At 34.9% G+C, this 288,358-nt stretch overlaps 1 protein-coding gene across 1 annotated transcript; it reads left to right on the forward strand.

The window, feature by feature from the left end:
* Positions 1-8,144: 8,144 nt before the first annotated feature.
* On the forward strand, positions 8,145-122,492 carry ATMIN7 (HOPM interactor 7). Its single transcript, XM_089814033.1, has 35 exons — positions 8,145-8,374; positions 10,096-10,287; positions 10,728-10,794; positions 35,598-35,871; positions 43,568-43,689; positions 43,844-43,902; positions 44,497-44,554; positions 44,686-44,773; positions 44,881-45,150; positions 45,266-45,324; positions 45,488-45,557; positions 45,754-45,822; positions 46,096-46,218; positions 46,381-46,434; positions 46,582-46,670; positions 51,524-51,620; positions 51,799-51,897; positions 52,015-52,224; positions 52,465-52,575; positions 52,660-52,844; positions 52,999-53,625; positions 54,032-54,449; positions 54,585-54,824; positions 54,973-55,096; positions 55,225-55,373; positions 71,719-72,081; positions 72,346-72,512; positions 72,654-72,734; positions 72,877-73,157; positions 73,328-73,500; positions 90,102-90,218; positions 107,509-107,645; positions 107,737-108,031; positions 121,875-121,970; positions 122,064-122,492. The coding sequence occupies exons 2-35, from the start codon at positions 10,179-10,181 to the stop codon at positions 122,124-122,126; spliced, it is 5,544 nt and encodes a 1,847-aa protein (XP_089670159.1). The 5' UTR covers positions 8,145-8,374; positions 10,096-10,178; the 3' UTR covers positions 122,127-122,492.
* The last annotated feature ends 165,866 nt before the right edge of the window (positions 122,493-288,358 follow it).

Below are 288,358 nucleotides of genomic sequence, written 5' to 3' on the forward strand. Positions count from 1 at the left end.
TCTTGAGAGATCTTGCAAAAAGGTTATTGTAATTGCTAAGGATTTTCAAGTTTAATAAAATTTCTTGGGAAGCATTTTATCTCTCTTTGTCTTCATATTATTGCATTCTTGGTTATGAGTTGGTAGGGTGGTGTGGCCCTTCATCAGTGGTATCAGAGCGTACCTTCATCAGATTGCTAGAATCAATGCCATTTTTTTTTTTAAAAACCTTGACCTCCTGACCTTTCTCCCCATCTCAATTTAAGTGTAATTTTTGTAACCCTAAAAAAACCAACCATATTCTCAATTTCTAGAAGTATGTCTAGATGGAGTAATTCTATTAGAAAATTAGGTATTCTAACCCATTTAGAAGACTTTTTGGGTCTATATTGTTTGGGATCAGAGTTAGGTTGCCACTAAATGAATCTAAAATTAAAGCCTTTATAAAAAAGTGGCTTTCCATTTAACAACTCTATTTTTTAAAAACTTGTTATAACAATCAATGTATAAGAGATTATGAGAAAGCTAGTATACTTACTTAGCCCAAGAATGCCCATTTTCACCATCTAGCAATGCTTTCCATCAATCTTCTTGATCTACACCAACTAGCAAAGATTCCAAATTTCTTGCACTAGTCCCTTCTATCCTCCATTATGGAGCTTTTGATAATGATGACTGTGGAATATCCTCTATGTAAATTGCCATTGTTTGAGCAAGAACTCTTGCTATCCTCATTATTATGTCCATGTTGCAAGGTGGTTTGCCTTTTTGTTTTTTTGCATTTCCAGGTTTCTAGTATCATTGTGGGGCTTTCTTTGGGGAAACCATTAATTTTTCTACTATAATCATTTTGAAACCAAAACAATTAAGTGACGATGCTTGGGGTTTGAGATCGATAGGATTCTAGAATCAAGGTGACCTTCCTTTTACATGTTTGGAAAATTGGGGTTCTGGAGCTAGGTGATGTTGAAAAAATACCTTATTTTTAATATGAGTCACTACTTGGGAGAAACTCTTATCTTGACCAAGAGAAACACAATTTTCCCTAGTGGCAAATTTTGGTATCCGAGAAGTTCGTAGGATCACCCAATTTTGATTACTAGAATCAATGTCATTCTTATTTTTTTAAAAAGCTTAACCTCCTGACCTTTCTTCCCATCTTGATTTAAGTGTACTTTTTGCAACCCTAAAGAAACCAGCCATATTCTCAATTTCTAGGAGTATGTCTACACGTAGTAATTCTATTAGAAAATTAGGTATTTTGACCCATTTGGAAGACTTTTTGGGTCTATATTGTCTAGGATCAAAGTTAGGTTGCACTAAATGAATCTAAAATTAAAGCCTTTATAAAAAAAAGTGGCTTTCCATTTAACAACTCTATTTAAAAAAAAACTTGTTATAGCAATCTATGTATAAGAAATTGTGAGACAGGTAGTATACCTGCTTAGCCCACAAATGCCCATTTCCACCATCTACCGATGCTTTCCATCGATCTTCTTGATCTACACCAACTAGCAAAGATTACACATTTCTTGTACTAGTCCCTTCTATCCTCCACTATTGAGCTTTTGATAATAATGATTGTGAAATATCCTCTACATAAATTTCTATTGTTTGAGCAAGAACCCTTGCTATCCTCATTATTATATCCAGGTTGCAAGGTGGTTTGCCTTCTTGTTTTTTTGCATTGCCATGTTTCTAGTATCATTGTGGGGCTTTCTTTGGGGAAACTATTAATTTTTATAGTATAATCATTTTGAAATTCTTTATCTTTTGTGAAGGATGAGGTATTCTTATGCCCCAAACCAAAACAATTAAGTGACAATGCTTGGGATTTGAGATCGATAGGATTCTAGAATAAAGCTGACCTTCCTTTTACATGTTTGACAAATTGGGGTTTTGTAGCTAGGTGATTCTGAAAAAATACCTTGTTTTTACTATGAGTCACTATTTGGGAGAAACCCTTATCCCGACCAAGAGAAACACAATTTTCCTTGGTGGCAAATGTTGGTATTTGAGAAGTTAGTAGGATCACCCAAATTTGATTGCTAGGATCAATGTCATTCTTATTTAAAAAAACCTTGACCTCCTAACCTTTCTCCCCATCTCGATTTGCAATTCCTGGTCACTTGTTAGGACAAAATAAGTCCTAATATCCTAAGAAGCAATAAAAAAAACACACATCGTTTGAAAGATCAAAACACATTACTATTTAGTCATCCTTTTATCCATAAGTTATAAATCAAATCAAATTACAAATAAGACATAACTTGAAAATAATGTTCCCACAATTTAAAATTATATATATATATATATATATATATATATATATATATATATATATATATATATATATATATATATATATATATATATATATATATATATATATATATATATATATATATATATATATGGTATTTATTAAGCTGATAAGCTTCCCTCCTTGGGAATCCTTCATCGATCTGTTCGAATTTTTTGGTTGTCTTATTCCGAAAAAGAAGACCTGTACAGGCATCGAAAAACTCTATCGTGTGCATAGAAAAGAAACACAATGTCAGACTAATATAATATAATAGAAAATCCATTTCTAGCTAGGATGACAATTACGGGTGTCAGAAATGGTGATTCTAATTGGTGGATTTTCAGGTAGTTTGTTTAGACCCATCTACACATATCTAATTGTTTCTAGTCTTTGTGTAACTATTTATATGTCTCTGCTCGTAAAAGCATGACAAGTTTGGGAAGATCGGTAAATAACATATTTAGATCACCAAGCTCTTGAGTGACAGTCTTTGTCGCCCAAACATTCAAAGAAAAGGTTGGAACTTATGCAAGAGGGGAAGACTAGGAAAATCGTCAAATTGGGCAATCAAAAGTTTAAATTTTGGTAAAGATGACAACATATTGGAGGGTGATATTTCTATGCTCAAATGAAAGGGAATAACTTCTGAATATGATGGCCAATGTTCATGGACAAGAACATTACTTTTCAAAAGTTAATTGCACAACAATTCGCTAGAAGGGATTAGAAAAATGGGTAAACTAGCCTCACAAGGAGTTCTAAAAATGGCACCAAAATATAAAGTGAGAAAGAATGGAAAAACTGAAAAGCATCTTGAAAGTGATCAGAGAACACCATTTTTTGAAATAAAGTATCCTACGACAGATTATAAATTCTCATCTACATTCTCACACATCAGAAAATGGGAAGTGGATGATCTTGTTGAAGAGGCACCATATACCACATGAAAAACTAGAAGTAGGACAAGAATCAATGGCTTCAAAACATCTTTCAACAACACAAAAGAACATGGATTATAGTGTTATAGGGTTTCCATTTGTACGGGGGTCGAGATCTGTGCAAAGTGTCCTTTGCAAACATAGAGGTGACAAAATGCTAGTAGTACAATCTCTTTGATCTGTCTTCTCTCCAATAAAAACTTGTAATATATCATTCTTAACTCTTCCCAGCTAATCATGATGCTCCTATATCTCACGATGTATCACTTTTACCTCATAATAATAATAATGAGCTGCTAGAGGCCAGAGAATCCATGAAGCAGATTTACCTTGCAAATTTCATGGTAGAATGGATGGCAAAGTTATGGAAAGCTAATGTTGAGATATTGCACTTTTGTGTGAATGTTTAATTTTTTATCATGCATCAATCAATATCACAATCAAGGGAACATAAATGGTTGTCAGTTCATCTATGAGGTATTGCACCACTAACATATTCAAATTCAGCTCAAAATAATTACAAAGAATGAAAAAATAAAGACAATCAATTTTGGAGGATAGAAATAATGCAATGTAGAGACCAATCTCATTGTTCCAATCTATGTACATTGTAATTTCTTGACTTCTTGTCATAGCTTGATTTTCCAATTTCTATTACAATAAAATAAAGATATAAACCTAGAAACACACCCTAAATCATTGGGGTTCTAAAAACTAGAGATCATATTTTTTTAATCCTTGGTCAATCTAATGATTTTTAAAAACTAAAAATGCACCCTTAAGCATCAGGGTTCTAAAAATTAGAGATCATATTTTTAATCCTTGGTCAATCTAATGATTTTTAAAAACCTTGGTCAACCTAATTTAATTAAAACTTGTACATGTAAGTGGATCATAGCAAGATTACTTGTAACATTGGTAAGTGTAGCATCTACCATTGTCTAAAAATAGACATATTATTAAGTTTATTTATTTTTTATTTTTTATCAAATAAATATTCTTATAAAAATATTTCTATATAAATGGTGTTTTTAAAGATTTTTTAGATATATAACTTTGAAGTGTTTTACATAAAATTATATTTTAATAATCAGTAGTATGTTGATTAGATAAAATAGAAAAAGAAAGTTTCTTAAATATATACTTAATATCTAAATTATTTGCTTGTCATTAACCTTTATTAATACTACATCTTTAAAAAAACATTAGTTGATCACTGGGAGAAATTTGCTACAACTTAAGTTATGTTTTTGATATTAGGATTCAAAAATCACATTTCATGAATAGTGGTTCATATTATCCAAGCTCTCATTAGAACGAATGGAGCAGTCAATACTCATTCCACTCATGTTCAATGTTCATAGAGGTGAAGCACCCATCTGATTTTTTCTGAATGCATTTATAATGGAACCATTGAAGATTTCACACAATTTTCCATGATTTGCCCTAATTTTATCTATGACATCAAACAATGAGATAGAGACAAAGGGATATACCAAGAGAAAATATGGATAAATAGACATAGAGATGCAAATAGATACAGAGAGAGAGAGAGAGAGAGAGAGAGAGAGAGAGAGAGAGAGAGAGAGAGAGAGAGAGAGAGAGAGAGAGAGAGAGAGAGAGAGAGAGAGAGATTTTATAAAATGCTAGGAATATAGTAAATATAAGAAGGGATAAGCGAAGATGGGGGAGAATGACTAAAATGAATAATAGAAATAGAAAAGAGAGATAAAGAGGCAGAGAGAATGATATAGATAAGAAATATGGAGGGTAACATAAGGAGAGAGGGTATGTAAACAAATGAACCAAAATCAAATATAAAAGTAAGGGGTAACTATAAAATCAGATAAATAGGAAGAAGAGAGGGTCGAGAGGAAAAGGTAGAATGATATAGATCTATGCACATTATATCTAACTCATTCAACGTTATTATCGTCAAAAACCCATGCTCACTGGGCAAGTAAAGTGTAAACATATATAGAAAGGAAATGATAACAATAATGAAAGAAAATGGAGGAGAAAAACAAACTATTCTACCTATGTTGTTGGTTCATATATTATCAAGTTTGAAGAGATTGTGAAGATGCTATCCAAGAACATGCTACAAGAAATAGTGCAGGAGTATAGAAGCTTGTACACTTCTTAGGAATGCCATCCTACTATGAATTATGTCTATTTGTATGTCTTGTTCATTTCACGATAGCCGAGGTTAATCTTATGAATGCCATCTTACTATGAATTATGTCTATTTGTATGTCTTGTTAATTTGATGATAGCTGAGGTTATAAGGGTTCAAAAAATGTAAATTACATACTCAATACATTTGCATTTGCCATTTTTAGTCAAGAGAAATCATAAGAACAATGTAGACAGGTGAATTCCACTTGCAAATGCCTCCATTTTAGTATTATTGATGGTAGCCAAAGCAATTTGGATAAAATCCACAATACGTTTTCATCTCCAATTTTACAACCAAACTGCCCCCATAAAAATAGAGTAAATTTGATGAAGCAAAGGTGTCATGGGCAGTGAGGGTAACAATATCAACATAGAGTGACTCTTGGACAAAGCTGTTCAAGATAGGTTGAATGACAGATATTGTGATTGTTTGATTTCTCTACTATTCATTTATTGGTGCCATGCAAGCAACAAAGTTGTCACCATCTCTTTGTTTTTCCAATGGACAAGATTTTTTCTTAATACTATTGTATGGAACATGGCAGGTTGGTAATCAATCCTCGAATTAAGAACAGTTGAGCAGCTGCCCCACTAATTTGATGTGCTGAAGCAAATTTTCAATTCATGGAAAAATAAAGTTAAAATATTATTAATATACAATTATAAATTGTATTTTTTTGGATCAGCCATGTGTTATATTGAATAAATTAAAATTGAATTTACAGAATTCTCCATTCAAATGGGCACCAGTAGGAAAGAATGGAGCAAGAAAACCTTCAGTCTTTCCTGGGACCCAAGTATTATATGATATATTTAATATTATAACTATCCATATATCTAAAAAAATTAAAATTAATTAGTTTGTAAACTTTGGAAGACAATCTCTTATAACCCAAATAAAAAATGAAAACATTGGCAGACAAATTCGGTGACAGGTGTAATTTCAACAAATCACAAAAATAATTCAACCCCTAAAATATTCAAGGAATGAAGATTTAAATTAATTAGATACCTTTGGCTTCTCATATACCAGTTTCGTGATTCTCATGTACTTACTTTTGACTTTGATATATTTGTTTATTTTAGATAAGATTGCATGTGCCTTAATAATCCAATTCTAGATTTATTAAATCCAATGCTTTACAAAACTTAAATTCTATTAATAATCCAATTCTATATTTATTAAACAATGTTTTATAGGGCTGAGATAGAAGGCACACCCATTCTTTCCCATTTGGAAGGAGTGATTACAATGAAAATGGAAGGGTAGATATAAAGTGTTAAGCATTTGGCTTTACGTTTTTGCTTATCTAGTTGCATGAAGAGAAACACACATTTTGTGTAAGCTTACATTAACACTTATATATTATTGTTTGTTTATGCAGAAAAATGATTTGTGGAGCTCTCTTTACCGCCTACCTCTTCTGTCTTTTCTTGCATTTGCCTCTTCCCTTGTTCAAATAGTGCAATTAAATTACATTTCAATGATTCCAATAGAAAGGGAGAAACAACTATCATCGTTTGTTATATAATTTCCCTTTATCTCTTATGTTTGTTTCCCTTTATCTCTTTAGTTTTTTTTTACATGTATTGGTTTTAAAAATGTTACTATAGAATTTTAAAATTTAAGATTCAACAATCTGGGAGTTTTATGTGGAGGAAAGTGATCAAATCGGCACTGGAAATGTGGAGAGTGCTAGAATATATATGAAATTTGTTGTTGTTTGAGTAGATGCTTCATCATTTGTAGTAGTAAATCTGGATAGAGCAGCTTGCTTCACTAGAGATACCAAGGAGGTATTCAAAATTTGGGCAAAAAGGGTTTCTTTTGGGCACATAGAATCTAGAATTTATTTTGATGTTACAATAATCTAAATGTTTGTACTTCTTCCAAATCCTGTATCTAAAAACTTCATAACTACCAGTTTCCACTCGTTCTGCTCCACCTCCTCTATAAAATTAACAACTACTTTTAGAACTAGTTTAAAGAAGGGCTTACATAATACATAAATCACAAGAGCCAACACTATGGAAAGAAACGATTGGCATAGGCAGAATAGAGAGACAAGGGATGACATAACCCATACACAATTAAACTAAAGAAAGAGAAATCTCACCTGGATTAACTAGCAATAGAAACAAGATGAAACTATTTTTGCATTCACGAAGCAGAACTAAATAAATATATCACTATCAACATAACCCTGTAAGGGTTAGTGAAAAATCACCTTACAACAAATACTATAACATCATCTTATATATTAAACTATTAGCGTTATCGCTGCACCCTTCAAAGATGCAAGTACTAGTTTTATAAAATATAAGAAAAGATAAATCTTAATGCCCTAAACATTGTACTTTTATATAAAAACAGATAATTCCTACACGAAGATTTATCTTCCCAAATATTCTACAAACCAAATTGCTTCTTATTACTTCCTCCAGTAACAAGGCTTCTTGCATAATTGGTGATTAAACTTTGTTGGCAGCATCCAATCCAATGAAAGACCACCAAGTTACAAACTTACCCTTCTCAATTTATGCTTAATTGCCCATCATATAATTAGCCTTGATAAACACTTGTAATTACGCTTAATTGCGTTTCGTATAATTAGCCTTGACAAACATTAGTGAAAGTGAATTTTCCATTCATAAGAATATGATGCTTCAAAAAGTCCCCAAATTAAAAACTTACTCTTGAAAAAAAAAAGATTAAAGCTCGTAGGTAAATACTTTTTCTTTGGCCCAGAAATTTAATCGGGTAACTGAGATTGAAAATTGAAGATATCCCATAACTAGTATTTCGCACTATGCAACACCTCATGTGAATCGAGGTGGAGAGAGGGCATTACAGGCGTTTCTAGATCTACAGGCCACCTTCTTTATCAATTCCTTTGTAGAGGTATACCCCCTCGCATAACAATCGCACTAGGATCCTCCTCTGCTTCAACCCTGCGTCAAACTGATCTCACAGGTTTGTTTTTTTCCTCCGTCTCGCTTCTTTTCAATCTGGCAGAATTTAAATATTTAAACAAAAGGTTTCAATTTTTGTACAGTGTTTTTGAATTTCCAGCTGCCATTCATATTTGCGTGGTAAAACTGGACAGATCAATAGAGAAAAAAATGCATTGACTGTACTTGCTATTTTAATTCCGAAGTTAGGTTATTCTGCGCGATGCGCTGGGTTTGAATCTGTTAAATGCTTGGCATGTCGTAAAGATGATGGTAATTTAGTAATGCATAAGGCGATCTTTGAGCTCGGTTGATTTTAAGCAGATCTGTGTTTTTGAATTGACGATCTAGCCGGAGAAATACAAGCTAAGCTTCGTACTTTAACTATGGAAGCAACATGAGTGATGCCGCTGAAGATTCTCGTCTGCACCTGCTTAAAAAAACATTTAAGAAATCACCGAAAAAAGTATTATGAAAAACTCATACAAATTGTTCGTCAAAACGACTCACTGAAGTTTGTATGTTACATTTGTGAAACTATATGTATGTTGGTTTTTTTGTCTAATGAAAATGGCCTGCCAAAATCTGTATGACGAGTTGCCACTGTATGATAAAAATAAGATACACTTATATATATATCAACGAACGATTTGGTAGTGTCAAATACCCGAGAATATAGATTCTGAGGTCAAGCTGAAATTTGTGGTTTTAATTTATGAGTCTTGCAGAGTTTTTTTCAAATTGGTCTGCGAGGTTGAGTCCAAGTGTAAAACGGGTCTGCTGAGTTTAGATTATGTGGTTTAAAATTTATTCGGTGTAGCAGTGACATTGGAGATCTTGCATGCCTTGTACTATACATTGTATAATTAAATATTGTCATCTGTTTTGAAGATTAAAGCAATTTGGTGAGAAATTTGAACTATATGGGAATTCCGTAATTTAGCATTGAAAGTATGGATTCCTTGTAACGATTGAAGCTGCCACCACTCCTGTGAAAATTCTGTTGTGTAGGTAAAGAAGATCAATTAGAAACATGAAAGAAATTTTTATTGCACAGAGAAATTTTGTTTTTTCATTTGCTGTTTTGAAGTATTCTTGTTGTCTATATAAAGATGACTAGATAAATATCTGAAGAAATTTCTCAACAGCACACGTTATGACCTTTCCTATCACATTGTCAAAATTTTCTTAAAGTCTTTATAAAGAAATTATCATTGAGAATTCAGAACCCCATTATTATGCTTGTTCTTATTAGTATCTTTGTGAACATCTTTTAGAATATATGCTAGATATAAATTCTGTTTCCGCAATTCATCTTTAATATATATGCATTTTCCCTTAGTCCAGAAACCATGCTGTCTTCTAATGTCTACTTCCTTGCAGTCCATTTGTTCAGCGCCACATTACATACATCATGATTTTGTCTGAATGCTTAATTACAGATCAGGGAAACTCATTTAACATTTTCTAGCAGTAATCTTCCACTCTGTCCAATCATTAATTTTTGGAGGGACACATTAAAACTTATTTTTGCCAATCATGTGATGTGAGACAAGTTTCGTCTTTATATGCCAGTTCCATATTTATATATTTAACTAACAAACACTGTGTTTTGTTTCCTTTGTAATTGCGTATTGCTCCAATTTGATAGAATTGCAGCGTAGAGAGTGGGAAGGATATGCAGGGTTTTTCTTTTTAATTTCTCAAATTAATTTCTGGAATATTTATTGTTTACTTGTGTAGATCAGGCAATGCATTATTGCATTCGGATAGGAGAGTCAATCAGAAAGCAATACTTGAAGGATACTGTTGGATAAAGTCTTTCAATGGCTGGGGCAGCAGGTGCCTTTGTGACTCGATCTTTTGAATATATGCTGAAAGAATCTGCAGGAAAGAAGTATGGAAATCTTCAAAAAGCTCTGAAATCATACTTAGGTTGGTCATCTATTTCTTCAAAATTATTTAAAAGCATCTTCTTACGAGTAATAGTGTCTGCATTGCTTGTGCACTGGGACCTAGTTCTTGCCAAGTTTTATTTAAGAAAGCCAAAGGGAGGACATTATTCATGATAATGTGCAAAGCTCTTTCAAGCTTTAGTAACCATCGTATGATGTTTTATAATTTTGGATATGCTCATTTTCCTCAAGAGGAGAATGTAAAAGTAGTTTGTGTTTGCTATTCGGGTATGATTTAATTCTGATGCCTAGTCTGATTGCTTTAGAGAGAAATAAAAAGTACATTTTATCTGGTATTAATATAGATTAAGCTTACTTCTAATTTCTATTGTCAAGAAGTTTTATATTATCCATATTATTTTTTGAATTGTAGTCTTGTATATTTGAATTGAATGTGTGTTTCTTCTTTTTTGCTTATAGATATCTCAAAGGAAATAAGTAACCAGCCATCTTCTCAACCGGCAACAAATCAAGCATCCAATGATAAGTGAGTGACTCATGCATATCCATTTTGGCACTTTTAAAGTCTTTTAGCCTTGTTCATTTAATAAGAAGTGACTCATATACATTTCAACTAATGAACTGTCCTATAGACCATGTAAAATGACCAAACTTGAATCAAGCTAAGTTACCATTCTTTCTCCTTTCGTATCCATTGGCATTATAAATTATTTAGTTTTACTTTCTTGTATATGTTGGCTTATCTGCGATTTTGAAAAAACACTATGGTTTTTAAATTATGAAAAATCTTTCATTAATGTTTTTCATTTTAAGAGGTGGAATCTATTAAATAAGCTATGCAAAGCCTAAGTTTAAAAATAAATGCTATCTGTGATCTAGTTCTAATTTCATTTAGAATACAACATTTTAGCAGAATTTTGTTATGTTGTGTTGGTGAAAACTAATAAGGTATACAATAGGGCCAAACTAACGTTCTTTGACCTTTCCTTCCCATCTTTACAATTATAATGGCCAGTGCTATTTTGTCAGATACATAACATCATACTATTTTGTTTAATATTAAATAATAATATTATCAATCTAATAATAATATAAAACATTGACTAATATTATAAGTTTATGGTGATGCATCATATTGTCACCAGCTTATATATAATGTAGGATAATGCTTTGTATCTGACATCAGCATGAGTTATTCAATACATAACAAAATACTATCTCCACTGCAGATCATTTGATGTAAAAATATTATTTTGCAAGCTTCAGAGCCTCTTGTTTCTCAATGTGCAATATTCTCGTACCTCATCCATGCCTTGGTCAATGCCATTTTATTTTGACTCTTCTAGGCATGATATCCTTTTCTTTTTAAGCTTCCTTGCAGTTGTAGATTTCCATCTTTATTGTTACTGGATTCGTCCCCTGCTGCTCGGATTGGGGTCTGGGTCCTCGCAGGTCTGGATTCACGTCTGGGTTTGCTGTGGCTCTGGGCAGGGTCCTTATTTCGGGCTGTAGGTTCGCCCGGGTCCATGCTGGAGCAAACCTGGGTGAACCCATAGCGAACCCACGGCAACCCCGGGAGGACCTGGGGCAGTAGGGTCCAAAACGTGAAATAAAACAACTTTAAAGAGTGTTTTTAATTTTAATTTTTTTTATCTAAACCTAAAAGGAACCTAATAAAAAACATTTCACTCATCTAATCTCTCATGTTGAGGAGGAAGAGGATGATATAGCAACATCTGGGACTAGTGGAACCGGTTTGGGTTCCAATGATAAGGATCTAGATATAGTTGTAGCCAGGGATGAAGCCATTGATCCCTCATTTTTTGACTACCCATTTGACCCTTGAAGGGCATTTCATAGTATGATCATTGATAAACTACTAAACACTTTTCATTTATCATTATGTTTGCAACTTTATTAATTGACGAACTAGTCTATGTTTTGCAATTTAGTAATTCAATGTATGATTGTCTTTACAATCATGAAGATAGATTAATGAGCGAGTATTTAATGTTATCGCTGACATTTGGCATTGATCAACGATCAAGTAACATATATTCATATTGTGAAATGACTTAGTTTTGCAATTATGCATGTTTCTCTTTTTTTTTTTGTATACACACACGCACACCCACACATACACTCACACACTGAAGAACCCTTCCATGGTCCCAAATGGGATTTTTTTTTTTTGCCTGAACCCACGAAGCCGAATTTGAACCTGAATCCATCCCCGAACCCAAATCGGCAACTTATGCAGCCAATATTATCAAATATCATCATTTGCTAAACCACCTTACATAATGCTAAAGTATGTCCTTTTCATCTTCTTTTATATGATATCTTGGTTTCTTCCACACCATTGTGATGTTTGTCATATCATATTTTTTTTTCACAATAATTTTTGCCCTATTGAGACAATGGAGAAAATGGCACTTAGTTCCATGTCATTTGCATTAGTACTCTGCCCAACAAGTAAGCACTTGGCTGTTGGTCAAGGGAGACTGAATCCTTGATTGTATTCCCTGGGGAAAGGACATTTCGACTCAAGGCCCTGATCAACCATATCCAAATTGTAAAGAACAATGATCTTACCATCCTTGTTCAGAATAACTTCCCTTCTTTTATGGCTACACTAATTGTGCAGTTGAGAAATGAGAGTTGAAGGAATTTGGGTAATATAAGACAACCATAACAAACTTCCATAAGAATTGTTTTTCCGTGTGGGGATGTTGAGCTGTGACTAGGATTTGTTTTGTATTGGTACTCTTATAAATTTACATTTTGGTAATCCATCAAGGAAGCATGCAATTGTAAAGAAGGTCAAATGAATTTAGGATCTTTGAAGAAAGTGAATCGATATTTGCCAAGAAGAGAAGATAACCCTAGAATTGTTGTTAAGTTTAAATTGAGTATCTATTACGGGAGAGATTTTAATATTATATATTGCAGAGTTAGGAACTACATGTGGATCTGGCTGCCACCTTGGGTTTTGCAACAACAATCCCAAATGGTGTGGTAGCTTAAAGGGCATATTAGAATCATTTAGTGCACTATTATTAATTTAGTTTCAATTTTCTCTTTTTTTTGCTGATAGAGCTAAGTTTATTAGGATCATTTTTCCCATATTGCTGATCGTCTTATGAAAATTGGGAATAGATGGCTTCTTCCTGATGAGTATCTCTCTCAAAGATTAGTATCGATCATACTGTATATGCCACCAGAATCTTGGTGGAAAACTTTTGGTTTTGTGGCAATGCATCCAAAAGGCACGACAACTCCAAGGGAACATTGGAATAATATAGCGTTCGTTATTGTCATAACTATTTCCTCTTGCATACCCGATAAAACTGGTTTTGGTCGGCCACATTCTTCTAATGATGTTGTTCTCCTTGTAGGACCATTAAAAATAGGGTTAGTCTCACTAATGAGTATCTTTCTAAAGGTTCAGTCTAGATCATGTTGACTCTGCACCACTAGAATTTTGCAGGATGAGTGATGGATAAATTTTGGATTCGTAGGGAGACATTAGGGAAAAGTGTCGCTACCCACACAAGAATTTGAGTATGGGCTTACATGCGGATCTGAAACTTATTGGAAATTCGTAGGAGACATTTTATAAACAACCACTACTTTAAATTTCTAGCAAGAGTTGCCCAAAAAAAGACCATTAATAAGCATTGATCATAATAAATGAAAGGGAGAAGTCTAATAAAGGAACCAACTACATAGAAGGAATTCTAATGACAATAGTAATATGGCTCACAGGAAATAAGACGCCTTAACCAGAGTCTAGACCCCTGATACTATTCAAAATACTATGACATACATCACCATAATATTTGATAATAATAGCAAGGAGAGGTTGATACTTCCCTATACGATACATTCAGAGAAAATATATATTGAACGATAGTGGCAAAATTTGCAGATTTATTAGCAATGAATTCTTTGGGGAGTCCACAATAAATAAACTTCTGAGTCTACCAATAATAGAACGATGTTGACTACAGAACAACAAATGAAATAGACTATCGTATGAAGCAAGGAGATATTAGTCACGCATTGTATATAACCTCAGCAATTTGCTATAGAATATTGTCACTTTGACAAATAATTATAAACCAATTATGAATTAAGTGATTAGTCTATGGGAGTGTACGATCCTTGAAGGAGAAAGAAATTTCATTTGTTGACTAAATACTCGACTCTTCGATAATGAGAATATAAAGATTAATGGAAGAATCTCGGAACTGAATATAAGTCAGAGATAGACATTCAATTCAATATACAAGTCCAGTTCATATTGTGCTCTTGAAAGAATTATACCACTGTAAGGGACCAGCGTGGATCTTTCTATCAACTCTAGGAATTTCAATATATTTCAAGAAGCAGCAAAACACTGGAATAGATAGGGAGAATGACAGCAATAAAACATAAAAGTCTGAGATTATTAAAAGGTGGAATTAATATGGTGGACAAGGAAAACTACAATATCATCGAACAGGAGGAGTAACTGGGCAAGAACAGATTGTTAAAATTAATAATAGCAATTACATCTCTTCCTCTCAATCACGGATGATACTCAAAAATTGAATAGGGAATTTATGCTCAGCATTCTCAGACGGATAATAACTTCAGTGTTTTTAAGATTAAAAACCTTAATGCCAGATCATTGGTTACAGCAAGAAGTGCATTGGCAACAAATATTTTAGCAATAGTGAGTACTTAGGACAAGCAAGATTCAGAGAGTACATGGTTACAGCTTCTCAAGAAAACGAGTGACTTATTTCACTCATAAGAGATGACACTATTATTGTTGCAAGGATACATAATTATATCAGTATAAAATTCCAGAAGTGGATATAATCCCAGAAATCATATTATATCAGATCACCATTCATATCAACAAAACACCATATTAATATCTTGTCCATTCAGATCAGATTTCAACTAATTCCATCTATCCTAAGATAGGCTCCATTGAACACTTCGCATTATTGACACCCAGCATAGGCACACAATTATTATAAGCAACTATAAGGGGGATCATTTTGCAGATTACTCTACCATAACTGATACAGCTATAAAGTTATCTGTTAAATCCAAATTCATTAAGGGGCACCCACTTAACTAAATCAGAGGTAGTATTGACATTGATATTAATCATCTTATGTATTATTGACTTATATTTCCATTCACAGGAAACAGGATTGTAATCTATAATAAGAATGAAAGATTAAAGTTAGTTGTCCCTTAATTAGAAGATATTTCGAGTGGGGATATTACATTCTATATGTACAGTATGCAGCACCGCCCCCGGTGCCCCCACACCATCCCCAACCTGAGGCCCTTTTTTCACATCCTGGAAACTCGTCTCAGTGCCCCCTGGCACCGGTGTTATACTGGGTTAGATATATTAGAGGAGGAGAGGTTAATAGAATTTCTATATGCAATTGCCCAAAAGACACAAAACCACATTTAGGTTTTCTTTGAGATTTGCAGAAATGTTAAGTACATAGAGGATGAGAAATTCATAAACTTTTACCCAGAGATACCTAAATGAGACAAAATCATATTGAGGTTTTATTCAAAGTTTGTAGAAAGTTAGATTAGATAGAATAGGAATATTTCATATTGTTAACATATATATTTTTCTATTAAGTACAATGCATCAAAATTTCAACAGGAAGATCCGGAGATCAGTTAAGTCACTGATTGCTGTCACTGACTGTCACTGCCAACACTAAGCCACTGTTTACATATGAACTATCAGCTCAAAAAGATTACAAAACATTTACACCCTGAGTGAATTGCTGATTACATTTGCAAAAATTATAGAACGACCGGCATGGATAATTCACTTAAGTACAGAGATGATACAAAATGAGAGTATATAGACTCAAAATGCACCATATTCCTTCATTATGCCTCCTATCAACTCCACCCCAAAGAACCCTTTATCCAGAAGAGCACTTTATCATCCCCTTGCCTTGGCTGTAAGGGTGATTCACTGCCTCAGCAACTGGTACAGCATCAGGTACAACAGGGACAGTGGCTAAATTCAAGCAGCAACAGGTTGCACTCAGTCTTGTTCCTCCTTTCTTCACTGGTCATTAATCTCAGCCATGAAGTGCAATCTTGAAAGGCGTATGCTCTGAAGAGAACTAGGTCCATGTATAGCCCTGGAGATCTCTTCTCTGAGCACCCTTACTGCTCCATCATGTGGTAGGTCCAGAAATTCCTTTTCATTCAATCACATTACTGCTGACACTAGCACATCGATGTAGTAAACAACGAGTCTCCACAGAGACTCAGTAAGGTACTTGTCTTTGCCATAAAATATATTGTCATTACACAAGTTCTAGATACACCATAGAATTTTAGTAGATAAAATAGATGAGAAAAAATTACAATGGTTCCTATGGCTCAGAATAGTACAGGAAAGAATGTTGATTATTTCAAAATTTTTGTTCATAACAAGGCCAAACAGTCCCCACATTTGTAGATAAAATAGATGAGAAAAAATTACAATGGTTCCTATGGCTCAGAATAGTACAGGAAAGAATGTTGATTATTTCAAAATTTTTGTTCATAACAAGGCCAAACAGTCCCCACATTTCTCTAGCAAACAAACATCCAAAAAACATTTGATAAATAGATTTGGGGAGTCTGCACCAGAGCACAAATTTGGTTCCCAATCGGGCATTTTGACTGGAATCCTGTGTAGGAGTAGCTACCATCTAAAACACTTCCTTTGGGTTCAATCAGACTGGCCCAGAGGTTAATGAAGATTCTTTGCGAACTCAAAAGGTCAATTTCTGTAGTCCAGCAAGAATTTACATGGAGGAGGGTGTCTTGGCTTTCAGACAGGACGCTCTAGATATATCTGGCTTTGGTATTGGGGAGATCGGTTTAATCTGGCTACTTATACCAGGCCATTGTATTGTTGTCACAACTACAGTCATAAGGGAGAGACAGAAAAGCACAGTCTTCGCTAACAACTGAGTAGTTTCTCCACTGAGTATGGGGAATATTGAACTTCTGTCCCAATTCATTCAGGGAGTCTGCACCGGAGCACAAATTTGGTTCCCAATCGGGCATTTTGACTGGAATGCTGTGTAGGAGGAGCTACCATTTAAAACACTTCCTTTGGGTTCAATCAGAATGGCCCAGAGGTTAATGAAGATTCTTTGCGAACTCAAAAGGTCAATTTCTGTAATCCAGCAAGAATTTACATGGAGGAGGGTGTCTTGGCTTTCAGACAGGAAGCTCTTTATATATTTGGCTTTGGTATCGGCGAGATAGGTTCCATCCGGCTACTTATAGCAGGCCATTGTATTGTCATCACAAGTACAGTCTCTAGTGAGAGACAGAAAAGCAGAGTCTTCCCTAACAACTGAGTAGTTTTCTACTGGGTAGGGGGAATATTGAACTTCTGTCCCAATTCATTCCAACTTATTAACTTGCCAACTTTTCAGTGTTACCCCGGCGCGGGGGCGCGGCGGTGCGGGGGGACGTCGGGACGAGTTTCGGGTGCGAGAAAAAAAAAGCCTCAATTTGGGGACGGCGGGGGTGCGGCGGTGGGGGAGCGGAGGGGGGGTGGGGGGGTAGGGGAGGAGGGGGAGTGGAGGGAGGGGGTTGCATAGTATATATATAATATATATGATTGAAAATGCTAATTATGAAATGATACTTCAATATTTTATATAACATTAACATACCAAATATAGTTGAATACAATGAAAAGAGAAAATTGAAATGTGATTCACAAACCATAAGTTCAAACTTGAAACTTGAAACTTCATAACCATTACTAATGACCATTTAACAAATCAACTTAGTTCAAGATGCAAGATTCAAAATTCATTCTTCAAATATGATTCTATGAATATCATATATCATAAAGATGCTCATGATGACAATGAGCCGAATAGCATGAAACAATGAAATAATAATAATGTATTATAGCCATATCAAAGTGAGTACCCATGAAGCACCCTGCAAGCACTCGGGAAGCACCCCGCGAGCACCGAGGAAGCACCCTGCAAGCACTCGAGAAGCACCCAGGAAGCACCTCGCGAGCACCCAGGAAGCACCTGCGCACCCAAGCACCCTGGAAGCACCCAAGCACTGCGTCCCCCCTGGGTGCTTGACCAGTGCGGCAGCAGAAAAACTCCCGGCGGGGGTACTCGGGTGCGTGACGCACCCACATCGGGTGCTTACGCGCACCAGGTGCGCCGGGGTTTTGACCCGGGTGCGCGCACCCGGGTTACACTGCAACTTTTATAATATCTGAAAAATATTTTATACCTTTATGGTACTTGGCAGAGCACCCTTGAAGTAGTGCCAAATGCTTTCCACCATGCATTATTTTGCACTAAATTAATCTCTCGCCCCAAATCAGTTTGTCACTAACTACAATATTGTTATTTAGAAACTTTCTCACTTACAGTTTCCCATCCCTTCCATACAGTTTTGAACACATTGGATCCATCAACTTTCATAGAGAAGTGACCTGCCGACTAGTCATTTAAGTGCAGCCCCCTCCAGAAGGTACCTTTGAGAGGGACAACACTAGCAATGTTATGTCTTACCTAGACCTTCTAAGGCTCCTCTCCCTAAACTGCCTTGCCAATCCGTTTCACTATTAAAGCAATAACCTGAGTTCTCAAGTCCTTCAACCCCAACCCACTAATAAATGAACTTATGGTACACCACTTCCAATTTAAAACATGCCTCTTTTTATTCCCTCTACCATCTGACCATAGAAACTCTTTGGTCTATCTCTGGATATAATTGAATTCATGTAATGTCCCATTATTAGGGTTAACTTGGGACAAGTAATACCTGCAAAGTAAATGTTAGAAATAAATAATAATAATTCTAGCTATTATATTCTACCCTCTATCCTAACTCCACACCTTAAAGACATCTCCCAATCGGGTTTCCTAACCTTTAGTTATTCCACTGTCTTCTCTGGAGTGCACCCCTTATGATTCTTCTTGGATAGGATATCCTCTATCCAAGGCCAATCACATATGCATATGTTGACATCATTAGAATACTCTGGCACATTAATCTCAGGCATGTCGGTTTAGGTGGAGATTATATCAATCTTAGATACTGACATTGTAGAGTTGTTGACAATCTCAGACATGTCCATCAGATGGAGACCATTAGTCTCACATACTGACATTATAGAGATTCATTAGTCTCAGGCATGTCAGTGAAATAGAGATTATATTAATCTCACATATTGACATTATAAAGATTATAGAAGTCATAGTCATGTCAGTCGGAGATTATCAATCTCTCATATTGACACCATTAATGTTTTGATTAACCTCTTACCCTTAAGGTATTATACTGATCTCATTATGAAATGTCTTTTCAAATTGTTAGTGGACATATAAAATTTAAATGATAATATATATATATTTTTGAGAGTTTTCATTTATATCTACATATATAATTGAGTAATTAAGTAATTGTATATATACATATACACTTTCACATATATTACAATTATAATATCTATTATTAACATAATGTTGAAAGGAATCATTAATAATACAATATACCTTAATTTAACTTATAATATGACTGTTCTATGTTGTTCGTACTCTTTATACTCCACCTTGTTCATGCAATCCTTCCTCACTTTCTCTTTAGCGAAGGGCTTTTATTAATACCTTAATAAAAATTCCCTTCTTATTAGTAATTCTTCTTTTTAAGTGGAGTATAGTATGATTCATATGTTTTAAACTCCTCTTTCCTATATACGTCCGAAAGTGTCACGTAAGCTCCTCTCATTCCCTTTTAGGGATGATTCACACGTTTTAATATCTTTTTTAAATGCCCTTCATCAATCCCTTCTCATTGTCTTATCCCTTCTTATTGGTTTTCTGAATATTCCATGTGAGTTGCTTATCTTGGTTTGAATTCTTCTTTTTTTTCCCATCGTGAATGCCTCCCTTACCTGTCAACTTTGATATGTATATATTTCTCTTGGGGCTATTAGTGCATCAATTTCTTTATTTGTTAATAATATAATATGTTAGAATATATGTTGATTGGTTTATAATTAATTACTTTAGAATGTGTTTATATATATATATATATATTGATTGGTGTTAGTTAATCATATACTGATTGACTAATATATTGTATTGATATGGTTTAGTATTATTAATTGTATATTACTAATTAATTATTTTATTGATTATCAATGGACTACTTATTTCTATTGATTATTTTATATTCATGGACTTTTTAAAAATCTAGATTGATTAATATGATGACACTCTCACCAATTAAACATATTATATTACATCTATAGGAGCATAGGTTATGTTGATTGATCAATTGTAAGTACATGATTGTAGGTTATCATGATCAAAGACGGTGACCACCATCCATTCTGTTGCCTTTCTATAATATATCAATTTTTCCAATGAATTATCTTCTTTTAGTCTTATATTATGAAGTTATTACATCACTTCAAGTTACACTATTCTTTCTCACCATGTGCTGTTTGCATTGACCATGATTGCCATTAATATCTTCTACATTGAAGTTGATGTTTCTTATTAATTATCAACTTAGTCTATTTGGCATTTTCCTTAGTACATACACCTCCATATAGTACAAGTACTAATATTTATATTTGACTTTATGAATAGAAACATATTAATTATTATTATTAATTTTAATTTTCATTTGATTATTATTTATTATTAAATACCATAGTTAGGGTTTCAAATAGGGGATATCACTTGAATGAAGAGTCAAGTTGAAGAAAAGTAAATAGTATAAGAAGACAATCTTTTGGCAAACTTGTAATGTGACAGCTAGTGGGTGTTCCACTTGTCAAGCTTCTTGTCAATCTTACCTTTGATCCATTCCCACATCTCCCTCAAATCTGGGTTAATTCCAAAGGGAATGCCCAAAATTCAGATATCTAACTTGGTGGTCAAGGCCTCCCAAGATAAGGAGAATCTACTACACCAATGTGGAGGATGATTGTTCCACCCAAGCATGATAGACTTATGTAAGGACACCTTGCTACTAGAGTTAGGACAAAACACATTTATTTTATTCATTAACTCATTTATATTGTCTTCTTTCATTATAACTATAATTTTATCATCTGCAAGCTGAATATTGGTCAGCTCATCTCCATCAGGTAATTCAACTAATTCAACCCTTTTGATCCTAGGGGAGAGGGAGGTTTCTCTCAATAAGTAATAAAGGGCATCTGCTGCAATTATAAATAGGGTTGGTGCAAGTGGACTCCCCTGTCTGATAGACCTAGAGAGTCGGAAAGATTCTGATCTGATACCATTCACTTTAACCTAAGATTTGGCATCATTCAGCAAAGTAAGAATCATTTGAAAGAAAAAGTTTCGAAAACCCATGCACTCTAGCATCATGAATATGAACCCCCACTCGATCCTGTCATATATATTTTTTTGTAATCTGACAACAACATCCACATCTGTTGACCATAATCTATTGGCCAACTCATGCCTTCCCAAAAAGCTAGCAAGTTTTCCAATATATATCCTTTTTTGACGAAACTGGTTTGTTTTAGAGAGATTATAGAAGAAGTATGTTTTCCATCTTCTTGGCCAACATTTTAGCCAATATTTTGTAGGAGATATTGAGGAGTGTGACGGGTCTTCAATTCTTAATAAGAGTTTTGTCTCCATCCTTAGGAATTAGTATAATAGTCCACTATTAATCTCATCACCCATGGACCTCTGTGTGATGTCCCTGTCAAAATACGAATTGTATTATGGATAATTAATATACAAGAACAATATAATTATTATATAAATAATGATAGAATTATAATATACTATTTTATTACAACAAATAAATATAATGATATATTTAATGAATATTATAATATATTAAATAATATAATATATATTAAAATGATACAATGATCCAATATAATTATAACTAATGATATTATGACAAATAGAGTATACTTAAAATATAGAAAAGTAATATTAATTAAATATTATAATATAACTAATATTAAATGGTTGTTTAATGCCATAGTTACACCACCCTGGGGGACGGGGGGACGGCGAAACGAGGGGACAAGTTTTCGGGACGGGGGGACAGAGGGGCCTTAATTTGGGGACGGTGGGGGGACGGCGGCAGGGGACAAGAGCGGTGTATATATCTATGCATATGGTATTTAAAAATGTTAGTTATGAAAATATGTATTGCAATATAGGATGTAAAGATGTAAAAGAGTGAATACTTGAAACATTGCATTGAATTGGAACATCGAACATTTGCAAATAGTGAATAGCAGGATGTCCCCCATCCTCGGTGGAGGTGGTGGAATCTAGTGGCACCGTTGGGGACGGGGAGACGGAGTCCCCAAGTCTCCGGTGCGTTGAAGTCTCCGAGACGTCGGGCAAAAAGGGGGGGGACGCGTCCCCGTGTTACTATGTTTAATACTGTATACATCATCAAAGACAAACAGTATTTTTTATAATATATTATCAATATAATATATATTTAAATAAAAATATATTATAAATTAAATATGATAGATCAAGATATAAGAAAAGTAATAATAAATAAATAAATCTATTTTTAATAAAAATAAATAAAATCAAGAATATATATAATTTATAAATCAAAAGCCACAACCCTTGCCTCTAAATGACACACCAGATTGAAATAGTGGTATAAAAGTATTCTCTTTGAATTAAAAGGATGTACATAGAATATATGAAATAAGTTTGCAAGAAGCTTAATGGAGAAATATTTAACCAAAGTCCCAACAGGGAACATTACGATTGGCATCAGAGCCTATTCTTACCAGCTTGAGAAAAAGATAAGTCATAAAATAAGTAAGAATGAATATTTCATCATATTTTGAAAATGCTTGCAATTCATTAAACAATTGCTTATATGCCAAATAAATTCGGTAAAAGTACATGGAATTTGACTTGCAGGTTGGGGAATTTCTACAGAGAAAACATGACTAAACAATACATCCTCGACCGCTGCCCAACAGTCTTTCATCAGATTTTATACTAGATGCAAATTCATTAGAATTCATCAAACATCAACCATCAAAGGCAAATGTGATGAAAATATGAAGGCCTTTGCTAGATAATTCAGTTGCGATTGCCTGACAAGAAAGTTTTAAAATTTGAAGCCCAAATAAAGCACATTTTGCCTGAGATAGAGATGACATCGTGTCAATATAATGATCATAGAAAGACACAAATAACACAATTTTGTAATTAGGGAATACATACCGTAATTCCTTATTGTCCAGTCAACCATAGGAAACATATTACAAAAATCAAAAATCATTAAAGAAGAGTAATAAAAGGGTCATAATGGTGGTTGGCTTGGAATTTGCAAACTCAAGCATTGAATTCACTCAAAGACAATGGATTAGATATTGAGACGATGAATTATTTGTTCACTGAAATGTGTTGATGTGTTGACCATCATGGAGTTAGACATTGTTTCTAAATATGTTTTACACTAAGGCAATACTTATAGCGGATGTATGTATGCTTGGAAACCAATGCAAAACCAAACAATGCTATCGAGCAAACATTGAGTACAAGATACCTTATGGGAAGGTTTATATTGACTACAATAATACTCAAACTATTGAAACACATATTTAGATTTCTAGAACAAACACAGGTAAAAGTCTAGATAGTTAATCCACAACACATCCATACAATGTTTGACACTGTCGGTGGAGATATGTGCATTCTTGATGTCACCGTTTGGATCTCATTTTATACTATAGGAGAAATCCTTCTTGGTAATTGACAATCAAAACATATAATGCGAACGCTAATATACTTATATATAATTGTAAATAGAAGCTGTATAAATCTATTAAATAAGTTGATATATGTTTCCCATTCCTTGTATCTTAGAATGCCCAACTAGAGTGACCAGAAATATCTTGTACTGGCCAAACAAGACTTAAACAAAGCGTAGGCTTTACATCAAATGAGAGAACATAAAATTTACTTGTTTAGTACAAATCAAATGGATTTACGTCAGAGGGAAGAGAATGATAGCAAAATAATTGTAGGCGACCAAATATTAAAAGCATTCATAGGAGAATAGAGAATATTCTTGTTGAGAGTAAGGAGCTATCACTAATCAACGTTCGGTCTCACCCACACAATCTGCACTTGCAAGAGATTGTTCCTATTTTGTAACTCAGTTGGGAAGGATATTACTCATTGACTCACAGAGTTTTCTTAATTGGCACAAAGAGGTATTAAAGAAGAGAATCAATCATAACCACTGCAGATAAGTACACAGTGATGACTAATTACAGAGGAGGTGAAAATGGTCTTGTCTACATAAGCAACGACCTATTTATATTAATATCGTCATTTTTTATGCTTCAACATTAGCAGGCACTTAGAGGATGAGCTGATATGTATATTGGATGGCATGCATAATTCTTCCACACTATGATGCAAATATGGATGGTAGCCATCGCATTCTCTTGTAAAGTACATGGATTCTTCTAAAAGACCTCACATTCCCAATGATCAAAGAGAACATCATCGACAAAAGAATTACAATAGCAAAGAGCGGATGTTTTCCAACTTCCTCAAAGACTCCCTTGCCCGAGTTAGATTATCCTTGCCATTTGATCAGCTGGGTTGTTGTGTAATGAGTCTTCAGCCAAAATCTACTTGTTGTAAGTTCAAATTCTAAGCTCTTGTTATCTCTAGCCAATTTGCCCCCAACCACTTGAAATAGTGATTTCCAACTTTTCATACACTAAACCCATCTATTAATTGTGCTTAACCTGCCATTTGTTGAACAACCTAATGATCTTAATAGCATTACTCACATCCTCATTACGTAAAAGAATGACATTGAAAGTAAAAGCATCTCTTTTTCCTTTTGTGGTAGCAGGTTTAACTTTGTGAAAAATTTCAGTGATATTTGAGGGGTGATATATTGATTGTGGCTTCCCCCTTCCCACTTGGCTAAGTGAGTGGTGATAGGAGAATAAACTTTATTGTCCATACTTTTCATGAGAACCTCTTCCATTACTTTTCAAGAATTGATGTTGCTTCTATTTTCTTGCTTAGAGCTAGAGCTCCTAATTATCCCAATGGCTAATTGCTGGACATTTAGCTTCCTAGGTTTATTTTCAGCAGATTGGTCATTTAACCCAACGTCAAGGGAGTCAACATCAAGGGTCTCTCCAAGATCTTGCGATGAATCAACAATGTTGTCCATAATGGAATTGAAGTCTTTCTTATTGTACAAAGCATCCAATAGTCTTTCTAGGGTATCAAAGGTACGGGATGCGTTGACTTTATCGGAGGAGCCAAAAGTGATGGGTTTATTACCTAGTAAAGGCAGTGTTTGATGGGAAGAAGTCACAAGGCCTTGCCATTAGGTTTAGGTTTAGGCCCTTGTTATCAATTTTTATTAGGGGGCAATTCTGCCTTAAGTGGCCTTCCCTCCTACACAAGAAACAAACATTAATCCCAAGAAAATTGATAGGGCAAGAGACCACGTCTTGACCAAGTTCAAAATTAATCCTACCAAGAAGGTCAATACTTGGGTTAATAGATATTAACATCCTTGCATCAGTATAAGGGAGGAACAAGTCTGATTTATCCATCCTTTGGACATTGCTAATAGGTTCCAAGGCTTTGGTAGGAAATTTTAGAGAAACAGGGGGACATTTCCCTATGATAAGCCTCTTAGGGCACAAAGTTCAACACTTTTGAGTTCTACATGAATAAGCCTCGGACGACCAAAGAACTACTCTGAAACAACAAGCTCCAATGATGGTGCAGGAGCACCCCATAAAGATCAAGGTGGAACATGAAGGCTCATGGAATGCGATGAGTAGAACAAATGTAATAGGAAACTTTGAGAGGGGATAAGGTCTTCTTATGGACCAAGTAGTTAAGTTTGCAAAGCAATAAGGCCCATTTTGTAAGACTAGTGCTATGATAGGCAAGTATAAGCCCTCATGGTCAAACTTGATCAACGATTCCTTTGAGGTCTAGGATTTGGGTAGATAGGGTCTTATGTTGTTTTTAGTCATTTTGGGATAATTATTGTTGATTTTGAAGTCATAAAGTGCAAGTTTGCAAAAGTTGCAATTATTGAAAATTGGTCAAAAAGTTGCTTGAAAACTTTTGACAACTTTGACAACTTTGAGAATACCAATGAACAACTTCTCCCAACAGTCATAGAAGTCCAAAATTTTGTTGGGCAACTTGAGTAGAGCCTATTTTAAGGCCTTTGGGTTGATTTGGTGCCATATTGAAGAAATTGGGTCGGTGAATGATAAAGTTTACTGGTGGTTTTGCAATTTTTGATGTTCTAACTGTTGCTAAAATCCCGTATATGCAAGAATGGGTCTGAACCCTAGGTTTGACAAGATTTGCATATTAAACTGCGGCTTTCTTGAGTTTCCACCCTTGGATTTCGATGGCCGTTGGGGAAACACAAGCAGAGGGGATGCACTTTACATTCTAATGCAAAAAACCAAGTGGAGTTAGGAGAAACAACGAGTTCTAGCCAGTCATCTCTATGTGAGTGGTCGTGGATTTGAGACAAATTGGCTCACAAAGATAAAGGGAGCATGGGTAGGTACAAGTAAAGGTTGTAAAGAGTGACAATAGGTCAGTGCAACACTTTTCCAAGCATTGGTTTGGAGGTGTGGACCATTTTAGTGGAGTTGTTTTGTAAATGTGCCCAATTAGGTCAATTAGGCCTGTTTGAACAAGTTTTGGTTGACCTAGTCAAAAGAGGAACCCAAACCTAATGCCGAGGAATTTGAAAGTCTTCCCAAAAGGGTACTTGAATATGCAATTAGGTGACATTGTTGTTTAGAAGGAATTTGAATAACAAGAGGAAAAGTGCATTAGAAAGGCTAGTTGGATTTTGGTCTCTTTTAGGCCTAAAGGGTGGAATTTAACCCTCAGAGGAAGATTGGGTTTTGAAACCTTGGGAATTTGCATCCAATTGAATGAGAATAGGAGCTCGAGGGTCTACCCATGCCTGAAATACTAATTCCTTGTTTTGCCACTTAGTAAAGAGAAGTATACATTTAAGTGGTGAAGATATTTTTATCTTGTCATACAAAATTGCTAAGGGATGGACATATAGGAGTCTTGGAGTCCGCAAGAGGGCTCTAAGAAGTGATTGACATCTAAATGGCTTGAAGAACAATAGGGCCTCGAGTTACTATATTAAGGGGTATGAACCTAATTGCCTATTGAGCTTGTTTGGGGGCTCATTGCTCAAGTACACATAATCCAATGCTATTGTCTCGTCATCAATAATCTATAATTATTTTTTAATGGCTTCTTTTCAACATTTAGAATTGTTACAAGATAAGAAAGAGACTGTTAATGTTTGGTAGCTTCTGTTGGAGAAACTCATGAGACTAAACTGAAGTTACATATATAATATATCTATTGAATATGTGATATTTATATATGTTCAAATATATATGTATGTATAGTTAATAACAAACTATTATATTAATTAAATATTAATGAATATACATGCCCCATGAAGGGACATGTTAATCCATATTTTATCCAATATAAGATAGATGGCTGTCATTTGGAAAGCATATACCTTACAGGCAATGCAATTACATTTGCAGTGATCCTCAAGAAATCCAACATGGTATCAGAGCCAATTGCAAATGTAGGAATCATATACAAGCAATGGAAGAAATTTAATCAAATAGAAGATATAGAGGGAAGCAGTGAGCATCTTGCCTGTGAAAAGGATATTAAGGAATGATCACAGAACTGGAGAAGAGGATTTACAGCAGAAATGATAATCATAATGATAGGGTCATATAGTTCAGTGCGCAGAGAGGCGACATCGAATGGAATAAGGAGGGAAGCATGCCAACAGAAAACATTATAATTTACACACACAGATTGGAGACATGGAATAGAACATCAGATGAAGTCTATTTGTTGACACTCAATAGAAGAAAATGCAATCTGCAATTATAAGTAACAAGACACACAGTTTAATAGGCACTGAATTATCATTAAGAGAAAAGGCAACAAACTGTTGTAAGGAGCAAAGAATATACAGTCAGCGTTGCATCTGTAAGGAGGATATATATATATATATATATATATATATATATATATATATATATATATATATATATATATATATATATATATATATATATATATATATATATATATATGTTTTGTTGGATTGGAAAAGCTCCAGCTGTGACTATTGCAGGCCATGAGACGAATGAGCACAATCAAAGCGACTTGTTTCAATAGATAATAAGTATCATACATGCAGCGACATAAAGAATGCACACAGGTTGTAAAAGAAAAAGATTTTCTCCCAATGTATTGGCAAAGTGGCATTCTTGTGGCAGGTATATAATACGCTAGGTTTATAATATGCTAGGTTGGACATATAAAAAAAACAACATAATTATTGGTGTTTAGAAAAAAAAGGACCAAATAGTGTGTATGAAGACTAATAAAGTGCATGATAACACTCCATATTACATCAAGGTCGGTAGACATGGAATCAAAGAAATCTGCGAACTCAAAGGGGACAATACGATTTATAACATTTGGAAAGCATAGGAATAAATTATTAAGAAAGGACAAAGTTAAAGATTAAGTCCCATTGGTGGTGGGACCTTTAATTCAAAGCTCAGGAACACTCACCCATCGAGGGTCAATAGTGTGATATAATAAAGTAATGTCAGGAAAAGGAGGGAGATTGAGATTCTGAGGGCGCTTGATATTTCTTTAGAAGGTTACCTTAAAAGAGAGGGATTAGATAGAGAATATGGTTTAGTCAACTTTCTGTGATTTTGGTCGCATTGATTCAAAGGGAGTAGACCATGTTGAGATGTATTCTCCAGTGATTAATAAATTGTAATAGTTAAGAGGACTACAATTCATAACTATTCTTCATAACTATATGGGCCTACCCCTTGTGTATATCATGAGGAAGTGACGACTTCTTAATGATTATCACTTATATCTGTATAAGGTATTGAAAGGTGATGATCTTACAATAACTTGATTTTCTATTATGATGGATATCTTATGATGAATATGCAGATCATGATAGATTATACTTTCCATGGTGGATGTTTATATGGTAAATGTTATGAGAATGCGTGTGCACATATCTTATGAACATTTTGAGTACATGGTGAATGTTATGTAAATTGATGTTTAGGAGGCCATTACATAGAGTACTTGGTGAATATCAAATGAGTTGACATTCAGTAGGCCATTACTCTCAGTACATGGTGAATATCTTGCAACTTAACATTTAGGAGGCCATTGCTCAAAGAGTACGTGGTGAATGTCAAATGAGTCGACATTCAAGAGGCCATTGCTCCCAATATCTTTATATTACATTGAGGTAATATGTCGTTGTGTGTTTATCCTCCCTAGCTGAGAGGGAGTGTTAATGTTTGATAGCTTCAGTTGGATGAAATCATGAGACTAAACTGAAGTTACATATATATTATATATATTAAATATGTGATACTTATACATGTTCAAATATATGTGTGTATAGTTAATAACAAACTATTATATTAATTAAATATTAATGAATAGACATGCCCTATGAAGGGACATGTCTATCCATATTTTATCCGATATAAGAGAGATGACTGTCATTTGGAAAGCATATACCTTATGGGCAATGCAATTACATTTGTAGCGATCCTCAGGAAATCCAACAGAGATCTTTTACAATATAAGAAAAATAATACCCTAATTTTTGTACACCATAAATTATGAAGCCATTTGTTCAAATAGTCTTAGAAAGGAACCTTAGCACAATCATGAGGTGTGAGGAACACAACATAGTTCCTAAGACTATTTCTCTCTCCCTCAATAGCCATGGCCATCTAGGCGTTGGGCTTAACAGTAAACGACGAGGCAGTGGTGCACTTACCTCCTTTGCAAGTTTGAATCACAAATCGAATGCCTTTGAGTAGTAGCGGGTCTCCAACGATGATTTCCTCGAATGAGTGGGCTCTAATTTCTTCCTTTTGAGTTGAGTGAATGACCACATTTTTGCAATCTCTGATGGAGCTTCCCCCATGAAGCACTTCTTGATGCAATTAATGCATGGTCAGAGTAGAGGACAACCTCACATGAGTTGGGGGAGCCACCTCAAGAGAGAACGAGAGGGGCTTTGATAATATATTGGAGAGTGCCCTACTCGATATTTCCTCTTAGGTCTGATTGTGAACATATTTGAAGCCCTTAAGGTTGATAGAGATGAAGGAAAAACCCAAGCCTTGTATCACAAAATCCATGTTGGTCTTTAGTTAAACAAGGATTGAGAGGAATAGAGGATTTCATTAGAAGGTAGAGGTAAGGGAAATACTTGGAGGGACATAAGTTGTGAGATGTTTTAGTAAACCTTAGAACCTTGACCAATACCAACTAATGATAATAAATATGAGCTTGTATTTATTTCAGGTTTTCTCTCACCTTGGGTTTAATTTCAATATAATTGCGAAATGTATATCTGGCACCCAAGTCAATTCTTTAATTTTGTGATTAAATTTTGATTAGATTTAATAGTTGAAGGATGGACAATCAAGTGGAAAGGAGACACCTTGGGTTTTAATTTCAATATAATTGTGAAAAGTATATTTGGCACCCAAGTCAATCCTTCAATTTTGTGCTTAAATTTTGATTAGATTTAACAGTTGAAGGATGGACAATCTAGTTGAAAGGAGATCTAACCTTTTTCACTGTAGAGCTTGAGAAGTTAGTTGGATAAAGGCTTGCGTGCTCTGGGGTTGGAAATTACTTATTGTGGATTTTATTAAACAATATCTAGAATTCAGAGTGATGATTGAGGGAGTGCTGATTTGATGTCTTAGTGAGTGATGATATAGAAATCCTTTGAATGCTTGGAATAATTTCTCCTTTAAACTTTTTTTTTGAAAGGGTTACTTGCTTCCATAAGAATTGAGTCACTTCTTTTCATTGTTTCCTTTAAGAAGAATACATTTTTACCTCAATTTAATCTCCCTTGCATCGTCCTCAAATGAAACCTTCTTCTCCCCTTTATATCTTCTAGTGCGAGGGAGAGGTCACACCTTACACCTCTTCATCATGTATTCTCCTTGGTAAGAATCAAGACCTTCCACAGTTACCACTCCTTGAATGAGTCACAACCCTTCATCATTCCTGCTGTTTGAAAGAGTCACAACCCTTCATAATTATAACCCTTGAAAGAGTGATGACCCTTCATCATAGCTGCCCTTTGAAAGAGTCACAACCTTTCATATTACAGCCTTTTGAGAGAGTCACAACCCTTCATCATATCTACCCCTTGGGTGAGTGCAAATCTTTCATAATTACCATCCTTTTTTATAGTCAGAACCCCTCATAACTTTTGCCTTTTGAAAGATTCACTTCCTTATGCTCTTCTCTATCACACCTTCCTTTTTGTCCTCTTTCCTCTCTACCTTTCAATGAAGGTTTCTTCTCCCTGTTATATCCCATGTTTAAGGGAGTCACAACCTTTCATCACATGCCTTTTGATCATTCATTAAACTCAACTAAATTTTAGATATGTTCAATTCTATTCTTTTATATTTATAATTTAAAGTTTATTTTTATTCTCTTATATTATAATTTTCTGTTTGTTATTAAATCTTATTTCGGAAAGGGCACATTACATGTCCTCAATTTGGGGACAGGTTAGGTACACTAGCTTTTTATAGGTAGGGGTGGTAAGGAAATGGAATCTTGCTTTGGACCCAAGAAAGATGTTGAAAATACATGCAGGAGGTGGCATGAGCTAGATCCCTCTTTGCTTTTGATCTTTTTTGTTCAGTCTAATTTTCTTCTTCTCTTTTTGATTGGTAAATTGAGGGTCCTATTGGGGATCACACCCACTAAATAAAGGTTTTGCTAGGTATAGCCAGAAAATCTGGACACCGAGAAGATCCGTGAATTGTAATATGCTATCCTTATATTTGGTGTCAAATGCTGGTGGATAACTGAGGAACTAATTTCGTCAAACGGTTCTCATGTATGCACTGTAATAACCTTAGCTGGATTTTGAAAACAAAATACAGGTTTTTGAAAACAAAATACAGGTTTTTGAACTCAGAGTAATTACGTCAAACAGTTGTCTTGAACTAAGTCCACATGAAATCTGACACTGTTATACTACTGCTGAAAACTGATGGAAATAATTTATAGCAGAACACTCATAATCACTCAAATAACCGAGTTCTTCATTCAAATACCCAAGTGGAGTTCAATAGATACAAATACTGCAGCAAGGAGTTTAATAATGCATATATATATGCCAACGTTCAAGTATTTCTGAACATAATACTCTATCACATTTGTATATCCGTGAATGATAGCAACAGATACTACATACCGTGAGTTATACTGGAATATGAATCACTCCATAATGCTGTAGCCAACCATAAACTGGTACAGGATGCATGCCAGTCTGGGTAATGTTTGAGACTGCAATACTGGCCGCAGGTTGCAATATGGTCCAAGGTGAGCGTCTTGATATACCCTGCGACTGCCTCCCAAAATTTGAGTATGCCCTTCATACGGTATGATAATAGTTTGACAATAGTTTCCAACCCGAATATAGACCTGGTCTGAAAGTTATGTAATGCAGCCCGAAACAGATTCAATACATAGCACTAACTTCCAGTTTACCAAGTGATGAGTAAACACCTGGGAGGTCCTTCAACTTGCAGCTAACCCTTGATGTTTACGCCAGATAAATCACTGCTAACCCGTCATATCTATACTGTGCTATTCCGGCCAGAAATACCTGAATGTGGTGGTATAAAAACTGCGTACAGACTCAGATATAATAAGGAATCGATGTCGCTCTCTCCTGGTGACACTCCAAACTCCCACAGTTACTTCATGAAGACCACGGCATTAATACCATTCCCTCACGCAGACTGTGTTTCAACCCAGCAATACAAAATACTGAATGATAGCTAGCTTAGTGTGCCCTTACCTCAACATCTTGGTTTCTCCTGCACTTCTACTACTACTTGCCTATTTTCTGCCCAACCTGTAGATTTCTGAATTAGAAGGAATATTGGGGTGACGTTCAAATTCATTAATTCTTTCCAAACTGAAGGGTTTTCGTCCTCTCAGTTCTTAGACCAGTCACATTAAAGCAACTAGGACTCAGAATATTTTAGTTCATAAATTCTCTCGTGTGTTGATAATCCCAATGTAAGCTCCTTTTTATAGCCTCGAAGTTAGGGAAAACACAAGGAGGAAGGAATGTGGGATTAAACTTCATTTTCGTCCTGTAGTCACTTAAAGTTATTTTATAAAGTAAATAACTTATAACATTAAAATGACTTAATTCCTTTCACTTTGAGAAGTAAATTAAATTAAACTCCTGTTGTGATTGGTAGACATCCTGCCAAAAAAAATATTATTAATCTATCCGGATGTGGAGATAGATTAAATTGGCACCCATCTATCTAGAGCTGAGAAGGGCACATGACATGAATGGACACCACAAAATCTTGTGCACCAACAGGAACAGGGTCCCAATTGCACACTAATTTTCCTTGTTTATAATGTTTCTGCTTGGCCCTCTTTCAGGATAAAGAGCAAACATTTCAATGATGTAATGTTGTGCATGGATACAAAGTAAGGATTTCCATTGAAACTTGTTGCAGATCTGAATGTATCATTAACTTTTGTCTGTATTGACACTCTTTGACTTTCGCTCAGTCCAAATTGATGTTTTTGATACAATTGTTGTTTGAAACATCTCATTGAGATTGACTCTCATATTTTTTTTGTCAATATTGACCCTCTCGTGCCATTTTCTGGTATGTTTTTGAAATTACTAGTGTTTCTTATTGTCAAACAACTTTATGGGAAAATTCCATAGCTTGAGAAAATGGAGCCAGGGATTTTGTTCTAACAACAGTTATATGAGAAACAGTATTGTTATCAAACGGAAGCCAAATATTATCAAACTAAAGCCAGTCATAAGCCTATGCAGTTGATGGGAAACAACACCTTCAACACCTTTCTAGTTTGTTAGTAACCGAAATATAAGTCAGACACACACAGATCCTTATGCAGTGGGAATTCCTAAAGAAAGGAAACTTCAGCATGCCAATAGCTCAGACAACAGAGCATTGAATGGAAATCATGGGGATAAGCAGCCTAAGGGAAGAAGTCTTCTTTCGTTGTTCAAATATCATGGAAAGCTTCAAGTTGTGGACTTTGTAAGCCTTTCGATGCCTTATGTTGGCTTTACATGCTCGCGTGAAATATGGGGCATGAAGAATATGTTTCTTGATAAAGAATGGATAGCTGCAGCTTATTCTCTTGTTATCTGATTTCAATCAATTAAACACCATTTAGAAGCCTTGAAGGCAAAATCGAGGTTATTCTCCTTTCAAACAAATGTATACATATGCTGTTCTTTTTGAAAAATAAAAAGTGAGCTATATAGAATTGTAATTTCTATCTATTATGATTCTCATCCCAGCTCGATGCTAGGATTCAGGACGTAAGTGCTTGCTATTTAAGTTACATCTTAGGTATTAGTAGTGATGGTGGCATCCTGACTGCATGTCAAAATCACTATGGTGTCATGGGGTCTTGTTTAAATACCTTCAAGGATTATGTCACTTCACAAGGTCTTTTCTTATCGAGGCCCATGAGAGCTCTGAGAGGGATTTCCCATTTGCTACAAATGACCTTTGGGTTTCAGTCTTGGGGGCTGAGACTAATGCCTGAAGTGCATTGTGAATTGGGAAGGTGGGATATTCATTTGGTTTGCATCTGGTCCAAGATCTCACTGTCTATAGAAGTGATGGAAGGGTACTAAGCTATCTCAATTGTGTGGAGGATGTAAAATTCACCTTGTATCAATTAAAGGAGAAAAAGTGGTCCATAATCTCAAGGACATGTTATTCTTAAATAATTATTAGGCACTCTTCAATGGTAGCATTGCCAGTTGAAACTTGAGAATTTTTTCTGTTTATATTAAACAGGAGTCTGACAACTTGAGTGTCCTTTTGAATGGTGTAGAATGTATGAAAAACACTGCAAGTTTTAGGCCTGTCTTTGGTGTTTTCAAATGTTTCTTTCCTTGTATCTTTTTTAGATCCAACTTTCTTGTGATTCAATTGCTACCATGTGTTTCTGAATAGGTTAAAATCTTTTTGTTTCTACATATTGGCATCCTATTGATTTAATAATTGTTCTCTATATTGGTTGTAATTTTGTTTTATCTGCTTTGTTCCAGATTGCATCCTCAGGATAGTGGTGTTGGTGGGGATGGAGAAATTTCAGTCCAAGAAGAAGCAGATACTAGAACTCCTCAATCAAACCTCTCTGCTGTTGGTGGAGAAGATTGTGCACCTCAAAATTTGAGGGGAAGTGAAGCAATTACAGCAAGGCTGTCTACTGCTGGTCATACTATAGAAGGATCAGATTCAGAACTTGTTCTTCAGCCACTTCGACTTGCATTTGAGACAAAGAATCCAAAACTTGTGGAACCTGCTCTTGACTGTCTGCATGTAAATATTCTCTATGATTTTACTTTCATCCATTGATTTTGGTGTGATAAATTTGGGTGTTACTTTGGTTAATTGACTTATGTTGCTATTTTATGGAAGTTTAATTAGATGTAGTCATAAGTTATATCCATGGATGAAGAAAAACAGTTTACAGGACTTCAGAAATTATATGAAGTGTTAAATCTAGAAGGCATTCTCTAACTTTTAACTTTTTAAAATAAATAACAAGCAATAGATATTAGCAAAGCAAAGCAACAGAATGCCAAATCTGATAATGTTAAAAGCAACAGAATGCCAAGAGCCAGAAAATTATGGGAACTTAAAATGATGTTTTATCCACAAGAGAGATCATATGGTTGAAGTCCAAGGAAGAAAAGGGGTTGCCATGTGTCTACTGGTTTTTCTGTGGGAAATGGACCCACTTCTTTTTGATTGAAGGAAGGAATTTAGGAGTGCAGCCTAATATTCCTGCTGTCTTAGTTTCTGATAACTGGACTAAAGAACTATTTGAAGTGTTAAATCTTAGAAGGCATTCTCTAACTTGTGATTCTTTCAAATAAATAGGAATCAATAGAAAATCAGCAGAGAAAAGTAACAGAACACCAAGAGCCAGAAAAAATTCTTGGGAAACGTTGTTTCCTCCACAAAAGAGATGTTAAGGTTGACGTCCAAGGAAGAAAAGTGTTTTCATGTCCCTACTGTTTTTTCTGTTGGGAAATGGATCCTCTTACTTTGGATTGAAGAGAGGAATTTAGTGGTATTGGCTGATATAATTGCTGTCTTGGTTTCTGTACCAAACTCATATGAATTGTCTTGGTAAGAATATTGTTTCTGGCCCCAAGCCCCCTTCTATTCTGCAGCTGGACATATGATGCAGAGATATTCAACCCACTAATGTTCCTTGTATCTCATTTACATTATATTTGTATTAGTTTACTAAAAATGGTTAGTATTAGCTTACTAAAAAAGTTTACAATATATATGGGTCAAATGGGTAGCACATGTAATGCCTCACCTGGAGATCCTTGGAAACAAGGATAAATATAAGCTGAGATAAATTTTTTCTCGACAAGTATGAATGCACATGACAGCATCATACTCGAATCTCAAAGATCGCAATGGAAGACTTAACCACCATTCCGACAACCAACGAATCTCCAAATGTCACTACCTGAACCAAAACAACTAACCATGGAAGGACGCAACAAATATGAATTCGAAAACAAACCGAATTTGAAATGCAATCCCAAGGTATTCGAGAACACCGTAAAGGGTATCCAAAACACCGTCGGAAAACTTCCAGACAAACTGAAAAGTGCCCGCTGTCTGCCCGGACAGGTTTTTCTAAAGCCTAGGCGATACATTAAATCAGCATAGTACAATACTTTCCAGTATCGTACGACCTTTCTAATGAAGGCGAGCGATACAATCAAGGTTTGGGCGACACTTCTTAGGAAGGCACGCAATACTTTACTAGTATTGTATGACCTTTCCTCAATGGGCGTGCGATACTTTCCAGTATTACACGACATTACTCTAAAAGATGTGTGATACAATTAGGGGTCGCACGATAAATCTCTTTTGGGCATGTGATACTTAAAAGTATCGCCCAATGCTAATGCATGGTCGCCCAGGAATGCAAGAACAACTCTTAAGGATGAATCAAGGGATAAAACAAGAACGTAAAACCTCCACACTGGGGAGTACTGGATCCACAGTCGAGGTATAGGCACTTGAACACAATAGCTATAAGAAAAAAATTGCATCTAACCATCTAACGTAGCAGTGAAGGGAAAGTATAGAAGGAAACATCGCAGTGTACTAAAAACAACCTTGCTATAAACTGAAGCAACATCGCAATTAATGGAACAACCAAACTAAGTACATAGTTCCTCCTAATTGTAATAACTTCATAAGGCCATCGTGGATCCTAGCCATCCCTTGCACATAACATCCCAAACTATCGACCAGATCGTTGGTGCTATCTTATGAGGACTTCACTACTAAAACGTGTTACAACATAAGAATAAGAAAATCTAACATGCTAGAAGTGAAGCATAAGATAATCTTACAAATCAAACTCATCCTCTACCATATGCTAAACATCATAATAAGGAAATGCGTCAATACTAACATCATCTAAACATGATATACAAGCATTCCAATGAGAGCATAAATCACAAGAAAGCATACTTCGGAGCTCGGAGTACCAAGTGAAAACACCAGCAATGGTCGCACTAGGATAGTAGACCGTCTCTATACAATGGTTGCCAACAGTGATATAGGTAGCTACTCCCAGCCATGTGGAACCCGTAGGTCCACTCCTGCCGTGTTGATGGAGATAATGATCCAATCACAAACACACATAAAGCAAACATCCATGGCTAACGCTCATACCAGATAGTATGATGGCTGAAACCAAGAACATAGAGAATGCATAAACTATAGGTCCTGGTCAAACACTCAATGGGCTACTAAGTAGGGGCTGACATCATGGAGAGTCACTTGGCATCGACAAACCCAACCTCGGATACCTTGGATTGTGCGTTTCAACTCCTCAATAGAGGGCCACGCACACACATTTTATTATCTTAAGTTTTATTACCACCCGATATTTTCTTTAGTTATCACTTGATTAAAACTTCCTTTGCCAACCCTATGGGACAAGGTCACCAGGCTGCAAGATAGAAGCCCCCTCCATATGCTACCCTACCCTACCCATGCTCATCCAACGATGAGTGCTCGTAGGCATGCATATTCCCAACCCAACCCCAATGATCACAACTCCTGGAAGTACTACTAAAGATCGGGACTCGCAAGTCACCCGACAGATGTACGTGCATGTACTTGTGTGTGGCGCACCACCATCACGAAGATCATAACACAAGGACTGGATGAGAACACAATATAAAATATCACTTAATCGAAAACGGTTTCGGGAGGACAGATGCGGCATGCATTCCAATGCAACCTAAAAGTGCAACAATGGTCTGACTAACATCCAAACGGATGATCCAAGTCCACGACCAAACTCATGCCAAGAAAACCCAAGAAAATAGGGCAGCACACAAAACAAGGTAAAAACCCCCAAAACTGGAAAACTTCGAAATTAAAACCCATTTGGTCTTTGGGCACAAAAACTTCGAAAATCCAATAAAATTTGGGTTCGAACACCGTATGCGAAAATGGCGGGAAACCCCAAACCCCCATCCCGAAAATAGGGAAAATGTTCATACTCGACCAATCGGATAGAACCAAAAAACAGAGATAGAGGGGAACACTAGTTCTCAGCCTCCTAACAAACTGCTACCAGAAACAGAAGTTGAAACGAAGCAGAAACAAGAAAACAAGAAAACCCTACCTGATAGCCAAAAGGGCTAAAACGGAAAACAACTAGGTAAAATAAATAACCTGCATATAGTGTCGAAAACTACGGCAAAGCAAGGTCTCCCCGAGTTGGATTCGATGAGTCCGTCCTCGCAAAACCCCACGCCCGTAGCTCTCACAACGAACAGAAGGTCAATCCTTCAGAAATGGATTTCAGAAAAAGCTCTCCAATTTCTAAATTGCAAAATTGAAAAGGTGAGGAATTAAATTCCCCTTTCCATTCTTATTCACTTTTCAATTGAATAATCGATTAGGGCAAATAGCCAATTAGACTAGCTAAACTCCAAATCGACCCAAATGTAAACAGGTTATTCCTCGTAATAGGAATTCACCTAAGGCAAAGCTGCCAGAAATTAAATTCAATAAAATTTAAAGCCCAAAATCCCAAAATCACAAAAAATCCCTTAACAACTTTTGCGACAATGTGAACCTCTAAATGCATGGACACGCTCACTGGTCTTATCTCATAATGCAAATGAGTTCGGATTTAATAATCACCAAAAGGTTTAATTTAAACAATTAAAATAAGGATACGTTGACCATACAAGGACGACATTGGTGAAATATGAATAGTTGAATCACTAACTCCATGTGCCATTGCTAGGGATATAAATCCTGCACACTAAAACACACGATCAAGTGCAATTGCATATAATATCATAGACGAAGCAATAAATGTATTAGATAACTAATTTAGCCATTTATTCATTTATACTTAAATAATCCATTTACATCACTCACGTTCGCATAATGCATAAATAGACAAGAATGAAGTAAATAACCATAGCATAAAATCCATCACATAACATAATCAGAAAATATGTCCAAATACCAAATAATCAGATATCATCGTAAACCTACTGTCATCACAAAATGTCATCAACATGCAAATATGATAAACTGAACAGCATAGCAATAAAGCCTCTGTGGTACTGAAATCAAAGCATAACATCTAACCTTCACGTCATCTCAAAGTACATATAATAAGAGTATCAAGTATCTCTCGAATCAAAACATAACAAGGTATAGACTGCAAACACGAGAGGCACTACAACACAGACTGCAAAACTGTTGGAACAAAATTAAATAACAGTGAGGAATAATCTAGCACACACATGATTAGTGGGAAAAAGCGTGGAATACGAAGTGTACACAGCCACCTAAATTGAATTTTGAATTGTATCAAAAGGGGCAAGCATCTTAGCAAGGTCCAAAAGCAACTTTAAACATCTTATTTTAAATCATTCTTAACATCATTTGATATTATTTCTGTTTCCACAGTCGTCAATATCACAAGTGCCAAATGGAAGCCACACAATCTTTTATGCTGGTGCAAGTTTCCTGTTCATTGTACATGTTTGCAGTTTCATTTCACTTGTCATCCCTTTTATACCAAGGCCCACTTTTGATCTCTATGGCTTCTTCTGTCTTTTGGGAAATGTTACCTGAATTGTCTCCAACAAAAACAGGTGATTTGAACCCATGACTATACACATTTTTCTTTTTCACACTTTATAATCACTGTTATGAGGTCATCCACCATATCTTTCTAGATCTAGGCATCATTCTGCTCTTCTACCTTTATTTTTCAATGCAGTCGGCCCATTTGGCCTATTTCTAGCAAAATGTAGAATCTGCCATTAGGTATCTCGAGGACCATTGTAACATGAAAAATGATAGAGAAAAACTTGAAGCCACTAAGAGATGCAGTTAGAGAAAAGCATGAAATCGCTTAAATATTCAGTCGACACTTCGTTCTGCCTTGGAATACTTTGTCAATCCTACTTCCCATGGAATGCCAAAAGACTTAACGAGACAAAACAAACCAAAATGTGTTGTTCTTTTTGTCATTTTTTAATGAAACTGAATGGAATCTCATACCAAGTAATTGTAGATTATTATCTACCAAGAAACATGGATCAAATGTTGCAGACATTCTAGCAATCAAGAGAAGGTGTTGAAAAGAAGCAGCAGATTTACACTGGGGATAAATATACTGGATAAGATTAGCCTCATTGAGAATAGACCCAACTGCCAATATTGTTTTGAACACAGTTGGCCATATAAAACTAGATTCTAATGTTCAAGTAAACTTGACCAAATCTGGGTAAGGATAGATTCCCTGTCCCAGTTACACATTGATTTTCCAATTGTTATCCATGATGGAGAAGACTTATTGGGTGTCAGTCAGCATAAGCTAAATCATTTTTTGAGAGAGATTGGGGATGGAAAAATGGTTGTCCGAAATCTCAGATTTGAAGCCCATACTTATAGGAATTTGGTTTGATGTTAAAATTACTAAAAGTGAAATTTTAATATACACTTAAAATCTCTAATCAGTAAATATGTTTTGAAGCTCAAAGTTTAGCTGAACATACCTGTAGCATAAAATGCTGTCTATTTTTACATCAAATTGGCAAATTCCACCATATAGATCTTTACTCTTGCCCAGAATTGTCTCACTGACATAATAGCTCTTGATATACTCAAAAACATCAAAGACCCAATTGATTTAACTGAAAAGCTGCCCATATTTTCTTTAAATTACATGGGAGTTCTTGAACAAAAAATAAAATTTGCCGGACATGTAACATTAAATGAATAGTTAAGCGTCTATCACTTGCTGGATTACAGTTGAAACAAATCTCACATATGACTCGATCAATTTTAAATTTTTTGGCCTAACTTTAAAATTGACTTTTCCATCATTGTTCTCAAAACAGCCTTCATGGTTTCTCATTGCTTTATATTGGGTGATATTTGTGCCTGGCCTATATAATAATTAGCCTAGGGTAAGAGTTAAATGTGTTCTTTCCATAAATGTCACATGGAAATTATTATGTGGATTCAGGACAATAAAGTGGCAAGTTTCTTCATTTTCAAATATGTGGCATCAGATCTTGTCAGCAAACCGAATAAGCAAATGAACATTGATTTCAGATTCCCATGGTGTTCCTGCAAGCATGTAAGGAAAGTTTATTGATACAGACATTGGCTACGAGTCTATGACTGAGCCGTTGAACCAATGCACCCATTTGAATTACTGTGAGGGTTGTTGTCTGCAGCTTTTGTGAGTAAGTAATTAATCATCATACAGACGAATATTTGAAATCAATGCTATTAGACTGTTAGTGCTTCACACAAGCTATTTGCATTCCGACACGTTATTTCACTCTCCTTCCAATGTTGATGTCTGCGATGGCAAACAATTCAAAATCCTTATCTACATGTATCAGAACTTGAATAGGTAGTGTGTAGTCTTGATGGTTTTATAAAGAAGTGAGAAGTTGTTTTGGTGCACCAAAATGCTTGATTCTCATAAATAAATGGTTGCTTATCTGTGGTGGTGCTGTGGAGGTGCGTTAATTCGAAGTCCCCAAGACTTGGAAACATAGGTGCATGCAGTGGGGGTGCGTTAATCCCAAGTCCCCAAGACTTGGAAGCATCTGCATACAGGGGACATGAGATTTTTTGGTGGGTATGCATCCCCTGCGGAACACTGGTTAAAACTCACTTGCAACTTGGTGTTAATATGCAAATTACATTCCTGAATAAGTTTGTAGTATTAGTTAATAAGGGTAAGTATTTCTGTTTTCTATGCACCTATGATAGAGGAGTACTCCCATTTGTCACTGATTCCTTTTGCTTCTGGAACATGGTCCGTTACGATCTTCACAATGAAGATTGTGCAATTGTGGACCCTGTTGGCAAGAACTCTCCTGCAAAGCTATTGCTCTTTTTCAGTTAGGTGGGTCTGCAGTTTTTCTTGATACGTCTGGAAGTAAATGGATCTAAACTAAATGTTTGCATGATCACTTGTATCATCCAAGCTACATAATTCTATATTCCAATTGTCACTCCAACTTCCTTTGTCTGTACATTCCTTCTTTGTTCACAAAACAATCTGCTGTAACAATAATGGTGATATTGATATCCTCAGTATATCATAATATTGAATTTTTAAAAATTATTTCAAATGCTTATATTTTCCTTAGAGTGGAACATGGCCTTGAGATTCTTTTTAACAATATATAAACTAAATAAATTGCTGAAAATTGCAAATGATTGAGTCCAATAAAACACACAATAGGTTCTTTATGAGTCCACGTGACAATTTGATTCTAAAATAGGCAAAAATTAAAATATTGTGACATTTGTGAGTGCTAGCATATCACCTGGTAAATCACTGAATAATAATATGAAATATCTGATTAAAAGATTGTTAGCCATTAGGGAAAGCATTATTTGATCAGTGTTAAAGAGCTCAAGAATTCCAACCATCTTAAACATTATGCCTTGATATCTGCAGAAGCTGATATCATATGAACATTTAGAAGGTGACTGTGGTCTTGAAGGTGGCAAGAATGGTGCAATATTTACTGACATCATAAATTTGGTCTGTGGTTGTGTGGACAATACTGCACTGGACAGGTAAGATAAATTGGTAGTTTCCTCTTATACCATTTCAGATCTTTGGCAATATATTCTTAAGGTTCCACATCTTTTGTGTTTGTAAATAAATCCATTAAATGTTAAAAAATTGTTTTATGCCATCCTCTAAATTGCTGTCAACATTGAATTGCAGCACCGTTCTTCAAGTACTGAAGGTTCTTTTAACTGCTGTGGCTTCAGCAAAGTTCAGAGGTATCTGAAATCTACTGTTGTCTTTTCTCAATTAATTTGAACACTGAAGATTTGAACTCGGGAATATAATGCAATAGGTTTGGTTGCAGAACTTATTGACCCTTCATAGCTCTATTTTGTAGTGAAAAATCATGACATCTCATGATAGCATTTTTTTCTATTTTTTTGCCACTTAAATCATTTTGCATTCTTGGTTACTTTCTTGTTGAGATATGTTTTGGTAAATTAGCTTATTTTGTTTCATAATAGTCTATCTTTTTATTTCCCTTACATTTTCAAGAGAAGGGAGTCTGCAATTTTCTAAAGGAACCCTGAAATATGCTTTGTTGTAAGAAAGTGCAGCTTTCAAATCCAGCATATTTTTCTCTCATGAAATAAGATCTCTCTTTGGTATTAATTTTTCTGTAATTTCCTTGATACCCTTATATGATTTCTATGGGGTGATTAGAGTTTGATGTGTATGGGATTACAGTTGCTTGCTTTATTTAACAGAGTACATAAATAGAGAACAAAATGCATCACCACATATCTTAGAGTAGTCATTAAGAAAATGGTTGCCAGTGTTCAAGTATATTTATGATAAATTTCTTGCAGTTCATGGAGACTGTCTGTTGAGTGTGATTCGCACATGCTATAATATTGCCCTTAACAGGTAAATTGTATTTCTCAAAGCATGTTTGTGCCTCTGCTGTACAATATTTGAGCACAATCTTAAATGTGTAGATTTTGTATTGGAGTTATATATCCAACTCTTGAAAGACTTACATTCTTTGTTTGCTGCAGCAAGAGTGCAATAAATCAGGCTACAGCAAAGGCTATGCTGACTCAAATGATCAGCATTGTCTTTAGGCACATGGAATCTGAAGAACAGGTGTTTGCTTTTACTCAAAATACGAGTGGGATGTCTGCTTAGGTTCTTTTTAATTTTAACCTGAGTTTTTCCACAAGTGGATCTTGAGGTTTAGTTTTTTGGCACAGCTTTCAGGCAGTGTTTCTCTTCCTATAGCAGACACGTTGCATCCTCCTCTTGCTACCTCAGCTGCTCTCCCTACACAGGAAACTGATTCGAACTCAGAACTTTCAAAACAAGAAAGTCATGAAATTGTGACTGATGATTCTGTTGATCAGGATGGAAAGGATGCAGGAGCTATAACACTAGGTGATGCTCTCTCCATCGACAGAGTGAATGATGCAGCTCTTGTATCTGTAGAGGAATTGCAGCATCTTGCTGGAGGTGCAGATATCAAGGTTGAATTTGATTGATTTGTTATTAGATAGAAATGAAAGTGGCTTTAGCTTGTCCATTATTTAGTCTAACTGGAGTTGTTTAGTTAGCATTTATTTTGTGTAATGCTATTTCCAGGGCTTAGAGGCTGCTCTTGACAAGGCTGTCCATTCAGAAGAGAGTAAGAGAGCATCAGGGTAAAAATTGCTTTGCCATGTTGTCTTCATTACCATGCAGCTATATTACTTTAATAGTTTGCATTTTCTTGAACCATAGTAGGTCAATTGCATTTGTAACTGCAGATATTTGAAATATTTAGTTTTCATTTGAAATCTTATTATTTATTGTGCTTGTTTATAGAGGCATTGATCTGGAAAGCATGAGTATAGGACAACGAGATGCTTTACTGGTTTTTCGTACACTCTGTAAGGTGTGATTATATACTATCTTTATTTACAATCCCAAGGTTAATCTTTGATGATTGCTATCCATGGGTTCTTTTAACTTACTGTGCTTACACGGGGATTGAAGCAAGTTACAATTGTGTCAGTTATACAGTTTCATTGTTGTTTGACTAGAATTCATCTACAGTGCAAATGCTAACTATATGGAAATTGATAATGTAGATGTCTATGAAGGAAGAGACTGATGAGCTTGTTACAAAAACAAAGCTTCTTTCCCTTGAGCTGCTTCAGGTTGCTTCTTGGATTTGTCATCATTTTTTTGTTTTTGAATAAGTTGGAAATTTATGTGAAAGTATAATTCTCGGAGTCAAGTTTTGCACTTGGCATTTACTTAGCAAATCAATCTTTGACTTGGACTTGGACTGAACATAAAAATTGGGTAAATTAAAAACAATATAAATTATAATTCATAAAGAATTGTTTTTAAATCTTATGATTCTTTTGGCAAACTCTACGAGTACTTAGTTGAGATTCAGCACTGAATGAAATTGGTTTCATTTGCAGGGATTATTGGAGGGTGTGAACCATTCGTTTACTTTAAATTTTCATTTTATCGATTCAGTCAAAACCCACCTTTCATATGCATTGCTGAGGGCATGCGTATCTTCACATCCAACAATTTTTCAGGTCAGTAGTTTCTAGCTTCTAAAGGTAGTTTTTCTGTCAAGATCTACAGTCTTTAGAGAAGATAATTTCTTGTCATGGCCCTGCTTGATGTACAATGTCAATTATTAATTTCTAGTTCTTGTCATTTTTTCACTTAGTAATTTCTTTTTCTATTTGTTTCAGTTTGCTTTAGGCATTTTCTCTGTCTTGTTACTGCGTTTCAGAGAAAGTTTGAAGGTAAGAAGTTGGTGTTTTTAAATAATCATCTTTGAGTGAGAACCATATTTGATTACTGTTTTTTCAAGATCATTTAAGAATATTGTTTCCTTCATATTTTGATTCAGTATAAGGCAGGTAATTCTGTGCTAATAATTGGCTTTGCAGGCAGAAATAGGTGTATTTTTTCCATTGATCATTTTGCGATCCCTAGATAGCTCAGATAGCCCACTTCACCAGAGGACATGTGTTCTAAGGTACATTTTCCAGGGCTGGGACCTGAAATGTTTCTCATATTTTGTCACATTAGTTTACCGATTTATAAATAGTAAATTTTTCATAGAACTGTGAACTTAAATACTTCGTTGGTGACAGATTAGTTGTTGGCTAGTTGCAAAAGACACTCATGTAAGGAAAATAAAATAGACCGAATAAGTTAGGCTAATGAGTTGTGTTGAGTGAATGAATCTTATTAAACTAGATCATAAATAAACCTATTCTACTTGTAAAATTAGCACTCCTTTTGATTAATATCCCACTACGTGCTCAAAAAATGTTATTTTGCATCATTGCATAGCAAACAAATTTGTGTTGTGAGTGACGTGTTAAGTATAACCAGTTTATTGCCAAAAAAAGCTGTGTATGTACTATGCATAGAGCTGCCTAAGCAAGTGATTATAGACAGTTTTATCATTGGTGGTGTTTCATTGAAAGGAACCACACAGACTATCATGGTGCATTTCATGTTTTATAATTTTATTGTTTTTAACCATCCCCAAAGGATTCCCAAACTCTTTAAAACACTCTTGACTTTCTTGCTTTTACGTTTAAGCATTTTCAACTTTCTATGCTTCCCCTCTTGATTTCTATATACCTAACCAAGTCTGCCTGTCAGGACCTGCTGGCTCTGACAATTTTGGCATATTCAATGAGTTTCACAAGACTCATTCGGTAGTTAAGTCAGGATTCTGGTCTCCTGTTTTGGGAAAGTCTTATAATTTGAACAATCAAACCCCAAAATAGCCTCAAACCTTTTGTTAAAAAACATATTGAAGTATGACTTCAATATATTAACAAAATACTTAGACGCCTTCAAGCAGCTTCCATGATAACATGTTTCTTTGTTCATTCAGAAATTTGGCTTTCGATCTAGCAATTGAGGAATCTTCATTCACATTATTTGACAATGTTCATGTACCACTTGTTCATGTTAAATTTTCTATACTAATAATATATCATGTTTTTGATTGATAAGCAGTGAATTGAGTGTCATACAGATAATATAAATATATTAAAAGTTTGCTCTTCTTTTTAAACCCTAGCATCTCACATCTTGCTTGAAGCTTTCAAGTTGATGTTTTGTTTTTGTTTTTGCAACTTTATAGCTTGATGGCATGCATATTTTGCAGTTATTCATTGTCATCTCTTCTTTTTGGGCTAACGTTTATCTTGATTTCTTCATAGTTATCATAAAGAGGGAATGTTATGCAATACCACCTTCATTTTTTAAAGTTCTTAATTCAAGTTCAAGGGGGCATGTTAGTGTGAGGTGGCAATCTTTACTTGGTCCATTGATTTCTTTGGTGGTTAATTCGTGGCCTTATTGGTTGCATCACCTCAATAGTTAAGGTTTTGCATGTTTTTGGTTCATCCTAGAGCTGGCTGTCCATAATTGACCAAGCTCTGTTAAATTGTTTACAAAATGTTTCTATAATGGCCATTTAGTTAGGACCTTTCCTTTTTGTAATAAGTTCTTGTTTAGAATTTTTGTTTTTGTCTTAGTTTTTGGTCATTTGTCTTGTGAAACTCATTAAATATGCCAAAATTGTCAGAGCCAGCAAGTCCTGATGGGCAGACTTGGTTAGGTCTATAGAAATCAAGAGGGGAAGCATAGAAAGTTGAAAATGCTTAAACGTAAAAGTATGAAAGTCAAAGAGTGTTTTAAAGAGTTTGGGAATCCTTTGGTGATGGTGTATGTATGTATATGTGTATGTATGTATGTATGTATATATATATGTTTGTATGTATGTGTGTGTATATATATATATGCTACAATTTATCCGAGTGAAGCTAAAAAACATTAGCATTCCCTCTTAGCTAGGGAGGATAAACACATGACCATATATTACCTCAATGTAATATAAAAATATCTTTGATAAAAAGATATTCAACATTTTGATATCAAGAGTATTGGTCTTCCAGAATATCAACACATGATATTGACCAAATGCTCAAATAAGGTTTGATATCACATCTGATATCATGAGTATTGGTCTCCTAGAATATCGACATTCGATATCCACCAAATACTCAAAACGTTTTTGATATCACATTTGATATCATGAGTATCGGTCTCCCAAAATACATGATATTCGCCAATTACTCAAAAATGTTTGATATCGCATATGATATCATGAGTATTGGTCTCCTAGAATATCAATGATATTCACCAAATACTCTGAGTAATGGCCTTCCAGAATGTTGAGATGCATGATGTTCACCAAATATTGTGAGTAATGGCCTTCCAGAACATCAAGTTGCATGATATTCACCAAGTACTTTGTGAGTAATGGCCTTCCAGAGCATCAAGTCACATGACATTCACCAAGCACTCTATGTAAATGGCCTCCTTGAACATCAATTTGCATAACATTCACCATGTACTCAAAGTGTTTATGAGGTATGTGCACACGCATTCTCATTATGCTTACCATATAAATATCTATTGTGCAAAGTATAGCCTATTATGATTTGCATATACATCGTAAGATATCCATCATAATAGAAAAAATAAGTTATTGTAATATCATCACCTTTCAATAACTTCTGCAAATACAAGTGATAATCATTTGGAAGTTGTCACTTCCTCGTGATGTACACAGGGGGTAGGCCCATAAAAATTATATAATCACGAGGTATATTCATGAATCACAATCCTCTTGACCGCTATAATTTATTGATCATTGGAGAATCCATCACAACACGGTTTACTCCCTCTGAATCAATATGATCAAGATCACCAAAGGTTAATTGAATCATACCCTCTATTTGCTCCCTCTCTTTCAATGTGCTTCCAATGAAATGTCAGGCTCCCTCTGAATCTCAATCTCCTTCTTGCAATAACATTCTCCGAAGAAAAGATCAAGGCACATAGCTCGTTTATAGTACGCATTAAAAAGCAAATAAGAGAGAGACTAATTATGCTTTAAACATATATGCATAATAATAATTGAATCAATTCCTTAATATAGAAAGTACCTCTATTTCCAAGATTATTGAACCATTTCTATATGCATTTGATGAGATTCATAATACACACACACACACACACACACACACACACACACACACACACACACATATATATATATATAATGCTTTTCTTATATAAATATAAAGTGACATTATAAACGATAAGATGTAAATTAAAAAAAAATAAAAATTCCATCTTCTATATATATTTTAATTTACATCTTATCGTATATAATGTCACTTTATAGTTATATATGAAAAGCATTATATATATATATATATATATATATATCCGCATAAAACCGCATGAAAGAATCTGATGCGTCATAAAATAATGTGAAGAAATAGAACTCAATATATCTTTTATACTCAACAAAATGTGATCAGGATGTATAGTGTATGTATTCCCTTGGACATGCCCAGGGTTTCACTCTTGCCAATTCTATATTCGTTCAAACTCTTTCATTCTCCTTATAGGTGGGACCGTTCTCACTTAATTGATGCCTCCCCGACCAATTGAATGGTGGGTATCTCTTTGTTGGAATGAAATGACTGTCGCAATTAGTGGAGGGCGACGTGTTAAGGTTTGTACCCACCTTGTTTATTGTCATCTTCGATGTTGTACATGGTTCTTCTCGCATCTTCCAATGTTCACTCTGCTGCTTTTTAATGGCCTTCGGTCAGAGTGAAAGGACCCCTCTTTTCCCTTTGCAAATTTGGCGTTACTGCGAACTCAGTACTGACATTCGCAGATGAGGTTCTTGTTTTAACATTCTATATCCGGTGATGTTCTTTGGTAAAAAAAAAACACCAGTTCAGGCATCTCTATCTCCAGCAACTTGATTTACATGTGCATAATCATTGGGCCAATAATCTTTAGCAGCAAGGTTCAGACAGAGAATAAAAAATTTCCTAGATAAATGGTTGGTATAGGAAAGCCTCCCAATATTTCATCAAGGCCAAACACGACACTTTGAAGTAACAGTGCCAAGGATCATGAGTTTTAATATTTATGATAACCAATAATGACAAAATGATCCTCTTCATAAATTTCTACCATAATTTATGAACTGTTAACCAAATTCATTTCCGGACCCACAATTATTGACACACAAGAATTTTGCTTTAATTTTCATTTACCTTGGGAGATTAAGCGGCCGCACTTTGTCCTCAGACAAAAAAATACAACTCCTTATAAATTTATTTATCTTGGAAGGAAACTTTATAAATCCGACTGCAAATTTTCTGAATAATTTCTGTAGCCTATGCTTTGTGATGCATATTTAATATTTTACATTTATTTCTTAATATATTCAATCTTTTATAATACATTTGCAGTTAGGCTCTGATACCATGTTGATTTTCATGAAGGATCCCTGCAAATGTACTAAGCACTGCTGGTCTATGGTATGTGTATTCCAAATGGCAGCGACCTCTTATATATATAAGAAAGTGAATAAAGAATAGACATGTCACTTCATGGGACATGTATGTTCATTAACATAATCAGAATCTTATAATTAATCAAATATATATATATATATATATATATATATATATATATATATATATATATATATATATATATATATATATATATATATATATATATATGTGCTACAGTTTATTTGAGTGAAGCTACAAAACATCAACACAATAAGTACAGGTTATCTAGTTACCTGTCAACTTCGCTATTTGTTTCATTATTTATATCCATTGGAATCCAAATTTTCTAGAAAGGGGAATCGAGGAATTACAAGGACTATCTGTCGAGATTGATTCATTCTTGACATATGAATTCATTAGATGTTTCCATTTTGGAAGTAAAATTAATTTCTTATCTGAACTTATTTGACAGGATGCTTGATAAAGTCTGTAAGGACTCACAGATGCTAGCAGATATATTTGTTAATTATGATTGCGATTTAGCAGCAATCAACCTGTTTGAGCGTATGGTAAGCAAATAATAACTGTTTTAGAAGTTTGATAATGGCAATTTTTAATCTTTTGATTACTTTTGTAGTTGTTTAATGCATAATGTCACATTATTAATTTAGACATCATCAAATATGAAATGTCCACTTTTTAACTCTCATATGAATAAAATGCTGATTGTATTTAAATATGTTGGAGGTAAATGCTCTGTCAAGGATTGCACAAGGTACGCTGAATGCAGATCCCAGATCCATAACCCTTGCACAGGACTCATCCATAAAATCTTCATCACTACAGGTATTATTTTTATATGATTTACTTATTGGAATTTCTGAGAGGATAGTCTGAAGATAAAACTTAATTCCTTGTCATTTGTAAAGTTTCTATTTTTAACTATTTTGTATTGTTGGGCAGTGTTTGGTGAATGTTCTAAAATCACTAGTTGAATGGACAAATGCTCATCAAGTGTCAAAAGAGCATGCAATAGATGGCTCATTTTCTGAAAATAAGACAAGTGCAGCCTCAAGTGCCCCAAATGATGAGGTTAGGAGCCGAGAGGATATACCTAGTCAGTTTGAAAAGGCCAAGGCTCACAAATCAACAATGGAGACTGCCATTGCAGAGGTGATTGTGTATTTTTAATCAGCAAACTAATTCTAAAGGAAAACTCTAGTGCACTTTTGCAAAACTATATGTTAAAATAATTTTTCTAATAAAATGAAAAAAATGATACACAATAAACTTGGTATGGATGCATAGTTGAGTTTATGCTTGAATGTACCAGGAAGTAATTACTTTGTGTGGTAGAATTTGATTATTGAACAAGAAATCTATTATGATTCAAATATTTTAATCTTTGTTCAGTTCAATCGGAATGCTGAAAAAGGTGTTCACTATCTAGTGTCTAATATGCTGGTTGAGAACACACCTTCCTCTATCGCACATTTTCTACGTACAATGCCTGGCCTGGATAAGGTTTGTACTAATTACTTTTTAATAAGCGTTAAACTTGAATTTATATTTTTCCAGGCATAGTAAACTTCTTATTGTATGTTATAGGGAATGGTCGGTGATTATTTGGGACAGCATGAGGAATTCCCACTTGCTGTTATGCATGCATATGTGGATTCAATGAACTTTGGTAGCATGAAATTTGATAGGGCAATACGTGAGTTTCTCAAAGGGTTTCGCTTGCCTGGGGAAGCTCAAAAGATTGATCGTATCATGGAGAAATTCGCTGAACGGTAAATGTCACAGATCTCATGCTCCCAAAAGAGTTTTTTCTTTTGTGGCGATTTTATCATCTCAGCATTTTGGATAAGTTCTTATAAAGGTCTTTGACTAGCAGATTATACATTACCTTACTAATGAATGACATTGGTGGTTTACTGTGGACAGGTATTGTCATGATAATCCAGGACTCTTCAAGAACGCTGATACAGCTTATGTGCTTGCATATGCAGTTATAATGCTAAATACAGATGCACATAATCCTATGGTAAGGTCAAAAATGTCAAAAGCAGATTTTGTCAGGATGAACTCAACGACTGATGCAGAAGAATGTGCTCCCAAGGAGCTTTTGGAAGAGATTTATGATTCTATACTGAAAGAGGAGATAAAGTTGAAGAATGATAATGTTGATTCAGGTAAAAGTACTAGGCAAAAGCCAGACACTGAAGAGAGAGGCCGAATTGTTAACATTCTGAATTTGGCAATGCCAAGAAGAAATGGGACAGATGACACGAAGAAAGAAAGTGAGGAAATTGTTAAGCGTACACAAGCATTTTTTAAGGAGGGTGGTACAAAGAGGGGAGTGTTTTACACTGCTCATCAAATGGAACTTGTAAAACCTATGCTTGAGGCTGTAGGATGGCCCTTACTTGCGGCATTTTCTGTAACTATGGAGGATAGTGATAACAAACCTAGAGTCCTGCTTTGCATGGAGGGCTTTAAATTTGGTATCCATCTTACAAGGGTTCTTGGAATGGATACAATGCGATATGCTTTCTTGACATCCTTAGTAAGGTTAGAACAAAGAAAATTACATTTTGACACAATATTTTCTGTCTTTATATGTATTTTTTGATCTGACTGTCATTATCTGAATGTATAAGGGAATTGATTTTCCTATGCATGTCCTTATGATTCTCTGAATAGGGTCTCAAGGGACTCCTGAAATGTTTGAATCTAAAAGCTTAACGCAGTTGTATCCACATAGATGATAATATGTTCAGCTGTGAAAAATTCAAATTCTTAACCATGTATTCACTTACTGTAAGCTCGTTTATATCTGCCTAGATTTGCTTGTACGAATATTTGGGCCTTATTTTGGATTTTGAGTTTAGGAATCAAACAAAGATGATTAGAATTTAATTTGGTACCTTGAAATATGGATATAATTGATATTTGTTGTATACTATTGTTATTTCAGATTTACATTTCTGCATGCGCCAAAGGAGATGAGGAGCAAAAATGTGGAGGCTTTACGGATGCTGTTGACCTTGTGTGACACCGAGACATATGCCTTGCAGGACACTTGGAATGCTGTTTTAGAATGTGTATCTAGGCTGGAGTATATCACTTCCACACCTTCCATGGCTGCAACAGTTATGTATGGTTCAAATCAGATATCCAGGGATGCTTTGCTTCAGTCATTGAGAGATCTCACTGGCAAACCAACTGAACAGGTGTTTGTGAATAGTGTGAAGTTGCCAAGTGATTCAATTGTAGAATTCTTCACAGCCTTATGTGGTGTCTCTGCAGAGGAATTAAAACAAACACCTGCACGAGTTTTTAGCCTGCAGAAACTTGTTGAAATAAGCTACTACAATATGGCTCGGATACGTATGGTGAGACTTCATAGCATACCTTATTTTAGTAAGAAGACTTTAAGCTATCTTGTTCTATGATATTGAAGTTTTCGAAGCCACCTAAACTTTTTGTCCTTACATTATGGTTAAAAATCTCTTTTTCCTTCGTGTCAGGTTTGGGCAAGAATATGGTCTGTTCTCTCACATCACTTTATCTCTGCTGGAAGTCACCATGACGAGAAGATTTCCATGTATGCAATTGACTCACTAAGGCAGCTTGGAATAAAGTATTTGGAAAGGGAAGAACTTGCTAAATTCACCTTCCAGAATGATATCTTGAAACCATTTGTTATTCTCATGCGCAACAACAGAAATGCAACTATTCGTACACTCATTGTAGATTGTATTGTTCAGGTTAGTGCATGTACAATGTTCATTGACCTCAAACATGTCAATGATCTGTTTATGTACAAGATAAATTTAGATGTGTCAGCTAATGTAGTAGTTCATTCGCTGTCTTAGTTCTTAGACAGCCATTAACTGACAAGTTGTTTTGAATCAGATGATCAAATCAAAGGTTGGAAGCATTAAATCTGGTTGGAGGAGTGTCTTTATGATATTTACAGCGGCTGCTGATGACGAATCAGAATCAATTGCAGAAAGTGCCTTTGAGAATGTTGAGCAAGGCATGATAAAATAATGCTCAGTTTTGCGATAGATTCTTGTTATGCTTTCCCTATCATTTTGATTAATATATAAATTTCATGTCCTTTAATATTACACAGAACGGGACACTAATATGCTGTTGTTGCAGTGATCCTTGAACACTTTGATCAGGTTGTTGGGGATTGCTTCATGGACTGCGTAAACTGCCTTATAGCATTTGCTAATAATAAAAACTGTCCACGCATTAGTTTGAAGGCCATTGCTCTTCTTCGTATATGTGAAGATAGGCTTGCAGAGGTATGCAAATATCATGCTCTTCTCTTTGTGTTAAATTATGGTGGTGAGGATCCATGACCATGGTAATGAATGTAGGACTATCATAACTTTGATAAGCTCTAGGATTTATTTTATTTAGGTTTGACTGTTTGTATCTGGCAAATGGTAAATTGGGATTCACAAACCCTACACTTGGAATTCTTCTTTTTGAGATGCCAACATTATTTGGTGTTAACTTTTCCAAGACAAAAAATATAACACATGAATTTTCAAAATTAAATGTAAGTATCTCTTTTCTGCCTAAAAGAGAAATTTCCTTTCTCTTTCCTATATCACACTCTAGGTTCTTTAGTGTTCTTCTTTTTAATGTAACCTTGAAAAATGCATTTTAGAATGTCACAAAGACAGATTTTGAATGCACAACAGTATCTTTTCATTTTGATCTTCAGTATTGCAATTTTTTATGAAGGTAAAGCTCTTTAATTTTTGTGTGTTCTAATCTAGCATTATTGCCGTGGCGGGAAGATGATGTGTCTAAAGCATCTTGCCAAACTTCTCTGTGTATCAATCAGCTGCTAGTTCTGCCATTGTGCTTCCTGTTCTGCTATGTTATTATGTTGCTATGAGATTTCAAGATCCTTTATTTCTGTATGATATTTATTTTCCAGTCATTGCTTGACAGTTGACACCATTTGGAATGCTTCAATAGTTAGCATTGATGCCCCTTTCATCTGAGACTTTTGCCATCCCTCTTCTACAGGCAATTTTTTGCTTGGAAGGCACTCATTGCATTTACTTCAGTACACCCAATCCTAGACGGACTGAGAACATTAACAGAGGTTGTCAATCACCATTAAACTTAAAACTTAGTGGTCCACAAAGATGTGTCCCCAATGACCAACTCTGTGTTAGAGATGTTCGGGGACAAGGGGATGAGGTGGTAGCTTGTACCCTTGCCCTCTTTATTTGCATTGATTTTGAGTTTGGACAATGCTTTGAAGATGCTGCAAGTACTCTACAAGACACCAAATTTTTGAGTCTCTGAGCTGGCCAAGCCAAGTCATCGAGACTCCCACACCAAGTCTGGCCATGTGTTGGAGAGTACTTGGCTGTTTACTCCCTATAGGGTATATGTTTAATACTCTGAGCAAACAGGATTATGAACAGAACTCATACAACATATCTATTCAGATAAAACACATAATACAAGAAATTGGCAGAGAGATATAGCTTTAATTTCCATGTAATGTCTATACAATTGTAGTCCTTGTTCCCTATACCAGCCCACAATAAAAAGTATTCGACAGTTGGTTAAAAATGCCAACCGTTGGTTCCATACAACTATCCGATACCTTAGTTGTCATTATATTGCTTTTTACATAACAAAACATAGTTTATTATAATTGGCAAAGTCGCAGCCAACATTGTCCCCCTCCAAAAGCAGTTATCTTCCAGTGGACATAACAAAAACGGGCTGATGTACTGCGATAATTACAACTATTGGCATGTGAGGTGAGAGGACACCCATAGAGTGGTTGAGGACATCGGCCCGGGAAGCTTCTAACTAAGAAGTCACAGGTTACGTTTTTCTGTCAGATGTTTTTATCAAGTGACTAACTAGTTTGACAGCGTCCACCAGATCTCTCTTTGTGCTCTCAAGCTCTCCCAGAGTGGCTCCCAACCATCCCCCTCTATCTCTTAACTCGTGTCTCATTCCATGATCACACCACTTGCTTGTGCTCTAATTATTCCTCCAGGGCAGTAGTATTTATTTCCTGTTCCATGACCTCCTCCTTGGTGACTATCTCCTGCTTTACTACCAATGCGTGCTCCTCTTCCTTCCCCCTGTACTGCGTAACTCTTTGGAGTTGCAGAATATTTTTTCTGAATACATGCTTCATGCTGTGCAGTTCGCCTATGATGTGTAAATAATCTGCAAATTTTATGCTTTGATCAGACTTCATCAACTATCCTTAGGAGGTTAATACTGTACTTCTTTAACTCTGATTACAACTGAGAATAATCAATCTTGATCTGATATTATGTGGGAGTTTATCTGCAATATTATTACTGGATATAGATGCTTGAAGGAGCAGACTGAATTGTGTTTTGTGTGTCCTTCAAAACTGCATCATCATCCCTCTAAATATCTAAACAAAGAGACGTCACCCTCAAAGGACATGTCCCTATCCTTGGTCGGCTTTCATAAACCTTTCTCATGAATCGACGATTTCAAGACTAGTTAAAATTAGCAACACATACATTGTGTTAGGTTAGTATCAATGCAAATTAATCTGGAAAGTCGCTGCCTCACAATAGGAAAGAAGGAGAGTATATAAAGCCATTTGTAGATATCTAGAATGAGAAGATTAAGTGCGACCTGCACTTCTAGACCTGGAGATTATCATGTTAAATACTTAACACTCCCTCTTAACTTGATAATCATACAGAGAGATATTATATCTAGCAACATCAATACAGATAAATAAGCAATAATTAATACTCTATATCTCTCTGAATCTTCTTAGTATATGGTATTATAGAACACATAATACATTGTCATATTACTAAACCTGTGATATGACAAATCACTGCTACTAGTGATAAGACACAAGTTGTGACTCATAGAAACTAGTAATTCTATGTCACAATGAGATCTTGAGTTTAAGATCTACCAGAATACAAGATAAACTTGGAAAATGCTAAAATTATTCTTTTATCCAGATTGTGACTCATAGACATAGCAATGCCTACATCACAATATGATCTTGAACTCATCTAGATCTTATAGTAGAACTCTACTGTTTACCACATTATCTAAGAGATTGTCATCTCTCATAATGCTTTATATATAAGTGTTCATTATTTTAGAAATCGTCACCTCTAAAATAATGAATACAAATAGTGGAGCCCATAATAGTTAATCATTAATAATCAAAAGATTACAAATGGATTACAACTCAACCATACCGAGTCTCCTCCTGAAATGTTCTATCTTCACTGTAGATAGTGGTTTGGTGAGTATGTCTGTTGTCTGATTTGTAGTGCAAATGTATTCCAATTTTATAGAATTCCTGTCTACCATATCTCTTACATAATGGTAAGGAATTTCAATATGCTTGGACTTGTAATGGAAAACTGTATTCACTGAGAGTTTGATGGAATTCTGATTATCACAATGAATAATCATAGGATTCATGGCTTGCCCAAATAATCCCACAAGTAACTTCCTTAGCCAGACTGCTTTTTGAGAGGCCATCGCTGCTGCAATTTCTGTGGAGCTCTGAGCTACTGAAGACTGTTTTTTGCATATCCAAGATATCATCTCTAATCCTAAGCTGAAACAACATCCTGAAGTACTTTTCCTGTCTTTAACACTTCCACCCTAATCTGAATCAGTGAATCCATGTAAGTCTAAAGCAACTTTCTCGTATTTGAGTCCAAGATTAGGAGTGCCTTGTAAGTATCTCATAATGTGTTTAACCACAACTAGGTGAATCTCCTAAGTTTCACACATAAACTGGCTTAAGGCATTAACTGCATAGCAAATATCCAGTTTTGTATTTACTAAGTACATAAGGGACCCAATCCTTTGTTTGTAGAGAGTAGAACGTATGGAAGGTGATTTTGCTGCTGCTTCCTTAAGTTTATGTAGATTGGTCTCCATTGGAGAAGACATAGGTTCGCAATTCCACATTCCAAATCTCTTTAAAATGTCTGATGTATACTTCCCTTGATTTAGTATAATACTGTCAGAATTTTGCCGTACTTCCAGTCCTAGGAAGTAATGAAGGAGTCCCAAATTTTTCATCTCAAATTCTCTAGTTAGATCTTTCTTGTACCGATCTATGAGATGATTATCACCTATTATTAGTAAATCATCAACATACAGTATCAGAATTATCATATCATTTTTATTTCTTTTATAATATAAATTGGGATCGGCTTCATTCTTGGAGAATCCTAAGCCGGTGAGATACTTATCAGTTCTTTCATACGAGGCCTTGGGAGCTTGTTTAAGCCCATGGAGAGCTTTCTTGAGCTTGCAAACAAAGCTTTAGAATCATGAGTTTCAAATCCTTCTGGTTGCTCCAGATATACTTCTTCTGAAATTTTTCCATTTAGGAATGCTGTTTTTACGTCCATCTGATGTACCTTCCATCCCTTTGATGCGGCAATTGCTAAGACTGCTCTTACGGAGGTATATTTGGCAACAAGAGCAAAGGTTTCTTCATAATCAATTCTTTCTTTCTGAGAAAATCTTCTGGCTACAAATCTGGCTTTATACTTCTCAATACTACCATCGGCAACATGCTTTATTTTAAATATCCACTTGGAAGAAATAGCAGATTTTCCTTTAGGTCTTGGAACAATTTCCCAAACATCATTTTTCATAATAGATTGGAATTCTTTTGTCATGGCTTCTTTCCAAGCTGTATGTTTAATAGCATTAAAAAAATTGGTAGGTTTTGTTTTGGATAAATCACTCATGTTTGCTGTATAACTAGAGAATCTTTTAGGTGTTTTGCTTTGTTTAACTGTTCCGAAAGTTGCAGTAAAGTCTTGAGCTGCTTCAACTGTTTTAATGGCCCAAAGTGGTCTTTTCTTTGAATTTTCTTCAAGATTCATAATTTGAATTCCATCTTCTATTTTTTCTATGTTCTCCCTCTAGGACCCAGATTCACTATTTCTTTCAGAACTAGGTAAAGGAGAAGGTTCATCAGAACTTATGGCTCTTTTGAATGCAAGATCTTCAAAGATTACATCCCTACTAAGTTCAATATTTTTCTGTCCAGGTATGAAAATCCTATATGCCTTAGATGTTTTACTATACCTTACAAAAATACCTTTCCTCCCAGAGGGTTCTAACTTGGTTCTCTTTTCTTTTGGAATATGGATATATACAGGACACCCAAAAATTCTAAGATGACTTATATTGGGTTTTACTTTAGTAAATACTTCTTTAGGGGCGTTATCTTTAAGATAGGAGCAAGGGCTTCTGTTTTGAATATATACAACAATACAAGAGGCTTCTGCCCAAAGATAATATTCTAGATTTTGGTCAAAAATCATAGCTTTAGCAGCTTTTATAATTGTCCTATTCTTTCTTTCTTCTACCTCGTTTTGTTCTGGATTATAAGGAACAATGTACTCCCTCTTAATCCCTGATTCTTTACAAAACCTTATAAACAAATCTGAGGTATATTCTCCTCCATTATTAGTTCTAAGGGTTTTAATTTTATGCCTTGAAAAATTTTCACATAATGTTTTGAATTCTTTAAACCTTTGTAGGATTTCTTTTGATTCCATGCATTTAAAAAAATAAATTCATGTTTTCCTAGAGAAGTCCTCAATGAACAAGATATAGTACCAGAATCCTCCAAGAGAAGGAACAAACATAGGTCCACATAAATTTGAATGAATTAATTCTAGTACATTATTTGTTTTCCTAGTACTATCATGAAAGGGACTTCTAGTGTTCTTACCCAGAGCACACCCTTTGCGAATACTTGGGTGGTCTTTATTTAGTTTAGGTAATCCAGTAACCATCTTCTCCACAGTTGATAAAGTTTTGAAATTTAGATGCCCTAATCTTCTATGCCTTATTTCATTTATATCTGCAGCTTCGTGAACCAGGGCTTGAATAGATTGACCAGGTTCTGTATTTAATTCATAAAAATATCCTTCTCTTTGACCAATTAACTTTTCTTTCTTGATGGAGGAGTTCTTAGCCCAAGTTAATACTTTACCATCCACGAATGCAACATTGTGCCCATCATCTTCAAGTTCTGTAATTGAGATTAAGTTTCTTTTAATTCCTGGTACATAGAGTACACCTTTAAGAAGAAGAGTATTTGCTGATTTTAGTTTTAAAGTACAATTTCCAATTCCTTCAACGGAGTGTGCTGAGTTATCACCAATGGTAGCTTCACCGTTGACCTTCTCTGATAAAGAATCTAGAGTTTCTTTGTATCCTGTTATATGTCTAGAAGATCCACTATCAATTACTCATGCTTTATTTGAAATTTCATTTGATAGTGAGGAATACAAAACACGGTTTTCAAGATCATAAGTATCTTCTTCTCTAATAACATTTGTACAATTTGCTTGTTGTTTGGAATTTTCAGGACAATTAGATCTATAGTGCCCAAATTTTTCACATTTGAAACACTTTATTTTAGATAGATCTTTCTTGGGTTTTCCATTTTTTTGATTAACCTTTTTCTTCTTGTAATGCTTCTTCTTGTCCTTATAGGAGTTTGTATTAAGAACGTGAAGTTCTTCATCTTTTGCTTTTGGTTTCCCTCCTTTCTTTAGTTTTCTAGATTCCTCTTGAAGACAATCATTCTTTAGTCTGTTTAAAGTCCGGAAGATTATCTCTGGCATTTATTCCTTGTGCAAATGTCTCCCATGAATTTGGCAATCCATCTATAGCCATAAGCGTTAATTCTATGTCACTAATGATGGATCCTATGCTTGATAGTTCATCTTTAATGCCGACAACTCTTAAGAAGTAAGAATTTATCGATTCTCCTTTCTTTATTTGAATGTGATTCAGTTGCCTTTTTAGTGCGAGAACCCTAGTTGCGTTGTTTACTTCATATGCATTTCGTAATGCATTCATCATATCAAAGGTAGTTTGATGTTTTGTAAGCATAGGTAGGATATCATTTTTTACTCCATCCAAGATGATTTGAATAGCTTTTCTATTTCCTCTGCTCCAGATAGATTTGTGAGGTTCAACTGGAGGTTGTTTGGATGCTCCATCAACAAATTGTTTTACATCGTTCTCTTCAAGAATCATCATGATTCTGAATTTCCAGGCCTCAAAATGTTCCTTCCCATTAAACCTATCCTTGGGTCTTATTGTGTATGCTATAGAAGATAGGAGATAGTTGCTTGATGTATACGAAGTCTGATTACTAAAATTTTGCAGAGCCTAGGTTTGATTACCAGAGCTCTGATACCATGTAAATAATCTGCAAATTTTATGCTTTGATCAGACTTTATCAACTTTCCTTAGGAGGTTAATACTGTACTTCTTTAACTCTGATTACAATTGAGAATAATCAATCTTGATCTAATATTATGTGGGAGTTTATTTGCAATATTATTACTGGATATAGATGCTTGAAGGAGCAAATTGAATTGTGTTTTGTGTGTCCTTCAAAACTGCATCACCATCCCTCTAAATATCTAAACCAAGAGACGTCACCCTCAAAGGGCATGTCCCTATCCTTGGTCGGCTTTCATAAACCTTTGTCATGAATCGGCAATTTCAAGACTAGTTAAAATTAGCAACTAACACACACATTGTGTTAGGTTAGTATCAATGCAAATGAATTTGGAAAGTCGCCGCCTCACAATAGGAAAGGAGAGTATATAAAGCCATTCGTAGATATCTAGAATGAGAAGATTAAGTGCGACCTGCACTTCCAGACCTGGAGATTATCATGTTAAATACTTAACATGATACCATCCTATCCCTCCAGTGTATGCGGTCAACCCCATGTCTCAACCATCTGTGATGTTTCTGTGAGTGGCCATCCATGAGTTGTAAAATAGTTTGTGAATTCTCGCAATCAACCCTGTGTCATGAATTCTAGGAGCCTCTCTACCTCGACTGAGACGGGTCCCATTCTACCTACTTGGTGAAGCCTCCCATGTGCTACTGCAAAAGATCCCTCTAATTTTGCCAAATACGTCAAGATCAATCCTGGGGCACCTCACGGGTCGGGCTTGGAGATCTTAATGTAGTCATCATCTTGTGTTACTCTTTTGCTAGCATCTTTCGTCATCATTGTCTACTGCAAGGAAGTGTCTCTCTGGTGCACACTTTCTTCTTTAATTTCAATCACTTCCTCTCCTAATGTGTCTCCAAGGGATGCCCCACCTATGGGCTCAAGTTCAGGCTCATGTTGGATGTCTATCTTCGGAACTGCTGAACTATAAGCAAGGTGGGTGAGATTTCACTGACGCTAATCTCAAACCTGTGCAAAAAACTATCCAGCTTGGTCTTAACCACATGCTCTCAAGAGGCACAAGTGTCACACTCCCTCCTATTACGTCTGCTCTATTTACGTCCACATCGCTTGTGACATCATGGTGTATAGGTGTAGCATCTTCTTTATCCTTAACTCCTATGGTAGGTGGAATTGAACCTTCGATCGTATAGGCCAAACCTTTAATTGTAGGGGAACCTTCAACCTTATGAACTACACCTTTGACTATAGGGACCACAACTTTGTCCATTAGAGTAATAAATCTACATGCAGGTGCACCTTTACCACCAAGGCTACTGGGGTTGCCCCTTAGATTCCCCATGATGTCGTTATGCGGATCGGGGTTGGCCCCATCTTGTGTATCGAATGGATTTGTCTTGCTTCTTGTGGTGTGACCAAATATGCGGCGGGTGATAGTTAATTGGCATTGGAGATCTTTTCACTCTCCAATCAGCCTACTACTAGTGCCACCCCTTCTGCCTCTAAGATTCTCTCTTTTGTACCATCCCCTTCACCTCCGCTCGTCATCTCTTGTACTTCCTTACTACCCCTTACATACTGTACCATCTGAAGCTCGTCTTTACTCTTACTCTCGAAAGAGGATAATTGTTTCACTCTATTACCATTGCTTCTTTTGAAGGGTTTCAATTTCGCCTTCGTACGTAAGCATATCTAGATACATCCACAACATGGCTGGCTTATTGGGCTCTACCCAACTAGGTGTAGAATCTTGCTTATTCCTATATTACCTCGAGTTTTCGAGATGGGGACAGCAAGGGATGGTGGGACGGGTTTCCGGGACTACAATTTTTTTGGCGATTTTTGGGACGTGGGGGACGACAAACGGGGATGGCTATATATATTTATATACGGAAATTTCAAAATACATTGAAATTTGCAAATATACATGTCATTCATATGAAACTAAGCACAAAGCATGTCATTTAAACATTATAGATCCTTAATATACAACATTTGAATGCCATTTAGGAAATAATAACCAATTTTAGTACGCAATTGTCAATATGCATATCAATATGTGAACAAAAATATTTAAATATAAGTTTAGTAGTGAACAATATCATAAAAATCTGAAAATCCAAATATGTCCAAAGGCTAGAGGGCTGCCATAAAGTATCAATGTATCATCATCATGTTCAAGTTCAACATAGAGAACAAAACATAGAAAAATGAAGCAGATTGCTGCTCCTATTCTGCCTCTATCGCCATGCCATCAAAATTAGAGTCCTCACTATCATCCTCCATAGGAAGCGTAGTCTCACCTAATGGAGCCCCAACCAATCTCAGTACTTTGTCATCCACATCTGTTTGGGCCACATCCTCAAGCTCAACATCCCACTGCAAAGCTATTGTCTTCCTATACTCTAAAGTTTGATGATCCGCAAGTTGAAGAGCATGATGCACCGTCACTAGCTTCTCTGCTCTTTTAGAGGTAACTTTTTTCCTCTTTATGGAGTGGATAAATGAATATGTGTACCAATTACTCTCTGCAGTTGAGGAACTAGCAACCTGTGCAAGGAGGCAAGTGGCAATTGTTTTCAACTCAAGTGTGTCTCTTTCATGCTAGGCTCACCATCCAATAGGATCTCTCTGTGCCAAAACCGCTCTATCCAACCTTACTTGTGGCTTACCCAAGTTTGGGCCATGAAGGTTGGTGAAGTCAAGGAACTGTGCATGAAGAGTAGAGGTCTCTTGAACTGAATATATCTTATCAATAGCTCTTGTGAAGGCATCCAATATCTTGGGATCATCACATGGGAGGCCCGTTCCACCCAACTGTGCTTAGCATTTGGGATTTAGAGCAAAGGCTGCCATATGGAGTGGGGTATTCATCATGTTCCACCTCCGTGTCACAATAGGCCTAATATGATCCTCATAAAATCCTAATGTAGGATCCTTTCTCGGCTAGTTTGAGGAATTCCTCCTTAGAGAAGGACTTGAATAGAGCAAGTGAAGTGTGGTGGTTGCATATAAACATTTGCACTTCTCTAGCTTCTAACACTGCTTGTTTCACTCATTCAATCTTTCCTATGTCCTTCCATGCATTGTTCAAGGCACGAACACAACAAGAGGTCCAAAAGATGTGCCTTTAAGCACCCTCTATCATCAAATCGGCTGATTTGCACACAAGTTGCAAAATCAGTGAATAGGAATTCTGCATCCTTTTTTCTTGAGCAATCTATGGCTTTCAAAAATAAGAGCCAGCAGGGGATGTGACAATGATATTGATGAGTGGTCGATGCCTAACATCGGTCTACACATCCATCACAATAAAGCAGCCTGTCCTAACCCAAGTGCGTTTCATATCCTCAAACAACAAAGCAACCCTTGAGTACTCTTCATCTAGGATGGTGGTTTGTAGCTTATGCTCACTAGGGGGTACAAATGAGTGATTCATAGTCAATATATCTTTCACCATTTGTTTAGAATAAGTGGAAAGGGCTGCATGATATGGGATACCATTAGCAACAAATAATATACCAATGAATGTCTCACACTTTTCCTTTGCCTGTGCATTAAACACACTTTCCACCGAGCCCTTGTCACCACTACTCATCTTTCTATTCCCTCTAGACTCAGTAGGGCTGCCACTAGTACCAATGGCAGATGACATATGCCTAGATGATTGCGACAGAATAGATGGTGATGTCATTTTCAAATTTTGCCCCGCCTTTTCAACCTCTAACTGCAGTCGTTGACATTCTAATCTCCATTCATTAGTCAAGTTAGGACAAGCTTTGAATCCATGGCATGTAACTCCTAAAATGTGTGACTTCACCCTTGTATAGTTGCCCCTAAAATCGTCAAGACAAACATGGCAATCTCACATCCTAGTCCCTCTTGAATTCTTTTTATCTTTTGGCTTAGGTGTGACATATTGGAGGAGAGGGTTTTTCCTATTGAAAGGACCTTTTGCAAAATTTTTCATGATGGTGAAAGGGCATTTAAACAAATCAGATTTAGGATCAGCTCTTTTCCTTGTCCCACTACTAGCAACATCACCCCAACCACATTTTCCTCTTCATCACCACTACTACTGGTACTCCCACTGTTGCTCATTGTGCTTTGTTTTGAGATTTAAATATGCAATGGAAATCTGAGCTGAAACAATTTATTTATTTATTTTAAATCAGACTGTTCAAGCTGCAAATCTATTTAAAAAATGGAAAATGGAAGCATAAAGAGTTTTATACTTGGTGCACAAAATGGAAGCTCAAACCCCTGCTCAAGCTCTTGGAAGCAAAAAAAGCACCTCCTCTTCTTACAAAATGAAAACCCCAGACAACTACAACACACTCCAACTTCACTAGCAAAACCAAACAAATGACAAAACAACCAAAATGTGGTCTCTTTTAACCTTTTAGGACATTTGGAGGGTTGGGGCCCACCTAGGCGACCAAGTAGGAAACATTGTTTTTTTCGTTGACTTTTTAAATTTCTAGTTTAGATATTTCTAGTGGATCACTTGCACAACAAAAACACTCAACATTCATAAGGCAACACACATAGCTGGAATGACATGCATTTCTTAAGTCAATTTCCAGCATCATAATTTCAGTGCAATAATAATCATATAACACTATTAATAATATTGGAGAAGGAGAACTGGGAATGAAACAGAAATTTAAACTTTGAGCCTGCTTGCAGCTTCTTCCGTGCACGCTTCTCCAAAAGATGCCTCCAACACTTGGGGAGAACACTATATTTTTCCCTTTTTTTCTTTTCCAAACAAAAAAATCTACTTTCCCCGCTTTCTTATGATGTGTCGTTCCCTTTGTTACATTGACATGAACAATACCAAAATATTAGTCCATCGTATACCGTAATTCAAATCAAATATTAAATGAAATATCAAATCAAATACTTCCTTATCTCAATGATTCTCAAAATTAAGGAACATATTACGTTAAATCACATGATATCACACACATACTTATTCTTACTTATCATACCTTGAAATCGCACTGATTTGACTCCGCTAGTTGGTACTTCATATCCACTTCCTCCCATACTCATACATATGCACTTGCAACACTTTTAGCTCATTCACAATGTTAGTAGCTAAATGAGATCAATTTAAATATCAAGAGTCAACATTTTTCCTTTAAACTTATGACTTCTCAACTCATCTATTAATCACATCTAGGTCATGAGTAACATAAATAATCGTTCACATGTACCATCTAACATGTGGTGTTCACAAGTGTCAACATCAATAGGCCAGTATCCACGAACACATAATCAGGTAATGCAATTATGTTACATCTATTTCATCATAAATTGAATCAGCATGAAATATAATGAAAACCACATATAACATCATCGATGTACTCATTTAACATTTAATCATCATTATGCATACAAATGCTTGCAGAAGTTGACATCCAAATGTATAATTATATTGTTTTTGTCATGGATGTATGATGTGTAGGTCAGCATCATTGAATTGACACCACGAATGCTTCATTAATGAATATTTATTGTTATTCTTTGCTTATGATTAAATGGATGGTTGACTAGTCAACTAGGGTTTCTCTTTTGTATTCTGCAATTCTCTCACTTTTGATGATGTGGCATTGCTTAGATGGAATGAAATTCTACATATGGAATGAGATCTTACATAAATTCACATTCCCTCTAAAACATCTCATGCTAAAATTCTCATTTCCTGCAACATAGTTTTTCCTTTCCAAGGTCTCTTAGCCTATTGGATACCCATCAAGTGCATGAAGTATCACACTTAATATCAACAATTTAAAAAAATAAGAATAAAAATCAAATGAATTTAATTTCTTTCCTTTGGACAATCGAGCGTCTAAACACCCAGTGGAAGTGGTAAAGAATTACAACTGAACATCTTACAATGCCGCATGATTCCCTAATAGTTTTAAGAGAGAATAGTACCAAAAAGAAATTCTTTATATGAACTAGCATGGTTCAGAGGTAAAGAATAACATTTCAAGCAAAGCAAAAATACACAGGAAATCAAATAGCTTGATTTCAATGAATAAGAGGAACTTGCATTGCATTGGAGCATGACTGATCACTATGGCAGCGTAGAAACCAATCCCCTATGGGAATGATCTGTCATATGTGGAGAACATTCTAGGCACTCATTATTTAGATAGACTATTTACAAGTGCATTGCCCGGATAAAAATGTATAGCAAGTGCCCTGCCCGTGAAGTGGAGATCCTATTTTTTTGTTTTTTCCTTTGTTGGCATAATCTCGATTCATGCAGTTTCAATAACCAATCTTAATTTCTAACGGTTTCTTGATTGAATTTTTGTTATTGTTTGAATCCACTTTTCATTAAAAAAAAATGATTTTAACAAATGTTACAAATACATGTGGCAAGAGAATGATCAATAAATTTAGTGGATAAAATATGGGTTATGACATCCTTCCCCACTTAGAAAATGCATCCTCCCAATGCAGGGATATATAGAAATGATACACATGAATCTCACAATCATGATTATCCATCTAACTTCCATTTTTCAATATTCAAGATAATGCATGTACTCACATTGAGATGCTATCATTTAATTAACAATATTAACATTTCTTTTTCTGAAATGAAACCAAATTCTCATTTGAAATGCATTCTAATAACATTAACATGCACGTTTTAAAGATAGCACTAATATAGATTTAAAAGATAGATAAACACACATTTGATGTAAGTACATGTAATAATTAATCATTTTAAGAACTTTTAGCTTATTCACAATGTCAAAAGCTCAAGGAGGTAACATTTATCAACTCAACTTTAGTCACATCTTGATCATGCATAACCTAATTAATCACTCATATGTACCATCTAATATGTGGTGTTCGCTAAGTCAGTAAGTGTCCACATCAATAAGTCAATGTCCGCGAAAACATAATACCGTAATGCAATCACATTACATTTATTTCATCATGACATCCTCATATAACATTATTAATGTACTTAGGAATATTTAATCAACTTTAAGCACACAAACTCTTGCAGAAGTTGACATCCCAATAAATTTACATCATAAAGCATCATTTAGCTTAAAATTAACGACATATATCCAACCAATATGATAAGTAAATTGAATGATAAAAGGCCACACAGTCAAATGCATTAGAACAATGTTGACCATAAGTCTAAGTTGAATACATAATGACTAAGTCTACGTCGAAAAACATATCGACTAAGAGTTTAAAATAAACAACTCAAGACAACAAAATCATCGGTCAATGTTCATCGACCATGTTGACTGAGTCAAATGTGTTGACAACTTCAAATAAAATAAGAGTTGCACAAGGTGGATCATCACATATACATAGCACCAATGCAATCTATTCTCGAAAATAGATAAAAGAAGGATCTATACATACCCTTCTACATACTCACAAGAAGATCACATTTCCATACACTTCCCACATAGGTCAAAAACTACAAAGAGCAGAAAAATCAAATCAAGTCAAAGTCAAAAGTTGACTACATATAGTCAAATCAACTAGTAGATAAAATGTCTTGCAATAATTATGTAACTTGATACTAGTTTTCGACCTACATGTTGAAATGAGAGATACACTATTAATTACATTTCATAAGCCAATTTTTGACCAAACAGTCGAACACGTCATACATGACTATGCCATAAATGAATACACTCAAGAAGTTGATCTACATGTCAAATTTCATTCCATCATAGTAGTACATCAAACATAAATCCAAAGTGTCATACATCGATGAACATCATAGAAAATGTCGACCTGCACGTCAGACATTTTTACATCATAAAAATACAATATTTATCATGTGATCCACACAAATCTTCTAGGTATGCTTGCCAATCACCTAGAAAGATTAGCAGACCCACTTTTTCCATTAATGTGAGGCCCCCAAGCTCATCTTGTCACCACAATATTTCAAAAGAAATTTAAGTTGTCAAACAAATGTTACATCTTAACATAAATAAGAATTTATATTTTCATCTATGCAAGTGTGCTTAACCAACATATAAGTACAAGTTGTGATGAATGACCTTCTCGCCATTCGATCATCACTGGTAGGAATTTACAAAACATAAAAATATGGTTGAGGCACTTTCCTACCCAACCATGAAGTCTTACACTTCCTTGGGATCCTATCTAACACATAAAATTTCCAACCTTGCAATGCCCATACAATACAAAAGGCAGGAGGTATTTGGTGCAGCCGTGAAACATACGACTTTACACATATGTCTAAGTAGCCCTAATCACAGATGTTGACAGACAGGGAAGGGCAGAAGTGATGTTTTCCTTTTCACTCTTCATGCTCACTCTCAGTATAATCTTGTGCTCCTCATGCCTTGCTTCTCATTGATTGCAAGCTGCCCATGTAGGAGAGCTCAACAATATGATGGGATATTAAGTCTAGATAGTTGGCACATGTTCATTTGAACTAGGTTCTAGGCGTGGTTGGTACCCAATTATAGAAGGCAAATAAATTAAATAGTTCTACTATTGAAGAGCGATTTTGGAGATATCGATTGGACAAAGCCTCTGATTTTTGAGCTTGAAGTTCAGTGTAGCTGTAGTATGAACTTAGCAATGCTTTTGCTAGCATTCCTTTGGACACCTTAGTTTGTGCTTTTAAATGTTGATAAATGGAAAACGTATAATGATTCATATTGGGATTCCCAGATGGATTTTGGGATTACTGATTTTATTATTACATATTCAACACACAATCTCTTGCACCTAATTTTTAAATTTCTGATTCTTATAGTTTTTTTAAAGTTATTTAAATGTTGAATATATACATACACACACACATACATATGTATGTATGTATATTTATACATATACATATGTATACAAATTTACATTTTTTTTTTACCCCAAATTGTTTTCTCCCTGACCCGTCATCTCCTGCCCTCAAAACTCATAGAAACACTGATGATCTCATCCCTGTATTCTGGAGTTTCTCTAGCAGTGCCATCAAAATTGAGCGTAATCCATCATTATCATAATAGCGAGTCTCTTCCTTATATTGTTTGGTTTTTTTCAGCCTATTCTCACCAAAGCATTATCTGATGTGTTGAGATGACACGTTACTATGTTACAGCTGTTTAAATTTTATACAAATTTTCATGTTTTCTGTGCTTTCTTTTATCAAAACATGTGTTCTGGTATGTTTCTATGTTCTGGTGCCTTTTTAACCATGTTGAAGTATAACCATGTCTTATCTTGTTAGGATTTCATAAAAGTTAAATATGAGCAGTATTGGAGTACTTGTTTACATACAGTGAAGATTTCTCTTTTGCTGAGTCCATTTAGCTGAAAGCATTGATCTATATTTTCTTATGTGCTTGCAGGGCCTTATTCCTGGTGGGGCTTTAAAGCCTGTTGAAGTTATAGGGGTTGATGGCGACTTTGATGTAACAGAACATTACTGGTTTCCAATGCTAGCGGGTTTGTCAGATTTGACTTCTGATCCTAGGACTGAAGTAAGAAATTGTGCACTTGAGGTGCTATTTGACTTGCTAAAGGAGAGGGGTCACAAGTTTTCATCATCATTTTGGGAGAATGTGTTTCATCGTGTGCTGTTCCCCATATTTGATCAAGTAAGGCATGCAGGAAAGGATGGCAATATGTCTGCTTCAGGGGATCATTGGCTTCGTGACACGTGCATTCATTCCCTTCAATTGCTTTGTGATCTCTTCAGTAGCTTTTATAAGGTGGCTGATGGAGCACCTGCTCGCTTTGTTACTTGTTGCCATTTATTTTATTTGCTGGATAAACTCTTTTTTGATCAACTGGCTCACTGCACTTTTTATGTCACTTTTGAATGCAATTTCTATTTCTCAGAGTTTACAAGGATAAAGATGGTAATCTTGAAAAAAAGCTCTATTTATTTAATCGAAATAAAGCAAGCAGAAAGTCGCATTCTGGGTAAAAACCTCTTCTACCATACTGAATACTGTTGCCTCTATCATTCACAGGAAGTTTCATTTCTGCTACCTTCCCTACTGGGACTGCTGTTAGATTGTGCTAAAAAGCCAGACCAAGCAGTGGCTTCTATTTCGTGTGGTGCTTTGGTGCATTTAATAGATGTTGGAGGTCAACAGTTTAATGAGAAGGACTGGAACACATTACTCTCAAGTATTCGGTATGTATATGCTATATTTTGTCCTAGCCATCTATGTTTTAGATTTTCTGAGGAGAATTACTTAAATGCACTATATTTAACATTTCAATTAATAATGATAATACTTGAACCTTATAGTCAACCATTTTATCATAATGGCAGTGATGCATCTTATACAACACAACCCCTAGAACTACTGAACACACATGGCCTTGATTACATGAGGAAAAATTCGAGTATTCGGTATGTGTTTATATATTTTTCTCACATGTATTTATACAATTACATACAGTTCCTGAAGTGCATCATCTTTGTGCCATATATCTCACTTTTATAAAAATAATATTTTGGACCTTGTGCTCAACTGTTTAATTATGATGATCAGTGATGCATCTTATACAACACAAGCCCTTGAACTACCAAATACACATGGTTTTGAGTACAGAAGGCAAAATACCAGTGCAACAAGCAATGGGAATAGAAGAGAAGATAGAACCACTGTCAACGGTGTAGGATTGGATGAAGAGACCCCCAACAGTCGTGAGAATGGAAATTCACTTTTCAGTACACCCCAAAGCATTCACAATAGTGATTTTCACAATCATCAAGATGGGGAAGTTTGGGAGCGAGATGAACAAGGCAGCTCAAACCTTGGGGATTCTGAAGGTTGTTATTGAGCTGAAAAGTATCTAATTCTTGTTTTCAAGCTGTCTGCACCTTCCTGTATATTATGGCAAAATCTTTGATCTTTTGCTTTTATGATATAGATACAGTTTCTTTTTACTCTCCTGAAGACTAGGTTGTCCATTTTAATGTGTATTTTAAACATACTGCAGGCATACCGTCATCATCAACAGACTCAAGTCAAGCAAGGGGAAATCCGTACAGGAATCAGACCCTTGGGCAAAAGATTATGGGAAACATGATGGATACGTTGCTGCTTAAGAATCTTACCTTTAAATCAAAGGCACGTGCAGGAGATGTTTTAGTTCCAGCATCTCCCACTCAGGTTTGTGGTTTAATTCCTAGGTTGAAACTTTCTTGTGGTGTAGAAAGGGAAGGGAAATATAGGGACAAATTATTATTATTTTATGTTCCTGAGCAAATATACAATTACATAGTTTTCAAAGATTTATAAGTACAAATTGGCTGGTCTTGAAGGTATTTATATGTGGCTCAAGTCTTTAATAATGTATTATGACCTGTGGATGGAATGCAACCTTTTGTTGATGTGATGAAGAGCTTGTGAGTGGAGCTACCGGAATCACAAAGCTGCAAAGGGTTGATTGTTTGATTTTGATAACAAATCTCGAATGAAAGTTGCTCTATAAAGGAAGCTGTATAATAACCAGTGTTAAAAGAATCAGACTCACCTTAAATTCAGCACATAAACTCAACAAGGATTTGGCAAATTGAGAAATCCATGAAGTCTAGTGATTTTAGGATTTAAAACATACAATGAATACATTGAACATGAGTATGAAATGGATTTTAAGTTTTAGTTGAAGGAAACTTCGGTAGATTAATAGGTTTAAAATTGTAAATATCGTCAAATGTGTACAGATCTCATGGATTATGAAATCCATTGTAATGTCCCCTTTTTGGGATTACCCTACATTTTGCTGACAATAAACAGAAGTGTTATTGCTTGCAATTAGTAATGGATCTGATCCTGATTTGCTGTTCTGAAGTGTTGATGTTATTTTGGTGGATTGATGATTCCTTATCCGATATGCATATTCTACTTCCAATCTGCTGTGTATTCATGTTTCCTACAGGTATTCGTATATCTGCCACAAATATGTATTCATGTGTCTGCTGCCCTAAGACTGCTCTGGTTCTTATTTTTCTCCTTTCCTTTGCTCCTCAACAAGTGAATTATCGTTATATATATATATATATATCTTTCAGTGGATTTACAACTTGTTGGGTGGGTATTTTGCTACCGACAGTTTATGCAAATTCAGTTGCAAAATAGGTTGACCAGTCACAGTATGTGAGACAGTCTCTCCTACCTTAAAGGGAAGGCTCCCTCTTCTCACTGTTCCTTGGATCAACTCGAGGAAAGCAAGAAGTTAAGAGATTTCAAAAGGGATGTTACCGATATTCTTTTGTTTTATTTTAAGAAAGAATCCACTTACTCGTGGAGTGAATAATGGGCAAGATTTAATCTCTATAACTACACTTATAGCTCACTAGTCATGTCTAATTTGGTGAACAAATTGTCATCCTCAGTGAGCACCTTGCATTCCATCAGCTTTAGATCGCCCATGATCTCAATTTCCACAACTTGGTAGTTTTCGAGGGCTTCTTGTGTCTTTGTCAACAACTTTTCCATTACCTACACTTTGTGACCCATGAGTCCCTAATACTCATAGAACATGTCCATGGATGGAATGATGTTTTATGTGATCAAAACATCCAAATCAGCTTCTGACATTTGGTCCCATGTGCTCAGATCTTCTTTTAGGGTGTTAGTCTCTTGATTGAAGGAGGCAAGCATATCATGAAGCCTTTCTTCAATACCTTTGATACGTTCAAGGACTTTGAGCGCATCTTTAATTGATTGGACTACCTTTGTAATAATTTCCTCAAACCAAGCCTTCTGATTCACCTCGTGAAGGTGACCATTCTCCAATTTCAGTTGAGTCTTCCTCTCTTTGAGTTTGTCTTTCCTCATTGACAAGGTAATATTGCATCCTGGGTGTCTTTTTGACATCCCAACTGTGATTGTTTCCCAAGTTCAATTTTGGTGAACTTGTAATCAAAGAGATTAAGCTCTTGGACTGGTTTATCCACTAGAGGTTTTGTAATCTCAACGTATTTAGTCTTCTTGGAATCAACAAGGATTCTTGAGACGACTTTGCCCTGTGCATAGGAAGTTTAGACTTGTTCGTCTTTGGAGGAAGATTGTCTGGGGGTAGCTCATTCTTGCTCCTCTTCATGGTAATGTTTCCTAACCATGCGGGCAAGCTAAAATTTTCATCCTCTGAAACTGGTATGGTGGCTATGATAGATATTGATCTTGATTGTATCTCTGTCATCATAGTGCATGCTTTTGTTTGCATAGCTAGGATGATGGGTATCCTTTGGGAGGACTCTGTCATGAATGTCTCAAACCCTGCGATCGAGGTATCAATTTGGGAAACTTGTCCCTCAGTGAGAGTTGGAAAAGCGTCAAGCACATTTTCCAGGTTTTCACATTGCTTTGCGGTGAGAATAGGAGCCACATAAGATTTAGGCAACATTGACAAATTCACCTTTGAAATGGGAATCGTAGGCGTAAATAATCTACATCATTGTCTATGGCAGCCAAGAATTGTTCCTCTTGGGTATACGACTCTTGGTTGCTTGGTGGTTGTGGAGGAGATATGATCATTACTTCTCCCTCTTTTTCCTCATCATTTGATTCTTGTGCTTGGAGAGGTGCTGTAGATGAATGTGAGGGTGGAATGACAACTATTCCTCCTTTTAGCTTTAATTTGAAACTCTTGGTTGGTTCCGAGGAGGATGTACTATCTTTCCTTTTTACCTCCACTTGAGATTTCCTTCCAATTGGTCTAAAATGGCTACAATCTATTCCAACTCTTAGCTTGAGTCTTTTTAGATTGTTGCTTTTTAGCCATGTGTTGGTATTCAGCAAAATGGATTGAAATCTATCAAAAGTCGAAGCTGATTCTTTTTGCTTCCATTGGATTGAAAGAGGAAGAAGGTTCTCTTGTTGGCTATTGTGGAATTTTATCTAGAATTATGCAGTCTTCCTCTACCTCTTCTAGAATAGGGACCAAGTCAAGATCAATGATTTGTTGAAGAGTGAGCCTACAATAGTCCATCCTGATGATGTCTACCTCGCTGCATAAATCAATTCATACATCCTCAATGTGATGAACATGGGTGAATGCCCTTTTCATCTTGGAATGCATGTCGGTGTAATCAAAGTCAGATCTTGGCCTTGAACTTCTTCAGTGTCATGAGTTGAAGTTCGGATTCCATGAATTTTGCTTTGTACACTGAGGTAAGTGCACATTTGCCAATTTGAAGAGGTTTAGTGGTGGAAATCCCGAATCCTGGCCTATGCTGGTTGGTTTGATATCACTGCACTTCCATGAGAATAATCCTATCAGTAGGATATCTTGGCAAATTGTATGGTTCTCCTTCAGAGTAACCAACTCTCAGGTAAGTGAAAGTTGGAAATTGCAGGAAAATGCATCCGTACTGATTTACTTTCTCCCATGCCTCATCTGATACTCTCCTTGTTGCTAGCTTATTGTTGTAAAGGCACTTGTAATGCTCGTGAAATGCATCTAGCACCCTTCTATGGTGGTACTTCCTCTACGTGACAGTGAGCTGATCATAGTACTTCTATATGGGAACTAGAGACTAGTCTCCCTTGGTAGAGAGTCCTGAAAACGTCCCCCATAGTTGCAGCGATGTAGACTAAGTGTGAATTTATGTGGAATGAGAAAGACGTCTTCACATGAACCAACTGCTCACATAACGTTGTACTTATGATTTCATCCCAGTAGATGGGTTCTCTGGGTTCGATGATTTGATAGATGAATTTGTACATCCATATCTCAAAATAGTTAGATTCTTTGAGACCATAGATCCTGGTTAGAAGGGTGAACAGATCATTGACCTCTTGGGAGAAATCAGATCTGTGTATTGTCCTTGGCCATTTGGGGAAGTTTGATCTTTTATTGATCAACCATTTGTCATTAGCATGGCTCCGATAATCTATTTTATTTTGATTCCATAGCTGCAAGGATCTTTCTTTCGTTAGATCCATGAATTCCAAAGTTTTGGGGACCATGAAGATTTTCTCAATCACATCCGGATGGAAGCTGAAAATTACCTTCCCGTCTGCATGCTTTAACCATTTTTGACTTGAGATCAAAGTGATTTGCGCATTCCCACACGAACTTGGGTTCGAGGGCTACCATAGGAAAGGTCGATAGGAGATGGATGCGACTTCTTTTGATGCGCTGCATAGCATGACTGGAAGATGTTTCAACGCTTTGTAAGAAATTAGCCATGTCAATATGAACACTCTGTATTTGAGATCTTATCGAAAGTAGATGAAACTTGTGATGGAGTTGCGTGAGCTAGCTCCGTATTGTACTAATACTTTTTTTCCTTTGGCCTTTGGAGGCGTGGACATATCTTGTGCTGCAACATGGAAATTGCAAAGGGTGAATACATCATCTGATGGGATTGGATCCACGAAGGCTTTGGGAGTTGCAATGTCGGATCAATGAAGGATAGGGGTTCGAAGTATGGATTAAATACTTATTGAACACATTAGAAGGTTGGAAATGAACGGGGCCTCTTGTATTTTGGGCTAAAATGACCAAAATCGGGTTTAGGATGATGGATTACATGTAGACATAATGAGGCTTTTGTTTTGAATGGCCAAGAATGCAAGTAAGCATATTGATTCGTGCAAGATGAGAATTTCAGTATTTAAAAATGTGAGTTTTTACCAAAATCGGATTTATCAGATGTAATTATGTGGTAAAAATTCGTCATTATCACTTGATGTAAATATGTAATTGGGTTTGTAGAATGCGATAGCATATAAACATATGTTATGTTGTGATTTATATTGTTAATATATCTTAACTAATAATGATTAATCATAAAGATATGTGTCTTCATGAGACATGTCTCCTACTCTTATATTTATAAGAGCTTGGGATCTACATTTGGAAAATATCAATTATAATGGCAATATTATTACATTTGCAGAGATCCTAGAAATTAACAGAACCTTCAGTAAAATGTTCTGGTATATGAATTGGTATCATTCGTTTTTATCAACTTTTGTCAATCAAATAACAAGTTATCTTAGAGGAAAGAAAAACTAAACTGGAAAAGTTTTGTACTGTTACGTCCATTTTGTGATGACAAAATGGAGGACAACTCTACTCTTTCCTTGCAAGGGATGCAACTTTTCATTTTAATTCTTACAGATTGTGATTTCAGCTAAATGATGTAATCTTATAATTTGCAGGGTTGTGACATCCACAACATCAAAATAAATATCAAATTTAAAGTATAAGTTTATGGCTTAGAGGAACCTACATTCCTCATACCAACGTCATGGCAAGTCATGCATCAGTGTACAAGAGGGGTCTTTGATGATTAACTAACCATGATATTCGCTTGTCTTAGTGACTATTGTGTATATTCAAGTGAGAGCTTTATTATTAATTTTTCTTGAAATCATCGTTCCTGCATGCTTTTTTGTCAAGATCATTAACAAAGGTCAGTAGTTTGGATTGTTCTAACTTCTATGAGTTAGAAAATGGCATTTTGTCAATGATGACTTAACTTGAATTCGACAGTTAAATGGATGTAGAATGCTTACACTGCATGTAGTGGTCCTTGTACACTAAACAAGTTGGCCAATTTATCAAATAAGAATATCCTAAATTTTGTCTCTGACTATGAAAACAAAGAGATTTGCAACATGAAATATGTGTTTTGTAGATTTTATGATCATGATTAACTATTGGCTTATTACATGGTTAGGATTTGAGGGTAACACCCTAAGGGGTTCAAGGGGCAGCACCCTGTTTGGGGTAAAAGGACAGTGCCACCAACAAGGTTGAGGGCTGAGCCAAGTGAAGATCTTCAAAAGCACATGTATTTAAGTAAGGTCCTTCAAAGCTCATGGACCTTCATGCATTCACCTTTTTCATTTTACTAGATGGGAAAAAAAAGGTTGTGCATGTACAAAAAAAAAACAAAAAGAACTGAAATGGCTGATTCCACCATGCTAGACTAGTTGGGTTTGGTGAGTCTTGAAGATATAATGAGTTTGGTGAGTAGATCGATTTTGAGACTCGTGAAGTCTTTTGGGGTCACTCACCTTGGAACTCACCAATTCTAGGTGATTCATGAAAGACTCGTTATAATCATGCTGCAACACATGAAGATACATTTTCCATTGCTTTTCTTTTTGTTTTAATATAAGGACACAAACCAAGAAGAGGAGATTTATCTCAGTTTGATCGTTAGTTTTTGAATGAAAGGATTTAGAGAACTTCAATTGACAACCTAAGTAGTCGGTTCGAGTATAATTGCGGGTACAAGAGCTGGAAATAGATATGGATGTACAATAATTTCTTTTCCTTGAGTATGGGCATGACAATATATGTATGTAAATGTTTAAAATCATAAATTATTAGATAATGATACTCATAGATTCATAATTACAAATATATAGTGTTTTTAAATAAATCTTAATATCATATTCATAATTTGTACAAATGGTAACACCCGTCTCAAAATGTTACTACACAATGAAAATTCTAATTACAATCGCTTTTTAATGTTAATATTCTTCTTCATCTGAAGCATCAAGGTGAAAATTTGTTTCAATTTTCAACTTAATTCTAATTACAATCCGTGTGATTACCAATTCCACTAGTTGTGTCAAGTGTAGGATTTGCCTCAATCAGAGAGACTTGGGTAGGTTGTGCACATGTAACATCTAAGTTAGTACACTTAGGGACTAGATCCCAATTCTTTGTCATTCACCCATTGTATGCAGGTTTCTTATGTGTTAGAAGACTAAGGTTGGAGCTAAGGCAGTCGAATAACTTACTACACTAACCTTGAGAGCAGGGTTATGAAAAAACTTTGTTAGATCTTTACAACAGCTACAACAGCTAAACAAACAAACATAAATAAGATGTATACAACATAGTGGTTCATGGGGAAGACCCTTTCAAGAGAAAAGCCTCGCACTCCAAAAATCGCCCAATTTGTTATTAAAAAATTGACAACAAATTACAATATACTTACCAAGCTTCTTGCAGAAGTATTGCCAGCAGTGAACCAGAGGCAACTCAACAGCTTTCAAACCCTCATAATACATCACAATACAATATTCTCACAAAATAAGGTTGTCTTTTTGAGAAAAAAAGTGCACAAAATATCTAACATTAGCTCTATGACCTAATGATAAAATTTCAAGATTCATAATGATAATACAAAATTTTGTTTTGGAGGTGCTGGCTCCCCAAATCCTGTTGGGGCTCGCCGCCCTCAAACCCTCATACTCAGTATCAATATGCCTTGTCATCAAAAATACCTTTTTACTTAATTTTAAGGTTGAGACACCACTTTTATAACAAAACTCACCGAGGACAATATTTTGGATTTCTTTGTCTATGTATATCTTGCTAAATGCAGCCTAATAGCTAGTAGAAACCTCCCCATCAGTATATGTTACCACCCTCGTCGACAATGAAATAACCCCTTTGAGTTTTCTATAATGCTTTGGTAACAAATTGAATGCCAAGAGATGTAAGGGGGTGGTTGTTCCAGTGGTCAATTATTTGTTACACATTCTTGAAAATTGTTTCCTTTGGGTCATGTTCCTTGGCATCTATTATTGTTCTTATTTTCTTCACCATGGAGTACATACCATCATAAATTTCACCCAAACATGGGCAATTGTATCAGCGTTCCTAATCACACTCTTGATGGGCCCAATGATTTCAAAACATATTCCACACAAGCCCACCACTCATCATCTGTGATCATTGCTTTTAGTTTTTGAGCTTTTTGCTTGACTGCTTCCATACACTACTTAAGCTATTGACGACCATAGAGTTTAAGGCCTTACACTATTACACACCTTTACAAGTCATTTTAAATTGATTATGTGATGCAAATCATGTCTCAACAGTCTAACATATTATTAAAGTAGATACATGTCACATATCAAGCTCAACAATAAAAAATACATATTAAAAAAGTAAATATAAATTACATTCAAAAACTCCAACATGGAGAAGGTTCTAAATAGTGCTCGTGACATATGACGATTAGTCACAAACTTTTGAATCTCCATGGCCTATGTTTATACTTGTTTGACTCATTCAATCTATTTGACAATATTCGCAATATTGAGTGAGTGGACTGCATAAGGTGTCCAAAAATTGTGACCATAGTTAACCTCCACCATGAACACAACTGCCCTACAATTTCTAGCATCGTCTAATATGACTTGGACAACTTTTTCAGGTCTCACCACATCAATTGGTTCTATGTGGATATTGGCAATGAAACTTGCATCACTTACTTGCCCCTCACAATCTAGTGCCTTCAAAAACATCTCTTCTTTAGGGGACACTGCTATAATATTGAGTAATGGTATATTTTTGCATTCTTTCCATTATTAGAAATGATGGTCACACCTCTTTCAGACCATGTATCTGTGATCTTTCTCAATGTTTTATCTATTGGAGCTTTCTCCTTCATCAATGATGTGGTTAGCACCTTTTCATGCCTGGGGCTAACATTATCAAGAGGTGAATTGCAAAGGGTCTTTATCATCTCTCACCAATAATGTGATCTAACAATGTTGAAAGGAAGCCCACTTCCATAAATGAAATGAGCAATATTTTGATCTGCCACATCATTGGTTTCATTTTTGAAGATCTTGTCCAAAGGGACTATTTTTTGTGAAACTAAACCATTGTCTTGTTCAAAAAATGGTGGCATTAAAATGAATTGACTTGAGCCAGCTCATTGTGTGAAGCCACTAGGAGCTTTCTTGGTAAAAGGGTGTGCAATACTCTTTGATTTGCTTTGTCTCAAGTCGGCATCCTTTTGTTCTTTACTATAAGCCATCATTAGATCTTGTGGCAGCCCTTTTTTATTTTGCTCTTGACAAGCGTATATTCCTTGTAAAGGAATGGCACATAAGTGAGCTCTCACTGAAAAATATGAACTCATCTACTTTTGTGTGCAGTACTCTTTGGTTTGATACTAATGATGTTTGCATTCTTCTGTTCTTAAATAAAGGCCAACACGAGATCCTATGGAAGCCCTTTTCTCTGGCTCCTGACAATCTTTTATTCCTTGTAAAGGAATGGAACATAAGTGATCATTCGTTCAAAAAAATGAGCTCGTATACTCTGTAAACTGGTTACACTGCCAAGGAAAATTCCTAGTACCAGACATTTGTTTAGTTATTGCATATTGCCAAGAGGCGAAGCTAAATTTTAAAACGACTCTTAATTCTTACCCTAGGCAACCATACTAGAATTTCCATTTCTAGACATCTGTATGAACCTCAATCAGAAAACTTTATTTAATATCTTAAATAAAATAACATAATAGCCCCTTATCATGCATAAAAAGTACATTTTTTCAAAAACCTTGCCATAAAAATAAAAAATCCCTGAAAAAGTAATTCAAAACTTGAAAATAATAAAAGATTTACTAACCTTCGATGACCAAATCTCTCCTTTGTAATGATTCCTAACCTTTTGGTGTGTGTCTTACTCCTTTGAGGCCTTCACCTTCAAAAGAAACTGAAGCAACCTTCAAAACCCAACAATGGCAACTTGGAGGAAAAAATGCTGTTCTTGGTTTGTGTTTGTGAAATGAGTTCTGAGCACCAAACAGAGGTAAATTAGAGTAGAATAATTAATTGTTGGGTGTTAAAATATTGTTAAATGTTTTTTTTGTTGAAAATGCTCTTTATCTGTTATTTTTTCCGGGGGTACTGGGTTTACCTGGGCAAATCTGGGGCTGGCCCCCACATTGTACCTGGACCAATGCCAAAACCAGTCCCATTTTTGACTTTTACATGGTGTACCTAGTAACATAGATTTCCAGAACAGATATAAAATCTCAAGTCACAATGATAGCTAATATTCGGGTTAAGCTAAAGAAGTACATCACCTGGTACAAAAACAATCCAGCAACTTTTGAAGCATCTATGATCTTGTTCCATGGAATAAATTTAACTATTTTAGAAAACCTGCTAGCAGTAAATTAGCTGCAGTTACACTTTTTAAGTGTAGACAGCAAATTTTGAAGGAAGGTCACAAATATTAATTCCCTAGGCTTGGAGTGGATTGTAAATGTGGGGTACAAATGTAGTATTCTATTAGAAAGATTAGCTTGATCACATGATGAAAATCCTATAAAATATTCCTTTTGGTTCCTTGGTGAAGGCCAATAGAGATATTTTTCTAATGTACTGAAATGACAACCTGATGACGAGGAACATAATAGCAACGAGTTTTTAGCAAGATTAACCAAATTCAATACATCAATGGTATTATTTTTGTAAGAATTTGCCTTAGGGCAAAATAACACCAAGATCAAGAAGCTCATGCAATAGCGCAATATGGACCAATAAAGTATGATCAGAATAACAATAATGAGAATATCGTTATGTACATACACACTAGAAGTGCCTGTATATAAAGGCCTCTGGAATGACTAGGAGTCAACAAAGTGATAAGTCTCACAACTAAGCACATGTCCACTAAGAGTGGATTATCCTCCATTGAGTACAGAAGTTAGTGCGATGATGAGAGGATAAGTATACATAGGTGTGTCACGTAGAAAGATGTTGTAAACACCATGTGCTTAATTAGAGTGTGAACAACTGTGTTGTCTACATGACAACTCAGTTGATTATGCAAACTCTTATGTTGTAGACACCATATGCTAAATTAGAGTTGCTAACTCCTGTGTTGTCAACAAGACAACTCATCTAACTATGCATACTTCTAGGTGTGTATACGATAAATAATAAAATAATGCATTTAACCTAAGTAAACTTAAGTAAAGTGTAATAATAATTAATTATATACACTAACACCCCCCCTTAAGTGCAACTTAGGGGAATGCACTTAAGTTCACAAAAGCTATAATGAAAATGGACGATGGGTCCTGGGTACTAGGCCATGTTAGGTACCCATGTACAAAGGCAATGCTCTACATATAATGCGATGCAATGCAATTTCTCTGAAAATGAAGAAAGAGGGAAAGCCTCATGGGAAAAACCCTCCCCCAAAAAAAGAGATGAAAAAACAAGATGCATGATGGATGGATGGAATAATCAAGAGCCCCTCATTACAATATGCATCATGTATATACAATAGAGAAGTATGAGAAGGACAAAACCCCATAAGAGGAAAAAGTTCCCCCCCATAAGAGAGAAAAAGAAGAAGAAAGGAGACAAGGTAGTCCCTCCCGCAAATGTATAATGTCGATCAGTGATAGCTGCTCCAAGATGAATGTAGAAGTTGATCCATGACTGCTGAATAATGTTCCTCCCCTTAGGAAGAAACAATGTCATAGGTACATATGAGATGCTTCCCTAATGTGTAGAAAGAATCCTTAAGATGAATGGTGTCTTTGAAAATTGCTGAACTGTCCTTGTGTCGATACTGACGGTCATCCCTTCCAACACTGTTAAAAAGAATAATTTCGGATCTAGCAAGGATTGATGTACAACATATCCCAAAGAACCGTCTCCTCGAATGATAAAGAGAACTCCTGCAACTACTGTACATAAGGATCTACAATCATATCAACCTTGTAAGATTGATCATGTAGAGAATGGACAAGAGGGTCAGAGTGTTCTCTCGCAACAATTGAAGAAGGATCTTCTTCATCAAAGAGAAGATGTATATCATCAATAATGTCTCCCAAGTCTGCGTCTCCCTTCAACAATATCAATGCGATGCTTCTTTGTGATTTAGATTGGTTTGTCGACTGAAATATCCTTGATCAGGCTTAAACTGTGATTATAAATGGTGGTCACGATTCTACCTCAACCTTTATAAATATGTCGTAGAATGAAAGAGCAGTAATATAATGGTATGGACGATCAAGAGTTGGGTATTTTGCGAAATAGTGTCTACCTCCTCACGTAGCCTGTATCATAGGATAGAGTCTAATGCCCTGTGGTGTTACTGGCTATGTCTGCCTAAGGTATTCCTCCTTGCGAAGTCGGTTTTTGATTTCCTCTCATCCTAAGATAAGGGCGTACATCAATGTCACTCCCAATCCTCACACTATGTCCTGGGAAAAGAAGAATATTAGCGGCTTCTACGTTCTGTTTGGGACCGATATATACATTGGGTGCCCACTCTCCAAGAGGACGCTAAACCCATCGGTGTTGAATACAAACCGAAACTAGACGGATGCAACAGTAACCACGTTCCTCCTAGTTACGTGCCAACATTCTCACTAATTTCACATGTTGCTAACAGCTATAGAACACTACCCTCACTGCCGTATATACTGAAGACTTAGCCTACAATTTCCAGTTGTATTAAAACTCACAAACGCCTGCTCATGCTACACAGACTTACTTCTAAGTGTAGAGTCACTGAAACAAACTTTCCTCTACAATTTGAACCGTTTCCAACGCAGTACTTAGAACATCACGTTTCTAGCCAAATCCTGTGAGCTCTTGCTTGTGCCTGTAGATCAACTTGCGGATTCTAGTCGGTGTCAATATAATAATTGTATGAGCAGCTTGCAATTTGATTCCAGCACCTCTGGCGTAGATACTGAGTAAAAATAAAAACTTCCGAGTCAGGTCTGTTGAACTGCTGAATAAGAGCTCCCCAATCATTTCCACTAGTATGTCCCTCTAGGTGAAGATATTGATAACCCTTCCATGTCAAGTACTCTGATGTCTCTACTGAGCCTTGTCTCTTCAATAGCTTTGTGATGAAGAATAGGCAGCCCTAGTTCTGGTATTCCCAAGTTACAGTGTACTATTGCATTTATAATAGACTTCTACGAGCATCATTAAGCCATACCTGCCTTAGTTGATGTCCCTCTGTAAGAGTCTCAAAACAAACAATAAATCTCCACACCTGTTCTTACCCAGATGAATCTTCAAATTTGATAAAATCAATAACCTCACAGGATGGCAGGATGCATAGCTCTGATACCACTATAGTATCCCTAGTCGGATATTATCTCGTTTTCCCTTTTTTCAGTATATTTAAAACTGAATATTGCAGATGTATTACGAACACAATCGAAAACAATAGAAAAACCAACCGGCATTTATTCAGCCTCTTTTTGAATATAATATTCGGATTCAATTATAAGAACATGCAATACAAGACAACAATAAAACCAAAGGCTTCTCCACAAGATAACAATTTGTCATTTCCAAAATAACATTCAAGATGTCGAACATATATCCGTGAATTACAAACCAATAAGGTAAAACCAACAACTCTTATAACTCTCTAAAATACATTTTTGTATTATACAACAACAATACAATAACCAGTACTATGAATCCAATCCTAAATAAAGATTAACAATCCAATTGGAATACTAGAATAAGAACTTGTAAGCACATGTGAAACACCTGAATTGATGTCTCCAGGGACAAATGGGTTTGCGTCTATTGTCTGCTAGCACGAGGGGCTACATCTTCAAACTAGCTGAAAGCTGAAGCTTTCTGAAAACTCTCACAAGAGAGAAAACTGAACTGAATCATAAAATCAAGCATGACCAGCCATGAGCCTCTTTCCCGTTTTAATACACAAACCAAGACTCTTCGGCTCCCCTCTGGCTTTCATCTTATTCCCTTGTAGCTCTTCAACTTCTTTAAGGCATTTCATCTTGTTCCTCCTTGACCTTTTACCCTCGTTATAACATTAAATTGACCTTTTAATAATTTGAGTCTTCGTCTCATAGTCAATTTTAACATTATATAAAATAAGTCTTGGATATTTCTAATGTCCCAAATAGGGGACATTACATATCTAGTTGGTTGCCCTTCCCTAATGATAAAACTGAGCCCATGAGTATTGGCCAAGGGAGGCCCTTTTGTGGTTAGTTTTTTTTTTGATAATTTATTTGCATGTTTTGTTTAGTACTAGATGGGGGAGGATGCTTGAAATGTTGGACAAGTCATTTATTAGTATCCTTGGGTTATGGCATGGCTGACTTGTGCAAAAAACACTTCACTTGATTATTTTGATATCACATTTGATGTCATGAGTATTGGCCTCTAGAATATCAACATATGATATTCACCAAATACTCTAAGTAACATTTTGATATCACATTTGTTATCATGAGTATTGGCCTCCAGAATACCGACATAGGATATTCACCAAATACTCTAAGAATGGCCTGCAGAACATCAACATATGATATTCACCAATTACTCAATAAGGTAATGGCCTTCAAAATATTAACACATGATATTTACCGAATACCTATTATATATCTATACAAACAACTCATAGACTGTCAAGTGAATAACATCTAACACTTCATTGTTGATATGCACGATATAATCCATCATGATCAGTTTCAACATTTACATAAAATGTATATCATGACTTATATTGTAAGATCGTCACCTTCCAATAACTTTTGAAAAAAATACAAGTGATTGTCATTTGGAAGTTGTCATTTTCTCGTGATGTACATAGTGGGCATGCCCATTAAATCATGCAGTAACACAAATGATACCAAAACATTACCTGAAGTCCTAACTCCCTCTGATTCTGATATGATCAAGATCTTCAAAGATCAACTGAAAGATATCCTCTATCCACTCCTTCAGATCAATTGAAACATATCATCTATCCGCTCCTTTAGACGGATGTGTCAGACCCCTTTGAACATCAATCTTCTGAGCTCCTTTACCTTTGAAGAAGTGTCAGACTCCCTTTGAGTCTGATATCAATCCTCCCTTTTCTTGCAATAACAATCTTGGAGGAAAAGATTAAGGCACATAGTTTAATGTGATTGGCACCCCAAACCTTAATCACTCTTCTGGTTACGACAAACCCTGTTTAAGAGGGCAGACATTATCCAGTCACATAGTGAGTGCAGATGCATTGACTACACCCACCTCTTGAATTATGATGGCTTTGGTATACAAACAGCATTACTTTTCCCCTAATGTTGTCTATGATATTAATGCTGAAGACCTTCACTATGCCAATGTATATGTGAAAAGTGCCTTGTTTGACCAATTGAATGGCAGCTGTTGTGGATCAATTACAGATGAAGAGTACGTTTGTTCCAACATAGGATGTGCTTCCCGACTTGCTGTTGACTTGCTTTTGTCTGACTCGCCGTCGACATGCTTATGTCGGCATAATCTGTGGATTATTGGTACCTTTGCCGTCAACTTGCTTACGTCTAATCTACACAGACTTTTCAGTCTGCACAAGTTGCATAATCTTCCGAATGCACACAGTCCCGGGAATACAACATCTTTAGTGATTGTAATCTATGTGTTACTGGTTTGCAGTTTTATATACTTCAATAGTATGTACTTTGAGATGTTAGTGGTCTGCAAGTTTGATCCGTACTCTCCAAGATATGGTCTACTACGTATGCGATGTTTGAAGACTTGAAAAAATGTCTGATTCAGGTTTTAAATATAAACACTGAATTTAATGTTTCATCAGATTTTGATTGACGTAAGTATTATTTCTGAGGTTTACTGCATTTTTTAATACCTAATGTCCAAATAATTGCTACTCCTCCCGCTCTTTTTGTATGCTCAGAATGAAAACCACGTATTGAAGTAGGGAGTATTTCAGGATATAAGATGTATCAAATCATGGGCTTATTACCCTCCCCAATTTCTCCCGTAAAGCTGTTCAGAAAGTTATAATCTTTGTTATTTTCATTTTCATTTTCTTTTCTACATTTGCAGCTGGCTCTGATACCATGTTATTTTTCAGGATTGCTGCAAATGCACTAAGTGCGGCCATATTAGATATGTGTGTTCCAAATGACAGCGATCTCTTATTTATAATGAGCATAAGCTATGAAGAGACATGTCCCACGAGGGACATGTCTATTCATTAATTAGATAATTAATATAATAACAAATTTAATTATAGTTAATTTTATATATCATTATTATATTAAATCTATCATATAATAATAAACTTATATCTCATGAGCACACATATATGTAAATTATATATATTCGTAGGTTTATCAGACTGAAACTACCAAACATCAACAGCTGGTTCACATTGCTTGAATGGGTACCATTTTGTTCTTATTTACACTTCTATTCTTCATTTTGCTCTTTCTATCCTTTCGATGTATATTTTGATGCTACTCCACACTTTTTGTAAAGTAGTTTCACTACAACTGATATCAGAGCAGCAATTTGCGCATGATTCAGGGGCTGCAGTGTATACTAGTTTTGAGTAAATGTCAACATTCTGGGTAAATCTGTATCTTTTTGCAATTTTGTTTTATTTGCTTTAGATTTGTTGTTGTTTAAAAAGTGTCAGACACTTTTATCTTGTCTTTTTGTGGGTACAAGCTGAGAGCTTTTTAGATAGTAAGAATTTAGGGTTCTCATCAACACCTAGCAGGGTGGGGTAAAACAATCTTGGATTTGTGTTTCAGAGAAACATTTTATAGATCCATCTTGATGAAAAAATTGCAATGGTGTAAGCATGGCGAATCTTATTTTGGGGTCATTTTTCAAATTTAGGTTGTTTATAGGGACCCTTGGACATTAATCAGTCATTGTATGATCAGAATGAGGAGATCCCAAAGTTAATCCTATGCAGACTCTATGCAGGGTTCTGAATAATGTGATTTATGCCAATATAATCCTCAAACTGCTTTTCAATTTTTTAGTCAATTCCTAGCTATAAAAACTTGAGAACATATATTTGTAAAAATTTAAAAGCAAAAGAAATGTTATTCATACGAACCATAGAAGCGTTTAGCTATGCATTGACATGTTTCTGTTTATAATTATATTTGACGTTTGATTTATAGTCCATCACCTTGCAAATTGATAGGGTATAATGGCAGGTACCTGACAATGGAGATCCAATACCGACTGAGATTGAAGAAAGTGCTTTATTGAAATGTATTAGAGGGAAATGTATTACACAACTATTGTTGCTTGGTGCTCTTGATTGTATCCAGGTAAGAGATGATAGCATACTGTTTATAGCACAACTTATTTTGCCTCTCTCCAAAGTTGTCTGTCAAAAATTTCATTTTCAGATCTTTATTTCTAGAGATAATCTGTACATAATGTCACATTCCAAAGGAAGCTGTCTAAGCTGGTAAATTCTGCATATAGTTATGATACTACTCCGTCTCAGATTTTTTTTCTGAACATTACTTTTAGAGATAAATAATACATGATGTCATAACCCAATGGAAGTTATATCCATGATGGTTTATTCTTCATCCAGTATTGGTCCTATCCCGTCCTTTCTGTTTTGTGAGTCACTATTATATATCTTAAATTTGAGGACTTACCTATATCTACAAAGGCTGGAAATTGTTTACCGAAAATTATCTAAGGGATGGCTGGAAGTTCATTTGTTTGGGACTTGTTTTTGTCATTTTAAAACTTCTGTATAACCCTAATCTTCTGTAATGAGCGAACCGCTAGACAAGAGTTTTGATTAAAACCAAATAGTGATCTTAGCCCACCCATAATTTGCTACTTGGCCCTTTTGTGATTCTTTGATAGTCTATTAGTTTTTCATTTAATAGCCAACAGCTGATCCCATGCCTGGCAGATGACTGCTTTAGAGATTAACAAAGGCCTGCTTTGTGGAGACCCTTCATGACGGGTTGTCCTAAAATTCACCTCTACCCTATAATTCCTCCATCTTGATTGTTTCACCACCAATACTTTTGAAGAATGAAAAGCCAACAGCGGTTTTGGAAAAAAATTGTAGCACTTCGTTTTGCTTTTTTTATTTATTAAAAATAGATAACTGTTTTGGCCAGATAACGGTTTGAACTTGTATCTATGTTAGCCAATTTAGTCCCTTTACTGTTTGGCTAAGCCCCTTGCTAGGGCACACACATATAAAAACTCGACCTATAGTTTACTTCTCTTTTTTTTAAACCCAATTGTTGGTTACAAGTGACTTTCCCAACTAACAATGGGGTGCTACCTGGTGTTGCTGGAGTTTTTCATTTTTGATGATGACATTTGACTTTGATTAAATGGGGCAATTGCTGTTTAAACTATTGCTGTGAATCTGGGTGCTTCGATGGTTGAACTAGAAAAGGTGAAATTACCCCCTTAATTTTTCACTTTGTAATGACCCCCTTAATGGCAGGTATAATTGAACTAATAGGGGTTCCTTAAATGCATTTGTGAGTCTTACATCATCACGATGCAGACAGAAACACAGGATTTATATATTCCTCAGAACCTTCTTTTGGAGGATAATAACCCTTAGAAACACGTTTTAAAATCATTCTTTATGTTCTACAAGGAGAATATGTTTGAAAAGTCCAAAGCTTCTAGGCATGAAATTGTGACAATACAAGAACAGGATTTTGAAAATGAATATCCATTAGAAAACTGTTATGAATACAAATTACAAACACCCACCAAGTAGAATTTTTCATTTTTAAAAATATTTTGTCACTTGTCCACATCAGTCAGTCAACAATTTCTCGCGCCTTACCATTCATTAACATGTTCATTTTATTACAATAATAGATAAGCGTTTATTATTAGTTAATGGTTATCTGTTTGTAATCTATTGTAAATATTAGAATGTCTCTAATATTTAGTTAGCTGTAGTTATCTGTTAGCTTTCTTTTAGCTAGAATAGAATATTTCTATCCTTTAAAGTTTACGATCGTTTCTTAAGGAAACATTGCTTTATTCTTTTGTATATATAGACCTCTTAGTCTTTGTTAATAACAAGCAAGTACTTTACCAATTGCTTCATAATATGGTATCAGAGCCAATTCTTTGAATTTTTTTGAAAAATATTACAATCTCTTGTTCAAAATTATTAGAGCATATTTTTCGAAATTATTTTCTGTAATATCTGCTTCTTACGACCACTTTTCTGCAACTGCCGTTTGTTTTTTCTGCACATTTCCACCATTTTTTGTTCTTTTTTTTTTTGCAGCAAGGCTGTTTTTGTTCAAAACCCTAATTTTGTGTACTGGATCAATTTTTATTTACATATTTTTGGTGGGTTTTTCGAGAGCTCAACTGGGTTGTCTGATTTTTCTGGGTGCCTCAGTTTTTGTGCCAGCGAATCTAGAAATCAACAACATATTCTTTTTGTGCTTTTCGAGCTCTCTTCTAGGTCATCCTTCAAATTTTCTAGGTCTTACATTTTATGCCTTGAAGAATGTGCGATCACAGATACTCATGCTTTTTCATTGGAAAATGTGCTATGGCATCTTTGACAAATATCTTGAGAGCACCTCAAAAATCAGTGGTCGGAATTATGACACTTGGACGCAACGGATAATAGCAATTTTTGAATATCGGAATATCGATCAGATTGTTGTGGGTGTTACACAACGTCCAACTGCCCTTGGTATTGACGAAGATACATGGGATTTGAATAATCAGGAGGTGATGATGCTTCTCAAATTATCCGTAGCTAATGATTAACTCTCTTAGATTCCATCTAGCAAGACCGCTACCAAGATATGGACAGATCTCAAGAATCTTCATGAGACTTTAGATTAAAGTAGAGCTTTCTTCTTGAAAAACACTTTGTTTTTTATTATCATGGATGAGTGAACATCACTGCAGGCTCACTTGAATAAGATTCAGGAAATCCGTGTTTAGTTGCTTGCCATTGGTTGCAAGATGGAGGAAGAAGACATTGTGGTTATCACTCTCTGGAGTTTACCAAAGTCCTACGAGCATTTTATCGAGACTCTTAACATCATGTCTTCTGGTGTTGATCTGAAGTTCATGGATCTCTACACACTTATGCTTTAGCAAGATTGGTGGAAACAATAGTTTGGTAGCAGTTCCTACTCCATTTCCACAGAGCAAGCCTTTGCTGCTAAATCCTTTCAGCAGGATAAAGACAAGTTTCAACAGTCTTCTCAGTAGAAGTTGTCTGCTCTAGCTTTAGAAGGCTCTGAGAAGAAGAACTTTCAATGCAACTATTGCCATAAGTTTGGTCACATGAAGGTTGAATGTCGGAAATGCTTAGCTGCCTAATCTAAGGAATTAGGATTGCAACCCAAAGTGAATAGTGCAAAGCACATTGAGCAGATGGAATCTGCCTTTTACGCCTTCATGGCTAAAAGACCTGCAAATTATGTGAAGTCGTATGCTTGGTATATTGATTCAGGTACCTCGCGTCACTTTGCCCCCACGACAAAGATTGGTTCACTGATTGCTAGCCTTACTCAAATTCTGTTATTTTTGGTGGCAAAGAAGAGTACACTGTAGTTGGTAAAGACAACATTCAGATTCAATCTGCTAGAAGGAATCTCATTTTCCTTGATGTGTTGTTCCAGGGATGGAACTAAATCTACTCTAAGTCAGTCAATTACTACGACATTCTCGACAATTGGATGTCACCTTCAATTCACATCAGTGTACCATCATTGATAGGGCGACTTAGTCAATTGTTGTAGTGGGTCTTAAGGATCATGGTCTTTTCCGCCTTACTGATTTTGGTGATTCTCGGGACTTAGCTATGGTTGATCAGCGGTCTTCTATTAGCACGCTTTGGCATCAATGGTATGGGCACTTAAATGTGCATTATCTCTCTCAGCTTGCTTGGGAAGAGCTTGTCTTCGGTTTGCCAGAGATTCAGACTTAGTAGCTTGGAGTTTGTGATGCATACCAGGTTGGGAAGCAACATTGCACACCATTTACTAGTGGTGATTCATGGTGAGCTTCTGAAGTACTTCAGCTTGTTCATGCCGATATCTACGACCCTATGGCCACTCCTGTTCTTGGGTCCAATTATTTTCTGTTGTTTGTTGATGATTTCAGTAGAAAAATGTGGGTGTATTTTCTTAAAAGGAAATCCGACACATTTCTTGAATTTCAGAAGTTTAAACCTTTAGTTGAAAAAGAGTCTGGGAAATCTATTATTACTATTAGGTCAGACAATGGGGGGGGAATCTTGTTCTAATGAATTCTCTAGCTTCTTGGATACTCATGGCATCAAACGCTCGTTAACCACACCCCACACACCACAACAGAACAATGTAGTTGAACGTTGGAACACAATAATTACCGAGATGGCTTGATCCATGCTCGAACACATACATGTTCCAAAGAAGTTCTGGGTAGAAGTTGTCAACACTACATTTTATCTTTTGAACTGGTCACCCATAACGACAGTATAAGGAAAGACTCTGGAAGAGGCCTAGTCAGGTCGCTAGCCCAAAATCAGTCACTTGAAGGTTTTAGGCTCCCTTGCTTTTGTTTGGATCCTTGATGCCTCATGCACCAAGTTGGATGCCAAGAGTAAAAAACTGATGCTTGCTGGATACAGTAGTCTTCATAAAGCCTATTGCTTGATCTACATTGAGACATTTCGTCTCTTGTATAGTCGTGATGTAGTCTTTGATGAGCAACGAGGACTATTCATGCTTGTTTCTCTTGTTCCTAATCCAGCGGACCAGTCTATGAAGGTTTTCACAATTCGGGAGTTAGGTTTCTATTAGGTCCACCTAATGGGAGGGCTCTAGTATCTTCTGCAGCTCCAGTTATACTAGTGATCCCTATATAGAAACCTCCAGCTTCTCCTGCAGGATCACCTCAATTTGTAGATGCTTCACCTGAGTTTGATCCAGATTCTTTTGATGAAGAACCTGATCACCAAGCATCTCCTAATAGTAATGTTGGTCGTTCATGTTGGTCGTTCTCCTCTTTGGCCTAAGTGGTGGTCTAAGACACTTGCTGATCCTCGTGATGATGAGCTCATTGATGGGAGAACTGCTTGAAAAAAGATCAAACCTACAGAGTTTGTTAAGGTTGCTCTTATGGCCAACATTCACAGTGTGTTTGAACCTCAAACGTATTTTGAGGCTAAAGGAATTCTAGAGTGAGAATAGGCAATGACTTTTGAACATTAGAGCGTGTTGAAGAATAACACCTGGGTCCTTTGTGATCTTCCACCAAGGAAGAAACCCATTGGCTGCAAATGAGTTTACAAATCAAATACAAATCTGATGGTACTTTGGATAAGTACAAAGCTCGTTAGTTGCGAAGGGTCTCAGCGTCAGGGCATTGAATATGAGGAGACCTTTGCTCCTACTGCAAAGATGAGCACAATTAGATTGGTCCTAGCCATGGTAGCACAGTTTGGCTGGAAGGTCCATCAGATGGATGTCAAGAGTGCTTTCCTGAATGGTGATCTCCACAAAGAGGTCTACATGATGCAACGTCCTGGTTTTAATGTTGTTGGTAAAGACCATCAAGTTCTCAGATTGGTGAAAGCTCCATATCGCTTGAAGTAGGCCCCTAGGGCATGGTACATAAAAATTAATGAGTACCTCAATAATCAAGGCTTCAAGAGGAGTTCTTTGGACTCAAATTTGTACATCAAGACTACTGACAGTGAGATCATCATTCTGGTTAATTATGTGGATGATTTGATCATCATTGGCAGTTCGAAATCTTTGATTCAAGGAATCAAATAGAATTTATGCCAATCTTTTGATATGATTGTTCTTGGGCTAATGCATTATTGCCTAGGTGTTGAGGTTTGGCAATAGTCTTCTAGTATATTCATCTCTTAGTCCAAATATGTTAGGGCTCTGCTAGACAAATTCCATATGCAAGATTGCAAGCCTGCATCTACACCCATGGAGAAGGCCAAGTCTGATTCTCCTCCCATTGATGATACTACATACAGGTAACTAGTAAACAACCTCATCTACCTCTCTGCTACTAGGCCTAATATTAGCTTCGTAGTCAGTTACATCTTACACTTTATGAAAGCTCCCAAGGCTGATCGTTGGATGGCAACAATGTATGTGTTTCGTTATGTGAAGGGCACTTCAAATTATGGACTTCTTTACTCTCGAAGTTCTAATTCTAAACTTAGTGGGTTCACAGATTTAGATTGGGCATTGGGCAGGCTTTGTTGACGATAAAAAGTCAACTTCTGGATATGTGTTTAGTTTGGGATCTGGTGTCGTCACATGGACCAGTAAGAAGCAGTAGGCAATTTCTCTCTCCTCTATAGAGGGGATAGTCAAGGCAAGTTGTGAAGCTGTTTGGCTTTGTTGGATGCTTGGGGATGTGCACATGTCACTAAAAGGATCGACGACTTTGTTAATATTAGCTTCGTAGTCAGTTACATCTCACACTTTATGATAGCTCCCAAGGCTGATCGTTGGATGGCAGCAATGTGTGCGTTTCGTTATGTGAAGGGCACTTCATATTATGGACTTCTTTACTCTCGAAGTTCTAATTCTAAACTTAGTGGGCTCACAGATTTAGATTGGGTAGGCTTTGTTGATGATAAAAAGTCAACTTCTGGATATGTGTTCAGTTTGGGATCTAGTGTCATCACATGCACTAGTAAGAAGCAGTAGGCAATTTCTCTCTCCTCTATAGAGGGGATAGTCAAGGCAGGTTGTGTAGTTGATTGGCTTTGTTGGATGCTTGAGGATATGCAAATGTCACCAGTAGGACCGACGAATTTGTTTGTTGATAACAAAGGCATTATCAAGTTAGCACGAAATCCAATCTTCCTTGAACGAACTAAGCATGTGGATGTTCACTGTCACTACATACGACAACTTGTTGAAGATGGGACAATAGACTTGTAGTATGTTCTTACCACAGATCAGAGTGTAGACATTCTCTCCAAGCCTCTTGGTCTTGTTAAGTTTGTCAAATTCAAAAGACAACTTGGTGTTGTGGATAGATTAACCATTAAGGGAGTGTATTACGATAATAGATAAGTGTCTATTGTTAGGTAATGGTTTTCTGTTTGCAATCTATTGTAAAGATTATAATTTTTCTAATATTTTGTTAGTCGTAGTTATCTATTAGCTTTCTTTAGCTTTTTTTAGCTAGAATATAATATTTCTATTCTTTACGATTGTTTCCTAAGGAGACCTCTCAGTCTCTGTTAATGATAAGCAAGTATTTTACTAGTTACTTTGTAATACATTTCAGAGTAGGAACACCTGCATAAATGCCATAATTTGTTTTACATCTGCATCTATTTGAATTTCTGTTCATACTTCATATTGTACTGGATTAACAAGAGTTAGGCATCCACATTTATACAGTGCATAGTGCATTTGATATATTGGGATATTTATTTATGTCCTTAACAGCGTCAATTCTTTGTCAATCAAGTTGTTGAATTGGGTATAGCTAATGAGTATATTCATACAAAAAAAATATAAAAATCATAAATAATAAAAATACAGCTGTGCATATCTTCAGCCAAAAAAACATTACTACCATAAAATTTACAAACACAATATGCTAATTCAGTATCAATATAATCTAAACAATAAATCAATATATCTTTTCATACAAAACATATGTCCATTTATTTAAACCAAAAGAGTTGAGAATATATTTTGAGCGATATGGTGCTCATCATTTTTGAATCCTGATTTACTTCCTATTGTTTTAAGTATTTTGCTGATTGTACAACTCTATGGCATATCTTTGTAGAATGTTGAGAAATAGCTGTATTCTAAATTTTTCATCCACAATATTGTTCATCCTCCCATACCATTCCCTATTCAAATAATTTTTTGTTTACATTACCTGGAAACACATTTCCCATCCCTAGGGGACTCCTTTCCGTCCCCTAATATTTGGGGATGCCGATCCGTCCTTGGAACGCACAAGGGACTACCGAAACAGCCTTAATCTGTCCCTAAAATTAAAAAAAAAAAAAAAAAAAACTATCTCCAAAATATTCAATTGCTTTTTGGCATACTATTTTTTTTGCCAAATTGAAATTGTGGGTGGCTTATAAGGTTTGAATTTGTGGCCTTGATACTTAATTTTGTGATAAAATATTTGACAAAAATTTTTGTGATTAAATGTTTAAATTTTATTTATTAAATCATAAATATTAAGATATTTTAATATTTTGATGTTGGACTCTCAAGACTTTTGGACATGTTTTAGACATTTTGATTTTGAGATTACTGTGAAGCAAAAAGATTAGAAGCTCCTAGAAGAGAGAGAGAACAACCTTATAAGGATTTGAAACACAAAGTAAGCAAGGTCACTATACCAAATTTTGAAGGTTTTGGCAAAATCACAACACATGGATGGTTGCAGAAATTAAAAATGGTCTTGAAACTCAATCCCATGATAGAAGAAAATACAATTCAGTTTGTCATCCTACACTTCGAAGACAGTTCACAGTTGGTAGCACCATGGTGTCCGTACCCAAGGATATGAAAACATAACCTCCTATGGAGAAAATTGATTAAGCAATTTGATCGTAAACATCCCCAAAGAGATTTTAGTTAGTTAAGACAAAAAAAAGTAGGGTTAGGAAACAAATAATTCTGAAGGTTTCAAAGAATATAGGATTTACATCGTTAGATGAAGAAAAACCAGCCTACCTATTCATAGAAGGGTTAAAAGAATCGATAAAAGGATTGCTGGATGCCTTCAAACAAAATACCTTGGATGATGCAATAGAAACAACCCTAAATGTGGAAACTTCATCCCTAAACAAAAAGGGTCAAATGATCATCTTAAAACCTTCCAAAAAAGTGACCACCAGCGTAAGGGCAACCTCGTCAAAGACAAATCCATGTCATAGATCCAAGAAAAGATGGGAACCTAGCCACAAATGTAAAATCCAAGTCCACCAAATTGAAGCAACTTTTAGGGATGAAGAAGAGGAAAAAATCCAAAAAGAAAACTAAGTATGAGGAGTATGACGATGGAGACAGGTGACCATAGCCACTATCACTTCTCGAAAGTCCAAACCTTTCCCCTTCTGTATGAAAGGTACCCTTTAAGGACAAAAAGTTATCACCTTAGTGGAAAATAGAGTTTGCATAGCTTTATAAGTGAGTCATTGATGGGAAAAAGGAAACTAAAGACTGAAGAATTCAAAGGGTTATCAACAACATCAACAACAAAGGCTTTAGCTAAGTGCACAAAAAAGGTGCCACAATTAGAAATGTTTGTAGGAACACATCCTATTAAAGAAAACTTTCATGTGGTAGCATTAGATTCTGACATAATATTGGGCACCCCTTGGATGTACTCGTTGGGGTGCTTCTTATTTGATCTACCAAACCTAACAATTCGTTTTGAACATAAAGGGGAGGAAGTGACGATAAAAGGGCTACCCAACAGGTCTCCAAAGGTAGTCTCTTGCAAAACAATGTAATTTTTTTTATAGAAAAGATCAAGGGGTTTGGGCAACACAATGCATGATCCTTGACAAATCCACCCCTGAAGGGAAGGCTATTCACATCAATATAGAACAACATAATGCATGATCCGTGACAAATCTACCCCTCAAGGGAAGGCCATACACATTGATATAGAACCTATCCTAAGAAAGCATAAGATAGTTTTTGATAACATCCCTCTGAGACTAAATCTTGAACGAGGATTTGAGCACATTATAGAATTATTAAAAGGAACACCACCAGTGATTACCACTCCCTACCGGGATCAACAAAAAATCAAATAGGAGATAGAAAAACTATAAATGAATTATTAGAGATGGGTCACATTTAGCCAAGTTCCAACTCGTTTGCATCATTAGTTGTACTATTCAAAAAGGACAAAACAATGAGAATGTGCATTGACTACAGAGCTTTGAATACGAAAATGATCAAGAATTGATACATTATCCCTAAAGTGGATGAACTTATTATGAATTCCATGGAGCCAAGTATTTTTCGAAAATTGACCTGTGACCTAGATATCACCTAATAAGGATGAGAGAGGACATTCCAAAAACAACATTCAAATGCCACTATGGACACTTCAAGTTTCTAGTAACTACTCTTTGGGTTAACCAATGCCCCCGCTACATTTTAGTCTTGCATGAATCATACTTTCATGAAGCAATTCATAATTCTTTTATTGATATTCTTTGATGATAATCTCATATATAGTAAAACTTTGGAGGATCACCATAAGCATATTCATGAGGTATAGGAAATTCTTGAGAAAGAGTCAGTTTATGCTAGAGCTTCAAAATGCAAATTTGGATTGAAAGAAATCCTATACTTAGGCCACAAGATTAGTGAACAAGGAGTAAGCGTTGATGAGGAAAAGATCAAGACTATTAAGGAATGGTCTAAACCTAGAACCTTGACTCAATTAAGAGGCTTCATGGGACTCTGCAACTACTACAAGAAGTTTGTGAAAGGATTCTCAAAACTAGCAAGACCATTACAAATTTGACCAAGAAGGGAGTTTTTGGATGGAATGAACAAGCCCAACAAGCTTTTGAAAAATCTCAAAAAGATCATGAGTTAATGTTCTGTACTAGTCGTTCCCAATTTCTCCCTACCATTTGAGCTACAATGCAATGCACATGGAGAAGGCTACCAATGCAATCCTCATGTTGAATAAACACCCAATAGCTTTCAAAAGAAGGAAGATCCATCCCATCGAAAAAACTTATTCTATCTATGATAAGGAGACGCTAGAGATCATGCATGCCTTGGTAAAATTTAGGCAATACTTGGTTTTTGGAAAATTCATGGTTAAAACAAATCACAATAGTCTACAGTTTTTCCTAAAGCAAAAGGATCTAAATGGTTGTCAACAGAAATGGGTAAGCAAGCTAAAGGCTTACAACTTTGACATAGTATATGTAAAGGGGAAAAACACTGTCGTATCAGATGCACTTTCTAGAAGACCTTTCTTGTGTGCCATAACCAACATCGCAATATATTGGAAGCCCTCCAACATTGCAAAATACACTAAAGATTCTCAAACCAATGATATCATGGAAGGAAATACAATGAGAAGATTATAAAGTAGTAGGAATCATCTTATACAAGGGCATAATATATCTTAGTCCGGGATTGAAAATGAAACAACAATCATTAAAGAATTGCATGACAACCCTCTATCAAGTCATCAAGGTATTACAAAACATACAAACAAGGGAAAAGTACTCTTGGAAAAGACTCAAAAGGGATATACTTAAGCATGTTCAAGAATGTATGCCACGCCAAAGGAATAAAGAAGAACAAACACATCATGCAAGCTTGGTTCAACCACTTCCATTACCCAATTAAAAATGGGAAATTATTTCCATGGATTTTATTGTAGGTCTACCCAAAGTGTAAGGGAAAGATTGTAAATATGTGGTAGTGGATTGATTGACCAAATATGCACACTTCATGGCCATATCTACTGAATATAGAGCATCTCAAGTTGTAGAACTTTTCTTCAAAGAAGTGTTCAAACTACATGGGCTACCTAGGAACATTGTGAGTGACAAAGATGCAGATTTCTAAGCATGTTTTAGCAAGAACTCCTCCATTTGGAAAACATTGAATAAACATTGAGTATTAGTTATCATCCGCAAACCGATGGATAGATTCAAATTGTTAATAAGTGAATAGAAGGATATTCAAGGAATTATGCTACATGACAACAAAATGCATGTGTGAAATGTCTACACCTTGGTGAGTACTCACACATCATTTATCCATTGGAATGAGTTTGTTCAAGCATTATAGAGTTATGAAGCCACTTCTTTCAAAAGGCTGATTCTTACAGAAAGCAAGGTACCAGGAGTTAAAGATTTTGTACAACAAAATATGGATATCATGAGAGTTAAAAAAGATAAACTCCATCATGCACAAAACCAACAAAATATTTATGCGGTGCCAAACTAGACTGATTGAGCATTTGAAATTGGGGATTGGGTTTTCTTGAGGTTACTGCCTTATAAACAAGGATCTATCAAAATCAGTGGAGCAAAGAACCTAAAACCACAGTTCTATAGGCCATACAAGTTGTAAAGAAAGTTGAGGTGGGGGGGAGCCTATGAACTGGAATTGCTTGAGAACAGTAGGATCCATAATGTCTTCCACATATGTCGACTAATGAAAGTCCTTGGACAAAAAATTACTGAATTCAAAGAGTTACCTCCATTCAATGATAAAGGTAAACTCATCCTAGAACCAGAATGGGTTCTCAACATGAGGGATCAAAAATTGAGAATTAAAGCCATTCTGAAATATTTGATCAAGTGGAAAGGCCTACCAGAAGAAGACAACACTTTGGGAAGGAGCAAAATTTTTCAAACACCCAAACCTTAAATTGCTAGAGGACAAGCAAGTTTAGGAGGGGCAAACTGTAATATCCCTTATATAATAAGTATTTAATAAATTAAAAAATTAATTACAAATATTGATTTAAGTAGTAATCAATAGTATCAATGATTCATATTAATCTAAACATAAGTTGAATTTATATTGATAATATTAAATAAGAATAATTAATGATAAACTACGTTTATGTTAAGTTATAATAATACATTGTTAACATTAATCTAATGACAACAGTCTGAAGACTGACTAATAATTTCCAGCAAGCATTAATCTGACAAATATAAGTTGTGCGGTAATAGATGAGTATTGCTGATAAGCTACGAGAGCATTGATGACTCATAATCTCGTGGCCATCGCTCCAGACAAATGCACGATAAACATCCACATCAACAGTATCCTCGTTTGGTTAAACTGAGGATAATTATCAAGGAGTCACATTGCTTGTTTAAAAAACTAAATCTTTATCATGCCTTTTCTATGATGTCGGTTTGGACAGACACAAATGTGCCATAGCAAAGACAGAACCTTCACTTAAATAAGATATGAAGTGTTAGGGAGGAGGAAAGGGGAAGGCACCACAAAACGGAGAGAAATATAAGGAAAGAAAATAAAGAATCTATACATTGTCTGCAAACTATATATAAAATATAATCATATTTCTTATGCTGTCAGGTAAACATCGTTGGGCAAGCAAGGAAGATATTCAGATTATAAAGAAAAACTCGTACATCTCGTTGACTGGTATGTACTATGTTGTCTATTCTTTTTATGCATAATAATAAGTTTAATGAGAAGTAAAATCAGAGCATTACCATTAGTTAAATATACATGCTCAGGACTAGTTATTATTTCTACGTCTAAGAAGAAGAGTGAAGATGCATTTGGGGCTTGCGTAAACCCAACCAATCGGTCATTCCCAAGATAGGGCAGGGATCAACATCCCAACCCCTTGTGGACAAGTTCCAAGAAGGGCTTAAGGGCTTGGACCTTGTAAAACCTTGAGGGAAACCTTTGAGTTTGGTGTCTAAGAAACCTATTACATCTCAACATTCTGATAGCCTGGAACAATAACAAGTATAACATGAACTTCTCAATTCACATATAGTTTATTATTAGTTCACACACAATTGTTATCTTTATAGCATGAATTAAGGTAATATAATTCAATTCAAGTCTATTGAACATAGGTCCATTGATGCATAAATTAATTGAACTTACTTGGGGACATTACAAGATGTGTATCTGTAGTTTGTGGATGCGTCCCGAGTCTGCATCCACAGGTTGTGGAGCAGCACTGAGACACCATTCGGGTGCATCCAACCAGCTAGTGGCATTTTAACTTCAAAAATGTCATTTTAAAGTGCCTTTTTTATATAGATTTTTTTGACGAAACCCTTAAACGACATTAATGTTTATATTCAGCATTTGGCATTAATCAATGATGAAGTATCATAGTATCAAATGATTTAATTCCTTATATTTCTTTTATTATATATATATGGACACACACACACTTGGATCCGAACCGGTAACTTAGGATATTAAAATTGCAGTATTTGGAGTCAATGCAAAGCCAAAAAAGTGTTGCTGGTTGGTATTTTTTTCCGTTTCGCAAAAGAATTTGTTAAGAATATTAACCATATAACCTAGAGGTCTGATAGTACAGACCATACTTCCTCTTCTTAGTATATATATATATATATCTCTAAACTGGCATTATATTAGATATAACTCTTTCTATAGGAGCCGGCGACTTCTCATGAAGCAACATTATAATGCTTAATTAACTAATACATATTTGAGTGTTATTATATTTGTTTTTCCCTGATCACCGACTTAAGGGGAGTTTAGTTAGTGCTAGTTTAGGAAGGGATATGTCCCTTTGAGGGACATACCCTTTAGTATGGATATATAGGAGGGTTATTGGTGCAGTTAGAGAACACACAGAAACAATTAAGTCTGCTCTTCTAAGCACCAATACCCTGCAATCAAAGTTCAAAAGATACTCTCAGTCACAAGGTTAATTATTGCTTATTATATCAGCATAAGAGAAGTTCGGTGTTCACCATATATTACACCATTAAGGTTATTTTCTCACCAATAAATTACACTGATCTATTTGCAGATATATAATTCTCAGATCAGAATTATAAGTGTAAACTTCATTATATTCAGAATGTAGAAGATCATTCTCAGCAATCAAAGAAGGAAATAAAAGTCTGATTCAAAGAATTTTCAGAATCTTTACAGAATTGTTAACTTGTTTGAAGAAAAAATATTTAGGATCTCACTCTGTCAATTTTAATAGTCTAATTTATTAAGGATCTTGCTCTTTGTCAATTTTAACAGTCTTCATCTTTCTTAACATTGAGGTTATGCCATCGTGTACCTCTTTTGAATACACTTCATCTAGGAAAATAAGAAATCATATAGTCAAGATGGGATTGGTGTAACTAAATAGATATTGAACATGATACTACCAACTACCAAGTGTCTCCTAGAATCATATGCCCAGTCTTAACAACTTATTCTAAATTTTTTTAAAAAAAAATTAAAGAAGAAAACATTACTTAAAATCTAAAACAATAAATTACATAATTGAATAAACTCTAGAATATGCGCGCTTCAATCAATGTTCTAGCTGCTTTACAGTTTGTTGTGTTGTATATTATAACTTAAACAACATTATTAGGATTCATTTCCTTACATCCCTTATAAGCATGTTAGTAATAAATTGTGCATCCTTCTTCCCTTGTTAATTCATGACTTTCAAAAACATATCCCCTTAAAGAGACATTGTTGCAATTATATTAATCAAGAGCCAACTTGTAGCATCCCCCACATAAAAAAGGATGGACTTTTTGTTATGAATCTTTTACAAGTTTCATCTCCTTTTCTTACAAGTGCTATGTAGCTTCTTGTAACTTGGGCCCTTGTACCTGTTTGCAACCTAATTAATTTTAGTCACCAATTTCTGCTAAAATGGCGAGCAAACAGCATTGAAAAAAAACTATTTGCATGATTTCACTGACCATCTTTTGTATTATAAGATTGAGCAAGTGGATAGCAGAAGGCATCCAAAATTTGTGTGAAATAGCACGCTTCAACCAAAGTTCTAGCTGCTTGACAATTTTTTGTGGTGTATATTATAACGTAAACAACATTATTAGGATTCATTTCCTTATGGCCCTTATAAGCATGTTAGTAAAAATTTGTGCATCCATCTTGCCTTGTTAATTCACGACTTTCAAAAACATATTCCCTTAAAGAGACATTGTTGCAATTGTATATTCAAGAGTCAAGTTGTAGCATCTTCCACTTCATAAAAAAGGATGGACTTTTTGTTATGAATCTTTCACAAGTTTCATCTCCTTTTCGTACAAGTGCTATGTAGCTTCTCATAACTTGGGCCCTTGTACTATTTTGGAACCTAATTAATTTTACTCATCATTCCTTGTTAAAATGGTGAGCAGACAACATTGAAAAAATTATTCACATGAATGCATTTTGCAATGTGGGATTGACAGTATCTCACAGTCTCATTTTGAAACGCCTTTGTTTTTCTATCTTGAGTGAGTTTTTCTTGATGCATGGCCAAAAGTCGTATGGCTTTCTGCCACAACTTCAAGAATGTATGAGAAGGGAGGAGCGTAATTGCCCAGGATCTTTTGCTTGCTCAAGGGATAACTATACTGTAAGAAATTGCTTCATTTGCTTGCTTTTACTCTCTTACATATTCCACTATTTTAGATATTGCCATAGACAAGTTTCAATGCCTATTTCAGGTATCATATGGGCTTTCATCCAGCCAAATGAGCTTGTATACTTCACGTCACCCATTGCAAACCCAAACATATCTTGCACCACTTGGAACTTCGTGTATCATGTCAACATACTTCCGTAGTGGTGAACGTAATTTGAGCTAGAACTAGTTAACATAGTAATCATAAGGCAACAAGTTTGTAAAAGAACACATTTTGAACAAACAAAAACAAAGTAGTATGTATCCTATCTCATTTGAAACCCTTAAGGTAGAATATTGAAAATAAAATAAGAAAAATGAAAACAAAATAAGGAACGAGCTTCTGAAGAAAGAAATTTTTTTTTTAATGTTAACAATCCAACCATTTTGGAAGCTTAAATGGATAATTGGTCTATTTGTGTAATTATAAGCAACAATGAAAGTTCAGCAAATGCATTTGGTTTGACTTGGATTCAAAATAAGGTAAATGAATCTGTAAGTAGAAAGGTAAAAAAATAGTTCGCAGACTTGGACTTGGAGAGTACTCTGCATGCCAAAAAATTTCAACTGGGTAAATACTCAACAAAAACTCAGCCAATACTTGGCAACTTAGAAAGTACTAATATTTAAAATATCTTGCAGAAACATATTTTTTTTTGTCAAATTCAATTACAAAATGTATTAAATTAAATTATTAAAACTGACACCTTGAAAGAGAAAATGCATGGTTTTATAGCCAAAACATGTGAAAACTGCATTTCAACCAGCATTTTACCTATGTTGACATATATACCCATGTTTTCTTGTGCCCTTAAAAACACGAGTTGAACTTGGGAAAAGAACTTGTCCAGGAAAAAAATAGTGTACTTGGCAACTCGGAGAGTACTTAGAGAGTTTGCAAACTATGGTTTAGAGTCTAGATGAAACTTTTAGGGTTAGTGGTCATGTTTTTAAGTCAATTGCTAGGTCAAAATGAGAAAACTAAATAAATAGCATTGTTTTCAGGCAGGTTTGCTCAGTTCTGTCTGGGTCCTGGAAAATGGACCAAGATTTGCTTAGATATGCCCTGCATTGGTGGACCTTATTGAATCTGGACATGGGTGGCTTCATTTGGGATCTGCTCCAAGACCTGGAACCTGGACTTGGATCTGGGGGTTTTTATGGATGATATAGTAACATAGTACTATCTTGTCATATGCTAGTGAGATTTCACTTTATTTCATCTTCAAATAACTTTTTTGATGATGATTCTCTTATCATATATTAAAGATGTGCTGTGAATGATGCAAGTTGTATTCTCCTAGCGTTTTGGTATATCCTTTCACAAAGTCATGTTCCAAAATAGACTGTGTCTCCCATTCTGACCTGTTTAAAATATCTGATGTCAGTGCTAATGTGATTGGTTCCTCAATTCACTGTTAAGAAGTAAATAATTCTTGGTGTTGTATATTTTTGCAGAAAAATCATTGGAACCGATTATGGCCTTCTCACAAGACATTAATAATGGACATATTGTTGTCAGTTATGGATTTCGCAGCTTCTTACAATTCATATGCAAACCTTCGGATACGTATGCATCAGATTCCATCTGACAGGCAAGGACTGTTTCCCTAATTGATAACATTTTACTGTGGTTTCACTACTTATGACACAGGATTTACCATGTATATGTATGCTTTTGAACAGACTTCCTGTTAATATCCTGCGTCAAGAAATTGAAGGAACTCGCATTTATTTGGAAGTATTACATAAGGCTACTACACAGCTCAATGTAGACGGGGAAGAAGAATTATCAAAAACTATTTCAAATTATGACATGAAAGAAGAGGAGCTGAAACTACAAGAAATTGCCGAACAAAAACTAGTCTCTTTTTGTGGGCAGGTTTTGACAGAAACATCCAGTCTTCAACCTGGTGCTGGAGAGGCTGTTGATGCTGATGTTCATCGTGTTCTTGTTCTACGTGCTCCAATCATTGTTAAAGTAAGTAATCGTCTCTTGTTATTTACATTCGGCAATATGAGGGACATGGCTCCTTTGGGATGCTAAGCATATTTGTGCATATTTGTTTTATATTTAATATTTATTCTATAGCACTAACTATTTGTATTGTTAATTGAGGACAAAAGCACCTATACCATTAGAAGAAAGGTTGTTTTTAGGTTACTGCCAAGCAAGAGACATTGTTTAAGAACTCTTAGGTTTATATTTTATGACCTAGCACAAGAAGTGAAACTTAAATTTGCCAATCCACCTATGCTGATGAATTGAAATCTATAATTGTAATTGCTAGTGATGCTTATCATAGAAAACCTTGAACAAGCTCTTGTTTTAGTAAGATTTGTGTAGCAGTGCTTGAAGCCATTTAAATTTTAATACTGAAGGACATGCATATGCATCTTCCAGTCTAGCTGTATCAGTTCTAGGAATTCATTGAGCATGCTGCAACCAGTCCTAAGTTGGAAGATTGATATTCTTCAAAGGCTTTGAATTTATGGGAGGCTAGGTGGAAGGTGAAAATAAATAAATTACAAAGCAGGCATTTATAGAGGGGATGCACTGTATGAACAACACTGTGAGCTGTCTATTGAATTTATTTGCTACATGTTAGTTGCTTTATTAATTGCAAATTTTGGAGTATATCCATAAAAATGCAATTTCCTTCTATGTTTTATTATTTCATGTGTGAACCAGCATATTCTGGAATGCTGTGACTGCACTGCAACAGGCTGCAGAGTGATTTCTTAGTCCTTGGTTTTAGGAAACAATTATCCCAATGAAGCTAACATACCTATCTCTTATTTTGAATTCCCAATCTATATTACTTGTATTATTGAGTCTTCTGTCATTTTGTTTTTGTTCGACTAAGTATTCCCTTGAAGTGATTTGTAGAACTAGTTATGGTGCCATTTGTCATTACTTGCAGTGCTGAGCTTAGTAAACATTTGTTAAGGTGAGCTTTCATGTAGTTATAAGTAGGACCATCCCTCTAGCCATCCCGGAATCTTGTCTCCAGAAGGGAAAAATGGAAAAAGGAAAATATTATGGTCGCCCATAAGGCTTCCTATGCTAATATAACACATTAGAACAGTGATTCTGATCTTTAGTGTGTGTAATTTGATGCATAATGCACTTGCTTGTGATTAGTCATGCTCATTTTGCCTGAATTATATTTTATGTATTGTTTTTCTTGTATTTAAGGGTCCCCCATATTTCAAGGGTTAAGAAGTTCTATGCTTTCCCCTACAAACATTCTGTTCTTCTTGATATTGACACTAAGCATCGGATTTAACCCTTAAGAGCAAGACTGTGCCTGGACCTCTCAAAGGCTGATTGGAACTAAAACTGGCACCTATGGGGAGGTCATGACCCATATCTGCTTATCTACTGAGACAAATCAGATTGCGTGGTGGACTCAAGGCAATTCGTTAGCAGCATGTAAAGTAAACCCACAAGTCCTTTCCCCTGGAAGAAATAATATGGCCTCCTTTTTAGGATGGAAAACTTCACCCAAGATAGATGTTTCCATGGATGAAATGTAATTGATTTGTTTATTTTCAAGAAGAAAACCCTGATCTATGGATTAATGGGGGTCTTCCTGGACACACACTGGGAACTTGGGGGTACAGAATTACTGGGAACTAGCAGACTCAGTGGGCAGACATTAGTTGACAAACTGATTTTCATTTTTTATTTGCTCCTCCAAGAAAGAAAAAAAGTCTTCCACTGAGCTTCTTGGTCATAAAGAAATCAGGATTAGTTGTGAAATGCTTGTTCCCAGCTTTCAAACTCAAAGGAGAGCGTTCTAAAATGGTCCCAGTGTGGGTGCAGCTTCCATTGGTTGCCGGTTTGTGTTGCTACAAAATTACAAATATTCTCCAAGAAAAATGGGAAGTTGTGATGGATGATTACATATTACTTACATGTTTCACAAGTATCTAGAGTTCCTCAATTAAGCTGGGATTTACATCAATATTAAGTTGAAAAACTCTTGCCAAATAGAATATGAGAATTTTAAAAATTCTACTCCATTTTGGAGTTTTATATTGTAATGTCCCCATTATAAAATAAATTAAACTTTGTAAGGGGCCGATTGATTTAATTTATCTCAGACCCGTTTTTATTTTTGCATTCGAAGTTTGTGTTGCCGTCGGCTATCTTTGTACACCGTTGGAATGGTTTCTTGACGGGTATTTAAGCACGGCTTGTAGGAAGTCTTAGGTGTGCTTTGGGAATATATTTCTCTGTACTGCAAATTCCTGTTGGAGTTGTGGAATTGTTCGCCATTTCGGAAGTGAAAGATCTTCCCTATTTGGCTCGTGCGGTTTTGGTGGGATTCAACCCTCACTCTATTCCGTTGCATGTAATTACTTCGATCGGATCTGGCAAATCGGAGCACCATCTTTCGGCATATCTATATACATAAAAAGAATTGTTTGCACTCAAGCCTTTAATAGTGTCTAGATTTCATGTAAATCTATGGTATTTGTGAATGAACAAGGTTGTCTTCCGTATTAGGTTCAGATACCTCACCGAGTGGCCTCTTGTCATTCCTGTGCTGTTCATTCCCTGGCCATATGGCCTCATTCTCACCTTCCATATCCCCTGTACCTTCCTTGCACCCACTGTACTCTTGCACACTACATTGTACGACCTTGTACGGCTTGAGTTTTTGCTCATTGTACAGCCTTCTAGCTCAAACGTACGACTTGTATACACACCGTACAACCTTCTAGTCCAGTTGTACGGCCACCCTGCATACCGTACACCATCTGCAACATCATTTGTCATGCATCACTACCTTTATACCACCGTATGGCTAGCATATTCACCGTACGGCCCTCCATTTCGCCCACTATACGGCCATCTCCTAAGATACCTACATTGTCACCGTACACCCCTTCATACTCACTGTACGGCCAGCCAAGGCCTTCCTGTGGCACGTGTAAATTGAATTCACTCACTCCCCAACCATATGCTCTTGTTACTGGGAGGTCAAAGGACATCGGAACACTACATATATGAGCATGGACACTTGGATAGAGTTTGCCTCATACAACCATACCCTACTTTCCAAATCACAGTTGCCAGAATCCATACCAGTAAGAGAGGAAGAATCCTTTAATATTTGATCTAGAGCAAGCAACCCCAATATAACATAAGGTAGAAGATAAATACTGAAGGCTGTATTCCACAAAAGGAAAAGAATCATCACAACTATCAACACAGTCATCCAAAACCCTTTGAAGTCTTGGCTGAATATAAGTAGATTTGAGATGGAAAGAATGTAAGTAGTCAGAGTACCAATCTTCCAGTCCATACCGTGCTACTTGTCACTACCCCCATAGGACTTGCAGACAAGAGTTGATAAAAGGAGAGTAGAAAACCTTCAATTTACTCCTGTAGTCGATACCCCCAAATCAAAAGGAATAAGGAAACTCAATATATTCCACAACTTTTATTTGACATCATCCCAGTAATCTCCCAAAAATTTCAAAGTATCAAAAAATAAATCTCCTAATAGATCCAACTCGATATGCTCCCCACAAACTTTAATTCTTCTCATGGGGATTACTTTTTTAACTTCTTGCCATACAAATCCCAAGAATGTTGTTGAATGATAAGATAAATCTATTAATGTCCAACAAGAGATCAACAAAGGGTCTCAGGGACACCAATCAACACTTATCACCATATTCAACGTACAAGAACAATAAAATTACTTGAGGCATCATAAGTAGTGATTTTATACCCAATAAAGGTCCCCGTTGGAATCTATCAATGCTCAGTAGTTTTTTGATCCTGAGTTTTTAAGTCAACATCAACTACAGCTAACTTGTTTCCCCATTTAAAGGTAAGCTGTTGCTCTTTATTGAGTGGACGAAATCACGAGTAAGTCAATTCCTCTAGCAATCTGTGAGAGTAGGTACATAGAAAGTTGTGTCAACTTTGTTGTGTCCTTTCCAAGAAATCTCCACCATCCAATGGGTTTTTGTTTTTGCAATAGTGGTTCTATCCATCTGAGCCTTTGGTTTGCTAAATGTAGAATCTTGAAGATCAGAAAATTGAAGTCATTTCTCTTAAACTATTTTTGCCTCCTTATTGCTATACATCTTGTGGAGGGCCTTCATATACTCATCTCAAATCAGTGGCTGATGAAAAACTTGCATATGACAATGAGAGTCAACTTTTTTATCCTCTCCAGTCATTGGAAAGTGTCCCTTTCATCAAACAAAAACGATGTCTTCCACTTGCACAAACCCAATTTATATTCGGAATCATGTGGATTTATCCTTGTGGTTCTTAAGTAAAAATGGAGCATAGGTTTGATATTTGATTTTGAGCTTGCAACTTTATTAAAGAAATGATAGTCAAAGAACAAGCCCTCATACATGATTTGACCATTTGTTAACCATAGCGAGGGATGATAATGAAGACAAAGATACAAACACTAGATGACTATGTTCCTCGGAATCTTGGGACTGGGGACAATGTGGACAAGGGAACCAAGAGTTTAGATTTGGGGATGATGGGGGATGCAAACACAAATATATTGATTACTTAAAAAAATAGATATAAAAATTATACAAGTAATATAACTTTAAATACTCAAACATGCATAATATTGCATTGAATGAACAACGAAAATGTCAAATATCTATATATTTATATTATATTCAAAATAATGATTACATCCAACATGGCAATTGGCCAATGGTCCAATGCCTCAAATCATCACTCATGCCTAATGTCCCCAATGTTCATGGCGAGTTCTTCATCACTTGAATTGCTAGAATCCTCACGTTCAAGAACTAATGAAGCAAATACCAACCAACCTAGTTTGTGCTACTTCATCATCAACTTGTTTTGACTCCTTTTGCTTTGCCTACCATCAGCTATTGGGCTCTTCTTGTACGTAAACATGTTGAAGTCAATAAGATGCAAGGCATCATATACAACTGCAAGCTTTTCCTCTCCTAGAGGTAGCTAAATTTGCCTTAGCAAAGTGGATGAAAATATAAGTAGACTAGCTCTTCTCAGCAATATAAGAACTAGAAACTTAGTGCAAAAATGGATGGCTAGTGTAGTAGTCAGAGAATTAGGCCAGTGCATAGTCCACCATAGAATTGGATCCTTTTGTGCTATAGTCTCGCCATCTTGGCCTCTTTAGAATCTCCTGGGAGTGGGAAATTTTGTCTGCTTATTATGAATTAAATCGGTCATTGTAGAATCATACATTTTTGGAACGACCTTGGTGAAGAATCCCATCACTGGAGTATCTTGTATTCTAGCCAGCCTTTGTGTTAAGTTTCCTAGAGGATGTAAATGTACTAACACCATTTGTAATTTTTGAGTTTTCCAAATATCATTCTCAATGCATATGTATATGACATTTAAGAGGCACGTCTCCGTAGAGACATGTCTCTTTAACTCTCATTAGTTATGAATAACATTTGTTTGTTATGATTAAGAAAGTGATAATTACTTTTATATATATATCTTCAATGAGTTTTATCCGATAGAGGCTACAAAACATTAACTCTCCCTCTTAGCTAGGGAGGATAAACAAATGACTTATATTAGACCATTGGTAATATTAGGAATGATAAATTTGAAGGATATCTTTGATCAGAAGATATCCACCATTTTGATATTGAGAGTATTGGTCTTCTAGAATGCTAACACGTGATATTCACCAAATACTCTTAAGTATTATTTTGATATCACATTTGATATCACGAGTATTGGTCTTTCAGAATATCAACACATGATATTCACCAAGTACTCAAATAAGGTTTGATATCATGAGTACTGGTCTCCTAGAATATCAACAAATGATATTCACCAAATACTCTAATAAAGATTGATATCACATCTGATATCATGATTATTGGTCAATATTCACCAAATATTCTTTGAGTAATGGCCTTCTAGAATGTTGAGATGCAAGATGTTCACCAAGTATTGTGAGTAATGACCTTCCATAACTTCAAGTCGCATGATGTTCACGAAGTACTCTGTGTAATGGCCCTCCAGAACATCAATTTGCATAACATTCACCGTGTACTCAAATTTTTTTTTATAAGTTATGTGCACACGCATTCTCATAATGCTCCTACCACATTAACATCCACCATACAAAGTATAATCTATTATGATCTGCATAAATATCGTAAGGTATCCATCACAATAGAAAATTAAGTTATTGTAAGATCGTCACCTTTCAATAACCTATGCAAATATAGGTGATATCATTTAGAAGTTGTCACTTAATCATGATGCACACAGGGGGTAGGCCCTTTAAATCATGTAGTCATATGCATGATACCAAAATGATGTCAAAACTTTACTTGAAGTCAAAACTCCTGATTTTGATATGATCTAGACCTTCAAAATGAACTGAAACATATCCTCTATTTGTCCATTAAGTGGATGTGTCAGACTCCCTCCGAATCTGACATCCGTTCTCCTTTTCTTGCAAGGACATTCTGAGAGGAAAAGATCAAGGCACATAGCTCTTATAGTACATATATAAATAAGAATGTTAACGTTAATTAATATGTTGGTAATTTAACTCATGTCTATTACTAACAATAATTGTAACATTAACTCTTTATTTTATATTTTCAATAATAGAAATAAGATAATATAATACTCAATTTTTTACTTTTCAGACTCCCATAATCAATCTCTTAATATTTAACAAACAATATATCAATCAATTAAATATCATCTAGAATGAATGCAAATAATTCAAAAGCAATTATATATATGTGTGTGTGTGTGTGCGCGTGCAAATAAGTTAGTATTAGACTTTTGAAAGCTTAATTATATTCATGTGTAAGTTTCCTTACATACCTATATTGTTGATAGCACAAAATAAAGTGGGTGAGTGGACCCTACGTCCACATGTGGGGTGTTCCATATGCTGGCTATTGAAAATGGGGTATCATTCCCTTCTTATACCATTGGAATAAAACATATAATATATCATACCTGTGAGTTGGGCCCAAGTTTATGTGTGGGTTCAATGACCTTAAGAAGTACTGAGGGTACCCTCTACCCTCGATGCTTATCTGCTTTATACTTGCCCAACTTGGCGTGGGCCCTATTACGGTGTTTTGTCTACTACGTAAGATATTCCTTTGTTCATGTGGCTCATGCCCCTTAACCTTTATTGTACCTTGGTGGGCCCTTTGAACCGACTGCGTATAACGTGTTGACCTAAAGTATGATTGGAGGCCTTGTTTTGTGGAGTGGGTCCTTATTAATTGCTTATACTCTGCTTGTCTTTTTAATTAATGTACTTTGGCTTTGATCCGTAATCTGCAGTTTGCATGATGTGTCAATCTTGGTTGTCGCCTACTCATCCCCTGCAACTTACTATTACAAGGAACTCTAAAATTTCACGACTCAACGTATTTGAGCATGTTACATTGGAGAAAGGGCATTAATCATTTGATGATGCTTATTAAAAACACCAGCATATACAATTAACTTCTAGTATAAACTCGATAACTGCAATCACTTACACTGAATTGTCCAGTTCCAAATGATAGTAATATGATATATGTTTTTGGTTTGTAGGTGCTACTATTTGTAGGCTTGGGACTCCCTCTCTGGCAATCAAATCATGCCTTTGGAAACAGGGAAGATATAGTACATACCCGTGCTTTTTTAAGTTCTCAAGAGTATTGTGCCTACATTATTGCAATTGCTATTCAACATGGAAACATGGTGTCTTGGGTGGTCTAAACTTTTAAGAGCATCCACACCACTCTTAAATCTTCCACCTCACAATTATGGAGGACACTGGCTTAGGATTTAGCTTTAAAGCCGCTGTTATTTTCAGTTAAAAAAAATGATTTTAGAGGCCTCATCTTTATGCACATAACTCGCAAGCATTGTTATCTCAAACTCCATCTTGTAGGCCGCCACAAATTTTGTCATCTCCTTTTCCGTTGTAGCTCTAGGGGCCTAATGGAATGGAATGTGCATGCATTTTTTCCACGTTTGTGCCACTTAAGATAATGAATGCTATATTAAATGAAGAGGAAAGTCACTGAGTTCAGTACAATATTTGGCGAGACAACAACTAGCGATGCAATTTTGAACGGCGATACTTTAGGACGACAAGGTTCAAGTCCTTTCGAGCTCCTCATCCTTATTATTAAGAGGCCTCAGAATTGCCTTCTCTGATATCATGTTGAGTTTCGTAGAGAATGTAAATGTACTAACATTGTTTGTAATTTTCGTGTTTTCCAAATAACATTCTCAATGCATATGTATATGTCATTTAAGAGGCATGTCTCCACAGAGACATGTCTCTTTAACTCTCATTAGTTATGAAACTTAACAACATTTGTTTATTATGATTAAGAAAGTGATAATAACACACACACACATACACACATATATCTTCAATGAGTTTTATCCGATAGAGGCTACAAAATATTAACACTTTGCGCATGCCACTTCAGGTCAAATGCTTAAGCAAGCACATGCAACATAGTGTTGAGCTTCTCTTGCAATGTCTCATCTGAGATATTCTTTAAAATGATAATATTCCCTTAATATATGACAGTATATATAGGTTAATAAATCATTGCACGATACCAAAAGTTGATTAAATCGCGGATTCTCAGGAAATACATTGTATTATGCTGAATTCGTGGACCTCATCTGACTCAACAGCAACAATACCAAGGATCCTGTCCCTAGCATGTCAAAAGGTAGAAAAGACCCCATCCCTCCAAACCTTAGCTCATCATGTTGGTCCGGATCTTGTCTGGTTTGCAAATACTGCCTCAAATTCAAACTAATAACTTCATGTAATTACTTGACCATTGCTGAATAACATTTCTTGATCGATTGGCAAACATTCCTTTGAATAAAATTTGAATGCTTTTATGAATGATTCTTGAATGAATTTTTGACATCATCTATGCTGCTGTGTATATCTTTGCATTTCTACTCTGAATTGATGGTCTGATTTGTTTTTATTGCTTGTGAATGATGTTGAATTTATTGATATTTGAATGACTGATCTAAGTATCAATTATTGATTGATTGATTGCTGGTTTTTTCCTTGATTTCTTATTTCCTTATTTTTGTTGGATGGATGATCAGATGATATCCTTTGATTTGATGTATTGGTGAGTTGTGATTTTTCAGGTTGATTTTTGAAGGAATTTCTAGTTATGCATATAGCTGAATGAATTGATATTTGATGATGAGTTTGCTGAATTTATTTGCCAAATTTATCCTCAAACTGATAATTGTACTGATTTCTAATGATGTCTTAAATTGTTGATTCTCAATTGATGAGTAATTACCACCCTTAACAAGGAGTGAGTCACCACTCTTCAATGCTGCCTTTGAGAGTAATAATCTATTTCCAAATTAATTTCTTTCATTCCCAATTGATGATTAACGAATGCCCTTCTCAGATTAAATGATCTCACTTTTATATCTCATGCTTGGGGAAGTTGCAACTCTTCAATTTATTCCTATTGAGGATTCAGTAGATTTGATTGATTTTAATTTTGTAATAATATTGTACTTTATTTTCATTTAAAAAAAAGATTTTAGTTAGTTTATTATTATAATCTTGTTTCAAAAAGGGACATTACATCTCTTATCTATAGTGAATGCTTCGATGAATGTGCTAATTGTAAAACACTAGTGGAGTATCTATCTTGTATAATACCCTTGACTTGGCGAAGCATATTGTCAATGCACTCATACACCTCTGTAATGTTGCATGCATTTGAATTTTCATATTGACTCATTCTAGAGATTGGAGTACTATGGCAATGAAGTATTTTCCAATAGGCCAAGAAAAATTGCCCTTACCACCTTTTTCACCCTCTTTTATCATGACCATTCCCCTCTTGTAATTCAAGTGTCCTTTTCAAAAGAATGAAGTATGATGCATATCTAGTTTCCATAAGTTTCAAAAACTCTTTAGAGAAGGTCCTAGAGAGTGAATGTGAAGAATGGTGATTGTAGAATGATAGTTTCATATCTCAAGTGTCATAACCACTTCTTTGATCCATTTGACTTTTCTCATGTTTTTGACTGTATTACTCATGGCATGCACACAATAGAGTCCAGTAAATATGCTGAGAGGCTGCCTTGATCTATTCTCCCGCAACTTTGCACACATGCTACAGTTATAACGACTTGCATCCCATTCCTACTTGCACCACATTCTTTGGCCCGACCTCCTCAATAGAATCTCTAAGGATTCCTGGCTTTGGAATTGAAAATCAGCATCCTTGTAGTGTCCAAAATAACCAATAGTCATAAGGAAGGAGCGTCCTTTGTGCATGTGACCATAATGTTGATGAGCCTAATCTTTGTCCATTCATCCATGATTACGCTGCATCTGCTAGTGACCCAGGTACCTTTCATTTTCTACCTTGAAAGTCAGTTTGACAAAGAAGACAACTCCATAGGCTAGCGCCCATGGTTGACCTGGGTTTCCCTTGCAATTAATCAGAAAATTATTTTAAAGGTTACTTGTTATCAAAGGGAACCATGGCAAAATGATCTAATATTTTGGAAGGGCAACTTAAATGTCCATTGCTGACAGAACTAGTTGCCTCACCTCCCATCCCCCCAATCTTTACTTGGGGTCTTTGATTGAACCCCATGGGCAGTTCATTGTTCTCTTCATCATTCATGTCCAAAGAACTCATAATGACACTGCAAGAAATGAAATATATGGTTACCATATATGTCATAATGTTATTATATAATAAATGCATGTGGTCAAGACACAAGGATTTTCCTTTTGTTTTTCTTCAAATTGCATGAAGTCCAGAAGTAGAGAAAATACAAAAATCTGAAACCATGTTTCAGACATGAATTTCACATTTGTTTTTAATACCTTAGGTCACATATAGTGCACAAGCATATAAAACACAAAAGGCAAAATTCAAGTTTGAATTGTAAATTTTAATTTAAAATTGTTTAATCAAATATTTACGTGAATTTGCGAAAGAAACTTTTATGGATAATCTAACAAATGAATCCAAACACCTAAATATTGCTGTTATAAAATTGAAGCATACAAACTTTGATCATTTTTATCCTACAAGACTAAAATTGCAGTTCTAATACATGCCATCTAAACTATAAACCCTGGGGTTAATATCAATTACCAAATTTGTCAACTATAATTACCAACAAGTTAGTAAATCAAATAATGAACAAGAAAGAGTCGTGAATGGCCAAAGATTAACTTTAGGCTTGAACAATGCACTGATGCAATGCTGGATTGATATCACACTTCACACTTACTCTCACTATTCCTAAATCCTAAGGTCCTCCCTATCTTTCTCTCTTGCAGCTTGCTGCTGTGATTTTGAATCTCGCTGAAACTTGGGAATGATTTGGAATGAGGTTTAGATGCCTCTTGATAAGTTGTTTGTGTGTTTATCGGGGTAGGGTTTGTGACACAATTCAAAATATTTTTTGATTTTTTTAAAACATATGGACTTTTCCCCTTCCTTCTCCAGGAGATTCCTAGAAGTTGCCAGGAAGGTCAGGAGATTCTTGGGAGTCCCTTTGATGACTTGGAATCTCCAGGATGGCCAAGAGATTCTAGGGGAACCTTTGGATGTCCTGGAGTCCCCATGCTGTACACATCAGGGCAGATGTCCATAAAAATATCCCTTCTTTGAGGAGGATGTCCTGGAAACACCCTCGATTGATAGTGGAGGTGGTGGGATGGTGGTAAGATTTCCCCTGAAGTTCCCATGTCTTAGAAACATTGGGATTTCAAGAGTGTGTGTCCCCATGGAACCTTGCTAAATACTTGGAGGAATCAATTTTAAACAGATATGATGTAAATTCATTGAAAGAAATAGAACTGATGTACCTACACTCAAATCGCACCAAGAATTATCAACGTGCCATTGATTACCCACAAACTAAATAATTGGAGGAACTAACTAGGCCAAGAAAATGGCAATCTGAAAGGGAAATGATTCCTTTCAACATTCTAGCTGCCCAGGATGTCCTCCACTCCTAAAATTTTAAACCAAGTCAGGAGTTTTCATGAAGATGGACATGTTAAAATCTGAATGCTGTAAATGGATCTGAGTGCACAAGCATTGCTTGCCTTTCATTTCAGCAAACCCATGGTGGGTTGGATCAGCAGTTGTGTTAAAATGCCTTATTGCTTACTCTCATTTTGGATTCAGGGAAGATGCCTATGCTGATATACATTTAGTTGCACAACACACAGATGTGCTCGATCTAGACAGCTGTTGATATTTAAAAGTAACTTGATGATTTTTTTGAGAATGGTGTTAGGTTATTCTTGGGAGTCTTGGAATCTCCAGGGTGGCCAAGAGACTCTGGGGGGAGTCTTGGAGTCCCCAAGCTGTACACATTTCAGGGCAGAAGTCTTTGAAAATGTCCCCTCTTTGAGGAGGATGTCCTGGAAACACCCTGGGTTGATACTGGAGGTGCTGTGAGGGTGGCAAGGTTTCTCTTGAAGTCCCCATCTCTTGGAAACAGACCTGTCTTAGAAACGTTGGGGTTTTGAGGGGATGTGTCCCCATGGAACTTTGCTAAATACTTGAAGGAATCAATTTTAAACAAATATGATGTAAATTCTGTGGAAAAAAATTAAACTGATGCATGTAATACAAATTGCACCAAGAATATTAAACACGCCATTGACTTCCTACAAAATATACAATTAGAGGAACTAACTAGCCCGAGAAAATGGCCAACTGAAAGGGAAATGTTTCATTTGTAACATTCTAGCTGCCCAGGATATCCTCCACTCCCTAAAGTCTCGAGTTCTGATGAAGATCAACATGTTAACATTTGATTGCTGTGACTGGATCTAATTACCCAAGCATTGTTTGCTTTCTGTTTTAGCAAGCCTATGGTGGATTGGATCAGCAGTTGTGTTAAAATGCCTTAATAGTTAATGCTCACTCTCAATTGGAATTCAGGGAAGATGCCTATGCTGATATACATTTAGTTGCACAACACACAGATGTGCTAGACCTAGAGAGCCATTGGCATTTAAAAGTAACTCGATGATTTTTTTTGAGAATGGTGTTAATAAGTAATCAGGATGATTAACTCCATGAACTTGACAGAAGCAAAGATTAATTTTGATTCTCTACACCAAATTCTTGGCACATATGGCATATTGATTGACAGAAAGCGAATTCTGACTAACAAATAATATAATTAGTAGGAGTTGTGCTTTCTTTAGTTCTAGATTTGATGAAGTTTCTAGCGACAGCTTTCTAGTAGTGTTACATTTATTTCAGCTTGTTAGCAATAGCGTTTATTTTGAATCATTTAGGAAGTTGTGTAATTGTTGATGGAATGTGTTCATTTTTGTCACTGAAATATGTACGTATGCTATGTGTCTATGTATGCATCCAAGGATCTTTCTATATTTTATATTTAAATCTGCTGCACCCACACCAAGTCATGCCCTTACTTTTGACAAATTTACAATCAAGAAATTGAAAAGGAATGAACTTCTAGCGTCATCTATGTAAAATAATGTCAATACTCAAGTTTATATATTTGGAATCATAAGCTGGTCTAAAACTAATGCATGGAGGACATATCAGTGGTACCTGATTGATTGAAATCTGGACTAATTAAATGGAACCTATTTAGTCAATGTTTTCAACTCATTTTTGGACTCGTTAAGATGCTTGTTTGGCTTTGTTAATGCTTAAATGTGAATATTTGTCTTTTTCAATATGATACCCAAAGAAGCTTAGTAAATTCTAAAGAGAGTTTTTTTGAGATAGAGATTTGAAATTCAATCTTACAGGTGTTGAGTGGGATGTGCATTATGAACAAGAGAATATTTAAAAAGCATCTAGGGGAATTTTTTCCTCCTGTAACAAAACTCGTATGCAGCGACCAGGTAATTGCTTAATTTCTCCTTTGTCTCATTTCCTTTACTCCGCAGTTGAAGGAAGCCTTAACTTCTATTTATATTCTTTGTTAAATACCTCAGATGGATGTGCGCCGGGCATTGGGTGACCTCTTTAAGACACAGCTAACAGTCCTTTTGCCATGACCATTTTCACAGTTTTGTATCCTGCTTGTCATTTTCCATTATTCTTTCCTTATTTGTTGGTGGAAGTATATAAATTCATTGGAAGGCCTTTCCAAATTACCAATTTGTAAGATAGTGGTCCGTTGAGGTTGTTTACATATACAAGGATGTTGTCAGTTGCATGTATGGAGATATCTTCATGAACCAGTGACATGCATTTGTATGCATTTCTGAAATATTTGAATGTCTTTGGTGGTCTATTATTTATTTCTACTCATTATAATTTCTCTTAAACGTACAAAATTGCGAGAATGTGTTTCAGGAAGAGTGTAAGAAAGTATCTAAATGTTTAATTTTTTTAATTGAAAAGGGTACCGGGTTTCTGAATGCCTTAGTTTCCATAAATGGATTTTTAGCAATTTTTCGTTACATAAGATTCCAGGTACACTAATTATTTTACTTGTATATTTTATTAAAGCTGTCAGTTGAAGTAAATAAAACAAAATGATAAACTATTGATCGGCACATTTAGGACCATTTACGATCTTCCCTATTGAAATGAATGAAATGAAAGATTTTTAATGACGTCCACGAGACCAATTTTATTTATATGCCACGCATCTTCCCTCCTCACCAGCCATTAAACTCTCCTGTTCCTCCATCTTGTGCATCCCCACTCGGGTCACAAGCCCACGTTACCGAGCTCGACATTGCCTGCCATTACAATGTTAACTTGGATCTCGGATTTTGTTAGCTTTTGAATTAACAAATCATTCGAGTGAGAGAACATGCATAATGTTTAATAAGATTTTTTTCAAATTTTTTATTTAATGAGACTTGAACATATTTTATATACACACTAATGTTATCTCATGGCTATGCCAAGAGAGTTTATGGCCTAGAAGACATGAGATGGGAGTTTGAAACCGCAAATGGATGCAGAATCTATGTTATAATACCTTCAAAAATTCAAAATGTTATCTTTTTGTGAGTTGAGGCTGGGTCCATGGGATGCTTTGGGATTTATTTTAGAGCATGGGTTCGAAGAAATAAAAAGTAATAAAAATGTAGAGGATTATTATAATATGTTATTGAATGATGGTAGTGTCCACTTTTTAGCTTGAAGATTTGAGCGAGTGTATTCAGGGTGAGACTAGCAATTGTTCCTCTAGCTCAAGATTTTTTACTAAATTAGAATTTTTATATTCTGTCCAATTATTATTTGTATTTATTGCTGAATGAAATGTACAAAATATTGGGATCATGGTGATGGCTCTGCAATTTTTTTTCTCATGAATTTGAATGACTGCAAAGGTAGAAAATATTTTTCAGCCAAACCAAATATGTGAATGGGTACTTTGCTTTGGCATGGGGATCATGGCTTCCCCTCTTCGACCACCAGAAAATGGAGGGTGGACTATGGTGATGTCAAGGAGATCCTTAAAAGCAAAAAGAGGATGTAATGTCCTCTTTTTGAGATATTAGGAAATTAAGGCCATGTCAATGTAATATTAAATTGACTTATGAGAATACAATAAGAATTAATTAAAATAGGGTCAATTTAATATTACAAAGTGTGGCTTAAGTGACAAAGGGGGAATAAGACGAATAGAGGAGTGGAAGTTGATGATTCATAGCTTGATGCATTAAAGAAGCAAGGGACACTCATTCCGGATATGCTTGAATTTGAGATTGATTTTCTGGTTTCTCATTGGAGAATTTTGGAAAGTTCTTTTTTTCTTATTGAAGCCTAATGAGAGAAACCCTCTAGTTCTTGGTGGATTGGATGGAGTCCCTATTCATCATCTGTGGTGGTTTCACATCAGAATTCACATATGAGATTACAGGTGCATTTTTAGTTTCTCTCCAATATGATTGTGTAGTTGTATTTAAGATTGGAATTGATATCTAGTTATTGTATTACTGATGTATAATGCAATAACGAATTTTGGAGTATTTGTGGGTTATTTACTGGTTAATCTTGCTGGTTATTATTGTATAAATTTTGTTCATGATTCTGAAAATTATTTGTTAGAAAATTGGAAAGGGATATTTGGGTAGGATTTTACAGTGGTCTCAGTGCTGGTTTTTTTCGCTTGCCTATGTGGGTTAATTTGATAAAATTGGAAGGTAGTGTCAGTGTAGTACATGTACAAGAGAGATCAACTTCATTTCAAAATATAAAGATTGTATTCTGAATTGAAATATCAGGGGAAGCAAATCTAATATTGTGAAATACATAATTTTAATATTCTGAATGCTATTGTCTGCTATCGACACTGTACAATGTTCTTTCACAATTGTGGTGGGCGATTTTTCCCTGAACAATATTTGAGCCAGTTTATGCGGGTCATTGAATTAAAGTCGATAGGAAATACACGAGATATTTCAGAGCTCTGTGTTATGATGTTGTCGTAGATGACTATTCTTGAGTTAGAGATATATTTTATTGATTTTGTGTTTAAGGCGAACTCTTGATATTTCTTTATGCGGGTCCTTTCAAATTATCACGAGTTTGTCAAATATGGCATTCATACGGAAATAATATTTTATTTGGATGCACAGATAGTTCGATTTCTTTCCTCAATTGGGAATTTTGTCGTGCATGACTTCATTCAACGCAACATTCAGAGTTTGGAAAAGAGGGGAAAAAAAACTCAGAAACTAGTGGTTTTGGGTGTTTTGATCAGAAAAATAACCCATTCTAGAAATAAACAACAACCAATATTTTCTGTTCGAAGGATGTGTATATGCAATTTCATGTAATTACGAAGAAACGACTTTAAGTCCAAAGATTATTGTTTTCGTGAGTTCATTAAATCACTGTTAGAAGTAATTCAAGATTTTTGGATGCCGTTGATGTTCTTGCCTGAAGCGTACAAGGATAATGATAGAAACCTTCTAATTTTGCTAGTTTCTATTCAGAAGGTTATTTAGAAAGGTCGTTCCACATTATTGGCGACCAGTAACTATTCGCGATTCATTTTTTGTGCGCGAGTATGACTATAAACTACAATAGCCACGTCATAAAAAAAAGCCGTCTATTGCGGGACAAGTTGGTTCGAAACACCAATTGTCTATGAGTGCAACATAACTAGAGGAGCTATTTTGGAAGGAGAATGGTCACGATTCTTCTAGAGGTTAGCGGATGCGTTATAGTGACAATTGGCGTTACCGAAGGAAAGCTTATACATTGCACATCTTTGCATTTCGGTGGTTATTGAGGTACTGAAAAGGCCAAGAAGGGAAGAATATTGTAAAGCGTGAAATCCACAACAATGGCCAGATATGCAAACAACCTCAAGATGCGGAAAAAAAAGAAATTTGAAAAGTCAAAAGCCGATTATATTCACATAAATATTTAATATCTATTTTTCTAATGAAAAATCAATACATATCGACAAATAGTCGAGAATCACTAGAAACAAAATCATTATTACATATCATCTTTCTTTCTAATACACTTGATCATACAAAAAGTCGACCACATATCGATACCATATACAAAGCAAGGTATAAATGTTAGAAAAGAATCATATGAACATAACATCTTTTGCCAAAATTATGTCGACTTGCACGTCAAATATGAATGTATTTTCATTACATCATGATATAAAGCATATATAACATAATCATATAAAATTAACATGCCATCGAACCTTAGTGTCCATTTGCATGTAGTCTCGTTTCCGAGCCATTGGAATAATGTCCATCCGCTATTATGAGACGGAAGAGTGGTTCAGGCGCTTTAACTGCCCAACCATGGAGTGGTTAGCTCCCCGAGGTTCTTCGATTAAGGAGAACTATCCAAACTTGGCACGAGAAGGTTAGCAACTCGGCACAATTGGATCGAAAGGATCTGGTGCATCCTATGTGCCTAATCTACTTACACATGTCTAGTAGAAACATACACAAGGATGTGGAAGAGGGAAAACAACATAATATAACCAATGCATCTCAATCATATGCATAAACGTTTTTACCAAGCTTGGCCAAGCATCATGAGCCCGTTTAGTTAAAAGATTGGTAGGTAATTTAATAAGGAATAATAATAATACACATTTTTCATCAATTACCCTCCTCTTTATGCCCACATTTAGCACCCCTTCTAAAATAAACACTTCCTTTTAAAAGTCCAAGAAGACAAAAGAAAACACAATTTCGTATTACCTACTTTATGAGTAGTAAATAAATTCACTAGTATAACATATTCATCAAACATATATTCTTTGTTGCTTTTCACATGTAATGACTTCTATAGCTGAAATAGTAGTTATCTCACTATTTCTTATCACTCCAAGAATAAATATTTTAAACTTTAATAGAGTTTCCTCAATTTTATTTTAATCCAAATATTTTAAATTTGAAATAAACATTACACAAATAGTAAACGTTAAAAAAAAATGGATTATAAACCATGAAGTTAATTGGTTAAAAGCTGAAATCTGTTTTACCAAACTATATGAATACTAGTTTAAAATGCTATAATTTAAATGAAAGAAAAGTGAAAACAAAAATGCAGTAACAAATGCATTAACAGTTCATTTTCCAAGGTAATATTTTTAATTCTAATTAACATTTGCTGCATTTAAAAAAAAAAAAAAAGACTTGAAAAGTTTATTCATTTGCTACACAATAGTTTTCTGGTGAGAAGTAAAAATATATAACTATGCCTAAAATTAAGATGGCAAAATAAATTTTAATATTACTCTAATGTTTTCTCATTTTCTACTAAAATATTCTTCTAGCAAAATTTGAATCTAATAAAATGGTTTAATTTTTCAGCCATATCTTTATATGATCAGGGATCAACGGAGATAGTCACATTTGTTGATGTTGATTTATGATAAAAGGCAAAGATGTAGTAATTTTAGTTTCATGACCCTTTTTGTTTCCAGTCGGCTTAAGAAATTGATCTCAGATTTGTATTAAATTGCATCTAAAAAGGAAGTCTCTATGAGAATGGTAAAGGAACAAAATTTGCTTGGTTGTACAAACAATCACCCCTATTCCCCATTCAAATGTAACATTTTAAGGAGCAAATAGTTTTTCGTTTATCTACCAACTCATATAAATGAAAAGTCTCAAATCAAAACATAATATAAACTTTCCAGATGAGAAAATAGAGTTGGTAAGGAACCTGGAGATGACGTCTACTACAGATCTAGTTTTTCCGGAGCCTCCTGTTGTAGTTGTCCAATCTTCTTAAAATTGAATTCTCTTGTAATTGCAGCTGCTATTTTTCTTCAATTGTTCCTTGCAATTGCTGTTCCCTTTCACTGGAATAAAATCAAGTTTTTCTCAAGGCCTCCAAATTAAAATCTGAATATCCTCCTCCAAATCGTGTTTCTCTCCTCTTTTAAAAATAAAAATAAAAATGCCTACACTCCTTAATAAAAAAAAACGTTCTCCTTCCCCTTTTGCTGAAAACGTCCCTCTGCAGAATCGGCTTCCTCTCCTTTGAAAATCGTTCCCCTCTCCAATTCGGCCAGCACTTGTATATAGGAAAATGTTTTCCTCCCCTTCTCTTCAAGTTTTACTCCCTGTTTTATATTTTTGAAAACTCTTCTTCCAACTGCGGTTCCCCTTTTTCCTTGGCATTCCCCTTGTATTAATGGCTTCCCCTCCTTTTATGTAGCAGGTAACAAACAGATGACTCACAATTTTAAAAGTTACACTTGTTCTTTTGAAATAAATAAACTCACTTTTCTATTAAATATAATTTTAAACCAACCCAAGATCATAAATTTTAAAATTGTTAGCAATCAATTAATTTCTTTATTTAAATCTACGACTACCACATGGCTCAAGAACTTTAAATAACTATAAGTTCTATTAAAGCTTCCACCGATAATTTAAATCCACCATTTTCAAAATAAAATAACAACTATTAATTTTCATTTAATTTTCTGAATTTAATCATTCAATTATTTATTTATTCATTTATGCTTCACAATCATAAACAAAACATTTAATCCATCTAGTGTAATTAAAATTCAAAGCAATAATTCAAATAAAAATTTAAGTGTGTGTCTGCGGCTACATCATACAAATTCCGGACCAACCTTGTCAAGGAGCTAAACTCCTCTACCTCAACCACCCTTCCGCCTTAAGTACTTGCACACTCACAAACTCGACATCACCCAATGCGTCAGTAATGTCATCATCATAATAAATAAATAATATCTTAAATACCAATTTTTTTTTTTTTTTTAATACATTCAACATTACCATCAAATAACATATATGATAAAAATTCTAATTAAAGTTTATAAAGTATTCGACTCATGTCGAGTCATACATAGTCTTAGTCAAAAAGTCAATCACACAATTAAGTCCGTATAAAAAGCATGTTGAAATTTGAATCTGACAATATTGGGCGAGTGAATCGTCATTCCTTACAGATGAGGGAGTCAAAACTGAAGTTTGGAGAAAAATCGTTATGCGGAAATAAATTAATAGTGGTTGTTGTTACAGAATTACAGGATTAAGCGGATGCTTCTAATTTGGCACCACCAACTTAAATAGGAGTTCAAATGATTGATCGTAGAAATCGTCTTTGCAATTCTGGAACATGTTAGTAATCATTGACGTGACAGGGATTTGCCAACAATAAACTTTGAATAGACATGGCAAGCAAATGTTGAATTGGTTTTTGAACCATCAAACTAGCAGAGGAATATAATTATGTTGAGTGTTTGAGCAATCTTTCTTTGAGCAATCTTTCTTTGGGCATTCTCGTGCTTGCTTTTGAGATAGAAAGACTAAAAAAATCTCTTGCAAGGGAATCATTCCTTGCTAAACAATGGTATATCTTGTCGTCCTCCTTAGTGGGAAGACATCTTGGGCAGTCGACTAATGTTAGGGATATTATTGTTTTTGGGAGACAATTGAAATTTTAGAATGTCGATTTAGACAAGTTTTGCATGGGACGATCTCTTGCATATTGCTAATGCATTGCTACTATAGCACAACCAAATATTGTAACTTGTGTGGAGGAGCCGTGGTGGAGTGGAAAGGCCAAATTTGATTGTCTGAGATGACTCTGGGATATAACGACATCATCACAATCCATCCTCTTCTAACTTCACTCGCCCAAGGTATGTAGGCATCTAATCTCATGCAGGAAGGACTGAAAACACAACCAGTTCATCGCAGTGAAAATTAAAGTTGTCTACTACGGTTAAACGAAACCTGGAAACTATTTATTGTAACGTTGAAAGAGATTCTAATATCTACGACAACTAGATTATGCTTAGGGAGAATATGTTGATGTCCTCAACCCGCACTACAACATGGAGGGGGTATAAAGACATTTGTTACGACAATCTCTTAATCAATTGTTTCTATCTGATTGTATTGTCTCACATCTTGTCTTTAACCGAGTGTCTTAAAAATTGTCGTAAAGTATTGTCTCTATAAGACAATATGAATGAAAAGTAATTTCGTCTCTATAGAGACAATTTACTTCAATCCCAACTATTGTCTCCAAAGGGACAATACATATTTACATCCGACTATTGTCTCAAAGAGACATTATTAAACGAATCTATTAAAAATATTTTTTTCTTACAATCTCTACATCTATTGTTTAATAATAGAAATATTCACTATAATTATTTTCAATAGTTCTTACAAGATAGTCAACAATGTAGCATAACAAACTTAATTCACAAGAAAAATTCATATTAATTTATTTATTTCCAATGCTTTTCTTACAAAATGATGTGGGAGTTGCTCCACCACAACCAATAAAGTACATCGTGGATATTAAATATCCACCGCAATGACTTCCCTTAACTCTATAGCCTCATAGTGAAGTGCCTAAACTAACCCAAACACCTTCATATTACACGACCAACAAGTTTAATGGTGTAGTACAAAAGATCCTTGCTGTAAATACACATTTTTATGAAGAAAATGATAAGGAGATTTCTTCTTTAGATTTCTGGAGTGATATGTCACTCTTTTTATAAGCTCATGAGATCTGAAAATTCCTCCACTTTTACTGCAATCTAATTGGCACGGTCCCTAATGACATGAATTTCCATCTCAGTGAGGTCTATGGCCTGCAAGTCATAGTGAACACCATCAAGCTCCCTTCTAAGTCTGTCTTTGGAGGTAGTATAAAACATCTTTTCCCAAATACAGGATGCAGCTGGAGACCTGATGATATCATTAAAACATTCATCACATTTAGATGTTGGAAGATAGACATTAATGTGCAATGTGTATAGTTTAATTGATAACAACAAACAAAGTAGATATACAACAGAGTAAAAAACTGTGATTAAAGCCATGGTGCAATCTCAAATGTTTCCTATAAAATTATCAGCTAAACAAAAATTCTTCTAAGATAATGACTATTCAATTCTGAAGCAAGTTATATAACTAATTTGGACCAGGCACACCATCTATTATAAGAACCACTAAGTTATTATTCAGAAATTGGAACCAGTGTTCTTTTGGAGCATTGTGACCGTGAGTCGATAAGAGTAGTTGGGCAGCTAATGAATTATCCGGAGGCATTGAAACTATATAGTGAGTTAATGCAAGAAGCGTGTTTTGTATTTTGTGTAACTACAACATTAATAAGGAAACTGTCGTGTAAGACCAAAACTTAAGCTTTGGCGATATATGAAATGAACCCTTACAACATCAAGCATACGCACATGGTGACTGCTCCTGCAAATTATTTTACAATGTGAAGAAATTTATATATCTAAAGGGTTTGAATTGAAGTATATACGCTGCAGAACTCCTATAAAACTGAGGTACTATTCTAATTGGCGGCAAGTCGTGCACTGGGCAAAGAGCAGTTAAAATATTGTATTGAATTCTCAAGCTCTGAGGTTGTTGATTGTGCAAAAGATTTGTAGCGGAAAACTGAGAAGCTTATTATAGCTTGTGGTGCAACTCAAATCTCAGTTCAAAATGGCATCAAATGACATCAAAATTCGCTAAAGTGGTTTATGAAACAAGTAGCAAACTGGGATTGGAAAAATATTAGGGTATTTTTTAGTGGCTAATATTTGCTAGTTGACTAATTTTAGAAAAATTTGGCTAATAATTTACTTCTTAAAAATATTTTAAATGGTCACATTTTTATAAATTTTAGTGCTAAAAATATTTTAAAAATGTAAGATTCACCAATTAAATAAAAGAAGTTATTTTAATTTTTCAAAATAATGTAAGATTCACCAATATTTTGATATCTTTTTCAGGAGGGGTTGCATAAAGTTTACCCTGATTGGAATTTATTAGCATACATACATACCATATTACACTGAGCTTCCTAATGGCATAGAAATCAGATACCGTAGGAGGTGATTTTCTTGCCGATGTATAAATCATATGTTATGTGAAGTAGTCGATCACTATGTAGGATGCTCCAATTGGACCATCCAAATTGTCTTGTTACCATGCGATGATTTCATTTAAAGAAGAGATGAGTAACAAGGTGTTTAGAGCTTGACCAAGATATAACATCCTTAGATAGTTGTTGTATCAAATACTTTTGTCAATGGAGCCTATCAATTATTCGACACCAAAATTTTAAAACCATTGCCCAATGATTGATCAAATCTATGGATAATATGATTGATTACTCCTATCACAAACTGTAAATACTCTAGATGATAAACATCAAAGCTAGATTGCTATAGGATATGAACAGGAGTATTTGCAAAAATCGACAATGAGATATAAGAATCAAATAATTCCTTAACATGGTAAGTGTTTCAATATCTTTGACACATGCATATTGCGTATACTTCAAATGATAGTAAGGGAATACTCGTGCTTGGCTGCACAAAGACTTTTAGAAAGCCAATAATTAATAACCAACAAACTCTAGCAAATTAGATTAGTTACAAAGGATAAGATAAGATAAACTTATTAATGTCCAACAAGAGACCAACAAGGGTCTAAGGGACTGCAAATAGTACAAAGGGCAAACGCCAATAGGGGGAGCACCAAACAGTGTCCACATAAAGAACATGAAAGAAAAACAATAAAAGAACCAAGAAAAGTAAAAACAACTAGGAACTCCTCACAGGCGAGAAGTAGTCCATAATGGAAAGGTGGGCATTAGAGTAATTAGATTCTTTGGAAGGTCGCTATTGAGTGTGAGTTTTGTGGGGTCTCACAGATCTGGTGTGACCCAAGATAGTATAGGGAGGCCACTTCAATCCTTGGGCAGGGACTATAGGACTGAAGAAAGAGGTGATGAGCTGTGAAGGGGTCGATGTTGAGCAAAGCTGGAGTTGTATAGTATGTGTAATCACCTAAAAATGGTCATCTAGACTATTAGCCCCCTTCTCAGCATTTTGGCTAAATTAATTTAATCATTTACCTAGACCAAATTGCTAATAATCAATTTATTTGATTATAACCTATAGTTTGACTATGCTATCCTAAGTTCATTATTTGATTAAAAGAACATGTCTCCTTTTAATTAAATAAAAGACCCCATTCTTCTAACCCACTTAAAGTGCACACATAAAGTCCTTTTTCTATTTTGCAATTAAAAGAAAAAGCTTTGTGACTTTTGTCTTATATGACAAGTCAACTTATATTCTATTGGTTGATTTGTGTGTGCACATGGATCACTCCTATTTTTGAATTCAACCGTTGATCATCCACCATCTTCATCTTGATCTCCACCGTCCATACATCTTTAAAAGGGAGAGAGCTTTCCCCCTCAATCAATCCTCATTTTGAATATTTTTATGCTGCAGGTTTTCTAACAGGTTTCTTTGGAGCTTTGTGGAGAACTTCTATTTCTTGTCTACATTCTCTCATACCATAGCATCTTAGCTTAGCTTTCATTTTTACATGTAGCTTAATCTCACATAGATTAATAATGGTATTGTAACACTCTCATACATGTTTTAGCATAGCTGCATTTTGCATTATTCATTCTAGTTTAATCTTTAGTTGCATTGCATTCTTGAGGAACTCCTTGGGACATTTGCATTCTTGCATCTTGTCTTTGGAACCTCCCATTGCATGGTTTACTAGCAAGAAGAGTATCTCTAAGGCTCATCTGAGAGCCTTCTTATTCTTAAAATATACTCTCTTGCACTCCGTGGATAGGGAGCTCTAAGCCGGCATCCGAACATTCCAATCTCATGGAATCGTTTGGATAGAAGGGTTTAGAGTGGGACACTTTCGAGTGTACATTTTTGGCGCCCACCGTGGGGCTTGAATCAAATTTTCAGCTCCATTTGCTTTCATTTCTTATCTCTGATTTTTTACAGCAGCATATTGGGTCTAATCAAATGCTTTTGTAGAATTTTCACTTTGGTTTTAAGGCCAAGCCATAAGTAAATTGGTTTGAAGGCCAAAAACTTAGTTGGTTTAAAGATTTGATCATATCTTTTAAACCGCTTAGAATTTGGTTCTGAAATTTTGTTTGCAGGTTGGGTATATTCTCAAAATGTCTCAGTCCAATTTTCAGAGAATTTTGACGTGATTTTCGGAAGTTATGATATTTTCTTTATTTTTCATAAAAAGCCGTTTTTGATCGCAAATCAGCGCATTTTTTGGAAAAACTTACATTTTCAGAAATATTTTTGAATTTTAATAGGGGTTCTTTCTTTGTGTTTTTAATTTTGAGATCGTATTAAGGATAAAAAATTCGATTTGATAAATTTGGCCTGTTTTGACAAAATCAATCTCTAGGGAGCAAATGAAGAGATTTTTAAAAATTTCTTGCATTTTTGGAAAGCTCTCTGATTTTTAACAGGGGTCTCTTTTTTTCATTTTCATTTTTGGATACGAAATCATAGCAAAAAAGTTCAATCTTGTTGACTAGGTCAAAACCAAAGAGTAAAAATGAAAGCATTTGTGATTAACTTGCACTTTCTTTGCATGTACTTGGTTGGAGGATAAATTAGATTTTTGAAGCAACTCACCACTTTTTATTGCAGATTTTTATGTTATTTCACACTAACTTTTGTTGCTAACAAGTTGTGATTTCAGGTTGCCATCCTTGTGAAAAAAATTGAAACATTGCATAAAAAGAACGCATGTCAAAGCTTCAAATGCACAAGGGCTACTAACGATTGTTTGCAGGGTTGCCCAAAGCATAAAAACCCAAATTTCTTGCTTTTTTGTTTTCATGTGTGGCATTGAATAATTGTTCATTTTTCATAGGCACATAAAACTTGTGATTGGAGTCTTTTGGTAATAGGAGAGTATGCTCTTCACCCTTGTGGTGAATCAGAAATCTTGACTTGCCATTTGGTTTCAAAAGCAAGGGGTAACTGAATCTTCTTGGCGTGTTTGGGAGAAAATGATTGGAATAGGAGAGTATGCTCTTCACCCTTGTGGTGAACCAGAAATCTTGACTTCCAAAATTTGATCCACTTTGTGTAGTTAGAATCCTTTAGAGGGCCTGCTCTCGGACAACCTGAGAGGAACGACCCAAGTGGGAACAAGCCGATTACCTGGCTCTTCCAACCCACTATAAACTCAAGGCTATCAAGGACACAAAACCTTGGTAGACGTAGTGTTTATCTTCGTCTAGTGTGATCGCTTATGGGATTTCGACCATAGGGAGATCACTAGGCAAGAATGCTTAAGGTACTCTTGTGATCGCGAGATCGGTTACTCATCGCAAGGTGAGGTGTCCCGTAATTGGGAGCAAGAGGAACACTATGAACGGAAGCCCTATCTAAACACCTTAAGTTAGTAACTACCTTTTTTTAGCCACTCAACTTCTTGGTGCAAGGATCGATCCTAGTGGACTACCCGGATCACCCCAAGATTTTACACTCACCATATGTGTTCCCTTGGTTATGCTTATGGCATTTCCATAACAAAGCCAATATCTCTTGTGGGCAACCACTTGGTGTGAGGCAAAGGAGCATCAAGCGTGGGCCAAGTTGTTGAGTAATGAACCATGACTTCTAAGTAGATATTGCTTGATGTGTTCTCGAATGTGGTATACTTGTGAAAATCTTTTGAACATATACATGACGATAATTCTAGGGAATTCTTTTGAGACGTCACATATGCTTGTATCATGCAAGGTTGCTTTGTCCCTTGCTTGATTGTTTGAAGAATACTCCATGTGTCACTATCTTGCTTGGAAAGAAATTGCTTTTGAACATCAAACTTTCTATGCTATCAACTATTGTCAAACTTTGTCAACCAAGTCAAAACATCAAATGCAAACATTTTCTTGTGTTTCTTGCTAAGAGGAGTCTCATCATTTGACTTTGATTTGCTATGTCTCTAGTTTTTGAACATGCGTAAAGTGGTTCTTTGGTCTTAGTTCTCTTGGTCTTTTTGTCTTCATGGTCTATGCATGCTTGGTAGTTATCCTTTTGCTAAAATGGTTACCTTTATTTCTTGACTACACTCTTCGGTTGGAGAGTTGTTCACTTGTCACCCTGCTTGCTCTATCTATTTGGCTATTTGGGCATCTTGCCTAGCTATTGACTTGAGTCATTCATGTCGTAAGTTTCTTGGACATATTGTTTGACAAGTCACTTTAATCTCTCTCTACCATCTTGGCAAGTAAACACTCTACCTCCTATAGTTTCAACATCAAGTTATCTTGTGTCACCCTATTAGCTTTCTCTAGTCTCCTTCATGCTTGATTATCTATCTACCACTATGGAATTCAAAGCTTGTGCTACCAAACTTCAACTGAATCTAGATGATCATGATATCCTCCATGTCACTAAAGAGTTTCAAGATCTATATGCACAATACAAAAAATTAGAAGAGACAAATGATCTTTCTTACCTTCATCTCTCTAAGCGCATGATAGAAATGAAGTCTAAACTTGAGAAAAGGTTGGAGGAGAAGATTGCATCATTACATGAATCTTCCTTAAGGTCTTTACATGCATGTGAGTCACCTTCTTTGAGGTCATCCTCTTCTTCTAGGTCTACATACTCTACTTCAAGACATCAAATGTCTTCATCTTCTAGATCTAAAGACCTCTTTAGAGAACAAGCAAGTGATACCTCCTTTGAGCCTATGCTAAAATTTCATGATGGACCTATCTTTGACCAAGATAATGATGAAGACATGGATGCATACCATTCACATGAGAAACAACAAAAGGACTCTAGACATAATTTTGATAGAACTTTTGCTCCCTTGGAAGATTCTTATGATGACACTTTGCAAAAACTTCTTGGCAATAAGATCATCATGTTACCTAAGTCTAGCTCATATGGAAACCCATTCTTGGATATCTATTGTGCTTATCATCAACATAATGAGCATAGTACTTTAGATTTCATTGAGCTAAAACATAAAATCCAAGATCTTATTGATAATGGAATTATTGGAACCTCTAGTGACTCATGTGTTGAGGATACTTTTCTTGAGCAAGATTACATTAATGAACCTATGTCTAGTAGCAACTCCATTACATCTTTCCCTTCTTCCAACACTTGTGCATCTCCCGACATTTCAAATCTTTCCAACTTGCCTCCAACAAACAAAAAACCTAGTGCTTTCCACATTGACTATGTGTATCCTCAAGGGCTATCTCTAAAAGAAACTCATGCTAACCTTCACTTGGCTGCAAACTTTTTCCATGCTACTAATCCTAAACATCCTCAACCTTTATGCACTACTAAGCCTAAAGATCCATGCACTACTCCATTGACTCTTCATTCTCCCTTGTCCTTAGAAGTGGCTCCATGTCAAGAGGACTCTCAAAATGAAAAAGCTATAAACGTCAAGAAAGATCAAGATCAAGCACCCTTTCATCTCTTTCAAGATTTTTCCCCTCCATATCCTATATCTTGTCCACCCCCCAAGTATGATGAAGATACCTCTTCCATTATCTCCCTTGAGCTTATTGAAAATTATGAGAAAAGTTCTCTTCATATGCTATCCAAAGCTACTTGTCAAGATCAAAGTGTCCCCTCGTGTTCTACTTCTCCATATCCACTTCAAAATTGTGCTCAAGCTTCAAGTGCTGCTATTAAAAATGTTGTTCCTATCAAAGGTAATCATGAGTCTATTGATGGCTTTGACCATGTTTCTCATTCTAAAGATGTTGATATCCCTTCCCACTATCCCTTTGCATCTTCTAAATCTATCCTTGGTCCTTATCCATCTAAGCTAAAGCATTCAAACCTTCCATCCATATTGGGACCTTATGTTCCTCCATCTCCTACATTCACTCCTAGCTCATCCCCTAGCTCTCCTATATTACCTCAAGATCAACAAAGACACTCATCCTTGATGAATTTTCACCCATCTATCCATCTAAACCAGTCATATCATCCTTATTCATCCACAAATACCAAGTCCTTTGGAAGTGAGAATAAACATAAGAATCCATTGAAAAAGAAAGATCACTATGTCCCATCTAATCGACATGTGAATGCTAAGAAGGAGAATGCACAAAAGAGACTGCAAAGGTCCACTATTAAAAAAGCTAAATCAAAGAAAATATGGGTTCCTAAACCCATTATTGAAGAAATGTGTTTTGAAGTATCCGAAGGAGAATCTAAAGCTATATGGATTCCCAAGTCTCTTTTAAAAGACTTGAATATTGAAAATACTTCAAAGTTGACATTCAAGCTTCCAAAGGCTTCCATTCCATCTTCTTCCAAAACTCTTTCTAAAAATATTCCAAAGCCTTCCACTCCACTTTTTTCCAAATCTCTTGTACCACCTCATACATCTAAACCTCAAGCTACTTCATCCATGATTCCTCCATCATTCCAATACCCTTCAAGGTGTGTGTCAATGTTGATCTTGTCCAATATTTCAACTACCCTCATGAAATCCTCTAAAGCTTACACTTACTTTCTATACATGAACTCTTATCCTTCATATATTCTTCCTACTACCATTTCTCTTTCATCACCCTATCAACATCTTTGAGCATACCTTTCTATGGTCTTGGCTTATCATGACTTATCTTTTCTATAGGAGCACTATTTAAATTCAAAAAGCTTGAGCTCTTTCTAAAAATGAAAAAAAAAATGAAAAAAAAAAAAATGAAAAAAATGAAAACGTGCCTTGGTGAAAACCACATCTTGTGGCACCTTGGTAGCAAAAGTAAAGAGAAATAAATTTATCCTATGGTGAAAACTACTTCTTGTGGCACCTTGGATAAGTACCATGATGAAAACCTGGCAAACAGGCATCATGCGTAATTCTTCCATCATCCATCTGTCCCTTCTTCTCTCTTTGATCTTGACAATGTTGAGCTATCTTTGCATATTGGCTATCTTATCCACCAGATTTTCTATTGTGCTCTCCCATTCACTCATAGCCTCTATCTTGAGCTTTATTCTTATTGCTCTATCCCATTGCTATACTATCTAGTTGAGCCCTTGATCTTGATCATAATAAATGAAACACGATTCTCATATGTCTCTTGACATGGCTGCTCTTTTGGACTAGACACTTTATTCTATCTTTCTCATTACTTCCATTGCTTATCCAAAACATGCTTCATATGACTATTTCACCTCTTTCCCTAGCTTGGGTACTCTTGAGGAGTTAGTCCTTGAGGATCACTTTCACTTGCTTCACATTCCTTTCTTATGCATCTTTGCTTATCTATCGACTTGTTTCTCCATCGTGTCCTATACCTTGCTAGACATTGGGAGAAAATGATGTGATCTTGCTTGAGAACTAGTGATCTCTAAATTATTCTAAAAAATCCAAAAAATCATATACGATGCTGAAAAAATCCTAAAAATTAGAAAATGTCCTTAAAAAAAAAGATCTTCTTAGTGAAAACCTAGCAATAGGCACTTTGATGTATAACCAAAAAAATAAAAAATACAAAAATACAAAAAAATTGAAAAAATTCCTAACAAAAATCTATCAAGTGGTGAAAACCTGGAAACAGGTGCTACTTGAGACCCTTGCACCTCTATTTATCAGTCTCAATCACCTATTTGGCTACACATTTCCTAACTTGGAATTGTTTCCTAACCTCATCTTGGGGGCACAACTTCTTAGCCTATTGAGGTATTCTTGTGCATTAGGGTTTCTTTGACAACTCACAACATAGTGTTTCTCAACACTACCCCACCCACTTTGACATCAAGTGTTTTTCAACACTTTACAGATAGTTTACCTACGGTCTCCGATGTCGCGATATCTCACTATCAGAATCAAGTCTGGAAGAAATGGCCAAGTGACTTACACACACACACTTTAACACTTAAACGACTGAGCTATGCTGATCTTTATCTACTTTGTGTGTTGTCTATGATGATTTCTTTGCCATGTGTTCTCTCCCTAATAGTCTTTCGAGGATGTCGTTGACTAGAAGACTGGGGGCATGGGACATGTTTTCTTGATTTCTACATGTGGGTATACTTTGTTTGTCTATAGTGTTGTAAGCATTTGTGCTTGTCCTATTCAACACATTGACTTACAAATGTATCATCCTTGACTGTTTTGCAAGACCGCACTCAGGGTTTACCCTGGTGCTTATGCCTTGATACAGGTATAATCTTGCTAAATTAAACTTAGGGATTCTAATCGCGTAGTTATCTTGACTTACATGTCTCTGATGCTTAGATTGGATTTCCACATACCTATCTAATATCGATCATATTCATATCCTCATGGTTATACTAGTGATGGTTGTATGATCTCATGATGTCCCTAATAAATGCTCAATGATGAAATTAAGAGTCTAAATGTTATGCACTTCTTGCTGGTAAACCACTTTGCATATTAGCTTGCATTTTAGGTTCATTTTCTAGCTTAGTCTTGCATTCTTGCATATGGGGAGAGCTCTCTCTTCATCTTTTTGTGGACATATCAGCTAACTCCTTTCATATATTTCTTTACTTTCTTCTTGTTCATGTCTTTTCACCTTCTTAATCTTTCGCTTCATCTCTTTTCTATCTTATCATCACATTATATAAAGTTTTGACCTCTTAAATAATTTTGACGTCCTAGATTCATTTTCGGGATCAAAATCCAAATTCGAGTTAATCTTGATGGTCAAAATTGTCTTTTAAAATTCTACTTTCTTCTGAGCAGTTAGCTGACCTTTTGAGGTCTAATCTCTGAATCATCACTGGGGCATCTTCATTTCTTCATGTCTTCATCATTTCCATACTTCATATCTACTTAAATTCACTATTTCATGTCTAAAATCACCTTTCTACTCATTTCGACCTTATTTTTATGCTATATCCTTCAAGGTCAACTCTAGTCAAACTGGGGCATTTTATCAATTTTTTTATATAGTCATTCTTGGGTTCTAATCATCTATCTGTCATCTTGGACATTGCTATATTCTAATTTTCTCATTTCTAGCCAGTTTTTGCATCCCCTTACCTCATTTCAATTTCGATCCCGAGGGGGCATAAATACTCTATCACTACTTAGGAGCATTTGTTTGATCTTCTCACTTGCTCTCAGTCTATCTTCTTTTCTAAGTGTTAGTATTCTTCTTGAATTCTAACATCATCTCTTCCTAGTGTTCAGTACTACTGCTATCAGGCTGTGCATTCAGGACTTGCTATCTATTTCTGCATTTCACTCTTCGGAATTAGACATCTATATCTATCATCGCCTACTTGGCTTCGATTTTCTTTGACATAATGTGTTCCCAGATCGATCACGCATTAGTCAAAGAGGGGCAAATGTAATCACCTAAAAATGGTCATCTAGACTATTAGCCCCCTTCTCAGCATTTTGGCTAAATTAATTTAATCATTTACCTAGACCAAATTGCTAATAATCAATTTATTTGATTATAACCTATAGTTTGACTATGCTATCCTAAGTTCATTATTTGATTAAAAGAACATGTCTCCTTTTAATTAAATAAAAGACCCCATTCTTCTAACCCACTTAAAGTGCACACATAAAGTCCTTTTTCTATTTTGCAATTAAAAGAAAAGGCTTTGTGACTTTTGTCTTATATGACAAGTCAACTTATATTCTATTGGTTGATTTGTGTGTGCACATGGATCACTCCTATTTTTGAATTCAACCGTTGATCATCCACCATCTTCATCTTGATCTCCACCGTCCATACATATTTAAAAGGGAGAGAGCTTTCCCCCTCAATCAATCCTCATTTTGAATATTTTTATGCTGCAGGTTTTCTAACAGGTTTCTTTGGAGCTTTGTGGAGAACTTCTATTTCTTGTCTACATTCTCTCATACCATAGCATCTTAGCTTAGCTTTCATTTTTACATGTATCTTAATCTCACATAGATTAATAATGGTATTGTAACACTCTCATACATGTTTTAGCATAGCTGCATTTTGCATTATTCATTCTAGTTTAATCTTTAGTTGCATTGCATTCTTGAGGAACTCCTTGGGACATTTGCATTCTTGCATCTTGTCTTTGGAACCTCCCATTGCATGGTTTACTAGCAAGAAGAGTATCTCTAAGGCTCATCTGAGAGCCTTCTTATTCTTAAAATATACTCTCTTGCACTCCGTGGATAGGGAGCTCTAAGCCGGCATCCGAACATTCCAATCTCATGGAATCGTTTGGATAGAAGGGTTTAGAGTGGGACACTTTCGAGTGTACAGTATGCTCGCGAAGCCGCATGGTCTCCTAAAGGTAGAGTGCAAGGCAGTGCTGGTCAATATATTTGAAGAATGAGGGAAGAGATCGACACTCTAAAAAAATAATAGAATCTCCCTCGGATCTCATAGAAAATGGGATAATGAAAAATAAAGTGAGATTCAGTCTCAACCTCCCCAAGGTGACAAAGCCGATAGATCTTGTCCTCCTTGCCGATTTGGTGACCAGTTTGAATATGTAGTTGGTGAGATCCCACTCTAAAAAATCCCAAGGAGATGTGAAGAGCATGAGTCCAACGACGAGTGAGGTACTAGGAGCGTAAGATAATCCCATCTTGGATATCAAGGAAGTGTTGAGCATAGAAGGCCATATGCGAGCGAAGCCCACCTGGGGGATTCTTCCAGGTTGGGATAATATACTGTCTGTAGATGTTAAGTCTAACATGCTCATTCAACTCCCGCTAAGGTGGAAGATGGGTTGGAGCATCCAAAGAAAATTGGAAGGGGGGAAGACGATCCAAACTAATACCAATCGAGCCCAAGAGGGCAGAGACTTGGGTGTACTAGCAATGAGACCTGTGTCCAGAGTCTAAACCCGCAACCTCCATAGAGGAACAATAAGCCAAGTAGGAATATTTGTGATGACCATTGGAGGAATCAACAAAGCTCTGGAGCCAGTGAAGAAGCCAAACTAAATCAAAGATGGTCCCCAATTTGAAAGGGTGAGCACCAAACTCTGCAAGAACGATGCTGTGCGGTGTGGACTAGTGACATCTGATAATGCGTCGAAGGAAAAGAGTTTGGATTATCTCAACAGAGCCCTAATTAGACTCCAAGAGGGAGGGGCCCCAAACAATAGAGCCATAGAGGACAGTTAGTTTGACTAGGGAGTTAAGAAGGGACATCTTAGTCGTGGTGTCCTAGAAGTGGTGTCAAAAACACTGTTGCTCAAGAATAGCGAGGGAGTCGAGTCCCTTGATGACTCTGGGCTGCATGGCTAGTCTAAGTTGAATCTAGGTCCAAAAAACTTAACCCCCAAGTAAGTATATGAAGATGTAATCTTGATCTCGGTACCTTGGAAGTAAAAATGGAGGTGTGATATCTTCAAACAATTGAAGACCATAACCTGAGTCTTGCCCAAATTTGCAACAAGCTCATGTGAGACGTAGAAAGAGGCTAAGCCATCAAGGAGCAGCTAAAGATCATTAGGGGAAGATACTAGGAGAATCACATCATTAGCAATTAGGAGAATAGAGATCAACACTTGATGCAAGTAACAACCATCGCCATGGAGCGAGCAATCATGGAGAAATGCCTCAAGCTCGTTGATGTAGATGCCAAAGAGAGTGGGGGAGAGAGGGTAACCTTGTTTCACCTCGATAGTGCTCTAGATAGGGTCAGAGAAGCCTTGTGGAGTCCTAAATCTCCCCATAACACATTTGTATAACCTCATAATAGTTGTAAGGAGAATCTTTGAGATCCCGATGTCCTTAAGATGCTAAAAGAGAGCCGCCCGAGGAACATAGTCGAAGGCTTTGTGAAAGTCAATAAAACAATAGTAAACTTTTGCTGAGTGGTGGCGAGGCTTCTCAATGATAGCCTGTAATGTCAAAATGTGATCAGTGGTATGAAAATCTATACGAAACTCAACTTGACCTCTAGCTCGACAATGTTGCTGATCGAGCTCTCTGGACAGGATACCGTTCAGAACAGTCAAGTATAGAGTTTGGAAAAAGTATGCCCAACCATGATGGTCCTATAGTTCCCAGGGTTGGAAGCTGGCCTAGATTTATGGATTGGATAGATAATATGTCATGAGCAAGATTTTAGAAAGCTGACACAAACCACTTGATGAATGAGAACTCTAAGAAAGGGACCTAGGATAGAGATACCCAACTTGAAGAAATCAACTTGGAATCCTTCCTCATTTGGAGTTCTACTACTGTTCATAACTCTAACTGCCTCAACAATGTGGGAAAAGGAAAAGAGGTGTCAATGAGTGGCGGGGGAGGACGAGATGGAGAGGGGGCTAGCCAAGGATATCATAGAGGGTAGAGGTGTGGGAGGCAAGGGAGTGAAAGTCCAAAGTTGGGGGGGGGGGGGGGGGGGTGGTGAGGAAACATGGTGCGCCAAAAGAGCTTTGGAGACTAGAAGAACGTGGCACAAAGAGATCTACACTATAGCAAAGTGAAGTTTTGTTTCTTATGGTGAAGAAAGTGGTGGTAGTCGAGCCTCAAATGAGAGGAAGAGGAGGAAGAAGTAATTAGAGTAGAGCGAAGATGTAGTGAAAGGATTTGCAGTCCTCATCGAACCACTGGTTCATAGGGCAAGATTTGCGAGTGGGGCAAGGGGGGAGTGAGGAGGTGCAGTGGGGAATGGAGAGAAGGGCAAACTCTCATAAGGTGGACGCAAGTGAGTGGAACATGGAGGTGACGTCCTCAAAATTAGAGAAGGGGTCCTTGGGGAAGTCATCTAAGGTGATGGATGAAGAGCTTTGTGTTGCCATCAGTGAAGTGAAAAGAAGTGTGAGCATGGGGGGGAGGCCACTAGAAGATGCTAAGGTGTCAGGGGTTCCATGAAGGGTGATGCTAAGGAGGGCATGGTTAGCCAAAGGAAGGCGAGAGATGGTAAAGCGACAAATGAGAGGGATGAAGGAGGCCATAGAGGGAACATAGTCCACAATGCTAGGACCACCACCATGTGGCCAACAAGTGAAGAATTCGTAGCGAGGAAAGAAAGAGAGACCATTCAAAATTACCAAGTCAGATGATTCAAAAAGCTGAAGTAAACTTCGACCATACCTAGTGAAGGGCCCCTAATGATCCTCGAAGAGCCAATGCAAACCCACAGAACCAAGATTAGAAGCAATCATACACATGGGATCAGCCCTACGATCATGGAGGTGAGGTTGTAGGTCTCTAGTCCGTGTGTTAATGTCTCCCAAACTGATGATGTCCACCATGGCCAAGAATTTGGTAATGTGCTCAAGAAGGTCCTCATAGGGGTCCCCACCTTCAGTGCTGTGAACTGCATAGTACGGAGATGCTGATGGGAAGTAGCAGACGATGATATAGGTATCTTTATAGAGTGAGGTCCCTCGATCAATGCAAATCCACATGAACCTGGCATGGCCGTCAGAGTGAACCAAGGAAATAGTCCTGAAAAGGTGGTCCTGAATAAGACAGGCAACCCCACCAGAGCACCAGATCTCGTCTCTAAAAGTGGAGAGCCACTGATAACCAAAAATACTGGGAAGAGGACGCATGGGACTCTCATGTGTCTCTGTAATAAAAAGAAGGTCAACAAAACCAATAACATCGTTAAAGTAAGCTAGGCATAGACCAGAAGATATTCATTATTGTTCCAGCAGTTGAGGCACAAAGAGCTTGTGCTCAACTACCGCTAAGCGTGTCATTTGGCCTTAGAGGCCACCCTCTAAACCTAGCCTGGAGGAAAGGTGTCATGGAATATTTCTTTATGATTTTTGATGACTGCATATTTACCCTTTTTTCTGGTTTCCATAACGAGGGCACGAACTTGCTTGAGTTCTGCCACATGTGATCGGGTGAGGTCCTCATCTAGGAAAATCTTAGGTGAAAGAGAAAATAACTTTCTCTTTGCCCTAAGAGCCGGCAACCTATTAGAGAGGGAGAGGAACTGAATGACGAGAGCGCCATCTAGGCCTAACCAACATCTATCAAGAGTGATGTTTGAAATGTCCAACTGATCCTTGGGGAAAGAGTATCCAACAGTCGAGGGGTCATCAATGGAGGGGAGACCAAGGACTCATAGGTTTAGTTCACGGATCTGCCTAACCTTCTCGTTGTCCATCTTCCCTTGCACTAACTTCTCAACACCTGAAAGAGGAGCCTCAGTTGTAGAGTTGCATAAAGAAGCCCAAGACTTCACCTTCAATTCAATTTTCGTTAACAGTGAAGAATGCCTATCAATGATCTCTGATTTTTTTTCTTTGATAGTGTCTTAACTCCCTGAGTTGCATGGTAGCGAAGTCTAGATTAGCCTTCAGACCTGTATTTTCAGTGACTAGAGATTGCACAGTATCTCATAGAGTGTAGTTCTCGGATTCCAACAAAGCCAACCATTTTGCGAGTTTAATATAGAGTGAAGTGGACTGAGCAACAACATTTTGTAGAACAACATTAGTGGAATCCACTGTAGTCAAGCGATCAGTGAGCTGCTGAGTGTAATTGGATCAGATAAGGGTGCCATAGCTCATAAAAATTCATAGCTTTACCATAGACTAGGCATTCTGTCAAACACCTATCACAATGTCACCAAATAGCTCCACACAATAGACAAAGGCACAGTTCACCAATCAGACATTCTGTCAAAAGGTTCACATGCAAAGAATGCCTTCTCCCCCAACCCATGTGTTATGGCATTGGCACACATCTAGGTTCACGGTCAATGGAATAAGAATACCATCATGGCTCACGACAAGATCTAGTCATAGGCACATGGCTCTTGGCAAGATCCAGTCATGACAAGCTCATAGCAGAAAGGTAGAATGACACAAGTGATTTCGAATGGCAGAAAAACTTTCGCAGAAAAAGACATAAACCTTAGTCAATCAAGGTAGTGTGTTTTAGAACAACAATTGCACAAAGATATGTCAAATGAAAGAACCTCATGGATCACGGCAAGATCCAATTGCAGGCACACGACTCTAGACAGTTGCAAAAACACAATTAGTAAGCATCATTAGATGTGTTCCTTCCAACGCATCTAAGGCATCCAATAAGGGATTTTGGCTATTTGATTCATATTTTCACAGTTTGAAGGGAAGTTATCCTTCTTTAGGGAACTCATAAATAGGTATTGAAAACAATCAAAAGAGGGAAGGGGAATATTATTGGTGTTTCAAAATTACTTATACTTAGTAGGGCATCCAATTGATATATATCCAGTCAACAAATCAATAGGAAGAATATATTTCTCTTACATCACAATACATCATTGACATTCACATAGAATAACTATTGGAGCTATATATTGATATTAAGATAAACACCACACTTTGCAATAATGAGTGTCATAAAGCTCAAATAAGTCATAAACATATCAATCTTTGAATCAAGAACCCATCACAATCTGAGTTATAATAACATTGTCCTAAAATTACCAAGATATCTAACATGGGACATTACAATGGTATCAAAGCATAATCTTGTCATTGTGTGAGTGAAGGCTTATGAAAATCTACGAGAGGAGGATAAAGAAAACTACAATGAATGACTTAGAAAATGAGGTGAGATCCTATATGGAGCAAAACAACTAAACCATCCAAACTATATTGAATCAAATGGAAAAATCAAATAAAGCACTTCTCAAAGCATTGCAAGATATGGGAAATTCGATCAACAATTTGAAAGGTCAACCCAACCAGGCAAGAGACACTAGTTCCAATCACTCAAAAAGTAATAATATATTTTCTAGAGCAGGAATACCTCAACAATTATTCTTACCTAGAGCAAAGCTACCAAGAGAAGAAGGAATAGAGCAACCAAACACTACGACTGAGGACATTGCAAGAGTGTTTGTAGCTCTAGGACCTAACATTAGAGAATTGGTATCATTCAGAGAATTTTATGAAGATAAATGAAGAGAGACATCTAGAAGGCTTGTAAACGAAGAACTCAAACATAAAATCAACAAAATAAAAATTCTAAATTTTGATGGCTCAGAATAAATTACGTCGCACCAAAGGTTAGAAACATCAAACACATTTTTTATTCTAAATCCCACGATAAAAGAAGATGCCCTTCAATTCACTTTAGTCCATCTAGAGGGAGTGACACATGATTGGTGGACCCATGGACATATCTCATTGGGACTTAAAGATGTAAAATCCTATGAAGAATTCTCCCAAAAGCTTAAGGACAACTTTGATGATAAGGACATCGAATGATATTTTCAAGAATTAAATCAACTTAGAAAAACTAGAATAGTGGAAGAATTTGCTTGAAAATTCCAAGAGGTGTCAGTTATGGTTCCAAACCTTTCCCAAAAGAGACTAACCCATATGTTTATAGAAGGATTGATAGATTCAACAAGTTACTTTGTTAAACCACTTGAACCTCAAAACTTGGAAGAAGTCATTAGAAAAGCAAGAAAGACAGATCAAATCCTTCAAAGGAAAGACTTAATAATTTCTCAGCCAAGACAAGACATAGGCATGAGGAATCAAGAAAAGATGATAAAGGGAAATAATGTTATTTTTGCAAAGGGTTGTGGAGTGTTGATAAATGAATGAAGAAAGGAAAAGAGGATGTAATGAAGAAAGACCTGTGCTTTAGATGCAGAGAACCATGGGCATCAGGACACAAGTGTGGTAAATGAATCGAATTAATAGAATAGAAGCAACATTCGAGAGAGAAATAGAAGAGTCACATAGGAAAGCAAGACATGATGTAGGAGATCTCAACAATATTCAATCCAAAAATCAAGGAGAGAAGCGATGGACTTCTGAAAAAATTCCACTTGATTCATAAATTTGAGAATGAAATATTAGAGAAAAAAGAAAAAAGAAAATACCGAATTTATTGACTTCAATAACTAGTGAAAACCATTAGAGTCAACAAATAAGATGGTGACCATTTGATTATCAAATTTGAAGAATAAAAAATTGTAATAAAGCAAACAAATTAATGCAAAATATTCAGTTGTATTTACCTACACTCAATATCTTCTCAAAATTTCCAAAGAACATACACTTCTAGGGACCTGGTAAGGGATAAAGTCTCTCCCAAGGATTACAAAAATGGGAAATCCTAAAGGGATATCCATAGAGGCCCTAGGATGAGATAAAGTTTCTCCTGAGGATTAAATAGAGAGGGGTAATTATAAAGGGATGTCCCTAGTAATATAGGATGAGATAACTTATCTCCTAAAAATTATAGAGATGAGTACATCCTAAAGGGATACTCATAGAGGCCTGGGATGAGATAAAGTCTCTCCTAAGGATTAAATAGAAAGGGATATTCCTAGAAACTTGGGATGAGATAAAACCTCTCCTAAGGATTATAAATAGGGGATAATCCTAAAAGGATATCCACATAGGCCTAAGGGACGGATAAAGTCTTCCCTAATGATTACAAATACATACTAAAAAAGTATTTATAAGATTTGGGAAGGGATACAATCTCTACCAAATATTATAAGGATTACTCTCCAACACTCATCTTGGGCAAGGCAACACATAAAAAGGAGCATGAGAATACTATAATATATGAAGATAAGTTTTCTTTCTTATTCTCCGTATTTTAAATGAAATATTATGAATTTTCAAAATTGATAAATTTATATTGTTGTTGTAAATTCAAGATGAAATTTATGTTTCAGGGTCATTGGATTGAATATCAAAATTACATTGAGAGTTTGTATTACTTATGGACAAGCAATTTTGGGCGGGATGGACTATGATATCCCTACTTTATATATATAGTTAAATAATAGAAGATCAAATATTTAAATAATACTGAAATACAAACAAAATAAATAATTTATATATTTTAATAATGTTATCATAATGACTTGTGAAATAAAGTTCACATAATTATATATAAACAATAGAATATATATATATATATATTACAAGATGATAATAAATAAACAATAGAATATATATATATATATATATATATATATATATATATATATATATATATATATAACTTGCAATATGATGACACTAAGCTTACTAACGACATAGAAATCAAATACCATAGAAGGAGGTGAATTGCTTGCCAATGTATAAATCATTTGTTATGTCAAGTAGTCGATCAGTATGTGTAAGACGCTCCAATTGAATCAATTGGATTGTCTCGCTACCGTGTGATGATCTGATTTAAAGCAGACGAGTAGCAAGGTGTGTTCCAAGCCCGGCCAACATATAACATCCTAAGATAGTTGTCATATCAAATACTTAAATTAAATTGTGAATGGAGCCTATCAAATATTCAATGACAAAAATAAAGGAAATAATTTTAAACCATTTCCCAGTGATTGATTGAATCTATGGATAATATGATTGATTAAAAACTGTAAATACTCTAGATGATAAGCATCGGAGATATGAACCAAGAGAATTTGCAAAAATCAACAATGGGATAGAATAGAATAAATCCTGTTTCAATATCTCTGCACAAAACACATATAGCGTATACTTTAGATGACAGTAACGGAATACCCATGCGTGGCTGCACTAAGATTTTTGAAAAAGATAATAATCAGTAACCAACGAACGCTAGAAAATTAGATTAGTTTCAGAGGAACAAACTAAAGCGTCAGATGTGTTCCTTCCAACACGTCTCATCCTCTAAAAAGGCATTACAACCTTTCATTAAATGCACCGATTAGGGGATTTTAGCTATCAAATTCATATTTGCACAGTCGCTAGCCTTTTTTAGCGAATTCACAAATATGTATTGAAAAACATCAAAAGAGGGAAGGAGAGTATTATTGGTTTTAGAAATCACTTATACTTAGCAGAGCATCCATTTGGTATATTACCAATCAATAGATCAATAGGAAGTATATATTGATCTTACATCATAATACATCATTTGCATTGAAATAGAATAGCTATTGGAGATATATATATTGATATTAAGATAAACCCCACACTCTACAATAGAAAGGGTCATGAAGTTCAAATAAGTTACAACCATCTCATGAATTAGGAACCCCTTACAATTTGAGTTATAGTAACATTGTCCTAAATTACCAAGAAAACTAACAAGGGAGATTACGAAGGGTTTAATAAAAACTAGTTCCCCAAATCAACAACACCCATAATGTGATGAATCAACCTCAATTTAATGGTGAAGGAAGAAGAAATTCTCATGGATCTAGGCTAGTCAACGATAATCGCCACCATCACTAGATCCCTAGAGCTGCTTTAAAGAAACCTGTAGAGCTGGGTGACATATGGGCTTGGAAAAAACCAAAACTAATATAGAGAGCAAGATGATTTTAGAAATTCAAGATAGTTTAATCAAACAAACACAAAATATTTGGGGTCTTTGCAAGATGGTGTAGTGTGGGAACTGCAATTGAGCATATTGTAGGTTGGTTCAAAAGGACGTTAGGAATAAAGGTAGGTATGATCGTTTTATCTAATAATTTTCTTTATGTGGATTATAATAGTAAAAAACTAAAGCAAGAATTTTTGTTAAGTAAATCCCTTTGTTTTAAAGGGCATTCCTTTGATTTTTTTCCTAGTTGACAACCGAATTTTAATCCAACCAAATTAGAAACATTTAAAGTAGATAGGTCAATTTTGTTGCCATAACTATCGGTAGAATTGCTTAACAATGAAACTAATAGGAAAATAGGCAATAAGAGAATATTTGAGTTTTTTAAAAGAAGATTTTTTTGTCTCAAATTATGTGATTATAGTAAAAATTGATATGAGATTAACCCCATAGAGTTAAGAACAAAACATTCTACATTTATAATTAAAGCAAGGTTTTTTAGTGGAACACTTGAGCTAATAGATGATGAAGAAGAAGATGAAGCACCCCAATTAAGGTAATCTACTCATAATGAGGAAGTGTAAATTAGGTTGAATGAACACCAAGGGGGATTCACTATTTCTTGAAAATTGTATTTTTTAGTGGAGATGGAGACGAAGGAGGGAGAGATGGTGGGGGACCAGAATAGGGTTATTAGGGAAATGAAATATGATGGGAAGGATTAGGATAAAGGAGCTACTTCATCCATGGAGGCAAGAATAGTAGAGGAGATTAAGGGAAAGAAAATAATGAATTATCCAAGTGTTCGAAGGTAAACCCAATAATAACCTTTGTAGAGAAAAAAATTGACAAAAATAAGGCTACACAAATGGAGGAAGTAGGATCAAAATTCAACATGGAGATACAAGGAAAGAGTGATCATATTCCATTACTAGTAAACGATGAGATAAATATTCAAGGGCAAGATATCAACATCAATCAATATAGGGAATTGTTGGAAATCATACTTCACCAAGCTTAAGAAGTGTACAAAGCTAAACATAGGAATTAGGAAATATAGAAAGTAGGAAGGTTCGATCAAAGTAGATTCTAGATTCACTTTCAAGGAGTAGTAGTGAGGGGTGAGATGTAGAGAAGATGATTTGTAGGATGAAAGAGAAAGTGAGAGAAGGAACAATATTAGAAATCAAGGATGTGAAAGATGAAGAATTAGAGGAATTTGGGGATTAATTGGGAATAGATATATCATATTAGAAGGCATGTGAGAAAGAGTTAAGATTTTCTTTGATGGGTTGTAATTTCTCTTAGTGTTGATGAGGATGTTGGGAATGAGGAGAAATTTACTCTAGATAAGAATGTTGAGGTTGAAGAAGGTAGAAAGCTTGATCTAGTCCATTGCAAAAAGGATAAAGAGGAGGCAGACTATGCCAAGGTTAGTAGAATAAGAGACAAGAAATCCTTGAGTGACCTTAGGAAAGAAGATGCGTTGGCAGTAGGTCATTCTAAAGATCACCATGGTGTATGCAGGGAAGTGGAAATTCCTTCCGAATGAGCCATGAAGTTGATCACATGGAACGTTAGGGGACTCAATGCCCCTAACAAGAAACACTAAGTATTGTATTAAATCTTTTGAGGTATACATTATAATGATGCAAGAAACTAAACTAGTAAGTGAGAAAATCAAGGAATTAGGTAAAATGGTAGGGATATGGACATTGGATGAGGAACCAACAATAGGGATTTCAATCACACTAGGATTTTTATGGAATCCTAGAGCAGATTCCTATGCCAAGCTTAGAAGAAAGAGATATTCGATGTACGGTGAAGTGAGAAGCATTAATAGCAACTTGAAGTTTTAACTAGTTCATGTTTATGGGTTTGTCCCCCTCCATGATAAAATAATAGTATGGGAAGAGGTTTGATATTTATTTTCAACTTTCCCAAATTAAAATTTTATCAATAAGAGGAGACTTTTATTCAATACTCAATCTTAAGGAAGAATTAGGAGGTTTGATAAGATAATCTCAATCCAACATGCAATTCAAAGTGTAAGAATTTAGGCACGAAATGATGGAAATCAAAATAGGCAATGGTATTTATATGTGGACTAATGGAAGACTAGGGTATCGTAATATAGTAGAAAAGTTAAACAATTTTTTCTTTGAATAGAATCTCATTAACTCTGATAAGAACTCAAAATCCTCTATTCTACCTATCTCAGGCTCAAATCATTTTCCAGTCTCTTAGAGAGGAATATTTTATAGAAATATTGGAGAAATGGTAGGATAGATAAGATAAGATAAGATAAATTTATTAATGTCCAACAAAAGACCACAACGTGGGTCTATGGGACTGGAAGCTTACAACAAGGAAAAAGTAGACAAACGGACCACCAAACGGTGTCTAAAAAAGAACAAGCACAACAAAAGAAGAAGAAAGCAGGAAACATCACGGAAAATATTAGGTATCCATCTTCACAGGGAAAAAGTCCAACAGTGACTAATCTGTGCAGCTACCAGAAGCCCTGTGATGAAGCTGAGTGCTACGAGAGGAGTGTCGCTAGCAAAAAGGTCCCCTATGGGGTCTCACCAATCTGGAACAGCTCGTGTTAGGGAAACTGTACAGTCGCTTCACACCCTGAGCTAGAGTTAAGGGTGAGAAGAAGGTTGTAATAAGCTGTGCCTAGGTCTAACTCCTGGGAAATGAAAGCTATAAAGTATCGTCACGAAGCTGTAAGGACTCACAGAGATAGAGTGCAATGCAACGCTGATCGGTGTACCTAAAAAAATTTGAGAGGGATTTGCAATCTCTAAAAAAACAATAAAATCTCCCTCTAATCTTGTAGTATATGGGGCATCTGAAAAGAAATGAATCTCAGATTCTGCCTCTGCTAAGGTACAAAGTGTACACACCTGATCCTCTAGCAATATGGTGATCAACCTAAATCCAAAGTTTGTGCGAGCCCACCCTAAAGGAGCCAAGGGAGATATGCAAGGCATGAGTTTAGTATCTATGTAAGTATTCAGGGCATACAATAATCCCATCTCGGATAACTAAGAAGTGCTTAGTGTAGAAAGCCATCCTTGGACATAGTCCCCCTGGAGGATCCACCTAGGTCTGTGTGATATACTTCCTGTAAATGTCAAGTCTGACATGCCTGTTCAACTTGTGCCGAGAAGGGAGTAGATGAATAGGGGCATCCAATGAGAACTCGTAGGGAGGAAGATGATCAATGTCGATCCCCATTGAGCTTAGTAGGATAGTAGCCTAAGCATACCAACCACGGGCTCTAGTGGCAGGATCAAAGTTAGCAATAGCAACTGAGGAGCAGTAGGCTAAATAAGGGTATCTGTGTTTGCCTTCCTCTGAGTTAGAAAAGCCACGAAGACGGTGGAGAAACCAAATCAAGTCAAGAATGGCTGCAAGTCTGAATGAGTGAGCACCGAACTCGGCCAAAATAATACTGTGGGGGGTAGAACCGTGACATCTGATAATCTGACGGAGGAGCATAATCTGAGTACGCTCGATCATGGCCCAATCTGAGTCTAAAAGAGAAGGACCCCAAACCACCAAACCATAGAGCATTGTGGGTCTCACTAAGGAATCCAGGAGGGATAGCTTAGATGATGTATCTTGAAAGTGGTGTCTGAAGCACTGTCTCTCGAGCATGGCAAGGGAACCCAACCCTTTACTGATCCAAGGCTAAATAGATGATCTCAAGCTAAAACAAGATCCAAAAAACTTAACCCCAAGGTATGTGTAAGATGATGTAATCTCAACTTCCCGACCCTAAAAGTGAAAATGGAGATGTGAAGTCTTCAAACCGTTGAAGACCATAACTCGAGTCTTCTCAAGGTTCACAACCAGCTGTCTCATATCACAAAAAGATGCAAGTCTATCTAAAAGCCTTTGAAGACCCTCAGGAGAGGAAGCAAGAAGAACCACATCATCAGCAAAGAGAAGGATGGAGATCAATACCTGGTGTAGATGACAACCATCACCTGGAAGCAAGGATTCACTAAGAAAAGCCTTGAGTTCATCAATGTAGATCTCGAACAAGGTGGGCGAGAGAGGGCAGCCCTGCTTCACCCCAATGGTGCTCTAGATAGGATCAGAGAGGCCCTCTGTGGTCCCGAGTCTACCAATCACAGTCTCATATAACCTCATAATAGCCATCAACAAGATCTCAAAAATACAAATATCTCTCAGTCTCTGAAAAAGGGCTGCTCTGGGGATGTAATCAAAAGCCTTACGAAAATCCACAAAACAACAGTAGACTTTCTTCGAGCGATGTCGAGCCTCCTCGATATTAGCTCGTAGTGTAAAGATATGATCTATGGTCTAGTAGTCTGTCCTAAATCCTGCTTGACCCTTAGCCCTGCAATTCCTCCTATCAAGCTCACTGGATAAAATAGTATTCAAAGCTATAGCATAAAGTTTGGCAAATGTATGCCCAATCATGATGGTCCTATAGTTTCTAGGATCAGAGGTCATCCCAAACTTATGGATCAGGTGAATAGTGTGTCTCGACCAAGAGTTCAAAAAACCAAAACAAACCACTCTATTAAGGAGCATAGAGAGATAAGGGCCCAAGATCGTGGTACTGAGTTTGAAGAGCTCAGCCTGAAAACCCTCCTCATTAGCTGCCCTACTGCATCTCATAAGTTTGATGGCCTCTAAATGCTGGAGGTGGAGAATAAGTGACAATGGGGGAGCGGGCTGGGAAGGGGGGCGAGCTGACCTGGGATGTCATAAAATGTGGAGATATGGGAAGCAAGGAGATGAAGGTCGGGGGTGGACTAGGGTTGGCTACGCCTGGGGAACATGATGCACCAAAACAACTTGGGATACTGAATAAGCATGTCTCAGAGGGATATGCCTTGTGAAGCGATAAATAATCACTTCTTATGGTGAAGAAAGTGTTTGTAAGAGAGCCGTAAATTGGTGAAAGCGGGGGAATGAGTATCAAAAGCTAAGTGCAAGGAGCGGTGGAAAGTTTTACAATCATCATCAAACCACTGATTCATGGGACAAGTATTTTGTTGAGCTAATTTGTGAGTGCTAGAAATGGAGTGATGAGGGATAGAGAGGAGAGCCGACTCCCAAATTGCGGTAGCTAGTGAGTGAAACATGGTGGACACCTGATTGTGATCCATGAAGATAGCTAGGTAGAGGAATCTTCTCAAATGGAAAATGAAGAGGTCTTGATCACTATCCTCAAAACAGAAACAAGTGTGGAGGCGAAATCGGGTAGGGTGAGTAGAGATGGGTGATAAAGGGTGGGAAGAAACATAGACCAAAAGGCTAAGAAGGGCACGATCAACCAAGGGAAGACGAGAGATAGTAATTTTTTTTTGGATGGAGGGGAGGAAGGAAGCAACAACGAGGATGTAATCCACCGCGCTCGCACCCCCACTATGAGGCCAACACGTAAAAAGCTCAGAACCCGAGAAATAAGAGAGACCATTCAGAATCACCAAGTTGAAGGACTCACACAGCTGGAGAAGGTGGCGACCATAACAAGTTAGAGGTCCATTGTGATCCTCGGATAAACGCTGAAGCCCCATACTAGTAAGATCCCTCTTAGTAGTACAAATTAAATCGGACCCACGGTCATATTGGGGGGTCTAGAGATCTTTAGTCTGTGCATTAAAATCTCCTAAGATGATGATGTTGGCCATAGCCCCAAACTTGGAGATGCTCTCAAATAGGTCTAAAAAAGGTTTCCCATCCTCAACACTATGAATGGCGTAAGGTGAGGTAGTTGGCGGGAAGTAACAAATAGCAATGAAGATATCTTTCTAACGGTGACTGGTACCTCCAACTCGAATCCACATAAATCTGGCATAAGTGGCAGAAAGAACCAATGTGGTAGTACTAAATAGATAATCTCTAATCAAACAAGCAACTCCACCGAAACCACGCACACCACTCGAAGCTCAGACCTCCTCTCTGCAAATTGAAAGCCACTGATACCCTGTGTAACCTGGAAAGGGCCGAGCAGGACTCTCATGAGTCTCGATAACAGCTAACAAATCAGCATCCCCAACTGCATCATGAAGTAAGCCTGGCAAAGACCACCGGGAACCATTACCATTCCAATAGTTGACAAGCAAAGAGCCAATGGAGGGCTTAGACTTGCCAAACTGTTGGTGCTCAGACTGTCATTTGGCTTGGATATGTCTCTCATCCCAACCCTTGGGAGGTGAGTCACGAATAACTGCCTTTAGATTCCTTATTACTACCCATTTCCCATTACTCCTTGCTTCTACCACAAGACTCCTAGAGTGCTTTAGTTCAGCTACCTTTGATTTTGTGAGGTCCTCATCAAGAAATATCTTTGTGGGAAGAAGGAAGAGCTTCTTCTTTTCCTTGAGATCTTGTAGTCGATCAACCAGTGAGAGAAACCTAAGAAAAAGGGTGTCATCATGTCCAAACCATGCTCTGTCTAATGTAATATCTGAAATACCCAATTGCTCATTGAGAAATGAGTAGCCTGTGGGGAGAGGATCAATGGAGGACGAAGGAAGACCTCTAACCCGAAGGTTGAGTTCCCTGAAGCGCCTAACTCAATCTTTTGCCAACTTCTCTTGGACAATTTTTTCAACCACTGGCAGAGGCGTAGTGCTGGAGTTTTTGCAAGTAGAGGCCCAAGTTTTAATTTGTTGCTCTGTTTCAGTCAAAAGAGATGATTGTTTTTTAACAAGCTCGGTCTGCTTATCCTTGAGGTTTCCAATGTCTCCAAAGTCTTCAATAATGGAGCTGATATCTTTTGTAATGCCTACTATTTGTGTGGTAAAAGTTTCAAAAAGGTCCTGGATGCATGAAGAATTAGCTACAACCTGTTGGTTCAAGTCATTTAATGATTGAGATAGGGAGTGAATAGTATCCTAGAGAGTTTGATTCATTGATTTGAACTTCTGGAGCTGCACTAAGAGACCTTGGGAAACTGCTGAGAGAGAAAGAGTTGTGACTTTCAACGCTGCATTGTCCTTCTCTAATAATGCCAAGTGGTCAACTATCTACTGTAATGTTGCTGGATTGGGTGGGGGGTCCATGATTCAAAACAATACTAATCAATATATGAATAAACAATACTAAGTCATATTTGAATAAAACAAAGCAAAAACGATACCAGACATTCTGTCAAACAAATCATGTACGATCTGTCTTGTGGGTCATAATCTATCTTATGGTGTAGGTATGGACTGATCACGAATTCTCCATACTTTACTTGCACGTTCACTGCAGGGGGATGATTTCTTCATGGATAACTTCATGGCAGGGCATCTACAGTTAAGGGCCTCAAATGTTAGGGCATTAGTATTCAAACATTAAGGCCATGCAGGGATCATGGCATCTGGTCACAACAATGAGATAGAGGGCATGGGATGGAACCTATCTGGTTATGGCATAGGATGTTGCCATTGCACGGGGTCACAGGATGTCGCCTCCACACAGGATGTCGCCTCTGCAAGGGGTCACGGGATGTCGCCTCTGCACAAGATGTCACCTATGTCTGGTTATGACACCGGATGTTCTCTATTACTCGTCTAGTTACAACACAGGATGTAGGAGGATAAGTTTGAAGGATCCAAAACCTTTGCATTCATGGCTAAGTTGAAGGACCTTAAAGGTAAATTGGAACATTGGAATAGGAATGACTTTGGTAATATATTTGACATCAAAAACAATATTGAGCAAGAATTAGTGGATCTCAATGAGAAGATTCTCAAGGAAGGCATGGATCAGGTAAGTTATCTTAAAGAAAATGGGTTACTAAAGAACCAAGTTATTTGGCAAAAGAGGAAATCTTTTGGAGACAAAATTTGAGAGAAATATGGTTAGCAAAAGAGGATGAAAACACTAAGCTCTTTAACAATAGTACTAAAATCTGCATAAATATTAATCAAACTAGGTTGATTAAGGAATCTAATGTTTTCTTAATTGAAGATCTGAAGGACACAACAAATGAAGCAGTTAATTACTTTAATGACTTATTGAATTATTGCAGGGATCTAGAAAAAAGTGCAGAAAACTATAATAGGGAGTATTTGTAAAATACTCAATGAAGGACATAATAAGATGCTATCTGCTAGAGTGACTAAAAAATAAATTGAGGCTTTGTTAATGTAGCTACACCCAAACAAGGCCTCGAGACTAGATGGGTTTCTAGCCTTCTTTTACCAAAAATGTTGGTTCTTCCTAGGAGATGAAGTGACCAAGGTAGTGGAAAGAATTAGAAACTCAAAAAATTTATTAAATGAAGTTAATAACACTCTTATAGTCCTCATCCCAAAAAAGGACCAGGCATTAGTTTGGATGGCTTTGGGCCTATCTCCCTTTGTAATATGATTTACAAAATCATAACCAAGAAATAACCAATAAGATTAAAAACCTCCTTTTGATCATGGTTGTAGACAAGCAAATAGGCTTTGTCATGGGCAAATCCATTTTCAATAAGATATTAATAATAGCAAGAAGTCATGCATTCGGTCCAAAATAATAGGGAGCTTAGTGTGCTTATAAAACTTGATATTAACAAGACTTGTGATAATGTAAACTGGAGATTTCTTTGTAGATGTTTGAAAGCCTTAGGATTTTTGAATCAATGGATTAACTAGGTCTTTGAATGTATATCCACCCCAAATATCTTGGTCTTAGTTAATAGGATGCTTGAAGGTTAGTTTGACATCTCTAGAGGTTTGAGGCAAGGTGATCGTCTAACCCCCTTTTTGTTTATCAATATGGGATAATAATTAAGAAGGTTAACAACAAATCCCAGGGAATGAGGAGTTGAAAGACATTAAAATAACAAGCAATTTGGAACCAATGACACATTAATATTTTGTGGATGACACAATGCTATATGGTAAGGTTGAGGTTACCAAAGCTAGAAGTATAAAGATACTTTTAGTAGCCTACTCAGAGACATTTAGAAAATCAATTAATATGTATAAGTCACACATCTCCTTTAACATAAGTTTTCAAAGAGAAGACGCAATCTGCAATATTCTGGACTTAAGGAATGTGGTCCTTCCTAGTAGGTAGTTAGGGGTTCCTTTAGACAAAGGATCAAGGAACAACAATTTGTGGAGCAATATGTTAACCAAGGTGGACAAGAAGGTAGTATCTTGGAAAGACATATGGCTCTCTTTGTTTGGTAGATTAACAATGCTATACTTAGTACTATATTTTCTTCTAGTTTACTAAATGTCTTGTTTCAAAATGTCATCAAAGGTAGGGACTAAGCTAATCCAAAAGTTTGGGAAACTCTTTTGGCAATGATCAAATGAAAATGAAAGGGTATCCTTTATTGATTCGGATAAGTTATGTAGATCCAAAATAGAATGGGGACTAATCCTTAAGGATGTTGAAGATCAAAATCTAGAATTTGGGGGAAAAATGGTATGGAGAATTTATAAACACTTATGTTTGAAATGATCAAAACACCTTAGATATAAGTATCTTGACGGTAAGGATAAAAATAGTATTTTGATGTGTACTAATGCATCTAATGGATCCACACTTTGGACCTTTTTGAAAGAATGTATAAATATTATGAAAGACAACATTTCATAGAAAATTGGGAATGGAGGATCAACTCTATTATGGGACAACTAGTGGGAATGTTGCTCAATGCCCTCTTCTCTTATAGATGATCAAAAGACAACCGATTCCCTAAAAAATCAAAGGGGTATTTCTGTCAAAGATTATTTGTAATTCTAGACAAGAATCCAACATTAGGGTGGAAATGACAGATAAATATTAATTAGGAGATCCTTAAGGGCTTTAAGAATGAATTGTTGAAAATCTTAAGGCCGAGACTAATATCCCCTGGCTTATAGATGGATAAGATTGTTTGGGCCCAAGAAAAAATGGGAAATATAGCATCAAGGAAGGATATACAAATAATTTAGTCAGGCTTTTTTACTATTGAAGCTATGTTGTGCGAAGGAATGTTTTCCATTGGTAAGTATGTTTGCATGGACATCATTACAAAAAAGGATTATCACTAGTGAATGATTTTGGAAGATAATATTTTAAGGACCTTCAAGGTGTGCACTTTGTAAAAAAGAGGAAGAAATTGTTAATCATTTACTTTTTAATTAAAATTCTCTAACAAATGTTGGTATGGGCTCTTAAACAACCTCAATTGGAAAATTGCAAAAGAAAAGGATGTGATGGATCTCTTCTGTAGATAGGCTACATAGAGAAAGAAAGAATTATATAGCTATCTATTATAGCACCCTTTTTCCTTATATTAGAATTATGGAAGGAAAGGAATAGGAGAATATTCAAAGACAAGGAATTATGTAGAAATCATTTACTAATAAAGGGGGAGCACCTATAGTGGAAGTAGTCAATAGCAGAAATTTGGTTTGTAAGTGAGGGAAAGCATTTACCCTTTGGGATGATAAGATTAGGAATAAGTGGCAAGGTTTGAATATTCCAACCATCATTTGTAATGACCAAGATCTCTTAGGCAAGGTGAGGAAGGGATGTAGATGGAAACCTCTAGAAGAAGGATGGTATAAGATTTTTTATGGTGGGTTGAGGCAATCTAGGGGTAGAAAGTATCGAAGGTTGTATCCATAATTGCAAATGAGAACCAATTGTGGAGCTAGCTAAACCCATAGTTTTGGGTGCTAATAATGTTGTGGATTTTACCACTTATTGAAAGGTCTAAGATTGTGCAAAAAATTGAATATAGACAGACTAGAAATTGAGGGATATTTGACCTTAGTTATCAATGCAATTAGGAAAGTCAAAACTCAAAATTGGTAGCTACGTGACCTTACTACGCACATTGAAGAACTACAAAAACTCTTAAAACATGTTACTATTAATCACCCAGACAAGGAGGGGAATGGAGTAGCAGATAATTTAACCAAATTAGGAGCTAATGGAGATGAGGGGTATTGGATGATATCTATTTGGGCCCCTTGCATTAGAACAATGCAAGTATAAATATTAAGTTTTAATATTATCATATTAGCCTTCAATAAGAAAGCTATTGTAGTTAGTAGGACCTAAAAAAATGATGTCATCTTTTTTCTAGGAGTCAAGTGAAGTATTATGATTAATATTAATTATAAGGAAAAGTGCTACTTCCTTTTCCTTTTATAATAAGATTTGATGATAACCACACACCAATCTCACATTAATTTCAAGATGGCCAATGTGCCTTCTAATCATTAAATCTTTCTTTAGCCCTTCTTCTCTTGGACCATTTTAAAAGAAACATACATGGCAACACATTAGGTTGACAATATAGTGAGTAAGTACAATAGATTACTTAGAAGACATAGTTCCTTTATCAAACTAAAGATCGACACAATATTGTAATGTACCCTTTTAGAACTTACCTCAATTCACTCCTAATTCCTAACTTAGATTCTAGATTTTACTTTAAGAGCAACTTTGTAATGCTTCTCTTAATAATTCTTCAATCAAATTAACAATTTAGAAACTATTCAACTATTGATCCCCAAAGATATTTATTATATCATAGCTATTTATTATATCCACCTTGTAACTATAATTTCCTTTAATAGCATATATTCTAATGGGACAAATCACTAATTATTTGAGTTACCTTATACTTTCTCCCTTTTATTCATTGTAAACCTTTTCTCGTCCTTAATATTACATTCATTCTCTACCCCATGCTTATGTAGTCCATGGCTGAAATACTAGGTTTTAGTTCCTCTTTTAATCGGTATCCTTTATCCCCTTTCAAAGGCTCTTAATACTATTAAATATCTATCATTTAAAAAAATGTATTGTGCTCTTGTTCTTTATCCACTTCCTATGAATGTTTCCCAATAGATTTTCTCTTTTTGGAGGGTTTCACTCACATGTATTCCAAACTGATTTTCTTTTTTATGTTATGGGTACTTTTTTAGTCCATTCTATCTCTTGCATTTTTTATTCTTTTATATCTCTCATGTGGTTCTACCTATATAGATGAGATGTGTTATTCCAAATATGAGGACAATGCATATTTGGTAGCAGGCCTAGAAATTGATAGTCATATTGGGTGTTTTTTTGCTTTTTAACTGTTATATACAGGCTAATATATTTTTTTTATAGACAATACACATTAAATGGCTAAAATTTTACAAAATCATAAGTTTGACAAATTTTTTTTTAATAAACCATAAAAATCTATGATAAGGATAATATAATACTTTACTTAGTAATAGATATCATTATATAAAATGTATGTAAAAGATATATGATAAAATATAGGATGTTGTAATACTTATAAAAAAGTACAACATATTTTAATATATATGTTTCTTTTTAGTATATTAGTAGTAATTTAGAATGTAAACTATATGAATTTTTAGAAACTTAATTTATTGATATTTAATATTATTATGTAATTGTTAACACATATTTTATATTATTTAAAATACATTTATATTTATATTTTTCAGCATATAATTATTATTATTTTAGAATCTTTTTATATTAAACATATGATTTTAGAAACTTGTTTATATTTATATTGATTTAACATTTTTAAAATTAAATATATGAATTTTAGAAAGTTGTCTAGTTAATTTGATATTTTAAAGATTTAATAATTTTTCTTTTAAATAAAAACTCCTATGTTTTAAAAATTTCTTATAATATTGATTTAGATACATCTATGATTTTTTAAATATATGATTAAATTGTACTTATTTTTAATGATTATATTTAAAATTATTTCAAATAAAATATAAAAGAATTAGAAACTTGCTGTGAATATGAGTTTTTTTTCATTTATTACTAATTTATACTTATTTCAATTTGTATTTGTATAAACCAATCATATCACCACAAAATTATTTCTTACCAAATTGCTTTTACTTTTGAGTATATTTTTTATATTAAATTATTCATATAAAAAAACTAATAATCAATATTTTTCTTAAGACGTAAAATGAAAGCTACTAAAATGACCCAACCGTCATAAAAAAATCATATGACAGGCAGGGGTGACCATTAAATTCCAAGCAAGTAATTGAATGTTTGACTTATTCCTTTAATATATTGATGGCTATATCATGTTAAACTTAGTTAGTGGTAGATCCACATAGCATACAATTTGACTTGGTTTTATGGTTATTTATTAGTCCCTGTCACCATAGGCGAGGGCTAATGTTTTCGCTTAACTTTGACATGAAAATTGTGGAAATTTGTTGGTTACCCCTTGAGCCAACCACCCACCTAGCCATTAGAGACATTAAACTTTGTAGGTGAGTTTGAATTTTGAAAAGAGAGGGAAAGTTTTTGAGACAAATCAAAAGGTAGATATGCTCATTCATTTGATAAGTGAGGAGAAGAGTAGGAAGGACAAAGAACAGTTGAAGAGAGCAGAGCTTTCAGAGAACACAATGAAGGTTCATGAAGTTAGAAAGATTAGAGGTTGCAGCAACATGAGTCTTGATCTACTTGTTCTCTGTATGTTAATTTTGTTTATTATGTGAAGTGGTGATTGCTCCAAGTGCTATTATGTGCAGCCTTGTAGTGTTGTAAGTTTATATTGCAAATAGAAGTTGTAAGTTAAAGTATTTTGATTCTAGTTGAAGCCATATGCTCCCATATTTGTAATAGTTGAATTAGTTTTTGAATAGAAAGAAAGCAAGCATACATATTAGTTGATTCAATCATTTGTCTTATTGTTGTTTCATTTCTATCTATTTTGCATTGTGTTTAGTATTTGAAAAGATCAGAGTTGCAAGTTATCTCTGTGTTTTAATGGTGGACGAAACCAGACTATAGGTTGGTCACCAAGTTCTTTGCCTTCACTCGGCTCTAGTATTGATCGAGTCGTTCCTATGTTTACCAAGTTATTTGGTCTTCATGTTGACCAACCTCACTTGGTCACTATATTATCCAAGTTCACTCGATCCCCTCCCTAACCAAGTTGACTGAGCTCACTCAGTTCCTTTGTCAACCAAGCTCTCTCGTTATAGTGTTATCCATGCCCATTGTCATTGAGCTCTTTCTTTTGGAGACTAAGTCACTCGGGTCCCATTGCTTCCAAGCAACTTGACATTTCCTATCACTCAACTACTTAAGGTGCTGAGCAACTCAACACTCATTGTGTTTTTTATTGTGGAGAAAATTTTTTTGTGAGGTTTTTCACATGGTATCAGAGCTTTGAGGCCCCACATCCTTGTGAGTTTGGGCATTTGTTTTCTGGGTATTTGACATGATAGGAGATACAAGAAAGACGTAGCATCAACAATAATAATTTAATGGACATAATTCTGACACTTGGGAAAAGAAAATGAGAACCATCATGGTTGATAATGATTTTTGGAAGTTTTTTATGAATGGGTTTAATGATATAACCGACCCAGTATAATATGCCACCCTCACAAACCCTCAAAAGACTCAGTTGAAGGAGTCAAGAAGAAAGGATGCAAAAGCCTTAAGTCTGATTGAGGAACCAATGACATAAATTATTTTTCCCAAGATAGTAGCAACTAACTATTCAAAGGAAGTACGAGATATTCTTGAGACAAACTTCAAAGGAACTAATGAATTGCAACTAGTGAAGCTACAAATGAGTAGAAAGGAGTTTGAGAACCTTCAAATGAAGGATAATGAACCTATTACAAAATTCAACTCAAGAATCTCTACTTTGATAAACCAGCTCAAATCAAATGGAGAAGAGTATGAAGAGAAAATGATCGTGGAGAAGATATTGAGGAGTTTACCTCAAAAGTATAACAATCTTTTGATGACCATTGAGGAAATCAAATGAGCTCACAACATTGACAATGGATGAGTTGATGGGAACTCTTCAAACCCATGAGCACCGGATTAACAAGTCAACTACATCTTCCCAAGAGAAATATTTAAAGGCTCAAGAAAATTCAAGAGGTAGGGGGAGAGGAAGAAATGGCTAAAGGAATGTTGGTGTAGAAAGCTCAAGATGAGAAAGCAATCAAGAGGGAGCAAGTAGCTCTCAAAATAGATCTAGAGGAGGTAAGAAGAATTACAATTCTATCAAGAGCAATGTACAATGGTATTACTATCATAAGTTTGGGCATTATGCAAGTGAATGCTAGAAGAAGCAAGGTGATTAGTCAAGACAAAATGTAAATATGGCTGATGTGAATATGGGAAATGCAAAGAATCCCACAACCTTCATCATGTGTAATATTAGTGAAGAAGGCAGCCCTGAGGTATGGTACTTGGACAACAGTTGTAGCAACCACCTAAGTGGTAATGAAAGTTTATTTTCTTTCATTGATAGAAATTTCAATTTTGAAATTAAAATGGGAAATAATGGAACCATTCCCACTATGGGCAAAGGATCTATTATGGTCCACACCAAGAAAGGTGAGAAGGTGATACAAAATGTCTATTTTTCCATGGGTATGAATCACAATTTGATGAGTGTTGGACAACTCATTCAAAATGGTTACAAGGTGTGTTGGTCTCAGATTGGTTTTGACATTTGAGTGTCAACACACTTAACCAAATTATCAAATTAATGCTGAGTCATAGAATTCAATAGGCGCTAAGTGAAATTCAGGTGCCAAGTAAATTTCAAGTGCCGAGCACAAGTATAGGTGTTGAGCCACTATGGATGATGAGTGAAATAGAATTGCTATAGGAGTCGAGTGAGCCAATTTTTCTATATGTGTCGAGCATCAGCAACTAATATGTGCCGAGTAACACAAAATTAACATATCAGTTTGTGCCTTCACAAAATTAGATGTAAACAATTTTTGGATCTAACATAGGATGAATCTCAAAGGATCTTGAAGATAAGAATGAATCTTTCACATTACCCATGCAATCAACATGCAACCAATAAGAAAAATGGAGAAGGCATGCAACCAATAAGAAAAGTGCAAGGAATGAGTAGGAAATGAGGATTTAATATTGATCGTAGATTCATACTTAACCCTAAGTCTTTGAAATCTTTAAAAGGAGATCAAAACCTCATTGTATGAGCAGATGAGAGAAGTGTATGGGTGAACTATAGAAAAATTTAGAAGGGTAAGAGACTTAGTAAAGAATGGAGCAGCATTGCATAATCTAGTTATTGAAGAACAGATTATCAGAACCATGCAGAGTGACATATCAGATCAAGCAAGGATCAGAGTGACAGAGCAGAACAAGGATTTAGAATTAACAATTGAAGATTGCAAAGCTATCAGGTCAAAGTTTTCTAATACTCTATAGAAATTGTATTAGATATGGAAATCCTATGGACTTAGGTTGGCCTAGCAGCCATTTGTAAATCCTTTAGCAAGGTGGCATTCCAAGTGAATGTACAAAATTCCTTTAGCTAGGCCTACTTTTAGCAGGGTAGTGAAATCCTTTAACCAGGTCACTTTTAATAGAGTATAAAGTCTTTAATAGGACACACATTTCACAGGGAAGACCATTGGAAGTGGCCAAACATTGTAACCTTGAACAGTTACACATTGCTGCAGTGATATTTTGTGGGTGTCATCCCCACCCTAATTTTACCTTCTCATTTTGGAGGTTTTCTAGGTTACCAAATTTGTGTGTTGTATATTTTCATGCATGTCTTTACTTTCAAGTTTATTAGATAGATTCGATGCATGTGAATGGTTTTTAGTTAAAAGAGTTTGAAAAGGTTAAAGTTAGTTACTTCTGATTCACCCCCCCACCCATCGCCCCTCAGAAGTAAATCTTCCCGCTTGTTAATTCTAAAAATTAGTATTAGAGACAATTTCTCACAAGAAGGAGCCTTACAGGTTGGAGAAAAGATCTAGAAATGGAAGTCTACAAACTTGGGAAGATCATAGAGAGTTAGGCAATTGACATACAACTTGCTTTACATGCTTTGGAAGAAGCTAAAGGAGAACTGAGAAAATCCTTAAAAAGAAGAAAAGAGATTGCCATAGTTGAGAATGACACACAATACAAGGAGATTGACACCTCAAATCTATTTTCAAATAGAGATTCCAAAGAGTTTGATGGAGCAATAGCATACCTAATGGAGAAGAATAGAGCTCAAGTAGAAGAAATCAGAATACTCAAGCTTGAACAAGAATCACAACCCATGATGCTTTGTGAGGTAACTGAATAGAAGAAAAGATCCATTAAAGACAAGGCTATGCTAGAAGAAGACAAGAGAAACCTAGCCAATAGACTGGAAGAAAAGTTAATTGAGCTTGCAAGAATCTCAACATGCAGCTGGACACCCTGAGTCATATGATGAATGCACATCATGAACTAAATGTCAAGGACACTGAGATCTCAACATTGAAGATGCAAAATGAACAATTGCAAAATGATCTGAAAAGAGAGAAGGAGATTGTAGAAAGCTTCAACATACCCAATGAGGTCATCAAGTATTTTGAGCAACTACTGAAATCACCAAGGGCCAGTAATGATACTTCAGGACTAGGTTACATCAAAATTGAACAAGGAGAGTCCTACAAAACTGCAGAAGAAAGGAGTAACAAAGGTAAAAACACTAAACCTACTTGTCATTTATGTGTTAAAAAGGGACATACTTCTAATGTATGTAGGAGCAAGAATGCCCATCAACATGACAAGACCAAGAATACAAGTTATTGTCATAAGTGCAAAAAGCAAGGACATCAAGCACAAAACCGCAGGACTAGGACTATTAGAACACCAAAATTTGAAGGTCACTGCCACAATTGCAAGAAGTATGCACATAGAGCTTTTGAGTGCAGATCAAAGCCTATGTGGACATCAAATCAGGAAACAAAGGAAGGTAACCATGGTCATCACTACAATTGGGATTACAACACTAGGTATAACTGTCATTACTATCAGGAATATGGACACATTCCTAAAAATTGTATAAGGACACATTTTAGAGGGAACTACAACAGATGGTTGTGCCAAAACACATGTTTTAGTTGCTTGAAGACTGGTCATATTAGAAGGAATTTCTCAACAAAGTCAAAGGCACCCAACTCAAAGAATGACAAAGGTAAAGAAAAGGTAAATGTTGAACACATCAAAGGAGAAATGAGCAAGACATGGAAGAAGAAAGATGGGGGTAGCACATCAAATGAAGGGATCACTTCACCTAATAGGTCAAGTGGTCACATTTCATCAAACTAAGCAAGAAAAGACATAAGGGACTGATTTACAAAGTTTTATCATACATCAATTCCTAGAAAAGAAAGTACTAAAAAGGAATAGATCGACATGAATAAAGATGCAAAGTTAAAATTTCAAGATTACATAAGTATTGCCAAGTTTCCCTTAGATGCCAAGTATAAATCCAATATAAGCTGAGTTGATTACCAAAGACTATACAAGTTGAATGATCTGTAGGAGCTGAGTTGGTAGAGGAAGCCGAGTGAAGAAGAAACCTTAGTGGAAGTCAAGTAAGCAATACTCCTGTGGAAGCCAAGTTTTGAAAAGATAATGGAGGCTGAGTAATGTAGAATTCTTCAAAAGATGAGTGGACAATTGTAAACGTACTGAGCATTATATGCAATGAAAATAGGGTATAATATCATATTTTTATTCATTTTTCCTCATTGAGAATGTAGAGAAAAGATGAGAAAGAGCGCAAAGAAAATCCCAAGAAAAGAATCTTGCATATACAAAGATTTCAAGCACGATTCCATCAATTTTAAGGTATTTATGACTATGTTGAGCTATCCAGTTTTGTGTTTTCTTTGCGTTGAAACCCTAGTTTGTTAAAATGGCATCTAGCTCAAGGAAAACTCAGGAAAAGGAATCATTTGAGGTCCAATTAGTATCCAAGGAGGTTAGGCAACCCGATTTTCATCCAATCCCAGAGGTTGCATACAAGAACAACCCAACCATAGCCCTTTCCATCATACCACCAAAATTTGTAATGGTTCAAGATGTAAGGAAATGTTATAATTGCAAGATAGGAGCCATAGGTGATATGGAAATGAGGGAGGCATATGAGAAATTGTGTGATAATGGAGTATTGAAGGATGAGTTCAAAATTGTTGAGAGGAAGGATTTAATGCAAGCCCTAGATTTCCCTACAACATTTAAGACAGAATGGATTAGACTAGTTTTGAGCCAAGTGCATGATGGTAGTTTATGGTTGGAGGATGGTCCCATCAAAATCACTAAAAGGATAATACATAGAGTGACTGGGTGCCCAACCCTAGATCAACCAAAGACCCTTAGAAGTGACTTAAAGGAGGCAATTGAAAAGAACACAGGTGCAAAATGGAATAAGAGAGGGATGACAATTGACACCACCCAGGACCCTCTAGTTGACTTTGTAGTAAGGGTCATTACACACAAGCTATACTAGTCTAGTAGACTTAATAGTGTGCCCTATATAGTAGTGGATGTAGGATACAAACTATTGAAGAAGGATCATACATATGATCTTGCAGAGCTATAACTACAATAGATAAATGAAAATCTGGTAGTAATCAGAAGAACAAAGGGAGCACAATGTAAATTTGGTGCAATTTTAATATGTATTTTCTTTTATGTACAAAATGAATTCCCTTCTTTTGGTAAAGTGGCATGGAAGAATGATAGGTCTATCATAGCTCAGGTCAATGAATACATAGAGAAGATGGGAGCTAATTTTGAGATCTTGATAACTAGTTATTTTGAAGATTTTAAGAAATCAATGAAGTAGAGGCTTAGAGTTCCAGTTTCTTTAGTAGAGAAACATGTAAATGAAGTTTTTTTTTTTTGTAGATATTGATTACGCATATATACAAGTGGCCATACCAAGAGTGAGATTGTTGAGACCTCTTGGGTATGAGATAAATATAGATGAAGCATCAGCTGCAATAACTACTCTATTAGCAGAGGAAATTGACAAGGATGAATCACATTTTGGAATGTATGATGTGGTGAGATCCAAAGTGGATATGGAGATGAAGACTGCCTCCACCTTGAAGAAGAAAGATAAGCTTGTAAAGAAACTAAAAGAAAAATTTGGAGAAGGAATTGTAGAGGAAGCTAAAGAAGAAGGTGAAGATGTTGAGGGTGAAGAAGAAGAGAAAGATCAAGGGCCACTTTCCCTAACCCAAGGTATGTTAGAAGATGCAAATGAAGAGGAAGAAGGTGCCAAGTAGAAAGCTCCAAAGGTTAAGCCACAGAAAAGGAAAGCTTAGAATCGACCAGTTGCCCAGCCTAAAGGGAAGAAGAAGAAACCTGAAAAGCCAAGCCTAGCCAAGCCAACTACAAGGGTTGACACTAGGGCTACTATAGAAGGGGCAAAGGTACAGGAAAAAAAAAAGGCAATAGAATAAGTAGAACCTCTAGAACAAAAAAAGAGGAGGAAGTATGTTGCACCTCCAGAATCAGACGAGGAGAGAACAGAATCTGATGAAGAAAAATTTAGATTGGTAAGACACTCCATCATGTCTAAATTAGAAAACATTTGCAATAATATTAGAGATAATGCAGATTTGTCTAGTCTAAAGACCATAGAATTCAATATGTTGTTAACGAAACAACAAAGCATAGTGGAAGAGTCCATCTACATTATGATGGTTAAGTTCAAGACTACTCCAGTTGAACTAGACACTTCAATCCCTAAGGAGCTAAGGTCATTAATTGAAAATAAGTGGCATTACCATCTCAAAATGGAGAAAGAAATAAGAGAGTCTACATTGGCTCATGTAATCCCAAACCTTACCAAAGGTCAAATAACAAAGGCTAATAAGAAGCATGGGATCAAATTTGCACCCAAATACAAAGCCTTCAATATTTTGCAAAATCAAATTGAAGATGTAGTCCAGAAATCCACATAGATGTAGAAATTGATATATGGTTTGACAACTATAAAGGAAGGACATGAAGATCCATTTGAGGGTAGGAATGATGAAGAAGAAGAAGAGAATGAGAAAGAGGAAGAAAGAGAGAAATAAAAAGATGAAGGAGAGAAAGAAACATAAGAGAATAAAGTGGGGACCCATGGTGAAGAGGCAACAACTGAAGAGCAACACACAGAACAGAGTGTCCAAGACACCCAACTGCCACCACCAAGCCCTCCACACAAAACACCTATAGATACAATAACTATATAGGATGTTCCTGACACTTTAGCTCATAATATCAACCCTTTAACTACAGAGGATCTCAAGAAGATCCTTCACCAATCAACATTACAAGCACAACTTTGCAAAAATCTAGTATTGGTGAGTGTTGATGAACTACAGAAAGTTGTAGTAGAAATAAAAAGGGAGAAGGAAACTACACAAGAAAAAACTACACAACCTTCCATAGCTATAGCAGATCAGCCCAAAGAGCAAGAAGAACAGGACAATATTGCTAAGGTTGATTCTACAATAAAGGTAACAACTACTGCCGAGGAGAAAAAAAAGGAACAAATAGAACAAGATGTTCCTGTAGCACAAACCCAAGGTGCACCTCCACAAATTGTTATCATTGATCAAGGTAGCAAAAGAGAGGAGATAGAAGTAGAGAAAAACCCTAAGGAGCAGGAGGCAATACGAATGTTGGTCAACTTCCCTACCTTAGGGACTCCTCATAAGAAGTTGAGCACTGATGTAGTACCATTGGAGATATCAACACTAGGCTCGAGCACTACTAAGGTTGCAAGGGTACTTCACTATGGAGACCCTGCACTGGATGAAGAAATAGTCATACCAAGCTATGACTCAAGAACCATGCACTTGTAGTAGATAAATGAAGTGCAAGAGGCACTAGAAAGGAGAAAGAGATAAGAGATACTTAGAAATGAGTATAGGCAAAAGCAAGCACTCATGGAGATCAAAGAAATATTTCTTGATGCATTTAGCTTGCAAGTACCTGATGAAACTTGGCCCATAATGGAGCAATTATCCAACATTGTGGACCAGGTACAGAATGAGGACCTAGAAACTAATGTCAAATTATTAGAATGGTCAGAAAAGAATTTTCAAATGAAAGTGAATGAGAAGATATCAAGTGAAATTGCACTTTCACAGGTTGAATTGGTGAAGAAGATTGAAAAAGTGAAAAAGGTACTTGAGAATGTATTCTCACTATACACCAAGTTGTGTGATTCATCTTATTTCACACAAGAAACCAACCACAGAATAATGAGGTTGGAGAAAAATCTAAAGATTTCCAACACTCAACTACCAAAAGATTCAGCTTAGAGTGAGAAGCATTTTGTAGCAATACTTCACACACAAAAAGAGTTAGTTGTGTTGACAGTAGAGGAGGCCAATATTAAGGCCAAATTGATGCTGGTTCAATCCTCCATAACTCCACATCTGGAAGTACTTCATAAGGAGTAGACCTATGTACAAAATGTACTAAAGAAAGACCCAAATCTTTCTACTATAGGAGGCCTTGTTCATCTTGCAGTAGACACAGCCATCCAACACAAGTCATTGGAGATAGCTTTAGACAATTGGGATGCTTCTCTCAAGATGATTATGGAGGTAAATAAAACATTTTTGGCAAAGCATTCTACTCATCCTTAGTAACCTTTGACATAAGTGTCAAAAAAGGGGGAGAATAAGATATTTCATTCATTATTTATTGCATCTAATAAAAGGGGGAGAAAATACTTATGGGGGAGTATAATTCATTGAATAAGGAGATGTGAATAAGAATGGTTATTCATTCTTTGATGGAAGCAATAAAGAATATCCAAAGGGAGAGATATTCACATTCAAACTACAAGCAAATATGACAGAGAATAGATATAGAGTACAGGAAGTAGAAACAAGGTACATAGATACAGATAAAGGCAGATAAGGCAAAAGAGTATCAGATGTATCATCATGAGACATATTCGGCACAAGAATTTTGGTTACAATAATGGAAATGGCATATCAACTCAAGGGGAGTTACAAGGTTTTGAGGTATACAAAATTTTGAATAAGTTTTTGAAGTCTTGTACATATGCCAAACAAGAATGTGTAGTATACTCATATAGATCAGATTCATAATGATTAGTTAAGTGTTTTTGCCACTCATGTCAAAGAGGGAGATTGTTGGTCTTAGATTGGTTTTGACATTTGAGTTTCAACACACTTAACCAAATTCTCAAGTTAATGTCGAGTCATAGAATTCAATAGATGTTGAGCAATCTTTAAGTGCCGAGTAAATTTCAAGTATCGAACAAAGTATAGGTGTCGAGTCACTATAGATGCTAAGTGAAACATAATTGCTATAGGATCCGAGTGAGCCAATTTTTCTATATGTGTTGAGCATTAGGAACTAGTATGTGCCAAGTAACACATAATTAACATATCAGTTTGTGCCTTCACAAACTCAGATGTAAACCATTTTTGGAGCCGACATGGGATGAGTCTCAAAGGATCTTGAAGATAAGAATTAATCTTTCACATTACCTATGCAATCAGCATGCAACCAATAAGAAAAATGGAGAACCAATAAGAAAAGTGCAAAGAATGAGTGGGAGATGAGAATTTAATATTGATCATAGATTCATACCTAACCCTAAGTCTTCAAAATCTTTAAAAAGAGATCAAAACCTCATTGTATGAGCAGATGAGAGAAGTGTATGGGTGAACTATAGCAAAATTTAGAAGGGTAAGAGACTTAGTGAAGAATAGAGCAGCATTACAAAATCCAGTTATTGAAGAATAGATTATTAGAACCATGCAGTGTGATATATCAGATCAAGCAAGGATCAGAGTGATAGAGAAAAACAAGGATCTGGAATCAAGAATTGAAGATTACAAAGCTATTAGGTCAAAGTTTTCTAATACTCTCTAGAAATTGTATTAGATATGGAAATCCTATGGACTTAGGTTGGCCTAGCAGCCATTTGTAAATCCTTTAACAGGGTGGCATTCCAAGTGAATGTACAAAAGTCTTTTAGCTAGGCCTACTTTTAGTAGGGTAGTGAAATACTTTAACTAGGTCACTTTTAACAGAGTGTAAAGTCTTTAACAAGACATGCCTTTCACAGGGCAGACCATTGGAAGTGGTCAAACATTGTAACCTTAAATAGTTACACATTGCTATAGTGATATTTTGTGGGTGCCATCCCCACCCTAGTTTCACCTTCTCATTTTGGAGGGTTTTTGGGTTACCAAATTTGTGTGTTGTCTATTTTCATGCATGTCTTTACTTTCAAGTTTATTAGATAGATTTGATGCATGTGAATGGTTTTCAGTTAAATTTTTTTGAAAAGGTTGAAGTTAGTTACTTCTGATTCACCCTCCTCTTAGAAGTAAATCTTCCCACTTGTTAATTCCAACAAGGTGCTGATGGAAAATAACAAGTGTGTCATTCATGAAAAGGATAAGAGTAAGAGGATACTTGTAGTAGTCCAAATGACAAAAAATTAGATGTTCCCCTTAAAGATAGAGACATGTTTCTCTTCTCAAGTCAATGTTGCACCTCCCAAGCAAGCATCAACAATTAGCTCTTAGGATCATGATTGAAGACCTCTCCAAGCTATGGCATCTCAGGTATGGACATCTTGGCTTTGTTGGTTTAAATTTGGTGTCCAAGAAAAGAATGGTAGATGGTTTGCCAAGCATTGTAGATTCATGTGACAAGTGTGAGGCTTGTATTTTGGGTAAGCAACATAGGCTTCCTTTTAATTCTTGTAATTTTAGAAGGGCAAGGGCACCATTAGAATTGGTGCATTTTGATTTAGTTGGCCCTATGCAAACCACTTCTATTGTGGGGAGTACTTATTTTATCGCATTCATAGATGATTTTAGTCATTGGACATGGGTGTATTTATTGAAAATAAAATCTGAAGCATTTGATAAATTGTTGAATGTAAAGCCTTGGCTGAAAAAGAATGTGGACATTATGTAAAGGTGCTTAGGTCAGATAGAGGAGGGTAGTATACCTCCAATTTTTTAATAAATTTTTGTAGGATTAATGGCATCAAGAAGGAGCTTACATGCAATTATACTCTACAGAAAAATGGAGTGGCTGAGAGGAAGAATAGGATCATTATTAAAATGGCAAGGAGTATGATGAAAGCAAAGGGACTCCCAACTGAATATTGGAGAGAGATTGTAGTAACAACAATATACTTGATAAATAGGTGTCCTAAAAAGGCAGTCCATGACAAGATTTCTCTTGAGGCATGGTCAAGACATAGATGGATAGTTGAGCACTTGAGAGTGTTCAGATGTGTAGCATCTGAAGATGTGCCAAAGGAACAAAGGCAAAAGTTGGATGACAAAGGTGTGAAGTGCATCTTCACAGATTACATCTCGAAATCAAAGGCCTATAGGTTGTATGATCCAATCACCAAGAAGATCATCATTTGAAGAGATGTGGAGTTTCTTGAAAATCAGTAATGGATGGCTTGGTGGATGAATCTTCTAGCACTTCAAGTAAAGTGTTGACTATTGATGAAGAGGATGAAATTGGTGATCAACAAAATGAAGGAGCATCAGATATACATGACTCTAGATAAAGGAAAAATGGCAAGCAACCTCAAACATATAGAGTTTTAGCTCCTAGAAGCTCAAGATAGCTCTAAGTTGGTATGTACAATTGTAGTAGCAACAATAGGGAAAAATTTAGACCCCACTCTTGCCTCCCTATTACCAAGAAAGACTAAGAGTCTAAGGGAGATATACCAAGAAGAAAGGTATGATGAAGACTATCACGAGAGTGTTAATTTTGCATTATTTTCTCATAATGATCCAATATATTTTGAAGAAGTTGTGAAAGAGGAGAAATGGTGTAATGCCATGAATGAGGAAATAGATGCTATCGAAATAAATGATACATGGGAATTAAGTACTTTTCCTCCCAAGTAAAAAGTTGTTGGTGTTAAATGGGTTTACAAGACCAAGTGCAATGTTGGAGGAGAAATAGATAGGCATAAGGCATGACTATTGGTCAAGGGGTACAAGCATAGTATGGAAAAGATTATGATGAGACATATGCCCTAGTTGTAAGAATGGAAACCATGAATTCTATCATAGCAATTGTAGCCCAACACAAATAAAATGTATACCAAATGGATGTAAATTCTACCTTCTTGAATGGTGTATTGAAAGAAGAGGTATATGTGGAGAAGCCACATGGTTATTAAGTTGCAAGTGAGGAGCACAAGGTGTATAGATTGAAAAAATCTCTATATGGGCTCAAGCAAGCTCCACGGGCATGGTATAGCAAGATTAACTCACACTTGATGAGCAATGACTTTAGCAAAAGTGATGGTGAGCCCACTTACTACATCATGGAAACAAATAATAAGGTTTTGATTACTGTCTTGTATCTAGATGATTTTATCTTCACTAGAAATGATAATTTCCTAATTGGTGAGTTTAAAGAGGCCATGAAGAATGAATTTGAGATGATAGATCTAGGTTTCTTGAAGTACTTTCTAGGCATACAAGTAAAAAAAATGTAGGATGGCATATTCATCTCTCAAGAAAAATATGCAAATCAGATTTTGGAGAGATTCAATATACAAAATAGTAAGGCAGCCTCAACACCAACAACAATAGGTCTGAAGTTGAGCAAGGAAGATTGCAGCAACAATGTGAATCCAACATTATACAAAATTATGGTTAGAAGCTTGATGTATTTGACAACAACTCAATTTGACATGATGCATGTAGTAAGTTTGATTTCTAGATTTATGGAAACACCAAAAGATTCCCATTGGCAAGAAGGAAAGAGGACCTAAGGTATGTGAATGGTATTAAGGGATTTAACATTTTGTACACTATTGATAATGATTTTAAATTAGTTAGATACAATGATAGTAATTGGGCTGGAAGCCTAGATGATAGGAAGAGCACTTTTGGATACATGCTTCATATGGGCTCAGGTGCAATTTCATGAGCATCCAAGAAGAAATCTATTGTTGCTCAATCTATAGCAGAGGTTGAATACATAACAACGAATGCAACAACATGTCAAGCTATTTGGTTAAGGAGAATCTTGATAGATTTGAATGAAAAGAAAGAGGATGGAACCACAATATTTTGTGACAACATTTCCCCAATTGCACTATCAAAAAATCCAGTCTTTTATGGGAGAAGCAAGCACATTGAGATCAAATATCACTTCATTAGAGAGCTAGTCAAGAATGGAGAAATTAAGATAGAATTTTGTAAGTTTGAGCAATAGCTAGTAGATATATTTATTAAGCCAACGGGCATAGAAACTTATGTGCACCTAAGAAGAAATGTTGGCATAGTTGATTGAATTAGGAGTGATCCTTTCTTTGTTGGCTTAGGAAAATGGGGGAGTGTTGAAATTTTTTGGTTGCCCCTTGAATCAACTACCCACCTACTTGTTAGAGACAATAAATTCGGTAGGTGAGTTTGAATTTCAAAAATAGGGGGAAATTTTTTGAGACAATTCAAAAGGCAAATATACTCATTCATTCGATAAGTGAGGAGAAGAGAAGGAAGGATAGAGGTCAGTTGAAGAGAGAAGAGCTTTCAAAGAACAGAAGGAAGGTTCATGAAGTTAGGAAGAAGATCAGAGGTTGCAGTAGCACATGTCTTGATCTCCTTATTAAATGTATGTTCATTTTGTTTGTCCTATGAAGTAGTGATTTATCCAAGCATTATTGTATGTAGCCTTGTAGTGTTGTAAGTTTACATTGCAAATAAATGTTGTAGGTTAAAGTATTTTGATTTTGGTTGAAGCCATATGCTCCCAAATTTGTAATAGTTAAATCAATTTTTGAATAGAAAGCAAGCAAGGAGGCGTATTAATTGATCTAGTCATTTGGCTTATTGTTGTCTCCTTTCTATCTATTATACATTGTTTTTAGTATTTGAGAAGATTAGAGTTGTTGAGGTGCATTTTCCTTGCAGTCTTTTAATTTTAGTACGTATAAAATTCAAACAAATTTTTTTTCCAAACACTCATTTCTGTGGCCTGTACTCATTTTCTAGAAATGGGTGTCCTTGTTGTGTTGTTTATTTACCACAGATGACCTCACTTTGGAATTACATAGAATGCCTCCGTCTTGCACCTGCACACTATCAGGTATAACTTTAACTTCTTTTGTTTAATGCTACTCTATTTTTGTTTGGATCCGTGTTTATGCATCTAATAAATTAAATTATTTCTTCTACATCTGCAAATTTATAATTTAGCTTCCATGCTTTATTCCTTCATAACTATGATAATTTCATTTGGCATTGTTTGTTAGGGCTTGTCATTTTGTTTTCTAATTTTTATTTATCTGCTTCCTGAGTTTGATTCTTTGTTGTTGTCAAAGACCCATTTCTTCTTTGCTTTGTCCTCTGTATCAAATGTATGGGATTCTTTGGTATGTAAAGATTGTCAAAACTTATGAATAAATTGATACCAAAAAATCAAATGCTATACACTCTACCATAAACATGTAAAAGCCTTAAATATAATTTATACTGTGTCAATAGGGCAGAGCAATTTTGTTTACTTCTATTGCTTGTGTGTGGTCTCATTCCATTTTTTATTGGAAAAATCAAGAAGCATTTCTTGTATTTCTTGAAAATATTCTTTACAACCCAATAGTGGGAGCCCTCCCTATAGGTAAGGAATCCCTGGGTTTTGAAAATTGCAAGTTCTAGGGTAGAGGAATGACCTGTCTCTAGAATGATAGAGAGAGAACTGAACAACTGGGTATGGCTATAGCCTTTGAGTTTCTATTAGAAGGGGCCAACTAGCTAAGTAGAAGCAATCCCACAATATCTTTCTAGTTTCCTTTTACTCACACCTCATTTCATTTCATACGACCATTTGATAATTGTGTCAATCTAAAAAACTAAGCTAATTTTATAGTTGTTTATAAAAAGCTTAATTTGTATGTTTACTTTTGTCAATGCCTTTCTAGTTTCTTTCTACTCACACATCATTCATTTCATATGATCATCTGATAATTGTGTCAATTTAAATAGCTAAGGTAATTTCATAGTTGTTTATAAAAGCTTAGGGTGTCTATTTATTTTTGTCAATTTCTTCATGTCGAGAATGATAAATCTGGTAAATTTGATGTAGACAAATAGGACGTTTGCTTTTCTTTATTATTAGTTTGACTTGTTCTCCTAAATCTTAGTTAGGCTTCATAATACATGCTCTTCTTAGTACTATAACATGTCTTGCTCTACACATTCTTATATGGTGGAAACCTCTAATTTTATATTGTATCAGTAGTCAGAACCTCACAATCTTATGTGATATACAATGATATCACTCCATGTTCCTTTTTTCGAGTTAAAATAGGGTTTTCACTACAGGCTCTTGCAGTTAGTTGAGAATTATATCCGTACACATGGATTTGGGATGTTCTTACTAGAGGTGAAAATTTATGCCACAAGACATCAAAAATACCTGTTGTAATCTTGGCACCAATAAATATAGCTATTGGTAAGATGCTCTTAAATAAATACAATAGTAATTTACTTGTCCATAATAGGGTTCATAGGTAGAGGGAAAGACAATTTCCTACAAATTTATCATATATAAAGTCCATCCAAAATAGCTTAGTTGCAGCATTATCCCAAGTCTAGTATTATCATGTGAACTCTAGTTTGGTGCATGAAATTTAATACATTTTCATGTTAATGATGCTCTTCAATGACTTCATCTCAACTGTTCTATATACTTGGATTTTTGTTTTCTATTTTCACATAAGCTATGCATGGAATAATATTATGAATATTAAGTTTCTAATTTGGATAACTTTATTTTACACAAAACTTAATTTTCAGATTCACTTAAAATTTAATTGTAGTAGATTTAATCTCATAATTCCACAACCTTTATTTGATAGGGTGATTATACATCTATATCCATGAATTTATCCTGATTGAAGAATCTGCATGATGTTAACCAGTTGTCTATGATAAGTAAATACTAAATTTTATACAACAAACTAAGTTGTCTAAATGATCTTGATCAAATAGTGAATTGCCTAAAAGATCTTGACCAAAACAGAGATTAAAACCCAACATAATTAGGATTATTTTTGGCCATGTAGCAAGAATAGAAGTACCAGGGACCATCATGTTTCAATAATCACTTCTCACAAAGTTAACATTTCTTAAGTTATTTTTGGACTTTAGCAAAAGAATGTGAAAAAAACTCAAAGTCAGTCTTATCCATCATCTATTAATGATTTCAAAATCTCTTCATAAAATTTCCATCTTTTCACTTTTGATTTGTCACCACCTGCAAATCAGAGCTATTGTCTTCTCTACACTCCCCACTAGTTCTCTCTCTATATGGGTATACTTGGCAAGTTTCATGTTCATTGACCCAATTATTAATCAAGTCAAAAACCACACATTTGATCCAAGACAATACTTCTATTTATATAATGCTCAACCCTTTTTTCTGCTATAGTTGATAGTTTCTTTGTCTTTTTAATTCAACAACAACTATAATCATAACTCTCCTATGCACTTAAACAATGTCCTACATCCATTCATTCAACCAAGCTAGAAGCCACCTCTCACCAACCCCTACCCAAGGTAGGGAATAATGTTGCACGCAACCCTTGTTTCTCTATCTTCCTCCTTGCCGCTCCTAAATATCTTCTTCCAAGTTGATTACATTATTCTCATCATTGTTTTTCTATTTATCTTTTTTTATTCCCCCTTTAAATGCTTGTGTAAAGAACATATTTATGGAACCAAGGCTGGTGAAGGGGAGTCATCACAACATTTGGTGTGGGACCCTTTCCTCGACCAAAAGAAGGAATCATTTTATAATATTATTTGTCATTTTATTTTTAAATAAATATGATTGGAATATATGAAAGTAATTTAAATTATAGATTATGAAATATGCATACATATATATTTGAGTACCAAGTTTAATTTGAGAAATATATGGTATTTAATAAATATGTTTTAAATGTTAGTAGTATTTTAATTGCATTATATATATTCTTCAAGGGTACAGATGTCATTGTAATGATGATTTTTTATCATCCAACTTTGATTCGATATTATTCAATGATTTTATTCGCTTATTAGGGTAATGCTATATTCGAGTAATTATTATTCATATATTACTATTATATTTTTATTTAGTATTTAATCATTTATAATTGTGTAATTCCATTTAGGAAGGGACATGAAAATTATTAGTTAGGATTTGTGAAAAAATCTATAATAGTAAAGGTATACAGATAACACTTCACCTCTTTTGAAGTGAACCCTGTTAGGAACCAACCCTGTTACAGGTTACAAAACACACTATTAGGTGTGACCTTGTTAAAGGATTTAATCAACTTGCTAGAAGTGGCCTTGCTAGAGGACTTTAGAACAATTCAATAGAACTATCCACCTTGTTAGAGGATTTACAAAATGGTTGTTAAACCAACTCTATTAAGAGATTTAGGAAGTCATTTCTACAATTGCGAGAAAGTAACAATGAGGTGACCTAAATGAGATGTAATTGAACTTTACTGATATAGATCTTTGTTTTGCTTCACTAGATCCTCTCTGATCGAATAAATCTTTGCTGCTCCTCAAGGATATCTGATGCTTCTTCAAAATTTCCTCACACTTTCTTCTTCACAATTAATACACTTGCATGCTCACTCATCCATCCATACTTTTGAATTCATAACTTGACCTTTTATTTATACCTTACAAATTATCTAGTCAGCTCATTTACAAGTTACAATTACCAATAATAATTACATCATTTGGCTACTTTCATTATATGAAACAATTAAACTCTATTTCTCAAAACAATGAAATCCTTCATATGTTGACCCTACTCGGTAAACATTGTTCCAGAAATGATTTCCAATGTTAACCAACTGAAGCTCAGTAAACACTGCGAACTCTACAAAATTCTTTAGAGATCGAGTGAAGTGAACTTGGTAAACATTGAATTTCCTTTTCTAACCTTATGAGTTTGGTAGAAACTGACTTCTACCATAGAAACCTTCAACGCCTGAGTGAGCTCGGTAGAAATTGTTTCCACAAAGTATTTTTTAGGAACACTTGGTAGACTCTGTAATTTTATTTGCTAACCAATTGAGCTCAGTAGATACTGAGAATTGCTTTGCTAACCAATTGATCTCGGTAGACTCTGTCTGATAACTGATATGAAATTTGTGTAACATCAAAGACAACACACAATTGAACAATTGTATCCAACAATCTCCCTCTTTGGCATTGATGGCAACACAACATGTCATATCAGATGAAATTTGAGAACAAGTCTTTTCCTAACAAAACATTTCTCCCTCTTAGATTTTATGTCACAAGCTTCTCAAATACAGTAATCTCCCTCTGTGAAGGAATTACGTAACTTCTTTTCAAACAACAAACTCTCCACAAAAAAATTCAAATTTTAGAAAGCTATCACAATAAACTCTCCCTCTTTGACAACACATGCCAAAGACAACACAACACAAACAAAATGAGTAACAATGTACCTTGAGTATTGATTCATATGCAATGTTTCCATGACTATGCTACATCAATTGAAAATATTTTCAACTTGGTTCCTATTGATGCATCACTAAAACTTCATTTTAGTGAACTTCAGATAGGGGAATGACCCCTAGCTTACCTCTTAGATACAAGAATGCATTCTTAGGTAATGACTTGGTGAATATTTCAGCAATTTTTTTCTTTGTATGGACATATTCCAATCCGATTCCCTTATCTTGCACCAATTCTTTGACAAAGTGATACTTTATTGCAATGTGCTTAGTTTTTTAATGCATTACTGGATTTTTGAATATATTGATTGCACTTGTATTATCACAAAAAATAACAATTGGTTCTTTGATTTCCACCTTCATGCCTTCCAATAACTGTTTGAACCAAACAATATTAGAATAGTTCACTATTGTTGCAACATATTCAACTTCTACTATAGATTGGGATGTACAATTTTGCTTTTATTTGTCCAAGAAACCAACCTCTTTCCAAGAAAGAATGCTCCTCCACTTGTACTCTTTCTGTCATCAATGTTTCTTGCCCAATCAACATTAGTAAACACTTTCAAGTCCAAATTACCGCCAAATTTATACCATAATCCATAGTCTTCAGTGCCTTTCAAGTATCTCAAGATCCTCTTGATTGCCATCATGTGTTTTTCTCTTGGTTTTGCTGAAAATCTTGCTACAATACCAACTCTAAGAGCAATATCTGGCCTTGTATGACCTACATATTGCAACTTTCTAATCATTGATCTATATAAGGTTTGATCTACCTCTTTCGATTCATCATCCTTGGTAAGCTTTAGTCCAGTATACATGGGAGTCCCGACTGGTTTACAATCTTCTATAGTAAATTTCTTGAGTATCTCCTTGATGTATTTAGATTGAGTAATGTAGATACCATTCTTTCTTTGCTGAATTTGAAGATCGACAAAGAATTTAATCTCACCAAACATTGATGTCTCAAATTCCTTGTTCATTTGCTCTGAAAATTCTTTTCATAAATCATCATTCCCTATAAACAAAGTATCATCCACAAATATTTTTGCCAAAACAATCTTATTATCTGATCCTTCCTTGATATACAAGCTATTGTTATCATTAGTTCTCTGAAAATGAATCTGAATAAGATAGTTATGCAATTTTCATACCATGCTCTAGGGGCTTGTTTCATACCATACAATGCTTTGTGTAACTTGTAGACCATGTCCTTCTTGTCTGGATCAACAAAACCTTCAGGCTGTTCAATGTAGACTTCTTCATCCAGAATACTATTAAGAAATGTAGATTTGACATCCATTTGATATACCTTAAATCTTTTGTATGCAGCATATGCAAGTAAGGTTTTGACACCTTCCAGTCTTGCAACAAAAGAAAAAGTCTCTCCATAGTCAATTCCTTCTTCTTGAGAGTATCCTTTACATACTAGTCTAGCCTTGTTTCTTGATACCTTACCATCTCCATTCAACTTATTTATGAATACCCACTTAGTACCAATCACATTTTTATCTTTAGGCCTAGGTACAAGAGTCCAAGTTTTGTTGTTCTCTATTTGCTCTATCTCTTCATTCATAGCCTCAATCCAACTTTCATTTTCTAATGCATCTTTGACATTTCTAGGTTCAAAATCAACAAGTAAACAAGTACCTTTTAACTTACTTCTTGTCATAGTACCTTTAAATTTGTCTCCAATAATCTGATTTGGAGCATGATGTCTCCTTACATACTTTGCTAATACAGTTTCCTTGCCTTTTGATTGAGTTCCATTGTCTTCATTTTTAATTTCAATTTCAGGTTTTGGCTATTCTAACTGTTGCTCGAGTCCTTCAGACTCGGTAGGCATTGGCTCAGTAGCATCTAAATGTGACTCGGGTTCCTTCAACTCAGTTTGAACTTCTTGCAACTCGGTGACTAAAGACTTGGGAGTAGAAGTTTCTTGATTGACAGATGTATTTGGCACTGTATTAGGTTCAATGAAAACAAATCTCCTATAATCTTTTGGTTCCTTTTTGCTTCTTCTCCAGTCCTTTTTGCAAACTCATCAACTTTCACATGTGCACTTTCTATGACTTTGTGAGTAGATAAATTCAAACATCTATATGCCTTACTCATGCAAAAATATCCCAAAAATACGCCTTCATCACCCTTCACATCAAATTTGCCTTTTCTAGATTCTTTCAAAATGTAACATTTACTTCCAATTTTTTTTAGGTAACTTACATTGGGTTTATAGCCATACCATAACTCATAGGGGGTTTTGAATGAGTCCTTCTTCAGTTGTACTCAGTTCAAGGTATGAACTGCAGTGTTGATAGCTTCCTTCCAGTATTTGATAACAATTTTCTTTTCAATCATTAGAGTTCTTGCACAGTCCATGATAGATCTATTCCTCCTTTCAGCTATTCCATTTTGCTCGGGAGTTCCAGGTGCTGATACCTATCTTTTGATTCCCCTTTCAATGCAAAAGTTATTGAATTCATGGGAGATGAATTCACCACCTCTGTCTGAACTCAAGCATTTCAGTCTTCTCCCTATTTCCTTCTCTACTCTGGCCACATACCATTTGAACTTCTCAAATGCTTATTTCTCTCTCAAATACATGACAATCATCATTCTAGAGTAATCATCAGCAAAAAAGAATGAAGAACTTTTCTCCAGTATAACTCTCAATTCCAATAGGTCCACACAAATTAGTATGCACAATTTCTAAAATTTCTTTAGACTGATAATTTTTACTTTTAAAGCTAGTCTTTCCCATCTTACCAATCTGACAATTCTTGCATAGACCAACCTTAGGTTTCTTTATACCAGGAATGCCTCTTACTTTCTTGAATTTACTTATTTTCACCAGGTTATCAAAATTTACATGACATAACCTTATGTGCTATAATCAACTTTCTTCAACTTGAGCAATAAAACATGAACATTCACCAAGTTCAAGATAGAAAAAGTTACCTTTAGTTTGTATGCCTGATCTAATTAGCTTTCCTTTGTCATCTAATAGTCTTGCTTTTCCATGCATGAATTCCACTTTGAATCCTTTATTGAGTAGCTATACTGCACTCAACAAATTATGTTTTAGACCTTCAACCCAATAGGAATTATCACATACAAGCTCTTTGGTTAGTGAGATTCTTCCTCTTCCTTTTATGCAACAAGTTTCATTATTACCAAATCTCACACTGCCACCATCATAATCTTCAAAATGTTCAAACTTAGTTTTGTCACTAGTCATATGACAAGAGCAACCACTGTCTATGATCCATGTATCATTTTTGCTCACATGAGAGATAAGTGCCATTTTATCTTCCTCATCATTATCGGATTCATCTTTCACAGCAATGTAAACAATCTCATCTTCACTATTGTCAAAATCCTTAGAATCTTTAGCCATGAAACATGTTTTCTTACCTTTGTCCTTGAATGATGTGAAGTCTTTCTTGCTATTACACTTGTGACCTTTCTTATCATCCTTGTTTTTCTTGTTTGGGCACCTAGCAGAAATATTACCAATTTCCTCATATCAAAAATAGATCAAAGGAACCTTACCTTTGTATTTTCGTTTGCCTCTAGAATATTTCCTTGCTAGTAGAGCTTCAACCACCTCAAGATCACTGTCAAAATTCTGTTATGATTCTTCCTCACTTTTTGACTGAGATTTCTTTATCTTCTTGCCCTTTTCTTTGAGTGAAAGCTTGGGTTCAAATGCTGATTTAATGTTCTTGGAAGCTCGAACATAGTTGTCATAGTTATTTAGCTCAAATATAGTCAATCTTCCTACTATGGCCTCTACATTTATCTTATGATTTGCTTCACATCTTCTTTCTTGAATTGTAGAAACTCTAATTACATAAATGGGAAGCAATGTTCTAAGAACTTTACTTACAATTGTTTCCTCTTTGATATCTCCTCCAGAAGTTTTGATTGCACTAACGCTTGCTTTGACTCTTTCAACATACTTGGCAATGTTTTCATCCTCTCTCATCCTCATCTGATCAAATTATCCTCTTAGACTTTCTACTTTGGCTCTTCTCACATTATCATCATCTCCATAGATATCTTTCAGCTTGTTCCACATAGCAAAGGCAGTTTTACATTCCTTGATATCATCAAATTCTTCATAGCTTAGGGCAGATGCAATGTCTATCATCATGGTGTTATGAGACTTCTTCTCAACAATGTCATTGACATATAGTGTACTAGAAGTAGTCACATATTCTTCATGAAGATATTTCAATCCTATATCTCCAATGGAAGCCAGATGGAGTCTCATGAGACCTTGCCATGCTAAAAAGTTATCCCTATTAAGCCTTGGAATTTCCCTCTTGTAAGACATCCTAATATTTAGCTTAGATCCTTGAAATCCTTCCTAAAAGCACCAAAAGATTTTATACCAATTTTTGGAATATAGATGGAGTAACTGAGGGGTGGCGGGGGGGTGTGGTTGAATCAATTACCACAAAAACAAATCCACAGATCCCTTAGATGTCTTAAAAACTAGTTACTGCTGTCACTCGGTAGCCACACAGAAAAATGTTGTAACTCGGTAGAAGTACTGTAAGTTATTACTTATCTTTAAGCATTCACAAAGATTTAACATGTATGCATAAAAAAAAACACATGAACACAAGAGACACCGAATTTAACATGGAAAACCAATATGGAAAAAACCACCAAGTAAATAGCTACCAATTTTCACTCTTCTGAAGTGAGCCCTGTTAGGAGCCAACCCTATTATAGGTTACAAAACACACTATTAGGTGTGACCTTGTTAAAGGATATAATCATCCTACTAGGAGTGGCCTTGCTAGAGGACTTTAGAACAATTCAATAGAACTATCCACCTTGTTAGAGGAATTACAAAATGGTTGTTAAACCAACTCTGTTAAGAGATTTAAGAAATCACTGCTACAATTGTGAGAAAGTAACAATGAGGTGACCTGAATGAGATGCAACTGAACTTTGTTGATACATATCTCTATTCTGCTTCACTAGATCCTCTCTGATCGAATAAATCTTTGTTAATACTCAAGGATATCTGATCCTTCTTCAAAATTTTCTCAAACTTTCTTCTTCACAATCAATACACTTGCATGCTCACTCATCCATCCATACTTTTGAATTCACAACTTGACCTTTTATTTATACCTTACAAATTATCCAGTCGGCTCATTTACAAGTTACAATTACCAATAATCATTACATTAGTTAGCTACATTTATTAGATGAAACAATTAAACTTTATTTCTCAAAACAATGAAATCCTTCATTAGCTGACCCTACTTGGTAAACACTGTTCTAGAAATGATTTCTAGTGTTAACCAACTAAATCTCGATAAACACTGTGAACTCTAAAAAATCCTTTGGAGACTAAGTGAACTTGGTAAATGTTGAATTTCCTTTGCTGACCTTGTGAGCTCGGTAGAAACTGACTTCTGCCATAGAAACCTTCAATGCCTGAGTGAGCTCCATAGAAACTATTTCCACAGAGTATTTTTCAGGAATGCTTGGTAGACTCTGTAATTTTCTTTACTGACCAACTAAGCTCGGTAGACTTTGTCTAATAACTGATATGACATTTGTGTAACATCAAAGACAACACACAATTGAACAATTATATCCAACAATATGTATGTATATATATATACATAGATATATATACATATACATACATACATACATACATACATATATGTATATATATATATATATATATATATATATATATATATATATATATATATATATATATATATATATATATATATATATATATATATATATGCATATATACATATATATATATATGCATATATATATATACATATATATATATATATGTATGTATGTATGTATGTATGTATGTATGTATGTACGTATGTAATTACGTACATACGTACCTATGTTTGTATATGCGTGCATGCATGTATGTATGTATAGAAAGGCCATGCATATTTGAATGATTATTAGGCACTATCTTGATTTTCATATTTAGATATGGTTCACCTTTGTAATATTTAGATAATTTTGTGTGTTCATTTAACTTTCTTGGGGTTATTGCTTTGCCTTGAGGAGTTAAGTATAGCACCTTTCAAGGTTCTTTATTCCTATACCTCCTAAATTTTCACCTTGGCCTCCAACCCATGTCATATGATCCTTTTGGTTCTGGATAATTTTATTTTGGATTGTATTTTCTCTAGGATGGCCTCAGAATGTTAAGGTTCATTTACTTTGGTCACCTCAATTAGGTCAGATTAGTTGTCTCTCGTACCTTATAATCATCAATGGGATTTGATTTCTTGGGGGATGAAAGGGTAATTATAGGTGAAAAAAAGTAAATAATCCTATTTATTGTATCTTTTTCAAAGCCTTCTTTTTATTTTTAGAGCATCAGGCTTTTCCTGTCCTCTTTCATGGAAACACCCATTAAGTTGGGAGGTTAAAATAGGCAAATGACCTTTGGCAATGTGGTTACTATTGATAGAATCTTTTTGATAGTCATGGTAAAGAACAAGGTTATTTGGATAGAAATCCTAAGATTTCAAGGGGACCAATTCATTAAATGTAAGAATCTCTTTAAAGCCAACCCATGCATTCTGACAATGTTTATTTCTATATAGATGCATATTATTAACACTATGGACCAAATAGCAACGCTTTGTAGGGAACTCTTTATGAAAGACATTCTTGTTGGCCTAGATAGGGGGGTCGAAGAACATACCTATGTCACCTTTTAGGACCTCTAAACTTGTTTTGGTCAAATACCATTTCTTATAAAAATTCAACATTTTTCAAAAACTAAAAATTCCCTTTTATAGATTTTGGGTTAATATCATCATTATATAAAATTTATAGTGCTTTGATTAGTAATAATATGTTATAATTTGAAAATATTATAAGTGGGTATTTTAACATTTGAGAAGCTCCCTCAAAAAAGGGGAAAAAAATTATTAAATAATAAAAAACTAAATAAATTTGCATTTATTCCTAGAGGAGAGAGTCCTCTTCAAGAATATGTAATTATTTTTTTCAAAAAGGTGAAGATTTGATAGGGAGGGAAAAATTGTTGGTTTCTAATAAGGTCAACCTCGATTAATTATAACAAACAATATATACATTAAAAACCAATATTTCTATTTGTGTTCCCTAGCTATACATCTCATCTATAACATATTTTCAAATCAGAGCAAAAACAATGATTGCATATACTTGTTTGACAAGAACTAGAAACTATTTTTTTTGTAGGTGAAAAAAGGAATTCAAAATTTCAAAAAAATGAATAAATTCTTACTCAATTTTTTTAAAAAAATTATAGGCATTAAATTCATCCAATTTCATACATTTCATCAGTTTACATCATCTTCAAATTCTAAACACAAATGCCATTTGTTTGTGGTTAAAGTTGTAAAGTTTGCATTTTGGGATCCTTTTTTTTTTTATAAAAGGTGACACAGGTTTGTGTTTTTACCTAGGGTTATGATCAATATTGGAAATTATCTTACCATTCCTCGATGAGGAAATTATGGATTTTGGGTGATTAGAAACTACTCATTTAATACTTATCCAATTCTCTTCACAAAAGATATAGAGGGGTTTTTGGCCCATTGAGAGGAATATAAAGCTTTTAATGACATTTAAAGTTGTTAACCTTGTTGAGGAGTACATTAAAGTTGAAGGGGCAGTCCAAGAGGTGGCCAATGCTAAGGCTCTTAAAGGTCTCAAAGAGGTGGTTTGTATATGTGGTTAGGACCAATTATGAACCATCTAGGTTTATCGTGTATAGATATATTTTTGTGGCTTACATTTAAGTAGTACAACAAACTTGAATAGCTCCTTTATCTAGAAATTCTTGCTCCAATACTTATGTTTAGGTTTTAATTTAAAAAATAGCATGTTATTAATCTAATATAGCTTTGATTAGATAAATCAAATTGATAAAATCAAATCATCAAAAAAACTATTGTACTTATGTAATTAATATCTATCCTTCTTCTATAATTTTGTTATTAATAATTAATATTTATTGAATTCAGAGAGAGAGAGAGAGAGAGAGAGAGAGTTGGTGAGATACATGCATACATACATACATACACATGCACCAGCGTGCACGCACACAGACACACATGTGTGCGTACATGTACACACACATATGCCATTAATGTATGTTGATATTAATCTAATAAATATTATTTATGTAATAACATTGTTAATGATTGGGAACATTCAAATTATATTATACATCAAATGATTAATGTTATTGACTATTTCAGAAGTCATGTATTCATATATTGCCTTTTTTGTATATCAACATCTCTAACAAAGTTAATTGCCATTATATAGTTGTCGATATCCTTCTTGAACACTTTAATAAGTATGACATGCATTGTCATCAAAATCCTTGTCGAACATCTTATTAAGTATTACTTGCATTTTCACTGACATCACAACCAAAAGTACAATTATTTATGATAGTAATTGGACTACTTATGAAATGACACTTGTTATGTTACATGGGGCATGTCTAATGTAGATACATGTCTCTGCATTAGTCATGACCTCTCTCTCTCTCTCTCTCTCACACACACACACACACACACACACACACACACACACACACACACACACACATATTTGGAAAACACATACAAGCATATTGAGTGTCACTACAAGTAGCACCAAATAAATACATATATAGATTCATAAAGCATACTTACAAATTTTCATTTTATGTTCTTGTAGATCTCTACAAAACAAAGAACAATAATAGATCAAAAGGAGATCAACATTGTTAATTTTGATACATCATATTAAATATTTTGAAAAATCAAGCTATAATATGATCTAGTATATTTAACATGGTATCAAAACCTCATTGAAGAAAAGATCAAAAGATCAGTTATACTAAATGAGAAATCTTATCACCATCAAAATAAATTCAAATAAAACAAAATGGTTAGTAGAATTAGATTCAAAGATAGACTTGAGGGAGCCATAAATTTCATTTCTTGGAAACTCAGAGTAATGATAGCACTAACATAACAAGAATTAGGACCAACAGAGGTTTTGAATGGAGGTTTTGTGTAGGAATGTGGTTGCAGGTAACAGTAATGGAGATACACTCTACAACCTAGAAGGAATCTAGGAGGAAAGGGTGAGAATAAGGATGACAATTCAACGAAGAGCTCTCAAGAGGTGTAGGAAGGTGTTGACCACTAGAATATCATTATTCCATCTTTTGACCATGGGTTTGATGGGGTCCCACTTGAGTAGTCTAGAGGGGAGGGTCTTTCATATGTGGGTAATCAAGACTTTGAAGCCCCACATGATTTTGGTTAGAAGGGTCAAGCGAAATATGTTGGCGACTAGCTTTGGTCTTCGCTTTTTGGTAAGAGGTTAGCAAGTAAGTAATCTTTCCCCCTTGTTGTTTCAAAATCTTGTTGGGAAAAAAGTGAGTTCCAAATATTTGTGTCGGGCCCTATTCTTGACCATTATATATCTTCTATTGATTTTAGCCTTGTTGGAAAATTTATGGGGGCTCGGCTAGATATTGATTCTCTAGGGAATATGGTGAAGAGGAAATGGGTCCTCTGAGGTGAGGTTGATATTGTGGCTATGCCTAAAGGTTTCTTTTCCTTTATCTTCACTTGAAAGGAGGAAATGGACATGGCATTATGTGGGGGACCATGCTATTTTGGAATAAGCTCCCTCACGGTTAAGAAATGGGAACCAAACCTGGACTTTTCTTATACTTTCTTCCTTACCATGCCTGTGTGGGTTCAATTTCTAGAACTCCCTTTAGAGTTTTGTATGAAGATATCTTTAAATGGATTGTTTGATCATTTGGAGAACTCATTTCTATTGATAATATGATAGCTACTAGGTCAAGACTTTTATATGTTAGGATTTGTGTGAAAGTGTCTCAACTTAAGGATTTACCATAGAAAGTTAAAAAAAAAATTCTAAATCGGGGAAATGGATATAGGAGGTTGAATTTGAAGATATTTCAAATGCCCATTTCTTTTGTAAGAAATTGGGTCACTGGGCTAGAAAATGCCCTAAGAAAACTAAAATGACTAAAAAGTGGTCCCGAAAAAGAAAAAATCTCAAAATTTGGTATGGAGACCTAAGACTCCACAAGGAGAAGCTATCACCCTGATAAAGATACTTAAGAAAATATTAGAAAAGAGTGGATTGATGACATAGGGGGAGTGAATGAAGATGAATGTAATACTACCATGAGGATGGAGGAAACTCCTCTTCCTCCCCCCTCAAGGACACTATTGAAGAAGAGATTGTGCTAGACCTGCTAGACCGTCTATCCCAAAACAAGAATGGGAGGTAGGAAGATAATGGAATGGAGGATTAATTTGAGGAAGGAGAAATTTAGGAGGTGGATAATGATGATCTAGACAAGGTCTTGGAAAATAGTTTGGAGGATTCTCTTGAAGAGGGTAACCTTCCAATCTCAGAACCTCTCCCTAATGATGCTCTATTGATTGATATGGGTCTTGAGCATAATCCTTACTTTTTTCTCAAGAAAGAGGAACAAAAAGTTGTTAAAGAAGAAAAAAAAACATAAGACAAGATTCAGGAAGAAAACTAAAAAATAAGGTTGTTCTTTAGTTTCATCATCCAAAGTTTATACTAGGAGGAAGAAAATTGAATTGACCTCTCTTATATTGAAGGCGAGTGTTGGATCTCTAGGAAAAGTGGGAAGAAAGAGTCTCAAAAACAAGAGGGAAATGGAGAGTTTGTAGAATATAGCTTATGGGAAGCAAGCTACTATTCTGGAGTTCACTCCCAAGAAGAAATGAAGATAATATCTTAGAATATAAGGGGGCTTAATAGTCTCCATAAGATGGATGTGTTTAGGAATGTAGGTCATGATCATAAACTAGATATCCAGGTGATTTAAGAAACCAAAATGGAAAAAGAAAAAGAAAAAGAGTTAAAGCCTTTTAAAAATGTGGTGTACTAGTTGGTAGCTTTGAAGGTGCCTTAGGAGGTACTCTGATAATGTGGAATAAATATGTTGTCTCTGGCCATCTTTTTTATTCTAATAAGAACTTTATAGTAGTTAAGATTCAACATATAAAATTGGGAACTTGCTGGTTTCTAGTTAATGTTTACGCCTCTAACACCAAGAGTGTGAGGAAAATGTTTTGGGATATATTATCTAATCTTAAAAGTAAAGATTATAATGGTAGCTGGATTATGATGGGGGATTTCAATGTTCGTCTTTATGAGCATGAAAAAAATGGGAGGTAGTCCTAGCCAGTTAGAAGGGAGAATGGATTTATTGTACTTTATTAATGGGGAAGCTTTGATGGATTTAGATCTCCAAGGTATCAGTTTTACATGGAGCAACAAAAGAGCAAGGGAAAACTATATGCAAGCTAGGTTGGATAGGGCCCTAATTTCTCCTGATTGGGCCCAAGATTCCATTTACTCTTTATCCTCTATACCCAAGATTGCCTCTGACCACTTTCCTTTGGTGTTTATGGATGACTCAATCAAAGCTAAAAATAATTTCCCCTTTAGATTTGAGAACATGTGGGTTCAACATCCAAGTTTTTTTTAGGTGTTTAAAGAATGGTGGAATATTAAGGTGGATGGGATGACCCTCTTTTGAGTTGCCAAAAAACTAATGTATGTTAAAGCTAAGGTGAAAGAGTGGAACAAGGGTACATTTTGATAGATCTTCAAGGAAAATTCCAAACTAAAAATGGAGTTTAAAAAAAATCAAGATAGAATATAGATGGAAGGCTACTCAAAGGAGCTTTTAGTGGAAGAAAATGGAAAGCTAGTCAATTATCATGATATTGTATCCAAGGAAGAATTTTTTTGGAGGCAAAGGTCTAGGTCCATTTGGCTAAAGGAAGGAGACAAAAACTCTAAATATTTCCACTTAACTACTATGAAGCGGAGAGAAACTAACCACATCTCTAGGTTGAAGGTGAGGCCGAAAGATATCACTAATGAAAATGAGATTGCTAGTGAGCTGGACTATTTTTTCTCCTCTCTTCTTTCGTCAAACTTGGATATTGATATGGATAGCTAGTGGGAGTTTCTTGAATTTATTCCACAAATTATTTCTAAAGAGAAGAATAGAATGATGACTACCATTCCCTTTGAGGATGAAATCTACAAGGTAGTTTTGTCGTTTGAAGAGGGAAAATCATCTGGCTCAAATGGTTTTCCCACATTTTTCTTCCAGTTTCATTGGGATGTGGTTGGGAGAGATGTATGCAATGTGGTGAAGGAGTTTTTGGGGGCTAGAAGAATGATTAATGAGATCAGTTCCACTTTTTTATGCATGATTCCTAAGAAGGTGGGTGTGGATTCCCCTAAGCACTTTAGAGCAATCAATCTTTGTAACTCGATATATAGAATTATATCTAAAGTTTTGACTTTGAGAATTTTGAAGATTTTCCCAAATTTGATTTCAGAGCAACATAATAGCATTTTCATGGGGAGGAAATTCTTGAATTCTATTATTGTGGTGTTTGAAAACATCCTCTCTATGGCCTCCTCTAATTCTTGCCTCCAAATGATCCTTTAAGTTCTTATCTTTACCAAATGATCCTTTAAGTAAATAGTAAGACATTCTTATCTTACTTTTTAACTATTTAGAGATCCTACTCAACTCTATCATGAATATAACTACACCAATAAAAAGACTTAAAAATTAACTAATTTATTAATCATATTCTTTCAAATAATTCAATTTAAAAATTAACATTAAAAGAAAAACTAATAAGAGATTGTAATAAAAATAATAATAAAACCTATTTTTTCTAAATTTAAAATTATATACTACAAGGGAAAAAAAATTATTTAAATAAATTCAATTAGAAGTTTTAAATTTTAAAGTTATAGTTTTATTTAAATAAAATTAAATAAAAAAACATGATTATATTAGTCCTAAAATAATATTTGTCTTGCACTTTAATTGTTTTAAGTATTTTTTTGTGACAACTAGTAATGATAGTAATAGTAGTCGTGCCCACAAAGTGTGGGCGTTAGAATTTAAGTTTAACTTTGTCTTTTATTTTATTTTAATAGAAAAATCTTGATTGTAGGTAAAAAAAAATATTTTAAAGACTTTTAAGTAAATTCATTTAAAAAGTTCTTTTTCTTTTATTATATTTTACATAATATATAATCTAAAAAATATTATTTTGCCATTTTAGTGACAATATTATTAGTTTATTTAATATTAAACCTTAAATAATTTGACAAGATATATATCTAAATAACTTAATTCTTTTGTAAGTTTTCTTTATTGTTGTGTTTAGTTGGAGTTAGATTTTTCAATAACTAAAATACTTATATAAGTCTTCTTTCTTTATTTACTTGTAATAAAATGTAAATTTTCCAACATTATGATTGCATCTTTCAAATTAAATACGATTGACTAAAATATGTCTATAATATATAGTAGACAAAACAAGAAAGTAAATCTGAATGATACATAAAATTTTCATAATATTATATAAGTTTTGTAAATTAAATTAATATAATTTCAAATAATTTTATTTTGATTTTTACAATTATTTTCTTTTTAAAATATTTTGTCATAATATTTAGAAATCTTAAATATACGTAACTATGTTATATTATAAATTTAATTAATAATGTATAAAATTATTTGATTAGATTTATGAATATAAATGTCAAAATAAATAATATTAATTTTATTATTAAATATTAAAATTTTAGAATTTATTTGAATATAGACATATGTAAAAAATAAGAATTTACAATAATAAAAATTACAATATAATCATATCAATTAAATAAATTACTACTAACTTTTTCTAATTAAAATTATACTAATAATTAAAATTTAATTTAATTATGTACAGATACTTTATCTTTATAATAATAATATATTCAAAACTTTAATCAAATAACATTTTTATTTATCTAAAATAAATAACAAATATACTAAATTTTTTTACAACAAAGTAAACATTACGATAATTGAAATAAATTACAATCTAAACAAAACAATAATAATTTTATTTCTTTATATTAACAATTTATATTCGTAATAATAAAACTATATTTATATTTTTAATAAAATTATATTTTTACTTATCCCAACTAAATAGTAAATATTTTAGACTTTACAACAACACAAACATTATAAGACACAATATAAAACCAATCACGAAAAAACCAAGTAAAAAGGCACTTAGGCGAGATGAAAAACATATAGCAAAAAAGTATATTGTGTCAAAAAAATGCTAAAAAGGTCTCTTCCATCCAATGCACTTGGGGCATGGCACTTCAACTAGTGCACTGACAAAAGACTGACACTGACAGAAAGGGCATGAGTTGGGGGCATATGGGCAGCCGAACGAACTACCTGGATAGTCGTTGCCAAGCTAAAATAAGGGGAAAGATGGAAGTCAACAGCTTTTCATTCTCTAGAGGTACCACGCATGCCTATTTCCTTGAATGGTGTGGGGCTAGTCAACCCATTTTTTTCTCATGCATGTGATTCCTCTATAGATGTGTGTTGGCTGACCATTGGAGCCCATGAACCAAGTGGGCGCTTGGGGTAAAATGTCTTGGCAGGTTCCTTTAAAGCTAAAGATGGACATTAAATGGGAAAGGAGTTAGTTCCCAAGGTGGTTCCCCCCTTTAATGCCTTTTGTTACATGACATGTACTTGGATTTTGTTTAAACGGACAAGTCTCTTATTAGTCTCTGCCTTACATAAGGTAGGGTACTAATGTTTTCGATGGTGGTCACCATCAATTTATTTTTTGTACTAAAGCTAATAAATTTCAAAGGTTTAAAAATCTTTTATTTTTAAATTAATTTTCAATTGAAAATTCTTGTTTTCTCATTGGCCAGCAACAATTTTGGTAGGGGTAAATATATTTTTTGATACTAAAAATTAAAGAAAAAAGATCTCCAAAAACTTCTTGGCACAGTGGAAGCGTCTACTTTAGATTGACATGATCGACTCATTACACTTGCAGAGGACAATGATGTTTGCAGGGTATGAAAAGATAGATGATCTAGTTTCCAGTTTCCCACCATATTCACTTTAGTTTATGAGTAGGCGCCCGTAGAGATGATATGGAACCCTCTTTTGCCACTTGGGGTTTGAAAATGGCAAAATTGGTTTGCTTCGCCCGTGCGAGTAGTACACATGTATTTCTTCTTCTGGGTATTATTCTGTTGCTTGATGAAGCATATTCTCTACTTTAACAGACTACTTTTATAAGCACTAGTGTCACTTTTGAATGTAAACAATATATTTTCATTGCATATCTAATAGATTATTACCACTTGCATGGGTACTTATCTAATACATTTATTACCACTTGCATCTATTTTTGAGTACAAATGGATATAGGTAATTTGGAGAATATTTTGGTCGACCAAAAAAACTAATATGATAAGACAGGTGTTTGAAAATTTTCATTTTTATCATTATTAAAAAAAATTATTTTTGGATTTTGCTATGATCTAAATCTAGACAATTTTATATTTTTTAAGTGTCTAAATAAATTGTTTAAAAAATAATTTTCATGATCAATGGGCTCTTATTTTTATATATCTATTTTCATAGATGAGATGTCAATATATGTTAAGCACAACAATATATTTATACTTAATATACATTAATTGTAATAAATAGTTTTAATGTGGTAACTTCCACATAAAAGTTTAGGAGAAGGTCAATGAACAAAGGGAAAGATGAATGACTAATTTAATTCTTAATGATAGTAAAAGTAGAAAATACAAAATATGACAAAATATAAATTTTATTTAGTGGACTCCTTTTTCAATTGAAAATTTGAAAGCAATGTTTTTATCTTCCATAACTAAAAAGTAATGTTTTTATCTTCCACAACAAAAATAATGTCTAATGAATATTAATTATCACAATTTTAGTTTTGAAAATAGTTTATATTTTAAATTATTTTAAAAATTAGTTTTATATAAATCAATAATCATTGTAAATTATAAAATTTGTTTATTTATTAAGAGTAGACTATTTCTATTAAGAGTTGTATTGCTTTATATATATATAGACTTTAGTATATATTAATAAAATAAAATTAAAACAATTAATTTCTAAATTTAACTTATGTAATAAAATTCTAAAAATCTTAAATTTTCTTGGTTAAAAATCTATTAATTCAAATCTCGTGATTTTACAATGCATTACATTAAGTTCTATATTTTTATACAAAGGCTAGTCACCACATTGTTCTATAAAGCTAAAATCTAAAATATTAATTAAAATCTAAATTAAATTTTTTAAAATTTATAACTTCTCTTTTCAAAAACATTGTATGTCTTTGACTATTATATCTATATGGTCTAAAGATTAAATAAATTTTTAATCTATTAATAAAATATGAATCATTAACTACAAAGGCAGGGACTCAAGCTCTTCCAAGAGCTCTTGTTATTATAATTATTTCTTTATCAATGTGCCATTTTCAAGAAATTTGGCCCTTCACATGGGTAGATTTAAATATCTATTTTTTTCATATATATATATATATATATATATATAGGAACCCTCCATTTTCCTTGGGTTAAGAGAATTATTTTATAGTTACTTTCATGGGCAAGCTGTGTGATTATTTTATTGACTGTAATTGGGAGGAAAATTGTTTCCCTCTCCCATAAAAAATCCAAAGAAGAAAATGTGCATGTACAACCATGCTTCTATATAGGTTTTGTGCATTCTTCCTTATACTCAAATCAAGAGTCCATGAATATGGGTTTAGAGTTGCCTAAATTTTGGCTACCATATTATGTTCAATAATTGGTTTGATGTTATTCCCTTACACCTATCTAATCCATTAGACAACTAAAATTCACTAGTATAATACAATGAGCACATATAATGAATGTATTTGCACCATGTTAATTTCATTCTCCCATATGATGAATAATTTCATGAATGGATTCCTATTTGAACATCATGGAATATTTGTAACATCCCGCTCCTTATGCGCTAAATAAAACCATAGTTTCATATCTAAATTCTCTACTAGAGAATTATAAACATTAAGTAAGCAAGATATAGTATTCCTCCTAGAGTTTAAGGAGGATTATAAGTCACAATTATGCCTTCTTATGACATATTGTTAGAACTTGTTTGAAGAAGACATAGAACTTTATGAACTTTCATTTCATATATATATTAGGATACAATAAAAATATATAATCTTATTGTTTTAGAGATTTATGTGGTTGTTGAGAAGTCATAACATTTCATGCTTAATTAGGGTTATCGAGCTAGAGGGCTATAAAGGCAAAAAATCAGATATCTAAATTAGGAGATCAATGGTTGATTATAGATTATTATGGACATAATCCTTGTCTTGTAAATTCTATTATCTTGATGACAAATGCATACCCTAGTAGTGGCATCATGGCAACTGATTTGAATAAACCTTATAATGTGATGAACATGCCCTATATGAATCATTCATTTAAGAGTGTAATTATGTGGATTAACATATGATGCATTTGTATATTGGAAGGTATATGAATTTGTTAAATAATGGATACAATTAGGTAAATTTTTAAGTTAGTCCTTTTGATTCATATTATATGTTGATTTATATGTAGTTTTATCAATTATGTGTAATTGCCTTAGAATTCATATGTCATGATTATTGATGGGAAAGAAATTAGAATTTAGCATTTCACATTTGATTCCCTATAAAGGTGTATATGGATTGACTCTATAATTGGAATAAATACAAGTAGTCATGATGAATGATATTGACAATATGGATTAGAGAAATTTTATGAATGTAAAGTAAGAAATGTTAAGATGTGTGATGGACAATTGATCTATGAATTATAGATGCAGATTTACATATCGATTATTTGGTCATGGACATTGGATGTATATTATTTTCCATGTATTTGATTTATAGTGATTTCCTCATATGAGACTACTTATGTTTCCATGGAGTGTGCAGGTAGTGAGCCCATGGACATATCGAGAACCTTGAGGGTGTAACCTAATTGCCATTGCGGTTTATTAGTGAAGCCAATTTGAATACAGTTGTGAGTTATATTATGTAATTTGTGGTTTATTATTATGTGATGTAATTTGCATGTGGATGTGATTAGTGTGTTGATGTGTTGTAAATTATTGTTGTGTCACTTGACACATGTTCTTTGATGTGACATGCCAAGGGGATAAATAGGTGGTCGAGTAAAGCAAGGAGTAGCCTAGTAGGGAAACTAGGGAAGGTACATTTTTTTATTGAACCAAGAGAGTTTTTCCCCATGCAAAATTTGAATGAAAACCTTTGGTGAGTTTTTAGGAGGTTAAAACCATCCCTAGGGTCAGGTTAAGGCCTTATTTTAAATCCCATATGGTACACCTAGGGGTTAGGGGAATTTTTAAGTATATTTGGTATCCCTAGGCATCTTGGAAGTCACCCAAAAGTGGGGTTTTTCAAGTTGGTCGAATTCGGGGAATGGGAAAACATAGGAGAAGGGAAAGTTCTTGGGAGATGTGTCTTGGGAAGTGTGGAAGGAGGAAATAGGATTGAATGTTTTGGAAACCTCTAAAAGGAGTTAGTGGGTAGTTTTGGGGAAGGATCTTGAAGATTATGAGAGGGAAGGGGAAGAAATAAGCTTAGGGAAGGAGAATGGTAGAAGGAAAAAAGCCCAAATCCATTTTGAGCAAGCTTGGCAATGAGGTAAGTAACCTCCCTTGTCCATTTTTGTTATGTAAAACTTGTGCTCATATGTGTTCCTGTTGTTTTAGTAGTGTGATTTCATGTGATTCTTATTATGGGTAAGATGGTGGATGTGTTTATAAGATATAACAATTTTTGTTATAGATTTGTGCATGGTGATGATGTATTTGATGTTGTGTTCACAAAGGTTTGAGGGTTCTTTTATTTTCAATCTTAGTGTATGGTTGTAGTGTATTTTTCTTTGTGTTGTGAGTTCTTTGTTTCTTGTTTTAGTTTTTTGTTATGGGTTGTGACAAGGTGAACCTCATCCCTTAGGGGGGAAAGAGAACCTTGTGAGGGTAAGGGGTGCATTGGGACTATGTTGGGTGAGAGTCTCTACTTGGATTAGGAGAGGGATGTTGTATGGATGTTATGGGCCCCATATGCCACTTTGCTTATATTTTGAAGGGGCTATAAGGGGGTAAGAATGCGTTGTAAAGGTAGGTATGCATGAAAAATGTGAAGTTTCCTTCTGAAGGTAGGTATGAGCTCAATAAAGATGCCTTTTGAAGGCATGTATGTGACTTGAATAGCCTAGTAAAGGCATAAGTGCAAGTGGAGTCTCCACAGCATTAAAGTTCCACCCTTACCCCTTGTTATGGATCAATATGTGATCCTAAGTGCTATACCTTGGATGGGGCATTTTGTGTTTACATGTGAGTTGTAAGCATGTAAGCAGTTTTGTGACATGTGAGCATTGTGATGTGAATCATGATTAGAAATGTATTTTTCTACCTAGTCACGGTTCTCCCAACTCAAAGGTGGCCTTGTATAAGGCCTAAGGTTGGGAGGAGAGTACCCATGGGATTGCTAGTGTGTGTTTTATTATAGGTTACTAATGAAATTGGAGAGCTTGAAGATAGACTTGTTGTTTTACTTATTTGTGTTAAGAGACACACTTTTATGTGAAATTTTATTATACATGGGAGAGTCTCCTATTTGAAGTAACCCCCACTTTTGTTTGGACAGATTTATGTGAAGTTTGTGATAGCTTGTGTGCTGTAAAATGCATAAGGTGGTTTGTACTATTGTTAATGTGTTATGATTTTTTTTAGTGAATAAGTTATTGAAGAAATCACATGTTATTTACTATTATTGTAGTAGAAAGAAATGAGGGAAAATTGTGGTATTGTATTTCTAAAATATTCTAAAAGAAAACATATCAATAGATATTTGAAGTCCTACTTCACTCTTACGTATGGTTAGTTTCTATTATTGATAACAACTTTGTCATGAAGTTATAGTTCTATTTAATTATATTTCTAGATCTATTATATTAATCAACATTGATTTATTTAGACAATATCTTCATAAAATTAATAATGTAAGTGAAATAATCATTCCTAGCATTCAATAATATATTTTCGTTGGAATGTAGTTAGTAGCAAATGTAGGTTAAAATATATACCTACTGCATTAACAAAATTAGATAGCTAAAGTGTATCACAACAACAGAGAAACCAAATATATCATATAGATATTAGGGATCAAATAATTTTATTTTTTTTTAAATTGTATTTATTGGTTCTTTTGGTTGTAAGTATGTTGGGCATGACAATTTACCGAGAATGTTTTATTTTCATTGCTTCAAAATAAAGAAATCACTTACATATAAATTGCATAACTATTACAATGCCCTTTTTTTTCATAAGTAATCTATAAGGTTTAACTATTGATTGATTTCCTAAATTTGCATAAAGAGAAGTAATTCAACTACATGGATTCACATAGACCTCACAACCATAAATGTTCCTTTGCACATAAACTATTTCTTTCCTTTTTAAACAACCATGAATATGATATCATATTTCCCTACAATGCCATTTATATACATAACATTCGACCTCAACTTACTCATTTATATTTATATACAACATGATGTAAATCCTTCTCACAATACATAAAACCACAATAGAGATTCTTTCATCACATCACATTACAAATTAAAATGGGAAGGATTGTTTCCTTCATCTACATGTTGCATCTAAATAGGACTAGATTCTCCAACAATGCCAAGGGGAGAGCCCTAACTTCTTCATAGATCTCATCCTCAAAAACCAAAAAAAAATACAAAACCAAGAACCATGGAGGCTCACCTCCCAACCTAGGCCTCCAAAGAGGCCACCCACCGAGCTGGGGAAACAAGGTTCAAACGGGATACATTCAATCAAGCATCACAAACATTAAGAACCAACATGAATACAATATTTTCACAACTCATTTACAACCCCAACCAAGGTTTGCATAATAATTCACAAATAGGATCATAGACATTGGGTGAAGGTGGGCTCTCCAAGGAGGAGAATGCCATATCCTTATGAAACAACAAATCTTGCAATTGCAATATTCCAATAAGGCTTCCAAGAAACATGCCATGAAAAGGCTATCAATAATAACATGCCTCAACAAGGCTATCAACATTTACTCCTCTTCACATATTCTCACTTATACCTCCCACAAAACAATAGAATGGCATATGGCTTCAATGGAGCCCATACTCCATGAAAACTATCCCCTCTTCAAGAGGAGGATTTCTCAACTTCAATGTTGAGCCCAACTAACCCCTTCACCCCAAGGTTTCTCTTCCCTCCCAAGGGTGAGTGAAGCCTTCACACCCAACACAACATTCAATTCACCACAAAAACTCAAAGAAAACAAAATCAAAATTAAGTAGATCCAATATGCTCATTTTCATACACAAGCAACTACAACATACACCATATGCAAGACACCTAAATCCTACAAGAACACTCTTACAATTTCCATCTTTCAACTTTCATGAGATGATAAAATCCATGGCATGAAGCACTAACCTCCTTCCAAGTTAATGGCTATGAAATGGTGATGAAGAGTTTTCCTTCCTTGGCTTCCAAGTTTCTTCTCCCAAAAACCCTAAGTGTCTCTACAATTAGAGAGTGGGTGAAAAACCACTACTTTGGCATAAGCTTCCTAAAAAGACCTCCACTTTCATTCCAACCTACCCTTCCTACCCCCTTGTACCTTTCTACCAATAGGAACTTAACCAAGTGGAGGGGTGAGGAAAGAAGTCATGTGACACTTTGATTTTTGAATTGGTTTGAAAATGACTAGTTTAGAGGGTCTCTGATGTCCCCTATACCTACTCATGGTTATATTTAGACCCCCAACCTATACTACTATCATGTGGATGACTTATCTTCACAAAAATAACACTTGGGAACCACTATTAAGCCCTCTAAAGTTCCTATCACATTTGAATTCAAACTCCATCATGAAAGTGACTCATCCTAGCACTCTCCCAAGTGGGTTCACTTGAATTCATATGGGGATTAGATTTAGGTTAAGAGCCTTCATGCCCAAAAGCCCTATATGACATGCCATTTACACATAGACAATATGAGTGTCAAATGACACACATTAAGATACTTTACACAACAAATGACATGTCTCTAATTATTCATGATTTCTAAATTTATTACACCCATGCACAATCACATTATGAAATAAAAACAATACAATGAAATTTTGAGTCTTCCAAAGATTCACCTTGGCTTTACTATGTTCACATAGGTTTGAACCTTGTTTCCCTGAATAATTTTTATGGTTCAACTTTTCCTGCACACTCAACTTAAATTTCAATAGTCCAATGAAAATAACATAGAAGTACATATATATAGGTGTAGAATAATCCATTATCACATTAACATACACAATTGTTTCCCCTTCTAATCATTTTCATAAAATATTCTAACATTAAAATATCAAAATATGTGTATCAACATTTATCTTAACTTAATGTAACCAAATTAACATTCTAAATATCATCACAATCCTTTCTATCATAACAATGAAACACTAAAGCAAGATAAGTTAATATCTTGGGTTGTTCTATTGGTGATTTATCGAGGATCTATCTTGGTCTTCCCTTGGGTCAAAAACCCCCTGATTCCTTTTGGGAGGATCTTGTAATGCCCTGCCAGGGAACCCAAAAGAAATTAACCTATTATGTATCTAAGTTTGCCAAACATTTTTTAAAAGTTTAAAACAACAAGAGATAACATAATGGAAGCAATAACTCACACATATATACATAAGCAATAAATTAATGGTTCCATCTCTCAAGGGTTCCATGATGATGAATCATATACATAAGTTTTATAAAGATTAAATATGATAAATAAACAAAGTCTACATCATAGAATAGCTAGAAGCAATCAATCAAATGAAAAAGCACACAAGAACATAAGATGCCACATGGCATAACCAAAATGCATAATCATCTTCTGTACAAGTCATAAGGTTTGGGATGCTAAAATAATATTCATCAAGATAAGATACAACATCTCATATGATCCCAAATAATCAAAGTGCAGTGAATTAGATTATGACCATAGAAAAAAATCACAAGATCAGAAGGATAGAACAACTACACAAAAACATCCAACATCAACACCTAGTTGTCTGAATCTTGATAGTATAAGAAACCTACCACCCAACCTCGTGGATCCTAAATGGCCCATTCCCACCATGCTAAGGAGATAACATCAAGTGATAATAATCCAAAAATCATAACAATAATCTAGGTCAAGGTTCTCAATAGCAGTCTATCTCAAGGGTACCAAGTACACAAGTAACATCTAATCCCAGAGGCAACATATACACATAGGAAACCTAAAATGGATGTGGGAAAGTCTCATCACATGAATCAACTCTAAGGTTACCCTGTCAGTCTTTCAGGAATTTGACCCCCTAGTAACTCTATGTGGCATCAGTATCATTTCTTGCAAACAAGGCATACTAACAAGGCAAGGTCACAACCAAATATCATCTCTACTCCCATCCTATCCTGTACTAGCAATCGAGATGTGGGAGAGGTATCACACTGACTCATGTTAATTCATTTTAACCCTTTTAATGAAATGTCATCACTTATTAATACAACTTACAATGGGTTACCCAAGCAGGCTCTTTAGGACTCTGACCTCCTTTGCAAGCCACTTCCCATATAGATAACCTACCCTAACCTCATAAAAGTAAATCTCATAAATCAAAATAATCACATCAATCATATAATAGCAACTGGAAAGCATCAATAGATAACCGATCAAACATGCCAAAGGTTATATCACAAAAATCACAACACACGAGCTTTCATAACAGAACTAATTCTTACTATGAAAACACGTGAATACAACACAATGGTTGGCAATTAAATAATCACAACTAACCAACTTCACATAACAACATCATAAAAAACAACCACTTCCCAAGCCTCTCGTAAAAATGCCTATAAGCTCAACTGCTAGTTTTCCCCAAAACCCATCACAAGATAAAATACAACACCATAAAGATATTTAAAACAGAAGTTTAGCTATTCACCCATTTTATTTTTTTAAATAATATTTCATAATGATCGATTTAAACAAAGTTCAAGTTTTTCATTTTCAAAGCTTTCCCAGTTGATATAGTTCCAAGTTTAGTTCAATCATAAGACAAGTTTCTATTTCCTAGTTAAATGTCCTTGTTTTCCTAACAACTAGACATTTATTAGAGCACAATAATAAAATTCATATGAATAATTACTTTATTTATTCATTACAAAATAATTGATATTTAGTAGTATTTTTTATTTAATTATAATAAAACTAACTAAAAATTATATTTAAAACATATTAAATTTAATAAATAACTAAATTCAACACTATGAAACCATAATTAAAATTTAATTAAAACTAAAGCTAAATTTAACTCTTTTAAATAATATTGAAATCATATAATAATAAACATTCTTCTTTAAAAAAAAAACATTTTACAACTAATAAGAATATTTAAATGAGAGAATAAATATAAAACCTTTTTATAAATATATATACTAAAAAGAATATATGCTAATATTCCTTTTAACCCAACCCTCCTAAAAGTTACACGGCTATCCCTTTTTAAAACTAAGACGAGGAAAAAGCAATCGGAAAATAGGGAAGAAAATTTCCTATACTCTATGTGATTTTCTAAAAAGGTTTGGAAGTACATTTAAATATTGTACCACAAAAATAATCTTGTATATATTGGATCTTGAGTAAATAGGCATGAGGTTTGAAAAGTAAAACCAGTTATGCCCCCATATTGATTGTTAAACTATAAAAATTAAAGTTCCTCTCCTCTTATTAATCTATTAAATTTGTTGACGATTAGGACATTTTCTAATATTAAAAAGTATGGGTATATATCAATCTTAGTTAATGAGTTTTTATATAAAAGAGAAAATCAAAGAATATATTATCATGTAGTGTATATATATATATATATATATATACACAACAAATTGAATGTATTCGGTTATAATCTTCTTTTTTTCCCCAAATCGAAGCTACGAATTTGCTTTTTGAATTTGAACTTTTCCAATATGAAATTTTATCTCATTTTCTTACAAACATTTAATAACAAAGATCTATGATTTTCCAATACAAGGGTTTCAATTTCCAACAAGTTTTGTTTAACAAGATTTAGGCAAGAATGTCATTTGTTCCATAAGTATAACCCATAGGTTTTCAATAGTAAATTTCAATCCTTGCGAAGAATACAAAGATCTCAAAGAGTTTTCTACAATGGTTTCTACAAACCCTACCTCAATTTAATGCTATCAATCTCCTCCGCACTTGTAAAATTCACTTCTCCCAATTCCAAAGTTGCTCCTCCAAACCTATGTGTGGAGAAATGAGCTCTAATCTCCTAATAAAGAATTTTCTCAACCTAGAGTTTTGATTTTACGAATATACAAAAGTCTTTTCTTTTATTATTTTAATTTATTTAATTCTTTTTGCACACTTTTTGCTTTTAATTAGAATAAAATTTATTTAAATTAGTCTCACTTTGTTATTATTAAATAAGAATATGTATTTAGAAAATATATTTATTAATTTAACTACTAATAATATTTAAATTTCATTATTTAAATGAAACTTCCAAATTTATTATTATTAAATTAAATTAATATAACTACATTAAAATTGATCTTTTAATTAAATCTTTAAATTTACTTATTCTATTTAATTAAATTCTCAATTAATTAAGTACTATTAAAAATTAATTTTTCTTTATAATTTTTTTATCTAATTAAATCATTTAATATATCTTTGTTTGATTTAATTATAATCGAAAATCATAGCATGAATAAGAAAATTGATTTAAAAGATAAAGTATGAATTTCAAACTCCAAGGTTAAAACCTAAAATTCACATCACTTGACAAATTTGAAAAGGTAAATAACTCAAATACTCATCCTATATTTTAGGACAATTGGCTCAGTTTAGGATTTGGACTTGAGAACTATCTCCGTTCTTTACCATTGAGATACTACGATAGGGCACACTGATCGTGGCAATTTTGAGAAGTCAATATCCAATACCTACAATCTACATAAAAGCCACACACACACACACACATATAAACTAAATAGGCAATGGTGGGGAGTGGTACATCATGTAGATCTTGACTAGCAAGTGACTACAACTCCCTCCCTTAACCACATTAGAAATGTCAATCATAAAGTAAAATATACATGTACACCATACACATGCAAGTATAGGCTAAGTAACCATAAAAGTCATATATACATCATCCATCTAACTATCATCATGAAACAATTGAAATCAATATATGAAACATACAAAGCATCATCATTGAAAGAATAACCATGAACACATGAAATAACCTAGTATCAAGAAGCTCATCTAATATATCATTTAAGTATGAAATAACATCAAATAAATCAGGTAACCAAGTACCACTAAATCATAACACAACCATAAAAGCTAGCTTAAAAGAATTTGGCAATCTAACACGAAAAGTAAACTAGGTGTAGGCACTACGTCAACCCCCTAGACTTAGGCTTACTCCTGGAAGCCTATAAACAAGTAGGGATATAAGTCCCATAATCCAAATGCATCCTCCCATGTAGCTAATGACTCATCAGTAGGGTCACATTGGACCATTACTTTTGACCCCTGAGGGTCAAATCTTGCTGCTGAATAATGCGCACTAGCTCCAAAGTCAGTTGCATGTATTCCACCTATAACACATTCCAATCAAGAACATGTATCACATCAGAAATATATTGTCTAAGAACACAAACATGGAAAATATCATGTACATGAGATAAGTTGGGTGGCAATGCAAGATGATAGGTAACTGGACCCATACTCTCAAGAATCTCAAACAACCCCACAAACCAAGGTCCTAGCTTTGGACCCTTTCCATTATGGATTGGACTCTTTCATAGACGCACTCTCAAGAATAATTTCTTTCCCACTACAAACTACTTATCCATCCTATGAGCATCAACATACTTCTTTTGTCTATCACGTGTTGTAGACACATGCTCACTTATGTGCACTACCTATTGTTGCATATTCAAAGCATCTTCAGACCCAACATGATGCAACCCTCTAAACTATCCCAACTCAACAGTGTATGACAAGGACAACCATAAAAAGGCCTAAAAAGGTGTCACCCCAATAGAACTATGATAACCATTTTAATAAGCAAAGTCCACTAGATATAGATAATCCTCTCAAAGAGTCTTTTGATCCATAATATACATCCTCAACATATCCTCCAAAAACTTGATTCACTCTTTTAGTCTGACCATCTATCTTCGGGTGGTATGTTAAGTTAAAGTTCAATTGAGCTCAAAGATCATGATGTTAGTATGTCCAAAATGTGGATGTGACTACAAGATCCCTATCCAAAATGATCTTTTAGAGAATACCATGTAATCTCACAATATCACGCATAGAGACATTGGCTACTATAGTTGCTGTGTAGGATGACCTCATTAGTGAGAAGTGTGCCACCTTAGTCAATTGGCCAATGGCGACCATGATAGCATCATGTCAAAGAGAATTCATAGGTAGTCCCATAATGAAGTCCATAGAAATAATGTCCTACTTCCATGAAGGAATTAGATTAAGTTGTAACAGTCCAGTAGGATGTTAGTGCTATGTCATAACTCTCTGACACTCAAGACACCTAGCCACAAAATCAGTGATATCATGCTTCATCCCTATCCAAAAGTATGATTTTCATAAGTATGCATACATTTTCTTAACACTTGGATGTGCCAAGTAAGGTGCACAATTGACCTCAAATAGAATCAATGAGTGAAGCTCATCTAATAGTTAATACATAAATCCTAGCTATATATTGCAAAAGACCATCTAACTCTAGGACATAGCCTAAGAATCTACCCTCCAAAGATCTGCCTAAATCTATCTCAAGGCTCACCTCCTGATACTAAGTACCTGTAGGAAATGCCTAAAGTATACGACTCCTCAAATCCACACTAAGAGTCAATGATAATATCTCATGTCTCTTGCAACTCAAAGTGTTGGCTACCACATTCTTCTTTCCCTGTATATACTTCACCTTGAAGTCATACTCACATAGAAACTCCATCCAATGCCTCTTCCTAGAATTTGGATTAGGCTACATGAATATATACTATAAACTATGATGATCACTGTGAAGCTCAAAATGATTCCCCAAAATTAAGTGTCTTCATCTCACTAGAGCATGAACAACTACAGCTAGCTCAAGATCATGTGTGGTATATTTCAACTCATGATCCTTGAGCTTGCGAGACTCATAGGCAATCACACACTCATCTTGTATTAGGATTGCTCCAATCCCTTCTAGGGATGCATCAATACATACCATAAAATCAACTGCTAGATCAAGTACTACTAGAATATGTGTGCTAGTCAAAAGCTCCTTGAGCTTTTGGAATGTTTCCTCACATTTCTCTATCCAAATGAACTTCTTCCCCTTTCTTTGGAGGTAAGTGATGGGATATGCAACTCTGGCTAATTTCTAAACAAATATGTGGTAATATCTAGCCAAACCCATAAAGCTATGAATCTCAGACATAGTAGTGGGTGCAATTCAATCTACCATCACCTAGATCTTCACAAGGTCCATTGAGATACAATCTCCTGAAATGACATGTCTTAAGTATTGTACCTCAAACTAAAAGAAGTCACACTTCACCAAATTGACATATAGTTGGTTGTCTCTAAGGCACTAAAAGACTAACCATAGGTGTTCCTCATGTTTTTCTTGAGATATAGAATATATCAATATGTCATCCAAGAACACAAGTACAAAATGGTCTAGGTAAGATTGACATACTTCATTCATCAGGCACATGAAAATTTATGGAGCATTCGTCAAACCAAATGGAACCATTGTAAACTCATAGTTTCTATAATGATTGCAGAAGGTTTTCTTATGTATATCAACACCCTAAATGCATAGTTGATGGTGCTCTAACTTTAGATCTATCTTAGAGAACACTTTGTCTCTCTTGATCTAGTCAAACAATTCATTGATCCTCAATAAAGGATACTTATTCTTAATCGTTACCTTGTTCAAGTGTTTGTAGTAGATGCACAAGTGTAATGATATATCCTTCTTCACAAAGAGTACTGGTGTTCCCCATGGAGAAACAATCAGTCTAATACAACCTTTAGACAAAAGGACTTCTAGCCGTAGGCACAATTCACTCAACTCCTGAGCGGTCATCCGATAAGGAGCTCTAGATATGGGTTCTACTCCTCAGATGAGATCTATGCAAAAATCAATGTCCCTCATAGGTGGCATACCTAGAATCTTACTGGGGAAAACATCAACATACTCCTATAGGATAGGGTGATCTAGGGTCTTCCCTTCAGGGTCTTTCTCCTCAAATTCACTCATAGTAATGGCAAACACTTAACAACCCTTACATATGCTTTGCTTTAGTTGCATAACAGAGATCATATGGAGGGATATGGGTCTCTGGATGCCTACAATCTTGGAATCCTTACCTTGGTCATCCTTGCACTGAGTAGTCTTCCTCCTATAATCAATGCTAGCTCTATGTGAACCAAGCCAATCCATGCTCAACGCTATGTCATACAAACCAAGGGGAATAACTTGAAGGTCTACTAAAGTGATGAATCCTCCTAGGTTCAATTCACACTATTGCACTAGAGAGTTTGTGGGTATCTTAGCTCTTAAAGCTAGTTCCACCTGCCAAGCTCTACCTTGCTTAACCACCTCAAGCTTACACTTTACAACTATAGAAGGTGATATGAAGGAATTTGTGGCAACTGAGTCAAACAAGATGGAAGGGGGTGTACCTTTGATAGCTCCTATAGTCTCAACTAGGATACCCTAGTGATCTTCTTGGCAGTGATCTACCACTGCAAAAACTCTACGTGACCTCCTAATGTCACCAATTGTAGGCTCAGATGTTGTTGGCCTTAGTCTTGAATACTGAGATGTACATTATGAGTAGTTGGTTGCAATATGCCAAAACTATCCACAGAAAAAACACTATGTACCTCTGCCAGAACCTCTCCTTAGTAGAGGTGCTCTAGACTGTTGATGACTATCTCTACTAGAAAAGGAGTAGTTACTCTATGCAAGCTGCCTATTTTGATTATGCCTATTGCACTGAGAGTTTCATAAGTTCTAAGAATCAGAACCACTACCACCACTTTGTGCTAGAGGGTAAGATCCCTACTGCTATTGTTGACCCTGGTTGTCTTTGGAGTAAGGAGGATTCCTATTACTGCATGTTCCCAAGTTTTGTTTGCCCTTGGACCCCAATGATGCAGATGCCCCCACAAAACCAGCAAAACTAGCATCTCCCAAAGTAGCGCTTTGCTCCACAAGAATTGTTGGAAATCTGATTGAAAAGGTCATTGTTGAAGATCAAAGAGGGATTTTGTTGGAAAGAAGGAAAATAATTTTTTTTTCATTTATGTCAAACCTACTATTTGTAGGTATGATATTTTCTTATAAGATCCAAGTACTATCACTTAGTTGATTGACGAAGAGGATTTGATCAACAAGATGTAACAAGAGCACCTAAGGGAAAGGTTGAGTTATGATGTTGTAATGAAGTGCAACGATCAATTAAGACAATGGTTAAATGATGTATTGATAACATACTTAAGGATACAGAGGTTGGTCACACTTAGAAACATTGAAGGAAGAAGTTGTAAAAAGGTATAATGCAAAGTTTAAACTAAGATCATTAGTGGGTGCCGAGAAAGCTAGTTGAAGCCAAGAAAATTTTCAATTAGAGCCAAGTAATAGGAAATTCTAGTGTGTGCTGAGTGATCTTTAGGTGCCGAGTGAAGATTAGGTGCTGAGTATCAAAAAATTCTTAGTTGGTGTCGAGTGATCTTCAGGTGCTGAGCATCACGAAAAACATAGTGGGTGCCAAGTAACACAGTATGTGTTGAGCACCAGTATTTCAATAGTGTAGAGCTACTGCATTATTTCAAATGATGAAGATTTTCCAAATATGAGCCAACATAATGGTTACATTGAATTTTGTGAACGATTTGGAAGATAAGGATGATGAGTTGGTGGCACAAAATCTTATGTAAACCATTTTTGGGTGAATTCTAAAGGATTATTCAAGAAGTTTCTAGAGGAAACAAAATATGGGTTAGATGCAATGAATCCTACATAATCCATGTGAATTGAAAATAAAGAATGAAAGAATCAAGCAGGAAAAGAAAATCCAAGACTTCTATTTAAGGAGTCATAGACCAAGAAGCAAAATGAGTTAATATTGTTGATGTTGAAGAGCCAAGTCTGTAAAGTGGTTGAAAGGGTGTCAAGGGGGAGACATCTAGGAGAAGGAATAGCACAAAGGCTCTACTTCTATGACCGGTCATGAAGAGATGATTGCATTGGTACATTGAGTATGGAAACTCAAGAAGACTAAGCTTGAAAGGAGAGCAAGTTGTCAGAATTGCAGGGATTGAAGGCCAGGAAAGGGTATGAATTGAGAAGTGATATGAGATTTGCAAGATAAGTTGTATGTTGTAGTCAGGTCAAGATTTTCTAATACTCTCTAGCAATTGTATTAGATCTAAAAAATCCTATGGACTTAGGTTGGTTTAATAGTCATTTTTAAATCTTTTAAAACGGTGACATTCCAAGTGAATGTTCTAAAGTCCTTTAACTAGGCCCGCTTCTAACAAGGTGGTTAAATCCTCTAACAAGGTCACATTTGACAGTGTGTTGTAAGCCTTTCACATGGCATCACTTCAGAAGAGTAAGAATTGAGTAGCATGTTACTGCTGGTTTTCCCCAAATTGGATTTCCATGTAAATCACTATGTTATGTGTTGATTTATTATGTGTTATACTTGCATGTCAATTTACAATAACTCGCTAAGTAGATAAGTTAAAACTTGGATGAATGAATGGTTGAATGGGCTCACTATAATTAGTGAAAAGTTTGAATCAGACATTTGGACCTTGAATAACTGATTCACCCCCCTCAGTTATTCTAAAACATTTCTAACAATTGGTATCAAAGCCATTTACTGATTTAGTTTCAAGGTACTAGAAGTAGGAGGATCAAGATGTCCAAGAGAGAAGTTCCCAAGCTCAACAAAGACAACTTTTTTGCATGGCAGAGTTTGATAAAATTGCACCTTAGATCAATAGGTGACTATGCACAAACCTCAATTGGAACATAACATGTAAATCCAACAGGACCACTCACTGCAGATGATTTGAACAAAAAGGAGCACAATCAAGCAATGCTAGAAATTTCCTCTACACTTAACTATGCAGAATATGATGACATCAAAAAATATGATACTACATTCAAAATGTGGAAAACCTTATCAAAAATCTATGAAGGAGATCAGAATGTCCAGAGAGAAAAAAGAGAAAGCCTAAGAGGAAAGTTTGATGACATGAAAATGGAGGAAGGTGAAAATGCTGCCCAATATGTTGCAAGAATGAAAGAAGTGGTAAGTACAATAAGAAGTTTAGTTGGTCAATTAGAAGAAGAAATAGCCATCAACAAATACTTAAGAACTCTACTTCTTATCTATGCTATTAGAGTTTTAGTCATCCAAGAGTTGAGGTGTGTATAAAGGAACACACTAACCTTTGAAGGAATAGTGGGAAGACTTACTGCATTTGAGCTATCCAATTTTGACAACTACAGAACTAAGAACCTTCAATCTTCTTTCAAGGCCAAGATGACAATAAAAGACACTAAGGAGGAAACATCAAGCAAGAAGAGAAGAAAAGGAAAACATGCATCCAGTGATAGCAACACAAATGAGAAAGATGTGGAACAATTAGAAGCACTACTAGCTAAGAGATTCCATAGAGGCAAAGGTAAATTCAAAGGTAAGATCCCTATTATATGTTTCAATTGCAATGAAGTTGGTCATATTGCTGCAAGATGTCTGCCAAAGAAGAATTACAAAGAAGGAAACAAGCACAGGAATAAGAGAGAAGATGATAGCAAGGATTAGAAAGACAAAGGCAAGAGATGCTACATTGTTGAAGAAGATTCTGATGAGAATGATGATAAAGTAGTCTATGTAGCCATGAAGGATGAATCAGATGAAGATGAAACAACAATATTGGTTACCTATGTGAACAAGAATGAAAAGTGGATCATAGACAATGGATGCTCACATCACATGATAGGAGATAAATTTAAGTTCATTGCCTTTACTCAATATAATGGAAATAGTGTTAGATTTGGTAATAATGCTCCATGTTAAATCAAAGGAAAAGGCTCTATTAAGCTCACAAAGAAAATTTCATGTGATAATGCATACTATGTTGAAGGATTGAACTACAACTTGTTGAGTATGTCATAGTTAGGCAATGTAGGTTGCAAAGTTGAATTTGGAAACAAAACTGCTAAGATCTATGGCACTGATGGAAATATGATAGGAAAGGGTGAACAAACGAGGAGCAATCTATTTTACCTAGATATGGAAGATGCAACATGTCTTGTTGTTAGACTTGATGATGTGTGGTTGTGGCATAGAAGGTTGTGTCATGTTAACTTTGATAATCTAATTAGCATCAGCAAGAAGAAGAAGGTCAGAGGGTTGCCCAAGTTGAAGAAACCTAAAAAAACAATGTGAAAATAATGTCAACTAGGGAAGATGACTAAGTCTAGTTTCAAAATCAAAACATACACTTCCAATGAAGTACTAGAACTAGTCCATATAGACTTATGTGGTCCAATAGAAGTACAAAGCTACCTAGGAGAAATATTCATAATGCTATTTGTAGATGACTATTCCAGGATGATGACTGCTATGTTTTTAAAGCAAAAATCTGATGCATTTCAAATGTTTAAGTGGTATTTGGCTAGAGTTGAGAAGGAAACAAGAAAGAATCTAAAATGCCTAAGTTCTAAGGTCAGACAAAGGAGGTGAGTTTACATCAAAAGAATTTGAAATATTTTGCAATGACAAAGGTATCAAAAGGAAAACATCAGCACCAAGAACTCCACCACAGAATGGTATTGCTAAAAGGAGGAATAGGTCAATGATTGACTATGCTATAACCTTGATGATGGAGAAAAATGTTGCACTCGAGTACTGGAGAGAAGCTCTAATTATTGTAGTCTACACACTGAACAGAGTTCAAGTCAAGAAAGGTACAAATGCAACACCTTTTGAATTATGGTATGGTCACTCACCTAATGTTAAACATTTCAAAGTTTTTGGATGTAAATGCTATATTCTTAAAGATACTAGAAATGGAAAGTTTGATGCAAAGAGTGATGAAGACATATTCCCTGGATACTCCACTAGAAGCAAAGCATACAAGTGTTTGAATACTAACACTAACAATATTGTGGAGAGTGTAAATATAAATTTTGATGAGCATGCAAAAGTTTAGCTTGATGAATCCAAGAAATCAGAGGATTATAGATCCTTTGTATACTTTCATGAAGGAGTGATTGTTGAAGACAATTTTGCAAATCAAGTTGGGAATCAACAACAAATTTTAGTATCTACCAAGTCTCAGCCTGTGAATACCGAGCTGCATTCAAAAGCTGAGCTGCAGAATGTAAAAAATGCACATTCTAATTTTGAAAATAGTATACATGAGAGGAATGATGAATTACCAGATGAAAATGAACAAAATGATTCTGAAATTGAAGGATCAAACATGGAAAGAAGGACAGAACCAAGATTAGCCAAGTATGTGAGAAGACGTCACCCTACAGATCAAATCATTGGTGACAAGGATGCTAGACCAATGACAAGGAATAGACTGAGAAATGAATCATGTTTGCTGAGTAAGGTTGAACCTAAAATAGTGAAAGATGCACTACAAGATGATGACTAGTATAAAGCCATGGAAGAAGAGATAGATTAGATTGAGAAGAACAAAACATGGTATCTAGTTCCTAGACTAGTTGATAAGAATGTGATTGGTACCAAATGGGTGTTCAAAAACAAACTAGATGAGAATGGAGAGATAACAAGAAACAAAGCCAGACTAGTTTGCAAAGCCTATGCATAAGAAGAAGGACTAGATTATGGGGAGACATTTTCCCTTGTTGCAAGAATGGAAGGAGTAAGAAAATTACTTGCATATGCTACATACAAAGGTTTCAAAGTGTACCAAATGGATGTAAAGTCTTCCTTTCTAAATGGTATACTAGAAGAGGAAGTCTACATAGAAAAACTAGAGGAATTTGTAGATGAGAAGAACAAGGACATGGTCTACAAACTGCACAAAGCACTTTATGGATTGAAGCAAGCACCTAGAGCATAGTATGAGAGATTGCACAAATATCTTTTGAAGATAGGATTTGAGAGAATAGATGACAACAACAACTTGTACATCAAAGCTAAAAAAGGTAAAGACATTTTGATATCAAAAATCTTTGTGGATGATATAATATTTGGAGGAAAAGATGTTTTATGCAAAGATTCTTTTGATCAAATGAAGTATGAATTTGAGATGTCAATGTTTGAAGAAATCAAATTCTTTGTTGGATTACAAGTACATCAATTGAAGCATGAAATATTTGTGACCCAATCCAAATACATCAAGGATATATTCAAAACATTTGGGTTAGAAGACTCAAAACCAGTTAGCACACCAATGGAAATAGGTCATAAGCTATCCAAGAATGATGAATCTGCTGAAGTAAATCAGACATTGTATAGATCAATGATTGGAAAGCTACAATATGTTATACATAGTAGACCAGTCATTGCATTAGTTGTTGAAATAGTGGCAAGGTTTTCTGCAAATCCAAGAGAAAATCACTTAATGGTAGTGAAAAGAATACTGAGATACCTAAAAGGAACTGATGACTTTGGTTTGTACTACAAAAGGATTGAAAAATTTGAACTAAAAGCCTGCACTAATGCAGATTGGGGAGGTAACATTGATGATAGATAAAACACTAGTGGAGGAGCACTTTTCTTAGGAAAAGGTTGATTACATGGATTAGCAAAAAGCAAAGCTACACCTCACAGTCCACTGCTGAAGTTGAATATGTGGTAGCTGCTATAAACTGCACCAATATTGTATGGATCAAACATTTGCTACAAGGTATGAAGGAAGAGGTAACTGAGACTGTGCTACTTTATTGTGATAATACAAGTGCTATTAGCATATCAAAGAATTTAGTAATGCATGCTAAAACCAAGCATATTGCAATCAAGTATCATTATGTAAGAGAGTTGGTGGAAGACAAACAAGTGAAGATGGAATATGTTAGCTCAAAGGAATAGATTGCTAACATCTTCACAAAGGCACTACCTAAAGACGCTTTTGAGTATCTTAGAGGCAAGTTAGGGGTGATACCCCTAACTAAGGCTACTTGAAGCACAAGCAAGTATGTCCTACATCAAATGAGCTGATTGATGAAGATATTACACATTGATGCAGAGGATGTTTACTTTGGGATTTATGCCTAAAGTAGTAGACGTGTTGAAATTTCAAATCAGTTACAAGCAAGGTGACAAAGGGAGAAATTGAATGAAACTGCAAAAGCTACACTTGCATACTAAGATGCTTATATATCTTTGGCATTGTTGTCAAAGGGAGAGAAGATGTTTGAAATTGATCAACAATTGTTGAAGATAAAGAACCAGAAGACAGAGGGAGAAGTTGACAAAAATAATTAGAGGTTGATCAAAAGAACAACAGAAGATGAGCAATACAGAGGGAGAAAGACAAAGGAGGATACAACAACACAGAGAGAGAAGCAGAAATGAAGCAATCAATATAGTAGAAGGATGATGTGAAGCTACAATTTTTTTTTTGGCATTTGACTTATTGTTCTAACCTAGTTAGCCTGTGGTTGAATGGTGTAGTCTGATGGTTGATCAGTTTGGTTTGCCATCAATGCCAAAGAGGGAGATTGTTGGAAAGAAGGAAAATAATGTTTTCAATCATTTTTTTGTCATTGATGTCAAACTTGCTATTTGTAGGTATGATATTTGCTTATAAGATCCAAGTACTATCACTTAGTTGATTGACGAAGAGGATTTGATCAACAAGATGTAACAAGAGCACCTAAGGGAAAGGTTGAGTTATGATGTTGTAATGAAGTGCAACGATCAATTAAGACAATGGTTAAATGATGTATTGATAACATACTTAAGGATACAGAGGTTGGTAACACTTAGAAACATTGAAGGAAGAAGTTGTTAAAAGGTAGAATGCAAAGCTTAAACTAAGATCATTAGTGGGTGCCGAGCAAGTTAGTTGAAGCTGAGCAAATTTTTAGTTGGAGCCAAATAACAAGAAATTCTAATGTATGCCGAGTAATCTTTAGGTGCCGAGTGAAGATCAAGTGCTGAGTATTAGAAAATTCTTAGTTGGTGCCGAGTGATCTTTAGGTGCTTAGCATCAGGAAAAATACAGTGGGTGCCAAGTAACATAGTATGTGTCGAGCACCAGTACCTCAATATTGTCGAGATGCTGCATTATTTCAAATGATGAAGATTCACCAAATCTGAGCCAACATAATGGTTACATTGAATTTTGTGAATGAGTTGGAAGATAAGGATGATGAGCTGGTGGCACAGAATCCTATGTAAACCATTTTTGGGAAAATTCTAAAGGATTATTCAAGAAGTTTCTAGAGAAAACAAAATATGGGTTAAATGCAATGAATCCTACCTAATCCATGCGAATTGAAAGTAAAGAATGAAAGAATCGAGCGGGAAAAGGAACTCCAAGACTTCTATTTAAGGAGTCATAGACCAAGAAGCAAAATGAGCTGATATTATTGTTGCTAAAGAGCCAAGTCTACAAAGTGGTTGAAAGGGTGTCAAGGGCGAGACATCTAGGAGAAGGAAGAGCACAGAGGCTCTTCTTCTACGAGTGGTCATGAATAGATGATTGCACTAGTACATTGGGTATGGAGACTCAAGGAGACTAAGCTTGAAAGGAGGGAAAGCTATGAGAATTGCAAAGATTAAAGGCCAAGCAAGGGTATGAGCTGAGAAGTGATCTGAGATCTGCAAGATAAGTTGTATGTTGTAGTCAGGTCAAGATTTTCTAATACTATCTAGCAATTGTTTTAGATTTGAAAAATCCTAAGGACTTAGGTTGTTTTAATAGCCATTTATAAATCCTTTAATAGGGTGACATTCCAAGTGAATGTTCTAAAGTCCTTTAACTAGGCCCACTTCTAATAGGGTGGTTAAATCCTCTAACAAGGTCACATTTGACAGTGTGTTGTAAGCCTTTCATAGGGCATCACTTCAGAAGAGTGAGAATTGAGTAGTATGTTACTAGTGGTTTTTCCCAAATTATGTTTCCACGTAAATCACTATGTTATGTGTTAATTTATTAAGTGTTATACTTGCATGTCGATTTATAGTAACTTGCTAAGTAGATAAGTTAAAACTTGGATGAATGAATGGTTGAATGGGCTCACTATAATCAGTGAAAAGTTTGAATAGGACATTTGGACCTTGAATAACTGATTCCCCCCCCCCCCCCCCAAGTTATTCTAAAACATTGCTAACAAGAATAGCTTGATGTACCACATCCTTAAGAGTCTTAGGTTGGAATACCTTTACACCCCCAATGAAACATTTATTCAAACCCCGTATGAAATGTTGTACCATCAGTGGTGAACTGTCATTGCTCCCTACATAAGGCATGAGCTCATATAACTTTCACTCATATTCCACCACGGTCATGGTATATTGCCTCATATTATGAAACTCATCAACCCTCTATTGTTGCCACTTTTCTGGTAAGAAGTGATTATATAATTTTTATAGGAACAACTCCTAGGTAACATTATTCATGTCCACACCTAGCTTCTTTTCCTTAATATTCATGTTTAAACATATGTCCAAGGCAATCAACCAATACTCTACAAAATATCCAATACCTACCCTGGTGAAAGGTTTGATCTTGGACCTTTGTAGGTCCCTCATCTGCATGGCCTTAGTTGACCTATATCTATCACCATGGGGATCTCCTCAAGGACTCCTAGATCTCCACCTCTCCTCATTTATGACATGATGTGATTCCTCCTGATCAACACCCTTTAGAGGGGATAAGCACTCTAGGATAATCCTCATAATCTACCTCAAATTGACCCCTTCTAAATCACCTTGATATTCTCCAATGTTCTCTTCCCTATTCCCCTCTTGAATAGGACTCTCATGACTAACCCTATGCAAGCTGATATCTTTGCTTCACCCACAACCTCTGCCTCAGCCTGATCCACAACCTCTCACATTTCATCTAGTCCCAAATACCATCTTCCTACAACATCCAACCAAGAATAACAAAATGCCAACAAAATCAACAACGACTTACTACTATAAAGCATAATCATATGAAACATGTTATGAAAATCAAATCAAGAGTTAATCCAATGTTGTTTTTCCTTATGTTCAAGTATTCAAGTATGGAGTTCAAGGTGTTCAAGTTGTAATAGATACATATATTTGTTTAAGTTTAATTCAAGTCATTTGGTGGTGTTACAATATACCCAGAGCTCCAAATGTAGAAACTCGGGCTCTGATACCGAAAGTAACGCTCTGCCAGGGAACCCAAAAGAAATTAACCTATTATATCACTAAGTTTATTAAACATTTTTGTTTAAGGTTAAAACAACAAGAGATAACATAGCGGAAGCAATAACTCACAAATACATACATAAGTAATACATTAACGGTTACATATCATAAGGGTTCCATGATGATGAATCACATACATAAGTTTTATTAAGATGAAATCTCATAAATAAACAAAGTCCACAGCATAGAATAACCAAAAGTATTGTTTAAGTTTAATTCAAGTCATCTGGTGGTGTTACAATATACCCAGAGCTCCAAATGTAGAAACTCGGGCTCTGATACTGGAAGTAACGCTCTGCTAGGGAACCCAAAAGAAATTAACCTATTATATCACTAAGTTTGTTAAACATTTTTATTTAAGGTTAAAACAACAAGAGATAACATAGCGGAAGCAATAACTCACACATACATACATAAGTGATACATTAACGGTTCCATATCATAAGGGTTCCATTATGATGAATCACATACATAAGTTTTATTAAGATGAAATCTCATAAATAAACAAAGTCCACAACATAGAATAACCAAAAGTATGAAATCAAATAAAATAATATGCAAGAACATAATATGCCACTTGGCATAACCAAAATGCATAATCATCCTCTATACAAGTCATAGGGTATGAAATGCTAAAAGAATACATCAAGATAAGATACAACATCTCATAGGATCCCAAATAATCAATGTATAGTGAATCAAATTATGAACATAGAACAAAATCACAAGATTGGAAGGATAGAACAACTACACAAAAAACATCTAGCTGTCGAAATCTCAATGGTATAAGAAACACTACCACCCAACCTCGTGGAACCTAAATGACCCACTCCCACCATGTTGAGGAGATAATCTCAAGTCCTAATAAATGGATAACAATCCAAAAATTATAACATGAATCTAGGTCAAGGAACCCTAATAGCAATCTACCTCAAGGGTACCAAGTACACAAGTAACATCTAATCCTAGAGGTAGCAAAGACACATAGGAAACCCAACATGGATGTGTGAAAGTGTCATCACATGAATCAAATCTAAGGTTACCCTGGCAATCTGTTAGGACTATGGCCCCCTAGTGACTCTATGTGGCATCTGTATCCTTTCTTATAGACAAGGCATACTAATAAGGAAAGGTCGCAACCAAGCACACTCTCTACTCTCATTCTAGCATGTACTAGTACTCGAGGCATGGATGAGGTATCACAATAACTCTTGTTAATTTTTTTAACCCCTTTAATGAAATATTATCACTTATTAATACAAATTACAATGGGTTACCCAAGTAGCCTCTTTAGGGCTCCGACCTCCATTGCAAGCCACTTCCCAGCATACATATAGATAACCTACCCTAACCTCATAAAATTAAATCTCATAAATCACAATAATCACATCAGTCCTATACAAGAAATGGAAAGTGCCAATGGATAACCGATCAAAAACCCTAAAGGTTATATCACAAAAATCACAACACACGAGCTTACATAACAAAATTGGTTCTCACCATGAAAACATGTGAATACATTACAATGGTTGGGAATTAAATAATTGTGACTAAACAACATCATAAAAAACAACCACTTCCCAAGTCTCTAGTAAACATGCCTATCAATTCAACTACTACTTTTCCCCAAAACCTATCGTGAGATAAAATATAACACCATAAAGATATTTAAAACACAAACATAGTTATTCACCCATTATATATATATCAATATATATATCATAAATATTGATTTAAATAAAGTTCGAATTTTTTGTTTTCAAAGTTTTCCTTGTTGATATAGTTCCAAGTTTAGTTCAATCATATGTCAAGTTTCTATTTCCTAGTTAAACGTCCTTATTTTCCTAATAACTAGGCATTTATTATAGCACAATAATAAAATTGATATGAATAATTACTTTATTTATTCATTACAAAATAATTCATATTTAATATTATTCTTAATTTAATTATAATAAGACTAACTAGAGATCATATCTAAAACATATTAAATTTAATCAATAACTAAATTCAACACTATGAAATCATATTAAAATTTAATTTAAACTAAAACTGAATTTAAATAAAACTAAATTTAACTCTTTTAAATAATATTAAAATCATATAATAATAATAATAATAAATTTAAAAATACATTTCACAACTAAAAGGAATATCTAAATAAGAGTATAAATAAAAACCCTTTTTATAAATATAAATACTTATAAAATATTTCTCTTTTAAAGAATATATGCTAGTATTCCCTTTAACCCAACCCTCCTAAAAGCTACGTGGCTATCCTTTTTAAAAACTAAGACAAGGTAAAAGCAATAGGAAAATAGGGAAGAAAATTTCCTATACTCTGTGTGATTTTCTAAAAAGGTTTGGAAGTACATATACATATTGTACCACAAAATAATCTTATAACTAGCACTTGCACCTTTGATGGTGCAAGGGGTTATGCCAATAGTCTCATGTACTTTTGAGTATTTGCTTGAGTATGTTTTTTATGTAATATGTTTGATTCAGTTGTGTTATTTTGATTTCTTGTCACACTCAAAATACAAATGTTTTGTCTGAAGAACTATCTGATATTGGTGGTCCTCCTTTTGTTTGTGTATAATTTTATATGGATTGCTTTTCATTTTTTAGTATCTTTCAAAAGTGAAAGCAAGTCAGATATGGAGACCATCTTTTTTTTTACTCTAGATATAGCTATAAAAATGAGTCCTTATCTTTCAATTCCACCAACTCATCTTGATTCCATAGTGGTCCATTGTAGTTTTCAAAATGTATAACAACATACATGGACAAGTTTGGTGTTTTGGTACCTATTCTGTAGACAATATATGTCCTTTCACCAATTGCTCCATTGACGATTCTTGCTTCTATCTAAATGTTTGTTATAAGAATTACATATCTTTTTAATATACACATCAACTCATTTCCCCTTCCTTATGTCTATCTTATTTTACCCCTCTCTACCATTCACCTCTCATTATTTATATTTAATTTTCTCTATTTATCTTTTATCTTCTCTATGTATCTATCTATAATATACTATTTATTACCTTACATATCTCTATCAAAATATATCTCTTCATCTACCCACTCTCCTATCTCCTCTTCCTATTTCTCTCCCTCTTGCTTCCTTCTTGTTTTCCTTTCCCTCCTTCATACACGCACTCTCTCTTACTATTTCTCCCTCCCTCTAATTATTATTTTGTAAATGATTTGGATAACCTAACCTTCTAAAATATACTCATTATATCATCTTAATACAACTTTCTCTTTCCAAGAGGCTTTATACCTGCATGTGACCTTGTTTTCTTTCTTGTACAAACATATACACTCAATGTGTTTTGTGTGTCTCTAAACTTGGTTTACCAGTTCTTCGTAATCATGAGAAATATTTGTAGTAAAGATCTCAGTTGTATTCAGAAGACAAGGATCATCTAAGGGAGAATGTTATACTATATTATTGTAAAGGCACGTATTTCACAGATTCCAAGCAATAACACACATATTGAAAAGAATTCTAGCTACTCCATGCTAAACTTAAGATCCACTCCCCCATAATGAATGCCTAAAGATTCTAGAAGACTCCCTAGAAAGTTAATAATCCAATGAGTGAATACATACCAAGAAGAAGTATGCAAAAGATAAAACTACAAAAGGTAATATTTAAAAAAAATGTTCTTAACATTATAGATAATTTATAAAACATATTAAATTAAAAAATATAAATCTCAACCAATTAATTTTAACATAAAAATAATAATAACCTAAATTTTAATTTTAAATCTTAATATTACAAAAATCAATTTCAATTTTAAAACTTCTAAATATAATAACAAAATATGTTTAAATAAAATAACATTAAAATAATTTAATATTAATTCAAATGAAATAATATGAAATAATCTATAAAATATACTATAGGAAAGAGCCTACAACACAATGGTAAATTGTGAGTCCCTTATCGAAGACGTCTTGGGTTCAAATCTACTCGTGGTAAATGTAATCGTGTAAGAAAAATAACTCACAACTGTCACTTGAAATTCAAATTAACAAATAATTATATATTTGATATTATAGTCTCAATCCTATGTTGAATACCATTCATTCCTCTATTTCCCAACAACTTGGTAATGGATGAATATTGCTCAATATTTAATGTAAACAGTTATATGTGTAGTGTATTGATAAAGAAGGTAATATATTTAGTGAGTACTAATTTATGAGATTTAACCTGGAAAGAAATCATATATTTTTACTGCTTAAACCCATACTGAAAGAATGCTCAAATATAAATTAAATTAGAATGCATCCACCTCACAAACTGGCAGTGTCAGCTGCCTCAGAATAAAAATATGACCACTGTAAAAAGTAGATCCGCCGAGTTATTTTTGTATTGATTACACATGGGAAAGGGTGTGACCAATGGTGATGGTAACGGAGCGTCCATCCCTGCCAAATGATCACCACTATTATCAATTATAAAAAGCTAAAAAAAGGATGTTAGAGATATAATTGTTCAATAATATATTTTATTGCTTGAGTGACTTGTCAATCCTAACGGTTTTTTGGGGGGGGGGGGGGACAACCTAGGCATTCCATTGAAATGGAGATTTCTTGTTCTTTTATACAATGTTTATAACTTTTGAGGAATTATTCATTTCCAACCTTGGGATTGGATGGTATTTTGGTCTTTCCAAATTAGGTGGTTTCTTTCCCTATTGTGTGCTTTAGTCTAAGCAATAGATGTATGAACACATAGGTAAATGATTCTTTCCCTTGTGATCTTGACAAGCTAATAAATATATCTTCCAAAAGTAAACATGAGGATGGATGATATTTTTCCTTGTCTCATCTTTGAATACTCCCAAGCTAATGATGAAATTAACTTTTCCTTCACCTTTGAGACATGTAGTTTCCTAAGCTATTGTTGCTTGTTATAGTTGAGGAAAATGAGGCGAGTGGTATATAGTGTCATCATTTTTATAGTGGAAGGATGAATAAAATAGATCAAATTTTTTTAATGAAGCTTCTAAAAACAAAATTATGAGAGGGTTTTGGCTTGTTTTATGAGTTTGTGTTTTGTGTATTTAGTCCTTGTTTTTAGGTGGGGGACTATTATTTTTGAATGACTTTTCAGTATTAGTTCTGCTCTTGAAAATTGATCAAAATTCAAATAATTTCCCCTATCTGAAGGTCTGAACAATTTTTTCTTATTAATAGGAATTTTTAATTTTAATTTTTTTTTCCATATTGACTCTGGCCTATTTTCCTAATATTCTTTTCTAACTATATTCTTAAAAAAAACACCAAAATAAGGTGCTGGTTGACAACGTGGCATGCCTCTTCAAGCTCCATAGTTGGCATTGTGTAAATATTTCACATGGGTTATCTGTGTTTTCATATTTTGTATACATGTAGACTAGGGGAAGTGCATGTTTTACACTTAGATTAGCTTCAAATCACATTCTCATTTTTATTTTACGAGTATAGCAACCTCATTGATTTATTTATGCTTTCCAATACTATCTCACATTACAAGGCACTCATCCATGGCCTTCATTGTGCTTCCAATAGTTTGATGGACTTTCAAAACAATTGAATTTGCAATAAAATGTGGAACTACCACTTAATTTTGCATAATTTTCTCTTGGTATACTTAATTCTAGTTTGGTTTGACCTAGGATCGATTTGGATAAACTAACTTGCCTGGGGATGAATCCCATCCACATACACAAGTGAACCAGAATCAAATTGTAAGGCTCAACAAGTACAACATTATTACATTGATCTCCATGGTCATGTTTACTCTCTATGCCCATTGCTTCTAGGGTTGTGTATCATTATCTGCAATCAAGTTGATTGGTTTGAATTTATGCCAACTCTTATCAAATTTAGTGGTCAGTTCTTCTAGAGTGGTTTCTACTCTACACATTATTAAATTCTAAAATGGGGGTTTAGTTCCTAGGTCCTATAATCAATTGCCAGTAGTGGTTGTACACTCGAAAGTGTCCCACTCTAAACCCTTCTATCCAAACAATTCCATGAGTTCGGAATGCTGGGATGCCGGCTTAGAGCTCCCTATCCATGGAGTGCAAGAGAGTGTATTTCAAGTTCAAGGGCTCTTAGATGAGCCTTAGAGATACTCTTCTTGCTAGTAAACCATGCAATGGGAGGTTCCAAAGACAAGATGCAAGAATGCAAATGTCCCAAGGAGTTCCTCAAGGATGCAATGCAACTAAAGATTAAGCTAGCATGAATATGAAAAGTGCAGCTATTCTAAGCATGTATGAGAGTGTTACAATACCATTATTAAGCTATGTGAGATTAAGCTACATGTAAAAATGAAAGCTAAGCTAAGCTAGAATGCCATGATGCCATGGATGAGAGAATGTAGACAAGAAATAGAAGTTCTCCACAAAGCTCCAAAGAAACCTATTAGAAAACCTGCAGCATAACAATATTCAAAATGAGGATTGAGGGGGAAAACTCTCTCCTTTTTAAAGATGTATGGACGGTAGAGATCAATATGAAGATGGTGGATGATCAATGGTGGAATTCAAAAAGAGGAGTGATCCATGTGCACACACAAATCAACCAATAGAATATAAGTTGACTTGTCATATAAGACAAAAGTCACAAAGCCTTTTCTTTTAATTGCAAAATAGAAAAAGGACTTTATGTGTGCACTTTAAGTGGGTTAGAAGAATGGGGTCTTTTATTTAATTAAAAGGGGACATGTTCATTTAATCAAATAATGAACTTAGGGTAGCATAGTCAAACTATAGGTTATAATCGAATAAATTGATTATTAGCAATTTGGCTTAGGTAAGTGATTAAATTAATTTATCCAAAATGTTGAAAAGGGAGCTAATAGTCTAGATGACCATTTTTAGGTGATTACATTTGCCCCTCTTTGACTAATGTGTGATCGATCTAGGAACACATTATGTCAAAGAAAATAGAAAGCCAAGTAGACGGTGATAGATATAGATATCTGATTCCAAAGAATGAAATGCAAAAATAGATAGCAAGTCCTGAATGCACACCCTGATAGTGGTAGTACTGAACACTAGGCAGAGAACAATGTTAGAATTCAAGAAGAATGTTAACACTTAGAAAAGCAGATAGAGTGAGAGCAAGTGAGAAGATCAAACAAATGCTCCTAAGAAGTGATAGAGTATTTCTGCCCCCTCGGGATCGAAATTGAAATGAGGTAAGGGGATACAAAAATTGGCTAGAAATGAGAAAATTAGAATATAGAAATGTCCAAGAAGATAGATAGATGATTAGAACCCAAGAATGACTTAATAAAAAAATTGATAAAATGCCCCAGTTTGACTAGAGTTGACCTTGAAGGATATAGCATAAAAATAAGATCGAAATGAGTAGAAAGGTGATTTTAGACATGAAATAGTGAATTTAAGTAGATATGAAGTATGGAAATGATGAAGACATGAAGAAATGAAGATGCCCCAGTGATGATTCAGAGATTAGACCTCAAAAGGTCAGCTAACTGCTCAGAAGAAAGTAGAATTTTAAAAGACAATTTTGACCATCAAGATGAACCCGAATTTGGATTTCGATCTCGAAAATGAATCTAGGAGATCAAAATTATTTAAGAGGTCAAAAATTTATATAATGTGATGACAAGATAGAAAAGAGATGAAGCAAAAGATTAAGAAGGTGAAAAGACATGAACAAGAAGAAAGTAAAGAAATATATGAAAGGAGTTAGCCGATATGTCCATGAAAAGATGAAGAGAGAGCTCTCCCCATATGCAAGAATGCAAGACTAAGCTAGAAAATGAACCTAAAATGCAAGCTAATATGCAAAGTGGTTTACCAGCAAGAAGCGCATAACATTTAGACTCTTAATTTCATCATTGGGCATTTATTAGGGACATCATGAGATCATACAACCATCACTAGTATAACTATGAGGATATGAATATGATCGATATTAGATAGGTATGTGGAAATCCAATCTAAGAATCAAAGACATGTAAGTCAAGATAACTACATGATTAGATTCCCTAAGTTTAATTTAGCAAGATTACACCTGTATCAAGGCATAAGCGCCAGGATAAACCCTGAGTGTGGTCTTGCAAAATAGTCAAGGATGATACATTTGTAAGTCAACGTGTTGAATAGGACCAACATAAATGTTTACAACACTATAGAAAAACAAAAGTATACCCACAAGTAGAAATCAAGAAAACATGCCCCATGCCCCCAGTCTTCTAGTCAATGACATCCTTGAAAGACTATTAGGGATGGAACATATAGTAAAGAAATTGTCATAGACAGCACACAAAGTAGATAAAGATTAGCATAGCTCAATTGTTTAAGTGTTAAAGTGTGTGTGTGTAAGTCACTTGGCCACTTCTTCAAGACTTGATTCTGATAGTGAGAAATATCGTGACATCAGAGACCGTAGGTAAACTATCTAAAAAAGTGTTAAAAAAACACTTGATGTCAAGGTGGGTGGGGGTAGTGTTGAGAAACACTGTTTTGTGAGTTGTCAAAGAAACCCTAATGCACAAGAATACCTCAATAGGCTAAGTAGCTATGCCCTCGAGATGAGGACAAGAAACAATTCCAAGCCAGGAAATGTGTAATGAAATGGTTGATTGAGACTGATAGACATAGCTGCAAGGGTTTCAAGTAGTGCCTGTTTCTAGGTTTTCACCACTTGACAAAATTTTTCAGGACTTTTTTCAATTTTTTTTTTTTTTTTAGGTGATACATCAAAGTGCCTATTGCTAGGTTTTCACTAAAGAAGATCTTTTTTTTAAGGACATTTTCTAATTTTTAGGATTTTTTCAGCATCATATATGATTTTTTGGATTTTTTAGAATAATTTTGAGATTACTAGTTCTCAAGCAAGATCACATCATTTTCTCCCAATGTCTAGCAAGGTATAGGATATGATGGAGCAACGAGCTAGTGGATAAGAAAAGATGGATGAAAAAGGAGTATGAAGCAAGTGAAAGTGATCCTCAAGGACGCACTCCTCAAGAGTACCCAAGCTAGGGAAAGATAGCCATATAAAGTAGGTTTTGGATAAGCAATGGAAGAAATGAGCAAGATAGCATGTAGGATAAGTGGTGAAGCCAACAAGTGTGATAGCATATAAGATAAGAGATGGAAGCCAATGAGAGAGATAGCGTGAAAGCATGCAATCCAAGAGAGTAGACATGTCAAGAGACCTATGAGAACCATGTTTCATTTATTATGATCAAGACCAAGGGGTCAACTAGATAGGATAGCGATGGGATAGAGCAATAAAAATAAAGCTCAAGATAGAGGCTATGAGTGAATGGGAGAGCACAATAAAAAATCTGGTGGATAAGATAGCCAATATGCAAAGATAGCTCAACATTGTCAAGATCAAAGAGAGAAGAGGGGATAGATGGATGATGGAAGAATTACGCATGATGCCTGTTTGCCAGGTTTTCATCATGGTACTTATCTAAGGTGCCACAAGATGTAGTTATCACCATAGGATGCATTTATTTCTCTTTACTTTTGCTACCAAGGTGCCACAAGAAGTGGTTTTCACCAAGGCACATTTTCATTTTTTTCATTTTTTCTATTTTTTCTTTTTCTTTTTCTTTTTTTTGAATTTTTAGAAAGAGCTCAAGCTTTTTCAATTTAGATAGTGCTCTTATAGGAAAGATTAGCCATGATAAGACAAGACCATAGAAAGGTATGCTCAAAGATGTTGATAGGGTGATGAAAGAGAAATGGTAGTAGGAAGAGTATATGGAGGATAAGAGTTCATGTATAGAAAGTTAGTGTAAGCTTTAGAGGATTTCATGAGGGTAGTTGAAATATTGGACAAGATCAACATTGACACACACCTTGAAGGGTATTGGGACAATGGAAGAATCATGGATGAAATAGCTTGAGATTTAGATGTATGAGGTGGTAGAAGAGATTTGGAAAAAAGTGGAGTGGAAGGCTTTGGAATATTTTTAGAAAGATTTTTGGAAGAAGATGGAATGGAAGCCTTTGGAAGCTTGAATGTCAACTTTGAAGTATTTTCAATATTCAAGTCTTTTAAAAGAGACTTGGGATCCATATAGCTTTAGATTTTCTTTTTGATACTTCAAAACACATTTCTTCAATAATGGGTTTAGGAACCCACATTTGCTTTGATTTAGCTCTCTTAATAGTGGACCTTTGCGGTCTCTTGAATTTTTGTCCTTCCTTAGCTTTCACATGTCTATTATATGGGACATCGTGATCTTCATTTTTCAGTGGATTCTTATGTTTATTCTCACTTCCAAAGGACTTGGGATTTGTGGATGAATAAGGATGATATGACTGGTTTAGATGGATAGATGGGTGAAAAGTTATCAAGGATGAGTGTCTTTGTTGATCTTGAGGTATGATGGGAGAGCTAGGAGTGAATGTAGGAGATGGAGGAACATAAGGCCCCAAAATAGATGGAAGGTTTGAATATTGTAGCTTAGATGGATAAGGACCAAGGATAGATTTAGAAGATGCAAAGGGATAGTGGGAAGGGATATCAACATCTTTAAAGTGAGCAACATGGTCAAAGCCATCAATAGACTCATGAGTACCTTTGATAGGAACAACATTTTTAATAGAAGCACTTGAAGCTTGAGCACAATTTTGAAGTGGATACGGAGAAGTAGAACATGAGGGGATACTTTGATCTTGACAAGTAGCTTTGGATAGCATATGAAGAGAACTTTTCTCATAATTTTCAGTAAGCTCAAGGGAGATAATGGGAGTGGTATCTTCATCATACTTAGGAGGTGGACAAGATATAGGATATGGAGGGGAAAAATCTTGAAAGAGATGAAAGGGTGCTTGATCTTGATCTTTCTTGACATTTATAGCTTTTTCTTTTTGAGAGTCCTCTTGACATGGAGCCACTTCTAAGGACAAGGGAGAATGAAGAGTGAGTGGAGTAGTGCTTGGATTAGGCATAGTAGTGCATGAAGGTTGAGGATGTTTAGGATTAGTAGCATGGAAAAGGTTTGTAGCCAAGTGAAGGTTAGCTTGAGTTTCTTTTAGAGGTAGCCCTTCATAATACACATAGTCAATGTGGAAAGCATTAGGTTCTTTATTTGATGGAGGCATGTTGGAAACCTTTGAAGTGTTGGGAGATGCACGAGTGTTGGAAGAAGTGGAAGATGTAATGGAGCCACTACTAGACATAGGTTCATCAACGTAATCTTACTCAAGAGAAGTATCCTCAGCACATGGGTCACTAGAGGTTCCAATAATTCCATTATCCATAAGATCTCAGATTTTATGTTTTAGCTCAATGCAATCTGAAGTATCATGGTCATTAGATCAATGATAGGCACAATAGGTATCCAAGAATGGATTTCCATAGGAGCTAGACTTAGGCAACATGATGAGCTTGGTGCCAAGAAGTTTTTGCAAAGTGTCATCATAAGAATTTTCCAAGGGAGCAAAAGTTCTATTAGAAACATGTATAGGATCTTCTTTTTGTTTCTCAAGTGAATATAATGCATTCATGTCTTCATCATTATCTTGGTCAAAGATAGGTCCATCATGAAATTTTGGAATAGGCTCAAAGTAGGTATCACTTGCTTGTCCTCTAAAGAGGTCTTTAGATCTAGAAGATGAAGACATTTGATGTCTTGAAGTAGAGCATGTAGACCTAGAAGAAGAGGATGTCCTCAAAGAAGGTGACTCACATGCATGCAAAGACCTTAAGGAAGATTCATGTAATGATGCAATCTTCTCCTCTAACATTTTCTCAAGTTTAGACTTCATTTCTGTCATGCTCTTAGATAGATGAAGGTAAGAGAGATCATTTTTCTCTTCTAGTTCTTTGTATTGCACATATAGATCTTGAAACTCTTTAGTGACATGGAGGATATAATGATCATCTAGATTCAGTTGAAGTTTGGTAGCACAAGGTTTAGATCCCATAGTTTTAGATGCAAAGCCAAGCATAAAAGAGGGTAGAAGATAACTTGATGTTGAAACTATAGGAGGTAGAGTGTTCACTTTCCAAGATAGTAGAGAAAGATTAAAGTGACTTGTCAAACAATATGTCCAATAAACTTACGACATTAATGACTCAAGTCAATAGCTAGGCAAGATGCCGAAATAGCCAAATAGATAGAGCAAGTAGGGTGACAAGTGAACAACTCTCCAACCCAAGAGTGTAGTCAATAAATCAAGGCAACCATTTCAGCAAAAGGATAACTAGCAAGTGGACATAGACCATGAAGACAAAAAGACCAAGAGCACTAAGACCAAAGAGCCACTTTAAGCATGTTCAAGAACTAGAGACATAGCAAATCACAGCCAAATGATGAAATCCACCTTAGTAGGTAACACAAGAAAATATTTGCACTTGACATTTTGACTTGGTTGACAAAGTTTGACAATAGTTGATAGCATAGCAAGTTTGATGTTCAAAAAAAAATTCTTTCCAAGCAAGATAGTGACACATGGAGTATTCTTCAAACAATCAAGCAAGAGATAAAGCAACCTTGCATGATACAAGCATATGTGATGTCTCAAAAGAATTCCCTAGAATTATCGTAATGTGTATGTTCAAAAAATTTTCACTAGTATACCACATTCGAGAACAAATCAAGCAATATCTACCTAGAAGTCATGGTTCATTACTCAACAACTTGGCCCACACTTGATGCTCCTTTGCCTCACACCAAGTGGTTTTCCACAAGAGATATTGGCTTTGTCATGGAAGTGTCATAAGCACAACCAAGGGAACACATATGGTGAGTGTAAATCTTGGGGTGATCCGGGTAGTCCACTAGGATTAATCCTTGCACCAAGAAGTTGAGCGGCTAAAAAAGGTAGTTACTAACTTAGGGTGTTTAGATAGGGCTTCCGTTCATAGTGTTCCTCTTGCTCCCAATTACGGGACACCTCACCTTGCGATGAGTAACCAATCTCGCGATCACAAGAGTACCTTAAGCATTCTTGCCTAGTGATCTCCCTATGGTCGAAATCCCATAAGCGATCACACTAGGCGAAGACAAACACTATGTCTACCAAAGTTTTGTGTCTTTGATAGCCTTGAGTTTATAGTGGGTTGGAAGAGCTGGGTAATTTGCTTGTCCCCACTTGGGTCGTTCCTCTCAGGTTGTCCGAGAGCAGGCCCTCTAAAGGATCCTAACTATACAAAGTGGATCAACTTTCGGAAGTCAAGATTTCTGATTCACCACAAGAGTGAAGAGCATACTCTCCTATTCCAATTGTTTTCTCCCAAACACACCAGGAAGATTCAGTTACCCCTTCTTTTTGAAACCAAATGGCAAGTCAAGATTTCTGATTCACCATAAGGGTGAAGAGCATACTCTCCTATTACCAAAAGACTCCAATCACAAGTTTTATGTGCCTATGAAAAATGAAAAATTAGTCAATGCCACACATGAAAACAAAAAATAAAGCAAGTTTGGGTTTTTATGCTTTGGGCAGCCCTGCAAACAACGTTAGTAGCCCTTGCGCATTTGAAGCTTTGACATGCGTTCTTTTTGTATGCAAGGTTTCGATATTTTCTTCACAAAAAAAGCAACCTGCAATCACAACTCGTTAGCCCCAAAAGTTAGTGTGAAATAATATAAACATCTGCAATAAAAAGTGGTGAGTTGCCTCAAAAATCCAATTTATCTTCCAACCAAGTGCATGCAAAGAAAGTGCAAGTTAATCACAAATGCTCTCATTTTTACTCTTTGATTTTGACCTAGTCAACAAGATTGGACTTGTTTGCTATGATTTCATATCCAAAAATAAAAATGAAAAGAAGAGACCCTTGTTAAAAATCAGAGAGCTTTCCAAAAATGCAAGAAATTTTAAAAAATCTCTTCATTTGCGCTCTAGAGATCTATTTTGTCAAAACAGGTCAAATTTATCAAATTGAGTTTTTGATCTTTAATACAACCTCAAAATTCAAAACACAAAGAAATAACCCTCATTAGAATTGAAAACCCTTTCTGAAAATGTAAGTTTTTTTTTTAAAATCGCCTATTTGCGATCAAAAATGGCTTTTTATGAAAAACAAAAAAAAAATCATAACTCTCGAAAATTATGTCAAAATGCTCTAAAAATCGGACTAAGACATTTTGAGCATATACCAAAATTTTAAAAAAAATTTTAGAACCAAACTCCTAGCGGTTTAAAAGATATGATCAAATCTTTAAACCAACTAAGTTTTTGGCCTTCAAACCAATTTACTTATGGGTTGGCCTTAAAACCAAAGTGATAATTCTACAAAAGCATTTGATTAGATCCAATATGCTGCTGTAAAAAACTAGAGATAAGAAATGAAAGCAAATGGAGCTGAAAATTTGATTCAAGCCCCACGGTGGGTGCCAAAAATGTACACTTGAAAGTGTCCCACTCTAAACCCTTCTATCCAAACGATTCCATAAGTTGGAATGTTCGGATGCCGGCTTAGAGCTCCCTATCCATGGAGTGCAAGAGAGTGTATTTCAAATTCAAGGGCTCTCAAATAATCTTTAGAGATACTCTTCTTGCTAGTAAACCATGCAATGGGAGGTTCCAAAGACAAGATGCAAGAATGCAAATGTCTCAAGGAGTTCCTCAAGAATGCAATGCAAACTAAGCTAAGATGATAATGCAAAATGCAGCTATGCTAAACATGGATGAGAGTGTTACAATACCATTATTAAACTATGTGAGATTAAGCTACATGTAAAGATGAAAGCTAAGCTAAGCTAGAATGCCATGGATGAAAGAATGTAGACAAGAAAGAGAAGTTCTCCACAAAGCTCCAAAGAAACTTGTTAGAAAACCTGCAGCTTAACAACATTCAAATGATGATGCCATTGAGGGGGAAAGCTCTCCCTTTTAAAGATGTATGGATGGTAGAGATCAAGATGAAGATGGTGGATGATCAACGGTGGAATTTGAAAAGAGGAGTGATCCATGTGCACACACAAGTCAACCAATAGAATATAAGTTGACTTGTCATATAAGACAAAAGTCACAAAGCCTTTTCTTTTAATTGTAAAATAGAAAAAGGACTTTATGTGTGCACTTTAAGTGGGTTAGAAGAATTGGGTGTTTTATTTAATTAAAAGGGGACATGTTCTTTTAATCAAATAATGAACTTAGGATAGCATAGTCAAACTATAGGTTATAATCAAATAAATTGATTATTAGCAATTTGGCTTAGGTAAGTGATTAAATTAAATTAGCCAAAATGCTGAGAAGGGGGCTAATAGTCTAGATGACCATTTTTAGGTGATTACAGTGGTTACATGCTCTTTCAAGTTGTTGCACAATTAGGTAAGGTGATGTAACTTATCAATTGCATGGGATGAGACTATTGCAATTTTACCATTATAGGGAATAAATATTTGCTCGTGCAATTAGATGTAATCTAAAGACCATTCATATTGCATGGCTTATAATTTCCTCTTGCACAAGAATACTTCAAACATTAGCTTTTATTTGAACCATTCTAATTGTTACTACAACTAAGATTGATAACCAACATGCTGTTTCTTCATGATTAAAAAATTATATGAGATAAATTTCCTCCAGATAATTGCTTGATGTGAGAATTTAGTATTCATTAAATCTATATTCCCTTTCTCATGCCGAAAAAATCCCCAACTATTATAAAACTTATCCTATGGAAGATTATTTGTGGACAGACTATTTCCTACTTGCCAGGTTGACCCGTTCATATTATATTTTCAAAATAAAGGTGTCGGAGGGGAAATATTACCACCTACTCTGCTCTACATATTTTAGCTTCATACATTTTAAGAAGTCTCTTTCCTTATTTTTTACATCCTTTTGCATTGAATTTTGTTAAAAGAATAAGAAAAAAAAATAGTATACCACTACGTCTATGACTTTGTGGCGATCACAATTCACATTCAGGATTCCCAACATTACAAAAGGTTTGTTGATCACAACTACTACTATATCTTACAACCATCATAAGCAAGGTTAAATCATCCACCTACTGCAGTTTTCCATACACTTTTTTCGATAGCATATCTCTTCCACCTACTGTGTTTGTCAACACATTTTCATGACAGAAAATCTCTTCTTAGGCGTCCGACATGAATTTTGTTGATTTTTGAATTTTACGACGTCTAACAAGCATGACAAATTGACTTTTTACATATTTTAACAGTGTGATTGGATTTTATTTTACGATGTTCGACACTGCCGAAAACTCAAAAAATTCCAACTAAGGTCCCATAGGAAAAAAGCCTATCGGCTTAAATATGGGCACAGATCTTGAGAAAATGGGCATGAGGTTTGAAAAGTAAAATCAGTTATGCCCTCATATTGATTATAAAACTCTACAAAGTAATGTTTCTCTCCTCTTATTGTATTTTTGTCGTAGGCAATATACTATTGCAATCAGTTCTACTTAATTAGTGATTAATATTTTTTATTTCACCCAATCGGATGAAAGTATTTTTATTTTTTATTGTCCTTTTCATTGTTCTAATGTATATATGTGAGTTTTTTTTATTTTTTAATTCATTAAAATTATTTTCATGCAATCTAATTAGCTAATATATTTGAGTGTTATAGGAGCAAATTTTCAGTAAACACTATTGTATTATGATGCTATATGCTAGGATGTTCAATTATATATTTATATAAAAGCAATACATAAATATTTTGAATACAATTATATATTACTTCTATATTAATTTAATTGTTTCAACTTTTTATTTTAATATTATATAATCATTTTATTTAAATGAATTATTTTAATCAAACTTTTACTAGTTATATACTATTTCTATTGTTTGATAAACTTTACGGCAAATACATGCCACTATGTGGCACTTGTTACTATATTAAATTTAGCAAGGCAACCATTCAATGTTGATGATTGTCATTTTCTAATATGAAAAAGCATGGTATATATCAATCCTAACTAACCAGTTTTTATATAAAAAAGAAAATTTGGTAAAATAAAAATAATATATTATCACAGTAATCTATTATTAATGTGATAAATATGGAGAAATTAATTTCAACCAATTGAATTTATTCGGCTATAATCTTCTTCTTCTTCTTTTTTCTCAAACCCTAGCTACAAATTTATTTCTTGAATTCAAACTTTTCCAAAATGAAATTTTATCTCGTTTTCTTACAAACATTTAATAACAAAGATCTACAATTTCCAATACAAGGGTTTCAATTTCCAACAAGTTTTTGTTTAACAAAATTTATGCAAGAATGTCATTTGTTCCAAAAGTATAACCCATAGGTTTTCAAGCATGAAGAATACAAAAATCTCAAAGAATTTTCAATGGTTTCTACAAACCCTACCTCAATGTGATGTTATCAATCTCCTTTGCTCTTGTAAAATTCATGTTTCCCAATTCCAAAGTTGCTCCTCCAACCTGTGAGTGGAGAAATGAGCTCTAATCTCCTAATAAATAATTTTCTCAACCTAGGGTTTTAATTTTATGAACATGCAAAAGCCATTTTTATTATTATTTTAATTTATTTAATTCTTTGTGGTACACTTTTTGCTTTTAATTAGAATAACATTTATTTAAATTATTCCCACTTTGTTATTATTAAATAAGAAGATGTATTTAGAAAATATATTTATTAATTTAATTGATAATAAGATTTAAACTTCATTATCTAATGAAACTTCCAAATTTATTGTTATTAATATAAATAAATATAACTACGCCAAAATCGGTCTTTTACTTAAATCTTTAAATTTATTTCTTCTATTTAATTAATTTCCTAACTAATTAAGTATAATTAAAATTTGATTTTTCTTTATAAAATTCTCATTTAATTAAATCATTTAATATATCTTTGTTTGATTTAATTATAATAAAAAATCATAGCAGACCCACAAATTGAATAGGAAAACTCATCTAAAAGGCAAAGTATGAATTTCAAACTCCAAGGTCAAAATCTCAAATTCACGTCACTTGATGAATTTGGAAAAGTAAATAACTCAAATACTTGTCCAATATTTTAGTACAATTAGCTCAGTTTAGGATTTGGACTCAAGAACTATCTCCCCTCTTGACCATTTTAATACTACGATAGTGCGTGCTCCTCCTGGTAATTTAGGAAAGTCAATTCTTGGTACCTACAATCTACATAAAAGTCAAACATGTACATATGTATATATATCTGAACTAAATAGGCAATGTTGATGAGTGGTACATAATGTAGATCTCGACTAGCAAATGACTACGACTCCCTCCCTCAACTACATTAGAAATAATAATCATAAAGTAAAACATACATGTGCACCATACACATGCAAGTATGGGGTAAGTAACCATAAAAATCATATATATGTCATCCATCTAACTATCATCATGAAACAACTTAGATCACTATATGAAACATACAAAGCATCATCATCGAAAGAATAACCATGAACACATGAAATAACTGAGTATCAAGTAGCTCATCCAATATATCATCTAAGTATGAAATAAAATCAACCAAATCAAGTAACCAAGTACCACTAAATCATAACACAACCATAAAAACTGGCCTAAAAGAATTCGTTAATATAACATGGAAAGTAAACTAGGGGTAGGCAGTACATATCTCATGGAGAAGTTTAACAAGAAATTGGTTGGTTGGAAATGAAATATTCTTAGTCAAGCTGGTAAAGTAACTCCTTTTAAGTCTTCTCTTGAAAGCCTCTCAACCTATGCTCTAAGCCTTTTCAAAATTCTAGTAAAATATATAGAGGCTATTGAAAAAATCCAAAGGAATTTATTATGGACTGGTACAGAAGAGACGAAAAGGATGGCACTTATTGCTTGGGAGAATATTTGCAAACCTAAATGTGAAGGAGGGTTTGCTATCAGGACTATTAAAAGTATGAATAAGGCTCTTCTTGCCAAGGAGTGGAGATTGTACCAATATGATAAGGAATGGAGCTCTATTTGGAAGCACAAATACCTTCATTGTGCTCCTTCTCTGTCATATTTCTTGAACTCTCTGGTGATTGTCAATTCCTCGACCATTTGGAGAGAGGTTCAAGAGGCTAAAATCATTCTTCATAGAGGTTGTAGATAGAAAGTGGGTGATGGAAGAAAGGTGAGATTATGGGAGGTTTCTTAGATTTTATATATATATATATATATATATATATATATATATATATATATATATATGATGTCTTTTCCATTGAAAGATTCAAGCAAATCTTTGGGTGTTTTGTTTTCAACTATTGGAGAAATTATGGTTGGGTTAATATTGTTGAGGTCAATCCTAATCTTAAAATTATTCAAATCTCTCTCAATTCTTATTGTCTTTAACCTAGACCAGGAGGACTCTATGGTGTGGGGAATTGACTTGAGTGGGAACTATAAGGTGGCCTTAGTTTTCAAAGCTAACTTCAATGAGAATCCTCCCCCCTAGGCCAAAGCATGGATGAAGGGGCTTGTGCCTAAGCTTGAATTTTTTTTCTAGATTGCTCTTCAAAATAAAATCTTAACTATCTACAATTTTCATAAAATGGGATTTCCTATTATAAATAGATGTACTATGTGTAAGATAGATGGTAAATACAACAACCACCTCTTCATTCATTGTAACTTCAGTCATATAAAGTTTGGAATATCCTCCTTGGATACTAAAACATTCATCGAGTTTAGCCTAAGAATCTACAAAGTGCTTTAAAATATGGAAATGTCATGTTAGCTACCTTAAAGCTTGTAGTCTATTCAATTTATCTCTCCTCCATCTATGTTGGGGTCTTCAAAAAGAAAGAAATAATAAGATCTTTAGAGATAAAGAGTGTCCCGCTTGGGTGGTAGCCACAAAGTTCTAAGGGCTATAAAAGAGAATTTCTTATCTTAGAATGAAAATAAAAGGGATTTTAACATCTTTGATCCTACTAGAAACAAACTGATCAAGTAAAAAAATAGTAGAGAGGGAGTTATCTATAAATCTCCTCCAATGGGGTGGCTCAAAGCTAATTTTGATGGGTCTGCTAAAGGGAATCCAGGGAGAGTTGGGTGTGGTGGAGTTTTAAGGGATCATAATTGAAGGGTGGTGGATGTTGTGGTTGTTCCTATAGGTTCCTCTACTAGTCACAGGGTTCAAATATTTGTGGCTTTGTTCACTGTCAGAAATGATGCAGAGCCACACCTTGGAAAGCTCAGGAGGAATACTCACTCAACTGAGTTGCTTCAAGGGGCACGACATCAATCAATCGGGATCGAACTCGAACCAAACTCAAGATTGGATTAATCAGAATATATAAATCTCCATAGTTTATCTTCACCCGCACACCAAGATCTTTAACCCAGAATGTCCTCAAAGAAAATATATTTGCACTTTTACAAGAGAGACCAAGATCGAATTGCTGCCAAACTCCATAGTCGATTATCTATATCCTTTCTAAGGCAAAAACTAAAACTTTCTCTATTACCCAAATTCGAATGCCTCTCTTACATAGCCAACCGGCTTATTTAAAACTGACTCTCCTTTTCTAATAAAAGGATGAGAAACATTTTTTCATCTTCTATCCAAAAAAAGGATAAGAATCTAAAACTGCCTACCACCTATTATTGGAATCTGACAATCATGCAGTAGGCCACATTTTAAATATCCACCTTTTTTTTGTCTTCTATCCAAGAAAAGGATAAGAATCCAAAACTGCCTACTACCTATTATTGGAATCTGACAATCATTATCTATGAATTAAAACTATTCTAATTTAAAAAACCTATACCTGGTCCTAGGTGGCTATATCTGGAGAGCTCATCGAACTACTACTCTAGGTATGCCACCACATGTAGGACGTTATTACAAACTTCAAAAACTAAAAGCATTTAAAACATAACATTAAATTCCCTATTGAATTTTCAACAATGTTGCCTCCTATAGCGTTTCTCTTCTCTGCCACTGCAGCATACTCCCCTATAGAATGAATCTCAAGTCCTCTTGAGATGATGTGTTGTAGAAATGAATCTCATTCTTCTTTCAAACTTTCCAATTTCTTTGAACTAGGATGAACATATCGACAAGAAAAACAAAAATAATATCCAACTTCTCCACCTTGTAGCTTTGATTCTTTAATGTTGTAAATGTCACAGAAAATTCTCCAGCATGATTCACTATACATGAAATCCGCATCCCTTCATAAACATTATTAGAAGAAAACATATCATCAGCATTAAGATTATTTGAGTTCTCTTTTTGAATATGAGCTTCCTTATACACCATGTAATGTGCATCATATCTATCTTCATCAATAGTAACCATAAACTTATCTGCTTCTTGACTATCAACCAGTTTCACATCTTGAATCTTAAGAATCATATTTATCTCTTCTTCCTTTATTAAACATTTATCATCATCTTGATCTTCTGTAGTAATCTCACTTTCAAATATCTCTTTCTTATTACAACTTTGCTCAAGAACAATAACAATATTGCACTCTTTCCTTTCTTCTTGAAGCTGAGTTTTCGTACTACCGCCATGCCTTTTCCATTCTCCCACAATGGCTGCAAATTTTTCCCATAAATCAGATTCTTCTTTAGAACTTGTTGTTATACATTCCTTAGCTTCATCTTCATGCCATTCCTCTTGACATTTTTCTTCATTATGCATATTTAAGGCTTGATCGGTTGCCTCCAAAAAATTTTCCATAGGAGTACCTTCCAACATTGTACTCTTCTCTTTTTTCAAAGGACATGTTACTGCTCCAACCACAAATTGTTCACACTCAAATCCCATAGGAATTTCCTCTTTATTCTTCTCATCAGCATTTACTTGCTGCAATTTATCTTCTTTCTGCTCTTCAGGTTCTTTCCCTTCCAAAGGACAACTTACATCTATCATTGTTGAGATTTTTGTACCAACTTCACATACATCTACACTCTTTATGGCTTCCTTCTCTGTAGTTTCATTTGCCTCTACCAAAACTTCTTTCACTTCCTCTTTCACTTCATCATGCATTGGAAATTCTATCCTATCAATAAGACCTATACTTCTTGATTCCTTCCATGTTGTATCATCCTTCAATGGAAGTAAAACCATCTTCTTCCCATTCTTGTTGATAGTATATGTGTTCTCTCTACAATCATATATGGTTGACCTATCATATTGCCATGCTCTTCCCAAAATCAAGTGACAATCTTTTAAGGGCATAATATCACATTCAATGGTATCAAAATATGGTCCAATGTTAAAAGAAACATATGACTTTTCGAAGACATCAATCCACTATTCATCTCCTAACCCGTAAGCTCTGTAAGGTAAATCATGAGGTACTCTTGGAAGATTCAGTTTCTCAACCATTTCTACTGAGATTATATTTTCAAAGGAACCACTGTCAACTATAACTTTGCATACCTTATTCTTGCACTTGCACTTTGTTCGAAATATAGAATGTCTTTGGCTATAGCTTTGTCTTTTTGCTTCTTCTTGTCCCATCATTCCTTAGCTAGGTTATTTTCTTCTTATCTAGTCTCCTGGACTTCTTCTCGGACTATTTCTCTCAATCTTTCACAATCACACAAACATATACACAACTACTTTTTCCCAAACCTTTTGCTGAGCTCTGATACCAAAAATGATGTAGAGCCACACCTTGGAAAGCTCAGGAGGAATACTCACTCAACTGAGTTACTTCAAGGGGCATGACATCAATCAGCCAGGATCGAACTCGAACCAAACTCAAGATTGGATTAATCAGAATATATAAATCTCCATAGTTTATCTTCACCCACACACCAAGATCTTTAACCCAAAATGTCCTCAAAGAAAATATATTTGCACTTTTACAAGAGAGACCAAGATCAAATTGCTGCCAAACTCCATAGTCGATTATCTATATCCTTTCTAAGGCAAAAATTGAAACTTTCTCTATTACCCAAATTTGAATGCCTCTCTTACATAGCCAACCGGCTTATTTAAAACTGACTCTCCTTTTCTAATAAAAGGATGAGAAACATTTTTTCATCTTCTATCCAAAAAAAGGATAAGAATCCAAAATTGCCTACTAACTATTATTGGAATCTGACAATCATGCAGTAGGCCACATTTTAAATATCCACCTTTTTTTCGTCTTCTATCCAAGAAAAGGATAAGAATCCAAAACTGCCTACTACCTATTATTGGAATCTGACAATCATTATCTATGAATTAAAACTATTCTAATTTAAAAAACCTATACCTGGTCCTAGGTGGCTATATCTGGAGAGCTCATCGAACTGCTACTCTAGGTATGCCACCACATGTAGGACATTATTACAAACTTCAAAAACTAAAAGCATTTAAAACATAACATTAAATTCCCTATTGAATTTTCAACAATGTTGCCTCCTATAGCGTTTCTCTTCTCTGCCACTGCAGCAAGAAAGGTAGTGGAAACTGGCTATCAAAAGTTATGGCTGGAAGGGGATTCTTTAAACATTATTCACATGTTGAATAATAATTATTTGGTGACATGGAATATTGAAGTGATAATTAGGGAAATTTAAAAAACTCCTTAATAATTTTGATAAAAAATTTATTCCCATAATTATTGTGAAGGTAATAGGATTTCTGACTAGATTGCCAACAAAGTTGTTGGTACAGATAGGTTGTTGACATGGGTAGATGACCTATGAAAAGAAGTCAATTTAAAGGTGTAAATTTATTATGATGTGATAAATAAAATGGAAAAAAGGATTAATTAATTTATTTATTTTAAATTAAGGTTGTTGTGGCACTAATAATGGGTATAATCATTTTCTGAGGGAGTACCTCCTCATTATTGCCCTCTTACCTTGCACATTTTCTAGGTGATTGATGTTGCTCTTGGTTTGACTGTCGAATACCTTCTTCAAGAGGTTGTTAATATTGCTAAATAATTAAATATGGAAAAGAAGGAGATGGTGTAAGTTTTCTTTATTTTTTTCTATAGGTCCTGGTTGTTTTTGTTGGATGTTTTCCAGTTTTTCTTTTCCAACTTTTGTATTGAATGTTTGATTGTATTTAGGTTTGAGGTCCTTGTAAAAATTGTGTTTTTGGCTTGTTGTCTTTCTTGTAGGTTCCAATTCCTTGTAAAACCTAGTGGGAATTTTAGCTCATTTATCTATCTTTTTCTTGTTGTATGGGGTTTCGGGTCCCCAAAAACCCACTTTTACTATAATTCGAAAACATATCAAGAATTAGACTCATTCATGGAAAAGGTTGTACTTGTACCCAATGATGATAATGAGAAACTTCAATAGAAAAATAACAACAAAAAAGCTATGAAGATTCTAGTTGATGCAGTCAAGGACCACATAGTTCTAGTTATATCAAAGTTAGATACTAGATACAACATTTTTACCTTCTTAGAAAAAATGTATGAGATAAATAATGCTAGTAGAGATCTCAGTTTGAAACAATGATTGCATCATGTAAAAATGAACAAAGGTGAATCTATCACATCCTACTTTATAAGGGTAACTGAGTTAAGGGACTAGTTATTCACTATTTTCTAGATAATTGACAACAAGGAATTAACAATGTTGATTATCAATGGACTTCCCACACCCTGGGAATCATTCATACAAGGAATAAGTGTATGATCCAAAATTCTAAATTTTGATTGATTAAAAACATATTGTATTCAAGAGGAATAAAAACTAATCACTAAAGGGATCAAAATCAATAGTGCGAAGAGATCTGAGTGTTGAATACAAATTCTCACAAGAAAGGGAAGAAATGAAACTTCAAATGGAAGAAAGGAAAGGATACCAACAAAAAATAATCATTCAAAAGAAGGAAGGTCACATCTAGAGTACAATGCTTCCCATGTGAAAAATATGGACACCTTGCTATAAAATAACTAGATGGAATAAAAAATTGAGCTTAAATAGAAAAAGTAAGCAAGAATAAGGATGCAAAATGAATGGTATTATTTCAAACACCATCAAGTGAAATATCCACCAATAGAAACACTTAGGCCATTGATAGTGGAGCATCTCAACATATTGCATGATTCAAAGAACAATTGGATAGTCTAGATGAAAACTTAGATGAAGAAGTCACCATTGGTGATCATTGCACCTAACTTTTAAAAGGAATTGGGACCTTTACAATTCAACTAAAATATTTTTTTTTTCTTCAATTAACATGAGTATAATTTGTGCCTTACATCAAACAAAATATAGTCCCCATCTCAACCCTTAAAGAAAATGGATATTGAATCACCTTCCAAGATAAAAAAAGTTGTAACATGGCCTAAGAAATCAAACATAAAGAAGGCTTATACTATAGGGACTCAAGATGGATAGCCATATAAATTGTGCACTATTCAACCTCAAGTCCTAGCTCATGATGTATCTACTACAAATGAAATAAGGCATAAGAGTTTAGGAACTATTCATTATCATACCCTAGTCTCCATAAAGAAAATTAGTAAGGGCTTTCCTAAACTAAATCAAGATCTTGAAGGAATATGTAAAGTTTGTGCTTTAGGTGAGAATATGAAAGGGATGACCTTGTACCTTAAGTGAAATGGTGGGGCTTATTTCCTGTAGTGCCTACAACCAAGGTTCAAGTCTCCATAGGGTTTCTCTCTAGTGTGGCTCTTAATTGAGAGTTGTCAACTTTAAATCTTGGTGAAATAATGGGGCTTATTGCGTGTAGTGCTTACAACCAAAATTTGAAGGACATAATTGGCTTTAGCCTATTACCCCAAAGTTTTTAAGGCTTGTGACTTCGTTGAAATGGTGGGGCTTCTTGCCTATAGTGCCTACAACAAAGGTTCAAGTCTCTATAGGATTTCTCACTACTATGGTTCTTAATTGAAAGTGGTTGACTTTGAGCCTTGGTGAAATACTAGGACTTCTTTCTTGAAGTTCTTACAATCAAGGGTTAAAGAACATTATTGGCTTTGGCGTATCACCCCAAATTTTATTTTTGAAAATTTTGTGCTAGACAAGGGTAGGCCATGTTCTGTTAAACTTTGATTATGGGATAGTAATATGTTTGAACAATATATAGGAATAATACTCTTTAATTCCATATATGTATTAGACTCTTTTTAGATTTGGAATTAGTCATAAACTTTGTATCTTTTGGGTATAAGTGTCTTTGTTTAACAACTCAAGTAATTTGATAATACGTATGCCCAATATGATCATGAACTTTTCTTCCATGGTTGTATCAGGACTAACAATTTTTTATCATTATCATTTTTCAGTAATCTTATATCATATACAATTAGCCTTGAATTTTTATTTTGTTAATGTTATGGGATTCATTAGTAGTTTCTTTTTTCTTCTTTAGCCAAGTTTTCTTCTTTATGTGATGAGTATTCTCCTCTTAAGAGCTCTAAGAATAGTTTTCTATTTTATTTATTATTAGTTTTATATTTTATTTATTTATTTATTATAGTTTTAGAATAGTTTTATATTTTATTTATTTATTTATATTTTTAGAATAGTTTTATATTTTATTTATTTATTTATTATAACAGTATAGGCGCACAACTAGTGAAAGATAGTGAGGATAGACCTTATAAAGCATTCTTAGATTTCCTCCAAGGGAAAGAAGGAAGATTTTGTGAAAGTTTACTTGGAAAATAGGTCGATTATTCAGGTACTCACTCAACCCATGCTAAGTGACTTACGTCAAGATCCTTCACAAAAATAATGCAAACTAGGAAAAATGGGTAGAGTTCGCAAGAAATTTTACAAAAACATATCATAGCAGATATTTTTAGAAAGAAACTAGCCAGAACCTAGTTAAATGGGTCTAGTTGTTGATTAGTTGTATTTATTACAAATTCTTGAAAAAATGTCATCATATTAGGTACAATAAAATGAACAATCAGTTGTTCCAAACTAGCAAGATCAAATACAGTTTTCCAAGGTGATAAAATTGCATATGCATGGAATTGAAGGATAACTTCAGTGAAGAGTTGAATGTAAAGAGTTGAAGAAGCAAGTTTTGCTTCTATTTAAATTCCATAATCAAAAGGCTCATTCCCTTGTAGAAGCCTCTACCAAAATGAAATCACCCCTAAACCATGCACAGGATGTTGAAGTGATTCCCAATCTCGAAACACTCTTATAAGCATTTGATACTCAGGATCATCACAAGGAGAATGTGCCAATACTTGAAACACTCTTATAAAAATTTGATATTTGGACAATAAATTCTCAAACAAACTTACAAGTTATTCCAATGTCATAGTACCTATTGTAACACTTTCCTAGATTCTATCCAGTGGCTCCCATAATATCCTCTATGTTGTCTAGCTATTCTTTCTGTCGTGTAGTCTCTTTCTAAAGATGCTCCTTCTCCTTTGCTCTCATGTGTTAAATTTTGATTACCAAAATTATGAATATCTACCTCTACCTTATCTAAAATCAACTTCACATTGTGTTGTAACTTTGGCAGAAGTGTTTGATCATCAATAGCTTTCATTTCATTATTCAAGTTTTCAAGATTGGTCAACACCCTCACTTGCAAACCTCTCATGTCAAGCACTTTCTATATTGTTTCAACACCATGTTCTAGCTTCTAAGCCAATAGATCTTTAGGTACATTCTCTTGTAAAACATTAATTGTGTTGAACAATTGTAAACTCTTAGAAAGTGCATTGTTGTTTTCATATATGTGTGTATATATAATAATGAGTAATAATAATATTTTCATGTATGTCAAAAATAATAACTAACATTACCATTGGATCATATAATAATGAAGTAATCAACCCAACTAATCAACAACTAGACCAATTTAACTAGTGTTTCCAATGTCATAGTACCTACGACAACACTTTTTTGGATCCTATCTAGTGGCTCCCATAATATTGTCTATGTTGTATAGATGTTTTTTTCATGCAGTCTCTTTCTAAAGCCACTCCTCCTTCGTTCTTGTGCCTTAAATTTTGATTATCAAACTTCTAAATATCTAACTATACCTTATCTAAAATCAACTTCATAATGTGTTGTAACTTTGGCATAGGTGTTTGATCATTGATAGCTTTTATTTCAGTATTCAAGTTTTCAAGATTGTTCAACACCCTCACTTGCAGACCTCTCATGTCAAGTACTTTTTGTACTATTTCAACACCATGTTCTTGCTTCTAAGCTAACAATTCTTCAGATGCATTTTCTTGTAAAACATTAATTTTGTTGAATAATTGTAAACTCTTATAAAGTGCATTGTTTTTTCATGTATGTATGTATATACATATATACATACGTATATGTATATGTATGTATGTATATACATATATACATATGTATATGTATATGTATATGTATATGTGTGTGTGTGTATACATACATACATATACACACATATCTATGTGTCTATGTATGTATGTATGTATGTATGTATGTATACAAAGAGAACTTGTGGATTGTGGATTGTGGATTATAAACAAAAAGAAAAAGAAAATGCAACATTAATCATTCCCCATTTGTTTTGATTGATTGTGAAGAGATGCATGTGAAAGAGAGTTTAGAGCTCTGAATGAGGGTGGAGAGTTTTGAATGTTGGTGGAGATTAGTGGAGATCTAGGATTTTTCTTTCATTCCCTTGTGATCATTTAATTTTTTTTCCATGTTGTGCCCTTGTGATCTACATGCCCTTGCTAGGTGAACTCACAATAAAGGGTTACACTTTTTTGCCTAAACTAATACTAAATTGTGAATTTTCAAGAAAACTTTCCCTTTTGGATGCAAATTTCCATTTAATGGTTAGGAATTTGAAGATGAAGTAAATTAGAGTCTTTTAGTATTTTCTATGTAGAATCCAAATACATTTTTTATTTTTTTGATTGAATTATTTTTTCTCTGACGAAAATTGGTATGTTATCAAAAACCTGATTTTTAAAAAGTAACATTGTTTTTAACACACATAACTTTTTTTTCTACAATAGATATCAATGCGACTCTTTTGAATTTAGTTTGTTAACATCCATACCAAAACCATGGAGGCGATTTGATGTCTTATCCTTAGTATTTCATATTTTATCAGATTTTAAAGTTTACCTAACAGGAATTTGGACATACATAGATTTTGACACATGTAACTTATTATATATTTACTTGATTTCAAAAAAAATGATTGAAAGAGGACTCGAATACGAAGACCATAGTTATTTTTCAAAAAAAATTATCTCTTAGTTACTACTTCTCCATGAGCACCCAATATATAGGTTTATTTTTTATAACAAACCTCTGTTCAATTCACATGCAAAAATGTATATCTAAAAAATTCAAAATGTAGCAAATTCATAGTCATTAGAAAGTTCATTCAAACTACTTCTATCATGCAAAAGGACATGACTTCAGTGCTCCATCTGGACCTGGTAATGGAGCCTGGAAGCAATGAAAACATATTAAATCTTCTCCCACTTGGGAAAAACCAGTAATTTCCTAGTTTCGATAGAAACTAATGTTTCTAGTTTCTATTGAAACTAAGAAACCTAACCCATGTGGTTTAATGGGGCCTGCTCTAGTTTCGACCAAAACTACTTAGTTTAGTTTTGATCCTCTACAATTTTATTCAAGGGGAGAAGAGGTACCTATGTAAATGTTCTTTTTTTCCTTCTAAACATGTATCTTTTGTTCATATATAATAGCTTTGGTTGAATTCAAGGATAACTGATTATGATGATTGTATGTATGTGTATCAATTCACTATGTGAACTACTTTACATGATATATACACACTTGCATAGTACTTGTGCTAAGTTAAATTAATCATTCATGTCTTGAATTCACATAAGTAATTATCCTTGCATTGAATCGAAGTTATTCATACCATACTAAGTATGTAGAAATTTGTACTTACATATTATATTATCTCTTGGTGACTGAGTAAAGATCTCGTACATAATATCATCTAGAAAATTATTGAATGCATTCACATTAAGTCATAATAGGATCGAGTAGATGATCCATTTATGTTACTTCATACTTGTGTTATTGAACATTTTGATTAACATAATCAATAATACTAGAATTATACAGCTACAACAAGTACTCTTGTTTATTTTATTTGATCATATACATTTAAGGCTATTATTTTTCTTAAAATTAGACTATATATTTTTAATCACTAAAATAAAAATATAGATCTTTGATAGTTATCTTTTTTAATTTTAAGATCTTCATATTTAACGTGAAGAGTTTCCACTACTAGATAGTGGAATAGCCACAATGTAGAGCCACATAGCTCATGGATTTTTCCACTAGATTATATTTTTGTCCCTCAAAAATATTATATAGGTGAATGTTCTTCTAATTTTCCATACATTTAATATTTTTTTGCTTTTCATTTGAGGTAATTTTCTATTCTGAGATAGAGACATCTATCATAAGGATGCACATGCCAATTTTGATCATCCCATTTTCAAAGTTGATTCCCTTATCAAATTAATGAAACTACTTACAATTAACACCTTGATTTTCTACAACTTGCCTGATCAACCATTCACACAACCATCTTCCTCCTACCCCACCATAACATGTAGCCCTTGTTTGAGGTTTATTTCTTAGTCCCTCTTGGTTTTCAAACCTCATTGAACCTATTTCAAAATGGTTCCATTGGTTCAAGGAGGTTCATATCTAAAATCAACTTCACATTGTGTTGTAACTCCAGATAGGTGTTTGATCCTCAATAGCTTTCATTTTAGCATTTCAACATTTAAGTTTTCAAGTTTTCTCTTCATTATATAGTCCTTTCCACCCTAAAAACCACTTTATTACTTCATTAAAATTAAGACTTGAACAAAGCCAATGATAAAACAAAGCCCATATTCTAGAATCCAAATAATAAAACAATAGCTCACTCAACCTATGCTAAGTGACTTAGCTCAAGATCCTGCACAAAAATAATGTAGACCAAGAAAAATGGGCAGAGTTCATAAGAAATTTTAGAAAAACATATCATAAAAGATATTTTTAGAAAGAAACAAGTCATAACCTAGTTAAATTGGTCTAGTTGTTGATTAGTTGGGTTGATTACAAATTCTAGTAGAACTATCATCAGATTAGGTACAATAAAATGAACAATCAATTGTTCCCAGCTAGCAGGATCAAATACAATTTTCCAAGGTGATAAAATTGCATATGCAAATGTATGTATGTATGTATAGAGAGAGATCTTGTAGATTGTGAAGATCAATGGCGATCTAGGATTTTATTATTGTACCCTTGTGATCTCTATGTATGTATGTATGTATGTATGTAGGTATGCATGTATGTATATATGTATATACATATATATATACATATGTATATGTATACCTATGTACATGTATATATGTGTATATGTATGTATGTATATAAACAAAGAGATCTTGGCACAACAAAAAATAAATAAAACTCACTCAATAGGTAGCATAGCCACAAATGCAATGACAACGCCTATTAGTAAGTAGTTTCCTCTTTCTCTCTCTCATTTCTGATGTGTTTATTTCACTTGAACTATATAAGGAGTGATTTAAAACATATATATGTTAACCTTACATTAACTATAAACTACAACACAAAGGTTGCACCAAGGTATTACAATATTGCAATTATAGAAAACTGCCAAATTTGCTTGAGTGGGTGTATGATACTAAAGAGTTGTATTAAGTGATTAAAGCTCAGTAAAGAGTTGTACTAGTGGTTATTATAATACAACTACATCAAAACAATTAGAAACTAGAACTACATGTTTTTTAGAGTGAGTAGTTCAAGCGTCTTGATCCCATGGATACGGGTATGTAGGCAGCCTGGTAGGTGGAGTATGCCTCTAGTGTCCATATGCCTTAGACATAATTAGGTATACTTAACTATTTTAAGACATTATATGTTAACTTAGAAGGCTCATTCCCTTGCAAAATCCTCTCACCAAATCACCCAAGATGGCTAGAATATCATGCTGAGCACCTCCTATTCTATCCAATGAGGAATGTGTTCTCTTCTAATCCACTATAATCTTGTCACTTTCCACTCATCAATCTCAACCCAAAAGGCTAGTAGGGTCAAGACTTTAATGAATGTAAAGAGATTTTAGAGCGATTCAATAGCATACTATCTCATCCATGGCACCTATTTCATTTTCAGTTCTACAATTTTCATATCTTACACATCATTCCAAAGATTTTACACCAAATGTGTATTGGAAAACACCTTCAAAAATAATCCAATGCATTAAAAACTCTAAGTCTTGAAAAAAAATGCAAAAAAGTGCAGATTCGAATTTTACTAACATAGAATGTGCTCCATGTCAGAAGTATATCTCTATGGCTCCATTATAATGTCATCTTATTGGTAAAGTAGTATTAATTCTAGATAGTCCACCAGTTTGAATATCTCTCATGTTATGAGCTTTTTGTATGAGTAAAATTTTTTATTTGGATAAATCTCTAGAACTGCTATGCAGTTTGATAAAATGATAATGATGGATAGAGTGTGGTAATTGAAAGGTTAGATTTGGATTAATCAATTGGTCAATTTCTTGAGTTCATCTCTGACATAATTTTAGTTATGTATAAGAGAATTATATTTTTTTTCATTGTTGCCAATATCTATGTTCATTCTAATATGTACTCTTGCTTGTTTTTAGCACATTCTTTGACAACAATTTACCTTTTGACTATTGTTAGGGCATGATCTTCCGAATAGATGTAAGTTAATTTGCATGGTAGTAGAATTTCTTGAATTTATTGACACAGTACTAAGTGGAATCCAAAAAAAATTGCATTTCAATTTTTCATTGCGGACATAATTTTATTTTATTCCTTAATTTTGGATGCAATAATGAGGGTTTTAGCTTAGGCCATGGGAGAGCAATCAAGTTGTAAACATAAAATTAGGAATGATTTATGTTATTTTTTTTGAAATATATAAAATCAACTTCACATTGTGTTGCAACTCTGGTAGAGGTGTTTGATCCTCAATAGCTTTCATTTTAGTATTCAAGTTTTCAAGTTTCTTCTTTGTTATATGTTTGATTTATCAATGATTTCCTCCAATTCGATTATAGTGCATCTCAACTACCTACTCCAATGATACAATCACCCATCTAACTCTAAATCATGCAAGCACTTTTTCTTTTGTATAATCTAGATAGACACTAAGAGTTCCAAAGCCATAAACCTAAAGATCATCATGTCTACATCCCACTTTAGGGAAAAATTGGATGCCATGTTCTTGTGTGTATATTTCAATCACTTCCTACAAACTCAACTAAGGTGCACCCATGGAATTATTTAGGTGAATTCCACTACCCATGGAAGTTGATGCTTACATTTAATCATATGTTGATGTTGCTTGTTGCTACTAAAGTACCACAAATTAGCATTGCTTTGTCACCCTAAGATAGCTTACCTTGTCTCTAGCCCCAGGTTGTTCCACAATCATACCCTCTATAGGTTGATTTAGCATTTCAAGGGCTACATATAGCTGACTTCTTATCCTCTCATTAGCAATAAGCTTGGGGTGAAATATCATTTCCACCCTAAAAACCACTTTGTTACTTCATTAAAATCAAGACTTGAACAAAGCCAATGATACACAACTTGCTACCACTTTGGAAAAAATGTTGCCTCCAACATTACAACCATATGATTAATGGGATTAGCATATGCCTGAGCCATAACCTAGTTAAATTGGTCTAGTTGTTGATTAGTTGGGTTGATTGCAAATTCTTGTAGAGCTATCATCAGATTAGGTACGATAAAATGAACAATCAGTTCTTCCCAGCTAGCAAGATCAAATACAATTTTCTAAGGTGATAAAATTGCATATTCAAATGCATCACTTGCATGCTATGCATGAAGTGCATTCCCCAATTTATAACAAATGGTTGGATATAAAGGCTCCAAATGTTGTCCTAAAAATGGAAGCCAAGGATGTAACCATTCATGTATTGAAGTTAATTTGGACATCACTATATGATCCAGAATGTTATGAAGTACTAAGGCTAGTAGTAACTTCTCTCATGTCTCCAAAAAATGTAGCATAGGTTTAGGGTCCCTTGGCTCTCGAGAATTTGTAGCATAGGTTTTCGGTAAAAACTCCTTATGCTCAACTCTTAACTAAAGTTATTCTCACTACCAAAATGACATTACCTCTAAACCATGCAAAGGATGTTGAAGTAGTTCCCAACCTTGAAACACTCGTATAAGCAATGGAAAAGAAAATGTAGATGCAATACATGAAAAATTGCATAACTTGCAGCCTTTATATATACATAGAGATCTTTTTTAAGGTCCTTATTACATATTATAACAACAACAAAATTGATCCAGATGCATACATATTCTAGAATCCAAATAATAAAATAATAAAACTAATGCACAAAACTTAGATCAAGATCCTACACAAAAATAATGTAGACCATGAAAAATGGGCAGAGTTCACAAGAAGTTTTACAAAAACATATCATAGTAGATACTTTTAGAAAGAAAAAAAAGCTATAACCTAGTTAAATTAGTCTAGTTGTTGATTAGCTAGGTTGATTACAAATTCCTATAGAACTTTCATCAAATTAGATACAACAAAATGAACAATCAGTTGTTCCTAGCTAGCATGATCAAATACAATTTTTCAAGGTGATAAAATTGCATATGTAGATGTATGTATGTATGTATGTATGTGTATATGTATGTATGTATGTATGTATGTATATATGTACATATTTATATTCATATATATACATATGCATATGTATATATATGTGTGTATATATACATATGTATATGTATATATATATATATATATATGTATATACATACATACACACATATATGTGTGTCTATGTATGTATGTATATATGTATGTATATATACATAGAGATCTTGTGGATTGTGGATTATGGATTATAAATAAAAAAGAAAAGAAAACATGAAATTAATCGTTCCCCATTTCTATGTATATAAATAGAGAGATCTTGGCACAATAGAAAAACAATAAAACTCACTCAATAGGTAGCATGGCCACAAATGCGATGGCAATGCCTATTGGTAAGTAGATTCCTCTTTTTCTCTCTCATTTTTCATGTGTTTATTTCACTTGAACTATTATTTCTTAGGGGGAATTTTGTAATATTGGATAAATTTTATGTAGGACATGATGAGGACATTCCTAGATGTACCTAGTGTACCTAGCTTTTGAAAATAGAAGGCTAAACTCTATGTTTCACCATTAACTTGACAAGTCTATTTATACCCATTGATTATTGTCATAAGCTTTTAAACAGAACTATATAAGGAGTGAGTTAGGATGTATATAGGTTAACCTTAAATTAGCTATAAACTACAACACAAAGGTTGCACTAGGGTATTACAGTATTGTAATTATAGAAAACTGATTGATTTGTCCGAGTGGGTGTATGATGGTGAAGAGTTGTATTAGATGAGTAAAGCCCGCCAATGGTTATAGGAATACAACTACATAAAAATAATTAGAAACAATAACTACATATTTTTAGAGCCAGTAGTTCAAGGGTCTTGATCTTGTGGATAAATGTATATAGGCAACCTAGTAGGCAGAGTATGCCTCTAGTGTGCAAACATCTTGGACGTAGTTAGGTAGCACTTAACTATTTTAATACAATACATTTTAACTCATGAGGCTCATTGCCTTGCAAAAGCCTCTACCACAATGACATTACCTCTAAACCATGCAAAGGATGTTGAAGTGGTTTCCAACCTTGAAACACTCCTATAAGCAATGGCAAAGCAAATGTAGATGCAATACATATATTACTATTATTTATGTATATGTATGTATATATACATATGTGTGTGTGTGTGTGTGTGTGTACATATAGATATGTGTGTGCCTATGTATATATATATATATATAGAGAGAGAGAGAGAGAGAGAGATCTTGGCACAACAAAAAAATTGATCCAGCTACATACATATTCTAGAATCCAAATAATAAAATAGTAGAACTCTCTCAACCCGTGCTAAGTGGCTTACCTCAAGATCACTCAATTGAAGAGGTTGCAAGATTCAAATTGAAAGATGAGGCCTCTCTAAGAGTACTACCAAAAGAATGTAGAGGGATTTTAGAGTGATTCAATAGCCTACTATCTCATCCATGGCACCTGTTTCATTTTCAGTTCTACAATTTTCATATCTTATGCATCATTCTAGAGACTTTACATGAAATATGTATTGGAAAATATCTTCAAAAATAATCCAATAAATTAAAAACTCTAAATCACACCATTGTTCTTCCTCATTTATCAAATGCTATCCTTAGACTTGAGTCATATGCATTATAAACCCTAAATCACATCATTGCTCTTCCTCAAGATCCTACACAAATAAAAAATGTTGCCTCCAACATTGCAACCATATGATAAATGGGAATAACACATGCCTGAGCCATAACCAAATTAAATTGGTCTAGTTGTCAATTAACTGGATTGATTACAAATTCCTATAGAATTATCATCACATTAGGTACAATAAAATGAACAATCAGTTGTTCCTAGCTAGAAGGATCAAATACAGTTTTCCAAGGTGATAAAATTGCATATGTAGATGCATCACTTGAATGATAGGCATGAAGAACAATCCCCAATTTATAATGAATGATTGGATATAAAGGCTTCATACACTAGCCCAACAATGGAAGTCAAGGATGTAACCATGTATGTATTGGTACGTTCTCCCTACAAGGATCCCAAGTATCTAATATTGTTGTTAATTTGGGCATCACTATATGATACAGAATGTTATGAAGTGCTAAAGTTGGTAGTAACTTTTCCCATATCTCCAAAAAATGTAGCTCAGGTTCAAGGTCCCTTGGCTCCTAGTAATTTTTACCAGCTATTCTCACTACTGGAAGAATAACTTCAGTGAAGAGTTGAGTGTAAGGAGTTGAAGAAGCAAGTTTTGCTTCTGTGTAAATGCCATAATCATGAGGTTCATTCCCTTGTAGAAGCCTTTACCACAGTGACATTACCTCTAAACCATGCAAAGGATGTATGTATGTATGTGTATATATGTATGTATATATGTATGCATGTATGTATATGTATGTATGTATTTGTGTGTGTATGTATGTATGTATGTATACAAAGAGATCTTGTGGATTGTGGAGATCTACAATTTCATTGGCATGCCCTTGTGATCTTTGTATATGTATGTATGTATATACATATATACATATATATGTATATGTGTGTGTGTGTGTGTGTATACATACATATACACACACCCATGTGTGTGTGTGTCTATGTATGTATGTATATAAACAAAGAGATCTTTGCACAACAGAAAAATAATAAAGCTTACTCAACATGTAGCATGGCCACATCTATGATGGCAATGCATACTGGTAAGTATATTTCTCCTTTTCTCTCTCATTTTTCATGTGTTTATTTCACTTGAATTATTATTTCTTAGGGGACATTTTATAATATTAGATTCATTTTATGTAGCAGGCAATGAGGACATTCCTGGATGTATCTATGTGATGATTTGTTGGTGAGCAATGAAGATAGACCTCCCCTGAGAGTACTAGGAGGCAATGGGGACATTCTAGGTACTTTAAAGATTGATCCTTTCTTAAAGATCTTAGATGTTAACATGGAATTTAGATGTTGGTGGGAGTGGTTGGTGCCAAATGAGCTTCCACCTTCACATGGTTGGCCCTGATTAGTAGAGAATATTAAACTGTTCTCGAAACCAAGCAAAGCTCAACATTAACCTATGTTTGCATGACAACTAATTGTGTGAATCTCTTGGTTTCAGGCAATGCAAAAGGATGCCATAGTTCAATATGCAATCTCAATTCATATGCACACAACATCAAGTGGAGCTAAAAAATGCACAGCTTTACATTTTTGTTAGAGGTCTCTAATTAGGTATTTTAAGTTATAGACCATCACAAACATTGTTCATGATGGTCTATAATTTTAAAAACTTAATAAACCTATTAAATAAATGTAATTGTGTTGTGTTTTTTCAGCTCCACCTGTTTCCATGCATTTGAATGCAGATGCATGTGCATTCTCAATTTAGTGGCAGAATCTTATTTTGGATGCGACGAAAAAATGACATGCACTAGAAGATTGAAAAATGATGTCACTTTATAGTAATGGAACCTTTTTTTGTACTTTAAAGATTGATCATTTCTTAAAGTTTTTAGATGTTAACGGTGAATTTAGATTTGGAGGGAGTGGGGCCAAATGAGCTTCCACCTTCACAGGGTTGGCCCTAATTAGTAGAAAATATTAAACTATTCTCTAAACCAAGTGAAGCTTAATAATAACCTATGATTGCATGACAACTAATTGTGTGAATCTATGATTGCATGAGAACTAACTATGTGAATCTACTATGAGTTATGAGAGCATCATAGCTGACTTTGAGCCAAAAAAATTATTAATATAGCAAGGCTTCACAATCACTAGTACATTTGGGCTCATTTTTTGACCTTTATTGGTCAAAATTTCAACCCATTTTTTGACCAATCTTCGACCAAATTTGACCAACGAATTGGTCGATAATTTTTCGGTCAAAAATTTGATGAACATACTGGATGGTCAAAATTTTGACCAACATGTTGGTCAAAAAATGTCTAGGTTGTTGAGCCATTTTCTGCCATTCATTGGTCAAACTTTCGACCAATGCTTGGTAGAAATCTGCGGGGCATTGGTCAAAATTTTGACCAATGCATGGTGGAAAACTAGATGGCACTAGTTGAAAACTTTTTGGTCAAAAATTTGACCATCTAGTAGGTTGGTCGAAACTTTGAGGAATACGGTGGTCAAAAAATGTTGGCGTTGTTAGAGCATTTTCTGCCATTCATTGGTCGAACTTTCGACCAATGCTTGGTAGAAATCTGTAGGGCCCATATCATGGATAGTGATATCATGGACCCACTTCCCATGTACTAGGTATGAAGATTTTTTATTGTGAGATCGAGCCAGGATCAAAGGGTGGCGTTCACTCGCTATGAAGAAGTGCTCGGAAGTTAAGTATAGCGAGTTAGCGAGTGTGGCCCACTACTATTGAAGTAAAATTGTTGTCCACAAGATCAAGTCTGGATCGAAGACGCTTGTTGACTCACTATAAAGAGATGTGCAAAAATTAGGTATACCGAGTTAACGAGCAATAGACCCACCATCGTGTTCTTAAAGGTTGTTTCAATTGTCTACCACACGATTAAAGTAAGATCAGTGATCATCGCTAGCTCATTGTGGAAAGGTGCTCGAGAATTATGTATAATGAGTTAGCGAGGTTATGATGCATGTGTTTAGTCATGCATGGGCTCGATTTGAATTGCTAGCCTTGAAGGAAAGGTAGAGGTGGAGGTGTTTTATTGGCTTGACTGCCAATGTGTTAAGAAAAAAGTTGAGTCAGCTTAGTTGTAATTCCTAGATCGTAGGATTTTTCAAGGATCAACGGCACAAGTTTAAAAAAGAAAGTGCGATGCCACTCTATTTTTTTGTTCGGTGCATTTATGATAAGTGAAAGCTTCACGTGTGGGAGAAATAGAGAATAACACAAAGATTTTCATTAATTCCAGTCCCACGTGAACAGAGATTGCAAATTTTTTAAGCACAAGAGCCTGATTGATTGTGTCGTGTTAAGCATGGTAAAGATGTGAAACTATTCTTCTGTCGTTCGAGAGAAATTTTAGAAGTTCAAAGAAGAACAAGTTCAGCAAGTCAAGTAAGTACTCATATTATAACCTCTGTGGCATTCCAATTCTCTCAATACTGTCAAAATGCCTCCTAAGAAACCATTCTCTGGGAAAATTAATTATATGGATAGGAATGTCCACGATGATTTATTAGAATTACTCCCAAAATCTACTGTACAGCCTGCACAAGTTAAAAAGTTAATTTCCTTAAATCCTAGGCTTAAAATTGGTGATGGCCTATATGACAAGGGGAATTGGGTTAGGGATGCAACAACTACTCAAACTGGCCTTATCTTGTTTAAAAAGTGGTTTTCGAAAAGAAAGTTGTTTGCCCTGCATGCTAATGTCTAGAATTTTGATTTGGGAAAGTTAGTAGTCCCAAGTGTTTTCATGGATTATGATTTGCTTGAAGCCATTGCTAAGAATTATGACCAAGCCATTAGGGTTGTAAGAAGAAAGGATGGTGTGCCTCTGGTCTCGATTACTCCTGAAGAAATTAGAGAGGTTTTTCACCTGGAACCATTATCAGACTACCATGTGCAAATCAATTTGCTAGAATTAGAGAATGAACATAAAGCAAAGAAGGATGTAATTAGGGGAGGTGCACTAAGGGAACATATTGGTACAATAGGAACTTTGCTAGTAATTATTGCAGCCTCTAGAGAGCCTTTTAAGAAGAGTGTTTTCACTTCCCAGGCTGTAGAGATATATAGGACCTTATGCCGAGTTTTTGGTGAAGATGAGCAAGAATTTATGCCCATTGGTTTCATGTACATGATGGTTCAGATTGCTTCCTTCGGTGTAGATGTTATTTTTGATTTTGCTTCCTTTTTGGTTGAAGAAATTCACATTGGTTTAGTTGGGATTGCGAAGGGCAAGGTGGAAAAAACTTTTGGTCACTACTCTTTATTAATGCATATGTTTTTGTTCAAAAGAGTGACATATTTTGGTAATGAGATGGAACTAAATAGAGAGGAGAATGGGGAAATACTACCAGTCCAGTTGTGGAGTGTAGATATGATATGGGATGCAAGTAATGCTAGTTTTGTCAGATTTGATAGATATTTTGCTGCTAAATTGAGATGCCTCATATTGAGTGACAATCCCAGAATCCCTAGGGTACTAATGAGTCTCATTAGGCCTATGGATAACCCCAATGACTTGAAAGTTTCACATAATTGGGGAGATATCATCCCCTACCCTGTTTCTACTATTTTTAGAATCTATGGTTTCAAGGAGAACCCTCGTTTTTTGCCTTACCAAGTTCCTTTGAAGGTGGAAATGGTTGAAGTTTTATGGCAGTTAGGGGGAGTGGAAGAAATATTTTTGCTGAAAAGGAAATTAGGGTCAATTTTCCCTACTTGCACAGTGGCCCATCAGTTTGTGATTACAAAAGGGGGATGGATCTTTTTGCATAAAATTTTGGAGCAGTATATGATGGCTATCTCTCATCCCCATTTTTGTGATTTTGAGAGATTTTTCAATCAGATGTTGAGGCATAGAATCAAGTTGGGACCGGTCAAGCACAATTCTTATTATCCAGAGGATATTATAAGGAATGAATTCTCATTGCAGCAGGAAACTAAAAAGGAAAAATGGAGAGTTTATTCCCGGGTCTTAGAATTCATTCATTGTTTTGATAATAAATATGATCCTATGGATAATGCTAGTATAGAGGCTGACAAAATAAGTAAGCTCATGAATACCTTCCCGAAATAATGGAGGTCATGAATGAAAAGAAACATTTTTTTATTGATTCATATCCTGATAAGGCCAGAGAGGTCACGAGGAGGTTGGCTTTCACTCCAAATGTGAGAACTGATAAAATAATTGTACAAAACAGGCCTGGATATACTATAATTCAAAATAAAAGGGTTCCTATAGACAAGGGCAAACAAATAATAGGATCTACCAGTAGAGCCCAAGAGGAGAGACCTGAAGAGCCTAGTCCTAAGAGGAAAAAGGTAATGATAGAAGAAAGACCTCAAGATGAGGAATATTCACCCACCCAGTCCCCTTTGAGGATTGGAGAAGAGCAGCTCACTGGTGAACAGGTTGAACAAATGGGATCACAAGGAGATATTTTTATTACTCAAGCAAAATTAGATGAGGGTAACCCTCTAGAACTTCTTCTCCCAAGTTTGGATCTAACAATAGCTAATTATAGAGGCAAGGAGTTGGACCCTATATTAGAGCAGGCAAGTCATCAATTTGTGACTGATGAAAGTTTTATGAAATCAAGGGCTTTTCAACAGTTTGCATGGAGGACAAACAAGAATGTTTTCGAGGAGAAATGTAAAAAGATGAAAACAGAGCATCCAGAAATGGATGAAACTTCCATGCAAAACCAAATTAAAGAAGAAATGATGAAGGAATTGCAGAATATAAGCCCTGAGGAGGGGAGGAAAATGATAAAGGCATCTAACATTTTATTATTGCCCAATTGGGATATTGCAGATGCATTAATTTTCAATTTTGTTTCAAGTAGATTGGAGTTGCAAGACCCAAATAGAAGAGACTTCCAAGGCACTTCATTCATTGAAGATCAAGTTGCATTGGTCAGTTGGTCATTGAGAAAGGGATCTAGAGCCACACCATCACAATCAGATGAATCTGGGTTGATGGGAAATATACTTGTAAGAAGGGTTGCTGACACTTCACATGTACAGGCAGCATATTGGAATGTGGATTCTTCTAAGTTTGTGTTGGCCACTACTAAGAAGGAGGAACAGGTTATGTCTGAGTTACAAAATAAATGTGAAACACTTCTTGAGGCCTATAATAGGGAGGTAAAAAGGAGAATTGAACTTGAAAACAAGGCAATGGGACAATCCACAAGGCCAAGAATAACATACCCCCGTCCTCCAGTGGAACCTTTTAAATCCACCCCCCTTGTAGAGATACTAGACACACCTCAAAGGCCTGAATATTATACAGTCGCAAAATTTGAAGAAGAGAAGAGAAAACTATGGGCCTTACATGTAGAGTTAAATATGCAGTATGAGGATAAGCTTAGAAAGGCTCTAATGTATTTAGCAGACAAAATTGAGTGGCCCTCATTCTTTGATCAGTTGGTAAAAGTAATAGATATATGGGAGGAATTGAAAACTCATGATGATACCCTGAAGCCTATTGTTAATAAATGGGGAAGAAGGGAAAAGGAAATCACCCTTCTATGTTATTCAGTTATAAAGTCTTCCCATGACCATGTTGAAAAATTGTATGATATTGCTAATGACCTGTTAGATTTTGATAACAAGAGAGTTGCTCTACAACTGAAAATTGTTTCTTATTTGAATAAGTACAAGAATCAAAAATTTGATCTATTTCCTTGTGCCTTGGATAGAAAGAAGAAATTGAAAAATAAGGAAGAGTGGAGTAAAGAATTGGATGACCTTTTTTGCACAAGGATAAATAAAGTTATTAATGAAAAGGGGCATGCCTGGTGGGCCACCACGATAGAGGAATTGGTTAAAGTCCAATTATTTTTTGATTCTTTGAAGCAAGAATTTGTTGGTTTTGAAAAGGAGGTTGGTTATATTTTAAAAAAGCAAAATGATATCCTACAGTTCAAGTGGCCGGATGATATACAATTTGACACTTGGATGGTAGATCTTCTGTTGGACAAGCAGTTAGAGGAGGACAGTTGAGATGATGATGAGAAACTAGAAGGCGAGGTGTAGGTTATTGACACCTCTGCACCAGAACTGAAAAAAGAAGAAGGGGAAAAGGTAATAATGCCTGCTTAGGGTGAAAGCAGTGAGAACCCATAGGAGAAAACTGATTTGGAGGTATCACAAGATCATCCTTCTTTGGCCAGCTTGGTAGCCACGTATTCTGAGGAGCCAAAATAATGAGAGACAAATTAGAAGTTGATGATTCACAACAGAAACTAGAATGGGCCTACCTGAAGAAATATTTGATACGCCTGGCATTCTGTTGTGATTATTTTTGTCTTTTGTATGATGCTTTGTTCCTTGGACACTTGTCAGATCACAATTTCCCTTTTCTTGTTGCAACTCATGCTATATAAATGAGTTTTCAAGGCATTGTGATGGTCTGAGACTTGTGCAATTTTTTGTTTCTTTCAAGAAGAGTACATATTTAGTCGGTCCAATAGTATGCAGATGTTTTGAGTTTGCTTCCATTGTACTTTCTAATAAGCAAATTGAAATGATAGAAATGGCAATATATTCTGAGCATTCAATTGGTTTTCTATTGGTTATTGTAATAGTCATATGAAAAAGATAATACAAAGGGGTATTTACACTATATTTGTGGATCATCAATTTCTGTCTCTAGTTTATGGGTTTGTTTACTTTGAAGTCATTTAAATAAGGTTTATTTGGCTGAATGTAACTTTTGGATGGGTTGTATGCTGGTTTTATTGTTGCTTTTAATTCAAGCAATTATATAAATGCTTTAGTAAATCGGTAGGGTTTATGAGTTCATAAAAGGGATATTGCATAAGAATGGAGATGGGTGATTGCAGTTCATTAATTCTTATACAAGTTATTTGAATTAGATCTCCCGCCAATAGTCAATTTCTTTCCCAATGGATAAGGCACTAGTCCTATAAATCAGAAGTAAACAAGGATGAATTCTGCTGCTGCATATCAAATCATCTTACAAAATCAAATTTATTTTCAATCCTATTCAAGAATTATAAATGTTGGTCTCAACTCATTTATATCTAATTCCTGAGTCTTAGGTAGCTACTATTTCCAAGAATATTTGTAAATTTTAGGAGAATTATGATCAGATTTGCTAATAGGGGATGTGTATAAGTTTAAGAGCATTGAAGAATTGAAGTGAGCTGTGTATATATGTGAGGGTAACAGAGGAGAATCAGAATGAAACTAAGATAATTTCATTTTTGAATTCTACTGCACCGTGCACTTGTACAGATCCTTTCTTGTTCCTCTTTGTGCCCACCACTTAGCCCCCATTATTGAGTGTCCTATACAAGAAAGTCTTATAGCAAGCAATTTACCCAAGATTCTTGGAGTTGTTCCACTATAACATATGATGAAATCATGAACTAATTGCCTATTATTTAAGAAAATGAGAAACACTATAAGACACTTTGTAGTGCTGCAATAATAGCCAAATCACCAAAGTAGGCATGCTTTTTGGATCACATTCTCTCTCAAACACAGATGTAACATGCATTTTGGTTGTAGGTGATTTCTAGGAGCTTGGGGTTCACTATCAATTCCAACACCTTCAACTAAAATTTTTGAACAAGTCAAAAGTTGTTCCACTATAATGATTACTAATAAAATTTATCATTGTTCAAGTCAAAATTTTATCATTAGCAAAAATGGTAGATAATTTTGTTCATGGTCTCAAGGAAAACAAACACTGCTTGATAATAGCAAGAAACAACACAGATGACTTAGAAATAGTCTATCACAATGAAAGACATATTTTTCCCACCACAACACTGGCAGTGCTCTACTATCTCATTTTTGGTAACAGAGACACCCCCCAAACATGAAGGATTCACCCCCCAAACATTTTCAAACATGAAATGATCCTTTGTCTATTAGACTGGTGTCTAATCTAGGCTAAACCTCCATCAGCAATTACCATCCAACACTGCACTTGCACCAAGTTTTCCCACTCTCCTGCATTTGGTTAATATAGTACAAATAAATTATCACAACCTCATTGCCTCCCACCAATAACAGTGACTATAGGTGGTAGGAGAGAATCTACATTGGAAACTTTAGAATAAGTATAGTTGACTGTGCCTAACCAGTCAATGGTTTGAATGCACAGGTCTATTATTCCTTACTCAACCCGCAATGAAAATTAAAATAATGCATGGACAAGATTAAAAAAAAAAAAAATGTTCTCACATTAAATATTAGTCAAAATGCATTTGATAGGAATTCACTGTTCCATGGGACAGAGACTAAATTCCAAAGAACAGGATTATTTTATTTATTATAATTTTTTCACAATGCCTTGTCTCACCACCCCAACTCTAGTTCTCCCCCAAACACTCGAAAAATCCCTTCTAAATAACCAAACAACAGTAAACAACCACTACTATCTAACTATCTGACTGTTACCAGTTAGTTATAAACTAAAATTTGTTTAGTTGACACAAAGTGTCAACTTCGACAAATTACAATCATATATGCCTTTAATATATTTCACTAACCTTTTCAAAGGTTTTATAACTTCACTAACCCTTCCAAAGACACCTAAAACCCTTACGAGTTGTACTAGGCCTAAAGACACCTAAAACCCTTACAAGCTTTTCTTTACATTTTTTCTACATTTGATACTTTTCTTATAGGTGGACATGTCTATCACAAACATCCAACATGTCTGTCCTTAGACTTCATGGCAAAAACCCTACAAACAACACACAAAAAAAAGGACATGAACCATCCAAACATCTCTAATAGTTTGTGGATATCCCAAGGATGCATAAGTGCATGACTTGTGAAAACCAAAAATATAAGACTAACTTGTATAACAAGCGAATAACCAAAATGATTTTATGTCTGTGTTATGTTTGGCAATGACCTAAATCAGACCTAAATCAGACCTAAGTGAATAGACATGTGAAGGCTTATTTTGAATATGATGAGCAGATCTAAGGCAGAATTTTTATGAGGTATATTCCAAGTTTAGAGCATTTATTGAAAAACAATATTTCAAATCTTGGTGGATTATTCATAAGTACAAGGCAAATTTTTTGAAGACCTCGAAGGAGATCTAAGGCAAATCCACCTACATTAGAAACACTTTGCATTTCAAAGGTCAGTTCCTTCTGCATTGCAGGATTTGAGGTTGGTGTCTCTTGCTAATTGAGTCTACACATTTCTTTGAAGTTATATACATACATACATATATGTGTGTGTGTGTACATACACACACAATTCACCTACAAGGATTTCCATGCTAAATAGTATATGCATCTTGTCTTCTTTTGTTAGACATCAACTATGTGAATGCTTTCTACATTGCTTTCAGTTGACTAAATATATATAATAAAATATGCAGGTTTCTATGCCAAACTAACTCCAATGTGGCCAAACATCTAATAATTGGGATTTAAACTAAGCAAGAACTATATGTTCAAGGAACCAAAAGATGACTGCAATGAGACTATTACAAGCGAAAAAACTTCAATCTCGTTAAAGAGAATTGGGATGTGTGTTTGAAGACTTAAAAAATTTGAGCTTCACTTGGTTTCAAGAATACTATAATATTCTCTACTTAACAAGGCCAACCATGTGAAGGTGGAAGCTCATCTAGCCTCACCCCCCTCCCCCTAACATCAATCTAAAGTACCCATTATCATCTAATTACATATTTCATTCATTAATTCATCCATTTATGAACTATAACATTCAATCAATACAATCACATAACATTCATTAATATGATATAAAAATCATTAATACACAATACTAATCAAAACTTCATTAACACATAACAATATTCATTAACATAAAATAAAAATTTGTATTACTACGCATCATTCATACATAATTACTTAAAACAAAGTTCTTTCATTATCCAACAAGGTTTATCAAAGAAGATTTTTTAAACATCATTTCTTTTTTTTGTTTTTCTAAGCTCTCTTAAGAAAAGTGCTCATAGGTACATCCATATCTGCTTCATTCTCCTCCTCTTCTGGCACGTGTAATTTCAAATTATGATGGCTCCTTCTCTTTGGAGGAGCAGGAGGTTGCTGCACTAAAGGGGGCTCCGTTACAAGAACAAGTGAATGCGATAAATTGGCATACTCTTTTTCTTTTTCTAACTGTTACAAGTTTGTAATTAAGTATGAGAACAACATAAAATGCATTTTTCTTACTTGACAATGCCACATCATGTACATTAACATTTTGATCTGCCACTGCGTCAACATGTTGAACACTTGGAACATGGTCCAGTCCTTCAGCATGATGTTCAACATGCTCTGAAATATTCAAAAAAAGGATACACATCAAATTCCAATTGAAGATGTTAAATTGTATTCATAATTGCATAATTAATTTCCAATAGCAAATTAATACTTCCACCACTATAATGCACATCATGGCCTTCATCAGGAGCAGGTTCTGTGGTAGGATATGAAGGCTGCAGTAAAATGTTATGCACATTGTTATGTAGTCAATTTACGTTTAAAACTAATACCAAAAAAGAATCTTCTCAACTATTTAATTTCATTTACTTTTCATCTGACCAATTTACCTGTGAGATATCATTTGGTGCACTGGATTCTTCGGCAAGGCTTACAGATTCTTCACGTAGGCGTGCAACCACAACTTTATAGCCTTCCTTCAAGGCAATTTTTCTATCTTCATCTGTGACCTCCACATTGAAATCTGTGCCCTGTGGTTTTTTTTTGATAACATCAATTTTCCATGTATGGTTTCATTAAACAAAATTTTTTGCAACATTATATTAAAAAAAAAAAACAAAATTCATTGCTCTACTTACAAGTCGAGACTGCGGATTCATATAGCCACCAGAGCCAAGTTTGTGTTGACCAACCTTTTCTACTCTCGCTTTTGTAGCCACGGATGTGTCCTACAATCTATGAACAATTTCAAACACCTTAGATTATATATTTACAAATATCAACAATTAGTGCATGATTACAATGTACTTAATACTATAATGACATACCTCTTTTTGCCCTATGCTGCTTCATTATCTCTATCTTCACATAGCCTTTTCTCCTTTGCATCTTCTATTATTTCATTCCACTCCATTGGTGGAATCATAGGACAGTCGTACTGTGGGTTATCCTTAAGACCCCTTCTATATTGATCCCTCATAGTCTTTATATGCTTTTCTGCTCTTTTCAGAAGTAGGCCAATGTCAAAAATGTTTTTCCCAAATTTCTCCTGATGGATGCAATCAGCTGATTTTTTAATTCCCCAGCTTGTAAATTCCACCTTTTTAAAAACAAATAGATTGTTAGATCAATAACTTTAATATATTACAATAAATAGAAGAAAATAAAAATTATGTAGCAATGATATGAAACTACGTACCTTTTACGTATGGTGGGTCCAAACAGTCTCAATGTCATATGAAAAAGATGTTCAAAGAAAGCATTATTACCTACAAAAACATAAAGGATTTATCAGTCCAAAATGAGTAATGTAAAAGTAAACTAAATTTACACTTTAAAAAATATCAATTTTAAAGCACTTGGAAGCTTTCGTTCTCTCAATGGAAACATAGTTTTCCTATTCAGCAACAATGTCCCTTCATACAAACCAGTACTAATCACACGAACTACTCTAGAAATGGATCAGCTTCAGTAGTACTGCTCTCTGTTGGTCTACCTCCTTGCCTATGTCCATGTCTCTCTATGTGTGGCTATCTATATATATATATATATATATATATATATATATATGTATGTATGTATGTATGTATGTATGTATGTATGTATGTATGTATGTATGTATGTATGTATGTATGTATGTATGTATGTATGTATGTATGTATGCATGTGTTTGTGTGTATGCAAGCTTCTGTAGACATCATTTAAGCACTAATGTGCTACTTCGTTGTTCATCAACTTGTAGAAAGACATTACAAAATATAGCACATTACCAAATTAGCAAAACAAGGTTTTACCAGTTCTACTAGGCATAGATGATAATGTTTGCATGGTCCTTGTTGACGACAATGCAGCAGACAATAGTGGACCACCAATTGAAGGAGGAGTCTGCACTTCATCATGAGCTAAAGAATAGAATATTGTTAGCAAAGACATTTGCAATGGATAAAGATCAAATGGGATACTAGCGAGAAACATCGACAAAAAAAAGGAAAGTGTTATAATGTTGATGAAAACAAACAAAGTGTTACACGAAGGTACTGTGAAACAACCCTGACCATGTTCAGCATGTGATGTCGCAACTGGCACATATGTCTATACAAGAACACATAAAATCAGAGATCATGATCCATAAGATACTATAAAATATTAATATCTATTGAACTTCTATTATTGCTTTAGTCGAATTACTGCTTACTTTCAAAGATTGGATTCTACGGTCCAATTCTATTCTCAATGCCTCTTTCTCCTCACTTCTGTCACCCTTGATGATAATTTGAACAAGCTCATCATGTATCTTTGTGTAATTTTTTGGGTGATGAATACAGGGTCAGTACTAAGGCCAATGTCATGGAGATATGATGCCCGTATTTCAGATTGCATTTGATCAGCGATCATTGTAGCTTTTTCCTATCAGTTGTGACATCAAATATTCGTATACTTTCATCAAAATAACTCCAAATCCATAAAGAAAAGAACATAATAATAGGACATTTGTTTCTATATTAACATTAAATTTTACAATAATTAATGTCTACCTCTACTGAAGGTGTCTGACATGGTGCATCCATATCACCCTGTGAAAAAAATTAGTAAGTCTTAGAAATCAGCAGTGAAATTAAAGTAATAGACTTACCAAAAAAAATATTAATAATAAAGTAGATTGTATATGTAAATCATTTGTCTTAAGTTAAAAATTTAGCGTAACTAATTTTTATATCTAAAACAATATTTGGCATGTTCTACTTAATGTTTATATGTGCACATATGGTTTGGAAAGAAATATTTGGTCATACAAGACCCCATCATAGTTGACATTGATCGTACCTGAAGATTTCATTGATCATCATGATCGTCATCCATGTCATCATCATCATCATCATCATCATCATCATCATCATCACCATCATCGTACTCGTCACTTTGATCGTCTTCGTCACCACCACCATCATCATCCTCTTGATCACTATCATCATCATGACCATCATCACCATGATCATCACCATCTTTGTCACCATGATCATCATCGTCATCAGCATCATCATCATCATTATCACCATTATTGTTAGCATGACCAAAATCATCACCATCTTCTTCTTCTTCATCACTGGGTAATTGTTGTTCTTGATAATCATTTACTTGCTCTTGTGCTTCTTCAATATCTTCTTCTTCGGTCACATTATACTTTACCAGCCTTCCTCTTGGGTCATGTCTAACAACAAATGACCAACTTGGTTTTTCCGGAACACCAAAGTAAAACACTTGCTCGCATTGACTTGGAAGAACATAGGGCTCATCTCCGACTGGCTCAAATGACCTTGTATTAATCATAGTAAATCCACTGTTGTGTTCAATAACAGTCCTATCGGGATCATTTTGATTCAGTCGTAACCTAAACCATTTGACAAAAAATAGAACTATTTTGAATGAATTAAGGTCACACTCAAGTATATCATCCAAAATGCCATAGTATCGATTTTCAGATTGTTGAGGATGTATGTCAGTTCTAGATAAAATATTGGTGACCGCGAAGACAACACTTATCTCAGAATCACACGTTTTCTTCATTTTATCTAACTTTTTTGTGCAGAATTTATAGCCATGGTAGTACATAGCTTTGTGTTGTTTGACCTGAAATTATTCAAACATGTCAAGAATCTTCTCATTGATCTATGAGTTGATATTAAACTTATGTCTCATGATTAGTAATCTTATGCATACCTTTGTATCTCTTAAGCCATATATTAGATCAAGTACCATTGGCATAACATTGGGATCTCCATTACGATGAGCTTCTTTAACCAATGATGCAACACCATCCCATGTTAATGAGTGACCATTTTCTTGAGATTGTTCAATCCACATTGTCATCCAATCAAGATTGTTTGCAATATACAAGTGTAGTGCATCCCACTCACGACCAACTATAAAGAAGACAATTACACCAGTTAGAAACAACTTATATATATATTGATGATGGGTAAGAATTGTTAAATTACAAAAAAAACTTATAATTACCTCTCACCCTCCTCAATCTACCTTTCCTTGTCAAGTACTCCCCTTTGAATTTTTCATTACAGTTGGGATCCCAAATGCGATCTAGATGGATACCTGCTGCAAACTTTGAAAGATATTCATTGATATACACCATGGTTTGGTATATCATATATCCCTCTATCATAGAACCCTCAGGACATGTTCTTTGTCGAACCAAGTCCTTCATAAATTTCAAATGCCTCTCAACCATCCACATTGATCTAACTTATACAGGTCCACACAATTCAATCTCCTCAACTTGATGTATGAGGTAGTGTTCTTGAGCATTGAAAAACGTTGGAGGTAAACACTTTTTCATTTCACACATAAGCTGTGGAATTTTTCTCTTCCAATATTTTTTTTTTTTAAATCAATTTCTTTAGATGATAACCACCTAAATGATATTCAACACACAAAAACACATAGAGGAGATTTCAAATAAAATTATACAATAGATGTCAAATAAAAAGCTACAAATTTAAGAAAAAACACTCTTCTAACCTCATGTATTTTCCAAGATCATATATAACTTGTTTAATATTGTTGTCAAACTGTTGTGGAAGGGATAGAGGTAGGACGAACTGCAATCATTAAAAAATGATCATTTCAATATATTATTAAATAATGCAATCGGTACTACATTCAATCTTACAAATATACTGTAAATGGAAAACATGACTTACCTTGAGGAAGGTATGCCAATCATGTGTCTTCAACCCTGGCCCAAAATCACCTTTCTTTGATAGAAGACTACTTATATTTGCAGCAAATCCTGTTGGAAATTTTGTTTTTTTTATGACTTCTTTTAATGCATCACTTTGTTGCTCCGTTAATAACCAAGGAAGGGCACTTGTATTTATGTGATCTCCATTCCTATTTGATTCAATGAAAACTTTTAGTGCATGATTAGATTCATGAATGTCAGTACAAATTTTAGCAATTTGTTCTCTATCACACCTTCCATCCAACATTTTCCATAGTGTCTCTATTACATTCTTTCCAATATTCGTAGCATCAAACAAATGCACGATTGGGAGATCCTTGTAGTATGGTAACCTACTAAATTGAATAGGATAACTTTTCATTCCTCTAGGAAGTTGGTCATTGATGCCTTGATGACCTTCACAAGCATTAGTTACAGCATTAGTAAATATAAGACAATATCAAAATACAAATTGTAAACTTTGGATGACAAATTGGACATTATCTCGATGATTTAGTTGATCATATTCCAACTTCCATAAATGAGGTATCATTCTTCGTGGCCTTGATGATATCTCTTCTTTCCCATTGAAAAGATGTTTTTCGGCAATTCGACACCTATGATTATTGTGGAGAAAGTGTCTAAACTCATCAAACAACTGCTTTTGAATGACGACATTTCATCTTCGAACCACAAATTGGACATGCAAATTTTCCCTTTGTCTGAAGACCTAAAAGATCATGTATAATTGGATCATGTATAATTATCATGTGCAACTTAAGCATTTGATAGTAATGTGTAAGCACTATAACAGACCAAAAATATGTGATCTTAACAATATAGCATACCACAAAAATGAGTTAGCCCAGGGGCATCATGTATTGTCCATACAAGCATTGCATGGAATTGAAATTGTCGATGTCCTATCGGTCTAGAGATGTCATACATAGTAATGACATTCCATAACTTCAACAACTCATCAATTAGGGGCTCAATATACACGTTCATATATTTAACTTGGTATTTACCTAGCAATTGAATGAACATAAACATTACGTAATTATTATAACCATTTTTCATGCACTATTTATAAATTAATTTAGATAACTATAAAAAAAAAATACCTGGCACAATCATTGACAACATTATGTGCTCCCTCTTTATGGACATCCAAGGAGGAATGTTATTGTTAATAACAAAAATAGGCCATAGTGAGTAAACAGATCTCATATCTCCATATGGATTGACACCATCCACCGCCAATGAAAGTTTTAGATTACGAGGTTCTTCTTTAAAGTGTGACCATGTTTCTTCTATCTCTTTAAATGCAGAACCATCGGCAGGCATTCACATAATGTCATCCTGACTTCTATTGCGTGCATGGTAATCCATAAATTGTGCCAAGCTAGCACACCTGAATAACTATTCCAAACGTGGAATAATGAGAATGTACCGAAGAACCTTGTGAGGCACTTTTTTTGTTATTTGATCTGACCGATGTCTACTAACATGACAATCAGGACATTCTGTTGCAAATTCATGTTGTTTATGATATAGAATGTGATCATTTGGACATGCATGTATTGTCTGATACTTCATTCCAATCTGATCTATAATGTTAGATAATTCTCGGTACGAACGAGGCAAAATGTTTGATGGTGGTAACAAAAACTCACTAATCAACCTACAACAACAAATATGCATTGTTAATATAATGAATAGTAATTGTATGCTAACCTTGAAGATGACAAAAATGAGATACCTTAGCATACGTGACATTGCTACATTGGATATGCTATTCATAACCTTTAAGTTCACCAACAACACTATAGCTGACAGTAGAGTTGTTTGGGAGCCTGGGTATAAGGGCTCGTGTGCCTTCTCAAGTAAAGGTATATCAAGACCATCTTCATCATTATTATCAGATTCGCTAGTACCATCATTGTGAGCCTCTTCATCACTTGCCCCAACACCATCTTCTTCAATCATGTCCTCTAGCACATTATCATCTTCTTCCATGGGAGCGTTATCCTCAACTTGGATATTCACACCTCCATGTTCCTCCAGTAGGAAATCCACATTCAGCAATGGACGAAAATTGTGGCCCCCTTCAACATGACCATATTGCCTATAATGACTCTGGGCTATTGTGATTAGAATTCTTCGATTCTTTAAACCCTTACACTTTTTGCAAGGACAATAACATTTATTAGGTTTTCTTCATAATTGAGCCCACAATGCAGCCATTGTCTCATTATTTTCTTCTAGATTTATATTGTCAAGCGTGGTCTTTCTTCATAGGAAAATATACCTACAAATAAATTGGACATGTTGTGATTAATTTTTATATCTGCACATATGGTTTTTGTTAATTAATGTTTTCAAATGTAACTAAAATGATTACAAACATATCAAAAAGGACCTTCACAGGGTCTTATTACATTAACTGTCTTAATACTTTTTATAATCAATGGCTTTCTTTCCAATGTCTATCTCTCGACTCAACACATTTTTTCATTTTTCTTTCCTTCTTGCTTCATCATAAATACTTGGTTCACAAGCACTTATGGTGTTCTTCTTGATAAGATTATGAAGTGGACAATGACTTTCAATCTAGATAGTCAAATGTTTGGCTCAAATTTTTTGGGTAAGTGTGATGATATGTAGTGCACTATAAATTTTATCTTCAATGAAAGGATTAGCACCTCTAATTTTCAAATGGCGATCAACCAGAACTAGATGACAATCTAACCTAAAAAATACATTTTATGCCAAATTCCAATCACAGTTAAAGACATTTAGCTATTGGAAAATGGAAAGATTATGTCTTATTTCAGATATGCAATAAAATGGGAAAGAAATGTGGAAGAACGTTAAGTTTTTATCCACCAAAACTTGAGTAAAATTGTATAAACTGAATGTATTTTTAAAAATAATTTCAATTCCCTTCAAAAGAAATATTTTGCATGCAACTTACTTGCTAAAGATATTTCAAGTTCAGCAACTCTTTAATCACAGGATCCACAATAGTTGGAAGCTTTGACCTGTCTTTCAGCTGTGGCTTGGCCTGCAGCAACAAAAAATTCTTAGTATATGCATCTCAACATTTAAAAAATACATCAAGAAATTTAGGCCAATTATAGTCTATAAATTAACTGGCATTTGCTTCTTCTTTAACATATTCGACAATCAAGTACAATTAATAGGAATACAAGATCAAAACTTGGAATTCTACTAATGTCATCAATGTTAATCTTGGGTACTAGTACAAAGCCAGTAAGAAATCTGCAATTGTACCAACCAAGATATTTACAAGACTTGATCACAAAAGGTTCATTTAGCACAAAACAACTTCAAAAATATTGTATATATACACTCTTTGACGCTGTCAAAGGGAACAATTATTTTAATGATGTTTTACGTAAGAATTGCTAGAGAAAATGATAAGCATGAAATATATTCAAGTTTTGACACTAAAAATAGTATTTAAAGAGTGTGTATCCCACAAAAGAAATTGGTATAAATGTTACAACCATGAAATTTGGAGGGCATCATGGAAATTCAGTCATCACTATCCTATGTAGTACACTTAATTTCATATGTTGGAATCATTTTGTGACTTGTACACATGATAGCCCAACAGTTTTTAATGTCATCTTCATCACAATTTTTCTATGATAGTCAAATAGTTGCAGGTGCCATCTTCGTCACAATTTTTCCATGATAGTTTTGTTGGTCTGAATTTTTGCATAATCGAATTCCTTTGTCCAAGGTATAGAAGAATTCAGATTGGGATCCACCTATGGTGAATAGGGTTTCTAGCCAAGTCATATTTTGTAGGTCTTTGAAGCAATTTTTTTTTGAAACCCTAGGTCTTGTTTTCTTTTAAATTTTTTGGGCGTGAAACTAAAAATATGCCAAGATTCCCATCCTTTTCAAATTTTTCACGCCCTGAGTCACATCTTTTTTTTTGTGTTTCTGACCACCCAATCCCTAAAAGATCTACGGCAATCGCTATCTTACTATGAAAAGATACAAGTATTTTACCCTTAGTGACATAGCGACCACCGCTAAGTTGAAAAGCGATACCATCAAGTGGAAATACGGTGACCGGAGATTGTATTGTTTCAGAGATATTTCATCACATTTACAAAAGACATGTCAGAACCTAAAAAGGAATTACAACATTGAGGTACAAAAGACGTCAACAGAAATCTTAGCTTTTTCAATTAGTCGCTTTGTCGCTATCGGAGAAATTGGGCACTTCACCGTTAGCGACATGACGCCTTCAGCAAAAATAATGGCTGGTAGTCACTTTTAAATTTTTTGATGATCATAATTTTTTTTAGGCTACGTAGTGCATGTGTTATTTTATTATGTGTCAGATGCATTAATGAGGTTAGTTATGACTTCACTCGCCTTTATCTTTCCGACCCTAAATTTTGATGAGTCACCAGAAATTGCTATGTCGCTATCAAAAAATTGGTGTCTCTCGCCGTTAGCGATATAGTGCCTAGATAGAAAGTAGTACTGCGGCAACTTTTCAGAGTAAGTGGGTCCCAAAAAGTACTCAATCAGATATCAATTATAAAGCTTTGGAACATGTTGGCATCTAATGGGCTACACGTATACGCCGGGAAAAGCAAAGACACCGAGATTTGCTATGTCGCTATCAGGAACTTGTTCTTCTCGCCGTTAGCGACATAGCGCCTGGTCAAGAAATAAACAAATATGGGCCCCAAGCAGCAAGTAATATAGCCAAGATTTCATCACGTCATCAATGATTGGACCCATGCCCTATTCACAAAATATATGAAAGATTGATCGTCAGATCTATCTCAGATCCATGATCGTCGCTATCTCGCTATGGCGAGTTGCATGAAGGTTACGAATAGCAACATGGCGACAAGGGGCCCACCATATTTCTTTTGAGCAATGCATCAAATGTCATCTGCATGATCAAATCAGGATCAATGACGGGTGCTATCTCGCTATGGCAAGGTGCTCACTCTTTATGTATAGCGAGATAGCACCTAAGTGACACGTGTCCTCAGAGTTCTGTGGGTCCAGTTCAGAGACGCCAACAATGAAGGAAAGCTACACATGGAAAATTTTCATTGGGTTGACTACCAGCTTGTCAAGAGGAACATGAGTCATCTTTGCTTGCATCCCTGGATTGTAGGATTTTTCGTAAATCCATGGTGTAAATTTTAATATAGAAGGTGATGCCACTTTGTGCATTTATGAGAAATGAAAGCTTCGCGTGTGAAGAAAAATAGAGTATAACACAGAAGATTTTCTTAATTCCACCATACTCGAACAAAGATTTAGAGCATTTCTAAGTAGAAACAGTTGTTGAGAAGACCATGTTGGATTCGGTAAGATTGTGAAGTAGTTTGTTTGCAAAAAGATTGCAGTAACACTAAGAAGAACTAGAGAAAAATTCAAAGTACTTGCATTATAATCCTCTTGTTGTTTCAATTCCTTCGAGAGTTAATTAAAATGGCTCCAAAATAGAAAGCATTTTCTAGTCAAGAGAACTATTTGGATAGGAATGTCCATGATGATTTGCTTGAACTGCTCCCTTCTTCCACTGTTGAAATTGTAGAAGTTAAGAGGCTAACTTCATTAAACCCTAGGCTGAAAATAGCAGATGGGTTGTATGACAAAGGAAATTGGGTTAGGGATGCAACAACTTCACAAACTGGTCTTGTTTTATTCAAAAAATGGTTTTCAGAGAGGAACCTTTTTGCCCCACATGCCAACATCTAGAATTTTGGTCTAGGGAAAATGGTGGTTCCTAGTGTTTTCATGGATTATGATCTTTTGGAAGCTGTAGCTAAGAATTATGACCAAGCCCTTAGGGTAGTGAGGAGAATTGATGGTGAAATCTTGATTACAATAAGCGCAGAGGAGATTAGGGAAGTTTTCAATTTAGGGCCTGTCACTGATTATCATGTGCCCATTGATTTGAAAGGGTTAGAAAATGAGTATATGTCTAAGAGAGATGCAGTTAGGCAAGGAGCGTTGAACGCACACATAGGTAGAATTGGAACACTGCCAGCAATAATAGCATCCTCCAGGGAGCCTTTCAAAAGGGCATACTTCAATTCTAGGGCTATAGAAATATATAGGTCCTTGTGTAAAGTTTTTGGGAGAGATGAAGAAGAGTTCATGCTTGTGGATTTTATGTATATGATTACTCAGATTTTCTCTTTTGGTGTGGATATAATTTTTGATTTTGCTTCTTACTTAGTTGAGGAGATTCACATTTGACTTTGGAATTGCTAAGGATAAGGTGGAAAAAACTTTTTGCCATTATTCTCTGTTAATGCACATGTTCTTATTCAAGGGAGTAACATATTTTAGTAAAGAAATGGAATTAGACAGAGAAGAGAGTGGGGAAGCATTACCAGTTCAATTGTGGAGTGCAGATATGACTTGGGATGTAGAGAATGCCAATTTTGTCAGGTTTGATAGGTATTTTGCTTCAAAGCTAAGATGCCTCCTATTAACCTGGGACAATCCCAAAATCCCTAAAGCATTAATGAATCTCATTAGGCCTATCGACAACCCAAGTGGTTTGAAAGTTTCACATAATTGGGGAGATGTCATTCCATATTCTATTTCTACTGTATTTAGAATATATGGTTTTAAAGGAAGCCCTCACGTACTACCCTACCAAGTGCCTTTGAAGCTAGGAGTTGCTGAGATATTGTGGCAGCTGGGAGGAGTGGAAAAAGCCCTTCTATTGAAAAGACAAAAGGGGTCAATTTTTCCTACTTGTACAGTGGCTCATCATTTTGTAATCACAAAAGGAGGTTGGCTTTCTCTGCACAAGATTTTGAATCCTTATAAGATGGCCACTTCCCATCCTCATTTTTGTGATTCTGAAAGATTTTATCATTTGGCTCTGAGGCAGAGAATTAAGCTTGGTAAAATTGAGCATGAATTTTATTTTCCTGAAGACTTAATAAGGAATGAGTACTCCTTGCAAGAGCAAGAGACTAGGAAAGAAAAGTGGAAAGTCTTTTCTAAAATTTTGGATTTCATTCATTGTTTTGATCTAGATTATAGTCCTTTGGATGATGCAGTTACAAATGTAAATAAGATGAGAAAACTTGTGAATAATTTTCCTAAAATAATAGAGGCAATGAATGAAAAGAAGAAATTCTTTATTAGGTTCTACCTGGATAAGGCCAGGGAAGTAATGGCAAGATTGGGTTTTACTCCCAATATAAGGGCAGGTCAATTAACTGTCCAAAAAAGGCTGGGATATACTATTGTTCAAAATAAAAAGAATACAGTGGACAAAGGCAAACAAATAATTGAGTCCACTAGTAGGGTTTTGGAAAAGAGGCCTATTGAGCCCTTCCCTAAGAGGAGGAAAATAATAAGAGAGGAGGATTCTCATGTTGAGGAGTATTCACCTTCACAGACCCCTTTGAGAATCGGGGAGGAGCAGCTCACTATTGAGAAAATTGAATAAATTGGATCACAAGGGGGAGTTTTTGTCACTCAAGTAGAGATCGATGAAGGGAACCCCCAGGAACCTCTTGTGCCTAGCCTCGAACTGACTGTAGCTGATTTTAAGGGAAGGGAATTGGACCCTATTTTGGAACAAGCCAGACAGCAATTTTTGTCAGATGACAGTTTTGTAAGGTCTAGGGTTTTCCATCAATTTGCTTGGAGGGCAAACATCCACAATTTAAAGGAAAGATGTAAGAACATGAAAATAGAGCATCCAGAAATGGATGAAGCCTCCATCCAAAACCAAATAAAGGAGAAAATGATGCAAGAATTCCAGAACATTACCCCTGAGGAGGGAAGGAAAATGGTAAAAAATTCTAACATACTATTGTTGCCTAATTGGGATATTGCGGATGCATTGATTTTCAACTTTGTTTCTAATAGACTGGAGTTACAAGACCTAAATAAAAAGGAATTTGCAAGGACTGATTTTAGTGATGATCAAGCTACTCTTGTTATGTGGTCATTAAGAAGAGGATCCAAGACTATATCAGCACAGCCTGATGGTTCAAGACTGATAGGGATTATTATTGTGAGGAGAGTTGCTGATACCTCACACGTATAGGCAGCCCACATGAATGTGGATTATTCTCAATTTTCCTTGGCTACTACTAAAAGGGAGGAAAAGGAAATGTTTGAATTACAAAGTAAATATGAGGCATTTGTGGATGCCTACAATAAAGAGGTAAAAAGGAGAGTTGAGCTTGAGAACAAGCTACTAGGAAAATCCACCAGGCCTAAAATAACATACCCTCACCCCCCTGTTGAACCTTTCAAATCTACCCCCCTCATTGAAATACTAGACACACCCCAAGGGCCACAATATTACACCGCTAAGGATTTTGAAGAAGAAAAGAGTAAACTGTGGGCCTTACATGTAGAGCTGGAATCTAAATATGAAGATAAACTAAGAACAGCTCTTACATATCTAGGAGACAAGGTTGAATGACCACTAATCCATGATCAATTGGCCAGGGTGATTAACATCTGGGAGGAGTTAAAAGCAGATGATGAGGCTCTAAAGCCTATTGTGAAAAAATGGGTGACAAGGGAGAAAGCAATAACCTTATTGTGTCTATTTGTTATAAATAATTCTCATGATCAGATTGATAAAACCTTTGACATTGTTTCTAATCTTGTTGATTTTGATAGCAAAAGGATACATTTACAGAAGTTAATAATAGGCTACTTAGACAAATATAAGAGCCAAAAATTCAATTTATTTCCTCATGCCCTAGATAAGAAAAATAGTTTGAAAAGAAAAGAGGAATGGGCGAAGGAACTTGATGATTTATTTTGTTTAAGAATGAATCAAGTCATAAATGAAATAGGGCATGCACGGTGGGCCACCACAATAGAAGAAATGGTGAAAGCCAAAATATTCTTTGATTCTTTAAAACAAGAATTTATTGATATTGATAATGAGGTTGATTATATAATAAAGAAACAGAAGGATATTTTGCAATTCAATTGGCCAGATGACACATTATTTGTCAAGTGGATGGCAGAAATGCCTTCTAGTGAACAGTTTGATGTAGATGAAACTGACAGTGATGAGGTGTAGGGTGAGGAAGTCCAAATCATTGATACCATCACTACTAAACCCAATCAGATGAAGAAGACAAGAAAAACTTGTCATTTTCAATTGCAGAACCGGGACCACAAGATGCCAATACAATTAAAGAAAAGGAAAAGGTAGAAGTTCTCCTTACCATGTAGAATGAAGGTGGTGGAAGCTTGCAGGTGGAGGTTAATGTGCCCTCGTCAAAACAAGCTTCATCGTTGGCTAATTTAGCAGTTACATATGAAGATGAATCAGATCAATAGCCAACTCAGCAACATCAAAACATGTAACAAAAGCTGACCCACCGAAAGGAATGATTTGATTTCGATATCTTCTGTTACCCATAGTTTTGTCATTTTGTGATAGGTGTATGTAGATATTCCTTGTAAAAGACACCTGTTAGTTTCTCTTAGCCTGAAGCTTGTTTTATTTCACACTATATAAGTGAAATTCTAGGGCAAGAGAAAAGGTCTGAATTCTATTTGCTAAGTGATACACTTAGTCTGTTTTTGGTCCACTATTTTTGAGCAAAAATTCGTGATATATTTTCTCTGTCAGATCTTGAGAATACATGAATATAGAATGATTTGTGTTTCTTTTTGAAGGTCATTCTGAGTCTATTGTAAATTGTATACAATTTTCAAGGAAAATGAATACAAATTATGAACTTTCCCCATATCAGTTCTTTCTGAACTTTGTCTCCTTTTGATTACTTGGTTATCTTGATGTTGTATAAGTAAAGGCTTGTGCAATTGCATGCAGTTCAATTAGGTTGTATATCTGTTTATCATGGCTGTTAATTCAATGGATTAAGTAAAAGCTTTGATGAATTTGATAAGGTTGCTACAGTAGTGGAAAGGATTTTGAATGACGATTTTTGATAAGAATTGCTGATAAAATTTGTTGTAAGGCAACAAATTAGATCTAGAGATTTGTAGTAGACTCTAAACCCCAATGGATTAGGCACTGATCAAATTTAATCTAGTTGAAAGAGAAATGTGTCACACATGATTGTCAAAATGTAGAATTATAATCAACTTTACTTTTATTTCCTGTAGATCTTCAAATTTGGCCTCTACTTGTTTGCATGGAATGTTTTAGCTTTAGTTAGCCATTACAGCTGAGAACATCAGCAGACCTATAGAAGATTTTTGGCCATACCTGTTATGTGGGATGTGTTTATTAAAGTATCAAGAATTGTACATGTATTGGAGAATTTGAGATGAGAATCAGAATGAAACTAAGATAATTCTCATACAATTTTCCCAGTCTTGTATCATCCCTGGGTATACCCACCCTAGTTTTGCAGAGCCAAAAGAGTAGAAAACCACCCTTGGTTTTTTAGAAGTTTGGCCCAAATGGTGTGCACATACAATTGATAACAAGAATTGGCTAGTCTTTAGACTGTGTGAGTATTGTCATCTTGGTATTAAGCATTTTGTTGCTTAGTCGTTTTAAAACACCAACAAGTTTGTTATTCATCCAAATGGAAACCCTTGTAGGAAGACCTAATTGCAATGCAACAATTAAATGTAATGTTGAAATATAGGAGAGAGATTCTTTTGGTTGAACTAGAAGATAAATCATCTTTTAACAAAATGACAGAGACTTTCGGTGAAGGATCCAAAGTACATCAATTCAATTATAGTCTAGTAAATTTAGGTGCCATCTTCATCATAAGTTTTTGAAGATAGTCCAGTATTTGTAGGTGTCATCTTCATCAAAAAAATTCCATGATAGTCTATTAGTTTGAGGAGTCATCTCCATCACAAGTTTTCCATGGCATACTTGTAGTTAGAGGTGCATTGAAGACCTTTTATCACTACATGAGCTAGTAGTAGATGGTGATTATTCATTATCATCATCATCATCTAACATAGAATCATATGAATATCATATTTTATAGCCCACATGGCCTAGGTATTGAGGGTACAACTCCAAGCACTAAACACACCAGATTTCAAATTATTATCTTTATGTGTTGATGTTTAAGTTGAATGTTCTAGAGTTGAAGAGAGAAACACATTCAATTTTATTTTCTTTTTGTTCTTTTTTTGAATATGAAACTATTGTCTAAATGATACAATATAATTATGTATTATTAAAACAAAAATACAAGAAAAATATGATACCAACACAACTATATTTCTGCATATACATTTCCTTTCTTTTCTTTCATTACTATAAAAAAAAGTATAATAGTTGTTACAATAGACCAACATTCCAAATGATAAATCTACATCTACACACTTTCAATAAAATGAAACAACAAGTACATTACATTCTTTTTGCAACTAGACTCTTTTTAACACTTATCATCAAAACATCACTGAGAAAAAACACTTGAGTGGAGACTCTCCCATTTATATTACACAACAATGGCTGAACTTTGGCATAAAAAATAATAATGATAGTAATAGTATTCACTTCCATATTCAATATTATCATAAAAACCTACAACAAAAATACACATGTACCTATGGAAATATGCTCGAAGAGAAATCCCTCTCCTCGACTACCGGAGATGCAGGTGTGATTGGAGGTCATGAATGGAATAGCTTTTGAAGTCGAGCACATCAGGAAGAATGAAAGAAAGACAATATCGAGAGTTTCAAACTACTATTCTGCCCCCCCTATATTGATGCAAATGTAGGGCCCCCTTTCATATTATTCCCAGGGCTAGCAGGTGTCATTAATCAAGTGGGTGGAGAAAACTTGAAACGAAATTGGGCTCAGAGAAAACCATGTGAAAATGCAGAGATAACCATGCAAAAATGCTCCAAAAATGTCAAATGAAATCGGGCGCAAAAAAACGTAATTGGGAAAATGTTTTTTGAACTTTGTGGATGTATAAGCCCTATGTTGGTCAAAATTTCAACCAACACAGGTCTTATATGTAAAAAAACAAAATTTTTGCCTTTACATTTCGACCACCCTAAATTTATTTAGTTGATGGTCAAAATTTTTGGTCGAAAAATGATGTTAAATGTAGTAGTGAATTACAACGACTTATCCCGATGGCTAGCCATCGCTCCCATAGAATTTTTGTCACATACCTATCACAATAGCGATAGAATATGCTGATAGCTAGTCGTTGCTCCCATAGCATTGTTGTTGCTTTTATGCCACACATGCGATGACATCCTGTTGGCAAGCTATTGCAATTGTGATAGTGTAAAGATGAACTCTTATCGTGGTCTTCTTCAAAGTTATGATAGTTTAATCTATCACAATTGCAATGGATACTCTTTCTGTTACAATTTGCGACAGTAAATTTTGATATATGTCTAATGGGAGCTAGATCATGATGGTGTCACTTTGGAAACAGGTGGTCATTGCAATTGTGATGGCCTACCATTGCAATTCAGGCTCAAATGTAGTAGTGGGGGCCTTAAAAATGTACTAGGTAGGATTGTAAGGCAAACTTCTAAGATGGATACCATCATCAAACTTAGAGGCCTCCTTGATCAAATTGCCTTTGATGTACCAATTACTGGTACCCATCTTAGAGAAGTCCTCCTTAACACACATTTTCTAGTTGTAAGGGTCGTATTCAGAACTTTGGGTGAGGAATTCATTATGAATTTTGATTGGTATTTATTTCCTAGTGACATAATGACTATGATCATAGCCTTGGTTAGCCTAGTGGATTTGGATAAGGGTACCATGAAAACTTTAGTGAGGTGTCTTTTCAAGCTTGAATACTTGGGTAATCTAGAAAAATTTATAGCTAACTTGAGAGAAGTTATTTTGATGTGTTGACCATACCATTATGATATCCCCTTACATGGAAGACACTAGTCCCTCTTCTCCATAGTTACTTATTGTGATCCAGCCAAGCTAATTGAGTGGTTTCCTATTTTGCAAAGGAATTTATGTTTTCTTTTCTATTTTCTACATGTTAAGAGAACTAGAGTTAGCAATTGGTTGGAACAATATGTTGCTAGAAATTGAATTGGAGCTTGGGAGAATGATAATGAAGTCAGCATGGAATGCTTGGAACTCCCACTATATGAAGAAGAAGATTTATCTGAAACTGAGAATCCCCCTTCTCCTCCTCACATCCTGAAAGATTAACTATTTGGGCTCCTCTCCCATCCCCTATATTTCAACTTCCTATGGAGTATCCTAAGATCTTATTTTGTAATGTTAGATTCCAATCACAACTCACATGGGAAGACATCTTTAGATGAATGTATGACAATTCTTAGGTAAATAATTTCATAGTAATAATGGCTTCCTTTGCATAAGATTTAGTCTTGTCTCCTTTATTTTACTTTATGGGTTGTTTATCATTTTCCAGTTTGGTGTGTATATCTTGATAAATAAGTCTATTAGATTTAAATTAATGAACTATTGAAATCTATTATTCATGTTTCTAACCACTAACAAACATATGAGATGGCTTGTCTATGAAGCTTTTCAACAATTTTTTAGATACCACAATGCTTTTTCACATGGTTTGCATAGCAATTTAATACTTATGGTATTAATACTAATGTAAAAAAGGCTAATACTGAAGGACTATCACCCAACTTTGTC

The sequence above is a fragment of the Cupressus sempervirens genome, chromosome 2 (genome assembly GCF_028749045.1).
Source record: "Cupressus sempervirens isolate cs-2001-9-10 chromosome 2, ASM2874904v1, whole genome shotgun sequence".
In the NCBI taxonomy this organism is placed as follows: domain Eukaryota; kingdom Viridiplantae; phylum Streptophyta; class Pinopsida; order Cupressales; family Cupressaceae; genus Cupressus; species Cupressus sempervirens.

Coding starts and splice junctions, on each gene's coding strand:
- ATMIN7 (XM_089814033.1), top strand. CDS start 10,179: ATGGCTGGGGCAGCAGGTGCCTTTGTGACTCGATCTTTTGAATATATG. Junction 44,774..44,880: donor ACATGGAATCTGAAGAACAG/GTGTTTGCTTTT, acceptor TTTTTGGCACAG/CTTTCAGGCAGTGTTTCTCT. Junction 45,823..46,095: donor TTTCCCTTGAGCTGCTTCAG/GTTGCTTCTTGG, acceptor TTTCATTTGCAG/GGATTATTGGAGGGTGTGAA.